The 288,358-nt window shown below is 50.2% G+C and overlaps 1 long non-coding RNA gene and 1 pseudogene across 1 annotated transcript; both read right to left on the reverse strand.

The window, feature by feature from the left end:
- Positions 1-10,667: 10,667 nt before the first annotated feature.
- On the reverse strand, positions 10,668-143,590 carry LOC147091331 (uncharacterized; annotated as a pseudogene).
- Positions 143,591-145,230: 1,640 nt separating this feature from the next.
- Positions 145,231-146,021, reverse strand: LOC147091332 (uncharacterized). The gene is made up of 2 exons (XR_015075141.1): positions 145,743-146,021; positions 145,231-145,519 (listed from the first exon to the last, which is right to left on the reverse strand). It is a non-coding gene; the product is annotated as an uncharacterized LOC147091332 (long non-coding RNA).
- Between the last annotated feature and the right edge of the window lie 142,337 nt (positions 146,022-288,358).

Here is a 288,358-nt window from a genome sequence, read left to right on the forward strand (position 1 = left end):
GCAGGAGAAGCGCGCGAAACCTACAGGGCACCTCCATTGCCACGAGAACCAACGGGAGTGGCGTTGGCAGCAGCGGGGGAGGAAGGAAAGCGCGGGAGATGCCACTTTAAGCCATTGGGAGACGCCATTTTAAACCACACCCAAAATGATGAAGAGTGGCAGTATCACCGCATTTGACAATGAAGTCGAAGATTGGACTACATATGTCGAACGAATAGAGGTGTACTGCAAGGCAAATGAGGTGTCAGATGACAAGAAAACGTCGGTATTGTTAAATTTAATGGGTGCAAAGACGTATGCTTTATTACAAAATCTAGTAACCCCAACGAAGCCAATGGAAAAGAGTTTTGAAGACATCGTAACTGTAATGAAATCTGCTTGTCTTGCCTGTATTCGTTTTGCACTCATGTATATTACCCTCCCCCACACGGTGTATAGTTTCACTTCCTCTTCCCTGACTTCTCTGACTCATTCCTGTGAGCCAGTCAGTGTGTTGAGATGTTAGCTCTGATCTTAGTGGTTAAAAGCCAACTTGTTAAAGTATATAACTTCTAGTTTTGTGGTTATTGAAGGCACATCAATTTTAATCACTAAAGAATACTAGGATGGATCGACTCCTAAAACCAGAGCATCTGGACTTGGATCCACATTCTGCTGAAGCATCAAATCAATTTAAACACTGGCTCAAAGGCTTCGAACTCTTTGCGAGGGCCTCATCCGCTAGCGAGGTAGATAAACTGAGTCTACTGACTACTCGCGTTAATAATCGGATTTATTCGTTCATCCAGGACGCCACCTCTTACATGGAGGCCATCACTATCCTGAAGGCCCAATACCAGAGGCCAGTAAATGAAGTGTACGCCAGACATCTGCTGGCTACACGCAGGCAGCGACCCGAGGAACCAATGGACGATTTCTTACAGGGCCTAAAGGACTTGGTCCGGGACTGTAACTGCAAGGCCGTGACAGCCAACGTGTACTCTGATGAATTGGTCCACGATTCCTTCATCACGGGCCTGAAATCGAATTATATCCGGCAGAGACTGCTGGAGAAGGAGGTCCTGGACTTAAAAAAGGCAGTGGCCACTGTGCGATCACTGGACGTGGCCCAGAAAAACTCTGACTCTTATTCTTCTGGCCATGCGGCCCTCATCGTCTCGTGTGCGCCAAGCGGGCCGCCATCTTGGAGTCAGCCATCTTCTTCATCCAGGTCTCAGACCAGCTCTACACCGCCGGAGACCCCACACAGAAGTTCACCCAGGAGTCCTACTACAGCGGCAATATCTCGAGGCCTGAAATGCTACTTCTGCGGCCAGGCCAAGCACCCCAGACAACGATGCCCAGCGAAGGACGCTACATGCTTCAAATGTAAGAAAAAGGGGCATTTTAGCAAAGTCTGCAGGGGGAATCCGATTTCCAACTCCGTCACCGCCTCGTGCGTGCCATGCGGGCCACCATCTTGGGATCCGCCATCTTTTCCCGACTCAACGGCCGCCCAGGGCCCAACAGTGGCTTCGGCCATGGTGGATCAATCCAGGCCACACCCGTTGACAAAATCTATGATGGACATACAGGTAAATGGGAATTTAACGAAATGTTTAATTGACTGTGGGAGTACCGAGAGTTTTATCCACCCTAGCCTGGTACGGCGGCACTCATTAACGGTAACCCCTACACGGAGCAGAATTGCTATGGCTGCTAAGCCCCACACTTCGGACATTGTGGTAATCTGTGTGGTAACACTGACTGTAAAAGGCATGGACGACAAGGATTTTAAACTCCTCGTGATGCCAGAACTCTGTGTTAATGTAATCTTGGGCCTGGACTTCCAGTGCCACCACGAAAGTGTCACGCTAGCATATGGCGGGTCCCAGCCACCACTCACAGTCTGTGGCCTATCAACCTTAAAAATCAGCCCACCCTCTTTATTCGCTAATCTCGCTCCGAACTGTAGGCCCATAGCGACCAAAAGTAGACGGTACAGTCTGGAAGACAGACACTTTATCAAGGCGGAAGTGGACAGACTCCTGTGGGAAGGCATTATTGAATGCAGTACCAGCCCGTGGCGTGCCCAAGTAGTCATAGTTAAAAACAGCGAAAAGAAACGGATGGTAATTGACTACAGCCAGACTGTTAATATTTATACCCAGCTGGACACCTACCCTTTACCCCGCATATCAGAAATGGTCAACCAGATTGCGCAATACCGAGTCTTCTCGACTATCGACCTCAAATCCGCATATCACCAGCTCCCCATTAGAATGGAGGACCGCCCATACACCGCCTTTGAGGCGAACGGATGCCTCTACCATTTCTCAGAGTGCCCTTCGGTGTAACAAATGGGGTCTCGGTCTTCCAACGTGAGATGGACCGCATGGTTGACGAGAATAAACTACAAGCTACCTACCCCTATCTGGACAATGTCACTATCTGCGGGCACAACCAGCAAGACCACGATCTAAATCTTGTGAGATTTTTTTAAACTGCCCTAAAGCTGAATCTAACCGACAATGAAGACAAATGTGTCTTCAACACAACCCGTCTCTGTATCCTCGGCCGTGTGGTGAAAGATGGGGTAATTGGACCGGACCCTGACCGATTACGCCCCCTAAAGGAACTGCCCCTGCCACACAATCCCAAAGCTTTAAAAAGGTGCCTGGGATTTTTTTCGTATTATGCCCAATGGGTGCCCAATTACTCTGAAAAGGCCCGACCCCTCATTAAATCGACGTCCTTCCCACTATCAGCTGAAGCTCGGGAGGCTTTCACCAGTATCAAACAGGACATTGAAAGGGCTGCACTGTGTGCAGTGGACGAAAGCATTCCCTTTCAAGTCGAAAGCGATGCGTCAGACTTTGCCTTAGCTGTGACCCTCAATCAGGCTGGGAGACCTGTGGCCTTCTTCTCCGGAACCCTTCAGGGACCTGAAATCAGGCATTCTTCTGTCGAGAAGGAGGCACAGGCTATAGTGGAGGCAGTGTGGCACTGGAGACACTACCTAGCCGGCAAACGTTTCACCCTGCTCACCGACCAGCGATCGATGGCTTTCATATTTAATAACAAACAAAGGGGGAAAATCAAGAATGACAAAATACTCAGGTGGAGGATCGAACTATCCACGTTCAACTATGATATTATCTACAGGCCGGGAGCCCTTAATGAACCCCCAGGCGCCCTATCGCGGGGAATGTGTGCCAGCATTCATACGGACAAATTACAGGGTCTCCACAATGACCTCTGTCACCCAGGGGCCACCCGACTATACCATTTTATAAAGTCCCGCAATCTGCCCAACTCCATCGAGGAGGTCAGGGCAATGACCAGAGCCTGCCGCACCTGTGCAGAATGCAAGCCTCGTTTCTACAGGCCTGACCGTGCACATCTTATCAAAGCCACACGGCCATTCGAGCGCCTAAGTCTGGACTTCAAGGGACCCTTTCCCTCTGCCAACCGTAACGTATACTTCCTCAATATCATCGATGAATATTCCCGCTTCCCCTTCGCCATTCCCTGTCCAGACATGACCAGTGCCACGGTCATCAAGTGTCTCTGCAATCTATTCTGCATGTTTGGCATGCTGAACTACATACACAGTGATAGGGGGACGTCATTCATGAGTGACGAACTGCACCAGTTCTTGCTCTCAAAGGGGATAGCCACTAGCAGAACCACTAGCTACAACCCCCGGGGTAATGGGCAAGTGGAAAGGGAGAATGCTACTGTTTGGAAGGCTGTCACGTTAGCCTTAAAGTCAAAAGGCCTTCCGACCTCCCGCTGACAGGAAGTCCTCCCAGACGTGCTCCACTCCATAAGGTCTCTGTTATGTACAGCCACTAACGCTACCCCTCACGAAAAGATGTTCGTTTTCCCCCGGAAATCCACCTCGGGCATATCTCTACCCGCGTGGCTGATGTCTCCGGGGACAGTACTATTGCGGAAGCACGTGAGAGGCCATAAAACAGACCCCCTTGTGGAAAAGGTACAGCTCCTCCATGCAAACCCTCAGTACGCCTATATCGAATACTCTGACGGGCGAGAGGACACTGTTTCCATAAAAGACCTCGCTCCCTCGGGGAGCGGAGAGAACGATGAGAGACTGCCCGAGGAAGACCTACACCAAAAAGAGACAGGACGCCCACAGGTATCAATACCCAACTTTAACCTGGAGGACACTGCAGATAACCTGGAACACACTGCGGAGGCCCGGACAGTGGAGGAACCAGAACCCACTCCCCTAGAGGCACCCCAACCGGCTTTGCGCCGATCACTGAGAACTGCAAAACCTCCTGACAGACTCACTTATACCAACTTTTAAGAAACATCACCCCGATGGAGTAAATCTAAAGAAGGGGTGAATGTAATGAAATGTGTTTGTCTTGCCTGTATTCGTTTTGCACTCATGTATATTACCCTCCCCCACACGGTGTATAGTTTCACTTCCTCTTCCCTGACTTCTCTGACTCATTCCTGTGCGCCAGTCAGTTTGTTGAGATGTTAGCTCTGATCTTAGTGATTAAAAGCCAACTTGTTAAAGTCTATAACTTCTAGTTTTGTGGTTATTGAAGGCACATCAGTAACGATACTAAAGGAACATTTAAACCCCACACCGCTGCTGATAGCAGAAACATTCAAGTTTCACAAACGGAACCAGCATAACGATGAAAGCAATGCTGATTATTTAACAGAACTGCGCAAACTATCGAAACACTGCCAGTTTGGAGCGGGACTGTCAGATACCTTAAGAGACAAGTTTGTGTGTGGGCTTCAAAGTGAAGGAACCCAGAAACGGCTTTTATCTGAAAACGACCTTACGCTGGAAAAGGCTTTCAGCATTGTGGCATCATATGAAGCAGCAGCACGGGGCGCTGCAGAGATACAACAGAGACAGCAAGAATATGGCACAAACGAAATGTCATATGGAACAGAGAAGTGCTATCGCTGCGGCAGAACAACACACGACCAGAATGATTGCTGGTTCAAAGACAAAGTGTGCAGACAGTGTGGAAAAGTAGGACACATAGCACGAGTCTGCAGGTCGGGAAAGAAAACCATCAATAAGAAACCTATCAAAGAAAAGTACAAGAAGGTACATAAGATGACGGAGAAGAGTTCAGATGAATAAAAGAGTGATAACGACTCCGAAAGCAGGGAACTGAGTTGTCTGAATCTACATAATGTGATCACAATGGAGGATCACCGAACCATTTGGGCCACTTTCAAGATAGCAGGAGTCCAGGTAAAGATGGAATTGGACACAGGATCAGCCCTAACAGCCATAAACCGACGGACTACGAGTGGCTATTCTCACACATACCCATGAGAGACACAAAAATTATTTTGAAGACGTACACGGGGCAAAAAAGTCTACCCCAAAGGAAAGATAAGGGTGACCATTATATATAACGGTAAGGAAACACCAAAACTAGACCTGTATGTATTGCAAGATGGAGGACCACCATTACTGGGACGTGAATGGATCCGGAAAATACAACTGGATTGGCATTCCATACAGGCACTGAATGTGGCTGAAAAAAGGATGACGACGTCACACCTGGGCGACTGTCAAAGATCCTAACTGACGTGAAAGACGTGTTCCAGCAAGGACTCGGAACACTAAAAGGCATGACAGCGATGATAAAAGTTGAAGAAAAAGCAAGCCCAAACTTTTTAAGGCCAGACCGGTACCTTATGCGATCCGCCCAGCCGTCGAAGCAGAGCTGGAGAGTCTGGAACGTTCAGGGGTACTGTCCAAGGTAGACTGGAGTGAGTGGGCTACACCCATCGTCCCTGTGATGAAAAATTCGTTGAGCAGCACGCCTGGGGAACCAAGGAAGGTTCGCATCTGTGGGGACTTTAAGGTACCAGTAAACCTGGTCCTTCACACCGTACAATATCCACTTCCGCGGATTGAAGATATGTTCGCCTCGCTATCTGGAGGGAAATGCTTCACTAAGATTGATCTGGCCCAGGCGTATCTGCAAATGGAGGTAGAAGAAGCATCAAAAAAATACCTCACAATCAACACCCATAAAGGTCTCTACCAATACAACCAGCTGGTATTCGGGGTAGCATCAGCTCCGGCTATTTGACAGAGGGCAATGGAACAAGTCCTGCAAGGGATCCCAGGGACCCAGTGTTATTTGGACGACATCCTGGTCACGGGCGAAAATGACAGTGATCACCTTGCCAACCTGGAGCATGTGCTCTCTAGATTGCAGGAATATGGGCTCCAAGCTAACCGCCCCAAATGCGAATTTTTTAGAAAACATATCTCGTATTGTGGCCACGTTATCGATAAACAGAGGTTACATAAGTCCCCAGAGAAGATTGAGGCAGTAGTCAAGACACCAGCACCGGAAAATGTGTCACAACTGAGGTCGTTCCTCGGGCTGGTAAACTACTACCATAAGTTCTTGCCAAATTTGCGTACAATACTACACCCACTGAACACCCTACTGCAAACTGGGGTGCCATGGAAGTGGAGTGACGAATGTAGACTAGCTTTCCAGAGGAGCATAACACTAATCACATCGAAAGAGGTATTGGCCCATTACAAACCAGCATTACCAATTCGGTTGGCATGTGATGCGTCACCCTACGGCATTGGAGCGGTGCTGTCGCACAAATTCTCGGACGGCTCAGAGAGGCCAATAGCCTTTGCATCACGATCACTAACCTCAGCCGAGCATAACTACGCCCAGATTGACAGGAAGGCCCTCAGCCTTGTGTGGGGAGTGAAAAAGTTCAATATCTATCTGCACGGGCAGAAATTCACCTTGCTGACTGATCACCAGCCTCTTGTCTCCATTTTTAATCCGAAGAAGGGCGTCCCGGTGATGACTGCACAATGACTACAAAGATGGTCACATTTTCTAGGGGCGCACCACTATGAGATTGAATATATGGGCATGAAACAGCATGGAAATGTTGATGGGCTATCTCACCTGCCACTGCTTACCACGGAGGAAGCACCAGCAGTGGATCCTGTCGAAATATTCCATTCGACTATAGTTGAATACCTACCGGTAACTAACGCTTGTATTGAAAAGGAAACCCGATATGACCCGACACTGTCTCGGGTATATGATTTGACGGTGAAGGGATGGCCAGCACATGGCGACTCACTGTTGCCAGCATTCTCGACAAGGAGAGAACAGCTGTCAGTGTGCCGGGGGACATTGATGTGTGGATCCCGAGTGGTAATTCCACCCAAGTTAAGGGATAGAGTGCTCAATGAGCTTCATGAGGGTCATCTGGGAGGGGTAAAAATGAAAAGCCTAGCCAGGGCTTATGTGTGGTGGCCGGGAATCGATAAACAAATCGAGGACCTGACCAAGAGCTGCTCAGGATGCCAGAGAGCCCAAAATGCACCACCACAGGCCCCTCTACACCCATGGGAGTGGCCCTCATCTCCATGGCAACGGGTGCATATTGATTTTGCTGGTCTATTCATGGACTCAATGTTTTTAATCGCCGTGGATGCACACTCGAAATGGCCTGAGGTCATCAAAATGTCCTCCACCACCACGGAGAAAACTATTGCAGTCCTACGGACCACTTTTGCCAGGAATTGCTTGCCAGAACAGATTTGCTCCGACAACGGACCACAGTTTGTGTCCGAAGAGTTCCGGAGGTTCTTGAAAATGAATGGGGTAAGGCATTACACATCCGCCCCGTATCATCCAGCCACAAATGGATTGGCCGAGAGGTTCGTACAAACCTTTAAGAAGGCAATAAATGCTATGTACAATGACAACATTCCGCTGCAGCACAAGGTGGACAATTTCCTTTTCACCTACCGGAATGCGACACATGCAGTCACCAACCAGGCCCCAGCCATGATGTTCTTTAACCGAAGGTTAAGATCTCACCTGGATTTGCTCAGACCAAACGTACGAAGAGATGTTGAGAGTAAGCAATTCCAGCACATCCATGAGAAGCCAACAAGGAACTTCAATGTAGGGCAACCAGTCTTGGCCCGCGACTACCGAACAGAAAAATGGCAGCCAGGAACGATATGCACATGGCAGGGCCCACTAATGTACGCAGTGGACGTTGGGGAGAGCATCGTGAGACGCCATGCTGACCAGATCCTAGAGTCACAGGAACAAGTCAACCCCATGCCTCGCCCATACGTACCTGGTGATGAACCCGACGTACAGTTCGCATCTACGTAGAAACAGTAGCATCAGAAGCTGATGAACCAACCGGCGACAGGGGGCCAGAATCGCCTCCGCACCAAGAGCAAGACACTCGGGAAAGGCGCTATCCAGAAAGGATCAGGAAGCCTCCCCAAAGACTGAATATATAAATAGACTATTTTCAGCTAATGTTGCATGTTAAAAGTGTTAATTGTAATTAGTTTGATATTTAATTGTTAAATGAGTGTTATGGAACTGTTAATCAAAAAGGGGAGGAATTGTAATGTATATACCTTTAAGTGGGGAACTATCTTTTTCAGCTCATGTATACTGCAGTACCAGCAGTGACCACACCTGTATATAGCCCTGAGTAGTAACCTGTACATATCAGTTCCACTGTGAGCCATGTTGAGTAAACACCTGTTGTACCGTTCTCCTGCAGTCTGTGTCTTATTATACACGGACAAACAATATTGGCTTCCAGCATTTCCCTGGGGACCTGTTCCATAGATTGATCTACTGCTCGCTGAAATAACAATACCCCAGATTCATTTTATGGTAAAATAATTACAAGGCTAATGGAATATTGGCCTTTATCTCAAAGGGGGCTGGAATACAGAGGGCTGGAAGTTAATGCTACAGTTGTATGAAGCTCTGGTCAGAACCCATCTGGAGTAACTGTGTTCAGTTCTGGGCACCATACCTCAGGAATGATATATTGACCTTGGAGATCGTGCAGCGCCGATTCACCAGAATGATACCGGGGATTAACGGGTTAAATTATGAGGAGAGGTTGTACAGCCTAGACTTGTATTCCCTCATTTGTAGAAGATTATGGGCTGATCTAATTGAGGTGTTTAAGATGATTAAAGGAGTTGATAGGGTATATAGAGATAAACAATTTCCTCTGGTGAAGGGAGTCCAGATCAAATGGGAATAACCTCAAAAATGAGAGCTAGGTCGTTCAGGGGCGATGTCAGGGAGCACTTATTCACACTAAAGGTAGAGGAGCTCCCTACCGCCAAAAACTGTTGAGGCTGGAGGCCAATTGCAAGTTTCAATACAGAGCGTTGTGTTGGGTAAGGTTATTAAGGGATAGGGAACCAAGGCGGTTAAATGGAGTTAAGTTACAGATAAGCCATGATCTCATTGAATGTGGGAAAATACACGATGGGCTGAACCACCTAATCCTGATTCTATGTTCCTATGTAGACCCTTGAGTGAAATGGATTGGCCAAGGTGTCCACACTGAGCAGAATATAATGGAGCAGCACTAGGTGCTGGGAATGCGGGACAGCCCCACCAGTTACTATAGCATCTCGTCTGATCTCAGCCTTTGTTAATCATTTAACAGCGAGTGATTCTTACTGGAAAAACACAGGTGTCTCATGAATAGTTGATCAAACCGTTTCTCCAAATTCAATAAGCTTCTTGAAACGTTCAGGTTAAGCGTTCATAGATTTATTGAGCACACAGATCATGCAATAGCACTTAAACATACAAAAAAAGATCAGGCTTACAAACACACCCGATGGCCAGGGAATCAAATGCATTACAGTTCTGAGCTCAGTATCCAGGCCCTTCAAACCATTGCAATCCAAATCCTCATTAACGTCTGCCACTTTATTCATACCTTTCTGAGCTACAGGTTTCCTTGTCCAAATGTCCATCAATGGAAGCGACACAGCTCTGACCATGTCTGGCTCATGTGTGCAGTTTTCCACCTTTAAACTACAGAATGATGACCAATCGATACTTTTACAACACTTCCATTGATTGACGAGAGTCAAGATAGTAACATCTCGCTTTCCACTTCCTCAGGAATAAAACTATGTATAAGTAGCATTTCACAGGACACGCCCCTTATCAGTAACTTCAGTTAATAAAGCTGGTTTCCTTACTTTTTCCACTGGGCTCATGGGCGCGGTATAACTTATTTAGATCGATGTCTTATCAAGCATTTAGCCTTTATCACACATAATTGCTAATCTACAAAATAAAAACTTTACTTATCAGTCAATGTATGATTCTGTAAAGTCCAGATCCAAATATTTCCCCCACTCTACTGAATCCCCAATTAAAAAGATGATATCTACCCAGAGGTTCTCTGTTTAACTGGACTATCTGTTGCTCCTGCGCCTGTTATCAGTGCTTTCAGCTCCCTGAAGCTTAGGAACCTCTACACAATGATAGGTCTTTAATGAAATTCCCTCATTAAGCAGGAGATCACTTCCTCCTGATCTGGGCCAGAGCTGTCCAGTCAGTCTCGGTTCAGCAGTCCAGTGGTCACTACTTAAACATGGGATGGTATTTAGCGTAGCAAATGCTACAAGCTCCCACACCCCTGCAGTATGAAGAGGAATCAATCGCGATATAAGAACAGCGCACGTCTAGTTGGAGATTAACCCTTTGCAGACAGTTTCCTTGGGTTAAACAAGGTGAAGGTGAGGAAGAGCCATAATCGAGCGAGGCTGTGAAACACACGGAGACGAGATCAGGGGCGCTCGCTGACATGGTCGGTCACCTTCATTCTTCCACAACTGAGCACTCAAGGTCATCCGCACTCAAATCGAACTCCTCGTTCGCACATTGATCCTTCAACATCAGCTTCACCTGCATCACAGACAGGAAAAAGGACGAGTGTTGCAGCAAGGATGGGGAGGGAACCGAGATAGACAGAGAGAAAGATAGAGAGAGGCAGAAAGAGATTGACAGTGTATGAGACAGATAGAGAGAGAAACAGTGACAGAGAAAGATAGACAGAGACAGACAGTGTATGAGAGAGAATGTCAGAGACAGAGAGATAGACACAGAGAGACAGTGACAGAGGGAGAAAGACAGAGACAGATTGAGAGGGAGAGAAAGAGTGTGTTAGAAACAGAGAGAGAGAGACAGAGAAAGACAGTGTGTGAGAGAGAAAGACAGAGACAGAGATAAAGATAGAAAGAGAGAGACAGTGACAGAGAGAAAAAGACAGAAAGATAGAGACAGAGAAAGAGAGAGATAGTGAGAGAAAGATAGAGACAGAGATAGAGTGAAAGCGAGAAAGACAGAGACAAATAGAGAGTGAAAGAGAGAGTATGTAAGAAACAGAGAGAGAGAGACAGACAGAGAGAGTGAGAGACGGAGAGAGAGAGAGAGACAATGAGAAATAGGATGGGAGAGAAACAGCGACATGCAGAGAGAGAGAAAGAGACAGAGGGGGAGGGACAGAAACAGAAAATGAGCGACACAGCAAATTGATCCTAACCTCAGCAAGCCATTCCGCCCCTCAAGCCTGTTACACACGAACAGGAGGAGGCCCATTCAGCACCTCGAGCCTGTTACACAGGAACAGGAGGAGGCCCATTCAGCACCTCGAGCCTGTTACACAGGAACAGGAGCAGGAAGAGGCCATTCAGCTCCTCGAGTCTGTTACAAAGGAACAGGTGGAGGCCCATTCAGCACCTCGAGCCTGTTACACAGGAACAGGAGCAGGAAGAGGCCATTCAGCTCCTCGAGTCTGTTACAAAGGAACAGGTGGAGGCCCATTCAGCCTCTCGAGCCTGTTACACAGGAACAGGAGTAGGCCCATTCTGACGCTCGAGCCTGTTACCCAGGAACAGGAGGTGGCCATTCAGCTCCTCGAGCCTGTTACACAGGAACAGGAAGAGGCCCATTCAGCCCCTCAACCTGTTATACACAAACAGGAGGAGGCCATTCAGCTCCTCGAGCCTGCTACACAGGAACGGGAGGAGGCCCATTCATCCCCTCGAGCCTGTTACACAGGAACAAGAGGAGGCCATTCTGCCCCTCGAGCCTGTTACACAGGAACAGGAGGAGGCCATCCAGCCCCTGGAGCCTGTTACACCGGAACAGGAGGGGGCCATTCAGCCCCTCGAGCCTGTTACACAGGAACATGAGGAGGCCATCCAGCCCCTAGAGCCTGTTACACAGGAACAGGAGGAGGCCATTCAAAACCTCGAGCCTGTTAGACAGGAACAGGAGGAGGCCATTGAACCCCTCGAGCCTGTTACACAGCAACAGGAGGAGGCCATTCAGCCCCTCAAGCCTGTTAGACAGGAAAAGGAGGAGGCCATTCAACCCCTCGAGCCTGTTACACAGAAACAGAAGGAGGCCATTCAGCTCCTTGAGCCGGTAACACAGGAACAGGAGGAGGCCATTCAACACTTCTAACCTGCTACACAGGAACAGGAGGAGGCCATTCAGCTCCTTGAGCCAGTTACAAAGGAACAGGAGGAGGCCATTCAGCCCCTCGATCCTATTACACAGGAACAGGTGGTGGCCATTCTGCCCCTTGAGCCTGTCACCCAGGACAGGAGAAGGCCCATCCAGCCCCTCGAGCCTGTTACACAGGAACAGGAAGAGGCCATTCAATTCGTCGAGCCTGTTACACAGGAACAGGAGGAGGCCATTCAACCCCTCAAGGCTGTTACACAGGAACAGGAGGAGGCCATTCATACCCTCGAGTCTGTTACACAGGAACAAAAGGAGGCACATGCAGCTCCTCAAGCCTGTTACATAGGAACAGGAGGAGGCCATTCAGCCCCTCGAGCCTGTTACCCTGGAATAGGAGGAAACCATTCAGCTCCTCGAGCCTGTTCCACAGGAGCAGGAAAAGGCCTTTCAGCCCCCCGAGCCTGTTACCCAGGAACAGGAGGGGACCATCCAGCCACTAGAGCCTGCTACGCAGGAACAGGAGGAGGCCATCCCGCCCCTCGACCCTGCAACCCAGGCACAGGAGGAGGCCATTAAGCCCTTCCACAGCCTGCTACACAGGAACAGGTGGAGGCAAGTTTGCCCCTCGAGCCTATTACACAAGAACAGGAGGAGGCCATTCAGCCCCTCGAGCCTGCTACACAGGAACAGGAGGAGGCCCTTCAGCCCCGCGAGCCTGTTACACAGGAACAGGAAGAAGCCATTCAGCCCCTCGAGTCTGTTACCCAGGAACAGGAGGAGACCCATTCAGCCCCTCGAGCCTGTTACACAGGAACAGGAAAATGCCTTCAGCCCCTCGAGCCTTTTACCCAGGAACAGGAGGGGACCATCCAGCCCCTAGAGCCTGCTACACAGGAACAGGAGGGGGCCATTCAGCCCCTCGAGCCTGTTACACAGGAACAGGAGGAGGCCATCCCGCCCCACGAGCTTGTAACCCAGGCAGAGGAGGAGGCTATTCAACCCTTCCACAGCCTGCTACACAGGAACAGGTGGAGGCCAGTTTGCCCTTCGAGCCTATTACACAAGAACAGGAGGAGGCCCATTCAGAAGCCCTCTTGCATGCTACAGAGCAACAGGAGGAGGCCATTCAGCCCCTCGAGCCTGTTACACTGGTACAGGACGAGGCCATCCAGCCCCTAGAGCCTGTTACCCAGGCACAGGAGGAGGCCATTCTTATCTTCCATAGCCTGTTACCCAGGAACAGGAGGAGGCCATTCAGCCCTTCCTCAGCCTGCTACACAGGAACAGAAGGAGGCCAGTTTTCCCCTCGAGTCTATTACACAGGAACAGGGTGAGCCCATTCAGCCCCTCGAGCTGCTCTTTACCACAGCTCCATCAATGAGGTAGTATGGGTGACAGGATGACATCAAGAGGGGCAAGTGGAGCTGGATACATGTCTGATGTGTTGATGCCCATCAGTGAATTCAGACAGCGAGAAGGAGGATCTGGTGTCGCCCTGTGTTTGCTCTCAGTGCAGTGCAGTCTCTCACCCTCTCCACGGCAATTCTCTTCACCGTTTCTTCATCGAGTTTAGTCATCGAAGTGATCTGCACATTAATCTGCTGGTACTGCATATCTAAAAACAGCAGTCAAAACTTCAAAACGTTAAACACGCTGAGAGTTCAGCACAGGTCACAGGATAAATTTAGAACTCTTGCTCCCCTCTATTTCATGCTCTCCTTCCTCGGTTGTTGATTAGCTCTTTCCTTTCCCACTCTTTTATTCACGTTTTATATCAGCCCTCTTGTTTCCATTCTACTCTCTTTGTATATTCGCCCTCTGCCTTCATTCTCTCTCGCTCTGTAGGTCACTCTCTCTCTCTGTTTCTCACACATTCTCGCTTTTGTTCCCTCGCCGGATGTGATGCCAACACGCCCTTCGCACAATGCTCAGTTACCACATCCAACTCCTATCGAATTCCTCATCCCATGCTCCTCATTTTCCTCATCCAACTGGCCTTGGAATCCTCATCCCACTCCAAGCAGTCTGCTCAACCAAATCCCCTCAGTCTTCTCAGAACACTTCCCTCCCATGCCTCATTCCACCCCTTCAGCCTGGGCATCCTATTCCCCCACTGACACTGCAACTCACACCCCTCAGTCACTGCATCCAAACCCCTTTAGTCTCCCCTTCCAATACCCATCAGTCTCCTCAAACCAGGACCCCCAGTAAGAGACTGGATGAATCTGAGGAACAGAGGATTTCAGCAGTTTCATTGGGTGAAGCGTCTGTTTGGAATGGAAGACACAAGGCAGATACCTGAGGTTGCAGACCCCACTGGAACTGTGGGTGAAAGGTCAGCAGATTCGCGAGTGGATTTTTCCTCAGGTTTCTCAGTTGGGGAGGTCTCGGGATCTGCAATAAAGGAAGAGAGAATGAAGATACTGCAGAGAGGAGAACACCAGAACAGGTCATCAGGCTGGTACTAGAGTACGAAGCATGACAGAGACAAGTCTACATAAAAACAGAAATCCTCCAATCCCATGCCATTAAGTCACTGGATCCCACTCCCCTCTGTCACTGCATCCCACTCCCCTCACAACCCTTCTCCCACTCCCCTCAGTCACTGCATTCCACTCCCTTCAGTCACCATATCCCACTCCCTTCAGTCACCGCATCCCACTCCCCACAGTCACAGCATCCCACTGCCCTCACTCACTGCATCCCACTCCCCAAAGTCACAGCATCCCACTGCCCTCACTCACTGCATCCCACTCCCCTCACTCACTGCATCCCACTCCCCTCACTCACTGCATCCCACTCCCCAAAGTCACAGCATCCCACTGCCCTCACTCACTGCATCCCACTCCCCAAAGTCACAGCATCCCACTGCCGTCACTCACTGCATCCCACTCCCCTCACTCACTACATCCCACTCCCCAAAGTCACAGCATCCCACTGCCCTCACTCACTGCATCCCACTCCCCTCAGTCTCCGCATCCCACACACCTCAGTCACTATATCCCAATCCCCTCAGTCACTACATCCACTCCCCTCAGTCACTGCATCACACTCCCCTCAGTCACTGCATCACACTCCCCTCAGTCACTGCATCACACTCCCCTCAGTCACTGCATCCCACTCCGCTCAGTCACTGCATCACACTCCCCTCAGTCACTGCAACCCACTCCCCTCAGTCACTGCATCACACTCCCCTCAGTCACTGCATCACACTCCGCTCAGTCACTGCATCACACTCCGCTCAGTCACTGCATCCCACTCCCCTCAGTCACTGCATCTCACTCCCCTCACTCACTGCATCCCACACCGCTCAGTCACTGCATCTCACTCCCCTCAGTCACTGCAACCCACTCCCCTCAGTCACTGCATCCCACTCCCCTCAGTCACTGCATCCCACTCCCCTCAGTCACTGCATCGACTCCCCTCAGTCACTGCATCTCACTCCCCTCAGTCACTGCATCCCACTCCCCTCAGTCACTGCATCCCACTCCACTAAGTCACGACATCCCACTCCCCTCAATCACTGCATCCCACTCCCCTCAGTCACTGTAGACCATTCCCCTCAGTCACTGCATCCCACTCCCCTCAGTCACTGCATCCCACTCCCCTCAGTCACTGCATCCCACTTTCCTCAGTCACTGAAGACCATTCCCCTCAGTCACTACATCCCACTCCCCTCAGTCTCCTCATCCCACTCCGCAAAGTCTCCTCATCCCTCTGCCCTCAGTCCCCTCATCATACTCCCCTCAGTCTCCTCATTCCACTCCCTTCTGTCTCTTCATCACACTCCCCTCCATCTCCTCATCCCACTCCCCTCAGTCTCCTCACCCCAATCCCATCATTCTCCTCATCCCACTTCCCTCATTCTCCTCATCGCACTCCTCCCAGTCTCCTCATTCCACTCCCCTCAGTCTCCTCATCCCACTCTCCTCAGTCTCCTCATCCCACTCCCCTCAGTCTCCTCGCCCCACTCCTCCCAGTCTCCTCATGCCACTCCTCTCAGTCTCCTCATTCCTCTCCCCTCAGTCTCGTCATTTCACTCCCCTCAGTCTCATCCAATTTCCTTCAGTCTCCACATTTCTCTCCTCCCAGTCTCCTCATCACACTCCCCTCATTCTCCTCATCCCACACCCCTCCGTCTCCTCATCCCACTCCCCTCAGTCTCCTCATCACACTCCCCTCAGTCTCCTCATCCCACTCCCCTCAGTCTCAACATCCCACTTCCCTAAGTCTCCTCCTCCCACTCACCTCAGTCTCCACATCCCCCTCCCTTCAGTCTCCTCATCCTACTCCCCTCAGTCTCCTCATCCTACTCCCCTCAGTCTCCTCATCCCACTCCCCTCAGTCTCCTCATCCCACACCCCTCAGTCTCCTCATCCTACTCCCCTCAGTCTCCTCATCCTACTCCCCTCAGTCTCCTCATCCCACTCCCCTCAGTCTCCTCATCCCACACCCCTCAGTCTCTTCATCACACTCCCCTCCGTCTCCTCATCCCACTCCCCTCAGTCTCCTCATCCCACTCCCCTCAGTCTCCTCCTCCCACTCCCCTCAGTCTCCTCACCCCAATCCCATCATTCTCCTCATCCCACTTCCCTCATTCTCCTCATCGCACTCCTCCCAGTCTCCTCATCCCACTCCACTCAGTCTACTCATCCCACTCCCCTCAGTCTCTTCATCCCACTCCAATCAGTCTCCTCATCCCACTCCCCTCAGTCTCCTCCTCCCACTCCACTCAGTCTCTTCACCCCAATCCCATCATTCTCCTCATCCCACTTCCCTCATTCTCCTCATCGCACTCCTCCCAGTCTCCTCATCCCACTCCCCTCAGTCTACTCATCCCACTCCCCTCAATCTCCTCATTTCACCTGTCCCAGTCTCCTCATCCCACTCCCCGCAGTCTCCTCACCCCAATCCCATCAGTCTCCTTATCCCACTCCCCTCAGTCTCCTCATCCAACTCCCCTCAGTCCCCTCATCCTACTCACCTCAGTCTCATCATCCCACTCCCCTCAGTCTCCTCATCCCACTCCCCTCTGTCTCCTCATCCCACTCTCCTCAGTCTCCTCATCCCTCTCCCCTCAGTCTCCTCATGCCACTCCTCTCAGTCTCCTTATTCCACTCCCCTCAGTACCCTCATCCCACTCCCCTCAGTCTCCTCATTTCACTCATCCCAGTCTCCTCATCCCACTCCCCGCAGTCTCCTCATCCCACTCCCCTCAGTCTCCTCATCCCACTCTCGTCAGTCTCCTCATCCCACTCCTCTCAGTCCCCTCATCCTACTCCGATCAGTCTGCTCATCCTACTCCACTCAGTCTCCTCATCCCACTCCCCTCAGTCTCCTCATCCCACTCCCCGCAGTCTCCTCATCCCACTCAACTTAATCTCCTCATCCCACTCCCCTCAGTCTCCTCATCCCACTCCCCTCAGCCTCCTCATCCCACTCCCCTTAGTCTCCTCATCCCACTCCCCTCAGTCTCCTCATCAACTCCCCTCAGTCACCTTATCACACTCCCCTCAGTCTCGTCACCAACTCCCCTCAGTCACCTCATCACACTCCCCTTAGTCTCCTCATCTCACTCTCCTCAGTCACCTCATCCCACTCCCCTCAGTCTCCTCATCAACTCCCCTCAGTCACCTCATCCCACTCCCCTCAGTCTCTTCATCACATTCACCTCAGTCTCCTCATCCCACTCCCCTCAGTCTCCACATCACACTTCCCGATGTCTCCTCATGAACTCGCCTCAGTCTCCTCATTAGCTTCCCTCAGACTCCTCATCCCACTCCCCTCAGTCACCTCATCCCACACCCCTCAGTCTCCTCATGAACTCCCCTCAGTCTCCTCATTTGCATCCCTCAGTCTCCTCATCCCACTCCCCTCAGTCTCCTCTTCCCACACCCCTCAGTCTCCTCATCCCACTCCCCTCAGTCTCCTCATGAACTCCGCTCAGTCTCCTCATTTGCTTCCCTCAGTCTCCTCATCCCACTCCCCTCAGTCTCCTCATCCCACTCCCATCAGTCTCCTCATCCCACTCCCCTCAGTCTCCTCATCCCACTCCCCTCAGTCTCCTCATCCCACTCCCCTCAGTCTCCTCATCCCACTCCCCTCAGCCTCCTCATCCCACTCCCCTCAGTCTCCTCATCCCACTCACCTCAGTCTCCTCATCCCAATCCCCTCAGTCTCATCATCACACTCCCCACAGTCTCCTCATCGCACTCCCCTCAGTCTCCTCATCCCACTCCCCTCAGTCTCCTCATCACATTCCCCTCAGTCTCCTCATCCAACTCCCCTCAGTTTCCTCATCCCACTCCCCTCACTCTCTTCATCAACTCCACTCAGTCTCCTCATCAACTCCCCTCAGTCTCCTCATTAGCTTCCCTCAGTCTCCACATCCCACTCCCCTCAGTCTCCTCCTCACACTCCACTCAGTCTCCTCATCCCACTCCTGTCAGTCTCCTCATCACACTCCCCTCAGTCTCCTCATCACACTCCCCTCAGTCTCCTCATCCCACTCCCCTCAGTCTCCTCATCCCACTCCCCTCAGTATCCTCATCCTGCTCCCGTCAGTCTCCTCATCCCACTCCCCGCAGTCTCCTCATCCCACTCCCCTCAGTCTACTCATCACAATGCCCTCAGTCTCCTCATCCTATTCCCCTCCTTCTCCTCATCGCACTTCCCTCAGTCACCTTATTCTACTCCCCTCAGTCTCCTCATCACACTCCCCTCAGTCTCCTCATCCCACTCCCCTCAGTCTCCTCATCACACTCCCCTGAGTCTCCTCATGAACTCCCCCCAGTCTCCTCATTTCACTCCTCCCAGTCTGCTCATCCCACTCCGTGCAGTCTCCTCATCCCACTCCCCTCAGTCACCTCATCCCACTTCCCTCAGTCTCCTCAGCACACTCCCCTCAGTCTCCTCATCCTATTCCCCTCCATCTCCTCATCGCACTCCCCTCAGTCTCCACATCATACTCCCCTCAGTCTCCTCATCCCACACCCCTCAGTCTCCTCATCACACTCCCCTCATTCTCCTCATGAACTCCCCTCAGTCTCCTCATTAGCTTCCCTCAGTCTCCTCATTTCACTCCTCCCAGTCTGCTCATCCCACTCCCCGCAGTCTCCTCATCCCACTCCCCTCAGTCTACTCATCCCACTCCCCTCAGTCTCCTCATCACACTCCCCACAGTCTCCTCATCCCATTCCACTCAGTCTCCTCATCCCACTCCCCTCAGTCTCCTCAGCACACTCCCCTCAGTCTCCTCATCCAATTCACCTCCATCTCCTCATCGCACTCCCCTCAGTCTCCACATCATACTCCCCTCAGTCTCCTCATCCCACACCCCTCATTCTCCTCATCACACTCCCCTCAGTCTCCGCATGAACTCCCCTCAGTCTCCTCATTAGCTTCCCTCAGTCTCCTCATTTCACTCCTCCCAGTCTGCTCATCCCACTCCCCGCAGTCTCCTCATCCCACTCCCCTCAGTCTCCTCATCACACTCCCCAAAGTCTCCTCATCCCACTCCCCTCAGGCTCCTCATCCCACTCTCCTCAGTCTCCACATCACACTCCCCGCAGCCTCCTCATCCCACTCCCCTCAGTCTCCTCATCCCACTCCCCGCAGTCTCCTCATCCCACTCCCCTCAGTCTCTTCATCCATCTCCGCTCAATCTCCTCACCCCACTCCCCTTAGTCTCCTCATCCCACTCCCCTCAGTCTACTCATCCCACTCCCCTCAGTCTCCTCATGAACTCCCCTCTGTCTCCTCATTAGCTTCCCTCAGTCTCCTCATCCCACTCCACTCAGTCTCCTCATTTCACTCCTCCCAGTCTGCTCATCATACTCCCCTCAGTCTCCTCATGAACTCCCCTCAGTCTCCTCATTAGCTTCCCTCAGTCTCCTCATCCCACTCCTCCCAGTCTCCTCATCCCGCTCCCCTCAGTCTCTTCATCTCCCTCTCCTCAGTCTCCTCATCCCACTCCCCTCATTCTACTCATCGCAGTCCTCCCAGTCTCCTCATCCCATTCCGTCAGTCTCCTCCTCCCACTCACCTCAGCCTCCTCATCCCACTCCCCTGAGTCTCCTCATCCCACTCACCTCAGCCTCCTCTTCCCACTCCCCTCAGTCTCCTCCTCACACTCCCCTCAGTCTCCTCATCCCACTTCCCTCAGTCTCCTCATCCCAGTCCCCTCAGTCTCCTCATCCCTTTCCCGCCAGTCTCCACATCTCACTCCCATCAGTCTCCTCGTCCCTTTCCCCTCAGTCTCCTCATCCAACACCCCTCAGTCTCATCATCCCACTCCCCTCAGTTTAAACATCCCAGTCCCCTCAGTCACTGCACCCAGTCACTCAGAACGGGACTGGATGAGCTTTTCAGGAGTCACATTGGGTGAACATTATGCACACAATGGATCGAACAATACCTTTGGCTGCCGAGACCACTGGGATAGTGGAGGAACGTTCAGTGGATTCTCGAGTCGACTGTTCCTTGGGATCCTCTGTTGTGGATGCGTCCGGATCTGTAATTAAGAAAGAAAGAAATGGGAGAGTGCAGAGTGGAGTAAAGCAGAACAGGTCATCAGGTGGGCACTGCAGCCAATCACAATCCCATTCACTCACTGCGTCCAACTCCCCTTAGTAACTGTCTCCGAATCCCATCAAGAACTGCGTCGCAATCTGCTCAGGAACCGCATCCGACTCCACTCAGGAACTGTGTCCAACTCCCCTCAGGAACTGCATCCCACTCACATCAGGAACTGCGTCCCACTACCCTCAGGAACTGCGTCCCACTCCCATCAGGAACTGTGTCCCACTCCCCTCAGCAACTGCATCCCACTCCCATCAGGAACTGTGTCCTACTCCCCTCAGCAACTGCATCCCACTCCCATCAGGAACTGCGCCCCTCTCCCCTCAGGAACTGCGTCCCACTCCCCTTAGGAACTGCATTTCACTCCCCTCAGGAACTGCATCCGACTTCCTTAAGGAACTGTGTCCCACTCCACTCAGCAACTGCGTCCCACTCCCCTCCGGAACTGCGTCCCACTCCACTCAGGAACTGCATCCGACTCCCATTAGGATTGTGTCCCACTCCCCTCAGGAACCGCATCGCACTCCCATCAGGAACTGCGACCCACTCCCCTCAGGAACCGCATCGCACTCCCATCAGGAACTGCGTCCCACTCCCATCAGGAACTGCATCTCACTCCGCTCAGTCTCCTCATCCAACTCCCCTCAGTCTCTTCATCACACTCTTTCAGTCTCCTCATCCCACTCCTCTCAGTCTCCTCACATCACTTCCCTCAGTCACCTCATCCCACTCTGCTCAGTCACCTCATCTCACTCCCTTCAGTCTCCTCATCCCACTCCCTTCAGTCTCCTCATCCCACTCCCCTCAGTCTCCTCATCCCACTTCCGTCAGTCTCCTCCTCATTATCTTCCCTCGGTCTCCTCATCCCACTCCCCTCAGAATCCTCCTCACACTCCCCCCAAACTCCCCATCCCACTTCCGTCAGTCTCCTCATCCCACTCCCCGCAGTCTCCTCATCAACTCCCCTCAGTCTCCTCATCCCAGTCCCCTCAATCTCCTCATCCTACATCCCAAAGTCTCCTCATCCCACTCCCCTCAGTCTCCCATCCCACTCCCCTCAGTCTCATCCTCCCACTCCCCTCAGTCTCCTCATCCCACTCCCCTCAGTCTCCTCATCCTACTTCCCACAGTCTCCTCATCACACTCCCCACAGTCTCCTCATCCCATTCCACTCAGTCTCCTCATCCCACTCCCCTCAGTCTCCTCAGCACACTCCCCTCAGTCTCCTCATCCAATTCACCTCCATCTCCTCATCGCACTCCCCTCAGTCTCCTCATCCCACACCCCTCATTCTCCTCATCACACTCCCATCAGTCTCCGCATGAACTCCCCTCAGTCTCCTCATTAGCTTCCCTCAGTCTCCTCATTTCACTCCTCCCAGTCTGCTCATCCCACTCCCCGCAGTCTCCTCATCCCACTCCCCTCAGTCTCCTCATCACACTCCCCAAAGTCTCCTCATCCCACTCCCCTCAGGCGCCTCATCCCACTCTCCTCAGTCTCCACTTCACACTCCCCGCAGCCTCCTCATCCCACTCCCCTCAGTCTCCTCATCCCACTCCCCGCAGTCTCCTCATCCCACTCCCCTCAGTCTCTTCATCCATCTCCGCTCAATCTCCTCACCCCACTCCCCTTAGTCTCCTCATCCCACTCCCCTCAGTCTACTCATCCCACTCCCCTCAGTCTCCTCATGAACTCCCCTCTGTCTCCTCATTAGCTTCCCTCAGTCTCCTCATCCCACTCCACTCAGTCTCCTCATTTCACTCCTCCCAGTCTGCTCATCATACTCCCCTCAGTCTCCTCATGAACTCCCCTCAGTCTCCTCATTAGCTTCCCTCAGTCTCCTCATCCCACTCCTCCCAGTCTCCTCATCCCGCTCCCCTCAGTCTCTTCATCTCCCTCTCCTCAGTCTCCTCATCCCACTCCCCTCATTCTACTCATCGCAGTCCTCCCAGTCTCCTCATCCCATTCCGTCAGTCTCCTCCTCCCACTCACCTCAGCCTCCTCATCCCACTCCCCTGAGTCTCCTCATCCCACTCACCTCAGCCTCCTCTTCCCACTCCCCTCAGTCTCCTCCTCACACTCCCCTCAGTCTCCTCATCCCACTTCCCTCAGTCTCCTCATCCCAGTCCCCTCAGTCTCCTCATCCCTTTCCCACCAGTCTCCACATCTCACTCCCATCAGTCTCCTCATCCCTTTCCCCTCAGTCTCCTCATCCAACACCCCTCAGTCTCATCATCCCACTCCCCTCAGTTTAAACATCCCAGTCCCCTCAGTCACTGCACCCAATCACTCAGAACGGGACTGGATGAGCTTTTCAGGAGTCACATTGGGTGAACATTATGCACACAATGGATCGAACAATACCTTTGGCTGCCGAGACCACTGGGATAGTGGAGGAACGTTCAGTGGATTCTCGAGTCGACTGTTCCTTGGGATCCTCTGTTGTGGATGCGTCCGGATCTGTAATTAAGAAAGAAAGAAATGGGAGAGTGCAGAGTGGAGTAAAGCAGAACAGGTCATCAGGTGGGCACTGCAGCCAATCACAATCCCATTCACTCACTGCGTCCAACTCCCCTTAGTAACTGTCTCCGAATCCCATCAAGAACTGCGTCGCAATCTGCTCAGGAACCGCATCCGACTCCACTCAGGAACTGTGTCCAACTCCCCTCAGGAACTGCATCCCACTCACATCAGGAACTGCGTCCCACTACCCTCAGGAACTGCATCCCACTCCCATCAGGAACTGTGTCCCACTCCCCTCAGCAACTGCATCCCACTCCCATCAGGAACTGTGTCCTACTCCCCTCAGCAACTGCATCCCACTCCCATCAGGAACTGCGCCCCTCTCCCCTCAGGAACTGCGTCCCACTCCCCTTAGGAACTGCATTTCACTCCCCTCAGGAACTGCATCCGACTTCCTTAAGGAACTGTGTCCCACTCCACTCAGCAACTGCGTCCCACTCCCCTCAGGAACTGCGTCCCACTCCACTCAGGAACTGCATCCGACTCCCATTAGGATTGTGTCCCACTCCCCTCAGGAACCGCATCGCACTCCCATCAGGAACTGCGACCCACTCCCCTCAGGAACCGCATCGCACTCCCATCAGGAACTGCGACCCACTCCCCTCAGGAACCGCATCGCACTCCCATCAGGAACTGCGTCCCACTCCCATCAGGAACTGCATCTCACTCCGCTCAGTCTCCTCATCCAACTCCCCTCAGTCTCTTCATCACACTCTTTCAGTCTCCTCATCCCACTCCTCTCAGTCTCCTCACATCACTTCCCTCAGTCACCTCATCCCACTCCGCTCAGTCACCTCATCTCACTCCCTTCAGTCTCCTCATCCCACTCCCTTCAGTCTCCTCATCCCACTCCCCTCAGTCTCCTCATCCCACTTCCGTCAGTCTCCTCCTCATTATCTTCCCTCGGTCTCCTCATCCCACTCCCCTCAGAATCCTCCTCACACTCCCCCCAAACTCCCCATCCCACTTCCGTCAGTCTCCTCATCCCACTCCCCGCAGTCTCCTCATCAACTCCCCTCAGTCTCCTCATCCCAGTCCCCTCAATCTCCTCATCCTACATCCCAAAGTCTCCTCATCCCACTCCCCTCAGTCTCCCATCCCACTCCCCTCAGTCTCATCCTCCCACTCCCCTCAGTCTCCTCATCCCACTCCCCTCATACTCCTCATCCTACATCCCACAGTCTCCTCATCCCACTCCCCTCAGTCTCCTCATCCCACTCCCCTCAGTCTCCCATCCCACTCCCCTCAGTCTCCTCATCCCACTCCCCTCAGTCTCCTCCTCACACTTCCCTCAGTCTCCTCATCCCACTCCCCTTATTCTCCTCATCCCACTCCCCTCAGTCTCATCCTCGCACTCCCCTCAGTCTCCTCCTCCCACTTCCCTCAGTCTCCTCATCCCACTCCCCTCAGTCTCCTCATCACACTCCCCTCAGTCTCCTCATCCCACTCCCCTCGTTCTCCTCATCCCACTCCCCTCAGTCTCATACTCCCACTCCCCTCAGTCTCCTCATCCCACTCCCCTCAGTCCCCTCATCCCACTCCCCTCATTCTCCTCATCCCACTCCCCTCAGTCTCCGCATCCCACTCCCCTCAGTCTCCTCATCCCACTCCCCTCAGTCTCCTCATCCCACTCCCCTCAGTCTCCTCATCCCCCTCCCCTCAGTCTCCTCATCCCACTCCCCTCAGTCTCCTCATCCCACTCCCCTCAATCTCCTCATCAACTCCCGTCAGTCTCCTCATCAACTCTCCTCAGTCTCCTCATCTCACTCCCCTCAGTCTCCTCATCTCACTCTCCTCAGTCTCCCCATCCCACTCACCTCAATCTCCTCATCCCGCTGCCCTCAGTCTCCTCATCTCCCTCTCCTCAGTCTCCTCATCCCACTCCCGTCATTCTCCTCATCCCAGTCCTCCCAGTCGCCTCATCCCACTCCGGTCAGTCTCCTCCTCCCACTCCCCTCAGCCTCCTCATCCCACTCCCCTCAGTCTACTCATCCCACTCCCCTCACTCTCCTTCTCCCACTCCCCTCAGTCTCCTTATCCCACTTCTCTCAGTCTCCTCATCCCGGTCCCCTCAGTCTACTCATCCCTTTCCCCTCAGTCTCCTCATCCCACTCCCCTCAGGCTCCTCATCCCACTCCCCTCAGCCTCCTCTTCCCACTCCCTTCAGTCTCCTCATCACACTCCCCTCAGTCTACACATCCCACTCCCCTTAGTCACCTTACCCACTCACTCAGTACGGTACTGGATGAGCTTTTCCGGAGTCACATTGGGTGAACATGATGTACACAAAGGATCGAACAATACAAATACCTTTGGCTGCCGAGACCACTGTGATAGTGGGGGAACGTTCAGTGGATTCTCGAGTCGACTGTTCCTTGGGATCCTCTGTTGCGGATGCGTCCGGATCTGTAATAAAGATAGAGAGAAATGGGAGTTTGCAGAGTGGAGAAAAGCAAACAGGTCATCAGGCGGGTACTGCAGCCAATCACAATCCCATTTACTCACTGCGTCCAACGCCCCTTAGTAACTGTGTCTGACTCACCTCAGGAACCGCGTCGCAATCTGCTCAGGAACCACATCCGACTCCCCTCAGGAACAGTGTCCCACGCCCCTCAGGAACTGCGTCTAACTCCCATCAGGAACTGCGTCCCACTCCCCTCAGGAACTGCGTCCCACTCCCCTCAGGAACTGCATCCCACTTCCCTCAGGAAATGCGTCCCACTCACCTCAGGAACTGCATCCCACTCCCCTCAGGAACTGCGTCCAACTCCCCTCAGTCTCCTCATCCTATTCCCCTCTGTCTCCTCATCGCACTCCCCTCAGTCTCCTCAGCCCACTCCCCTCAGTCTCAACATCCCACTCCCCTCAGTCTCCACATCCCACTCCCCTCAGTCTCAACATCCTACTCCCCTCAGTATCCTCATTCAACTCCCCTCAGTCTCCTCATCCCAATCCCATCAGTCTCCTCATCCCAGTTTCCTCAGTCACCGCATCCCACTCCCCTCAGGAAATGCGTCCCACTCCCCTCAGAAACTGCATCCCACTCCCCTCAGGAAATGCGTCCCACTCCCCTCAGTCTCCTCATCCTATTCCCCTCCATCTCCTCATCGCACTCCCCTCAGTCTCCTCAGCCCACTCCCGTCAGTCTCAACATCCCACTCCCCTCAGTCTCCTCATCCCACTCCCCTCAGTCTCAACATCCTACTCCCCTCAGTATCCTCATCCCACTCCCCTCAGTCTCCTCACCCCAGTCCCATCAGTCTCCTCATCCCACTCCCCTCAGTCTCCTCATCCCTCTCCCCTCAGTCTCCCTCTCCCACTCACCTCAGTCTACTCATCCCACTCCCCTCAGTCTCCTCATCAACTCCCCTCAGTCTCCTCATCTCACTCCCCTCAGTCTCCTCATCACACTCCCCTCAGTCTCCTCATCAACTCCACTCGGTCTCCTCATTAGCTTCCCTCAGTCTCCTCATCCCACTCCCCTCAGTCTCCACCTCGTACTCCCCTCAGTCTCCGCATCCCACTCCCCTCAGTCTCCTCCCATTAGTTCCCTCAGTCTCCTCATCCCACTCCCTTCAGTTTCCTCATTCCACTCCCCTCAGTCTCCTCATCACACTCCCCTCATTCTCCTCACCCCACTCCCCTCAGTCTCTTCATCCTATTCCCCTCCATCTCCTCATCGCACTCCCCTCAGTCTCCTCATCCCACTCCCCTCAGTCTCTTCATCTCCCTCTCCTCAGTCTCCTCATCCCACTCCCCTCATTCTCCTCATCCCAGTCCTCACAGTCTCCTCATCAACTCCCCTCAGTCTCCTCATCCCGCTCCCCTCAGTCTCCACCTCGCACTCCTCTCAGTCTCCGCATCCCACTCCCCTCAGTCTCCTCACATCACTTCCCTCAGTCTCCTCATCCCACTCCCTCAGTCTCCTCATCCCACTCACCTCAGCCTCCTCATCTCACTCCTGTCAGTCTCCTCATCCCACTCCCTTCAGTCTCCTCACCCCACTCCCCTTAGTCTGCTAATCACACTCCCCACAGTCTACTCATCACACTCCCCTCAGTCTCTTCATCACATTCCCCTCAGTCTCCTCATCCTATTCCCCTCCGTCTCCTCATCCCACTTCCCACAGTCTCCTCCTCCCACTCCCTTCAGTCTCCTCATCACAGTCCCCTCAGTCTACACATCCCACTCCACTCAGTCACTATACCCACTCACTCAGTACGGGACTGGATGAGCTTTTCAGGAGTCACATTGGGTGAACATTATGTACACAATGGATCGAACAATACAAATACCTTTGGCTGCCGAGACCACTGGGATAGTGAAGGAAAGTTCAGTGGATTTTCCAGTCGATTGTTCCTTGGGATCCTCTGTTGCGGATGCGTCCGGATCTGTAATAAAGAAAGAGAGAAATGGGAGATTGCAGACTGGAGAAAAGCAAACAGGTCATCAAGCGGGTACTGCAGCCAATCACAATCCCATTCACTCACTGCGTCCAACTCCCCTTAGTAACTGTGTCCGACTCCCATCAAGAACTGCGTCGCAATCTGCTCAGGAACCGCATCTGACTCCCCTCAGGAGCTGTGTCCCACTCCCCTCATGAACTGCATCCCACTCCCATCAGGAACTGCATCCCACTCCCATCAGGAACTGCATCCCACTCCCATCAGGAACTGCATCCCACTCCCATCAGGAACTGCATCCCACTCCCATCAGGAACCGCATCGCACTCCCATCACGAACTGTGTCCCACTCCCCTCAGCAACTGCGTCCCACTCTCCTCATCCCACTCCCCTCAGTCACCTCATCTCACTCACGTCAGTCTCCTCATCCCACACCCCTCAGTCTCCTCATCCTATTCCCCTCCGTCTCCTCATCCCACTCCCCTCAGTCTCCTCATCCCACTCCCCTCAGTCTCAACACCCCACTCCCCTCGGTCTCCTAATCCCACTCCCCTCAATCTCCTCAACCCACTCCCCTCAGTCTCTTCATTCCACTCCCCTCAGTCTCCTCATCCCACTCCCCTCAATCTCCTCATCCCACTCCCCTCAGTCTCCTCACCCCACTCCTCTCAGTCTCCTCATCCCACTCCACTCAGTCTCAACACTCCACTTCCCTCAGTCTCCTCATCCCACTCCCCTCAGTCTCCTCATCCTATTCCCCTCCATCTTCTCATCCCACTCCCCTCAGTCTCCTCATCCTATTCCCCTCCGTCTCCTCATCCCACTCCCCTCAGTCTCCTCATCCCACTCCCCTCAGTCTCAACACCCCACTCCCCTCAGTCTACTCATCCCACTACCCTCAGTCTCCTCATCACACTCCCCTCAGTCTCCCCATCCCACTCCCCATCAGTCTCCTCATCCCACTCCCCTCAGTCTCCTCACCCCAATCCCATCAGTCTCATCAACTCCCCTTAGTCTCCTCATCAACTCCCCTCAGTCTCCTCATCAACTCCGCTCAGCCTCCTCATCAACTCCCCTCAGTCTCCTCATGAACTCCCCTCAGTCTCCGCATCACACTCCCCTCAGTCTCCTCATCAACTCCGCTCAGTCTCCTCATCAACTCCCCTCAGTCTCCTCATTAGCTTCCCTCAGTCTCCTCATCCCACTCCCCTCAGTCTCCACCTCGCACTCCCCTCAGTCTCCTCATCCCACTCCCCTCAGTCTCCTCATCTCACTCCCCTCAGTCTCCGCATCCCACTCCCCTCAGTCTCCTCATCCCACTCCCCTCAGTCTACGCATCCCACTCCCCTCAGTCTCCTCACTCCACTTCCCTCAGTCTCCTCATCCCACTCGCCTCAGTCCCCTCATCCCACTCCCCTTAGTCTCCTAATAACACTCCCCTCAGTCTCTTCATCACACTCCCCTCAGTCTCCTCATCCTATTCCCCTCCATCTCATCGCCCTTCCCTCAGTCTCCTCGTCCCACACCCCTCAGTCTCCTCATCACAATCCCCTCCATCTCCTCATCGCACTCCCCTCAGTCACCTCATCCCACTCCCCTCAGTCTCCTCATCCCACTCCCCTCAGTCTCAACATCTCACTCCCCTCAGTCTCCTCATCACACTCCCCTCAGTCTCCTCATCCTATTCCCCTCCGTCTCCTCATCGCACTTCCCTCAGTCTCCTCATCCTACACCCCTCAGTCTCCTCATCACACTCCCGTCAGTATCCTCATCCCACTCCCCTCAGTCTCCTCATCACACTTCCCTCAGACTCCTCACTTCACTCCCAACAGTCTCCTCTTCCCACTCCCCTTAGTCTCCTCATCACACTTCCCTCAGTCTCCTCATTTCACTCCTCCCAGTCTGTTCTTCCCACTCCCCTCAGTCTCCTCACCCCAAGCCCATCAGTCTCCTCATCCCACTCCCCTCACTCTCCTCATCCCACTACTCCCAGTATCCTCATCCCGCTGCCCTCAGTCTCTTCATCTCCCTCTCCTCAGTCTCGTCATACCACTCCCCTCATTCTCCTCATCCCAGCCCTCACAGTCTCCTCACCCCACTCCGGTCAGTCTCCTCCTCCCACTCACCTCAGCCTTCTCATCCCACTCCCCTCAGTCTCCTCATCCCACTCCCCTCAGTCTCCTCCTCCCACTCCCCTCAGTCTCCTCATCCCACTCCCCTCGGTCTCCTCATCCCAGTCCCCTCAGTCTCCTCATCCCTTTCCCCTCAGTCTCGTCATCCCACTCCTATCAATCTCCTCATCCCAGTCCCCTCAGTCTCCTCATCCCTTTCCCCTCAGTCTCCTCATCCCACACCCCTCAGTCTACACATCCCACTCCCCTCAGTCACTATAACCAGTCACTCAGTACGGGACTGGACGAGCTTTTCAGGAGTCACATTGGGTGAACATTATGTACACAATGGATCGAACAAGACGGATACCGTTGGCTGCCGAGACCACTGGGATAGTGGAGGAACGTTCAGTGGATTCTCGAGTCGACTGTTCCTTGGGATCCTCTGTTGCCGATGCGTCCGGATCTGTAATAACGAAAGAGAGAAAAGGGAGACTGCAGAGTGGAGTAAAGCAGAACAGGTCATCAGGCGGGTACTGCAGGCAATCACAATCCCATTCACTCACTGAATGCAACTCCCCTCAGGAATTGTGTCCGACTCCCCTAAGGAACCGCATCGCAATCTGCTCAGGAACCGCATCCGACTCCCCTCAGGAACTGTGTCCCACTCCCCTCAGGAACTGCATCCCACTCCCCTCAGGAACTGCGTCCCACTCCCATCAGGAGCTGCGTCTCACTCCCCTCAGTCACTGCATCCCACTCCCCTCAGTCACTGCATCCCACTCACCTCAGTCACTGCATCCCACTCACCTCAGTCACCACATCCCACTGACCTTAGTCACTATATCTCACTCCCCTCAGCCACTGCATTCCACTCCCCTCAGTCACTGCATCCCACTCACCTCAGTCACTACATCCCTCTCGCCTCAGTCACTACATCACACCTCCCTCAGTCACTACATCAAACATCCTTTAGTCACTACATCCCACTGTCCTCAGTCACTGCAGCTCACTCCCCCCAGTCACTGCATCCCACTCCCCTCAGTCACTGCATCCCACTCCCCTCAGTCACTGCATCACACTCCCCTCAGTCAATGCATCCCACTCACCTCAGTCACTACATCCCACTCGCCTCAGTCACTACATCACACCTCCCTCAGTCACTACTTCACACACCCCTTAGTCACTACATCCCACTGCACTCAGTCACTGCAGCTCACTCCTCCCAGTCACTGCATCCCACTCCCCTCAGTCACTGCAGCTCACTCCCCCCTGTCACTGCATCCCAGTCTGCTCAGTCACTACATCTCACTGCCCTCAGTCACTGCATCCCACTGCCCGCAGTCACTGCATCCCACTCCCCTCAGTCACTGCATCACACTCCCCTCACTCACTGCATCTCACTCCACTCAGTCACTACATCCCACTCCACTCAGTCTCTGCATCACACTCCACTCAGTCACTACACCCCACTCCACTCAATCACTACATCCCACTCCACTCAGTCTCTGCATCACACTCCACTCAGTCACTGCATCCCACTCCCCTCAGTCACTACATTCCACTCCCCCCAGTCACTACATCCCACTCCCCTCAGTCACTGCATCCCAGTCCGCTCAGTCACTACATCCCACTCCCCTCAGTCACTGCATCCCACTCCACTCAGTCACTGCATCCCCCTCCACTCAGTCACTGCATCCCACTCCGCTCTATCACTGCATCCCACTCCCCTCAGTCACTGCATCCCACTCCGCTCAGTCACTACATCCCACTCCCCTCAGTCACTGCATCCCACTCCACTCAGTCACTGCATCCCCCTCCACTCAGTCACTGCATCCCACTCCGCTCTATCACTGCATCCCACTCCACTCAGTCACTGCAACCCACTCCCCTCAGCCACTAAAGCCCACTCGCCTCAGTCACCGCAGCCTACACACCCCATTCACTACATCCCACTTCCCTCAGTCCCCTCATCGCACTCCCCTCTGTCACTAAATCCCACTCCCCTCAGTCAATAAGTCCCACTCCCCTCACTCACTAAATCTCACTACCCTCAGTCACTACGTCCCACTTCCCTCAGTCACTGCATCCCACTCCGCTCAGTCAGTACATCCCACTCCCCTTAGTCACTGCATCCCACTTCCCTCAGTCACTGCATCACATTCCCCTCAGTCAGTGCATCCCACTGCCCTCAGTCACTGCATCCCACTGCCCTCAGTCACTGCATCCCACTCTCGTCAGTCACTACACCGCACTTCCCTCAGTCACTGCATCCCACTCCCCTCAGTCACTACATCCCACACCACTCAGTCACTGCATCCCTCTCCCCTCAGTCACTGCATCCCACTCCCCTCAGTCACTAATGCCCACTCTCCTCAGTCACCGCAGCCCACACACCCCAGTCACTACATCCCACTCCCCTCAGTCCCCTCATCGCACTCCCCTCAGTAACTAAATCCCACTCCCCTCAGTCAATAAATCCCACTCCCCTCAGTCAATAATCCCACTCCTCTCAGTCACCACATCTCACCACCCTCAATCACGACTTCCCACGCCCCTCAGTCACTGCATCCCGCTTCCCTCAGTCATTACATCACACTCCCCTCAGTCACTGAATCCCAATCCCCTCATTCACAACATCCCACTCCCCTCAGTCACTACATCCCACTTCCCTCAGTCACAGCATCCCACTCCCCTCAGTCACTATATCCCACTCCACTCAGTCAATACATCCTACTCCCCTCAGCCACTGCATTCCTCTCCCCTCCGTCACTGCATCCCAATCCCCTCAGTCATTTCAACACACTCCCCTCAGTCACTGCATTCTGCTCCCCTCCGTCACTGCATCACATTCCCCTCAGTCATTTCAACCCACTCCCCTCAGTCAATACCTCCCACTCACCTCACTCACTGCATCACTCACCCATCAGTCACTGCAACCCACTCCCATCAGTCACTGCATCCCATTCCGCTCTGTCACTAAATGCCACTCCCCTCAGCCACTACATCCCACTCCCCTTAGTCACTACATCCCACTCCCCTCAGTCAGTACATCCCACTCCCCTCAGTCATTTCTGCCCACTTCCCTCAGTCACTGCATCCCACTCCCCACAGCCACTGCATCTCACTCCCCTCTGTCACGACATCACACTCCCCTCAGAACTAAGTGTCACAAAACATATTTGAAAGTTCTCTATCTGAATGCACGTAGCATTTGCAACAAAATAGACGATTTAATGGCACAAATAACTACCTATGGGTATGATCTTGTGGCCATTACAGAAACATGGCTGCAGGGTGACAATGCCTGGGAATTAAACATACCAGGTTATTTAACGATCAGGAAGGACAGGCAGGAAGAAAGGGGAGGTGGGGTGGCTATGTTAATAAAGGAAGGAATCACTGTAATACAGAGAAATGATATTGGGTCAAAAGATCAGGATAATGAAACAGTTTGGGTGGAGGTAAGGAATAATAAGGGGAAAAAAACACTAGTGGGCGCAGTCTATAGGCCTCCGAACAGTGGCAACTCTGTTGGACGGCGTATCAATCAGGAAATAGTTGAGGCTTGTAATAAGGGAACATCTATAATTATGGGGGATTTTAACTATCATATTAATTGGACAAATCAAATTAGGCAGGGCTGCCTTGACGATGACTTCATTGAGTGTATTAGGGATGGGTTTCTTGAGCAGTATGTAACTGAACCAACCAGGGGGCAAGCAACCTTAGATCTGGTCCTTTGTAACGAGACAGGATTAATTAAAAATGTCCGAGTAAACGATCCCCTTCGAATGAGTGACCGTACCATGGTTGAATTCCATATTCAATTAGAGGGTGAGAAGGTTGGATCTTAAACAAGTGTGCTAAGCTTGAATGAAGGAGACTATGAAGGTATGAGAGCAGAATTGAGTAGAGTGGATTGGGATAATAGATTACTGGGTAAGACGATACATGATCAGTGGTGTACATTTAAGGAATTATTTTACAGCTTCCACAAAATATATATTCCACTGAGAAGAAAAGGGTGTAAAAGAAAAGACAGCCATCCATGGCTAAGTAAAGAAATTAAGGATAGTATTCGACTAAAAACAAGGGCATATAAGGTAGCCAAATCGAGTGGGAGGATAGAGGATTGGGAAAACTTTAAAAGACAGCAAAAAGTAACGAAAAGATTGATTAAGAAAGGGAAGATGGATTATGAAAGTAAATGAGCGAAAAATATAAAAACAGATAATAAGAGTTTTTATAGTTATATAAAAAGAAAAAGGCTGGCTAAAGTAAATGTTGGTCCCTTAGAGGATGAGACCGGGATATTAATGGTGGGAAATATGGAGATGGCAAAAACACTGAATGAATATTTTGTATCAGTCTTTACAGTAGAAGACACTAAGAATATCCCAACACTGGACAAACAGGGGGCTATGGGGGGGAGGAGCTAAACACGATCAAAATCACTAAGGAAGTGGCACTCGGTAAAATAATGGGACTCAAGGCGGATAAATCAACTGGACCTGATGGCTTACATCCTAGGGTCTTGAGGGAAGTGGCGGTAGGGATTGTGGATGCATTGGTAATAATTTTCCAAAACTCCCTGGTATCAGCAAAGGTACCAGCAGACTGGAAAACTGCTAATGTAACGCCTTTATTTAAAAAGGGCAGTAGATAGAAGGCTGGAAACTATAGATCGGTTAGCCTAATATCTGTGGTAGGTAAAATATTGGAGTCCATTATTAAGGAGACAGTAACTGGACATTTGGATAATCATAATTTAATAGGACAAAGTCAGCATGGTTTTATGAAGGGGAAGTCATGTTTGACAAATTTGCTGGAGTTCTTTGAGGAAGTAATATATAGGGTGGATAAAGGGGAACCAGTGGACGTAATGTATTTAGACTTCCAAAAGGCATTTGACAAGGTGCCACACAAAAGATTATTGCTTAAGATAAAAAATCACGGGATTGGGGGTAATATTCTGGCATGGAGAGAGGATTGGCTATCTAACAGAAAGCAGAGAGTTGGGATAAATTGTTCATTCTCGGACCGGCAATCAGTAACTAGTGGTGTTCCGCAGGGGTCAGTGCTGGGTCCACAACTCTTTACAATCTATATTAACGATTTGGAGGAGGGGACTGCGAGTAACATATCAAAGTTTCCAGATGATACTAAGATGGGAGGGAAAGTAGTGAGTGAGGAGGACATAAAAATCCTGCAAGGGGAGATAGACAGGCTAAGTAAGTGGGCAGAGATTTGGCAGATCGAATACAATACTGGAAAGTGTAAGGTTATGCACTTTGGCAGGAAAAATCGTAGAGCAAGTTATTATCTTAATGGCAAGAAACTGAAAGTACTGAAGTACAAAGGGATCTGGGTGTCCTGGTGCACGAAATTCAAAAGGTTAGTATGCAGGTGCAGCAAGTGATTAAGAAGGCCAATGGAATGTTGGCTTTCATTGCTAGGGGGATAGAATATAAAAATAGGAAGGTATTGCTTCAGTTGTACAAGGTATTGGTGAGGCCGCACCTGGAATACTGCGTACAGTTTTGGTGTCCATACTTAAGAAAGGACATACTTGCTCTCGAGTCAGTACAAAGAAGGTTCACTCGGTTAATCCCGGGGATGAGGGGACGGACATATGAGGAGAGGTTGAGTAGATTGGGACTCTACTCATTGGAGTTCAGAAGAATGAGAGGCGATCTTATTGAAACATAGAAGATTGTGAAGGGGTTGGATCGGGTGGATGTGGGGCAGATGTTGCCGATGATGGGTGAAACTAGAGCTATGTGGCATAGACTTAGAATAAGGGGCTGCTCTTTCAAAATTGAGATGAGGAGGAACTACTTCACTCTAAGGGTGGTAGGTCCATGGAATATGCTGCCCTAAAAAGCTGTAGAAGCTGCATCATTACATACATTTGAAAAATAAATAGTCAGTTTCCTAGAAGTAAAGGGAATAAAGGGTTATGGGGAACGGGCAGGAATTTGGACATGAGTCTAGGTTCGGATCGGTCATGGCCCTGTGGGTAGCTGAGCAGGCCCAGGGCCCATGTAGCCTGATCCTGCTCCTATTTCATGTGTTTAATTATGTTAGATTCAGGAGATGGTTCAGTGATCGTAGATTGGCTGTTAGGATCAGATCAGCCATGAACTTATTGAATGGCGGAGCAGGCTCGAGGGGCCGTTAGCCTACTCCTGCTCCTATTTCTTATGTTCTTATGTTCTTATTACATCCCACACCCCTCAGTCACTGCATCCCACTCCCCCAAGTCACTACATCCCACTCCCCTCAGTCAATACATATCACTCCCCTCAGTCACTGCATCCCTCTCACCTCACTCTACTCATCTAGCCACCCTCAGTCACGGCATCCCACACCCCTCAGTCTCCTCATCCCACTACCATCATACACTGCATCCCACTCCCTTCAGTCACTGCATCGCACTCCCCTCAATTACTGCATCACACTCCCCTCAGTCATGCAGCTCACTGCCCTCCGTCACTGCATCCCACTCACCTCTGTCACTGCAAACCACTCTCGTCAGTTACTACATCCAACTTCCCTCAGTCACTACATCCCACTCCCCTAAGTCACTGCATCCAACTCCCCTCCGTCACTGCATTCAACTCCCCTCCGTCACTGCATCCCACTCACCTCAGTCACTGCAAACCACTCTCGTCAGTCACTACATCCAACTCCCCTCAGTCACTACATCCCACTCCCCTCAGTCACTACATCCATCTCCCCTCAGTCACTACATCCAAATCCCTCAGTCACTGCATCCAACTCCCCTTAGTCACTGCATCCCACTCCACTCAGTCACTGCATCCCACTCCGCTCAGTCACTATATCCCACTCCCCTCAGTCACTGCAACCCACTCCCCTCGGTCACTAAACCCCACTCTACTCAGCCACCGCAGCACACTCCAGTCAGTCACTACATCCCACTCCCCTCAGTCCCCTCATCGCACTCCCCTTAGTCACTACATCTCATTCACCTCTGTCACTACATCCCACTCACCTCAGTCACTGCAGCCCACTCCCCTCAGTCACTGCATCCCACTCCCCACAATCACTGCATCCCACTCCCCTCTGTCACTAAATCCCACTCCCCTCAGTCACTACATCCCACTCCCCTCAGTCAATACATCCCACTCCCCTCAGTCACGACATCCCACTCCCCTCAGTCACTACATCCCACTCCCCTCTGTCACTAAATCCCACTCCCCTCAGTCACTACATCCCACTCCCCTCAGTCAATACATCCCACTCCCCTCAGTCACGACATCCCACTCCCCTCAGTCACTACATCCCACTCCCCTCAGTCACTGCATCCCACTCCCCTCAGGCACTGCAACCCACTCCCCTAAGTCACTAAAGCCCACTCTCCTCAGTCACCGCAGCCCACACACCGGTCACTAATTCCTACTCCCCTCAGTCCACACATCGCACTCCCCTCAGTCACTACATTCCACTCCGCTCAGTCAATAAATCCCACTCCCCTCAGTCACTACATCTAACTACCCTCAGTCACTACATCCCACTCCCCTCAGTCACTATATCCCACTCCCCTCAGTCACTGCACCCCACTTCCCTCAGTCATTACATCACACGCCCCTCAGTCACTGAATCCCACTCCTCTCAATCACAACATCCCACTCCCCTCAGTCACTACATCCCACTCCGCTCAGTCACTACATCCCACTCCCCTCAGTCGCTGCATCCCAATCACCTCAGTCTATACATCTCACTCACCTCAGTCACTGCATCCCACTCCCATCAGTCATTGCATCCTACCCCCCTCAGTCTCCTCATCTCACTACCCTCAGTCACTGCATTAAACATCCCTCAGTTACTGCATCCCACTCCCCTCAGTCACTGCATCCCATTCCGCTAAGTGACTACATCCCCCGACCCTCAGTCACTGCATCCCACTCCCCTCAGTCACTGCATCCCACGGCGCTCTGTCACTATATCCTACCACCTCAGTCACTGCAACCCACTCCCCTCAATCACTGCAGCCCTCTCCCCTCAGTCACTAAAGTCCACTTTCCTCAGTCAACGCAGCCCACTCCCCTCAGTCACTACATCCCACTCTCCTCAGTCCCCTCATCCCACTCCCCTCAGTCACTACATCCCTTTCCCCGCAGTCACTGCATCCCGCTCCCCTCAGTCACTACATCCCACTCCCCTCAGTCCCCTCATCCCACTCCCCTCAGTCACTACATCCCTTTCCCCGCAGTCACTGCATCCCACTCCCCTCAGTCAACGCAGCCCACTCCCCTCAGTCACTACATCCCACTCTCCTCAGTCCCCTCATCCCACTCCCCTCAGTCACTACATCCCTTTCCCCGCAGTCACTGCATCCCACTCCCCTCAGTCATTGAATCCCACTCCCCTCAGTCACTGCATTCCTCTCCCTTCAGTCACTATATCCCACTTCCCTCAGTCAATGCAGCCCACTCCCCTCAGTCACTGCAGCCCACTCCCCTCAGTCGCTGCACTCCACTCCGCTCTGTCACTACATTCCACTCCCCTCAGTCACTGCATCCCACTCCCCTCAGTCACTGCATCCCACTCCCCTCAGTCATTGAATCCCACTCCCCTCAGTCACTGCATTCCTCTCCCTTCAGTCACTACATCCCACTCCCCTCAGTCACTGCAGCCCACTCCCCTCAGTCACTGCACTCCACTCCGCTCTGTCACTACATTCCACTACCCTCAGTCACTACATCCCACTCCCCTCAGTCACTGCATCCCACTCCCCTCAGTCACTACAACACTCTTTCCTCAGTCCCCTCATCGCACTCCGCTCAGTCACTGAATCCCATTCCCCGCAGTCAATACATAACACTCTGCTCAATCACTGCACCCCTCTCATCTCAGTCTCCTCATCCAACTCCGCTCTGTCACTACATTCCACTACCCTCAGCCACTGAATGCCACTCCCCTCAGTCACTGCATCCCACTCCCCTCAGTCACTGAATCCCACTCCCCTCAGCCACTATATCCCAGTCCCCTCAGTCACTACCTCCCTCTGTCCTCAGTCACTACATCCCACTCCCCTCAGTCACTGCATCCCACTCCCCTCAGTTCCCTCATCCCACTCACCTCAGTCACTGCATCCCACTCCCCTCAGTCACTATATCCCAATACCCTCATTCACTGCATCCCACTCACCTCAGTCACTGCATCCCACTCCCCTCAGTCACTACAACACTCTTTCCTCAGTCCACTCATCGCACTCCGCTCAGTCACTGAATCCCATTCCCCGCAGTCTCTGCAGCCCACTCCCCTCAGTCACTGCATTCCTCTCCCCTCATTCACTGCATTACAATCCCCTCAGTCACTGCATCCCACTCCCCTCGGTCACTGCATTCCTCTCCCCTCAGTCTCTATATCCCACTCCGCTCAGTCACTGCAGCCCACTCCCCTCAGTCATTACATCCCACTCCCCTCTTTCACTACATCCCCCTGCCCTCTGTCACTACATCCCACTCCCCACAGTCACTGCATCCCACTCCCCTCAGTCATTACATCCCACTCCCCTCTGTCACTACATCCCACTCCTCTCAGTCACTACAACCCAATCCCTTCAGTCACTACATCCCACTCCGCTCAATCACTGCAGCCCACTCCGCTTAATCACTGCATCCCACTCCCCTCAGTCACTACATCCCACTCCCATCAGTCAATATATATAACTTCCCTCATTCACTGCATCCCTCTCACCTCAGTCTCCTCGTCCAACTCCTCTCAGTCACTGCATCCCACACCCCTCCGTCTCCTCATCCCACTACCCTCAGTCACTGCATGCCACTCCCCTCAGTCACTACAGCCCGCTCCCCTCAGCCACTACATCCCACTCCCCTCAGTCGCTGCATCCCAATCACCTCAGTGGCTGCATCCCAATCACCTCAGTCTATACATCTCACTACCCTCAGTCACTGCATCCCACTCCCCTCAGTCTCCTCATCCCACTCCCCTCAGTCACTGCATTACACATCCCTCAGTTACTGCATCCCAATCCCCTCAGTCACTGCATCCCACTCCCCTCAGTCACTACAACCCACTCCCCTCAGTCACTGCAGCCCACTCCCCTCAGTCATTACATCCCACTCCCCTCTTTCACTACATCCCCCTCCCCTCTGTCACTACATCCCACTCCCCACAGTCACTGCATCCCACTCCCCTCAGTCATTACGTCCCACTCCCCTCTTTCACTACATCCCACTCCCCTCTCTCACTACATCCCACTCCTCTCAGTCACTACAACCCACTCCCTTCAGTCACTACATCCCACTCCGCTCAATCACTGCAGCCCACTCCCCTTAATCACGACATCCCACTCCCCTCAAAAACTGCATCCCACTCCCCTCAGTCACTACATCCCACCCCATCAGTCAATATATATAACTCCCCTCATTCACTGCATCCCTCTCACCTCAGTCTACTCGTCCAACTCCTCTCAGTAACTGCATCCCACACCCCTCTGTCTCTTCATCCCACTACCCTCAGTCACTACATCCCACTCCCCTCAGCCGCTGCATCCCAATCACCTCAGTGGCTGCATCCCAATCACCTCAGTCTATACAACTCACTACCCTCAGTCACTGCATCCCACTCCCCTCAGTCTCCTCATCCCACTCCCCTCAGTCACTGCATCCCACTCCTTTCAGTCACTACATCCCACTCCCCTCTGCTACTGCTTCCCACTTCCCTCAGTCACCGCCTCACATTCCGCTCAGTCTCTGCATCCCACACCCTCAATTAGTATATCCCACTCACCTCAGTCACTGCATCCAACTCCCCTCATTCACTGCAGCCCACTCCCCTCAGTCACTACATCCCACACCCCTCAGTCACTACATCCCACTGTCCTCAGTCACTACATCCCACTCCCCTCAGTCACTACATCCCACTCCCCTCAGTCGCTGCATCCCAATCACCTCAGTCTATACATCTCACTCACCTCAGTCACTGCATCCCACTCCCATCAGTCATTGCATCCTACCCCCCTCAGTCTCCTCATCTCACTACCCTCAGTCACTGCATTAAACATCCCTCAGTTACTGCATCCCACTCCCCTCAGTCACTGCATCCCATTCCGCTAAGTGACTACATCCCCCGACCCTCAGTCACTTCATCCCACTCCCCTCAGTCACTGCATCCCACGGCGCTCTGTCACTATATCCTACCACCTCAGTCACTGCAACCCACTCCCCTCAATCACTGCAGCCCTCTCCCCTCAGTCACTAAAGTCCACTTTCCTCAGTCAACGCAGCCCACTCCCCTCAGTCACTACATCCCACTCTCCTCAGTCCCCTCATTCCACTCCCCTCAGTCACTACATCCCTTTCCCCGCAGTCACTGCATCCCACTCCCCTCAGTCACTACATCCCACTCCCCTCAGTCCCCTCATCCCACTCCCCTCAGTCACTACATCCCTTTCCCCGCAGTCACTGCATCCCACTCCCCTCAGTCAACGCAGCCCACTCCCCTCAGTCACTACATCCCACTCTCCTCAGTCCCCTCATCCCACTCCCCTCAGTCACTACATCCCTTTCCCCGCAGTCACTGCATCCCACTCCCCTCAGTCATTGAATCCCACTCCCCTCAGTCACTGCATTCCTCTCCCTTCAGTCACTATATCCCACTTCCCTCAGTCAATGCAGCCCACTCCCCTCAGTCACTGCAGCCCACTCCCCTCAGTCACTGCACTCCACTCCGCTCTGTCACTACATTCCACTCCCCTCAGTCACTGCATCCCACTCCCCTCAGTCATTGAATCCCACTCCCCTCAGTCACTGCATTCCTCTCCCTTCAGTCACTACATCCCACTCCCCTCAGTCACTGCAGCCCACTCCCCTCAGTAACTGCACTCCACTCCGCTCTGTCACTACATTCCACTACCCTCAGTCACTACATCCCACTCCCCTCAGTCACTGCATCCCACTCCCCTCAGTCACTACAACACTCTTTCCTCAGTCCCCTCATCGCACTCCGCTCAGTCACTGAATCCCATTCCCCGCAGTCAATACATAACACTCCGCTCAATCACTGCACCCCTCTCATCTCAGTCTCCTCATCCAACTCCGCTCTGTCACTACATTCCACTACCCTCAGCCACTAAATGCCACTCCCCTCAGTCACTGCATCCCACTCCCCTCAGTCACTGAATCCCACTCCCCTCAGCCACTATATCCCAGTCCCCTCAGTCACTACCTCCCTCTGTCCTCAGTCACTACATCCCACTCCCCTCAGTCACTGCATCCCACTCCCCTCAGTTCCCTCATCCCACTCACCTCAGTCACTGCATCCCACTCCCCTCAGTCACTATATCCCAATACCCTCATTCACTGCATCCCACTCACCTCAGTCACTGCATCCCACTCCCCTCAGTCACTACAACACTCTTTCCTCAGTCCCCTCATCGCACTCCGCTCAGTCACTGAATCCCATTCCCCGCAGTCTCTGCAGCCCACTCCCCTCAGTCACTGCATTCCTCTCCCCTCATTCACTGCATTACAATCCCCTCAGTCACTGCATCCCACTCCCCTCGGTCACTGCATTCCTCTCCCCTCAGTCTCTATATCCCACTCCGCTCAGTCACTGCAGCCCACTCCCCTCAGTCATTACATCCCACTCCCCTCTTTCACTACATCCCCCTGCCCTCTGTCACTACATCCCACTCCCCACAGTCACTGCATCCCACTCCCCTCAGTCATTACATCCCACTCCCCTCTGTCACTACATCCCACTCCTCTCAGTCACTACAACCCAATCCCTTCAGTCACTACATCCCACTCCGCTTAATCACTGCATCCCACTCCCCTCAGTCACTACATCCCACTCCCATCAGTCAATATATATAACTTCCCTCATTCACTGCATCCCTCTCACCTCAGTCTCCTCGTCCAACTCCTCTCAGTCACTGCATCCCACACCCCTCCGTCTCCTCATCCCACTACCCTCAGTCACTGCATGCCACTCCCCTCAGTCACTACAGCCCGCTCCCCTCAGCCACTACATCCCACTCCCCTCAGTCGCTGCATCCCAATCACCTCAGTGGCTGCATCCCAATCACCTCAGTCTATACATCTCACTACCCTTAGTCACTGCATCCCACTCCCCTCAGTCTCCTCATCCCACTCCCCTCAGTCACTGCATTACACATCCCTCAGTTACTGCATCCCAATCACCTCAGTCACTGCATCCCACTCCCCTCAGTCACTACAACCCACTCCCCTCAGTCACTGCAGCCCACTCCCCTCAGTCATTACATCCCACTCCCCTCTTTCACTACATCCCCCTCCCCTCTGTCACTACATCCCACTCCCCACAGTCACTGCATCCCACTCCCCTCAGTCATTACGTCCCACTCCCCTCTTTCACTACATCCCACTCCCCTCTCTCACTACATCCCACTCCTCTCAGTCACTACAACCCACTCCCTTCAGTCACTACATCCCACTCCGCTCAATCACTGCAGCCCACTCCCCTTAATCACGACATCCCACTCCCCTCAAAAACTGCATCCCACTCCCCTCAGTCACTACATCCCACCCCCATCAGTCAATATATATAACTCCCCTCATTCACTGCATCCCTCTCACCTCAGTCTCCTCGTCCAACTCCTCTCAGTCACTGCATCCCACACCCCTCTGTCTCTTCATCCCACTACCCTCAGTCACTACATCCCACTCCCCTCAGCCGCTGCATCCCAATCACCTCAGTGGCTGCATCCCAATCACCTCAGTCTATACAACTCACTACCCTCAGTCACTGCATCCCACTCCCCTCAGTCTCCTCATCCCACTCCCCTCAGTCACTGCATCCCACTCCTTTCAGTCACTACATCCCACTCCCCTCTGCTACTGCTTCCCACTTCCCTCAGTCACCGCCTCACATTCCGCTCAGTCTCTGCATCCCACACCCTCAATTAGTATATCCCACTCACCTCAGTCACTGCATCCAACTCCCCTCATTCACTGCAGCCCACTCCCCTCAGTCACTACATCCCACTCCCCTCAGACGCTGCATCCCAATCACCTCAGTCTCCTGATCCCAATCCCAGCTCTCACTGCATCCTACTCCCCTCAGTCTCCTCATCCCACTACCCTCAGTCACTGCATTACACATCCCTCCATTACTGCATCCCAGTCCCCTCAGTCACTGCATCCCACTCCCCTCAGTCACTACATCCCACTCCCCTCAGTCACTGCATCCCACACCCCTCATTCACTGCATCCCACTCCCCTCAGTCACTACATCCCACTCCCCTCAGTCACTGCATCCACTCACCTCAGTCACTACATCCCACTCCCCTCAGTCACAACATCCCGCTCCCCTCAGTCACTGCATCCCACTCCCCTCAGTCACTGCATCCACTCACCTCAGTCACTACATCCCACTCCCCTCAGTCACAACATCCCACTCCCCTCAGTCACTGCATCCCGCTCCCCTCAGTCACTGCATCCCACTCCCCTCAGTCACTACATCCTACTCCTCTCAGCCACTGCATCCACTCACCTCAGTCACTACATCCCACTCCCCTCAGTCACTGCATCCCTACTCTGCTCAGTCACTACATCCCACTCACCTCAGTCATTACATCCCACTCCCCTCATTCACCGCATCCCACTCCCCTCAGTCACTGCACCCCCTCCCCTCAGTCACTACAACCTACTCCCCTCAGTCACTGCATCCCACTCCACTCAGTCACTGCATCCCACTGCGCTCAGTCACTACATCTTACACCCTCAGTCACTGCAGTCCACTCCCCGGAATCGCTGCGACCCTTTCCCCTCAGTCACTAAAGCCCACTCTCCTCAGTCAGCGCAGCCCACTCCCCTCAGTCACAACATCACTCTTTCCTCAGTCCCCTCATCGCACTCCGCTCAGTCACTGAATCCCATTCCCGGCAGTCTCTGCAGCCCACTCCCCTCAGTCACTGCATTCCTCTCCCCTCATTCACTGCATTACAATCCCCTCAGTCACTGCATCCCACTCCCCTCGGTCACTGCATTCCTCTCCCCTCAGTCTCTATATCCCACTCCGCTCAGTCACTGCAGCCCACTCCCCTCAGTCATTACATCCCACTCCCCTCTTTCACTACATCCCCCTCCCCTCTGTCACTACATCCCACTCCCCACAGTCACTGCATCCCACTCCCCTCAGTCATTACATCCCACTCCCCTCTGTCACTACATCCCACTCCTCTCAGTCACTACAACCCACTCCCTTCAGTCACTACATCCCACTCCGCTCAATCACTGCAGCCCACTCCGCTTAATCACTGCATCCCACTCCCCTCAGTCACTACATCCCACTCCCATCAGTCAATATATATAACTTCCCTCATTCACTGCATCCCTCTCACCTCAGTCTCCTCGTCCAACTCCTCTCAGTCACTGCATCCCACACCCCTCCGTCTCCTCATCCCACTACCCTCAGTCACTGCATGCCACTCCCCTCAGTCACTACAGCCCGCTCCCCTCAGTCACTACATCCCACTCCCCTCAGTCGCTGCATCCCAATCACCTCAGTGGCTGCATCCCAATCACCTCAGTCTATACATCTCACTACCCTCAGTCACTGCATCCCACTCCCCTCAGTCTCCTCATCCCACTCCCCTCAGTCACTGCATTACACATCCCTCAGTTACTGCATCCCAATCCCCTCAGTCACTGCATCCCACTCCCCTCAGTCACTACAACCCACTCCCCTCTGTCACTGCATCCCACTTCCCTCAGTGACCGCATCACATTCCGCTCAGTCTCTGCATCCCACACCCTCAATTAGTATATCCCACTCACCTCAGGCACTGCATCCAACTCCCCTCAGTCACTGCAGCCCACTCCCCTCAGTCACTACATCCCACTCCCCTCAGATGCTGCATCCCAATCACCTCAGTCTCCTGATCCCACTCCCCGCCCTCACTGCATCCTACTCCCCTCAGTCTCCTCATCCCACTACCCTCAGTCACTGCATTACACATCCCTCCGTTACTGCATCCCACTCCCCTCAGTCACTGCATCCCACTCCCCTCAGTCACTACATCCCACTCCCCTCAGTCACTGCATCCCACACTCGTCAGTCACTGCATCCCACTCCCCTCAGTCACTACATCCCACTCCCCTCAGTCACTGCATCCCTACTCCCCTCATTCACGACATCCCACTCACCTCAGTCACTACATCCCACTCCCCTCAGTCACTACATCCCACTCCCCTCAGTCACTGCATCCCACTCCCCTCAGTCACTGCATTCCTCTCCCCTCAGTCACTGCATTCCTCTCCCCTCAGTCACTACATCCCACTCCCCTCAGTCATTACATCCCACTCCCCTCTTTCAATACATCCCACTACCCTCTGTCACTACATCCCACTCCCCTCAGTCACTACAAACCACTCACTTCAGTCACTACATCCCACTCCCCTCAAAAACTGCATCCCACTCCCGTCAGTCACTACATCCCACTCCCATCAGTCAATATATATAACTCCCCTCATTCACTGCATCCCGCTCACCTCAGTCTCCTCGTCCAACTCCTCTCAGTCACTGCATCCCACACCCCTCCGTCTCCTCATTCCACTACCCTCAGTCACTGCATGCCACTCCCCTCAGTCAGAAGTCACACAACACCAGGTTATAGTCCAACAGCTCTATTTGAAATCACAAGCTTTCGGAGCGCTGCTCCTTCTTCAGGTGAAGTGGAGAAATGCATAAAGACACAGCTTATATAGTCAGAGAATCATGTCAGATGTTTACAGGTAACCTTTCCAACTGCCATTTATCACACCTCGGCAGAGAGATAATCACAGCAGTCAAAGGTGTGAATGGTGTCCAAACAGGTCAGTCAGGGAAACATTACATCAAAAAACAATGAGGTGGGGTCACAAGGGGTCAAATATTGCAGATGCTGGTGTCTGTATGAAAAACAGAAAAACAGACAAAAAACATTTTATTTTTTTTGGCTGGAAATCACAGCAGGTCCGGCCGCATCTGTGTAGAGAGAACAAGCCAATGTCGACTCGAGCCTGGATGACCCTGCATCAGGTGGGGTTACATGTAGCGTGACATGAACCCAAGATCTCGGTTGAGGCCGTCCTCATGGGTGCGGAACTTGGCTATCAGTTTCTGCTCGACGATTTTGCGTTGTCGTGTGTCTCGAAGGCCACCTTGGAGAATGCTTACCCGAAGATCGGAGGCTGAATGTCCTTGACTGCTGAAGTGTTCCCCGACTGGGAGGGAACACTCCTGCCTGGTGATTGTTGTGCGGTGTCCGTTCATCCGTTGTCGCAGTGTCTGCATGGTCTCGCCGATATACCATGCTCCGGGGCATCCTTTCCTGCAACGTATGAGGTAGACAACGTTGGCCGAGTCACATGAATATGTACCATGTACCTGGTGGGTGGTGTCCTCACGTGTGATGATGGTATCTGTGTTGATGATCTGGCATGTCCTGCAGAGGTTGCTGTGGCAGGGTTGTGTGGTGTCTTGGTCGCTGTTCTCCTGAAAGCTGGGTAATTTGCTGCGAACGACGGTCAGTTTGAGGTTAGGCGGCTGTTTGAAAGCGAGTAGTGGAGGCGTGGGGATGGCCTTAGCGAGGTATTCGTCGTCATCGATGACATGTTGAAGGCTGCGAAGAACATGTCGTAGTTTTTCCACTCCGGGGAAGTACTGGACGACGAAGGGTACTCTGTTGGTTGTGTCCCGTGTTTGTCTTCTGAGGAGGTCTATGCGATTTTTCGCTGTGGCCCGTCGGAACTGTCGATCGACGAGTCGAGCATCATATCCCGTTCTTACAAGGGCGCCTTTCAGTTTCTGTAGGTGTCCATCACGTTCCTCCTCGTCTGAGCAGATCCTGTGTATTCGCAGGGCTTGTCCATAGGGGATGGCTTCTTTAACGTGGTTAGGGTGGAAGCTGGAGAAGTGAAGCATCGTGAGGTTGTCCGTGGGCTTGCTGTTGGACTATAACCTGGTGTTGTGTGACTTCTTACATTTGTCCACCCCAGTCCAACTCCGGCATCTCCACACCACTCCCCTCAGTCACTGCAGCCCTCTCCCCTCAGTCACTACATCCCACTCCCCTCTGTCGCTGCATCCCAATCACCTCACTGGCTGCATCCCAATCACCTCAGTCCATACATCTCACTAAACTCAGGCACTGCATCCCACTCCCCTCAGTCATTACATCCCACTCCCCTCTTTCACTACATCCCACTTCCCTCTGTCACTACATCCCACTCCCCTCAGTCACTACAATCCACTCCCTTCAGTCACTACATCCCACTCCCCTCAAAAACTGCATCCCACTCCCCTCAGTCTCTACATCCCACTCCCATCAGTCAATATATATAACTCCCCTCATTCACTGCATTCCTCTCACCTCAGTCTCCTCGTCCAACTCCTCTCAGTCACTGCATCCCACACCCCTCCGTCTCCTCATCCCACTACCCTCAGTCACTGCATGCCACTCCCCTCAGTCACTGCAGCCCGCTCCCCTCAGTCACTACATCCCACTCCCCTCAGTCGCAGCATCCCAATCACCTCATTGGCTGCATCCCAATCACCTCAGTCTATACATCTCACGAAACTCAGTCACTGCATCCCACTCCCCTCAGTCACTGAATTCCTCTCCCCTCAGTCACTGCATCCCAATCCCCTCAGTCAGTGAATCCTACTCCCCTCAGTCACTGCATTCCTCTCCCCTCAGTCACTATATCCCACTCCCCTCAGTCACTGAATCCCATTCCCCGCAGTCTCTGCATCCCACTCCCCTGAGTCACTGCATTCCTCTCCCCTCATTCACTGCATTATAATCCCCTCAGTCACTGCAGCTCACTCCCCTCAGTCATTACATCCCACTCCCCTCTTTCACTACATCCCCCTCCCCTCTGTCACTACATCCCACTCCCCACAGTCACTGCATCCCACTCCTCTCAGTCATTACATCCCACTCCCCTTTTTCACTACATCCCCCTCCCCTCTGTCACTACATCCCACTCCCCACAGTCACTGCATCCCACTCCTCTCAGTCATTACATCCCACTCCCCTCTTTCACTACATCCCACTTCCCTCTGTCACTACATCCCACTCCCCTCAGTCTCTACAACCCACTCCCTTCAGTCACTACATCCCACTCCCCCCAAAAACTGCACCCCACTCCCCTCAGTCACTACATCCCACTCCCATCAGTCAATATATATAACTCCCCTCATTCACTGCATCCCGCTCACCTCAGTCTCCTCGTCCAACTCCTCTCAGTCACTGCATCCCACATGCCTCCGTCTCCTCATCCCACTACCCTCAGTCACTGCAGCCCGCTCCCCTCAGTCACTACATCCCACTCCCCTCAGTCGCTGCATCCCAATCACCTCAGTGGCTGCATCCCAATCACCTCAGTCCATACATCTCACTACCCTCAGTCACTGCATCCCACTCCCCTCAGTCTCCTCATCCCAATCCCCTCAGTCACTGCATTACACATCCCTCAGTTACTGCATCCCAATCCCCTCAGTCACTGTATCCCACTCCCCTCAGTCACTACATCCCACTCCCCTCTGTCACTGCATCCCACTTCCCTCAGTCACCGCATCACATTCCACGCAGTCTCTGCATCCCACACCCTCAATTAGTATATCCCACTCACCTCAGTCACTGCATCCAACTCCCCTCAGTCACTGCAGCCCACTCCCCTCAGTCACTACATCCCACTCCCCTCAGACCCTGCATCCCAATCACCTCAGTCTCCTGATCCCACTCCCCTCCCTCACTGCATTCTACTCCCCTCAGTCTCCTCATCCCACTACCCTCAGTCACTGCATTACACATCCCTCCGTTGCTGCATCCCACTCCCCTCAGTCACTGCATCCCACTCCCCTCAGTCACTACATCCCACTCACATCAGTCACTGCAGCCCACACACCTCAGTCACTGCATCCCACTCCCCTCTGTCACTACATACCACTCCCCTCAGTCACTACATTCCGCTCCCCTCAGTCACTGAATCCCACTCCCCTCAGTCACTACATCCCACTCCCCTCAGTCACTGCATCCCACACCCCTCAGTCACTGCATCCACTCACCTCAGTCACTACATCCCACTCCCCTCAGTCACTACAGCCCGCTCCCCACAGTCACTGCATCCCACACCCCTCAGTCACTACATCCCACTCCCCTCAGTCACTGCATCCACTCACCTCAGTCACTACATCCCACTCCCCTCAGTCACTGCATCCCTACTCCCCTCAGTCACTACATCCCACTCACCTCAGTCATTACATCCCACTCCCCTCATTCACCGCATCCCACTCCCCTCAGTCACTACACCCCCTCCCCTCAGTCACTAAAACCTACTCCCCTCAGTCACTGCATCCCACTCCACTCAGTCACTGCATCCCACTGCACTCAGCCAGTACACCTTACCCCCTCAGTCTCTGCTTTCCACTCCCCGGAATCGCTGCGACCCTTTCCCCTCAGTAACTAAAGCCCACTCTCCTCAGTCAGTGCAGCCCACTCCCCTCAGTCACAACAACACTCTTTCCTCAGTCCCCTCATCGCACTTCCCTCAGTCACTGAATCCCATTCCCCGCAGTCTCTGCATCCCACTCCCCTCAGTCACTGCATTCCTCTCCCCTCATTCACTGCATTACAATCCCCTCAGTCACTGCATCCCACTCCCCTCGGTCACTGCATTCCTCTACCCTCAGTCACTATATCCCACTCCCCTCAGTCACTGCAGCCCACTCCCCTCAGTCATTACATCCCACTCCCCTCTTTCACTACATCCCCCTCCCCTCTGTCACTACATCCCACTCCCCACAGTCACTGCATCACACTCCCCTCAGTCATTACATCCCACTCCCCCCTTTCACTACATCCCACTCCCCTCTGTCACTACATCCCACTCCTCTCAGTCACGACAAACCACTCCCTTCAGTCACTACATCCCACTCCGCTCAATCACTGCATCCCACTGCACTCAGCCAGTACACCTTACCCCCTCAGTCTCTGCTTTCCACTCCCCGGAATCGCTGCGACCCTTTCCCCTCAGTAACTAAAGCCCACTCTCCTCAGTCAGTGCAGCCCACTCCCCTCAGTCACAACAACACTCTTTCCTCAGTCCCCTCATCGCACTTCCCTCAGTCACTGAATCCCATTCCCCGCCGTCTCTGCATCCCACTCCCCTCAGTCACTGCATTCCTCTCCCCTCATTCACTGCATTACAATCCCCTCAGTCACTGCATCCCACTCCCCTCGGTCACTGCATTCCTCTACCCTCAGTCACTATATCCCACTCCCCTCAGTCACTGCAGCCCACTCCCCTCAGTCATTACATCCCACTCCCCTCTTTCACTACATCCCCCTCCCCTCTGTCACTACATCCCACTCCCCACAGTCACTGCATCACACTCCCCTCAGTCATTACATCCCACTCCCCCCTTTCACTACATCCCACTCCCCTCTGTCACTACATCCCACTCCTCTCAGTCACGACAAACCACTCCCTTCAGTCACTACATCCCACTCCGCTCAATCACTGCAGCCCACTCCCATTAATCACTACATCCCACTCCCCTCAAAAACTGCATCCCACTCCGCTCAGTCACTACATCCCACTCCCATCAGTCAATATATATAACTCCCCTCATTCACTGCATCCCTCTCACCTCAGTCTCCTCGTCCAACTCCTCTCAGTCACTGCATCCCACACCACTCCGTCTCCTCATCCCACTACCCTCAGTCACTGCATGCCACTCCCCTCAGTCACTGCATCCCAATCACCTCAGTGGCTGCATCCCAATTACCTCAGTCTATACATCTCACTACCCTCAGTCACTGCATCCCTCTCCCCTCAGTCTCCTCATCCCACTCCCCTCAGTCACTGCATTACACATCCCTCAGTTACTGCATCCCAATCCCCTCAGTCACTGCATCCCACTCCCCTCAGTTACTACATCCCACTCCCCTCTGTCACTGCATCCCACTTCCCTCAGTCACCGCATCACATTCCGCTCAGTCTCTGCATCCCACACCCACAATTAGTATATCCCACTCATCTCAGTCACTGCATCCAACTCCCCTCAGTCACTACATCCCACTCCCCTCAGACGCTGCATCCCAATCACCTCAGTCTCCTAATTCCACTGCCCTCAGTCACTGCATCCCACTCCCCTCAGTCACTACATCCCACTCCCCTCTGTCACTGCATCCCACTTCCCTCAGTCACCGCATCACATTCCGCGCAGTCTCTGCAACCCACACCCTCAATTAGTATATCCCACTCATCTCAGTCACTGCATCTAACTCCCCTCAGTCACTGCAGCCCACTCCCCTCAGTCACTACATCCCACTCCCCTCAGACGCTGCATCCCTCTCCCCTCAGTCACTGCATCACAATCCCCTCACTCACTGCATCCCACTCCCCTCAGTCACTGCATCCCACTTCCCTTGGTCACTGCATCCCACTCCCCTCAGTCACTACATCGCACTCCACACAGTCGCCTCATCCCACTCCGCTCAGTCACTGCATCCCACTCACCTCAGTCACTGCAACCCATTCCCCTCAGTCACTACATCCCACTCCTCTCAGTCACTGCATCCCACTCCCCTCAGTCACAACATCGCACTCCCCTCAGTCACTAATTCCCATTCCCGTCAGTCACAACATCCCAATCCCCTCTGTCACTACATCACACTCCCCTCAGTCACTGCATCCCACTTCCCTCAGTCACTACATCACACTCCCCTCAGTCACTGCATCCGACTTCCCTTAGTCATTGCATTCCACTCCCCTCAGTCTCTACGTCCCACTCCCCTCAGTCACTACATTCCACTCCCCTCAGTCACTGCGGCCCTCTCACCTCAGTCTCCACATCCCACTCCCCTCAGTCACTATATACCACTCGCCTGAGTCACTACATACCACTCCGCTCTGTCACTGCAGCGCATACCCATCAGTCACTTCATCCCACTCCCCACATCACTGCATCCCACTCCCCTCAGTCACTGCATCCCACTTCCCTCAGGCACTACATCCCACTCCCCTCAGTCACTATATCACACTCCCCTCAGTCACTGCAGCCCACTCCCCTCAGTCACTGCATCCCACTCCCCACAATCACTGCATCCCACTCCCCTCTGTCACTACATCCCACTCCCCTCAGTCACTACAGCACACTCCCTTCAGTCACTACATGCCACTCCGCTCAATCATTGCAGCCCTCTCCCCTTAATCACTACATCCCACTCCCCTCAGTCACTGCATCCCACTCCCCTCAGTCACTACATCCCACTCCCCTCAGTCAATACATATCAAACCCCTCAGTCACTGCATCCCACAACCCTCAGTCTCCTCATCCCACTCCCCTCAGTCACTGCATCCCACTCCGCTCAGTCACTACATGCCACTCACCTCAGTCACTATATCCCATTCCCCTCAGTCAATGCATCCCACCCACCTCAGTCACTGCAGCCCACTCCCCTCAGTCACTACATCTCACTCCCCTCAGTCACAGCATCCCACACCCCTCAGTCTCCTCATCCCACTACCCTCAGTCACTGCATTACAAATCCCTCAGTTACTGCATCCCACTGGCCTCAGTCACAGCATCCCACTCCCCCAGTCACTACACACTACACCCCACTCCACTCAGTCACTACACCCCACTCCCCTCAGTCACTACGCCCCACTCCCCTCTGTCACTACACCCCACTCCCCTCAGTCACTACGCCCCACTCCCCTCAGTCACTTCATCCCACTCCCCTCAGTCACTGCATCCCACTCCCATCAGTCACTGCATTCCACTCTCCTCAGTCACCTCATCCTACTCCCCACATCACTGCATCCAACTCCCCTCAGTCACTGAATCCCACTCTCCTCAGTTACTATATCGTACTCCCCACATCACTGCATCCCACTCCCCTCAGTCACTGAATCCCACTCCCCTCAGACACTACATCCCACTCCCCTTAGTCACTATATCACACTCCCCTAAGTCACTACATCCCACTCCCCTCAGTCAATGCGTCCCACTCCCCTCAGTCACTGCATCCTGCTCCCCTCAGTCACTGCACACCACTCTCCTCAGTCTCCTCATCCCAATCCCCTCAATCTCCTCATCCCACGAACCTCAGTCACCTCATCCCACTCCACTCATTCTCCTCATCCCACTCCCCTCAGTCTCCTCATCCAACTCTCATCTGTCTCCTCATCCCACTCACCTCAGTCTCCTCATCGCACTCCCCTCTGTCTCCTCATCCCACACTCATCAGTCTCCTCATCCAACTCCCCTCAGTCTCCTCATCACACTCCACTCCGTCTCCTCTTCCCGCTACCCTCAGTCTCCTCATCCCACTCCCCTCATTCACCTCATTCCACTCTCCTCAGTCTCCTCATTCCACTCCCCTCAGTCACAACATCCCACTCCCCTCAGTCACTATATCACACTCCCCTCAGTCACTGCATTCCACTCCCCTCAGTCACCCAATCCCACTCCACTCAGTCACTACATCCACTCACCTCAGTCACTACATCCCACTCCCCTCAGTCACTGCAGCCCACTGCACTCAGTCATTACATCCCACCCCCCTCAGTCAATGTATTCCCTCCCCTCAGTCACTGTATTTCCACTCTCCTCAGTCACTGCATCCCACTCCCCTCATTCACTGCATCCAACTCCCCTCAGTCACTGCATCGCACTCCACTCAGACACGACATCCCCTCCCCTCAGTCACTAAATCACACTCCCCCAGTCACTACCTACCACTCCTCTCAGTCACTGCATCACATTCCCCTCAGTCTCCTCATCGCACTCTCCTCAGTCTCCTTATCCCACTCTCCTCAGTCTCGCCACCCCACTCACTGTCTCCTCATCCCACTACCCTCAGTCTTCTCATCCCACTCTCATCAGTCTTCTCATCCCACTCCCCTCAGTCACTGCATCCTAATCCCCTCAGTCACTGCAACCGCTCCCCTCAGTCTCCACCTCCCACTCTCCTCAGTCACTGCATCCCACTCACCTCAGTCTCCTCATCCCACTTCCCTCAGTCACTGCAACACACTCCCCTCAGTCTCCTCATCCCACTCCCCTCAGTCACTGCATCACATTCCCCTCAGTCTCCTCATCCCACACTCATCAGTCTCCTCATCCCACTCCCCTCAGTCTCATCATCACACTCCCCTCCGTCTCCACTTCCCGCTACTCTCAGTATCCTCATCCCACTCCCCTCATTCACCTCATTCCACTCTCCTCAGTCTCCTCATTCCACTCCCCTCAGTCACAACATCCCACTCCCCTCAGTCACTATATCCCACTCCCCTCAGTCACTGCATCACACTTCCCTCAATCACTACATTCCACTCCCCTCAGTCACTACATCCATCTTACCTCAGTCTCTTCATGCCGTTCCCCTCAGTCACTGCAGCCCTCTAACCTCAGTCACCCCATCCCACTCCACTCAGTCACTACATCCCACTCCCCTCAGTCACTACATCCCACTCCCCTCAGTCACTACATCCCACTCTCCTCAGTCACTGCATCCCACTCCGCTCATTCACTGCATCCAACTCCCCTCAGTCACTGCATCGCACTCCACTCAGACACTACATCCCCTCCCCTCAGTCACTAAATCACACTCCCCTCAGTCACTACATACCACTCCCCTCAGTCACTGCATCCCACTCCCCTCAGTCTCCTCATCCCACTTCCCTCAGTCACTGCAGCACACTCCCCTCAGTCTCCTCATCCCACTCCCCTCAGTCACTGCATCACATTCCCCTCAGTCTCCTCATCGCACTCTCCTCAGTCTCCTTATCCCACTCTCCTCAGTCTCGCCATCCCACTCACTGTCTCCTCATCCCACTCCCCTCAGTCTTCTCATCCCACTCTCATCAGTCTTCTCATCCCACTTCCCTCGGTCTCTTCATCACACTCCCTCTGTCTCCTCATCCCACTCCCCTCAGCCTGCTCATCCGACTCTCCTCAGTCTCCTCATTCCGCTCCCCTCAGGCTCCTCATCCGAATTCCCCTCAATCACCTCATCCCACTCCCCTCAGTCTCCACATCACACTCCCCTATGTCTCCTCTTCCAACTCCCCTCAGTCACGTCATCCCACCCCGTCTCCTCATCTCACTCCCCTCAGTCTCCTCATCCCACTCCCCTCAGCCTGCTCATCCCAATCCGTTTAGTCTTCCCATCACACTCCCCTCAGTCTCCTCATCCCACTCCCCTCAGTCTCCTCATCCCACTCCTCTCAGTCCCCTCATCACACTCTCCTCAGTCTGCTCATCCAACTCCCCTCAGTCTCCTCATCCCAATCTCCTCGGTCTCCTCATCACACTCCCCTCAGTCTCCTCATCCCACTCCTCTCACTCTACTCACCCTACTCCCCTCAGTCTGTTCATCGCGCTCCCCTCTCTCACCTCATGCCACTCCCCAGTCTCCTCAAACCCCTCCCCTCAGTGTCCTCCTCCCACTCCCGTCAGTCACTGCCTTCCACTTCCCTCAGTCTACACACCACGCTCCCCTCAGTCTCCTCATTCCACTCCCCTCAGTCACTGTATCCCACTCCCCTAACTCGCCCCTTCCCTCTCCCCTCAGTCTCCTCATCACACTCCCCTCAGTCGCTGTATCCCACTTCCCTCAGTCTCCTCATCCCACTCCCCTCAGACTCCTCATCCCACTCCCCTCAGACTCCTCATCCCACTCCCCTCAGTCTCCTCATCCCTCTCCCCTCAGTCACTGCATCCCACTCCCATAAATCTCCTCTTCCCACTCCCCTGAGTCTCCTCATCACATAGAAGATAGGAGCAGGAATCGGCCATTCGGCCCCTCGTCCCTTCTCCGTCATTAAGTGAGATCATGGCTGATCTTCAAAATTCGGCACCCTTTCCCTGCTTTCTCCCCATATCCCTTCATCCCTTTAGCCTCAAGAAATATATCTAACTCCTTCTTGAATATATTTAATGAATTGGCTTCAACTGCCTTGTGTGGTTGAGAATTCCACAGGTTCACCACTCTCTGGGTGAAGAAATTCCTCCTCATCTCTGTCATAAATGGCTTACCCCTTATCCTTAGATTCTCACCCCTGGTTCTGGACTCCCCCGCCATCGGGATCATCCTTCCTGCATCTAGACTGTCCAGTCCTGTTAGATATCATGGGGTATATCTGTCCCCAGGTGAACACTGAGTATAGATGGTGAGAGACACTCGATGGTCAGTGAGAGATATCATGGGGTATCTCATTCCACAGGTGAACACTGAGTACAGATGGTGAGGGACACTCGATGGTCAGTGAGAGATAGCATGGGGTATCTCAGTCCCCAGTTGAACACTGAGTGCAGATGGTGAGGGACACTCGATGGTCAGTGCGAGATATCATGGGGTATCTCAGTCCCCAGGTGAACACTGAGTGCAGATGGTGAGGGACACTCGATGGTCAGTGAGAGATATCATGGGGTATCTCAGTCCCCAGGTGAACACTGAGTACAGATGGTGAGGGACACTCGATGGTCAGTGAGAGATATCATGGGGTATCTCAGTCCCCAGGTGAACACTGAGTACAGATGGTGAGGGACACTCGATGGTCAGTGAGAGATATCATGGGGTATCTCAGTCTCCAGGTGAACACTGAGTACAGATGGTGAGGGACCCTCGATGGTCAGTGAGAGATATCATGGGGTATCTCAGTCACCAGGTGAACACTGAGTACAGATGGTGAGGGACACTCGATGGACAGTGAGAGATATCATGGGGTATCTCAGTCCCCAGGTGAACACTGAGTACAGATGGTGAGGGACACTCGATGGTCAGTGAGAGATATCATGTGGTATCTCAGTCCCCAGGTGAACACTGAGTGCAGATGGTGAGGGACACTCGATGGTCAGTGAGAGATATCATGGGGTATCTCAGTCCCCAGGTGAACACTGAGTGCGGATGGTGAGGGACACTCGATGGTCAGTGAGAGATATCATGGGGCATCTCAGTCCCCAGGTGTACACTGAGTGCAGATGGTGAGGGACACTCGATGGTCAGTGAGGGATAGTAAGGAGTATCTCAGTCCCCAGGTGAACACTGAGTGCAGATGGTGAGGGACACGCGATGGTCAGTGAGAGATATCATGGGGTATCTCAGTCCCCAGGTGAACACTGAGTTCAGATGGTGAGGGACACTCGATGGTCAGTGAGAGATATCATGGGGTGTCTCAGTCCCCAGGTGAACACTGAGTGCAGATGGTGAGCGACACTCGATGGTCAGTGAGAGATATCATGGGGTATCTCAGTCCCCAGGTGAACACTGAGTACAGATGGTGAGGGACACTCGATGGTCAGTGAGAGATATCATGGGGTATCTCAGTCCCCAGGTGTACACTGAGTGCAGATGGTGAGGGACACTCGATGGTCAGTGAGGGATATCATGGGGTAGCTCAGTCCCCAGGTGAACACTGAGTGCAGATGGTGAGGGACACTCGATGGTCAGTGAGAGATATCATGGGGTATCTCAGTCCCCAGGTGAACACTGAGTGCAGATGGTGAGGGATACTCGATGGTCAGTGAGAGATATCATGGGGTGTCTCAGTCCCCAGGTGAACAGTGAGTGCAGATGGTGAGGGACGCGCGATGGTCAGTGAGAGATATCATGGGGTATCTCAGACCCCAGGTGTACACTGAGTGCAGATGGTGAGGGACACTCGATGGTCAGTGAGGGATATCATGGGGTAGCTCAGTCCCCAGGTGAACACTGAGTGCAGATGGTGAGGGACACTCGATGGTCTGTGAGAGATATCATGGGGTATCTCAGTCCCCAGGTGAACACTGAGTGCAGATGGTGAGGGATACTCGATGGTCAGTGAGAGATATCATGGGGTATCTCAGTCCCCAGGTGAACACTGAGTGCAGATGGTGAGGGACACTCAATGGTCAGTGAGAGATATCATGGGGTATCTCAGTCCCCAGGTGAACACTGAGTGCAGATGGTGAGGGACACTCGATGGTCAGTGAGAGATATCATGGGGTATCTCAGTCCCCAGGTGAACACTGAGTGCAGATGGTGAGGGACACTCGATGGTCAGTGAGAGATATCATGGGGTATCTCAGTCCCCAGGTGAACACTGAGGGTAGATTATGAGGGACTCTCGATGGTCAGTGAGAGATATCATGGGGTATCTCAGTCCCCAGGTGATCACTGAGTGCAGTTGGTGAGGGACACTCCATGGTCAGTGAGAGATATCATGGGGCATCTCTGTCCCCAGGTGAACACTGAGTGCAGATGGTGAGGGACACTCGATGTTCAGTGAGAGATATCATGGTCTATCTCTGTCCCCAGGTGAACACTGAGTGCAGATGGTGAGGGACACTCGATGTTCAGTGAGAGATATCATGGTGTATCTCTGTCCCCAGGTGAACACTGAGTGCAGATGGTGAGGACACTCGATTGTCACTGAGAGATATCATGGAGTATCTCAGTCCCCTGGTGAACACTGAGTGCAGATGGTGAGGACACTCGATTGTCAGTGAGAGATATCATGGAGTATCTCAGTCCCCTGGTGAACACTGAGTGCCGATGGCCCATGGTCACGTCATCCCACAACCCATAATGAGCCCTGGAGACAGAGAATGTGGTGCCCAGTGCTACCCTCGGGGCGAATCGCGACCCACGGGCACTGCACCGTGCAGAATGTTCAACAGACACGGAGTACAGAGCCTGATTCAGTTCCCTATTGTCCTGGTGAAAATAAACGAAGTGCTTCAATTCTTTCATTCCGTGTGTCCCTTACACAAAGGAGGAGCGCATGTAACTTTTTTATTTCTGCTGATGACACGGGACATCCCAGAGTCACCCCTCTGGGTCATTTATAAACAGCAACCTACCAGTGCAATAAGCCAGCCAACAGTGGGGTATGGGCTTCAACTCATAAACAAAGTAACTGGAGCAGTTTTTGATCTATATCTCCCAGATCCAGCGACAGGGATTTCCTTCCCAGTGAAAACAAACTGTCCTCGTTACTTCAACCCGTCCCACGCTGGGATGAGCACCTGAAATGAGGATTGTAAATATTGAAGAATGTAACCGATGCGAACAGTGCAGGACAGTGAATGTAAACCTGATATTATAAAGTCTGAAATTACTGCTCACCAGCCCGTGGAGATTGTGGAGCAGTGAAGTTTTGGGACTTCAGTCTCCGGGATGTTCCATCCTCCAGAACTGAAACAACAATCACAGATTCAGACCCTGAACTGATGGAGCTTATTAACTGAAAGAAAGACTGGGACCGGCAAAGAGTAGCGGAAACTGGGGCCCACACTTTAATCTCTGTCAGCATTCTATATTCCCCTCTATCCCGGGTATCTCCCTTTAGTCGCTGTCACCATTCTATATTCCCTCTATCCCGGGTATCTCCCTTTACTCTCTGTCCCCATTCTATATTCCACTCAATCCCGCATATCTCCCTTTACTCTCTGTCCCCATTCTATATTCCTCTCTATCCCGGGTATTTCCCTTTACTCACTGTGCTGGTTCTATATACCCCTCCATCCCGGGTAACTCCCTTTACTCACTGTCCCCGTTCTATATTCCCCTCTATCCCGGGTATCTCCCTTTACTCTCTCTCCCCGTTCTATATTCCGCTTTATCCCGGGTATCTCCCTTTACTCTCTGTCCCCGTTCTATATTCCCCTCTACCCCGGGTATCTCACTTTATTCTCTGTCCCCGTTCTATATTCCCCTCTATCCCGGGTATCTCTCTTTACTCTCTGTCACCGTTCTATATTCCCCTCTATCCCGGGTATCTCCCTTTACTCTCTGTCTCCATTCTATATTCCCCTCTATCCCGGGTATCTCCCTTTACTATCTGTCCCCGTTCTATATTCCCCTCTATCCCGGGTATCTCCCTTTACTCTCTGTCCCCGTTCTATATTCCCCTCTATCCCGGGTATCACCCTTTACTCTCTGCCCCGTTCTATATTCCCCTCTATCCCGCGTATCTCCCTTTACTCTCAGCCCCCGTTCTATATTCCCCTCTATCCCAGGTATCTCCCTTTACTCTCTGTCCCCGTTCTATATTCCCCTCTATCCCGGGTATCTCCCTTTACTCTCTGTCCCCGTTCTATATTCTACTCTATCCCGGGTATCTCCCTTTATTCTCTGTCCCCATTCTATATTCCCCTCTATCCCGGGTATCTGCCTTTACTCTCTGTCCCCGTTCTATATTCCCCTCTATCCCGGGTATCTCCCTTTAATCTCTGCCCCCATTCTATATTCCCTCAATCCCAGGTATCTCCCTTTACTCTCTGTCCCCATTCTATATTCCCTCTATCCCGGGTATCTCCCTTTACTCCCTGTACCCGTTCTATATTCCCTTCTATCTCGGGTATCTCCCTTTACTTTCTGTCCCCGTTCTATATTCCCCTCTATCCCGGGTATCTCCCTTTACTCTCTGTCCCCGTTCTATATTCCCCTCTATCCCGGGTATCTCCCTTTACTCTCTGTCCCCGTTCTATATTCCCCTCTATCCCGGGTATCTCCCTTTACTCTCTGTCCCCGTTCTATATTCCCCTCTATCCCGGGTATCTCCCTTTACTCTCTGTCCACGTTCTAAATTCCCCTCTATCCCGGGTAACTCCCTTTACTCTCTGTCCCCGTTCTATATTCCCCTCTATCCCGGGTATCTCCCTTTACTCTCTGTCCCCGTTCTATATTCCCCTCTATCCCGGGTATCTCCCTTTAATCTCTGTCCCCGTTCTATATTCCCCTCTATCCCGGGTATCTCCCTTTACTCTCTGTCCCCGTTCTATATTCCCCTCTATCCCGGGTATCTCCCTTTAATCTCTGTCCCCGTTCTATATTCCCCTCTATCCTGGGTATCTCCCTTTACTCTATGTCCCGTTCTATATTCCCCTCTATCCCGGGTATCTCCCTTTACTCTCTGTCCCCGTTCTATATTCCCCTCTATCCCGGGTATCTCCCTTTACTCTCTGTCCCCGTTCTATATTCCCCTCTATCCCAGGTATCTCCCTTTACTCTCTGTCCCCGTTCTATATTCCCCTTCATACCGGGTATCTCCCTTTACTCTCTGTCCCCATTCTATATTCCGCTCTATCCCGGGTATCCCCCTTTACTCTCTGTCCCCATTCTATATTCCCCACTATCCCGGGTATCTCCCTTTACTCTCTGTCCCCGTTCTATATTCCCCTCTATCCCGGGTATCTCCCTTTACTCTCTGTCCCCGTTCTATATTCCCCTCTATCCCGGGTATCTCCCTTTACTCTCTGTCCCCATTCTATATTCCTCTCTATCCCGGGTATCTCCCTTTACTCTCTGTCCCCGTTCTATATTCCCCTCTATCCCAGGTATCTCCCTTTACTCCCTGTCCCCGTTCTATATACCCCTCTATCCCGGGTATCTCCCTTTACTCTCTGTCCCCGTTCTATATTCCCCTCTATCCCGGGTATCTCCCTTTACTCTCTGTCCCCGTTCTATATTCCCCTCTATCCCGGGTATCTCCCTTTACTCTCTGTCCCCGTTCTATATTCCCCTCTATCCCAGGTATCTCCCTTTACTCTCTGTCCCCGTTCTATATTCCCCTTCATACCGGGTATCTCCCTTTACTCTCTGTCCCCATTCTATATTCCGCTCTATCCCGGGTATCCCCCTTTACTCTCTGTCCCCATTCTATATTCCCCACTATCCCGGGTATCTCCCTTTACTCTCTGTCCCCGTTCTATATTCCCCTCTATCCCGGGTATCTCCCTTTACTCTCTGTCCCCGTTCTATATTCCCCTCTATCCCGGGTATCTCCCTTTACTCTCTGTCCCCGTTCTATATTCCTCTCTATCCCGGGTATCTCCCTTTACTCTCTGTCCCCGTTCTATATTCCCCTCTATCCCAGGTATCTCCCTTTACTCCCTGTCCCCGTTCTATATACCCCTCTATCCCGGGTATCTCCCTTTACTCTCTGTCCCCGTTCTATATTCCCCTCTATCCCGGGTATCTCCCTTTACTCTCTGTCCCCGTTCTATATTCCCCTCCAACCCGGGTATCTCCCTTTACTCTCTGTCCCCGTTCTATATTCCCCTCTATCCCGGGTACCTCCCTTTACTCTCTGTCCCCGTTCTATATTCCCCTCTATCCCGGGTATCTCCCTTTACTCTCTGTCCCCGTTCTATAATCCCCACTATCACGGGTATCTCCCTTTATTTTCTGTCCCCGTTCTACATTCCCCTCTATCCCGGGTATCTCCCTTTACTCTCTGTCACCGTTCTATATTCCCCTCTATCCTGGGTATCTCCCTTTGCACTCTGTCCCCATTCTATATTCCCCTCTATCCCGGGTATCTCCCTTTACTCTCTGTCCCCGTTCTTTATTCCCCTCTATCCCGGGTATCTCCCTTTACTCTCTGTCCCCGTTCTATATTCCCCTCTATCCGAAGTATCTCCCTTTACTCTCTGTCCCCGTTCTATATTCCCCTCTATCCCGGGTATCTCCCTTTACTCTCTGTCCCCGTTCTATATTCCCCTCTATCCCGGGTATCTCCATTTACACTCTGTACCCATTCTATATTCCCTCTATCCCGGGTATCTCCCTTTACTCTCTGTCCCCGTTCTATATTCCCCTCTATCCGAAGTATCTCACTTTACTCTCTGTACCCGTTCTATATTCCACTCTATCCCGGGTATCTCCCTTTACTCTCTGTCTCCATTCTATATCCCCCTCTATCCCGGGTATCTCCCTTTACTCTCTGTCACCGTTCTATATTCCCCTCTATCCCGGGTATCTCCCTTTACTCTCTGTCCCCGTTCTATATTCCCCTCTATCCCGGGTATCTCCCTTTACTCTCTGTCCCCGTTCTATGTTCCCCTCTATCCCGGGTATCTCCCTTTACTCTCTGTCCCCGTTCTATATTCCCCTCTATCCCGGGTATCTCCCTTTACTCTCTGTCCCTGTTCTATATTCCCCTCTATCCCGGGTATCTCCCTTTACTCTCTGTCCCCGTTCTATATTCCCCTCTATCCCGGGTATCTCCCTTTACTCTCTCTCCCCGTTCTATATTCCCCACTATCCCGGCTTCTCCCTTTACTCTCTGTCCCCGTTCTATATTCCCCTCTATCCCGGGTATCTCCCTTTACACTCTGTCCCCGTTCTTTATTCCCCTCTATCCCGAGTATCTCCCTTTACTCTCTGTCCCCGTTCTATATTCCCCTCTATCCCGGGTATCTCCCTTTACTCTCTGTCCCCGTTCTATATTCCCCTCTATCCGGGGTATCTCCCTTTACTCTCTGTCCCCGTTCTATATTCCCCTCTATCCCGAGTATCTCCCTTTACTCTCTGTCCCCGTTTTATATTCCCCTCTATCCTGGGTATCTCCCTTTACTCTCAGCCCCCGTTCTATACTCCCCTCTATCCCGGGTATCTCCCTTTACTCTCTGTCCCCGTTCTATATTCCCCTCTATCCCAGGTATCTCCCGTTACTCTCTGTCCCCGTTCTATATTCCCTCTATCCCGGGTATCTCCCTTTACTCTCTGTCCCCGTTCTATATTCCCCTCTATCGCGGGTATCCCCCTTTACTCTCTGTCCCCGGCCTATATTCCGCTCTATCCTGGGTATCTCCCTTTACTCTCTGCTCCCGTTCTATATTCCCCTCTATCCCGGGTCTCTCCCTTTAACCTCTGTCCCCGTTCTATATTCCCCTTTATCCCAGGTATCTCCCTTTACTCTCTGTCCCCATTCTAAATTCCCCTCTATCCCGGGTATCTCCCTTTACTCTCTGTCCCCGTTCTATTTTCCCCTCTATCCCGGGTATCTCCCTTTACTCTCTGTCCCCGTTCTATATTCCCCTCTATCCCAGGTATCTCCCTTTACTCTCTGTCCCCGTTCTATATTCCCCACTATCCCGGCTATCTCCCTTTACTCTCTGTCCCCGTTCTATATTCCCCTCTATCCCGGGTATCTCCCTTTACTCTCTGTCCCCGTTCTTTATTCCCCTCTATCCCGGGTATCTCCCTTTACTCTCTGTCCCCGTTCTATATTCCCCTCTATCCCGGGTATCTCCCTTTACTCTCTGTCCCCGTTCTATATTCCCCTCTATCTGGGGTATCTCCCTTTACTCTCTGTCCCCGTTCTATATTCCCCTCTATCCCGGGTATCTCCCTTTACTCTCTGTCCCCGTTTTATATTCCCCTCTATCCTGGGTATCTCCCTTTACTCTCAGCCCCCGTTCTATATTCCCCTCTATCCCGGGTATCTCCCTTTACTCTCTGTCCCCGTTCTATATTCCCCTCTATCCCAGGTATCTTCCGTTACTCTCTGTCCCCGTTCTATATTCCCTCTATCCCGGGTATCTCCCTTTACTCTCTGTCCCCGTTCTATATTCCCCTCTATCGCGGGTATCCCCCTTTACTCTCTGTCCCCGGTCTATATTCCCCTCTATCCTGGGTATCTCCCTTTACTCTCTGCTCCCGTTCTATATTCCCCTCTATTCCGGGTCTCTCCCTTTACTCTCTGTCCCCGTTCTATATTCCCCTTTATCCCAGATATCTCCCTTTACTCTCTGTCCCCATTCTATATTCCCCTCTATCCCGGGTATCTCCCTTTACTCTCTGTCTCCATTCTATATTCACCTCTATCCCGTGTATCTCCCTTTACTCTCTGTCCCCGTTCTATATTCCCCTCTATCCCGGGTAACACCCTTTACTCTCTGTCCCCGTTCTATATTCCCCTCTATCCCGGGTATCTCCCTTTACTCACTGTCCCCCTTCTATATTCCCCTCTATCCCGGTTATTTCCCTTTACTCTCTCTCCCCGTTCTATATTCCCCTCTATCCCGGGTATCTCCCTTTACTCTCTGTCCCCGTTCTATATTCACCTCTATCCCGGGTATCTCCCTTTACTCTCTGCCCCCGTTCTATATTCCCCTCTATCCTGGGTATCTCCCTTTACTCTCTGTCCCCGTTCTATATTCCCCTCTATCCCGGGTATTTCCCTTTACTCTCTGTCCCTGTTCTATATTCCCCTCTATCCCGAGTATCTCCCTTTACTCTCTGTCCCCGTTCTATATTCCCCTCTATCCCGGGTATCTCCCTTTACTCCCTGTCCCCGTTCTATGTTCCCCTCTATCCCGGGTATCTCCCTTTACTCTCTGACCCCGATCTGTATTCCCCTCTATCCCGGGTATTTCCCCTTACTCTCTGTGCTGGCCGCGCTAGACGTGCTCCTATCTACTTATCCATCAAGTTAAACACTCATTCGACAATAAGTCTTCGTGAAGCCATTTGCTGTTTTGAAGCTTTAATTAAACGAATTTGTGAATATATATTGCGCTTGGCCTAACATATGAAGTCAGATTACACTGGGTTGTAAATGGAACCTCTCATGGCAAATTCTCCATTCCTCAAGTCACGTTCTTCCTGCCAAAACTGCTTCCAGCGGTCAACAGGAAGAAAGGTAAGAAGGTCAAATGACCCCTCACAGGAAGAAAGGAACAAAGGTCAAATGACCCCACACAGGAATAAAGGAACAGATGACCTTTCCAGCATACAAACTGTTAACACAATAACCACCACCAGAGGGTGCTATTGCATGTAAAAATGCCCTGAATGTCACATCATGTCCATCGGTCCAGAACACTCCCCGTCTGGGGTCATTAACGACTCCACATAGTCCGAACTCTACTTGTCACTGGAGTCCTCTGGCGACAAAAGAAGAACCACCTCGGAGACGGTCCGTCGGTGTCGATGATAGGATGCAGCTTCCGTAGACAACTGTGAGGGGGTAGGTTGCGTTCTGCTATGTACAATTCCAATCTGGGTATGGTGAGGTCTGGCTGGGGCGCCAACTTGCCTCTATCAAAGATGAAGCCGATTTTGCTTTGTCCTTCTTGAGTGGTGACCTTCAGATAAGCCACACTTGCAATGGCCTTAGCGGATGCATCTGCAAAGACACAAAGCTCATTGAATTGGGCATTTAAGGGAGAGAAAGACGAATAGCAGCGAGGTATTCGGATCTCCTGTAAGTCTCTCCATCTGTCCCACTCTGCTTCCATCTCTTCAGCGCATGTGGAGAGTTCCCTGAGGAGCAGCCTGCCTTGTATGGTGACAGGGGCTAAGAAGCCGAGAGGGTCGTATAGGCTGTTGACTGTAGGGAGCACTCCTCTACGTGTCAAGGGTTTCTTGGCGTCTAGGACTTGGAACGTGAACGTGTCTGTTGCTATGTTCCACGAAACCCCTAGGCTACGTTGTAGGGGGAGGTCATCAGTGAAGAGGTCTAGGTCCTTGACGTCCTTAGCACGATCTTCAGGGGGGAATGCCTCCATCACTGCTGGTCTGTTAGAGGAATGTTTCCCTTGGCGGGTGAGAACAGAACTAGAGGACATAATTTAAGGATAAGGGCTAAACCATTTAGGACAGAGATGAGGGGGAATTTCTTCACTCAGAGAGTGGTGAACCTGTGGTACTCATTGCCACAGAGGGCAGTGTACGCCAGCTCATTAAATATATTTAAGAGGGAATTAGATATATTTCTACGGGCAAAAGGGGTTAAGGGTTACGGAGAGAAGGCGGGGACGGGATACTGAATTAAAGGATCAGCCATGATCTCATCGAATGGCGGAGCAGGCACGAAGGGCCGAATGGCCTACTCCTGCTCCTATCTTCTATGTATCTATGTATCTATGTATCTTATGCAGCCTGAGGTTGGATAGTGCAAGTAGTTCCTGGGCTCGTCCGAGGGTACTGATGGCCTCTGCTTCGGTCGGAAGTGACTTCAGTGCATCGTCGACGTAGAACTCTCGTTCGATGAACCCTCTCACATCACTACCAAAGTCATCGTCTTCTTCCTTGGCAGCCCTCCTTAGTCTGTATATGGCGACAGCAGGGGATGGGCTATTCCCAAAGACATGGACACGCATTCTGTAGTCCACAATGTCTCTATTAGGGTCATTGTCCCGATACCACAGGAAGCGGAGGAAGTCTCTGTGGTCTTCTCTCACCACGAAGCAATGAAACATGTGCTGGATATCGGCAGTGATGGCGACAGGCGCTTTCCTGAATCTCATGAGCACTCCCAAGAGGCTGTTGTTAAGATCGGGCCCTGTGAGGAGTATGTCGTTGAGAGAGATGCCCTGATATGGTGCACTGGAGTCAAACACCACGCGGATCTGTTCCGGCTTTTTGGGGTGATAGACTCCGAAGGAAGGGAGGTACCAACACTCTTGGCCTTCCTGGAGTGGAGGAGCTATCTCTGCATGATCGTTGACAAGCATTTTCTTGACAAACTCTAGGAAGTGTGCTTTCATCTCTGGCTTCTTCTCTAGTGTGTGACGGAGTGAGTTAAGATGATTATAGGCATAACCCCTGTTGTTCGGTAGCCGTCGTCTGGGGTTCCAGAAGGGTAAGGGTGGAACCCAGCTGTTAGAGCTGTCACGAGAGACCTCATTGTCCATAATCTGGAGGAACCTCATGTCGCCGATCGATGGAGCAAGTTTGTGGTCGTTGGCGGTGCGACAGAAGACTGACTGACCCGGGTTCTCTCCAGTGAGCATCATCTGTGTGCTGTCTGCAGAGATCAGCGCTGGGGGTTCTGAGGCTGAGCCGTATGACTGAAATTCTCTGTCACTCGGATCTGACTACTGCAGGGGGTAAGGTAGCTTGTACGACCATTCTCCAAGATGGAAGTCTTGAGTGTGCTCACCTGAGATGGCTTGTGAGCGCCCTTGAGGCACACGTCTCCAACAACAACCCAGCCGAGGTCTAGCCTTTGGGCGAAAGGGGCATCATGTGTGTGGTGTATGTAACAGTTCCACCTTTAAGAGAACTATTTTAAGAGATGCACTACTTTATCTTGGCTGCTGTATACTGTAATACCGGTGGTGACCACACCGGTATATAAGTGCTGTGTAATGATTTATTGGGCAGTTCAGCCTGTCCTCCGACTAGTAAAGACCTGTTGAATTTACTCTTGTGGTCTGTGTGCAGTGATTCTTATTAACAATAACTAGAACACACAGATTTAACAGTGGCAATGATGACGATCTTACCCTGCGGCAGAGATATATCCAAGGCAGTTTAACGGGCGTCGAGAAGAGGCACCCGCCCTCATCATCCTGCTGAGAAAAGACTCGGGTCTGAAGAGCAAGGAAGAATCCTGACACGAAGCTTTCCATCAGCAACAGGCAGTGATCATCCCTTCTATCACGGTGGTGGGTAAGCCGATCAGTGACGAGCAGCAAGTCGGTCACGTTGGCTGTGAAGTAGGGGAGGGAAAAATGGAGGATATAAGGGCGGAGAACTCGACCACGGCCGGGGAAAAGAGCCGGACAGAAGTCGGGGCCAGAGGCGCTGAGACTGGGGCACCGTAAGGCACGGGAGCCGCGGTGAATGCAAACGCAGCCGGTGTAAAAGACCGGGCTGCAAGCGGGCTGGGAGACGCAACAGCGTCGAGAGAGAGCTCGACCGCGAGCGGGGAAAAAGGCCGGGCAGCTACCGAGGCCGCGAGGCGCGGGATAAAATAAAAAATAAAACTGCGGAGAACTCAGCTGCAGCCGGGGGAAAGGACCAGACTGCAAGAGGGGCTGGGAGGCACGATTTGAGAACCGCTGGGGAGGGCGAATGCAGCAATACGGCAATCGCCATTACAGCCAGCGGGGGAGAAAGGCAAACGTGGGAAGCCGCCATTTTCGTAGGCGGGGGAAGAAGTCAAGCGCGGGAAACCGCCATTTTGAAAAAAAAATAAAAGAAAAATTACTTTTTGTTTCTCAAGAAGATTGCGAGGATGCCTCAGCATGGTAACATCAACGATTTCGATCCCGATGTTAAAGATTGGGCCACGTATGTAGAACGCATATAGATTTATTGTAAGGCAAATAAAATATCAGATGAAGATAAAGCACTAACCTTACTAAACTCAATGGGTGCGAAGACATACAGGCTATTGAAGCATCTTCTGTCACCAGCTAAACCGGCGGATCAGGCTTTCGCTAATATTGTTGCTGTCCTGAGAAATCATTTGAACCCCACACCGCTGATGTTAGCGGAACGATTTAAATTTTATGCGAGAACGCAACTGAAAGAGGAAAGCAACACGGAGTATTTAATTGAACTGCGTAAGCTAGCAAAATACTGTCAGTTTGGGGAAAGACTGACAGAGGCACTGAGAGACAAATTCGTGTATGGATTGTCGAAAGAAGGAACACAAAAGCGGCTGCTTGAAGAGAATGATCTTACACTTGATAAGGCTGTCATTATTGCAGCATCGCACGAAGCCGCAGCGAGAGGCACTGCGGAAATGCCGCTGAAGGCAGCGGTACTCAGCGTAGATCAAATGGCTTTGGGTACAGCGAAATGTTAACATTTTGGAAAGACAACACATGATCAGAACCAATGCTGGTTTAAAAATCAGGAATGTAGAAAATGTGGCAAGCTTGGTCACATAGCTAAAGTATGCCGGTCAGGAAAGAAGACCAGCAACAAAAAGTCACCGCAGGAAAAGTGCAGAAAGGTACATAAGGTGGCTGAGAAGAGTTCGGATGAACAGAATTCGGATTCAGACTCCAACAGCAAGGAACTGGGTAGTCTGAGAATTCACAATGTGAGTAAGGAAGCTGACCTACAAACTACCTGGGTCATACTTCAGATAGCAGGAGTCCAAGTGAAGATGGAATTGGACACCGGATCGGCGTTGACGGTCATGAATAAGCAAGATTACAAAAGGTTATTCACACATATTCCCCTACGGGATACGGAGATAGTATTGCAGACATACACGGGGCAAAGAGTATACCCCATCGGAAAGATTAAAGTCAAGGTGGTACACAAGGGCAAAGAACACCAAGGAATGGACTTATATGTACTACCTGAGGGAGGTCCACCACTTCTGGTACGGGAGTGGATCAGGAAAATAAATATGGACTGGCACTCCCTGAAAGCAATAATGGTAGATTCCGGAAAAAAATATGTCACACCTGAACGATTATCCAGAATATTGGATGAGGCTAAAGAGGTGTTCCAACAGGGACTGGGAACACTGAGAGGAATTACAGCAAAAATCAAGATTGCAGAACATGCAAACCCAAAATTTTTCAAAGCGAGACCGGTACCTTATGCGATACGACCTGCTGTGGAAGCTGAGCTGGAAGGGCTAGAACGTTCAGGAGTACTGTCTAAGGTGGACTGGAGTGAGTGGGCCACGCCCATTGTTCCCATCATGAAGCGTTCATCGAGTAACAAGCCAGGGGAACCGGGGTAGGTCCGCATCTGTGGAGACTTCAAGATCACTGTTAATCCGGTGCTTCACACGGTGCAATATCCGCTTCCGCGGATTGAGGATATCTTTGCTTCATTGTCTGGTGGGAAACACATCACCAAGATAGACCTGGCGCAAGCGTACTTACAGATGGAAGTTGAGGAAGAGTCGCGCCAGTATCTCACAATCAACACGCACGGAGGCTTGTATCGATATAATAGACTGGTTTTTGGAGTGGCTTCGGCTCCAGCAATTTGGCAGATGGCCATGGAGCAGGTATTACAGGGAATTCCAAGCACTCAATGTTACTTGGACGATATCCTGATTACAGGAGATGACGATGAGGAACACCTTGCAAATTTTAAACTGGTGCTCACCAGATTGAAGGAATATGGACTTCGAGTTAATCGCCAGAAATGTGAGTTCTTTCAGAAACGGATCTCGTACTGTGGTCATGTCATTGACCAGGAGGGGCTGCACAAGTCACCTGACAAGATCGAAGCTGTTGTGAAGGCTCCCGCTCCGGAAAATGTATACCAGTTGAGCTCGTTCCTAGGGTTGATTAACTATTACCATAAGTTTCTGCCAAATCTATCCACGGTGCTGCACCCGCTGAACGCTCTTTGCAGAAAGAAGTACCATGGAAGTGGAGCAAGGACTGTAAGAAGGCCTTTCGCAAAAGCAAGGCATTGATCACCTCAGAGGAAGTGTTGGCTCACTTCAACCCAAAGCTACCTATTCGTTTAGCTTGTGATGCTTCTCCTTATGGTATTGGAGCAGTACTCTCACACAAGTTGCCAAATGGCTTGGAAAGGCCAGTCGCATTTGCATCCAGATCATTGACCTCCGCTGAGCGCAACTATGCTCAGATAGATAGGGAGGCTCTCAGCCTTGTGTGGGGAGTAAAGAAGTTTAATCATTACCTGCAGGGCCAGAAGTTTACACTGCTGACAGACCACCAGCCGTTGGTATCCATTTTTAACCCTAAGAAGGGTGTTTCGGTGATGACAGCACAGAGGCTCCAGAGATGGTCCCTTTTCCTAGGGGCACATCAATATCAGATAGAATTCAAAGGTACAAAGCAGCATGGTAATGCTGATGGGCTGTCGCGCCTGCCACTGCCTACTGAGGAGGAGGCACCGACGGTTGACCCGGTGGAGTTATTTCACTCGACCATCATCGAATGTTTACCTGTCACCAATGCAAATATTGAAAGGGAGACTAGGAATGACCCGACACTGTCCCAGGTCTACGAATTGACAGTAAAGGGATGGCCAGCCCATGGTGATCCACTGTTGCCGGCATTCTCAGCAAGATGAGAACAGCTGTCCATCTGTCAGGGAACATTGATGTATGGAACAAGGGTGATTATCCCTCCTAATTTAAGAGAGAGAGTTCTAAAAGAACTACATGAAGGTCATCTGGGGGGAGTCAAGATGAAAAGCCTTGCTAGGGCTTATGTGTGGTGGCCGGGTATCGACCAACAGATAGAGGATCTGACGAAAAGCTGCTCAGGGTGCCAAAAAGTCCAAAATGCACCTCCAATTGCACCGCTGCATCCATGGGAATGGCCTTCAACCCCATGGCAGCGTGTACATATTGACTTTGCTGGTCCATTCATGGATTCCATGTTTTTAATTGCGGTGGATGCACATTCTAAATGGCCAGAAGTGATTAAAATGACTACCACTACCTCGGAGAAGACGATCGCAGTGCTAAGAACGATATTTGCAAGAAATGGATTGCCAGAGCAAATATGTTCAGACAACGGGCCACAGTTCGTGTCAGAGGAATTCCAGAAATTCCTGAAGAAGAATGGGGTGAAACATTATACCTCTGCACCATATCATCCAGCTACGAATGGGCTGGCCGAGAGGTTTGTACAGACGTTCAAAAAGGCAATAAAGGCCATGAGCGAAGATCAGATTCCACTGCAACACAAGGTGGACAATTTCCTACTGGCATATCGAAACGCCACCCATGCAACAACAAACCAAAGTCCTGCCATGATGTTCTATAACAGGAGGTTGCGGTCCAGGTTGGACTTGTTAAAACCAAATGTGCGGAGGGAAGTCAAAAACAAACAGTTCCAGCATATCAATAACAAGCCCACTAGGAGTTTTGAAATAGGACAACCGGTGTTAGCCAGGGACTATAAAAACGAGAAATGGCAATCTGGAACAATTCGGGCCAGACAAGGACCCCTGATGGACACGGTAGATGTTGGTGAAAATGTAAGACGACGTCATGCTGACCAACTGGTGGGATCGAGAACAAGGGTCGAGCCCATGGTTACGACAGAGACAACCGTGGAGGAAGTTAGTGAACCTGAAGCATCTACCTCAGAAGTGAATATACCTGATGATGATGTCCTATCCATAGGGGATCAACTAGATGAGTCGCCCCAGCAACGAGAACCAGAGACCCCTGAAAGGCGTTATCCATCTCGGATCAGGAGGCCTCCTCAGAGACTGAATCTGTGAACTGTTTTTACATGAAGGTGTGTATATATGTTATTATGTTATGTTTAATGGAGAATATATACTGTTAAGCTAAAAAGGGAAGATTGCGGTGTATGTGACCGTTCCACCTTTAAGAGAACTATTTTAAGAGATGCACTACTTTATCTTGGCTGCTGTATACTGTAATACCGGTGGTGACCACACTGGTATATAAGTGCTGTGTAATGACTTATTGGGCAGTTCAGCCTGACCTCCGACTAGTAAAGACCTGTTGAATTTACTCTTGTGGTCTGTGTGCAGTGATTCTTATTAACAATAACTAGAACACACAGACTTAACAATGTGGACCGTTGATCTGCTCCCTTATCTTATGTACCCTCAGGATGTCTCTTCCCAACAACAGAAGTATGCTTGCATCTGGGTCAAGAAGTGGGATCTCGTCTGCAATGCGTCTCAGATGACGGTGATGACGAGCTGCATTCGGAGTGGGAATCTCGGAACGGTTGTCGGGGACTTGATTACATTTAATGAGTGTAGGAAGGGGGAGACTAATCTTCCCGCCGACTGACTCAACAATGTAACCGCAGGCCCTCCAGCCGGATGTCTCTGACAGTCCAGCACACGTCTTCAGCGTGTAAGGTGACATACTTCCTTTGATCTTGAAGATGTTGAAGAACTCGGAACTTGCTAGAGAACGATTGCTTTGTTCATCTAGTATGGCATACATCTTTTCAGATTCCTGGCGACATCCTGCAGGGTACACATTAACGAGGCATATCTTGGAGCATGCTTTTGCGCTCAGTCCTTCTCCACACACCTCAGTGTACCTGGATGTAATCTCCGTACCAGCAGCTCCCTCTCTCTCCCCGCCGTGCTCTGATGCGGGAGGAGGCGTTTCTGACTGCCAAGGAGCTGGGCCTGGGTGTAGTGCTGAAACGTGCCGATCACTTTCACATTCAGTGCATTTTGCATCCACCTTGCAGTTCTTGGTGAGATGGCTCGTGGACGAGCAGCACCTGAAACATATAGAGTTCTCTTTAAGATATTGTTTCCTATCTTCCAGGGACATCTCCCTGAAGCTTCTGCACTTTTTTAAAGGATGGGGCTTGTTGTGGATAGGGCATTGTTTGCTCATATCCTCAGGTTTCTTCTGAATCTTTGTGTGCTCAGTTGAGGACACTTGCATTCTGTGGACAGATATTGGTGTCTTTCCATGTCTGTCGAACTTGTTTCTTCTGGCAAGTGCTGGTTGGGAGGAGAAGAAGTTAAAGTTGGCGTCGTTCCTGGCTTTGGCTTCTTTACGGATGAATTTAACGAACACAGAGAATGGTGGGAACGCCACGTTGTGCTTTAGCTTGAACTTTGATCCTAACGTTATCCACTTCTCCTGCAGGTTAAATGGAAGCTTCTCAATGATGGGACTTACCCCTCTGGAAGTGTCTAAGTACGATAGACCGGGTAGGTAGCCGTCCTGCTTTGCGGCTTCGAGTTCCGACAGCAGATCTCCAAGGTTGCGTAGCTTCTGGGGTTCCTTACTCGTCAACCTCGGAAAGTTCGCCAACCTGTCAAAGAGAGCCCTTTCAATGGCTTCGGGCGAGCCGTAGCTTTCTTCCAGCCTCACCCAAGCCTTCTTCAACCCCTCTGGCAGCTGCCCCACATTGGCCGCTTTTATCCTGCAGGCCTGTCCGGCGGACTCTGGGCCGAGCCACTTGATAAGGAGGCCGAGCTCTTCTCCTGCCGACAGGTCTAAGCTCGATATGGCATCGTGGAAACAGGACTTCAAAGCCCGATAATTCTCCGGCCTGTCATCCAACTTGATTAACCCCGAAGTCACCAGCTGGGTGCGTGCAAGGTACTTGGCGAGGTCGTAGGTGCTGGGACCTGGGCCAGGGTTGCCTTGGCTGGGGGCTCTGTTGGGGGTCTGAAGGAACCGAGAGGGTATTTGCCTCCGACTTTCTCTATTCGGCGTCCTATTCCTTTGCACCGTGTCTTCCGTTCTGCTGGCGGAGACTCTGTGGCTTGAGGCACGCCGTCTGCTTTGACCTTGGTTGGCAACTTGTGGCATGTTATACGAAGTGTTTGCGTCTGTAGAGATGTGAGGGCCTCCATCCCTTTCTCCTGTAAACTGTATGTCGGCATGGTCGCTCACGTAATCTATGGTGCGCAGTCGTGGACTCTGCCACGGGACGGGAATTAAAGGTTTGTAAGCTGTCTCGGGATCAGCTCCCTCCAAAATTGCCTCGAATACTTGTGTCTCGGCTAATGCAGCATCTATCTCTTTTTGTTGCTGCAGAGCCTCTAATGTGGCTTGGAGACGGGCCTGTTCAGCCTGGCATTCCACATGGTGTCGGGCCTGCTCCGCTTGGAATTCAGCTTGGAGTCGGGCCTGTTCTGCTTGCGATTCAGCTTGGAGTCGGGCCTGTTCTGCTTGGTGCCGGGCCTGTTCTGTTTGGGGTTCAGCTTGGAGACGGGCCTGACTTACTTTTATTTCTATTTCACTGTCCGTATGTGCAGCTCTGGCTTGAGCTGCTACTAGTTTAGCCCGTGCTTTGGCGAGGGCTATGCTTACTCTAGAACCACCCGATGACCGTGAGCCAACTTGCGACCTGCAGTAACCGGTGCTTATAGACCGATTGTCATGTTCTACAGTTTCGTCTGCCTGTTTAGGGTCTTCTACTTGCTGCAAAGCATTTTCGTTATTATCTTCTGACATGTTGATGTGAGGTAGATGTGCTCTACGAGGTTAAGGCTTACTCTGGGCTCCTCCTGCTCCGCTCTTCACAGCTAGCCGTATTGCTATCTTTTCACTGATACCTTTTCACTGTACTGGCCGCGCTAGACGTGCTCCTATCTAGTTGTCCAGCTAGTTAAACACTAATTCAACAATAATTCTTCGTGAAGCCGTTTGCTGTTTTGAAGCTTTAATTGAACAAATGAAGTCAGATTACACTGGATTGTAAATGGAACCTCTCATAGCAAATTCTCCATTATTAAGTCAGGTTCTTCCTGGCAAAACTGCTTCCTGGGGTCAACAGGAAGAAAGGTAAGAAGGTCAAATGACATCTCACAGGAAGAAAGGAACAAAGGTCAAATGAACTGACACAGGAAGAAAGGAACAGATGACCTTTCCAGCATACAAACTGTTAACACAATAACCGCCACCAGAGGGTGCTATTGCATGTAAAAATGTCCAGAATGTCACATAATGTCCATCGGTCCAGAACACTCTCTCTCCCCATTCTATATTCCCCTCTATTCCGGGTAACTTCCTTTACTCTCTGCTCCCGTTCTATATTCCCCTCTATCCCATGTTGCTCCCTTTAATCTCTGTCCCCGTTCTATATTCCCCTCTATCCCGGGTATCTCCCTTTGCTCGCTGTACCCGTTCTATTTTCCCCTCTATCCCAGGTATCTCTCTTTACTCTCTGTCCTGGTTCTATATTCACTCTACCCTGGCTAACAACCTTTACTCTCTGTCCCCGTTCTATATTCCCATCTATCCTGGCTAAATCCCTTGACTCTCTGTCCCCGTTCTATATTCATCTCTATCTCGGTGTTTCCCTTTGCTCGCTGTTCCCGTTCTATATTCCTGTCTGTCCCAGGTATGTCTCTTTATTCTCTGTACGGGTTCTATGTTCCCTCCATCCCGGGTAACTACCTTTAATCTCTGACCCTTTCTATATTCCCTCTATCCCGGTTATCTCTCTTTACTCTCTGTCCCTGTTCTGTATTCCTCTCTATCCCAGGTATCTCCCTTTACTCTCTGTGCTAATTCTATATTCCCCCTATCCCGTGTATCTCCCTTTACTCTCTGTCCCCATTCTATATTCCCCTCTATTACGGGTATCTCCCTTTACTCTCTGTCCCCATTCTATATTCCCTTCTATCCCGGGTATCTCCCTTTACTCTCTGTCCCCATTCTATATTCCCCGCTATCCCGGGCATCTCCCTTTACTCTCTGTCCCCGTTCTATATTCCCCTCTATCCCGGGTATCTCCCTTTACTCTCTGTCCCCGTTCTATATTCCCCTCTAGCCCGGGTATCTCCCTTTACTCTCTGTCCCCGTTCTATATTCCCCTCTATACCGGGAATCTCCTTTACTCTCTGTCCCCGTTCTATATTCCCCTCTATCCCGAGTATCTCCCTTTACTCTCTGTCCCCGTTCTACATTCCCCTCTATCCCGGGTATCTCCCTTTACTCTCTGTCCCCATACTATATTCCCCTCTATCCCGGGTATCTCCCTTTACTCTCTGTCCCCGTTCTATATTCCGCTATATCCCGGGTATCTCCCTTTACTCTCTGTCCCCATACTATATTCCCCTCTATCCCGGGTATCTCCCTTTACTCTCTGTCCCCATTCTATATTCCCCTCTATCCCGGGTATCTCCCTTTACTCTCTGTCCCCGTTCTATATTCCCCTCTATCCCAGGTATCTCCCTTTACTCTCTGTCCCCCTTCTATATTCCCCTCTGTCCTGGGTATCTCCCTTTACTCTCTGTCCCCATTCTATATTCCCCTCTATCCCGGGTATCTCCCGTTACTCTCTGTCCCCGTTCTATATTCCCCTCTATCCTGGGTATCTCCCTTTACTCTCTGTCCCCGTTCTATATTCCCCTCTATCCCGGGTATCTCCTTTTACTCTCTGTCCCCATTCTATATTCCCCTCTATCCCGGGTATCTCCCTTTACTCTCTGTCCACGTTCTATATTCCCCTCTATCCCGGGTATCTCCCTTTACTCTCTGTCCCTGCTCTATATTCCCCTCTATCCCGGGTATTACCCGTGACTCTCTGTCCCCGTTCTATATTCCCCTCTATCCCGAATGTCTCCCATGACTCTCTGTCCCCGTTCTATATTCCCCGCCATCCTGCGTATCTCCCTTTACTCGCTGTCCCCGTTCTATATTCCCCTCTATCCCGGGTATCTCTCTTTACTTTCTGTCCTGGTTCTATATTCCCTCTATCCTGGGTATCTCCCTTCACTCACTGTCCACGTTCTATATTCCCCTCTATCCCGGGTATCTCCCTTTACTCACTGTCCCCGTTCTATATTCCCCTCTATCCCGGGTAACTCACTTTACTCTCTGTCCCCGTTCTATATACCCCTCTATCCCGGTGTCTCCCTTTACTCTCTGTCCCCATTCTATATTCCCTCTATCCCGGGTACCTTCCTTTACTCTCTGTCCCTGTTCTGTATTACTCACTATCCCAGGTATCTCCCTTTACTCTCTGTGCTGGTTCTATATTCCCTTCTATCCCGGGTATCTCCCTTTACTCTCTGTCCCCGATCTATATTCCCCTCTATCCCGCGTATCTCCCTTTACTCTCTTTCCCTATTCTATATTCCCCGCTATCCCGGGTATTTCCCTTTTCTCTCTGTCCCCGTTCAATATTCCCCTCTATCCTGATTATCTCCTATTAGACTCTGTCCCCGTTCTGTATTCCTCTCCATCCAGGTATTACCCATGACTCTCTGTCCCCGTTCTATATTCCACTCTATCCCGTGTATCTCCCTGTACTCTCTGTCGCCGTTCTATACTCCCTCTATCCCGGATATCTCCCTTTACTCTCGGTCCCCGTCCTATGTTCCCCTCTATCCCATGTATCTCCCATTATCCTCTGTCCCCGTTCTACATTCCCCACTATCCCGGGTATCTCCCTTTACTCTCTGTTCCCATTTGATATTCCTCTCTCTCCCAGGTATCTCCCTTTACTCTCTGTCCCCTTTCTATATTCCCCTCTTTCCCGGTTGTCTCACTTTACTCTCGGACCCGTTCTATATTCCCCTGTATCCCACGTATCTCCCTGTACTCTCTGTCCCCATTCTATATTTACCTCTCTCCCGGTTATCTCCCTTTATTATCTGTCCCAGTTCTATATTCCCAGCTATCCCGGGTACCTCCTGTAATGATCAATAACATGTCATTTTGGAGTTGTACACTAGATGTAGCCGTAGAGCTGTATAGAGCTGTACATTTAGTTGTATCTGTTGAAGACTGCACTACCCACGATGCACTAGGCTGCCCAGAAGGCAGTAGTCAAAATGGAAGCCTGCACACAGGATCACACAAGCTGAATCTCTACAGATGCTGTACCTAGAGAACGTGTACTGAATAAATGTCTAGCTAGAAGCTAGCTGTTCATAATAAGAATATTTCGTTATTAATGAACATAACATGGTACCAGGATTGGTAAAGATCTGCTGAAAATTGTGAAAAGCGACATGGAGAATTTGAGGCCGCTGGAGTTTTTGAATCTCATGGGAAATGTTGACTACAATTGGCGGACTTTCAAACAACAATTCGAACTCTACATTGCTGCCATCAGATTCAGTACAAAGCCAGATGCAAGAAAAATAGCGTTGCTGCTCACGGTTGCAGGCCCGCAGGTGATAGAGGTATTTAATTCATTTGTATTTGATCCAGAGGAGAACAGAGAAAATTTAGACGATGTGCTAAAGAAATTTGATACACATTGTTCTCCCAAAAAGAATGAAACCTATGAAAGAAACGTGTTCTGTTCAAGGACACAGTGGCAAAATGAGACTTTTGATAGCTTTGTGACCGATCTGAAACTGAAAGCACAAACATGTAATTTCTCTGAGCTCAAAGCATCCATGATTCGTGACCAGATTGTGTTTGGTATTCAGGATAAAAATGTGAGGGAACGTCTGTTGAGAGAAACCGAACTGACATTGGAAAAAGCTGTGAATATATGCCAAGCCAGTGAGCTAGCTCGACAGCACGCGAAGACTTTCAGTGAAATCAATAATGATGCGATTATAGTAAGTGCTGCTGTCGGTGCTGTGTCCTACAAGGGGAAGAAACATGGGCAGAACAGAAATGAAAAGCAATCAGAGGAAGGAATTTTTAATTGTAAACGATGTGGTTACAAACACCAGTTAAAACAATGCCCAGCGTTTGGAAAAATGTGTACAAAATGTCATGGAAAGAATCACTTTGCCAAACAATGCTTTTCAAAAGTAAAAACAAAGAAAGTGCAACAAGTCCGAATCAATGTGATTGAGGACACTGATTTAAGTGAGACATTTTTTGTAGGAATGCTGTCATGTGACAATATAGAAAAGGAAACAGAAAATGTGCAGCCCTCAGGAATAAACAATGCTGAACATAACGTCAATGCAGTAAAAGAGGACAAATGGATGATCCCACTGCAGGTAAATGGAGCATTAGTTACGTTGAAACTAGACACTGGGGCAAAAGCAAACTTAATCAGTATGAGTGACATTAAAAACATGAAAGAAAAGCCCAAAATACAGAAAAGGTCAGTAGTACTGAAGAGCTATAATGGACAGAAAATAGATAGCTTAGGTGTATGCAGACTTAAAGTGACAGTCAAAGACAAAGTGCATCATCTCATGTTTTCTGTTGTGGCTGAAGGACTTGATTTACTACTGGGTGACAAAGTTTGTGAGGACTTAGAACTGGACAAGAGAGTCTACCGTATAAACTGCACCATAAGCAGACCAGATGACTCAATGGATTCTGCAGTGAGTAATTTCCAGGATGTGTTCAAAGGATTTGGAGTTCTACCATTCACTAACAAGATCCAGCTAAAGGAGGGTGCTCAGCCAGTGGTACATGCTCCACGAAGAGTTCCAGCAACCCTGCGTGACCGGCTCAAGAAAGAACTGGACAGAATGACCACACTAGGAGTCATCAGGAAAGTCGAAGAGCCAACAGACTGGATTAACTCCATGGTATGTGTAAAGAAAAAGAACAATGATCTAAGAATATGCATGGATCCAAAGGACTTAAATGCAAGCATAAAACGTGAACACTACCAGATTCCCAAGCGAGAAGAAATCACCAGTGAAATGTCAGGTGCCAGATACTTTGCAAAGCTCGATGCCTCACAAGGATTTTGGCAACTAAAACTGGATGAAGAGAGCACCAAATACAGTACCGTCAACACACCATTTGGCAGGTATTGTTTCCTCAGAATGCCTTTCGGAATAATATCTGCATCTGAAATCTTTCATAGAGTGATGGTACACATAGTTGAAGGTCTGGAAGGAGTTCGGTTCCATGTTGATGATATCATCATCTGGGGCTCCACACTGAAAGAACACAATGAGCGACTGACTAAAGTGCTACAGAGCATACGCCGGAATGGACTGAAACTCAACAAAGCCAAGTGTCAGTTTGGCGTCCAGGAAGTCACTTTCCTACGAGATATTCTATCTGGTAAAGGAATAGAACCAGATATGGAAAAAGTAAACGCCATACTCAAAATGCTGCGACCCACTGATAAAAAGGGAGTGCTACGCATCATGGGGATGATAAACTTCATTGGAAAGTTCATTCCTAACTTGTCATCCAAGACAACCTGTCTGCGAGGCCTGCTACATAAAACAAATGAGTCCGCATGGACAGAAAGACATGAACAAGATTGGATGAATCTCAAAACTATGCCGACAACCACACCTGTACTCACCTTCTTTGACTTAACAAAGAGAGTCAAAGTGTCAACGGATGCATCAAAAATGGCCTAGGTGCGGTCTTGCTACAAGCAGAGGGTGAAGATTGGAAGCCTGTTGCCTAAGCCTCCAGGTCGATGACTGATACTGAGTGTCGATACGCCCATATTGAAAAGGAAAGTCTAGGCTTGGTAGTTGGATTAGAAAAGTTCCATGGCTACATATATAGAATTCCCACCTTCGCAGCTGAGACAGACCACAGCCATCATAAAAAAAAATCTGAATGAGATGTCTCCAAGGATTCAACGACTCATGATGAAGCTGCAAAGATATGACTTTGAACTGATCTACACACCAGGCAAATACATAGTGTTAGCAGATGCACTATCCCGAGCACCCACAATGAGTCAAGTGAGCTCTACTGAAGAAGACATGGATGTTCATGTGAGTATGGTCACTGCTGCGCTGCCCATGTCAGACACAAAATCAAAGCAAATAGCAGAAGAAACAGTAAAAGATACAGTGTTACAAACAGTAATAGAGAACATTTATCTTGGTTGGCCAAAAGGTTTCTGTCAAAAATACTTTAACATAAGGTCAGAATTGAGTATCGCAAGTGGACTATTACTAAAACAGAACAGAATAGTCATTCCACAGGCTCTACATCAAGACATGCTCAAAAGGATTCATGAGTGGCACCTCGGAATTGAAAAATGCAAAAGGAGAGCAAGAGACACTGTTTATTGGCCTGGCATAAATAAGGACATTGAGAACATGATAGGCAAATGTGAGACATGTCAGAAACACCAAAACAAACAAACAAAGGAACCAATGATAATAGCTGACTTACCAACAGCACCATGGCAAAAGGTTGGTATGGACCTCTTTCATGTAAATGGTAGAGAATATCTAATAGTGATTGACTACTATTCTAACTATCCTGAGATGGTGATGCTCTCAAGCACATCAGCAAGCAGTGTCATAATGCATGTGAAATCCATCTTCGCCAGGCATGGAATTCCCAGGATTGCCGTTAGCGACAATGGTCCATGCTTCAACTGTAAGGAGTGGCAACAGTTTGCAGCACAGTACGACTTTCAGCACATCACATCCAGTCCTTTGTATGCTCAGTAAAATGGTAAGGCAGAGAAAGGTGTTCAGGTTTTCAAGCAGCTACTGAAGAAAGCGACAGAAAGCAAGTCTGATCCTTATCTCGCCCTGCTGAGCTACCGAGCCTCACCTTTAGACTGTGGTTCTTCACCTGCTGAACTACTAATGGGTCGCAAGTTGCGCACCACGTTACCCTGCTGTGCAAAAGAACAGCAGAGTGAGGAACTGAGACAGAGACTTCAACTGTTAAAGCTGAAACAGAAATCATACTATGACAAGTCATCCAAAACTCTAAAACCATTGACAAGTGATGATGTTGTCAGGATTGAGGATCCAGATGCATGGAACAGGAAAGCTACAGTTCTTGAGGAAGTAGGACCAAGGTCATACACTGTTAGAACTGAGGAAGGACAGATTCTCAGGAGGAACCACTGTTCCCTCCTAAAAACACAAGAAACTATCCAAGAGCAGATTGATGACAATGCCGCAACTGAACCTTGTAATTCACCACCAGAACAATCTCATGAAAACACATCAGACTTACCCGTGCTGAGAAGACCCACACGTGCAGTAAAAAAGCCTCATAGACTTAATCTTTGAGTACAAAGAAAAATTATATTGAAAATGTATTGACTGTTGTGAAAATGTTTATGTTTATAGAGCACTAACAAAAGTGTTATTGATATCATCTTTATCGTTTTCCTGAAAGTTGATTGATATTGATTTTGTTAATCTCAAAGAAAGGGGGATGTAATGATCAATAACATGTCATTCTGGAGTGGTACACTAGATGGAGCTGTAGAGCTGTATAGAGCTGTAAATTTAGTTGTATCTGTTTAAGACTACACTACCCACGATGCACTAGGCTACCCAGAAGGCAGTAGTCAAGATGGAAGCCTGCACACAGGACCACACATGTTGAATCTCTACAGATGCTGTACCTAGAGAACGTGTATTGAATAAATGTCTAGCTAGAAGCTAGCTGCTCATAATAAGAATGTCTTGTTATTAAAGAATATACCAACTCCCTTTAATCTCTATTCCTGTTCTACATTCCCGTCTATCCTGGGTATCTCCCTTTACTCTCTGTCCCCGTTCTGTATTCCGCTCTATTGCAGGTACCTCCCTTTACTCTCTGTGCCCGCTCTATATTCGCCTCTATCCCGGGTATCTCCCTTTACTGTCTGTTCCCATTGTATAGTCCCCTCTATCCTGGGTAACTCACTTTACTCTTTGTCCCCATTTTTTTAATCCCCTCTATCCGGGGTATTTCCCTTTAGTCTGTGTCCCCGTTCTATATTCCACTCTATCCCGGTTATCTCCCTTTACTCTCTGTCCCCATTCGATATTCCGCTCTATCCCGGGTACCTACCGTGACTCTCTGTCACCGTTCGATATTCCCCTCTATCCCGGGTATCTCATTATTACTCTCTGTTCCCGTTGTATAGCCCACTCTATCCTGGATAACTCCCTTTACTCTCTGTCCCCATTCTTTATTCCCCTCTATCCTGGGTATCTCCATTTAGTCCCTGTCACCATTCTATATTCAATCTATCTTTACACTCTGTCTCCGTTCTATGTTCCTCTCTTTCCCAGGTATCTCCCTTTACTCTCTGTCCCCGTTCTATATTCCCCTCTATCCCGGGTATTTCCCTTTACTCTCTGTACCCATTCTATATTCCCCTCTATCCCGTGTAGATCCCTTTAATCTCTGTCCCCGTTCTATATTCCCCTCTATCCCAGGTATCTCCCTTTACTCTCGGTCCCCGTTCTATATTCCCCTCTATCCCGGGTATCTCCCTTTACTCTCTGTCCCCATTCTGTATTTAACTCTATCCCGGGGATCACCCTTTGCTCTCTGTCCCCGTTTTATATTCCTCCTATCCCGGGTATCTCTCTTTACTATCTGTCCTAGTTCTATATTCCCGCTATCCCGGTTAACTATCTTTACTCTCTGTCCCCGTTCTATATTCCCCTCTATCCTGGGTAACTCCCTTAACTCCCTGTCCCCGTTCTGTATTCCCCTCTATCCCGGTGTCTCCCTTTGCTCGCTGTCCCCATTCTATATTCCCCTCTATCACGGATATCACTCTTTAATCTCTGTCCTGGTCCTATATTCCCTCTATCCCCGGTAACAACCTTTACTCTCTGACCCTTTCTATATTCCCTCCATCCTGGGTATCTCCCTTTACTCTCTGTCCCCGTTCTGTATTCCTCTCTATCCTGGGTATCTCCCTTTACTCTCTGTGCTGTTTCTATATTCCCCGCTATCCCTGGTATATCTCTTTTTGCTCTCTGTCCCCGTTCTATTTTCCCCTCTATTCCAGATATCTCCCTTTAATATCAGTCCCCGTTGTATATTCCTCTCTATCCCGGGTATCTCCCATGAATCTCTGCCCCGTTCTATATTCCCCTCTCTCCTGAGTATCTCCCATGACTCTCTGTCGCCGTTCTATATACCCCTCTATCAAGGGTATCTCACTTTACTCTCTTTCCCCGTTCTATATTCCCCTCTCTCCCGAGTATCTCCCATGCCTCTCTGTCGCCGTTCTATATACCCCTCTATCAAGGGTATCTCACTTTACTCTCTTTCCCCGTTCTATATTCCCCTCTATCCCGGGTATTTCCCTTTACTCTCTGTCCCCATTCTATATTCCCCTCTCTCCCGAGTAGCTCCCATGACTCTCTGTCGCCGTTCTATATACCCCTCTATCAAGGGTATCTCACTTTACTCTCTTTCCCCGTTCTATATTCCCCTCTATCCCGGGTATTTCCCTTTACTCTCTGTCCCCATTCTATATTCCGCTCTATCCCAGGTATCTCCCTTTACTCTCTGTCCCCGTTCTATATTCCTCTCTATCCCGGGTAGCTGCCTTGACTCCCTGTCCCCATTCAATATTCCTCTCTATCCTGGGTTTCTCCCTTTACTTTCTCTTCCCATTCAATATTCCCCTCTATCCCAGGAATCTCCCTATACTCTCTGTCCCCGTTCTATATTCCCCTCTCTCCCGGGTGTAGTGTATGTGCCTTTAAGAACCCCCTGTGTACTGTAATGCTGGTAATGTCCACTCGGGCTATATAAGCCTGTATATTGTGTTGTATCATTAGTTCCCCACCAGACTTTGTTCAGTAAACACCTGTGAAACCAACTCCTGTCTTCAGTGTCTCTATCAACACACGGACACAAAAGTGGTGACGAATTGGAAACTGACTTACCTGCAATTCGGCAGCATCTCAAGGACAACCATTCCTCTGGCGTCCAAAGTTGAAGAAAAATCAAGAAAAAGCTGTGGTTGCACCAGCTAGCCAAGCTGATGGCAGGTACTGCAATAATCCTTCCTTGGCATTGGGCTGGGGCTCCAGCGGCTGGCTCTGCGGCTAGGCCAAGCAGCGAAAGCGGAGGCAAGCAGTACAAGACGGGGAGGGAGCACTCGGGAGACAGCCGGCGCTGCAAGCAGGTCGGCGTTCAGACCTAGAGAGAGAGTCGGCGGGAACGAGTCTCCAACTGTAAATAAATAAATAAAAAGAATGGAAACCGCGGGAAGCAGCGTTGTCATCGGCAGCAGCAGCGGAGAAGTGCGGGAAGCGCCATATCGTTTCTGCAGAAAAGAAAGAGAAGCGAGGGAAGCGCCATTTTTTTTCTCGGATGCCTAAGTCTGGCAATATTGATGCTTTTGATAACGCGATAGAGGATTGGACCACATGTGTGGAAAGAGTGGAGGTATACTGCACCGCAGATGGAATAGAAGATGAAAAAAAAGCTTCAGTGAGCTAAATCTAATGGGCGCAAAGACATACGGGCTGTTACGAAATTTAATCACTCCAGCCAAACCAAAGGACAAGAATTTTAAAGAAATTGTTGATACCCTACAGGAGCACTTAAGCCCAACACCACTGCTGATAGCGGAACGATTCAAATTCTTCAAGAGAAATCAACACAAGAATGAAAGTAACGCTGATTACCTCACCAAATTAAGAAAGCTATCAAAACACTGCCAATTCGGGGCAGGACTAGCAGATTATCTTCGAGACAAATTCGTCTGCGGTCTCCTAAGTGAAGGAACACAGAAAAGGCTGCTTTCTGAAAAAGATTTAACACTGGACAAGGCTTTCAGTATGGCTGTATCATACAAAGCAGCCGCAAGAGGAGCTGCAGAGATACAACAAAAGACACAGGACTTTGGCACCCATGAAATGACACAGGGTTTCGAGAGATGTTATCGCTGCGGCAGATCCACCCATGACCAGAGGGACTGCTGGTTCAAGGACAAAGCATGCAGGCAATGCGGACAGATTGGACACATTGCACGGGTATGCCAATCTGGATAAAAAAAATCCACGGACAGGAAATACAAAATCAATAAAGAAAAGTACAGAAAGGTGCAAATGATGATGGACAATAGCTCCGAAGACCAGAAGAGCGATAGCGACTCCAAAAACAAGAGACTAAGCTGTCTCAAATTGCATAATGTAATTGCCAAAGATGATTACCAGACCATTTGGGTTACCCTCACGATAGCAGGGTCCCCAGTTAAAATGGAGCTAGATACAGGATCAGCTCTGACCGTCATAAATCGACGGGATTATGAGCGGATATTTTCACATATACCTTTAAAAGACACATCCATTATCTTGAAAACATATACGGGGCAGAAAGTATACCCCAAAGGAAAAATAAAGGTGCCTGTTGTATACAACGGCAAGGAAATACAAAAGTTGTATTTATACATTCTACAAGATGGTGGTCCACCGCTGTTGGGACGTGAATGGATCAGGAAAATACGTATAGACTGGCACTCCATTCAGGCACTGACGGTGACCAGTAACAAAATAAACGATGATGACGTCATACCATAATGATTAAAAGACATCTTGGCCAACGCCAAAGAAGTGTTTCAAGAGAAACTAGGAACCTTGAAAGGCATCACCGCCTCAATAAAAGTGGAAGATGCAGCAATTCCCAAGTTTTATAAGGCAAGACCGGTGCCATACGCAATTCGTCCAGCAGTCCAGGCAGAGCTGGAGAATTTGGAAAAGGCAGGAGTATTATCCAAAATAGATTGGAGCGAGTGGGCAACATCCATCGTCCCAGTCAAGAAGAAAGCATTGAATAATGAAAATCTGAAGAACAGAGAAAAATTTGCATCTTTGGAGACTTCAAGGTGACTGTAAACCCGGTCCTTCACACAGTACAGTATCCTCTTCCGAGGATAGAAGATATTTTCGCCTCACTATCCGGAGTGAAACGTTTCACCAAAATTGACCTGGCACAGGCATATCTACAGGTGGAGGTTGAAGAGGCCTCTAAAAAATATCTCACGATAAATACACACAAAGGTCTGTACCAGTATAATCGACTGGTTTTCGGAGTAGCATCCGCTCCAGCTATCTGGTAAAGAGCTATGGAGCAAGTCCTCCAAGGGATTCCAGGGACTCAATGCTACCTAGACGACATCCTTGTAACAGGAGAAAACGACAATGAGCATCTTGCCAATTTGGAGCAGGTGCTCACTAGGCTGTGAGAACGGGGCCTATGAGCAAATCGCCCCAAGTGCAAATTTTTCCAAAATCAAATATCATATTGTGGCCACATAATTAATAAGGAAGGGTTGCCTAAGTCACCTGAAAAAATTGAAGCAGTCATAAAAGCCCCAGCACCTGAAAATGTTTCACAATTAAGGTCGTTCCTGGGATTAATAAATTACTATCATAAATTTTTACCGAACTTATCAACTCTTCTACACCCTCTTAATGAACTGCTACAAATAGGAGTAATTTGGAAATGGAGCTAAGACTGTAAACGTGCCTTCCATAAAAGAAAAGACTTAATCACGTCCAAAGAAGTTTTGGCTCATTACAACCCATCACTGCCAATCAGACTGGCGTGCGATGCATCCCCTTACGGCGTAGGAGCAGTATTATCGCAAAATTCCCTGATGGCTCGGAACGGCCGGTAGCTTTTGCGTCACGCTCATTGAACTCAGCTGAGCGTAACAATGCCCAAATGGACAGGGAAGCACTCAGCCTGGTATGGGGAGTGAAGAAATTCAACCATTACCGACACGGACAAAAATTTACCTTGTTGACTGACCATCAACCCCTCATCTCCATATACAACCCTAAAAAGGGTGTTCCCCTTATGACAGCGCAAAGGCTACAGAGGTGGTCGCTTTTTCTAGGGGCACACCAATACAACATAGAATACAAAGGATCAAAATAGCATGGGAATGCTGACGGGTTATCGCGCCTACCGTTTCCAACGGTAGAAGAAGCACCTACCGTAGACCCAGTGGAGATTTTCCATTCTACCATAGTTGAATGTCTACCAGTAACAAATTCTGCCATTGAAAGGGAAACTAGAAATGACCCGACTCTCTCAAGAGTCTACGATTTAACAGTGAAGGGATGGCCAGCACATGACGAACCACTGTTGCCAGCATTCTCGCAAAGAAGAGAACAGCTGTCAGTGTGCCAAGGAACCTTGATGTGTGGATCCAGAGTGGTGATTCCACCCAAACTCCAGGATAAAGTTCTAAAGGAGCTTCACGAGGGGCATCTGGGTGGAGTGAAAATGAAGAACCTAGCCAGGGCGTTTGTATGGTGGCCAGGTATCGATGGAGACATCGAAGAAATGACCAAGAGCTGCCAAGGATGCCAGAAGGTCCAAAACGCTCCACCACACGCCCCATTGCATCCATGGGAGTGGCCCTCATCTCCCTGGCAAAGGATACACATCGACTTTGCTGGTCCATTTATGGACTCAATGTTCTTAATCGCGGTTGATGCACACTCCAAGTGGCCGGAGGTAATAAAGATGTCCTCCAACACCACGGAAAAAATCATCACAGTATTAAGGACCATATTTGCCAGGAATGGGCTGCCGGAACAGATCTGTTCTGTTAATGGACCGCAATTTGAGTCCGAAGAATTCAGGAAGTTCTTAAAAAACAATGGGGTTAAGTATGACACGTCCGCCCCATACCATCCCGCCACCAATGGATTGGCTGAAAGGTTTCTCCAGACCTTCAAGAAGTCCATAAAGGCCATGGGTAATGAAGACATAAAACTTCAGCACCAGGTGGATAACTTCTTGTTCGCATACAGGAATGCAACACATATGGTTACAAACCAAATTCCCGCCATGATGTTCTTCAATAGAAGCCCAAAATGCTGGCTGGATTTGATCAAGCCAAACATCAGAAGGGACGTGGAGAACTGGCAATTTCCAGGCATGAATGAAGGGCCAACTAGAACCTTCCAGATAGGTCAATAAGTTTTGGCCCGGGACTACCGTACCGAGAAATGGCAGCCTGGAACTATCTGCACACGACTCGGACCGCTGATGTATACCGTGGACATCGGAGAAAGCATAATAAGGCGCCATGCTGACCAATTCATAGATTCATCTGAAATGGGACAACCTACACCACAACTCTATACGCCTAATGATGAAGTAGAGATAACCATATTTACCTCCGATCCGGTGATACTGGAACCCGATGAACCCGACACTGGCATTCAAGCCGAATCAGCCTTGCCAAAAGAACCTACTAAACCACCAGAAACTACTACACCACCGAAGCATTATCCAGACCGAGTCAGGAAGCCTCCAGAGAGACTGACTTATAATTAATTAACTGCTGCAATGTGTAGATTATTTTTCTTGTAACATGAAATTAATGATTACTTAAAATATTATGTACTGGTTGGCTAAAAGGGGAGGAATTGTAGTGTATGTGCCTTTAAGAGCCCCAGGTGTACTGTAATGCTGGTAATGGCCACTCGGGCTATATAAGCCAGTATATTGTGTTGTATCATTAGTTCCCCTCCAGACTTTGTTTAGTAAACACCTGTGAAACCAACTCCTGTCCTCAGTGTCTCTATCAACACACAGACACAACACCGGGTATCTCCCTTTACCCTCTCTCCCCGTTCTATATTTCCCTCTATCCCGGGTATCTCCCTTTACTCTCTATCCCCGTTCTATATTCCCCTCTATCCCGGGTATCTCCCTTTACTCTCTCTCCCCGTTCTATATTTCCCTCTATCCCGGGTATCTCCCTTTACTCTCTGTCCCCATTCTATATTCCCCTCTATCCCGAGCATCTCTCCATACTCTCTGCCCCGTTCTATATTCCCCTCTATCCCGGATAAATAACTTTACTCTCTGTCCCAGTTCTATATTCCCCTCTATACCAGTTAACTCACTTCATTCTCTGTCCCCGTTCTATATTTCCCCTCTATCCAATGTAACTCTCTTTAACCTCTGTCCTAGTTCCATATTCCCCTCTATCCTGGGTATCTCTCTTTTACTCTCTGTCCTGCTTCTATATTCCCTCTATCCCGGGTAAATAACATTACTCTCTGTCCCCATTCAATATTCCCCTCTATCCTGGGTAACTCCCTTTACTCTCTGTGCCCGTTCTATATTCCCCTCTATCCCATGTATCTCTCTTTAACCTCTGTCCTAGTTCCATATTCCCCTCTATCCTGGGTATCTCTCTTTTACTCTCTGTCCTGCTTCTATATTCCCTGTATCCCGGGTAAATAACATTACTCTCTGTCCCCATTCAATATTCCCCTCTATCCTGGGTAACTCCCTTTACTCTCTGTCCCCGTTCTATATTCCCCTCTATCCCCGATATCGGCCATGACTCTCTGACCCGTTCTATATTCCACTCTATCCCGTGTATCTCCCTGTATTCTCTGTCCCCGTTCTATATTCCCTCTATCCCAGCTATCTCCCTTTATCTCCGTCCCTGTTCTATATTCCTCTCTATCTCGGTTGTCTCCCTTTACTCTCGTTCCCCGTTCTATTTTCCCCTCTATCCCGGATATGTCCCATTAGTCGCTGTCCCCGTTCTATATTCCCCTCTATCCCGGGTATCTCCCTTTACTCTCTGTCCCCATTCTATATTCCCCTCTATCCCTGTGTCTCACTTTACACTATGACCCGTTCTATAATCCCACTGTCCCTGCTTTTTCCCTTTACTATCTGTTCCCGTTCTGTATACCTCGCTATCCCGGGTATCTCCCATGATTCTCTGTCACCGGTCTATAATCCCCTGTATTGCGTGTATCTCCCTGCACTCTCCTACCCCGTTCTATATTCCCTCTATCCCGGATATCTCCCTTTGTTCACTGTCCCTGTTCTATATTCCCCACTATCCCAGGTATCTCCCTTTACCCTCTTTCCCCGTTCTATATTCACCTCTCTCCCGGGTAACTCCCTTTACTCTCTGTTCTCAATCTATTTTCCCCTCTATCGTGGGTAACTCCCATTACTCTCTGTCCCCGTTCTATATTCCCTCTATCCTGGGTATCTCCCTTTATTCTCTGGCCCTTTTCTTTATTCCCCTCTATCCCAGATATCTCACAGTACTCTCTCTCCTCTTTCGATATTCCCTTCTAGCCCATGTATCTCCCTTTACTCTCTGTCCCCGTTCTATATTCCCCTCTATCCTGGGTATCTCCCTTTACTCTCTGTCCCTGTTCTATATCCCCTCTAACCCGAGTAACTCCCTTTACTCTCTGTCCCTGTACTATATTCCCCTCTATCCCGGATATCTCCCTTTACCCGCTGTCCCCGTTCTATATTCCCCACTATCCAGGGTATCTCCCTTTACTCTCTGTCCCAATTTTATATTCCTCTCTATCCCAGGTATCTCCCTTTACTCTCTGTCACCGTTCTATATTCCCCTCCATCCCGGTTGTCTCCCTTTTCTCTCATTCCCCGTTCTATATTCCCCGCTATCCCGCGTATCCCCCTGTATTCTCTGTCCCCATTCTATATTCACTTCTCTCAAGGGTATCTCCCTTTACTTTCTGTCTCCATTTTATATTCCCTCTATCCCAGGTACCTCCCCTTACTCTCTGTTCCCGTCTATATTCCCCTCTATCCAGGGTCACTCCCTTTACTCTCTGTGACCGTTCAATTGTCCCCTCTATACCAGGTATCTCCCTTTTCTCTCTGCCCCGTTCAATATTCCCCTCTTTCCTGGGTATCTCCAGTTAGTCTCTGTCCCCATTCTTTATTCCCTCTATCCCGGGTATCTCACATTTCTCGCTGTCCCCGTTCTATATTCCTCTCTATCCTGGGTAACTACCTTTACTCTCTGTCCCCATTCTATATTCTGCCCTATCCCAGGCAACTCCCTTTACTCTCTGTCCCCGTTCTATCTTACCCACTATCACTGTGTCTCCCTTTACGCTCTGACCCCTCCTATAAACCCACTGTCCCTGGTATCTCCCTTTACTCTCTGTCCCATTTCTGTATTCCGCCCTATCCCTGGTATCTCCCATGACTCTCTCTCCCCGTTCTATATTCCCCTATATCCCGGGTATCTCCCTGTACTCTCTGTTGCAATTCTATATTCCCTCTATCCTGGGTATCTCCCTTTATTCTCTGTCCCCTTTCTATATTCTCCTCTATCCCAGGTATCTCTCCTTACCCTCTGTCCCCGTTCTTATTCTACTCTATCGCAGGTATCTCCCTTTACTCTCGGTCGCCGTTCTATATTCCCCACTAACCCGCATATCTCCCTATAGTCTCTGTTCCCATTCTATATTCACCTCTCTCCCGGGTATCTCCCTTTACTCTCTGTCCCTGCGCTATATTCTGCGCTATCCCGGATATCTCACTTTACTTTCTGTTCCCATTCTGTTTTCCCCTCTATACCGGGTATCTCCATTTACTCTCTGTCCCCGTTCAATATTACCCTCTATCTTGGGTAAATCCCATTACTCTCTGTCCCCGTTCAATATCCACTCTATCCCGTGTATCTCCCTTTACTCACTGTCCTCTTTCTATATTCCACTCTATGCTGGATATCTCCCTTAAATCTCTATCCCCTTTCTTTATTCCCCTCTATCCCAGATATCTCAATTTACGCTCTGTCCTCGTTCTATATTCCCATCTATCCCGGGTATCTCCCTTTACCCTCTGTCCCCGTTCTATATTCCCCTCATTTCCCGTGTATCTCCCTTTACTCTCGGTCCACGTTCTATATTCCACTCTATCCCATGTATCTCCCTGTAGTCTCTGTCCCCATTCTATATTCACCTCTTTCCCGTGTATCTCCCTTTACTATCTGTCGCCGTTCTATATTCCCCTCGATCCCGGGTACCTCCCATTACTCTCTGTTCCCGTTCTATATTCCCCTCTCTCCTGGGTAACTCACTTTACGCTCTGTGCCCGTTCTATATTCCCCTCTATCCCAGGTATCTCCCTTTTCTCTCTGACCCCGTTATATATTGCCCTCTTTCCTGGGTATCTCCAATTAGTCTCTGTCCCCATTCTATTTTCCCTCTTTCTTGAGTATCTCCCTTTGCACTCTGTTCCCGTCCTATATTCCCCTCTATCCCGGGTAACTCCCTTAACTCTCTGTTCACGTTCTATATTCCCTTCTATCCCATGTAGCTCCATTTACTCTCTGTCCCCGTTCTATATCCCCCTCTATCCCGGGTATCTCCCTTTACTCTCTGTCCCCATTCTATATCCCCCTCTATCCCGGGTATCTCCCTTTAATCTCTGCCCCCGTTCTATAGTCTTCTCTATTCCGTGTAGCTCTCTTTACTCTCTGTCACCATTCTATATTCCCCTCTATCCAGGGTAACTCCCTTTACTCTCTGTTTCCGTTCTATGCTCCCCTCTATCCCGTGTAGCTCCCTTTACTCTCTGTCCCCAATCTATATTCCCCTCTATCCTGGGTAACTCCCTTTACTCGCTTTTCCTGTTCTATATACCCCTCTATCCCGGTTATCTCCCTTTATTCTCTGTCACCGTTCTATATTCCCCTCTATCCCGGGTATCTCCCTTTACTTTATGCCCCGTTCTATATTCCCCTCTATCCCGGGTATCTCCCTTTACTCTCTGTCCCCATTCTATATTCCCCTCACTCCCGGGTATCTCCCTTTACTCTCTGTCCCCGTTCTATATTCCCCTCTATCCCGGGTATCTCCCTTTACTCTCTGTCCCCATTCTATATTCCCCTCTATCCCGGGTATCTCCCTTTACTCTCTGTCCCTGTTCTATATTCCCCTCTATCCCTGGTATCTCCCTTTACTCTCTGTCCCCGTTCTATATTCCCCTCTATCCCGGGTATCTCCCTTTACTCTCTGTCCCCATTCTATATTCCCCTCTATCCCGGGTATCTCCCTTTACTCTCTGTCCCCTATCTCTATTCACTCTGTCAGTGTTTCCCCCTTTTTTCTCTTTTTTTCTCTCTGTAGAATCCGATTGTTCTCCTTTCCTTGTATCCAGTCCCTGCCACGTTGTTCTGATGATAATTCCAATCTCCCAGCAGTTTTCATTCTTGCAGTCACAGTTGGTTCTCTTTTGTACATTTACTCCTCTCTTAGGTAGTTTCTATCTCGTTTTCCATTTATGTTACCGTTGAAATCTGTACCATCGGTAGTTAAGTTTGTCATCACACTTCACTTTGCCAGAGCACTGAGCCCCACTACAATCCATGCTCCTCCCGGGCTGGTCCAGGACTGCGTGATGTTCACATGGGTCAGTGAGTGTGGAATCTGCGACTGATTGACAGAAAGCTGGTTAATGTTGGCTTGTATTTCTGGAAGAACCAAAAAACTCAGGTTCACTCTCCACGATGCTAGTAAATTCCCCAAATTAAAATTGGACACTTTCCTCCTTCTCTAAACAAGGTGAGAGATATCATGGAGTATCTCAGTCACCAGTTGCACACTGAGTGCAGATGGTGAGGGTACTCCATGGTCAGTGAGAGATATCATGGGGTATCTCAGTCCCCATCTGGACACTGAATACAGATGGTGAGGGACACTCGATTGTCAGTGAGAGATGTCATGGGGTATCTCAGTCCCCATTTGAACACTGAATACAGATGGTGAGGGAGACTCCATGGTCAGTGAGAGATGTCATGGTGTATCTCTGTCCCCAGGTGAACACAGAGTACAGATGGTGAGGGATAATCGATGGTCAGTGTGAGATATCATGGGGTATCTCAGTCCACAGGTGAACACTGAGTACAGTTGGTGAGGGACAATAGATGGTCAGTGAGAGATATCATGGGGTACCTCAATCCCCAGGTGAACACTGAGTGCAAATGGTGAGGGACACTCGATTGTCAGTGAGGGATATCTTGGGGCATTTCAGTCCCCATGTGAACTCTGAGTACAGATGGTGGCGGACACTCGATGATCAGTGGGAGATATCATGGGGTATCTCAGAACCCAGGTGAACACGGAGTACAGATGGTGAGGACACTCGATGGTCAGTGAGAGATATTAAGGTGTATCTCAGTCGCCAGGTGAACACTGAGTACAGATGGTGAGGGACGCTCGATGGTCAGTGAGGGATATCATGGGGTATCTCAGTCCCCAGGTAAACACTGAGTACAGATGGTGAGGGCCACTCGATGGTCAGTGAGAGACATCATGGGGTATCTCAGTCCCCAGGTAAACACTGAGTACAGATGGTGAGGGACAATCGATGGTCAGTGAGAGATATTATGGGGTATCTCAGTCCCCAGGTGAACACTGAGTACAGATGGTGAGGGATACTCGATTGTCAGTGAGGGATATCATGGGGTATCTCAGACCCCAGGTGAACACTGAGTACAGATGGTGAGGGATACTCGATTGTCAGTGAGGGATATCATGGGGTATCTCAGACCCCAGGTGAACACTGAACACAGATGGAGGCGGACACTGAATGGTCAGTGGGAGATATCATGGGGTATCTCAGTCACCATCTAAACACTGAATACAGATGTAGAAGGACACTCGATTGTCAGTAAGAGATATCTTGCGGTGCCTCAGTCCCCAGGTGAGCACTGAGTACATGTTCCATGACAATTTCTTGAATCTATTTAGTAAAACACGTGGGATACTGAACTTTATAAGTAGATGGATAGAGTAGAAAAGCAAAGAAGTTATGCTGAACATTTAGAAATTACTGGTTAGGCTTCAGCTGGAGTATTGTGTCCAGTTCCGTGTCAGCTGTAGCACACTCGCCTCTGAGTCAGAAGGTTGTGGTTTCAAGTCCAATTTCAGGGACTGGAGCACATAAAAACGCTAGGCTGACGCTCCAGTGCAGTGATGAGGGAGTCACGGGACGCGGACGTCGCTGGAAAGGCCAGCATTTATTGCCCATCCCTAATTGCTCTCCAGAAGTTGGTGTTGAGCCGCCTTCTTGAAACAACTGAGTGACTTGCTTGGCCATTTCAGAGGGCAGTTAAGGGTCAACCCCAATTGCTGTGAGTCTGGAGTCACAATAGGCCAGACCGGGTAAGGATGGCAGATTTCCTTCGCTGAAGGACATTAGTTAACCAGATGGGTTTTTACAACAATCCGATAGTTACATGATACTAGATATTTGTTCAAAATTTATTTAATTAACTGAATTTAAATTCCCCAGCTGCCGTGGCAGGATTTGAGCTCTCTGGCCCCAGATCATTAATAAAGGCCTTTGGATTACTGGTCCAGTAACATAACCGCTATCGTACCCCTAAATTTACGTTGGAACTTTAATGGGCACTGAGTGATAGAGAGAAAATATTCACAGGATGAAGCCCTCCCATATCAGCAATGGTTCAGTACTGGGCAATGGTCTATCTATAACCCCCTCTGCTGTACAGACTGCACTAATCCTTTGCCACCCTCGGTGATGCTTGAGTAGATTAAAATGCAGAGACCATCGCAGTCCCTTTACTGTCTCAATGTTAGCAGGTGAGCAGCAACCAGTGTCTGGGACATTGACATGTGGTCAGGTGCCTCACAGTGTTGCGTGTCCTGCTTACACAAATATTCTCCCATCTCTCGCTCTCTCTTCGCTCTGGTTTGCATATGTTGCTAACCGTGTACCAGTGGCCTTGAGCAGATTTTATCTGAGCCACTGAACAGAAGAGTCGATTGTTGTCAGTCTGTGAGCATTCTCTCGAAAACACAAAACCCTCCCACTTTTTGCAGGCCAGCACTGTGGCTCAATGGTAGCACACACGCCTCTGAGTCAGAAGGTTGTGGTTTTAAGTCCCACTTCAGGAACTTGTAGCACATAAATCTAGTCTGACACTTCAGTGCAGTGCTGAGGGAGTACTGTACTGTCGGAGGTGCCGCCTTTCGGACGAGACGTTAAACCGAGGCCCCATCTGATCTCTCATGTGGATGTAAACAGATCCCAAGCACTATTTCGAAGTAAGAGCAGGGGAGATCTCCTCGGTGTCCTTGGGCCAATATTTATCTCTCAAACAAGATAACAAAAGCAGATTATCTGCTCATTATCACACTGCTGTTTGTGGGAGCTTGCTGTGCGCAAATTGGCTGCTGTGTTTCCCACAATACAACAGTGACTTAACTCCAAAAGTACTTCGTTGGCTCTAAAGCACTTTGAGACATCTGGTGGTCGTGAAAGGTGCTATATAAATGCAAATCCATCTTTCAATTCTGTGCAACACACTTTGGGTAGGATGTCAATGCCTGAGAGAGGGTGCATTGGAGTTTGACTAGAATGGGACCAGGGATGAGGGACTTCAGTTATGTGAAGAAGCTGGGGTTGTTCTCCTTCGAGCAGAGAAATTGAAGCAGGGACATAGCAGAGGTGTGCAAAGTTATCATGGATTTTGATAGAGTAGATAGGGAGAAATTGTTTCCAGTGGCAGGAGGTTCGGTAACCACAGATTTAAGATCATTGGGAAAAGAACCAGAGGGGAGATGAGGAAAAATATATTTTCTGTAGGGAGTTACGATGACCTTGTAGAGTATGTAACCGTTCCACATTTAAGAGAACTATTTTAAGGGTTGCACTACTTTATCTTGGCTGCTGTATACTGTAATACCGGTGGTGACCACACCGGTATATAAGTGCTGTGTAATGATTTATTGGGCAGTCCACCCTGACCTTCAACTAGTAAAGACCTGTTAAAGTTTACTCTTGTGGTCTGTGTAGTAATTCTCAATATAACACACAGACTTAACAGTGGCGACGAGTACATTCTTACCCTGCGGCAGAGATACATCCAAGGCAGTTTAACGGACATCGAAAGGAGGCATCCGCCCTCATCATTCTGCTGAGAGAAGACTCGGGTCTGCAGAGAAAAGGAAGAATTCTGACACGAAGCCTTCCATCAGCAACAGGCAGTGATCATCCCTTCTATCACGGTGGTGGGTAAGCCGATCAGCGACGAGCAGCAAGTCGGCCACGTTGACTGTGAGTAGGGGAGAAAAAAAGAAACGGAGGATATAAGGGTGGAGAACTCGACCACGGCCGGGGAAAAGAGCCGGACAGAAGTCGGGGCCAGAGGCGCTGAGACTGGGGCAGTGTAAGGCATGGAAGCCGCGGTGATTGCAAAGGCAGCCGGTGTGAGAGACTGGGCTACAAGCGGGCTGGGAGACGCAACAGCGTCGAGAGAGAGCTCGACCGCGACCGGTGAAAAAGGCCGGGCAGCTACCGAGGCCGCAAGGCGCAGCAACCGGGTCAGCGTAAGGTGCGGGAGAAAATTATTTTTTTTTTAAAAAACCACGGAGAACTCAGCCGCAGCCGGGGGGGAAAGGACCGGACTGCAAGAGGGGCTGGGAGGCGTGATTTGAAAACCGCTGGGGGAGGGCGAGCACAGCAATACGGCAATCGCCATTACAGCCAGCGGGGGAGAAAGGCAAACGCGGGAAGCCGCCATTTTCAGAGGCGGGGGAAGAAGACAAGCGCGGGAAACCGCCATTTTGTAAAAGAAAAAAAAAATAATTCTTTTGTTTCTCAAGAAGGTTGCGAAGATGCCTAAGCGTGGTAACATCAACGATTTCGATCCCGATGTTGAAGATTGGGCCACATATGTAGAACGCATAGAAATATATTGTAAGGCAAATAAAATGTCAGATGAAGATAAAGCACTAACCTTACAAACTCAATGTGTGCGAAGACATACGGGCTATTGAAGCATCTTCTATCACCAGCTAAACCGGCGGATCAGACTTTCGCTAAAATTGTTGCTGTTCTGAAAAATCATTTGAACCCCACACCGCTGATGTTAGGGGAACGATTTAAATTTTATGCGTGAATGCAACTGAAAGAGGAAAGCAACGCGGAGTGTTTAATTGAACTGCGTAAGCTAGCGAAATACTGCCAGTTTGGGGAAAGCCTGACAGAGGCACTGAGAGACAAATTCGTGTGTGGATTGTCGAAAGAAGGAACACAAAAGTGGCTGCTTGAAGAGAATGATCTTACACTGGATAAGGCTGTCTCTATTGCAGCATCGCATGAAGCCACAGCGAGAGGCACTGCAGAAATGCAGCTGAAGGCAGCGGTACTCAGCGAAGATCAAATGGCTTTGGTACAACGAAATGTTATCGTTGTGGGCAGACAACATACGATCAGAATCAATGCTGGTTTAAAAACCAGGAATGTAGAAAATGTGGCAAGCTTGGTCACATAGCTAAAGTATGTCCGTCAGGAAAGAAGACCAGCAACAAAAAGTCACCACAGGAAAAGTGCAGAAAGGTACATAAGGTGGCTGAGAAGAGTTCGGATGAACAGAATTCGGATTCAGACTCCAACAGCAAGGAACTGGGTAGTCTGAGAATTCACAATGTGAGTAAGGAAGCTGACCGACAAACTATCTGGGTCACACTGCAGATAGCAGGAGTCCAAGTGAAGATGGAATTGGACACCGGATCGGCGTTGACGGTCATGAATAAGCAAGATTACAAAAAGTTATTCAAACATATTCCCCTACGGGATACGGAGATAGTATTGCAGACATACATGGGGCAAAAAGTATACCCCATCGGAAAGATAAAAGTCAAGGTGATACACAAGGGTAAAGAACACCAAGGAATGGACTTATATGTACTACCTGAGGGAGGTCTACCACTTCTGGGACGGGAGTGGATCAGGAAAATAAAAATGGACTGGCACTCCCTAAACGCAATAATGGTAGATTCCGAGAAAAAAGATGTCAAATCTGAACGATTGTCCAGAATATTGGAAGAGGCTAAAGAGGTGTTCCAACAGGGACTGGGAACACTGAGAGGAATTAAGGCAAAAATCAAGATTGCAGAACAGGCAACCCCAAAATTTTTCAAAGCCAGACCGGTAACTTATGCGATACGACCTGCTGTGGAAGCTGAGCTGGAAGGGGTAGAACGTTCAGGAGCACTGTCTAAGGTGGACTGGAGTGAGTGGGCCACGCCCATTGTTCCTGTCATGAAGCATTCATCGAGTAACAAGCCAGGGGAACCGGGGAAGGTCCGCATCTGTGGAGACTTCAAGATCACAGTTAATCCGGTGCTTCACACGGTGCAATATCCGCTTCCGCGGATTGAAGATATCTTTGCTTCATTGTCTGGTGGGAAACGCTTCACCAAGATAGACCTGGTGCAAGCGTACTTACAGATGGAAGTTGAGGAAGAGTCGCGCCAGTATCTCACAATCAACACGCACAGAGGCTTGTATCGATATAATAGACTGGCTTTTGGAGTGGCTTCGGCTCCAGCAATTTGGCAGAGGGCCATGGAGCAGGTATTACAGGGAATTCCAAGCACTCAATGTTACTTGGACGATATCCTGATTACAGGAGATGACGATGAGGAACACCTTGCTAATTTGAAACTGGTGCTCACCAGGTTGAAGGAATATGGCCTTCGAGTCAATCGCCAGAAATGTGAGTTCTTTCAGAAACGGATCTCGTACTGTGGTCATATCATTGACCAGGAGGGGCTGCACAAGTCACCTGACAAGATCGAAGCTGTTGTGAAGGCTCCCGCTCCGGAAAATATATCCCAGTTGAGGTCGTTCCTAGGGTTGATTAACTATTACCATAAGTTTCTGCCAAATCTATCCACGGTGCTGCACCCGCTGAATGCTCTTTTGCAGAAAGAAGTACCATGGAAGTGGAGCGAGGACTGTAAGAAGGCTTTTTGCAAAAGCAAGATATTGATCACCTCAGAGGAAGTGTTGGCTCACTTCAACCCAACGCTACCTATTCGTTTAGCTTGTGATGCTTCTCCTTATGGTATTGGAGCAGTACTCTCACACAAGTTGCCAAATGGCTCGGAAAGGCCAGTCACATTTGCATCCAGATCATTGACCTCTGCTGAGCGCAACTATGCTCAGATAGATAGGGAGGCTCTCAGGCTTGTGTGGGGAGTAAAGAAGTTTAATCATTACCTGCAGGGCCAGAAGTTTACACTGCTGACAGACCACCAGCCGTTGGTATCCATATTCAAACCTAAAAAGGGTGTTTCCATCATGACAGCGCAAAGGCTACAGAGGTGGTCCCTTTTCCTAGGGGCACACCAATATGACATAGAATACAAAGGATCAAAACAGCATGGGAATGCTGATGATTTATCACGCCTACCGTTGCCAACGGTAGAAGAGGCACCTACAGTGGACCCAGTGGAGATGTTCCACTCAACCATAGTGGAATGTCTACCAGTAACAAATTCTACGATTGAAAAGGAAACAAGAAATGACCCGACTCTCTCACGAGTCTACGATTTAACGGTGAAGGGATGGCCAGCACATGGCGAACCACTGTTGCCAGCATTTTCGCAAAGAAGGGAACAGCTGTCAGTGTGCCGAGGAACTTTGATGTGTGGATTCAGAGTGGTGATTCCACCCAAACTCCAGCATAAAGTGCTAAAGGAGCTTCACGAGGGGCATCTGGGTGGAGTGAAAATGAAGAACCTAGCAAGAGCGTTCGTGTGCTGGCCAGGTATCGATGGAGACATCGAAGAAATGACCAAGAGCTATCTAGGATGCCAGAAGGTCCAAAACGCCCCACCACAAGCTCCTCTGCATCCATGGGAGTGGCCCTCATCTCCATGGCAAAGGGTACATATCGACTTTGCTGGTCCATTTATGGACTCAATGTTCTTAATCGCGGTGGATGCACACTCCAAGTGGCCGGAGGTAATCAAGATGTCATACACCACCACGGAAAAAACCATCACAGTATTAAGGACCATATTTGCCAGGAATGGGCTGCCGGAACAGATCTGTTCTGATAATGGACCGCAATTTGTGTCCGAAGAATTCAGGAAGTTCTTAAAAAACAATGGGGTTAAGCACTACACAGCCGCCCCATACCATCCCGCCACCAATGGATTAGCTGAAAGGTTTGTCCAGACCTTCAAGAAGGCCATAAAGGCCATGGGTAATGAAGACATAAATCTACAACATAAGGTAGATAACTTCTTGTTGGCGTACAGGAATGCAACACATGCGGTCACAAACCAAACTCCCGCCATGATGTTTTTCAATGGAAGACTAAGATGCCGGCTGGATTTGGTCAAGCCAAACATCAGAAGGGACGTAGAGAACCGGCAATTTCAAGGCATGAATGAAAGGCCAACTGGAACCTTCCAGATAGGTCAACAAGTTTTGGCCCGGGACTACCGTACCGAGAAATGGCAGCCTGGAACTATTTGCACACGACTAGGACCGCTGATGTATACCGTGGACATTGGTGAAAGCATAATAAGGCGCCATGCTGACCAGATCATAGCGTCATCTGAAAAAGGACAACCTACACCACAACTCTATACACCTAATGATGAAGCAGAGATACCCATAGTATTTACCTCCGATCCGGTGATCCTGGAACCAGATGAACCCGACACTGACATTCAAGCCGAATCGACCTTGCCAAAAGAACCTACTACACCACCGAAAACTACTACACCACTGAGGCGTTATCTGGACCGAGTCAGGAAGCCTCCAGAGAGACTGAATCTGTGAACTGTTTTTACATGAAGCTGTGTATATATATTATGATGTTATGTTTAATGGGAATATATACTGTTAACCTAAAAAGGGAGGATTGTAGTGTATGTAACCGTTCCACCTTTAAGAGAACTATTTTAAGGGTTGCACTACTTTATCTTGGCTGCTGTATACTGTAATACCGGTGGTGACCACACCGGTATATAAGTGCTGTGTAATGATTTATTGGGCAGTTCCGCCCTGACCTTCAACTAGTAAAGACCTGTTAAAGTTTACTCTTGTGGTCTGTGTAGTAATTCTCAATATAACACACAGACTTAACAGACCTGGCATGCACTGCCTGAAAGGGTGGTGGCAGCAGATTCAAAAGCAACTTTCAAAAGGGAATTGGAGAAAAACTGGAAAAGGAAACATTTGCAGGTTTATGGATAAAGAGCAGGGGCCTTGGGACTAAATGGACAGCTCCTTCAAAGAGCAGGCACAGGCACGATGGGTCGACTGGCCTCCTGTTGTGCTGCTTGATTCTATGATCACAGCCCCCAGGTGAATTAGATTTGGAATAACTCTCTATTGCTGGTACTTCACTGATAAAGCTATTAAATTATATATACATAAATATCGAACATATAAATATATTGGAGGCTGACTATAAATAGTATTTCAGTATACTATCATATAAATGCTCTGCTAAATGTATTATCTAAATACTGAGTAATGTATATGCAATATAAATTTTAAGATAAATATAAAAACTGAATGGAATCATAACAAATAATTCACAATGGGAAATATAACCAAATACATCAATGTAATTAATTTTAATATGTACAAATATAGAAATAAAAGTATTAAATTAAAAGAACAAATACATTTAGCTAAATATTAGAAAGAAACATGTAAAGATTTACAATATTTGCGTAAGTAAAGAAGAATGATTATGGAGAATCTTAAAGATATATAATTTTCACAATTATGTCGAGTCCAAGAAGGAGCAGAATAAATAATATCGAACAATAATGCAAATATTAAAGATCTATTCGAATTCCACAATAAAAAATATCATCAGAGACAAATATTAAAGATCATTCCAAATTAACAATAAATAATATCATCAATGAGACAAATATTAAAGATCTATTCCAAATCCACCATAAATAACATTATCAATGAGACAAATATTAAAGATCTATTCCAAATCCACCATAAATAACATTATCAATGAGACAAATATTTAAGAGCTATTCCAAATCCACAATAAATAATATCAAACAATGAGACAAATATTACAAATCTATTCCAAATCCACAATAAATTATATCAGCAATGAAACAAATATTAAAGATTTATTCCAAATCCAAAATATATAATATTATCAATGAGACACATATTAAAGATCTATTCCAAGTCCACAACAAATAATATCAATGAGACAAATATTAAAGATCTATTCCAAATCCACAATAAATAATATCATCAATGAGACAAATATTAAAGATCTATTCCAAATCCACAATAAATAATATCAAACAATGGAACAAATATTAAAGATCTATTCCAAATCCACAACAATATCAAACAATGAGTTAAATATTAAAGATCTATTCCAAATCCACGATAAATAATATCAATCAATGAGACAAATATTAAAGATCTATTCCGAATTCACAATAAATAATATCAATCAATGAGACAAATATTAAAGATCTATTCCGAATTCACAATAAATAATATCAACAATGGGACAACTATTAAAGATCTATTCCAAATCCACAATAAATAATATCAACAATGGGACAAATATTAAAGATCTATTACAAATCCACAATAAATAATATCATCAGTGAAACAAATATTAAAGATCTATTCCAAATCCACAATAAATAATATCATCAATGAGACAAATATTAAAGGCCAATTGCAAATCCACAATAAATAATATCAACAATGGGACAAATATTAAAGATCTATTCCAAATCCACAATAAATAATATCAACAATGGGACAAATATTAAAGATCTATTACAAATCCACAATAAATAATATCATCAGTGAAACAAATATTAAAGATCTATTACAAATCCACAATAAATAATATATCAGTGAAACAAATATTAAAGATCTATTCCAAATCCACAATAAATAACATCATCAGTGAAACAAATATTAAAGATCTATTCCAAATCCACAATAAATAAAATAAATCAATGTGACAAATATTAAAGATCTGTTCCAAATCCACAATAAATAATATCAAACAATGAGACATATATTAAAGATCTATTCCCAATCCACAATAAATAATATCATCAATGAGAAAAATATTAAACATCTATTCCAAGTCTGCAATAAATAATATCATCAATGAGACAAGTTTTAAAGATCTAATCCAAATCCACAATTAATAATATCAAAAAATGAAACAATTATTAAAAATCTATTCCAAATCCACAATAAATTATCTCAAACAATGAGACAAATATTAAAGATCTATTCCGAATCCACAATAAATAATATCATCAATAAGACAAATATTAAAGATCTATTCCAAATCCACAATAAATAATTTCATCAATGAGAGAAATATTAAAGATCTAATCCAAATCCACAATAAATAATATCAAACAATGAAACAAATATTAAAGATCTGTTCCAAATCCACAATAAATAATATCATCAATGAGACCAATATCTACGATCTATTCCAAATCCACAATAAATAATATCAAAAAATGAAACAAATATTAAAGATCTATTCCAAATCAACAATAATTAATATCATCAATCAGACAAATATTAAAGATCTATTCCAAATCCACAATAAATAATAAGATCAATGAGACAAATATTAAAGATCTATTCCAAATCCGCAATAAATAATATCATCAATGAGACAAATATTAAAGATCTATTCCAAATCCATGATAAATATTATCAAACAATGACACAAATATTAAAGATCTATTACTAATCCACAATAAATAATATCATCAATGAGACAAATATTAAAGATCTATTCCAAATCCACAATAAATAATATCATCAACGAGACAAATATTAAAGATCTATTACAAATACATACATTTTAAATCTACTGGTAACTAATAGTATAATTAAGAGGAATTTAAGAATTTAAATATGAACTCCATGTTTGAACCACACTACTTAGGTTTCCACTCCTGGCACAGCCCTGAAACAGCCTTTCATAAAGTCAGAACTGACATCCTCTGTGACTGATCATCCCTCCTCACCCTTTTCCACCTGTCTGCAACCTTTGACACGGTTAACCATACCATCCTCCTCCAACGCCTCTCCTCCCTTGACCAGCTGGGTGGGACTTCCTCACCTGGTTCCACTCAAACATATCCAGTCAGAGCCAGATAATCTCCTGCAAAGTCTTCTCTACTTGCTCCTGCCCTGTTACCTCTGGAGACCCCAAGGACCTTACCTTGGCACCCTCCTATTCCTAATCAACATGTTGCCCTGTTACCGACAGAGCTCAGCTTCTGTCCTCTTATCCACTCCATCACAAACTCCGCCTACTTCCAACTCCGCATTATCGGCCATCTCCACCCTTGCCTCAGCCCATCCTCCGCTGAAACCCTCATCCTTTTTCCAGCCTCAATTATTCCAATGCTCTCCTGGCCGGCTTCACTTCTTCCACTCTCCATAAACCTGAGTTCATCCAACACTCTACTTCCTGTCTCTTAACTTGCACCAAGTTTATTTCACACGTCACCACAGTGCTCGCTCACCTACATTGGTTTGCAGTCCGCAAAGGTCTCTAATGTACAATTATCATCCTCGTGTTCAAATTCATTCATTTCCACCCCCCTCCCTATCTCTCTAATCTCCTCCAACTCTCTCTTTCTCCTACTCAAGCCTCTGGAACATCTCTTCCCTCCACTCCCTTTCCCCACCATTGGCAGATATGCCGTTAGCCACCAAGACCCCAAGCTCTGGAATTCCCTCCCTAACCTCTCCACCTCCCTCTCCTCCTTTAAAACCCTCTCTAAAACATCTGCTCAACCCTCCAGACAACTCCTTCGCTGCGACATCATCGACCTCTTTGATTAGAAGTTTATGAACCACCATGGGAGATTATTCTACATAAAGACGCTAAATAGATACAACTTCCTCTTGTTGTACAAAGGGTGCAGCTTGACTATAATGGAAATTACTTACTCAGGTAACCCAGAATCAGCAATAGAGTCCTCATCTCACTGGGTGATATTCTGGAAAGGAAAAGGTGGAATTAGTGACAGAGAGCTTGAAGATGATGGGGGATCCGTGGGCAATTTAAATAGGGAGTGGGACAGGGAATCAATGGGTACATCTATCTATAGTGGGTGAGTTTTCGCTCACTGGGACCCGACAGACAGAGGTGTGCTCTACCTCCCTCCCTCACTGGGACCCGTACAGACAGAGGTGTGCTCTCCCTCTCTCCCTCACTGGGAGCCCTACAGACTGAGGTGAGCTCCACCTCTCTACCTCATTGGGACCGCTACAGACAGAGGTGAGCTCTACCTCCCTCCCTCACTGGGACCCCTACAGACAGAGGTGAGCTCTACCTCTCTCTCTCACACTGTCCTCTAAAGACAGAGGTGAGCTCTACTTCCCTCCCTCACTGGGACCCTACAGACAGAGGTGAGCTCTACCTCCCTCCCTCATTGGGACCCTACAGACAGAGGTGAGCTCTACCACTCTCTCTCACTGGGGCCCTACAGACAGAGGTGAGCTCTAACTCTCTCCCTCACTGGCACCCCTACAGACAGAGGTGAGCTCTACCTCTCTCTCTCACTCTGTCCTCTAAAGACAGAGGTGAGTACTACCTCTCTCCCTCACTGGGACCCTACAGACAGAGGTGAGCTCTACCTCCCTCCCTCATTTGGGACCCTACAGACAGAGATGAGCTCTACCACTCTCTCTCACTGGGGCCCTACAGACAGAGGTGAACTCTACCTCTCTCCCTCATTGGGACCCTACAGACTGCGGTGAGCTCTACCACTCTCTCTCACTGGGACCCTACAGCCAGAGGTGAGCTCTAACTCTCTCCCTCATGTGACTCCTACAGACAGAGATGAGCTCACCCTCTCTCCCTCACTGTGACCCTACAGACAGAGGTGAGCACCACCTCTCTCCCTCACTGGCGCCCCGAAAGACAGAGGTGAGCTCTACCTCTCTCCCTCACTGGGACCCTACAGACAGAGGTGAGCTCTACCTCCCTCCCTCACTGGGACCCTACAGACAGAGGTGAGCTCTGCCGCTCTCCCTCACTGGAACACTACAGACAGAGGTGAGCTCTGCCGCTCTCCCTCACTGGGACAATACAGACAGAGGTCAGCTCTACCACTCTCCCTCACTGGGAACCCAACAGACAGAGGTGAGCTCTACCACCCACTCTCAATGGGACCATACAGACCGAGGTGAGTTCTACCTCTCTCCCTCACTGGGACCCCTACAGACAGAGGTGAGCTCTACCTCCTTACACAGCCTTGATAAACACCAATTCCTTGACTCCAATCCAGCCCTATTTCTCTGTTTAATCTCCAAACCACCAATGATTAAACTGCGTGTGTTCCTGAGCTGCCAAACTTTTCAAAGTCCATCTCCCGTCTCGCTGTATAGAAACCCTTCTAATATTCCAAAGCAGATCATTACTGAGCCCTGTATCGGGACAGGGCCAGCAGTACACACACCGATGAGGGCGTACTTAGCAAGTGACATGATTCTGCACTTGTCCTAAAAGTCCATTCATACCCGATTGCTTACCAGAATCTCCAAAGGCAGTGTCGCTGTGTGAGGTGGAGTGAGCTCAGTTAACCTGCACCCTCCTCAGTCTCAGGTACAATCTGCTGTGAGTGGTGTCAGACTCAGTGACAGCTCACCCTCAACCACCCAGCAATCAGATTCATGTGTGATCTACAATATGGCAGAATCCATGCAAATTGAAGACTTTCAGTGAAATCACATAACAAACAAATAAGCCGATGCAAATTCAGCAACATATGCAAACTAGAGTGAGGAGAGAGCGAGAATTGTGAAAATGTTTGTGTAACCAGGACATGAGACACTGTGAGGCCCCTGACCACACATCAATATCCCAGACACTGACTGCTGCTCACCCGCTAACTTCGGTACAGTAAAGGGACTGCGATGGTCTCTGTATTTAAATCTGTACATTAGAGGGATTTATTGACAGACAATTGTCCAACAATCATATGGGAGGGATTTAACCTGTCAATATCATCTCAGGCACGGCAGAGGGGGTGTAAAAGAGGATGGGGTGTCGCAATATTAATCAAAGAGTCAATTACTGCTGTAAGGAGGGATGATATCTTAGCAGGTTCCTCTAATGAGGCCATATGGGTAGAACTTAAAAACAAAAAGGGGGCAAGCACTTTGCTGGGAGTGTACTTTCGGCCCATAAGCAGTCAGGGGGAGAAAGAGGAGCAGATATGTAGGCAAATCTCAGAGAAGTGCAGAAATAATAGGGTAATAATAGTAGGGGATTTCAACTTCCCCAATATTAACTGGGGTAGTCAGTGTGTGAAAGACTTAGAGGGTGCAGAATTCTTAAAGTGCAACCAGGCGAGCTTTGTGAGCCAGCATGTAGAAATTCCGACAAGAGAGGGGGTGGTACTGGATCTAATTCTAGGAAATGTAGCCGCGCAAGTCATAGAAGTGTCAGTAGGATAGAATTTTGGAGACAGTGACTATAATTCAAGGTAGTCATGGAAAAAGACAAAGATGGACTGGAAATAAAGGTTCTAAATTGGGGGAAGGCCGATTTTAATATGATAAAGCGGGATCTGGCCAAAGTGGACTGGGATCACATACTTGTAGAAAAATCCACATCTGAGCAGTGGGAGTCTTTCAGAAAGGAAATAGAGAGAGTTCCCGTAAAGGTCAAGGGTGGGACCAACCAGCCCAGGGAACCCTGGATATCAAAGGATATAGAAGAATGGATTACGTAAAAAGGGAGGCTTTTGGCAGCTCCAGAGGACTAAAAACAGTGGAAGACCTAGAGGAGTATATAAAGTGCAGTGTGGTATTTAAAATGAAATTAGGAGAGCGAAGAGGGGACATGAAAAAACACTGGCGGGCAAAATAAAGGAAAATCCCAAGGTGTTTTTTAAGTATATTAAGGGCAAGAGGATAACTAGGGAAAGAGTAGGGCCCATTAGGGACCAAAGTGGCAATCTGTATGTAGAGCCAGAAGATGTAGGTGAGGTTTTAAATGAAAATGTTGCATCTTTGTTCACTATGGAGAACGACGATATAGGCATAGAAATCAGGCAGGGTGATTGTGATATACTTGAACAAATTAGTATTGAGACGGAGGAGGTACTGCAGCTTTATCGGGCTTAAACGTGGATAAATCCCCAGGCCCAGACGAGATGTATCCCAGGCTGCTGTGTGAGGCAAGGGAGGAGATTACAGGGGATCTGACACAAATTTTCAGAACCTCTCTGGCCAAGGGAAGGTGCCAGGGGACTGGAGAACAGCTAAAGTAGTACCATTGTTCAAGAAGGGTTGTATCGATAAACCAGGGAATTACAGGCCAGTGAGCCAAACATCAGTGGTGCGGAAATTATTGGATAAAATTCAGAGGGACAGAATTAACCTCCACTTGAAGAGGCAAGGATTAATCAAGGTTAGTCAGTATGGCTTTGTCAGGGGGAGATTATATCTGACCAATTTGCTTGAAGTTTTCGAGGGGTAACTAGGTGTGTGGGTGAGGGCAGTGCAGTTGATTTAGTCTACATGGACTTCAGTAAGGCTTTTGACAAAGTCCCGCATGGTAGACTGGTCAAGAAGATAAGAGCCCATGGGATCCAGGGTCATTAGGTACATTGCCAAAATTGGCTTAGTGGCAGGAGGCAGAGGGTGATGGTCTAAGGTTGTTTTTGTGACTGGAAGCTTGTGTCCAGTGGTGTACCACAGGGATCGGTGCTGGGCCCTTTGCTGTTTGTAGTGTACATTAATGATTTAGATATGAATGTAGGAGGTTTGAGCAGTAAGTTCGCAGATTACACGTAAATTGGTGGAATGGTAAATAGCGAGGAGGAAAGCCTCAGGCTACAGGACGATATAGATGGGTTGGACGCATGGGCAGAACAGTGGCAAATGGAATTTAACCTGAAAAGAGTGAGGAGATGCATTTTGGGAAGACTATCAAGGCAAGGGGATACACAATGAATGGTAGAATCCTAGGAAGGACAGAGGATCAGAGGGTGTGTAGTGTGCATGTACATAGATCACTGAAGGCTGTAGCACAGGTAGATAAGGTGGTTAAAAAGGCATATACGATACTTGCTTCATCAGCTGAGATATAGAACATGAGTGCAGGGAGGCTATGATGGAGCTGTACTAAATGCTAGTTAGGCCACAGCTGGAATACTGTGTGCAGTTCTGGTCGCCAGACTCTAGGTGGGATGTGATTGCATTAGAGAGGTTGCAGAGGAGATTCACCAGGATGTTACCTGGGCTGGAGCGCTTCAGCTATGAAGAGAGACTGGACAGGCTGGGGTTGTTTTCCTTGGAGCAGAGAAGGCTGAGGGGGGATCTGATTGAGGTGTACAAAATTATGAGGGGCATAAAGAGCGTAGATAGAAAGAACTTTTCCTTTTAGTAGAGGGACCAATAACCAGGGGCCATAGATTCAAGGTAAGGAGCAGAAGGTTTAGAGGGGATTTGAGGAAAAACTTTTTCACCCAGAAGGTGGTTGGAATCTGGAACTCACTGCCTGAAAGGGTGGTAGAGGCAGGAACCCTCACAACATTCAAGAAGCATTTAGATGAACACTTGCAATGCCATAGCATACAAGGCTATGGACCAAGTGCTGGAAAATGGGTTTAGAATAGATAGGGCTTGATGGCCAGCGCAGATATGATGGGCCGAAGGGCCTCTTTCTGTGCTGTATAACTCTATGACTCTATAGCACTCAATGCCCATTAATGTTCCAATATACATAGCCCATCCCCAATACTGGCCCATGGCCCGTCGTGTTTGTCTGTAAAAGGGGTGGGATGTGTCTCTGGATATGAGTGGGATGTGTCTCTGATATGGGTGGGATGTGTCTCTTATATGGGTGGGATGTGTCCTGATATGGGAATGATGTGTCACTGATATGGGAGGGATGTGTCGCTGATATGGGTGGGATGTGTCACTGATATGGGTGGGAGGTGTCTCTGATATGGGAGGGATGTGTCTCTAATATGGGAGGGATGTGTCGCTGATATGGGTGGGATGTGTCACTGATATGGGTGGGAGGTGTCTCTGAATATGGATGGGATGTGTCTCTGATATGGGTGGGAGGTGTCTCTGATATGGGAGGGATGTGTCTCTAATATGGGAGGGATGTGTCACTGATATGGGAGGGATGTGTCGCTGATATGGGTGGGAGGTGTCTCTGGATATGGGTGGGACGTGTCACTGATGTGGGTGGGGTTGTGAAGGAATAACCATGATTCAGAGAACATGAACAAATTTCTAATATTATTAATGAAAGACATACTGGGTTTAAAAGACACAAGTCTCAGCAGAAAAGGCTGTGAACAGAATACAGGCTTCTGAGAAAAGATCAGTTGATAACAAAGTTGAAAACAAGCTTTGAAATGGGAATTAGTTAAATATTCTAAAACAATGAAACTTTGAAGCAAACCATTGGTGCTTCCGAAAGTTCTACGGATTGCAACGAAACAATGAGAAGACACAGTTTAAAGTGTGAAGAGCTATCACTTAAAACAGAAATACAAACATTAAAAGAGGCATGTGCCTTTGAAACATGACATCAAGTAAAGAAACCTGCTGGTCAAATAATTTTATGTTAAACTTGGATGAAACGAACCATAAGATTAAATATGCAATCAATTGAGATAGCTAGAAAACAAGTAAGCACACAGTTACAGTGGTTTTGATTTACATATTGTAAATATAATACCAACAAGGCGGCTTTGCAAATATGACTTCAATAGAGACACCAAGCATTTGCATTGTGCTTGTAATAAACTTGGAGCATAACGGAGTCAAAATGTCCGCTAAAAACCAGTAAAGCCAATATTAAGAATTGAATGAAAGCATTTTGTAAGAATGACATCAAACAGAATCATTCCTGTCATTGTTTTTATGATGGTTTTTGGAACACCCAAACGTAGAGAAATAATTATGCATGCAATAGTTGAATTGACAGTAAGTTAGAAAGCATTCGAAAGAGGTATCAATAAAGACAATTAGCTATCATCAGCAGAGAACATCAAAGAAGAAAACACTGCCAAAAGGGTATAAAAATAAGACCTTTTAACAGAAAGTCAGAATTCGCTGAATGGGCAATGCGTTTCTCAACACGTCAAAGGCATCTCTGTAATTCTTTAATTATGAGTCTCGGGAATTCAAAGTGATTGATTTTGGTGGATTTAGAAATGAGTAAGAAATAAGAAATGTAACAAAGTAAAGATTTGACAATAAGGATGTCTGAGAAATAAGAAATGTAAGCTAATTATATTTTGAATTGTTAATGTTGCGACTGATTCAAAAGATGTTAACTGAATGTTGGCTCGTAAATAAAACTATATTTTTAGAATTGTCTCAAAGAGTAAATCTGTATAAACTTGCAAACCAACCGACAAATTCTGTACACACTTTTGTAAGGAGTTGCAGAATTCTGGGCGTATTCCGGACACTTATAATATCCGGAAGGTTACAATCCAGTTCAACTTACTAAAAGTACTAGCTGGAGGACGGTAACATATTCAGTCATTCCATTCCTTTAGGGAGAGATAGCCTGAACCTTTAGACCCATTTAAGCATCTTACAGAATTCAGCTGTCTCTAACTTAAGTTGAAGATGAATGTCTGGGGAATACGCCTGATCTGGGATTGCCCAAAAGGGCTGGGACTGTAGTTATCCCTTCAGGGTGTGTCTCTGATATGGGAGGGATGTGTCGCTGGATATGGATGGGATGTGTCGCTGGATATCGATGGGATGTGTCGCTGATATGGGTGGAATTTGTCTCTGAAATTAGTGGGATGTGTCTCTCATGTGGTGGGATGAGTCTCTGGATATGGGAGGGATGTGACACCTTCCATCACTTTGCTGATGATTGAGAGCAGACTGATCAGGCAGTAATTGGCCGGATTGGATTTGTCCTGTTTTTTGTAGACCGGAAATACCGGGGCAGTTTTCTCACTGTCGGATAGATGCCAGTGTTGTAGCTTTACTGGAACAGCTGGGCTAGAGGAGATGCTAGTTCTGGAGCATATAGGCCCAGATCAGGTTAGGAGAGAAGGTTCCCCTTGCAAAAGGTCTTCAGTGAATCAGATGCTTTTTTACAACAATCCGATAGTTTCATGGTCCATTACGGATACTAGATTTATTCCAAATTGATTTAATTAACTTAATTTAAATGCCCCAGCTGCCATGGAGGGATTTGAACTCACATCTCTGGATTATCAGTCCAGGCCTCGGGATTACAAGTCCAGTAATATAATCACTATGCTCCTGTACCCTTCTTCAATCGCTCGTAGTGGATTGAGACATCTGAGTGGCTACTTGCGGTCAGTTAAGATTCAGACATGTTGGTGTGGGGTTGGAGTTACATATAGGTCAGATCGGGTAAGAATGGCCGGTTTCCTCCCCTAAGGGACAGTAATGGGCACTGAGTGTTAGAGAGAGAATATACTGTACATATACAATCTTCTTACTTCTTCTTCTTAGGTAGTCCCTCGGAACCGAGGATGACTTGCTTCCACATTAAAAATGAGTTCTCAGTTGACTGATGAGTCCAATGCTGGACCTAAAGTCTCTGTCACAGGTGGGGCAGATGGTGTTTGAAGGGACGGGTGGGTGGGGTACTTAGGTTGATGTGCGCTCCTTGCGCTGCCTGCGCTTGGCTTCTGCTTGCTCCCGGCGAAGAGACTCGAGGTGTTCGGCACCTTCCCGAATGCTTCTCCTCCACTTTGTGTGGTCTTGAGCCAGGGATTCCGAGGTGTCGGTGGGGATGTTACACGTTTTACGGGTGTCACTGAAGCGTTGCCTCTGCCCACGTGGGGCTCTCTTGCCGTACTGTCACATATACAATGGTCTATCAGTAACCGTCTCTGTTTTACAGACAGCACGAATCGTTTGCTAATTCACCCTCAGTGATGCTTGACTTGAAATTTAGATACAGAGACATTCACAGCCCCTTTACTGACCCAATGTTAGCGGGTGAGCAGCAGTCAGGGTCTTGGACATTGATATCTGGTCAGGTGCCTCACAATATTGCGTGTTCTGGTTACACAAACACTCTCTTAGCTGTCGCTCTCCTCACTCGTGTTTGCATATGTTCCTGAATTTGCATCTGGCCTTCAGCAGATCTTATCTGCGCCTTTGTTAGGAAGAGTCCATTGTTCTCATTCTGTGAGCCTCGTCTGATAAACACACCATCGGTTTTTGCTTCCGTATTGGGCAGTGGGTCGCGTGTGTTTGAACTTTTTACAGGAAATGGAGTAGGCCATTCGGCCCCTCGAGCCTGAGCCGCCATTCATTTAGATCATGGCTCTCTTTAACTTAATTCCATCTACTCGCGATGCTTGCATATTCACAGGATGAATCCCTACCATATCAGTAATGGGTCAGCATTGGGCGACGGTCTATCAGTAGCTCCCTCAATGTACAGACTGCACTAACCCTTTGGTAAATGGACCCTCGGTAATGGTTGCCTCTAATTTTAAATATAGAAATCATCGCAACAATGCCAACTGGGATTTCAAAGTAGTAAAACATGCCAACGCGCTTCACAGGAGCCTCATGAGAAAAATTGAGTTAAATGGAGATATTAGGAAAAGTCTCCACTGGCTGGAGTCATACCTGGCACGAATGAAGATGACTGTGGTGTTTGGAGGTCAATCATCTGAGGCCCAAGACATAAGAATATGAGGAATAGGAGCAGGAGAAGGCCACTTAACCCTCGAGTCTGCTCTGCCATTCAATAAGATCAAGGCTGATCGTCTACCTCATCTCCACTTTCCTGAACTATCCCCATATCCCTTGATTCCGTTAATATTCAAAAATCTATCGATCTCTGTCTTGAATATACTCAACGACTGAGCCTCCACAGCCCTCTGGGGTAGAGAATTGCAAAGATTCACCACCCTCTGAGTGAAGAAATTCCTCCTCATCTCAGCTGTAAATGGCCGACCCTTTATTCTGAGACTGTGACCCCTGGTTCTAGACTCCCCAGCATGGGAAACATCCTCCCTGCATCTACCCTGTCAAGCCCTGTAAGAAATGTTTATGTTTCAATGAGGTCACCTCTCATTCTTCTAAACTCTAGAGAATATAGGCGCAGTCTACTCAATCTCACCTCACAGGACAATCCCCCCATCCCAGGAAGCAGTCTGGTGAACCTTCATTGCACTCACTCTATGGCAAGTATATCCTTCCTTAGGTAAGGAGAACAAAACTGCACACACTACGCCAGGTGTGGTTTCACCAGGGCCCTATATAATTGCAGTACGACGTCTTGTGGGACATCACTGTAGGAGTTCCTCAGGACAGTGCCCAAGGCCCAACCATCTTCAGCTGCTTCATCAATGACCTTCCTGTAATGATCAATAACATGTCATTCTATAGTGGACACTAGGTGGAGCCGTAGAGCTGGATATAGCTGTAAGTATAAGACTACACTACCCAGCTGTATGTATATTAAGACTACATTACCCATGAGGCACTAGGCTACCCACAAGGTAGCAGTCAAGATGGAAGCCTCAACAGATACTGTACCTAGTCCACATGTGCTCAATAAAAGTCTCTAGCAAAAGCTAGCTGTGTTCATAATAAGAATGTCTATTTATTAATGAACATAAGATGGTACCAGGATGGTGAAGATCTGCTGAAAATTGTGAAAAGCAACAGGGAGACTTTGAAGCCACCAGAGCGTTTGAATCTCGAGGGAAATATCGACCACAATTGGCAGACTCTTAAACAACAATTCGAACTCTACATTGCAGTCATCGGATTCGGTATGAAGCCAGGTGCAAGGAAGATAGCGTTGCTGCTCACGGTTGCAGGCCCACAGGCGATAGAGGTATTTAATACATTTGTATTTAATCCAGCGGAGAACAGAAAAAAATTAGAAGATGTGCTAAAAAAATTTGATGCACATTGCTCTCCCAAAAAGAATGAGACATATGAAAGATATATCTTCCGTTCTCAGACAGAGCAACAAAATGAGACTTTTGATAGCTTTATCACTGATCTGAAACTGAAAGCACAGACATGTAATTTCTCTGAGCTGAAATCATCCATGATTCGTGACCAGATTGTGTTTGGTATTCAGGATAAAAAAAGTCAGGGAACGTCTGTTGAGAGAAACCGAACTAAATTTGGAAAATGCGGTGAAAATATGCCAAGCCAGCGAGCTAGCTCGAAAGCACGCGAAGACTTTCAGTGAAATCAATAATGATGTGATTGTAATGAGTGATAATGCTGCTGTCGGTGCTGTGTCCTACAAGGGGAAGAAACGTGGGCAGAACAGAAATGAAAAGCAATCGGAGGATGACATTTTAAATTGTAAACGCTGTGGTTACAAACACCAGTTAAGACAATGCCCAGCGTTTGGAAAAATGTGCACAAAGTTTAATGGAAAGAATCACTTTGCCAAACAATGCTTTTCAAAAGTAAAAACTAAGAAAGGGCAACGAGTTACTGTAATTGAGGACACTGATTTAAGTGCAACAATTTTTGTACGAATGGAGTCATGTGACGATATCAAAAAGGATACGGAAAATGTGCAGCCCTCAGAAATGGACAATGCTGAACATAAAGTTAATGCAGTAAAAGTGGACAAATGGATGATCCCACTGCAGGTAAATGGAGCATTAGTTACCTTGAAATTGGACACTGGGGCAAAAGCAAACTTAATCAGTATGAGTGACATTAACAATATGAAAGAAAAGCCCAAAATACAGAAAAAGTCAGTACTCCTGAAGGACTATAATGGACAGAAAATAGATAGCTTAGGTGTATGCAGACTCAAAGTGACAGTCAAAGACAAAGTGCAACATCTCATGTTTCTGTTGTGGCTGAAAGAGTTGATTCACTACTGGGTGACAAAGCTTGTGAGGAATTAGAACTGGTCAAGAGAGTCTACCGTATAAACTGTGCCATAAGCAGACCAGATGACTCGGTGGATTCTGCAGTGAATGATTTCCAGGATGTGTTCAAAGGATTTGGAGTTCTACCATTCACGTACAAGATCCAGCTAAAGGAGGATGCTCAGCCAGTGGTACATGCTCCACGAAGAGTTCCAGCACCCCTGCGTGACCGGCTCAAGAATGAACTGGACAGAATGACAACACTAGGAGTCATCAGGAAAGTCGAAGAGCCAACAGGCTGGGTTAACTCCATGGTATGTGTAAAGAAAAAGAACAATAATCTAAGAATATGTATGGATCCAAAGGACTTAAATGCAAACATAAAACGTGAACACTACCAGATTCCCAAGCGAGAAGAAATCACCAGTGAAATGTCAGGTGCCAAATACTTTACAAAGCTCGATGCCTCACAAGGATTTTGGCAACTAAAACTGGATGAAGAGAGCACCAAATACAGTACCTTCAACACACCATTTGGCAGGTATTGTTTCCTCAGAATGCCTTTCGGGATAATATCTGCATCTGAAATCTTTCATAGAGTGATGGAACACATAATTGAAGGTTTGGAAGGAGTTCGGGTCTATGTTGATGACATCATCATCTGGGGCTCCACACTGAAATAACACAATGAGAGACTGATTAAAGTGCTACAGAGCATACGCCGGAATGGACTGAAGCTCAACAAAGCCAACTGTCAGTTTGGCGTCCAGGAAGTCACTTTCCAAGGAGATAATCTATCTGGTAAAGGAATAGAGCCAGATATGGAAAAAGTAAACGCCATACTCAGCATGCCCCGACCCACTGACAAAAAAGGAGTGCGACGCATCATGGGGATGATAAACTTCATTGGAAAGTTCATTCCTAACTTGTCAGCCAAGACAGCCTGTCTGCGAGACCTGCTACATAAAACAAATGAGTTCGCATGGACAGAAAGAAATGAACAAGAGTGGATCAACCGCAAAACAGTGCTGACAACCACACCTGTACTCACCTTCCTTGACCCAACAAAAAGAATCAAAGTTTCAACGGATGCATCAAAAGATGGCCGAGGTGCGGTCTTGCTTCAAGCAGAGAGTGAAGATTGGAAGCCTGTTGCCTATGCCTCCAGGTCTGTGACTGATACTGATGTCGATACGCCCAGATTGAAAAGGAATGTCTAGGCTTGGTATTTGGACTAGAAAAGTTTCATGGCTACATATATGGACTTCCCACCTTCACAGTTGAGACAGACCACAGCCCACTGGTTGCCATCATAAAAGAGAACCTGAATGAGATGTCTCCAAGGATTCAACGACTCATGATGAAGCTGCAAAGATATGATTTTAACTGATCTACACACCAGGCAAACACATAGGGCTGGATTTTGCTAGGGCCTGGGAGGCGGGATTGGAGGCGTGTGGGGGATAAAAATCGCAAAACTGGCGTGCGGGCCCAAACCCGCCTCCATCCCGCCTCCACGCAATTTTCCTAAATTCGTGTCTGCTGGTCCCGACTCCGTCCCGCCTCCAGGAGGCGGGATAGGCCCTTAAGGCCCTTAACAAGCCCTCAATTGGCTCCATAATTCCATTTTCCTAACCAGTTGCAAGTTTAATCGTTTTCCCACGTGAAACACGCCTGGTGGGAAACACACATCTGAAACGTGGCGGGAGCACAACTGGCTTGCGGAGCAGCAGCTGCAGCTCAACCATTAAATGGCAGATTTGAACAGGCTTTAATTGCAGGTGGCATAACTTTGCTCTCTCAGGTCTGGGGGATCTTTCAGAAGGCATACCCACAGCTCTGGAAGTTTGCAGCCTGACAACCATCTCCAGTGTGACCTGCTGGGAAACCCCTTTCGCCACCTTCACTGAGCGCTTCCTCAGCTGAGGCATCTACCAGAAGCATGGGAGCCATTTTTGTCCTGCCCTTCTGGATATTACATGAGGCCGCCCAACAGCAGCAGCAACAACAGTTGCGCCAAGCTGCTGCTGCCCCACCTGAGGATGCACAGGCCAGAAGGGGCCAGCGCATGGAAGGCCGTCGGCGCAGGAGATACCCCCCAAACAAGGTCTACAGACGCAGGGCCAGCTACCTCAACATGTCTGAGCAGCAGTGCCAGCGACGGACTCTTCAATTCGCTCCACACTCGCAGCAACCCTGGAGACAAAACCTGCCAGAGACTCCTGCATATTTTCCTGGAGTGCCATCACCGCTGATACTGTGGATGGACCCAGAGACAGAGGGTCGACATGCAGCTGAGCCGAGCTGGGAGAGTGCTGCGCCCTCCGACTAGGACTCTCCACTGCTGTCCCTGTCTCCACCATCTGCTGAGGCTCACTTGTAAGCTGTGATACACCAGGTGACAACACTACTCTATGTCCCGAAGGTCCCACCGAGGTGTGAGTGTCTGCGCTGGTGCTGGGTGCGTTGCCTTCTGCTGACGCTGCGCCCTCAGAGGTTGCAGCTTCCTCTGAGGAGTCTGGATGCTGAGGCTGAACCTCCTCCTGCGTCCTGGAGATGGTAGCTTGCGATGGTCCTGTGGGGGAGTAAAGGAAAGTGTCAGAGATGAGAGGCCAGGGTTACCTGCACAGTGCTTATTGCAGATGATCAGAGGTCCATCTGCTAGAGCTTCCAAGTCATTATCAGCGAGTCATGCAATGCAATTGAGAGAGTTGGAAAACTCTTCTGTCACAGCTTGCTCTGCTGCACCGGTCTCTCCATCCCCCACTTGTGTGTCGTCCTGGATGCCGACGATCTCCAGGATCGCCTCCTCCCATGGGGTCAGCTGGGCTAAGGAGGCTGCCCCTCCCCCTGTCCTGGCTCGCTCTCTTCGGTTGTGAGCTCTCTTTTCCTGCAATGGGGGAGACAAGTGGAGTTTGAGCGAGAATGAAGGAGTGAGCGTAAGAATCGATGGCATAGATGCTTAGAAGGAGAGAAAGATGGAGTGAGATGGCAAGACCAAGGGCCCTCCCTATGTGATGTAAGTTGTTTTCATAGCATGACAGTGATAGGGAGTGTGAGGGCTGCATAGTCCATTAGTTAGGTGAATGTGACCATAGAGAGAGAGGGAGTGTGAAAGGGTGCATGGATGTCAGTGTCAAGTGGGATGTGGAGGAAGAGATTGGTAAAGCTGAGAGCTGGTGAGGAAAGGCAATGGGGATCAGATTAAGAGTGATGGCAACATCATACTCACTTTTCCAGTGCACAGAAGGTCATGGAAGCGTTTTTGACACTGGATCCATGTTCTGCTGGTATTCGAGCTGGCGTTCACCTGCTCTGCCACCCTCAGCCACACAGCCTTGGTTTGCTGGGGTGGCTTCTTCCTCCCCGAGGAGGGGAAGAGCACCTCCCTGCTCTCTGTCGCTCCCTCCACCAATGCCTGGAGGGCTGCCTCGTCAAATCTGGGGATGCCTTACTCCGATGTGTCGCCATGATTGATGATGGTAGCAGCAGCTGCCAGGGCCAGAAGCTTGGCAGTCTGCTGAAGTGAGCAAGGCTTGTGGAAGCCATTAAATGAAGCAGCAGTGATGATGTCATCGGAGGCGAGCTTCCCACCTGAAAAGCTCTCCGGCTAGGGGTGCCCACACGTGGGGAATCAATTGGGCTATAAAATCAAAATTGCATCAATTTCCCACATCGTTCAGGATTCGTGTGGGAAACACGAAATGTGGGGAACACGACCCCAACCCGCCCCCGTAGCAAAATCCAGCCCATAGTGTTAGCAGATGCACTATCCCGAGCACCCACAGTGAGTCCTGTGAACTCTACTGAAGAAGACGTGGATGTTCATGCGAGTATGGTCACTGCTGTGCTGCACGTGTCAGACACAAAATCATAGCAAATAGCAGAAGAAACAGTAAAAGATACAGTATTACAAACATTAATAGAGAACATTCATTATGGTTGGCCAAAAGGTTCCCGTCCAAAATATTTTCACATAAGGTCAGAATTGAGTGTCGTAAGTGGACTATTACTAAAACAGAACAGAATAGTAATTCCACAGGCTCTACATCAAGACATGCTCAAAAGGATTCATGAGGGACACCTCGGAATTGAAAAATGCAAAAGGAGTGCAAGTGACACTATTTATTGGCCTGGCATAAATAAGGACATTGAGAACATGATAGGCAAATGTGAGACATGTCAGAAACACCAAAACAAACAAGCAAAGGAACCAATGATAGTAGCTGACATACCAACAGCACCATGGCAAAAGGTTGGTATGGACCTTTTTCATTTAAATGGTAAAGACTATCTAATAGTGATTGACTACTATTCTAACTATCCTGAGATGGCGCTGCTCTCAAGCACCACAGCAAGCAGTGTAATAATGCATGTGAAATCCATCTTTGCCAGACATGGAATTCCCAGGATTGCCGTTAGCGACAATGGTCCGTGCTTGAATTGTAAGGAGTGGCAACAGTTTGCAGCACATTATGACTTTCAGCACATCACATCCAGTCCTTTGTATGCTCAGTCAAATGGTAAGGCAGAGAAAGGTGTTCAAGTTCTCAAGCAGCTACTGAAGAAAGCGACAGAAAGCAAGTCTGATCCTTATCTCACCCTGCTGATCTACCGAGCCTCACCTTTAGACTGTGGTTCTTCACTTGCTGAACTACTAATGGGTCACAAGTTGCGCACCATGCTACCCTGCTGTGCAAAAGAACAGCAAAGTGAGGAACTGAGACAGAGACTTCAACTGTTAAAGCTGAAACAGAAATCATACTATGACAAGTCATCCAAAACTCTAAAACCATTGACAAGGGATGATGTTGTCAGGATTGAGGATCCAGATGCATGGAACAGGAAAGCTACAGTTCTTGAGGAAGTAGGACCAAGGTCATACACTGTTAGAACTGAGGAAGGGCAGATTCTCAGGAGCAACCGCCGTTCCCTCCTGAAAACACAAGAAACTATCCAAGAGCAGGTTGATGACAATGCCGCAACTGAATCTTGTCATTCAACAGCAGAACATTCTCATGAAAACACATCAGACTTACCCGTGCTGAGAAGACCCACACGTGTAGTAAAAAAGCCTGATAGACTTAATCTTTGAGTACAAAGAAAAACTATATTGAAAATGTATTGACTGTTGTGTTTATCGAGCACTAACAAAAGTGTTACTGATATCATCTTTATCATTTTTCTTGAAAGTTGATTGATATTGATTTTGTTAACCTCAAAGAAAGGGGGGTGTAATGATCAATAACATGTCATTCTGGAGTGGTACACTAGATGGAGCCGTAGAGCTGTATAGAGCTGTATATTTAGTTGTATGTGTTTAAGACTACACTACCCACGATGCACTAGGCTACCCAGGAGGCAGTAGTCAAGATGGCTACCTGCACACAGAAGCACACATGCTGGATGTACCTGCCCTGGGAGTGTTTAATGGGACAGTTTAGAGGGTGCTTTGCTCTGTATGTAACGTGTGCTGTACCTGCCCTAGGAGTGTTTGATGGGACAGTGTAAATGGAGATTTACTCTGTTTTTAACCAGTGCTGTACCTGCTCTGAGAGTGATTGATGGGACAGTGTTGAGGGTGCTTTGCTCTTTATGTACAACATGCTGTACCTGCCCTGCGAGTGATTGATTGGCAGTGTAGTGGGAGCTTTACTCTGTATCTAACCCGTGCTGTACTTGCCCCGGGAGTGTTTGATGGGACAGTGTAGAGGGAATTTTACTCAGTATCTAACCCGTGCTGTACCTGCCCCGGAAGTGCTTGATGGGACAGTGTAGAGGGAACATTACTCTGTATCTAACCAGTGCTGTACCTGCCCTGGGAGTGATTGATGGGCAGTGTAGAGGGAGCTTTACTCTGTATCTATCCCGTGCTGTACCTGCCCCGTGGGTGTTTGATGGGACAGTGTAGAGTGAACATTACTCTGTATCTAACCCATGCTGTACCTGCCCTGGGAGTGTTTGGTGGAAAAGTGCAGATTGAGCTTTGCTCCGTATCTAAACCGTGCTGCACCTACCCTGGGACTCTTTGATGTGACAGTGTAGAGGGAGCTTTGCTCTGTATCTAACCCGTGCTGTACATGCCCTGGGAGTGATTGATGGGACAGAGTAGAGTGAGTTTTACTCTGTATCTAACCCGTGCTGATGGGTGCTTTAACTCCATCTGCCCCACCCAACACAGACTTGTGACTAGAGCCAGCGCAGCCTGTCTATCAGTGTCCCCTTGAGTACGATGTATAGAAGTGACTGCTTGCTAAGATGGAGGTGGAAAAGGTGAAAGTGACCTATCTGTTGGACATGGGAGCTTCGAGCACCATAGTCTACTCAGATAACCCCGCTACCTCACCTCTGTCTAACGGGGTCCCGTACAGCTTAGTGGGGTTCACAGGTAACGAGCAGGCTGGCTCGTTCTCTATCCCACTGTGCCTTCATTTAGGAGCCCTCCACACCAAGTTGACTTGTGTTTTAAAGTAGTAGGAGCAGGAAGGGAAAGGGATCTTGGGGGCTGATTTTATTACAGACTACAGGATTCTAGTGGAGCTTAGGAACCACTGTCTGTGGGGAGCATGCACCAGCAAAGAGAGTGACATGGCATTTATCCCAGAAAAGATCCCCGCCTGTGCACCCACGGTCACAGCTGTCGCCGACCTCATTTGGAAGTATTCCAGGCTCCGCGACCACCTTCATGGTGCTGGATATTTCCGTTAGTTCATTATGTGGATGACCTGCTCTTATTAACTGATGAAGGAGAGGAACACGGTCCACTGGTACCTGAACAGCTGGAGTTGCTCAGGCAGGAAGGCTATAATTTAAACCCCGAGAAGGTGCAGATTGTCCAACAGGAGTTAAAATTCCTAGGGCTGGCTGTGCGTGCAGGGGAAAGGGCCATCGATAAAGCCAGAAGGGAAGCAGTGCAGGAGTTAGCAGCCCCCGATAGAGTGACAGGAGCGAGATTTTTCTAGGGCTAACTGTGGTAAACCACTGTTATTGCTGCTCACTGTTGTTGTTGTTGTTGTTGTTGTTGCACACTGTTGTATCTAGGCATGCCTAGGCATGCCTCAGCTGGCTCCGCCCCTGGCTCCACCCACACGGCCAGGTATAAAGGTGACTGCTCTGCAGCCCCCTGCCTTCTTGGAGACCAGTCAACCACGAGAGGCATGCTCTGTTCTTTGTTAATAAAAGCCTTTTAGTTACTCTCCTAACTCTCCGTCTTTTATGAGTAATTGATAGCGCATCAATTTTATTAACAAAAACAAAATGTCAGCGCCCAACACTGAGCAGCAGGCACTGCAGCAAACGACGGCACCAAACGCTGAGCAGCAGGCACTGCTGCATGCCCTCAGACCAACATGCTTGGACCTAGACCCTCAAGAGGCGGGTTCGTCTACCAAGTTCGCACAATGGCTGCGTTGCCTCGAAGCTTACCTGGAAACCTCAGCCGTGACACTAGATGGAAACAAACTAAAAATCCTGGCCTCCAAGGTGGGCCACCAAGTCTACACACTCATCCAGGATGTGGCTACCTATGCGGCGGCTATCGAACTGCTAAAAGGACAATACACACACCCGGTAAATACGGTTTATGCCAGACACCTCCTGAGATCCTGCAAACAGCAGTCCGGGGAATCGGTGGAGGCATTCCTACGGGCACTACAGATACTCGGCCGAGCCTGCGATTGTAAAGAGGTATCAGCCGCGACACACACGGAGGGACTTATCCGAGATGCTTTCATTGCGGGCCTCAAGTCTGACTTCTCCCGGCAGACACTGTTGGAGAAGGGCGAAATCGACCTGAAGTAGGCAGTGTCCCTCGCGCTCTCGCTAGACGTGGCCCACCGGAATATGGACGCATTCTCCCCTAACCGCTCCGCACTGTGGACGCCACAACCTTGGGTCATGGGACCGCCACCCCCGGCACCAACTGCTGCAGCGATGTCCAAGGGCCCGAAAAGTTACTTTTGTGGCCAGGCAAAACACCCCAGAGCACGCTGCCCAGCAAAAAGCGCTACCTGCTCTGGCTGCGGGAAGAAAGGACACTACGTCAGCGCCTGCAAAGGTAAAACCGTTAACGCCAGCAGTGCTGCGTGTGAACCGTGGGGGCAGCCATCTTGTCTGCCATCTTGGACACCTCCAGCCGCGTGGGGATCGGGATCATGGGCGCAGCCATTTTGCCCGCCATCTTCAATCGCGGGTGACCTGGACCCAACCACCGCCTCGTCTGACGACCACAGCGACTCGCTCGACCATACGCTGGCCTCCGTGATGCTGGACCAATCTGTCCCTCACCAACTGTCCAAGTCCATGATGGACATTACGGTAAACGGCCGTGCCACTACCTGCCTTTTCGACAGCGGGAGCATGGAGAGCTTTATCCACCCTGACACGGTGCGCAGTTACTCTCTCCCGGTCCTGCCAACGTGCCATCGGATCTCTATGGCTCCCAAATCCCATTCAGCAGACGTCGGTGGCTACTGTGTAGTGACCCTTTCAGTAAGGGGCACAGAATACAAAAATTTTAAACTTCTTCTCCTGCCCCATCTCTGCGCTGCCGTTCTACTGGGGTTGGATTTTCAGTGCCACCTTAAAAGTGTCATATTAGTGTACGGCGGACCCCTCCCCCCACTCACAGTCTGCAGCCAGCAGCTTTTAAATCACCCGCCGCGCACCATTTGCAGCCTCTCCACCCTTAAAGTCTCCCCCCCCCTTGTTCGCTAACCTCACCCGCGACTGTAAGCCCATCGCTACCAAAAGCAGGTGGTACAGTGCCAGGGATAGGAGCTTCATTAAATCCGAAGTAGCAAGACTCCTGAAGGAAGGGATTATTGAGGGTAGCACTAGCCCATGGCGAGCACAAGTGGTGGTAGTGAAGACCGGCAAAAAACAGCGCCTAGTTATTGACTACAGCCAGACGATCAATCGCTACACCCAGTTAGATGCATACCCACTCCCCCGCATATCAGACATTGTCAATCAGATAGCACAATACCGGGTGTTCTCGACGATTGATCTGAAGTTGGCATACCACCAGCTCCCCATCAGGGCTGAGGACCGCCAGTACACAGCTTTTGAAGCTGACGGTCATCTCTACCACTTCCTCCGAGTCCCCTTCGGCGTCACCAACGGGGTTTCGGCCTTCCAAAGGGAGATGGACCGAATGGTTGACCAGAACGCGCTGCAGGCCACCTTCCCCGATCTAGACAACGTCATCATCTGCGGCCACGACCAGCAGGACCATGACGTTAACCTAGAGAAATTCCTCCGTACGGCCCAGCGGCTGAATCTAACATACAACAAGGACAAATGTATGTTTCGCACCACGCACCTCGCCATTCTTGGCTGCGTAGTGGAGAACGGAGTCATTGGCCCCGACCCCGACAGAATGCACCCCCTTATGGAGCTCCCCCTCCCCCACTGCCAAAAAGCACTGAAGAGATGCCTACGGTTTTTCTCTTAGTATGCTCAGTGGGTGCCCAACTATGCGGACAAAGCCAGACCCCTCATCAAGTCCACCTCCTTCCCCCTGACAGCAGAGGCATGTGCAGCCTTCACTCTCATAAAAGGAGATATTGCGAAGGCCACAATGCACGCAGTGGATGAGTCCATCCCTTTCCAAGTGGAGAGCGATGCATCCGACTTCGCCCTAGCTGCAACCCTTAACCAGGAGGGGAGACCCGTGGCCTTTTTCTCAAGGACCCTCCAGGGCCCCGAGATTCGACACTCCTCTGTTGAAAAGGAGGCCCAGGCCATTGTGGAAGCGCTGCGACATTGGAGGCATTACCTGGCCGGAAAACGATTTACCCTGCTCACTGACCAGCATTCAGTGGCTTTTATGTTTAATAATAAGCAAAGGGGCAAAATCAAGAACGACAAGATCTTGAGGTGGAGAATTGAACTCTCCACCTACATTTACGATATCTTGTACCGGCCCGGGAAACTCAATGAGCCCCCAGATGCCCTTTCACGTGGTACATGCACCAACGCGCAGGTTGATAGACTGCAGGCCCCCCACAATGACCTCTGCCACCCGGGGGTCACCAGGTTCTTCCATTTCATCAAATCCCGTAACCTGCCCTACTCCATCGAGGAGGTCAGGACCATGACCAGGAACTACCAAATCTGTGCCGAGTGCAAACCGCATTTTTATAGGCCAGACAGAGCAAGCCTGATCAAGGCCACTCGCCCCTTCAAGTGCCTGAGCGTCGATTTTAAAGGACCCCCTCCCCTCCTCTGACCGCAACCTGTACTTCTTCAACATAATTGATGAGTACTCCCATTTCCCATTTGCCATCCCTTGCCCAGACATGACCAGTGCCACGGTCATTAAATGTCTGAATGACCTTTTCGCCTTGTTCGGCTTCCCTAGCTATATCCATAGCGACCGGGGCTCATCCTTTATGAGCGACGAACTCCGTCAGTACCTGCTCACGAGAGGTATTGCTACAAGCAGAACCACCATCTACAACCCCCGGGGGAACGGCCAGGTGGAAAGAGAGAATGCGATGGTTCGAAGGCCATCCTCTTAAACTTAAAATCTAAAGGACTCCCGACCTCTCGCTGGCAGGAGGTCCTCCCTGCAGCGCTCCACTCCATTTGGACACTGCTTTGTACGGCCACCAATGCCACCCCCCATGAAAAAATGTTCACTTTCCCCAGGAAGTCCACATCGGGGACCTCGCTACCGACATGGCTGACGTCTCCAGGACCCGTCCTACTGAGGAAGCACGTGAGGTCCCATAAAACAGACCCCCTGGTCGAGAGGGTGAGCCTCCTCCACGCCAACCCCCAGTATGCTTACGTGGCGTACCCGGACGGGCGGGAGGACACAGTCTCCATACGAGACCTCGCACCTTCGGGTGCCCCTGAAACACTACCATTGCCATCCACCACCACCCACAACCCAACCCCTGTAGATGGTATGCCACAGCCCCAGGACCCGTCATTGACCACCCAGCCACTCAATGAGACGCCAGATTCAATGTTGGATGCTGCACCATCACCGCCGCCACCACGACGATCAGGACGGCATAAAATGCCACCTGATAGACTTACCTACACGAACCTGTAGTACACTTCACCCCGCCGGACTCAAATTTAAACAAGGGGTGAATGTGGTAAACCACTGTTATTGCTGCTCACTGTTGTTGTTGTTGTTGTTGCACACTGTTGTATCTAGGCATGCCTCAGCTGGCTCCGCCCCTGGCTCCACCCACACGCCCAGGTGTAAAGGTGACTGCTCTGCAACCCCCTGCCTTCTTGGAGACCAGTCAACCGCGAGAGGCATGCTCTGTTCTTTGTAAATAAAAGCCTTTTAGTTACTCTCCTAACTCTCCGTCTTTTATGAGTAATTGATAGCACATCACTAACCGGGTACTGCAGGGATTTTATTGAGGATTACGCAGCCACAGCAGCCCCTCTGCTCCGACTCCTACACAAACGAGTGGAGTTGGTTTGGGATGAGGGTAGTGAGGCAGCATATGTAAAACTCAAGCAAAATCTGCAGACCGTGCCAACTCTAGGGGCCATTGATGGCGAGGAAGAGTTTTTCTTGGAGGTAGCAGACAGCGGGGACAGTCTGAGTGCAGTGCTGCTCCAGGAGCGGCACAGTCAGCTGAGACCGGTGGTTTACTCCTCCAGGATACTCATGGATGTGGAAAAGGGCTATTCCAACTGTGAGAGGCACCTCCTCGCCATTCACTGGGCTGTGAGAAGATCATTGCTCTTCACAGGCACCTCGCCCATGACCCTCCTCACCCATCACACGCCCACCCAAATGCTCCTAGATGGGAGAATTAAAGATGGGACAGTGAGCAGTGCCCGCATTGCTCACTGGACCCTGCTTCTCTCCCAGATGGACCAAAGGGTGCAAGGTCTCTGTGAGCCAAAGCTCGCAGCTAACATGATTTATCCAGGGATGGCCCACCGGTGTTCCATTGCAGGGGTATGGGAAGTCAACATAGGTTTTCGGGCCGGGATACACCCCACAGGCTGCGAAATCTATGTGGACGGTTCCAGCACGGTATCTGCTGGGAAACGACTCACAGGGTATGGAGTTTATGACACAGCAGCAGACATTGCCCTGGCAATTAAACTCCCCAGCACCCTGAGCGCCCAGCAGGCTGAACTGTCCGCAGTAGTGTATGTGGATACCCACCAAAAGAGATTTCCTACCCCATAAACAATTTGCTCGGACAGCATGTTCACATGCAATTCATGTATGGAATACCTGGCCATCTGGTCCCGTTGCAGATACACCTCCGCTGATGGGAGACCCAGGCAATCAAGCCTCTGCTAGAGAAAATCATGACAGCTGTAGGGAAAGAAAGGAAAGTCTATATACATAAGTTTAAAGCACATTCGAAGACAGAATCCATGTGGGAGGGCAAATGAAGGCAGATGAATTGGCCAAGCAGGGAGCTAGGGAAGGAAAGCTTTGGGACCCCTACCAGACAGGTTTGGTAGCTGCAATCCGGGTCAAGGGAGGCACACAAGGGGTAGCTTTGGTCCCGGACCTAAAGCAGGCCCAGGTATGGGATCCCGTCCTCAGAGCCATCTTGAATGCGCTCACAAAAGGGGAGGATGTAGAGGGCCCATATGGCACAGCAGCCATCACCATCAAGGAAGGCATGCTGTTCAGGGGGAGCAATGGGTAGTGCCACAGCAGCACCAAAGGGAATTCCTCCAACTGGCCCATGAGTGTTCAGGAGCGGGGCATCCCGGGCCTGAGGTCACCAGGCAGCGGGTGGAACAGGCAGGGTGGTGGCCAGGACTGAGGGAACAGGTCCGTGAGTTTTGTACCGGCTGTCTGGTGTGTGCTGCCAATAACCCTGACCCCCCTGAAAAGGAACTTATCTTTGGGACACATCAGGAGGTTAGAAGGACCATGCCAGTCGATCCGGATCGATTACATCGGGCCCCTACCCACCGCCCAGGGAGGCTACAAGTACTACTTAGCCCTGGTGGATGTGCTTTCAAAGTGGGTAGAAGCTTTTCCCTGCCGTACAGCTACCGCATTGGGTACAGCTAAGATCCTGGCCAGGGAAGTGTTCTCACAATGGGGACCACCACAGTATGTGGAGTCCAGCCACGGGAGTCACTTTACCAGACAGGTCATGCAAGAGACCCTCATGGTACTCGGCATTGAGGGGAAATTGCACGTCACTTACAACCCACACCATCCGGTCCTGTAGTGTGTTTAAACCGCACTATAAAAGAAAGGCTGCACAACGAGATGGGAAACTCACCCAAGAAGTGGGTAGCAGTCTTATCGTTTGCCCTAATGGGGATCCGAGCCTGCCAGTCAAAAAGTATGGGGTATTCCCCACACGAGCTCATGACTGGAAGGCAGGTTATTATCTGAATGGCAATAGATTGGGAGAAGGGGATGTGCAACGAGACCTGGGTGTCCTTGTGCACCAGTCGCTGAAGCTAAGCATGCAGGTGCAGCAGGCGGTTAAGAATGCAAATGATATGTCGGCCTTCGTAGCGAGAGGGTTTGAGTACAGGAACAAGGATGTCTTCCTGCAGTTGTACAGGGCCTTGGTGAGACCACATCTTGAGTATTGTGTGCAGATTTGGTCGCCTTATCTGAGGAAGGATGTGCTTGCCATGGAACGAGTGCAGCGAAGATTCACCAGGCTGATAACTGGGATGGCAGAAATGACGTATGAGGAGAGATTGGGTCGATTGGGATTGTACTCGCTGGAGTTTAGAAGAATGAAAGGGGATCTCATCGAAATTTATAAAATTCTAACAGGACTAGACAGACTCGATGCTGGAAGGATGTTCCCGATGGCGGAGGAGTCCAGAACCAGGGGTCACAGTCTAAGGATAAGGGGTAAGCCATTTAGGACAGAGATGAGGAGGAATTTCTTCACCCAGAGAGTGGTGAACCTGTGGAATTCTCTACCACAGAAGGCAGTGGAGGCCAATTCATTAAATATATTCAAGAAAGAGTTGGATATATTTCTTGAGGCTAAAGGGATCAAGGAATATGGGGAGAAGGCAGGAACAGGGTGTATTGATTTCTTCGTGGGTTCAATGACGAGACATTTATGAAAGAGAATGACTTTTTATCTAAAGTCTGTTCAACTCTTTATACAGCATTTACAGGAGACATCATGCTAGTGATGCATCTAGAATGAAACTGAAACTAAAACAAACTGCTTGTCTCCGTCACATGACCTCTGCTGGTCAGGCATAAGTAATCAATACATACAAACATGCTGGTAAGGCATCATAATCAAACAGGCAAATAACATCACTATTTGCTGATATCATTACATCTCCCTTTCTTAAAACAAAAGTATTTTACTTTTAACTAACAACATGTTTTCTTTGTATTAATCTGCATTTTAACGGTAACACTTAATGAACTTACATTATCATTATCATGATCAAGGTTTTTTGCCCTTGCTTTGTGTGTTCACATGAAATATGTAACTACACTAGAACTTGAAGAAAGAATAAGATAACATTACTTTCTTCTATAACAATAGTCCTTAAATTTGCTCAATGAGTCTCTCAGGAGGTTTCACGTGTCTTGAGGATTTTCTGATTGATTGTCCTTGAATCTGAGTTGTTGCCTCAGATAATGTGTTCTCAGCTGTGTGATCAGGTTGTTCAACAGTGTCAGTCTTTTGACCTGCTGTGTGATCAGGTTGTTCAACAGTATCAGTCTTTTGACTTGCTGTGGCTGGTCCCATGAGAAGATCGCGACAATTTCTTCTCAGAACAGCACCCTCATCTGTCTGAATGGTGTATGATCTTGGTTGAACTTCACTCAGGACAGTTCCCTTCTGAGTCCATATGTTTGTTTTGTCTTTGAACCTTACTTGGTCACCAGTGTGGAGTTCAGGTAGGTTTTGTGTTCCTCTGTCATAGTAGTACTTTTGCTTTTCTTTCTGTTGCTCTTTGAACTTCCTCACTTTCTCCCCCTCTTTTGTTTTCAGGAGGTTCTCCGGGATGGGTAGGTTTGACCTTAGCCGACGTCCCATAAGGAGTTGGGCTGGTGACTTACCACACTCGAGCGGCGTTGTGCGGTATACAAGCATGCTCTGGTAGAATTCAGTTCCACTGTCTTTTGCCTTGTACATCAGTCTTTTCACTGTCTGGACCGATTTTTCCACTTGTCCATTGGACTGTGGAAAGTGAGGACTGGACGTTGTGTGGACAAAGTCCCACTCTTTGGCAAAGTGTCGGAAAATTGCATTGTAAAACTGGGGTCCGTTGTCCGTGAAGACCTCGCTTGCCACGCCATGTCTGGAGAATATGGCTTTCATACATGTTATCACAGCATCTGCAGTGGTGGTGTACAGTCTACAAACCTCTGGATACAGGGAGTAATAGTCTGTGACTACAAGATAGTCCTTCCCTTGACATACGAATAGGTCAGCGCCTACCTTCTGGTAAGGTCTGTCTGGCGCTGGGTGTGGCTTTAGTGGTTCTACCGGATTGCTTGCTCGATATTTCAGGCATATTGTGCAGTTTGACACCTCATTTGTCACATCTTGGTTGTTAAATCTGAAGTTAAATCAGCTCTCCACAGATTAGCAAGCCAAAAGAGAACATCGTTACTTACCATTAGAGAATAGCTAACGAAGTGAAAAATGGAAGGTTTACTCCCACCGTTCCCAAACTGTTCCATTATTTTATCTACCTTCATTTTGTCTCCATCAGCAGCGAATGTGAAATTATTATACACCTCCAGCGCTTCATCACCCACGACATGTAAGAACACTGACGATTTCTTATTATCACTTTTCTCGTCAGCTCCGATTGCCACTAAGTACAACTCTACACGTTGTTTGAATCTCCTCCAATTTTCAGCCACATTACCTGTCAATTGAAGTGTCGCCGGTGGGAGTAAACCTTCCATTTTTCACTTCGTTAGCTATTCTCTAATGGTAAGTAACGATGTTCTCTTTTGGCTTGCTAATCTGTGGAGAGCTGATTTAACTTCAGATTTTTCCTCTTCATCTCTTTCAATCACTTCTGACACCATGTATTGATTTCTTTGTGGGTTCAATGACGAGACATTTATGAAAGAGAATGACTTTTTATCTAAAGTCTGTTCAACTCTTTATGCAGCATTTACAGGAGACATCATGCTAGTGATGCATCTAGAACGAAACTGAAACTAAAACAAACTGCTTGTCTCTGTCACATGACCTCTGCTAGTCAGGCATAAGTAATCAATACATGCAAACATGCTGGTAAGGCATCATAATCAAACAGGCAAATAACATCACTATTTGCTGATATCATTACACAGGGTAATGAATTTGGATGATCGGCCATGATCTTATTGAATGGTGGAGCAGGCTCGAGGGGCCGAATGGCCTACTCCTGCTCCTATCTTCTATGTTTCTATGACTGGTAGGGTTATGCGGACCCACACCCATGTGCTAGCCCCATTGCTCATGGAAGGCCAGCTCAGAGCCGTGAACCAGGACAGCTTCGTCAAGAATCTGTTTGAACACCTTAAAGAGTTTCACTGGCAGGCTGCTCGCAACATAGGAAAACAGCACCGGAGTAACCGATTGCTACTAGAACCCAACAGGCACCAAGAGTGGGAGATAGGGGATCGGGTGATGGTGAGGAACTTTGCCCGGTTGGGAAGTTTCGAACCATTGTATATGGGGCCGTACAGCATTGTGGATAAGGCAAGCCCCATGGTCTATGCCATAATGATGCCCCACTGCACAAAGTGGTTCCACATTAATCAGTGCAATCTGTTCAAAACTGAGAGTGGTGAACAGCCAGTAAGGGCAAACCGTGTTAAAGTGAGAGACCCTCAGCCTGCAGCTGTGGCAGACTCACAGACTGCAAAGGTTGGGGCAGTGAATTGTGTGAATGGAGATGTCCTCCCACCGATTATGTGGGACTCAGGTACACCCCCAGTAGCCGGAGCCTTAAGAAGGTCTCCTCGCATACCACAGCCTAAACTACCGTGGTCACCCGAGTATCTATTTAAATGGTCCAGCCCCAGGAGAACCCTTAACAGAAAGGGCAAAACCAAAGTCAGGGACCAGCCTAAGGACACAGAGCCCCAGCCTGCCACCTCCAAAGGTGTGGGACTCACAGGAGAGGTAGCGTTGGGCATAGAGAGGGAGAAGGGTCCCCAGCCTGCGGCATCAGGCTGCGGGAAACCACAGGACAGGATAGGGATTTGGCAGCGACACAGAAAGGTGCAGTGTGCTGCAGCACAGGAGGGCACATTCCCCTGATTAACTGGGATTCAGGGAAATCCCAGGTCTTTTAAGCAGGACTGTCTGGGTCCGGTGGCACAGACCATCTTACGCCCAGGTGTACAAGCTGCCCAGATTTCAAAAAAGGCAGCGGCCTAACAGGGATTAACCTGGCCGTCCGGAGACGGGCAGCGGATGTTTATATAGCTTTTAGTTTAAGAGTGTTTTACAGTTTCTTAGGTTTTGGAATTATTGTTTAATTTTGGTTTATGATCATTTTAAGTTTTGAAACTTTTGGTAAATGTGTCTGGCCAGAGAACCTTCTCGGGACATGGCTATTTTGTTTGTGTGTCCCTACAGAAAGGAAATCGGGATGAGAAAGGTTCTGCTTCTGCTCGCCCTGGTAGGGGTGCGCAACAGTGACCGATGAGACGTGGAGAACTCCCATATCTATGGGTGGTCAGGAAATAGAGCACCGATCGTTACCGCAGGTGGTGGCGAACGGCGTGTGGAGGTAAGGTGGCGAGGGTGGCTGGGGTCTAACTTGATCCAGTATTCCAGCCAGACCGGGTTTACGTACGGGGAGGCCTCCATCCCGTGCCCCAGTGTACAGATCGTTGCTGCAAGGGTCAGTGTCACCGGGGGGAAGCGTGTGTGTTTGACATGCAAGGGACAGATTCCTTTGGCTAGGTGGTGGTGGCTCAGAAAGCTGAGCAAGAACATCAGAAACCCCACAGTCGATTGGGAACGATTGGGGAACTATACCCATCAGAAATTACAGGGACCCGAGGGGGATTGAGTGCGTGCTGCGACAAGTGGTGGGAGCCGGATCAGGGAGTTTATGTTTGCATTTGGGGGTCAGAGAAATTCTGCCCCGCAGGCATATCCATCATTTTCAACAGGCAATGGCAAAATGCCGGGGAGGGGATGGAGTGGGATTCTAGCCTGCATGCGTGTGCGAACCCACACTCCCCGATCTCAGTCAATGCCAACGAAGTCATAATCCACCCCTGAAAGCACATGCCCACGACCACGACATTACGGACTATAGTACAGAGGTGTCCTACCACCACCAAGGGACCAGGGAATGGTTTAGTCATAGTGCCAACCGATAAGTTGCTGTACCAGCGGGTACACCATGCAGTGGCCTCAGTGATCCTGAACCTTACCGAGGTGCACTTACCTGAGTGGTGCACTAAAGAGATAGAACGGTTGTACGAAGCCCTGCTGAAGGAAATGTTTAAGAAATTTTATGAATTCGATTTTGCCAGTGCAGACGAAGTGAAACTGTACAGTCTACATCATGAGCATAATATGGGCGTGGGGAAACAAAGAAGGGGGACCTGCAATGATATTTTCACTGCCTATAGTGCAGGATCCTCAGTAGTAAACAGCCTAGATGTTATAGAGTTACAAACACAGATAAAGGCTTTAAAGACCCAATTAACAAAAATCCTAATAGAGGAGAACACAATGGTGGGCTCAGAGCTACATGAGGACAAAGCTCTGACGGTCCATTTTGAAGAGATTATTGCTGAGCTGGAGTGACACGCCAAAACATTAAATGCACTTATACGGGAGGACAGGAATGCTTCGGATCAAGCTGCACGGAATGAGGTGTGCGTGCTATACGGGACATGGTTGCTGGGCGAGGGCTGCCGCAACCTGGAGGTTTTAAAACAAGGTTTAGTCCCCTCCTGGATTAGCAACAAGCACCTCGCAGCCCTCCACCCGTTTAGTAATTCACTGAGCCCGTCTCAGCTCCGCCTAGCCTATGAAGCCTACCCTGTCACAGTGGATTGTGGGCGTTCCAATCACACAATCATGGGGATAGTAGTGAGGATGCCGGTCATGGGTGGGACAGCCCGACCCGCACCGGTATACAGGGTAGAGAACATTGGGATCATTCACAGGTGTGCACACGTCTGTTTTCAGAGGTCGCACCTTAATTCATAAAGTGGGAGCACGCTATGACAGGTATAGACCTCTCCGGGTGTCGGAGCCGGGGAGCACACATAATACTGTGTCCCCAGCACTTGAACGCCTATTCGAGACCACAGTGCAGGTTTAAAGAAGCTGGCACACAACCTGTGAACTGTACCATGGAGGTAATGGCACAAGGCCATGTCTCCCCACAGGTAGCATTCATAGGGGGTAGGACATATTGTGTCACCACAAGTGCGCCCCACTACCAGCATGGACAGCACATCTGGTGTCTGGTGAGTGACAGCAGTTTCTGTTTTAAACCCGAGGCAGAAGTTCAAGTGGCCCAGGAACGGATTGTACCCTTCCCTGAACCCTCAACTGTTCACCTCACTGTCAGGGCAAACATTACCAACCTGCAAAATTACGTAGCACACTTTAGCTATGAAATTGCCCCTGTACCCGAACATCTTACCGCCCTATTAAAAGCAGTGGTCATCTCACAGAAACATTTCTATACATTAGAGCAGAAGACAGTCGAGATAGGGGCCAGCATCTTTGATATCGTGGTTCCACCCTGGTGGGATATCTTTGAAAATATAGGGGTCCCTTCTTCGATTCGAATAGCTTCACACATTTTAGTGGTTTGCCAGCTCTGTATAGTTTTCTACTTGTTGTGCACAAAGTGAAAGGGAAGGGACCGGATGCTCCACTCTCAACATGAGGGAGCATGGGACAAATATAAAAATGAAGTCTATGACCAGGTATAAAAGCAACCTTGAACATTATTAAAAATAAAGTTTGATGAGTGTGTGAGTCATTATTTTCCCATGTGTGTGTAATATTCCCAAGTGGGGCAGGGGTGTTGGACCCCCTCCGTGCTTGGATGTGGACGTAAGTGCATTTTCTTACCTTGTATATTTGTGTAAACATTACACCTAAAGGGGAACGGGAGAGTGTTTTGCTTTGGGTTTTTAGTTTAGATAATACAGGGGAAGGTTGGCTCCCAGGGATCAGAAATTTTGCTCACCCAGGATGATATTATAATGGTTTATAGAGTATCACAGTGGGGAGTGTAAGGTTCGCAAAATTCTACAGAATCCCCCGAACCAAGAAAAGAAGAGATTTTGGACTGTTTAAAAGTATATTGGGCCAAAAGGAGGCTTAAATTTAAAACCCCAGGATTTTGGTTATTTTAAAAAGGGCATGTCCAGGCCTTTGCAAGGCTGCAGCAAAGGGGCTGGAATGAGCCTGTGTAAAACAAACAGTTTGAGTATTGGCATAGGCCAGATTGTCTGGGAATGATCTGGACCATCTCAGTTATTCCACATAAATTGCAATAGGCCTACGAAAGGATAATTACAGAGCCATCAGGAATATGAATAATGCAGTACATGCCACTGGTCAACAAAAGAGACCCTGGCGCCGGCAGGAGAAGACAACACTCACTAATCGGATCAAAGTTTAAACAGCCATTAAACGCTAATTTAAGTTTCAACGAACCATCCCGAAACTAGTTTACACCAACTTAAGTAAATGAAGATAGATGGGACCAATCAATGTTAACGAGCCCGCCCAAAATTAACAATGAACCGAGAATGATTTGGCAGGCAGATAGGCAGACCTCAATTAGTATAAACTAAAGCCCTGTCTCCACACGAAATCAGTTCGATGAGTTCGATGGGTTCGAACAGTTCGATAAGTACAGTTCAACAGAAGGAGTTCAACAGAAACAGTTCAACCAGTTCGAGAAGAAAGGAGGGACCCAGCGTTCAAGTTTAAAACAACATCGAAACTCGGCGGTCTCAGAAGCAAGCATTGGGAAGCAGTTCTCTCTCTCTCTCTCGAAGAAGAAGAAGAAGAAGAAGAAGTAATACATCATCAGGCACCTCGCGGCACCAAGGGCCCCACAAAACCAACAACTAAATATTACCAGAAGCCAACCAGACAATACTGGGCCACCGCGACCAACAAGAAACCAACTCAGAAGAAACCGAAGATCTGCATGTTTTTCCACTCTACAAACTATTCCTGCGTTTGGTGAGCATTATCCCTGGTCCTTTCGAGTCCAATTTAGCTAGTAAGGTGTGATTGGGAGGGGTGAGGTATTTGTCTACTGTAATTTTTCCCTCGTGTTTGTAGAAGTGTTCCCACTTTTTGAGTGATAAGATTAATGTGTTGTGTATATTTTTCCAGTCTCAAATAAAATCCAAGTTCTTTTCACCAACTCAGTTGTCTGCTGCAATACCATCACAAACCCCAAATAAGTCCAGATCTATATCTAAAGGGGTGGGAGCGATTCAAACCGCTCAGGAGTCAGAGGCAAAGCTGACCCAGACAAAGCACCCCTTAAAGACTGTACTGCCCCTCTGACAGTGCGGCACGCCCTCAGTAATGCCCCTCTGACAGTGCAGCACTCTCTCAATACTGCCCCTCCAACAGTGCAGCGCTCCCTCAGTACTGCCCTTCCAACAGTGCAGTGCTCCCCCAGTACTGACCCTCCAACAGTGCAGCACTTCGTCAGAACTGCCCCTCCCACAGTGCAGCGCTCCCTCAGTACTGGCCCCTTCGACAGTGCAGTGCTCCCTCAGTACAGGCCCTCTGACAGTGCAACGGTCCCTAAGCACTCCCCCTCCGACAGTGCCGTGCTCCCTCAGTACTGCCCCTCCGACAGTACAGCGCTCCATCAGTGCTGCCCTTCAGACAATGCGGCTCTCCCTCAGTACTGCCCCTCCATCAGTGCATTGCTCCCTCAGTACTGCCCCTTCGACCGTGCAGCACTCCCTCTGTACTGCCCTATCCGACAGTGCACCTCTCCCTCAATACTGCTCCTCGAACAGTGCAGCACTCCCTCAGTACTGCCACTCTGACATTGTGGCGCTCCCTCAGTACTGCCCCTCCGACAGTTTCCTGGGCTTCATGAATAGAGGCATAGATACAAAATCAAGGAGGTTATGATGATCCATTATAAAACATTGGGTCCGCCTTAACTGGAGTATGCTCTGCAATTCTGGGCACCGCACTTTAGGAAGGATGTGAAGGCCTCAGAGAGGGTGCAGAAAACATTTACTAGTATGGTTCCTGGTGCTGAGGGACTTCAGTTATGCGAACAGACTGGAGAAGCTGGGGTTCTTCTCCTTGGAACAGTCTAGTGGGTTTTGCTACTTGCTTTGACCAGTCGGTTATGTCTCCGGCTGCCTTATCTCTGAGCGGTTCGGATTGCTCACCCCTTAGTTCTGATCCCCAGACTTATTGGCAGATAGCGATATAGACGAACGAGCAGACCAGTGGTTTGGTGCAAAGAAAACCAAAATTTATTAACAGAGAAAATAAGATAACAATACTAAACAAAAGTATGATATGAATGCAGTACACTTACACTTAGCAGGGGAGGTGAAACGGCACATTGAGGGAAAATGGCGAAAATGACAATTCAGCAATCCCTTTAACTCCCACCCTCTACACCTAGCTAGATTATCTTGCGATGGTTCAGAAGTATAATGCACACCGGTCTGAGATGTTGAAAGAAAAGCCTTGCCCCTTTGTCCTGTTGCCTGCCGATGTCACGTGGTCCCGCTGTTGCACAGACTTCACCGTCCAGGTAGAGATACCGCAGTAATTAAAAGGTCTCTGACATGGTATCCTACCTCTCTGGATGGGCTCTCCTTCGATGGTTTTCTTCCTGTGTTGATGGCGAGGCAGGGCGCAGGAGGCGAGGTGAGAGAGAGAGAATGCCTTCTCGAGAGGCTAGTTATACCCCCCTCGGTAGCCCTTATCTCTACGCTCAGTCAGCTCATCCTTTTTATCTGATTTGAGCGGGCTGGAATTAAACAAAATGTATCGATCTTGTCCCATCGACTTGGATGGCCGGTAATCGGTTCCTGCCGGTTCTGCAACTGCTCGCCATTGTCCAACAGGTTCTTTGATGGGGGCCAGCCCCGTCTCGATGGCCCCGCTGATTATTTTGATTGTTTGAGCAAACACCTTGATGGCCTTTATGCGTAGGTCTGATTGCAATTGTGTTTGTCCACAATGCATATGCAAAAGTCTTGACTGGTTTCATGATCTCCTTGCTGCAGACGTTGAAATGCACAAGCTGTTAGCATGCCAGGGTCCGACTTGAAACTGACAGGCTTTTGGTCACGAGGTCCAACCACAGCCATTTTGTTGTGCCCTGGATTTTAAAACTCAGTCTGACCAGGGTTGCTTTTAAAAACCAAATAAATCTTCGGTGGGTGGGGGGGATGTATGACATTTTCGAATCCTTCAACAGAGAAGGTTGAGAGGAGATTTGATAGAGGTGTTCAAAATCATGAGGGGTCCGGACAGATTAGATAGAGAGAAACTGTTCCCATTGGCAGAAGGGTCGAGAACCAGAGGACACAGATATAGGTGATTGGCAGAAGACTCGAAGGTGACATGAGGAAAAACTTTTTTACGCAGCGAGTGGTTAGGGTCTGGAATGCACTGCCTGAACGGATGGTGGAGGAAGATTCAATCGTGGCTTTCAAAAGGGAATTGGATAAGTACCTGAAGGAAAATATAGATACATAGATACATAGAAGATAGGAGCAGGAGTAGGCCATTCGGCCCTTCGAGCCTGCTCCACCATTCAATGAGATCATGGCTGATCATCCAAATTCAGTACCCGGTCCCTGCCTTCTCCCCATATCCCTTGATCCCTTTAGCCTTAAGAAATATATCCAACTCTTTCTTGAATATACTTAATGAACTGGCCTCCACCGCCCTCTGTGGCAGAGAATTCCACAGGTTCACCACTCTCTGGGTGAAGAAATTCCTCCACATTTCAGTCCTAAATGGCTTACCCCTTATCCTTAGACTATGACCCCTGGTTCTGGACTCCCCGGCCATCAGAAACATCCTTCCTGCATCTAGTCTGTCCAGGCCTGAAAGAATTTAATAGGTTTCGATGAGATCCCCACATCAATCTTCTAAACTCCAGTGAGTATAAGCCCAATCGACACAATCTCTCCTCATACGTCATTCCTGCCATCCCAGGTATCAGCCTGGTGAATCTTTGCTGCACTCCTTCCATGGCAAGAACGTCCTTCCTCAGGTAAGGTGACCAAAACTGCACACAATACTCAAGGTGTGGTCTCACCAAGGCCCTGTACAACTGCAGCAAGACATCTTTGTTCTTGTACTCGAACCCTCAAACAATTGCAGGGCTATGGGAAAGGGCGGGGGTTGGGACTAGCTAAGTGCTCTTGCAGAGAGCTAGCACGGGCTCAACGAGCCGAATGGCCTCCTTCTGTACTGTAACCATTCGATGATTCTGTGCTTCTACATTTCTGACAGAAATAAACACGACCTCAACCTTGGACTCTGGGGTTTTGCCGGCTCCAGGATTTGCCCTGGTTCCATTCAGTCCTCGGCCTTCTCTGCAAAGGGCTTCTGACAACAACGTGTCCCCGGGCCCCAGCAGCGATCCTACCATGATATCTTCACCCATTACCCTGCCTTTCACCTTCACTGGAGCTGGTCTCACTGCTGCCATCGTCCCCCGTACTGAGGCCCTCTTTGATCGCCAGTCCTGGTCTTGGGACAAGCGTTCTCCGGATTCAGTCTGAGGGACAAAGCTCGCTGCCACCACTTCCTCCGCCCAGGCCCTGTCACTCCACCAGCTTTGCAGAATCTCCATTTTGCCAGTGACGATTGCCTCGGTGAGGTTTAGCCTTTAGTTTCAGGGTTAGGATCATGGTTTTAGGGCGAAGGTTGGTGTTACGGTTAGTGCTAGGGTCGGGTTAAATTTGGGGTCAGGTTGCGTGTTCGTGTCGGGGAAAAAGTTGGGGTCAGTGTGTGTGTTGGTGTCAGGGGTTAAAGTTCGGGTTAGGTTGTGTGTTGGTGTCGGGCTAAAGTTGGGGTCAGGGTTAATGTTTGTGTCGGGGGTTAAATTTGGGGTCAGAGTTCATGCTGGTGTCAGGGGCTAAAGTTGGGGTCAGGGTGCGTGTTGGGGTCAGGGTAAAAGTTGGGGTCAGGGTGCGTGTTGGTGTCGGCGGCTAAAGTTGGGGTCAGGGTGCGTGTTGGTGTCGGGGTAAAAGTTGGGGTCAGGGTGCGTGTTGGTGTCGGGGGTTAAAGTTGGGGTCAGGGTGCGTGTTGGTGTCGGGGTAAAAGTTGGGGTCAGGGTACGTGTTGGTGTCAGGCTAAATTTGGGGTCAGGGTTAATGTTTGTGTCAGGAGTTAAAGTTGGGGTCAAAGTTCATGCTGGTGTCTGGGGCTAAAGTTGGGGTCAGGGTGCGTTTTGGGGTCGGGGTTAAAGTTGGGGTCAGGGTCTGCATTTGTGTCGGGTTAACGGTTGGGGTCAGGGTCTGTGATTGTGTCGGGTTAAATGTTGGGGTCAGGGTGTGTGTTGATGTCGGGCTTAAAGTTGGGGTCAGGGTGTTGCTGTCGGGGGTAAAATTTAGGGTCAGGGTTCGTGATGGTGTCGGGGGTTAAAGTAGCGGTCAGCATTCGTGTTGGTGTCGGGGTAAAAGTTGGGGTCAGGGTGCTTGTTGGTGTCAGGGGTTAAAGTTGGGGTCAAGTTGCCTGTTGGTGTCGGGGTTAAAGTTGGGTTCAGGGTGCGAGTCAGTTTCGGGTTTAATGTTGGGGTCAGGTTGCATGGTGGTGTCGGGGTTAAAGTTGGTGTCATGGGTTGTGTTGGCGTCGGGGTTAAAGTTGGGGTCAGGGTGCGTGGTGGTGTTGGGGTTAAAGTTGGTGTCATGGGTCGTGTCGGTTTCGGGTTAAAGTTGGGATCAAGTTGCGTGGTGGTGTTGGGGGTTAAAGTTGGGGTCTGGGTTCGTTTTGGTGTCGGGGGTTAAAGTTGGGGTCAAGGTGCGTGTTGCTGTCGGGGGTTCAAGTTGGGGTCAGGGTTCGTGTTGGTATCAGGGGTTAAAGTTGGGGTCAAGGTGCGTGTTGCTGTCGGGGGTTCAAGTTGATTGTCAGGGTTCGTGTTGGTGTCAGGGGTTAAAGTTGGTGTCAGGGTGCGTTTTGGGATGAGGTTCTCTCCCAGCGTCAGTTGATCTGGAATTCCCTCCCGAAACCTCTCTACCTCATTTTCCCTGAGGGTCAATTCCCGCACCACTCCCGCATTCCTCCCCGAGGAACAGCCCATTCCGTGACTCCACACACACACACACACAGAGAAAGGGAAGCACAGGATAAATACAATGAGTTTTATTTCTGAGTACAGCCCGCTATTCAAACGGCAGTGGGACAGGCTCAGGTGGGCAATATAGCTGCCACCCCATTAAACAAAGCCTGCTCATCATCGATGAATCCATCTTTCCCCGGAGATCTGGGCTGAAGGTCATTCCAGGGTTCGACCACCGTTAATCAAAACAACAATAGGACCCATCGTCGCACATGCCCTGCCCTGTAGGATGCTCCACAGCACAAGGCTCAGCAGAACATTCACCTCCGAACGACAGGCACTGAGCTGTGTTAGAATCTGTAATTACAAACAAAGGGTTAATTCGGTGGTCGTGCTGTAGCAGAGAAAGGAGAAGAAAAAGAAATGAAAGAAAGTCCTCAGGATGTCCCAAAGCACTTCACAGCGAATGGAAGTGCGGCCACCGCTGTAATCCAGCCTATCTGACTCCGCGACAATCAGATGGGGAATAAAATAGCTTCCTCCAGAAGGGACTCTGAGCGCCGGGAGGGAATTTACTCACACACGATTTGGAAGTCCTGAGCCAGCAGCAGGAGGCCAAGAACGAGGACCAGGGCTTTCATCATCTCGAAGAGAGTTCCTCAGAGTCCGGGTCAATGGTTTGGAGTGCAGAGGCTGTGTCTTCAGTCACAGAGAGTTTGCTGCAATTTATGCTCACAGAGACAAGGAGTGCCTGCTGCTCTGGGAAAATATCCTCTGCAAAGGTGAGACACGATTGGCAGTTTGATTCAGCAGACAAGACGGTGGGCGTGGGCAGCTCCAGGGCTCAGTGTGTGATCCTGGCAGTTTGATTGTCCCAGAACAAGTTATTCATCCACGTTTCAGAGGCACGAACCATCAAGGCCAATCCCAATCTGACACTACTCAGAACACAGACACCACTCTGAACACAGACCCCACTCTGAACACAGACCCCACTCTGAACACAGACACCACTCTGAACACAGACCCCACTCTGAACACAGACACCACTCTGAACACAGACCCCACTCTGAACACAGACCCCACTCTGAACACAGATCCCACTCTGAAAACAGACCCCACTCTGAACACAGACCCAGCTCTGAACACGTACCCCACTCTGAACACGGGCCCCACTCTGAACACAGACCCCACACTGAACACAGATCCCACTCTGAACACAGACCCCACTCTGAACACAGACCCCACTCTGAACACAGACCCCACTCTGAACACAGACCCCACTCTGAACACAGACCCCACTCTGAACACAGACCCCACTCTGAACACAGACCCCACACTGAACACAGACCCCACACTGAACACAGACCCCACTCTGAACACAGACCCCACACTGAACAGGGACCAAACACTGAAAACGGACCCCACTCTGAAAACGGACCCCACTCTGAACAAGGACCCCACACTGAACAAGGAGCACACTCTGAACACGGACACCACACTGAACACGGACCCCACTCTGAACACGGACTCCACTCTCAACACGGATCTCACTGTGAACACGGACCCCTCTCTGCACACAGACGCCACTCTGCACACGGACCCCATTCTGAACACGAAGCCCACTCTGAACACGGAGCCCACACTGAAAACGGAACCCTCTCTGAACACCGAGCCCACACTGAACACTGATACCACTCTGAACACGGACCCCACTCTGAACACGGACCCCACTCTGAAATCGGACCCCACTCTGAAAATGGAACCCACTCTGAACACGGACCCCACACTGAACACGGACCCCACGTTGAAAACGGACCACACTCTGAACACGGACCCCACACTGAACACGGACCCCACATTGAAAACGGACCACACTCTGAACACGGACCCCACACTGAACACGGACCCAAATTGAAAACGGACCCCACACTGAACACTGAACCCACTCTGAAAACGGACCCCACTCTGAAAGCAAAGCCCACTCTGAAAGCAAACCGCACTCTGAACGCAAAGCCCACTCTGAACGCAAACCCAACTCTGAACACAGACACCACTCCGAACACAGACACCACTCTGAACACAGATCACACTGTGAACACAGACCCCACTCTGAACACAGACCCCACGCTGAACACAAACCCCACTCTGAACATGGACCCCACTCTGAACACGCACCCCACTCTGAAAACAGACACCACTCTGAACACAGGGCCTACTCTGAACACAGAAGCCACACTGAACAAGGACACCATTCTGAACAAAGACACCACTCTGAACCCAGACCCAACTCTGAACACAGACCCCACGTTGAACAAATACCCCATTCTGAACACAGGCACCACTTAGATCCCAGACCCCTCTCTGATCGCAGACCCCACTCTGAACACGGACCCCACTCTGAACACTGATACCACTCATAACACAGACCCCATTCTGAACACAGACACCACTCTAAACACAGACCCCACTCTAAACACAGACCCCACTCTAAACAAAGACCCCATTCTGAACACAGACACCACTCTGAACACAGACACCACTCTGAAAAATGACCCCACGCAGAACACAGACCCCACTCAGAACACAGACCCAATTCTGAACATGACCCCATTCTAAACACAGACACCATTCTGAAACCAGACCCCTCTCTGAGCGCAGACCACACTTTGAACAATGTCCCCAATCTGAACACAGAAACCACTCTGAACCCAGAACCCACACTGATCGCAGACCCCACTCTGAACGCAGACTCAAACATAGAAACATAGAAGATAGGAGAAGGAGTAGGCCATTCGATCCCTCGAGCCTGCTCAACCAATCAATGCGATCATGGCTGACCATCCAATTTCAGTACCCAGTACCTGCCTTCGCCCCATACCTCTTGATCCCTTTAGCCTGAAGAAATATATCAAAATCCTTGTTGAATATATTTAATGAATTGGCCTCTACTGCCTTCTGTGGTAGAGAATTCCACAAGTTCCCCACTCTCTGGGTGAAGAAATTCCTCCTCATTTCTGTGCTAAACGGCCTACCTCTTATCCTGAGATTGTGACCCCTGGTTCTGGACTCCCCGACCGTCGGGAACATCCTTCCTGCATCTAGTCGGTCCAGTCCTGTCAGAATTTTATAAGTTTCAATTAGATCCCCTCTCATTCTTCTGAACTCCAGCGAGGACAAGCCCAATCGACCCTATCTCTCCTCATACGTCATTCCTGCCATCCCAGGTATAAGCCTGGTGAATCTTCGCTGAACTCCTTCCATGGCAAAAACATCCTTCCTCGGAAAAGGCGACCAAAACTGCACACAATACTCAAGATATGGTCTCACCAAGGCCCTGTACAACTGCAGCAAGACATCCTTGTTCTTGTACTCAAACCCTCTCGCTACGAAGGCCAACATACCATTTGACTTCTGAACCGCCTGCTGCAGCTGCATGCTTACTTTCAGTGACTGGTGCACAAGGGCACCCAGGTCTCGTTCCACTTCCCCTTCTCCCAATCTATTGTCATTCAGATAAAAGTCTGCCTTCCTGTTTTTGCTACCAAAGTGGATAGCCTCACAGTTATCCACGTTATATTGCATCTGCCATGCTTCTGCCCAATCACCCAACCTGTCCAAATCATCCTGGAGTTTCTTATCATCCTCCTCACAGCACACACGCCCACCCAGCTTTGTGTCGTCTGCAAATTTGGAGATATTTCATCTAGTTCCCTTGTCTAGATCATTAATATATATTGTGAATAGCTGCACTCTGAACACAGACTCCACTCTCAACATAGACCCCACTCTGAACACAGACCCCACTCTGAGCACAGACCCCATTCTGAATACAGATTCCACTTTGAACAGGGATCCCACTCTAAACAGGGAACCTACTCTGAACAAGGACACCACTCTATACACAGACCCCTCTCTGAACAAGGACCCCACTGAGAACATAGGGCCCACTGTGAAAACGGACCCCACTTTCACACAGACCCGAATTTGAACACGGACCCCACTCTGAACGCGTACCCAACTGAGAAAAGAGACCCCAATGTGAACACGGACCCCACTCTGAACACAGACCCCACTCTCAACACTGACCCAACTCCGAACACTGACCCCACTCTGAACACTGACCCCACTCTGAACACTGACCCCACTCTGAACACGGACACCACTCTGAACACGGACCCCATACTGAACACAGACCCCACACTGAACACGGAATCCACTCTGAACGTGGACCCCGCACTGAACACAGACACCACTCTGGACACGGAACCCACTCTGAACACTGAGACCACTCTGTACACGGAGCTCACTCTGAACTCAAAGCTCACTCTCAACACAGACCCCACTCTGAACATGGAGCGCACTCTAAACATGGACCCCACTCTGAACAAGGACCCCACTGAGAACACAGGCCCGACTGTGAAAACGGACCCCACTTGAACATGGACCCGAATTTGAACACGGACCCCACTCTGAACACGGACCCAACTGAGAACAGAGACCCCATGTGAACACGGACTGCACTCTGAACACAGACCCCACTCTGAACACTGACCCCACTCTGAACACTGAATCCACTCTGAACTCAGAACCCACTCTGAACATGGACCACACTCTGAACACGGACACCACTCTGAACACGGATTCCATACTGAACACAGACCCCACTCTGATCACGGAACCCACTCTGAACATGGACCCCGCAATGAACACAGACACCACTCTGGACACGGACCGCACTCTGAACACTGAGACCACTCTGTACATGGAGCTCACTCTGAACTCAAAGCTCACTCTCAACACAGACCCCACTCTGAACATGGATCCCACTCTGAACACGGAGCCCACTCTGAACACGGAGCCCACTCTGAACACAGACAACACTCTGAGAACAGACCCCACTCTGAACACGGAGCACACTCTGAACACGGACTCCTTTCTGAACAGAGACACCACTCTGAAAAAAGACCCCACTCTGAACACAAACCCAACTCTTAACATGGACCCCACACTGAACACGGACCCCATTCTGAACACGGAACCCACTCTGAACACAGACCCAACACTGAACATGGAGCACAATCTGAACATGGACCCCACTGTGAACACGGAGCCCACTCTGAACACAGACCCCACTCTGAACACAGACCCAACACTGAATACGGAGTGCAATCTGTCACAGACCCCATTCTGGACACAGACTCCACTTTGAACAGGACCCCACTCTGAAAATGGACCCCACTCTGAATGGGGAACCAACTCTGAACACGGACCCCACTTTGAACAAGGACCGCACTGAGAACACAGGCCCCACTGTGAACACGGACACCACTTGAACACGGACCCAAATCAGAACACGGACCCCACTCTGAACACGGACCGAACTGAGAACACAGTCCCCACTGTGAACACGGACACCACTCTGAACACTGACCCCACTCTGAACATGGACATCACTCTGAACACGGACACCACTCTGAACACGTACCCCATACTGAACACAGACCCTACTCTGAACACGGAACCCACTCTGAACATGGACCCCACACTGAACACAGACACCACTCTGAACACAGACCCCACTCTGAACACTGAGCCCAATCTGTACACGGAGTTCACTCTGAACTCAAAAGCTCACTCTCAACACAGACCCCACTCTGAACATGGACGGCACTCTGAACACGGAGCCCACTCTGAACACTGACCCCACTCTGAACACTGACCCCACTCTGAACACAGTCCCCACTCTGAACACAGTCCCCACTCTGAACGCAGACCCACTATGAAAACCGAACCCACTCTGAACACAGACTCCACTCTGAACACAGACCCCACTCTGAACACAGATTCCACTCTGAACACAGACCCCACTGTGAACACAGACTCCACTCTGAACACGGATTGCACTCTGAACACACACTCCACTCTGAACACAGACTCCACTCTGAACACAGACCCCACTCTGAACACAGACCCCACTATGAACACAGACTCCACTCTAAAGACAGACTCCACTCTGAAAATCAAGACTAGTTTGGGAGAGTCAATGAGGAGAAACTTTCTCTTGCGTCAGAAGGTTTGGTAACCAGAGGAGACAGATTTAAGGGAACTGAAAACAGAACCAGCAGAGACATGCTGAAATTTAATTCAATTCGTTGAGCTGTGATCTGAATTGCTCAGAGCGAAGGGAACGATTTGTTCTGTGTCAAAGCAACGTGTGAGACAGGGCCTGGAGTCACGGAAGGTGCACACACTGACCGTTCACCCCGGGATAGAAAGATCTCGGGGAAATTGCCGGGGCAGAATTCCTACCCTGAATTATTTAGTGCAAGTAATGAAAGATGTCCTGAAAACGTTCCTGAATTGGGAGAGAGGATATAATGTTCCGATTGGTGCTTTAGAAAGCATTTATATATCCCCCTCTGGTTTTTAATCCAACTTTGTCTTTAACCATTACAAGCTCCAATATTCTGCAACTTTCTATAAAACCTTCTAAAATACACAGAGGTATAAATTTACAATTAAAGCCCAAAACTGAATACAGACCGAAAATGAACACGCATCGCACTCTGAATACAGACACCACATTGATCACAGACCCCACTGTGAACACAGACTCCACTCTGAACACAGACCGCACTCTGAAAACAGACCCCACGTTAAACACAGACCCCACTCTGAACACAGACTCCACTCTGAACTCGGACCCCACTCTCATCACAGTCCCCACTCTGAACACTATCCCAAGTCTGAACATAAATCTCACTCTGGACACAGACCCCACTCTGAACACAGACCCCGCTCTGAACACGGAGCCTGCTCTGAACACAGATCCCACTCTGAACACAGACCGCACTCTGAACACAAACGCCACTATGAACGTAAATCCCGCTCTGAACACGGACACCACTCTAAAGACGGACCTCACTCTGATCGCAGACCCCACTTGGAAAATAGACACCACACTGAATACAAACCCCACTCTGAACACAGACCCCACTCTGAACACAGACCCCACTCTGAACACAGACCCCACTCTGAACACAGGCCCCACTCTGAACACAGACTCCACTCTGAACACAGACCCCACTCTGAACACAGACCCCACTCTGAACACAGACCCCACTCTGAACACAGACCCCACTCTGAAAACAGACCCCACTCTGAAAACAGACACCACACAGAACACAGACACCACACTGAACTCAGACACCACACTGAACACAGACCCCACTCTGAACACAGACCCCACTCTGAACACAGACCCCACTCTGAACACAGACCCCACTCTGAACACAGACCCCACTCTCAAAACAGACCCCACTCTGAAAACAGACACCACACTGAACACAGACACCACACTGAACTCAGACACCACACTGAACACAGACACCACTCTGAACAACGACACCATTCTGAACACAGACCCCACTCCGAATACAGACCCCACTCTGAATACAGACCCCACTCTGAACACAGACACCACACTGAACATGGAACACACACTGAACACAGACCCCACTCTGAACACAGACCCCTCTTTGTAAGCAGACCCCAATCTGAACGTGGACCCCACTCTGAACATGGACCCCACTCTGAACACGGACTTCACTCTGAACACGGACCTCACTCTGAAAACATACCACTCTCTGATCAGAAACACTACTCTTAAAACAGACTCCATTCTGAACAAGGACCCCACTCTGAACACAGATCACACACTGAACACAGACCACACTCTGGACACGGACCCTACTCTGGACCCGGACCCCACTCTGGAAATGGAACACAATTCTGAACACACACACAATATTAACACAGACCCCACTCTTAACACAGACTCCGTAACTGGTCACGGAATGCAGTCACCAATCTGAACACAGACCCCAATCTGAACACAGACCCCTCTCTGAAAGCAGACCCCAATCTGAACAAAGACCCCACTCTGAAAGTAGATCCCACTCTGGACACAGACGCAAATCTGCACACAGATTGCAATCTGAACACGGATCCCACTCTGAACACACACTCCCTTCTGAATACAGACCACAATCTGGACACATACCCCACTCTGAACAGAGACCCCACTCTGAACATAGACCTCACTCTGAAGACGGACCCCAATGTGAATACAGATCCACACTGAACACAGACCCCACTCTGAAGACAGACGTCATTCTGAATACAGACCCCTCTCTGAACATAGAACCCACGCTGAGCACAGACCCACGCTGAACACGGACCCACTCTGAACACAGACCCACGCTGAACACAGAACCCACTCTGAACACAGACCCCACTCTGAACACAGACCCCACTCTGAACACAGACCCCACTCTGAACACAGACCCCACTCTGAACACAGACCCCACTCTGAACACAGACACCACTCTGAATACAGACCCCACTCTGAACAGAGAACCCACGCTGAACAGAGACTCCTGTCTGAAGATGGACCACACTCTGAACACGGACCCCACTCTGAACACTCATCCCTACTCTGAACACAGACTCCACTCTGAACACAGACCCCACTATGAACACAGACTCCACTCTAAAGACAGACTCCACTCTGAAAATCAAGACTAGTTTGGGAGAGTCAATGAGGAGAAAATTTCTCTTGCGTCAGAAGGGTTGGTAACCAAAGGAGACAGATTTAAGGGAATTGAAAACAGAACCAGCAGAGACATGCTGAAATTTAATTCAATTCGGTGAGCTGTGATCTGAATTGCTCAGAGTGAAGGGAACGATTTGTTCTGTGTCAAAGCAACGTGTGAGACAGGGCCTGGAGTCTTGGAAGGTGCACACACTGACCATTCACCCCGGGATAGAAAGATCTCGGGGAAATTGCCGGGGCAGAATTCCTACCCTGAATTATTTAGTGCCAGTAATGAAAGATGTCCTGAAAACGTTCCTGAATAGGGAGAGAGGATTTAATGTTCAGATTGGTGCTTTAGAAAGCATTTAGAAAAACCCCTCTGGTTTTTAATCCAACTTTGTCTTAACCATGACAAGCTCCAATATTCTGCAACATTCTGAAAACCCTTCTAAAATACACAGAGGTATAATTTTACAATTAAAGCCCAAAACTGAATACAGACCGAAAATAAACACGCATCGCACTCTGAATAAAGACACCACATTGATCACAGACCCCACTGTGAACACAGACTCCACTCTGAACACAGACCCCACTCCAATCACAGTCCCCACTCTGAACACTATCCTAAGTCTGAACACAAATCTCACTCTGGACACAGACCCCACTCTGAACACAGACCCCACTCTGAACATGGAGCCTGCTCTGAACACAGACCCCACTCTGAGCACAGATCCCACTCTGAACACAGACCCCACTCTGAACACAAACCCCACTATGAACGTAAACCCCGCTCTGAACATGGAGACCACTCTGAAGACGGACCTCACTCTGATCGAGGACCCGACTTTGAACACAGACACCACACTGAACACAGACCCAACTCTGAACACAGACCCCACTCTGAAAACAGACCCCACTCTGAAAACAGACCCCACTCTGAAAACAGACCCCACTCTGAAAACAGACACCACACTGAACACAGACCCCACTCTGAACAACGACACCACTCTGAACACAGACCCCACTCTGAATACAGACACCACTCTGAACACAGACACCACACTGAACACGGAACACACACTGAACACAGACCCCACTCTGAAAGCAGACCCCAATCTGAACACGGACCCCACTCTGAACATGGACCCCACTCTGAACACGGACTTCACTCTGAACACGGACCTCACTCTGAAAACATACCACTCTCCGATCAGAAACACTACTCTTAAAACAGACCCCATTCTGAACAAGGACCCCACACTGAACACAGATCACACTCTGAACACAGACCACACTCTGGACACGGACACCTCTCTGGACCCGGAACCCACTCTGGAAACGGAACACAATTCTGAACACACACACAATATTAACACAGACCCCACTCTTAACACAGACCACACACTGGTCACGAAATGCAGTCACCAATCTGAACACAGACCCCACTCTGAACACAGACCCCTCTCTGAAAGCAGACCCCAATCTGAACAAAGACCCCAATCTGAACGTAGAGCCCACTCTGGACACAGACGCAAATCTGCACACAGATTGCAATCTGAACACGGATCCCACTCTGAACACACACTCCCTTCTGAACACAGACCACAATCTGGACACATACCCCACTCTGAACAGAGGCCCCACTCTGAACACAGACCCCACTCTGAACAGAGACCCCACTCTGAACATAGACCTCACTCTGAAGACGGACCCCAATGTGAATACAGATCCACACTGAACACAGACCCCACTCTGAAGACAGACGTCATTCTGAATACAGACCCCTCTCTGAACATAGAACCCACGCTGAGCACAGACCCACGCTGAACACAGAACCCACGCTGAACACAGACCCAACACTCAGCAAAGAACCCACTCGGAACACAGACCCCACTCTGAACACAGACCCCACTCTGAACACAGACACCACTCTGAAAACAAACCCACTCTGAATACAGACCCCACTCTGAACAGAGACCCCACGCTGAACAGAGACCCCTGTCTGATGATGGATCACACTCTGAACACGGACCCCACTCTGAACACACATCCCCACTCTGAACACGGACCCAACTCTGAACAGTGACCCCAGTCTGAACATGGACACCACTCTGAACACAGACACCACTCTGAACGTGGACCCCACTCTGAATACGGACCCCCCTCTGAACACAGACCCCACTCTGAACACAAACACCATTCTGAACACAGATCCCACTCTGAAAATGTATCCACTCTGAACACGGACCCCACACTGAACAATGACCCCACTTTGAACACGGAAACAACTCATACACAGACTCCACTCTGAACACAGACCCCACACTGAGCATGGATTGATCTCTGAAAGCGTTCCCAACTCTGAACACGGACGCCACTCTGAATAAAGACCCCTCTCTGAACACAGACCCCACGCTGAACACAGACCCCATTCTGAAAAGAGACCCACTCTGAACACAGAAACCACTCTGAACACGGAATGCACTTAGAACACAAACACCTCTCTGAACACAGACCCCACTCTGAACAGAGAACCCACTCTGAACAGAAAACCCACTCTTAACACAGAACCCTCTCTGATCACGGACACCACATTGAACACAGAAAAAACTCTGAACACAGACCCCACTCTGAACACAGACCCCACTCTGAACACAGACCCCACTCTGAGCATGGAGTGAACTCGGAACATGGACCCCACTCCGAACACAGACACTGTATCGATTTCTTTGTGGGTTCAATGATGAGTCATTTATGAAAGAGAATTACTTTTAATCTAAAGCTTGTTCAACTCTTTTATACAGCTTTTACAGGAGACACGATGCTTGTGATGCATCTAGAACGAAACTGAAATTAACTGCCTTGCTTCTCTCGGTCACATGCCCTCTGCTGGTCAGGCACAAGCAATCAATACATGCAAACATGTTATTAAGGCATCATAATCGAACAGGCAAATACTATCTCTATTTGCTGATATCATTACATCTCCTTTTCTTAAAACAGAAGTATTTTACTTTTAACTAACAACATGCTTTCTTTGTATTAATCTGCATTTTAACTGTAACACTTAATGAACTTACATTATCATTATCATGATCAAGGTTTTTTAACCTTGCTTTGTGTGTTCACATGAAATATGTCAATACACTAGAACTTGAAGAAAGAATAAGATAACATTACTTCCTTCTATAACAATAGTCCTTAAATTTGCTTAATGAGTCTCTCAGGAGGCTTCACGTGTCTTGAGGATTTTCTGATTGATTGTCCTTGAATCTGAGTTGTTGCCTCAGGTGATGTGTTCTCAGCTGTGTGATCAGGTTGTTCAACAGTATCAGTCTCTTGACCTGCTGTGGCTGGTCCCATGAGAAGATCTCGACGATTTCTTCTCAGAACAGCACCCTCATCTGTCTGAATGGTGTATGATCTTGGTTGAACTTCACTCAGGACAGTTCCCTTCTGAGTCCATGTGTTTGTTTTGTCTTTCAACCTTACTTGGTCACCAGTGTGGAGTTCAGGTAGGTTTTGTGTTCCTCTGTCATAGTAGTACTTTTGCTTTTCTTTCTGTTGTTCTTTGAGCTTCCTCACTTTCTCCCCCTCTTTTGTTTTCAGGAGGTTCTCCGGAATGGGTAGGTTTTGACCTTAGCCGACGTCCCATCAGGAGTTGGGCTGGTGACATACCACACTCGAGCGGCGTTGTGCGGTATACAAGCATGCTCTGGTAGAAGTCAGTGCCACTGTCTTTTGCCTTGTACATCAGTCTTTTCACTGTCTGGACCGATTTTTCCACTAGACCATTGGACTGTGGAAAGTGAGGACTTGACTTTGTGTGGACAAAGTCCCACTCTTTGGCAAAGTGTCGGAAACTTGCATTGTAAAGCTAGGGTCCGTTTTCTGTGAAGACCTCGCTTGCCACGCCATGTCTGGAGAATATGGCTTTCATACATGTTATCACAGCATCTGCAGTGGTGGTGTACAGTCTACAAACCTCTGGATACAGGGAGTAATAGTCTGTGACTACAAGATAGTCCTTCCCTTGACATACGAATAGGTCAGCGCCTACCTTCTGGTAAGGTCTGTCTGGCGCTGGGTGTGGCTTTAGTGGTTCTACCGGATTGCTTGCTCGATATTTCAGGCATATTGTGCAGTTTGACACCTCATTTGTCACATCTTGCTTGATTCGTGGCCAGTACATCACCTCTCGTGCTCTGATCTTACACTTTTCGATTCCCAGATGTCCTCCATGGATCATTTTTAACATATCTTCTCTCAGACTCTTTGGGATAACTATTTTACTTCCTTTGTAGATGACGTCTTCGACCACTGATAGTTCCGCCCTGCAGTTCCAGTACTCTGCTATATCAGGTGAGTAGTCTTGCTTCATGTTGGGCCATCCATCCAAGATGCTTTTTCTCAGTCGTCTCATTGTTTCATCTTTGTTTGTCTCAGTCTTTATGAGCTCCATTTTTGCATCTGCTATGGGCAGTGCACTTGTGATCATGTCCACGTAGGCGTTCACTTTTTCATCCATTGTGGTGTTTGCGGGCTCACTTGGGTCAACAGCTCTGGACAACGTGTCTGCTGTATACATCAGCTTACCCGGTGTGTACGCAACATTCAGTGTATAGCGTTGCAGCCTGATCATCATTCTTTGTATTCTAAGCGGACAGCTATTCAGTGGCTTTTGGAACAATGCAATCAAGGGCTTATGGTCAGTCTCTACACTGATTGCTTATCCTGCCACAAACTGGTGAAATCTTTCACAGGCGTATGTGATGCTGAGCAGCTCCTTTTCTATTTGAGCATATCGCGTCTCCGCATCTGTCATTGAGCGCGATGCATATGCAATAGGTTGCCAGTAGTCATATTGTTGCAGAAGAACGGCACCGAGCCCACTCTGTGATGCATCTGATGATACCTTGATGGGTCTCGCTGGGTCATAAAACCTCAGAACTGGTTCCTCTGTGAGCAATTTCTTTTGATCGCTCCATGACTTCTCATGCTCATGATTCCATTCCCATTCTATGTTCTTTTCAGTTAGTCTTCTCAGTGGCGCCATCTTTTCTGAGAGGTTGGATATGAATTTCCCCATGTAGTTGATCATTCCATTAAACCTCTGCACGTCCTTTTTGCATTGTGGCTTTGGCATATTCTCAATGGCAGACACCTTTCTGGGATCTGGTCTGATGCCCTCACTGCTAAGGATATCTCCCACGAATGTCAGTTCTGTCACCCCGAGCTGGCATTTCTCTCTATACAGCTTCAGGTTTGTTTTCCTTGTTGCTTCCAGCACTTTTATCAGTCTCTCGTCCTGCTCAGTTCTCGTGGTTCCCCATACTATGCTGTCATCCATTGATGTATCAACTCCCTCCAGGTGCTCATAGATCATATGGATAGTTTTGTGATACACTTCAGGAGCTGAGGCAATGCCAAATGGTAACCTTAGGAATCTGTATCTGCCAAATGGACTGTTGAACGTGCACAGTCTTGAACTTGCTTCGTCCAATTTCCTCTGCAAAAATCCTGATGATGCATCTAACTTGCTGAAATACTTTGCATTGCAAACTGTGCCATGATTTTCTCACGTGTAGGAAGCTTGAAGTGCTCTCTCTTTATTGCTCTGTTTAGATCTCTTGGATCCAGGCAAATTCTGAGCTTTCCATTCTTTTTGTCCACTACGACGAGGGAACTCACCCACTCAGTTGGCTCATCTATCTTCCGAATCACGTTCAGGCTTTCCATCCTGTCCAACTCTGCCTTCAGTTGCTTTTGAAGAGCAAATGGGACTTTTCTGCATGGATGTATGATTTTTAATCTAAAGCTTGTTCAACTCTTTTATACAGCTTTTACAGGAGACACGATGCTTGTGATGCATCTAGAACGAAACTGAAACTAACTGCCTTGCTTCTCTCGGTCACAGGCCCTCTGCTGGTCAGGCACAAGCAATCAATACATGCAAACATGCTATTAAGGCATCATAATCGAACAGGCAAATACCATCTCTATTTGCTGATATCATTACAGACACCACTCTGAACAAAGAATCCACTCTGAAAAATGTCACCATTCTGAAAACGAACCCAACTCTGAAGACGGACCACACTCTGAACACACACCACACTCTGAACAGAGACCCCAGCCTGAACAGAGACTCCAGTCTGAACATGGACCACACTCTGAACAAGGAGCCCAATCTGAACACACATCACCACTCTGAACACGGACCCAACTCTGAGAATGGACCCGACTCTGAACAAGGACCCCACTCTGAACACGGAAACCACTCTGAACACAGACAAAAATCTGAACACAGACCCCACTCTGAACACAGACACCACTCTGAACAGAGACCCCATTCTGAACACTGACCCCACTCTGAGCACTGACCCCACATTGAATACAGAACCCACTCGGAACACAGACACCACTCTGAACACAGACCACACTCTGAACACAGAACCCACTCTGAACACAGAACCCACTCTGAACACAGAACCCATACTGAACACGGAAACCACTCTGAACACAGACCCCACTCTGAACACAGACACCACTCTGATCAGAGACACCATTCTGAACACAGACCCCATTCTGAACACATATCCCACTCTGAACACAGAAGCTTCTCTGAACACGGACCCCAATCTGAACACGGAAACCACTCTGAACACAAACCCCACTCTGAACACATACCCCAATCTGATCGGACAAATTCAACATGGATTTACAAAAGGTAAATTGTGATTGACAAATCTGCTGGAATTTTTTGAGGATGTAACTGTAAAATAGATAAGGGAGAACAATTGGATGTGGTGTATTTGGACTTTCAGAAGGCTTTTGAAAAGGTCCCGCATAAGAGATTATCATGTAAAGTTAAGGCACATGGGATTGGGGACAAGGTATTGACTTGAATAGAGAACTGGTTGGCAGACAGAAAACAAAGAGTTGGAGTAAATGGGTCTTTTTCCAAGTGGCAGGCAGTGACTAGTGGGGTACCGCAGGGATCGGTCCTTGGACCCCAGCTATTCACAATATAAATTAATGATCTAGACAAGGCAACAAGATGTAATATCTCCAAATTTGCAGACGACACAAAGCTGGGTGGACGTGTAAACTGTGAAGAGGATGCCAAGAAACTACAGGATGATTTGGACAGGTTGGATGACTGGGCAGAAGCATGGCAGATGCAATATAACGTGGATAAATGCGAGGTTATCCACTTTGGTGGCAAAAACAGGATGGCAGATTATTACCTGAATGGCAATAGATTGGGAGAAGGGGAAGTGCAACGAGACCTGGGTGTCCTTGTGCACCAGTCGCTGAATGTGCAGCAGATGGTTAAGAAGGCAAATGGTATGTTGGCCTTCGTAGCGAGAGGGCTTGAGTACAGGAACAACGATGTCTTGCTGCAGTTGTACAGGGCCTTGGTGAGACGTCATATTGAGTATTGTGTGCGGTTGTGGTCGCTTTATCTGAGGAAGGATGTTCTTGCCATGGAAGGAGTTCAGTGAAGGTTCACTAGGCTGATACCTGGGATAGCAGGAATGACGTATGAGGAGAGATTGGGTCGATTGGGCTGATACTCGCTGGAGTTTAGAAGATAGATAGGGGATCTCATTGAAACTTATAAAATTATGACAGGACTGTACAGACTAGATGCAGGAAGGATGTTCCCGATGGTCGGGGCGTCCAGAACCAGGGTTCACAGTCTAAGGATAAGGGGTAAGCCATCCAGGACAGAAATTAGGAGTAATTTCTTCACCCAGAGAGTGGTGAACCTGTGGAATTCTCTACCACAGAAGGCAGTAGAGGCCAATTCATTAAATATATTCAAGAAGGATTTGGATATACTTCTTAAGGCTAAAGAGATCAAGGGGTATGGGGAGAACGCAGCGACATGGTACTGAATTTGGATTACCAGCCATGATCGCATTGAATGGCAGAGCAGGCTCGAGGGGCCGAATGGCCCACTCCTGCTCCTATCTTCTATGTTTCTATGTGAGAGGGAGTTTGAGAGAGGGATTGAGTGGGTGTGAGAGATAGAGAGTGAGAGATTTTGAGTGCGAGAGAGCGATTATGAGAGAGAGTGTGAGAGGGAGTGCGAGAGGGGATGTGAGAGGGAGTGTGAGGGAATGTGAGAGGGAATTTGAGAGGGAATGTGAGACGGGGTGTGCGAGAGATTGTGAGAGAGAGTGTGAGAGCGATTGAGCGAGGGAGATTTTGAGGGGGAGATTGTGAGAGGGAGAGCGTGAGAGAGAGTGTGAAAGAGAGAGGGACTTTGAGAAAGAGAGAAAGTGTGTGAGAAAGAGAGTGTGTGAAAGAGATAATGTGAAAGAGAGAGAGAGAGGGAGTGAGAGTGAGTGAGCTGGAAAGTGTGAGTGAGAGTGGGAGTTTGAGTGAGTGAGAGAGGGAATGTGAGAGAGAGTGCGAGAGTGTTGGTGTCGGGTTAATAGTTGGGTCAGGGTTCGTGTTAGTGTCTGGGGGTTAAAATTGGGGCCAGGATTCGTGTTAATGTCGGTGGTTAAAGTTGGGGTCAGGGTCCGTGTTGCTGTCGGGGGTTAAAGTTGGGTTTAGGTTGCGTGGTGGTCTCGGGGGTTAAAGTTGGGGTCAGGGTTCGTGTTGCTGTCGGAGGTTAAGGTTTGGTTTAGACTTCGTGTTGGTGTCGGGGGTTAAAGTTTAGCTCACGGAGAGTGTTGGTGGCAGGGGTTAAAGTTTAGCTCACGGAGAGTGTTGGTGGCAGGGGTTAAAGTTGGGGTCTTATTTCGTGTTGGTGTCGGGGGTTAAAGTTGGAGTCAGGGTTCGTGTTGGTGTCGGGGGTTAAAGTTGGAGTCAGGGTTCGTGTTGGTGTCGGGGGTTAAATTTGGAGTCAGGGTTCGTGTTGGTTTCGGGGGTTAAATTTGGAGTCAGGGTACTTGTTGGTGTCGGGGTTTAACTTTCGGGTCAGGGTTCATGTTGGTGTCAGGGTTAAAGCTGGGGTTAGGTTGCGTGATGGTGTCGGGGGTTAAAGTTCGGGTCAGGTTTCGTGTTGGTGTCGAGGTTAAAGCTGGTGTCAGGTTGCGTGAAGGTGTCGGGGGTTAAATTTCGAGGAAGGGTTCGTGTTAGTGTCAGGGGTTAAAGATGGGGTCAGGGTTCGTGTTGGTACCAGGGGTTAAATTTGGGATCGGGATACGTGTTGGTGTAGTGGGTATAAGTTCGGGACATGGTTTGACACAGACCCCACTCTGAACACAGACCCCATTCTGAATGCAGATCCCACTCTGAACACAGGCCCCATTCTGAAAATCAAGTGAAGTTTGAGAGACTAAATAAGGAGAACATTTTCCTAGCGTCAGAATGTTTGGTAAAGAGAGGATAACGATTTAATGGAATTGAAAAAAGAACCAGCGGAGACATGCTGAAATATGTTTCAATGCGGCGAGTTGTTGTGATCTGAATCACTCAGGGCGATTGGAATGATCTGTTCTGTGTGAAAACATCCTGTGAGACAGGACCTGTTGTCACGGAACATGAACACGCTGCCCATTCCCCCGGGATAGAAAGTTCTCGGGGAAAATGGCTGGGCAGAATTTCTACCCTGAATTTTTTAGTGCCAGTGATGAAAGATGTCCTGCAAACGTTGCTGAATTGGGAGAGAGGATATAAGGTGCCGATTGGTGCTTTTGAACGCCTCTTTAAAACACCCTCTGGAATTTTAATCCAACTATCAATTTAACCATTTCAAGCTCTCCTAAACTGCAACCTGGTGAAACTCTTGTAAATTACACAGAGATATAAATTTACAATGAAAGCCCGAAACTGATAGCAGACCAACAGTGAACACGCATCGCACTATGAATACAGAACCCAAATTGAACACAGACCCCACTCTGATCACAGACCCCACTCTGAACACGGACCCCACTCTGAACACAGACCCCACTCTGAACACTGACCCCACTCTGAGCACTGACCCCACATTGAATACAGAACCCACTCTGAACACAGACACCACTCTGAACACAGACCACATTCTGAACACAGACCCCACTCTGAACACGGACCCCACTCTGAACACGGACCGAACTCTGAACACAGACCCCACTCTGAACACAGACCCCACTCTGAACACGGACCCTACTCTGAACACAGACCCCACTCTGAACAGAGACCCCATTCTGAACACTGACCCCACTCTGAGCACTGACCCCACGTTGAATACAGAACCCACTCTGAACACAGACACCACTCTGAACACAGACCACATTCTGAACACAGGCCCCACTCTGAACACATACCCCACTCTGAACACAGAATCCACTCTGAACACATACCCCATTCTGAACACGGAAACCACTCTGAACACAGACCCCACTCTAAACACAGACACCACTCTGAACACAGACCCCACTCTGAACACAGACCCCACTCTGATCACATATCCCACTCTGAACACAGAACCCTCTCTGAACACGGATCCCAATCTGAACACGGAAACCACTCTGAACACAAACCCCACTCTGAACACATACCTCTTTCTGAATACAGAACCCTCTCTGAACACAGACCACAATCTGAACATGGAAACCACTCTGAGCACAGAGCCAACTCTGAACACAGACCCCAATCTGATCAGACAAATTCAACATGGATTTACAAAAGGTAAATCGTGATTCACAAATCTGCTGGAATTTTTTGAGGATGTAACTGTAAAATAGATAAGGGAGAACAAGTAGATGTGGTGTATTTGGACTTTCAGAAGGCTTATGAAAAGGTACCGCATAAGAGATTAGCATGTAAAGTTAAGGCACATTGGATTGGGGACAAGGTATTGACTTGAATAGAGAACTGGTTGGCAGAGAGAAAGCAAAGAGTTGGAGTAAATGGGTCTTTTTCCAAGTGGCAGGCAGTGACTAGTGGGGTACCGCAAGGATCGGTCCTTGGACCCCAGCTATTCACAATATAAATTAATGATCTAGACAAGGCAACAAGATGAAATATCTCCAAATTTGCAGACGACACAAAGCTGGGTGGACGTGTATGCTGTGAAGAGGATGCCAAGAAACTATAGGATGATTTGGACAGGTTGGGTGATTGGGCAGAAGCATGGCAGATGCAATATAACGTGCAAAAATGCGAGGTTATCCACTTTGGTGGCAAAAACAGGATGGCAGATTATTACCTGAATGGCAATAGATTGGGAGAAGGGGAAGTGCAACGAGACCTGGGTGTCCTTGTGCACCAGTCGCTGAATATGCAGCAGATGGTTAAGAAGGCAAATGGTATGTTGGCATTTGTAGCGAGAGGGCTTGAGTACAGGAACAAGGGTGTCTTGCTGCAGTTGTACAGGGCCTTGGTGAGACCTCATATTGAGTATTGTGTGCAGTTGTGGTCGCTTTATCTGAGGAAGGATGTTCTTGCCATGGAAGGAGTTCAGCAAAGGTTCACTAGGCTGATACCTGGGATAGCAGGAATGACGTATGAGGAGAGATTGTCTCGATTGGGCTTCTACTCACTGGAGTTTAAAAGATAGATAGGGGATCTCATTGAAACTTATAAAATTATGACAGGACTGTACAGACTAGATGCAGGAAGGATGTTCCCGATGATCGGGGCGTCCAGAACCAGGGTTCACAGTCTAAGGATAATGGGTAAGTCATTTAGGACAGAAATTAGGAGTAATTTCTTCACCCAGAGAGAGGTGAACCTGTGGAATTCTCTACCACAGAAGGCAGTAGAGGCCAATTCATTAAATATATTCAAGAAGGAGTTGGATATATTTCTTAAGGCTAAAGAGATCAAGGGGTATGGGGAGAACGCAGTGACATGGTACTGAATTTGGATGATCAGCCATGATCGCATTGAATGGCCGAGGGGCCGAATGGCCTACTCCTGCTCCTATCTTCTATGTTTCTATGTGAGAGGGAGTTTGAGAGAGGGATTGAGTGGGTGTGAGAGATAGAGAGTGAGAGAGTTTGAGTCAGAAAGAGAGAGAGAGTGAGAAATTTTGAGTGCGAGAGAGGGATTATGAGAGAGAGTGTGAGAGGGAGTGCGAGAGGGGATGTGAGAGGGATTGTGAGGGAATGTGAGATGGAATTTGAGAGGGAATGTGAGATGGGGTGCACGAGAGATTGTGAGAGAGAGTGTGAGAGCGAGTGTGCGAGGGAGAGTTTGAGGGGGAGATTGTGAGAGGGAGAGCATGAGAGAGAGTGTGAGAGAGAGAGGGACTTTGAGAAAGAGAGAAAGTTTGTGAGAAAGAAAGTGTGTGAAAGAGATAATGTGAAAGAGAGAGACTGTCAGCGAGAGTGAGCGAGAGGGAAATTGTGAGTGAGAGTGGGAGTTTGAGTGAGTGAGAGAGGGAATGTGAGAGAGAGTTCGAGATTGTCGGTGTCGGGTTTATAGTTGGGTTCGTGTTAGTGTCTGGGGGTTAAAATTGGGGTCAGGGTTCGTGTTAATGTCGGTGGTTAAAGTTGGGGTCAGGGTCCGTGTTGCTGTCGGGGTTTAAAGTTGGGGTTATGGTTCGTGTTGCTGTCGGGGTGTTAAATTTGGGTTTAGGTTGCGTGGTGGTCTCGGGGGTTAAAGTTGGGGTCAGGGTTCGTGTTGCTGTCGGAGGTTAAGGTTTGGTTTAGGCTTTGTGTTGGTGTCGGGGGTTAAAGTTCAGTTCACGGAGAGTGTTGGTGGCAGGGGTTAAAGTTGGGGTCTAACTTCGTGTTGGTGTCGGGGGTTAAAGTTGGGGTCTTATTTCGTGTTGGTGTCGGGGGTTAAAGTTTAGTTCACGGAGAGTGTTGGTGGCAGGGGTTAAAGTTGGGGTCTAATTTCGTGTTGGTGTCGGGGGTTAAAGTTGGGGTCTTATTTCGTGTTGGTGTTGGGGATTAAAGTTGGAGTCAGGGTTCGTGTTGGTGTGGTGGTAAATGTTGAGGTCAGGGTTCCTGTTAGTGTAAGGGTTAAATTTGGAGTCAGGGTACTTGTTGGTGTCGGGGTTTAACGTTCGGGTCAGGGTTCATGTTGGTGTCGGGGTTAAAGCTGGGGTTAGGTTGCGTGATACTGTTGGGGGTTAAAGTTCGGGTCAGGTTTCGTGTTGGTGTCGAGGTTAAAGCTGGTGTCAGGTTGCGTGAAGGTGTCGGGGGTTAAGGTTCGAGGAAGGGTTCGTGTTAGTGTCGGGGTTAAAGTTGGAGTCTGGGTTCGTGTTGGTGTCAGGGGTTAAAGATGGGGTCAGGGTTCGTGTTGGTGTCAGGGGTTAAATTTGGGTTCAGGGTGTGTGTTGGTGTCGGGGTTAAATTTGGGATCAGGGTACGTGTTGGTGTAGTGGGTATAAGTTCGGGACAGGGTTTGACACAGACCCCACTCTGAACACAGGCCCCATTCTGAAAATCAAGTGAAGTTTGAGAGACTAAATAAGGAGAACATTTTCCTAGCGTCAGAATGTTTGGTAAAGAGAGGATAACGATTTAATGGAATTGAAAAAAGAACCAGTGGAGACATGCTGAAATATGTTTCAATGCGGTGAGTTGTTGTGATCTGAATCACTCAGGGCGATTGGAACGATCTGTTCTGTGTGAAAACATGCTGTGAGACAGGACCTGGTGTCACGGAACATGAACACGCTGCCCATTGCCCCGGGATAGAAAGTTCTCGGGGGAAATGGCTGCGCAGAATTCCTACCCTGAATTATTTAGTGCCAGTGATGAAAGATGTCCTGAAAACGTTGCTGAATTGGGAGAGAGGATATAAGGTGCCGATTGGTGCTTTCGAACGCCTCTTTAAAACACCCTCTGGAATTTTAATCCAACTATCAATTTAACCATTTCAAGCTCTCCTAAACTGCAACCTGGTGAAACTCTTGTAAAATACACAGAGATATAAATTTACAATGAAAGCCCGAAACTGATAGCAGACCAACAGTGAACATGCATCGCACTATGAACACGGAACCCAAATTGAACACACACCCCACTCTGATCACAGACCCCTCACTGAACACGGACCCCACTCTGAACACAGACCCCACTCTGAACTCAGAACCCTCTCTGAACACGGACCCCACTCTGAACACAGGCCCCGCTCTGAACACTGTCCCCACGCTGAACACGGACCCCTCTCTGAACACGGACCCCTCTCTGAACACGGACCCCACTCTGAACACGAACCCCACTCTGAATGCGAACACCAATCTGAACATGGAACCCCACTCTAAACGCAGATCCAACTCTGAATGTGGATAGCACACTGAACAGAGACCGCACTCTGAACACTGACACCAATTTGAACACCGACCCTACCCTGAAGACAGACCCCACTCTGAACACAGACCACTCTCTGAAAACAGACTCCACTCTAAACACAGACACCACTCTGAACACAAAGCCCACTCTGAACACAGACCACACACTGAACACTGAACCCACTCGGAACTGTGACCCCACTCTGAACACGGACCCCACTGTCACGAGGACCACACTCTAAACGCAGATCACACCCTGAACGCAGACCCCACTCTGAATATAGACCCCACTCTAAATGCAAAGCCCACACTAAACACAGACGCCACTCTGAACACGGACCCCACACTGAACACGGACCCCACTCTGAACACAGAAACCAATCTGAACACAGACCCCACTCTGATCATTGACCGCACTCTGAAAACAGACCCGACTCTGAACACGGTTCCCACTCTGAACACAGACCCCACTCTGAACACGGTTCCCACTCTGAGCATAGTTCCCACTCTGAACACACACCCCATTCTGATCATTGACCACACTCTGAAAACAGACCACACTCTGAAAACAGACCCCACTCTGAACACGGACCCCATTCTGAACACAGACCCCACTCTGAACACGGACCCCATTCTGAACACAGACCCCACTCTGAACAAAGACCCCTCTCTGAACAGAGCCACCACACTCAACACAGACCCCACTCTGAACACAGCCCCAATCTGAACAGAGAAACCACTCTGAACACAGACACCACGCTGAGCACAGACTCCACTCTGAAAATCAGGAGAAGTTTGTGAGAGTAAATAAGGAGAAACATTTCCTAGTATCTAAAGGGTCGGTAAACAGAGGAAGCCGATTTAAGGGAATTGAAAAAAGAACCAGCGGAGACATGCTGAAATATGTTTCAATGCTGCGAGTTGTTGTGATCTGAATTGCTCAGGGTGATTGGAACGATCTGTTCTGTGTGAAATCATCCTGTGAGACAGGACCTGTTGTCACGGAACATGAACATGCAGACCATTCCCCCGGGATAGAAAGCTCTCGGGGAAAATGGCTGGGCAGAATTCCTACCCTGAATTATTTAGTGCCAGTGATGAAAGATGTCCTGAAAACGTTGCTGAATTGGGAGAGAGGATATAAGGTGCCGATTGATGCTTTCGAACGCCTCTTTACAACGCCCTCTGGAATGTTAATCCAACTATCAATTTAACCATTTCAAGCTCTCCTAAACTGCAACCTGGTGAAACTCTTGTAAATTACACAGAGATATAAATTTACAATGAAAGCCCGAAACTGAATACAGTCCAACAGTGAACATGCATCGCACTATGAACACGAAGCACTAATTGAACACAGACCCCACTCTGATCACAGAGCCCACTCTGAACACGGACCCCACTCTGATCACAGAGCCCACTCTGAACACGGACCCCACTCTGAACACAGACCCCACTCTGAACACGGACCCCACTCTGAACACGGACCCCACTCTGATCATTGACACCACTCTGAACACAGACACCACACTAAACACAGACCCCAACCTGAACACAGACCCCACTCTGATCATTGACACCACTCTGAACCCGGACACCACACTAAACACAGACCCCAACCTGAACACAGACCCCACTCTGATCATTGACACCACTCTGAACACAGACACCAACCTGAACACAGACCCCACTCTGAACACAGATCCCAATCTGAACACAGACCCCACTCTGAACACAGATCCCCCTCTGATCATTGACCCCACTCTGAACACAGACCGCACTCTGAACACAGACCCCACTCTGATCATTGACCCCACTCTGAACACAGACCGCACTCTGAACACAGACCCCACTCTGATCATTGACCCCACTCTGAACACAGACCGCACTCTGAACACAGACCCCACTCTGATCATTGACCCCACTCTGAACACAGACCGCACTCTGAATATGGTTCCCACTCTGAACACAGATCCCACGCTGATCACAGACCACAATCTGAACTCAGACCCCACACTGATCATTCACCCCACTCTGAACACAGACCCCACTCTGAACAAAGACCACACTCTGAACACACACCCCATTCTGAACGCAGTTCCCACTCTAGACACAGACCCCACTGTGAACACAGACCCCACTCTGAACACAGGCCCCACTCTGAACAAAGGCCCCACTCTGAACAAAGGCCCCACTCTGAACACGGTTCCCACTGTGGACACAGATCCCACTCGGAAAACAGACCCCAATCTGAACACAGACCCCAAACTGATCATTGAACCCACTTTGAACACGGACCCCACTCTGAACACTGACCCCACTCTGAACACTGACCCCACACTGAACACAGACCCCAGACTGATCATTGATCCCACTCTGAACACGGACCCCACTCTGAACACAGACACCAGTCTGAACACAGACCCCACACTGATCATTGACCCCACTCTGAACACGGATCCAACTCTGAACACAGAACCCACTCAGAACACAGACCCCAATCTGAACACAGATCCTGCACTGATCATTGACACCTCTCTGAACATGGACACCAATTTGAACATGGACCACTCTCTGAAAACGGACATCATTTTGTCCAAGGACCCCATTCTGAAGGCAGATCCCACTCCGAACACAGACCCCATTCTGAAAATCACGTGAAGTTTGAGAGACTGAATAAGGAGAAACATTTCCTAGCGTCAGAATGTTCGGTAAACAGAGGATAACGATTTAATGGTATTGAACAAAGAACCATTGAGGCATGCTGAAATATGTTTCAATGCGGCGAGTTGTTGTGATCTGAATCGCTCAGGGCGACTGGAATGATCTGTTCTGTGTGAAAACATCCTGTGAGACAGGACCTGGTGTCACAGAATGGGAGCACACTGACCATTCCCCCGGGATAGAAAGATCTCGGGGAAAATGGCTGGGCAGAATTCCTACCCTGAATTATTTAGTGCCAGTGATGAAAGATGTCCTGAAAACGCTGCTGAATTGGGAGAGAGGATATTAGATGCCGATTGGTGCTTTCAAACGCCTCTTTCAAACGCCCTCTGGAATTTTAATCCAACTATCTATTTAACCATTTCAAGCTCTCCTAAGCAGCAACCTGTTGAAACTCTTGTAAATTACACAGAGATATAAATGTACAATGAAAGCCCAAAACTGAATACAGACCAACAGTGAACACGCATCGCACTATGACTACAGAACCCAAATTGAACAGAGACCCCACTCTGATCACAGGCCCCACTCTAAACACAGACCCCACTCTGATCACAGAGCCCACTCTGAACATGGAAACAATCCGAACACGGAGCCCACTCTGAACACGCATCACACTCTGAACACAGACACCACTCAGAACACAGACCCCACTCTGAACACTGACCACACTCTGAACACAAACGGCACAGTGAACACAGACCCCACTCTGAACACAGAACCCACTCTGAACACAGAACCCATTCTGAACACAGACCCCACTCTGAATACAAACGGCACAGTGAACTTAGACCCCACTCTGAACACAAACGGCACAGTGAAAACAGACCCCACTCTAAACACAGACCCCACGCTGAACACAAATGGCACAGTGAACACGGATCCCACTCTGAACATGGAACCCTCTCTGAACATAGATTCCACTCTGAACACTGACCCCACACTGAACACAGACACCACAGTGAACATGGACACCAATTTGAAAATGGACCCCTCTCTGCACATGGAGCCCAATCTGAACATGGACGCCTCACTGAACACAGACCCCACTCTGAACATGGAAGCCACTCTGAATACGGACCCCTCTCTGAACACGGACCTCACACTGAACATGGACCCCTCTCTGAACACGGACCCCACTCTGAACACGGACCCCACACTGAAGGATATCACTGAGCGGCTGCAGGGCATTCTGGAGGGGGAGGGTGAACAGCCAGAGGTCGTGGTCCACATTGGTACCAACGACATAGGTAAAAAGAGGGATGAGGTCCTGCAGCAAGAATTTAGGGAGCTAGGGGCAAGATTAAGGAGCAGGACCTCAAAGGTTGTAATCTCTGGATTACTCCCGGTGCCACGTGCTAGTGAGTATAGGAATGGGAGGATAGAACAGAAGAATGCGTGGCTAAAGGGATGGTGCAGGAGGGAGGGCTTTAGTTTCCTGGATCACTGGGTCTGCTTCTGGGACAGGTGGGACTTGTACAAGTCGGACGGTTTACACCTGAACCAGAGGGGAACCAATATCCTTGCGGGGAGGTTTGCTAGCACTGCTGGGGGGGGGGGGTTAAACTAACTCGGCAGGGGGATGGGATACAGAGTGGAGCTATAGTAGGGGGTGATGTACAGCCAAATACGGAGGAAAAAACAAGTCAGCAGGGAAGGCAGAGCAAAGATGTGAAGGCAAAAGGGAATATGGCAGGGCTGGAAGGCATTTATTTTAATGCAAGGAGTCTTGCAAATAAGGTGGATGAACTGAAGTTGTTGTTGAACACATGGGAGTATGATATTGTTGCTATCACGGAGACATGGTTGAGGGAGGGTCAGGACTGGCAGCTGAATATTCCGGGGTATAGAATCTTCAGGCGAGACAGAGGGGGGTGTAAAAGGGGAGGGGGTGTTGCAATATTAATTAAGGAGTCTATTACTGCTGTAAGGAGGGATGATATATTATCGGGTTCCTCTAATGAGGCCATATGGGTAGAACTTAAAAACAAAAAGGGGTCAAGCACTTTGCTGGGAGTGTACTATAGGCCCCCAAACAGTCAGGGGGAGATAGAGGAACAGATATGTAGGCAAATCTCAGAGAAGTGTGAAAATAATAGGGTAATAATAGTGGGGGATTTCAACTTCCCCAATATAAATTGGGATAGTCAGAGTGTGAAAGGCTTAGAGGGTGCAGAATTCTTAAAGTGCATCCAGGAGAGCTTTTTGAGCCAACATGTAGAAAGTCCTACAAGAGAGGGGGCGGTACTGGACCTAATTCTGGGGAATGTAGCCGGGCAGGTGGTGGAAGTGTCTGTAGGAGAGCATTTTGGCGATAGTGACCATAATTCGGTGAGATTTAAGGTGGTCATGGAAAAAGACAAAGACGGCCCGGAAATAAGGGTTCTAAATTGGGGGAAGGCCGATTTTAATAAGATAAGACAGGATCTGGCCAAAGTGGACTGGGAGCAGCTACTTATAGGAAAATCCACATCAAAACAGTGGGAGGCTTTCAGAAGGGAAATAGAGAGAGTACAACACCAACATGTTCCTGTAAAGGTCAAGGGTGCGACCAACAAGCAAAGGGAACCTTGGATGACAAGGGATATACAAAAATGCATTAGGAAAAAAAGGGGGGCTTTTGGCAGTTACAAAAGACAAAAGACGGAGGAAGCCCTAGAGGAGTATAAAAGGTGCAGGGGCATACTTAAAAAGGAAATTAGGAGGGCGAGGAGGGGCCATGAAATAACACTGGCGAGCAAAATAAAGGAAAATCCTAAGATGTTTTATAAGTATATTAAGGGCAAGAGGATAACCAGGGAAAGGGTAGGGCCCATTAGGGACCAAAGTGGCAAGCTGTGTGTAGAGCCAGATGAAGTAGGTGGGGTTTTAAATGAATTTTTTGCCTCTGTGTTCACTATGGAGAAAGACGATGTAGACATAGAAGTCGGGCAAGGGGACTGTGACATACTTGAACATATTAGCATCGAGAGGGAGGAGGTACTAGCGGTTTTAGTAGGCCAAAAAGTGGATAAATCCCCAGGCCCGGACGAGATGTATCCCAGGCTGTTGTGTGAGGCAAAGGAGGAGATTGCAGGGGCTCTGACACAAATTTTCAGAACCTCTCTGGCCACAGGGGGTGTACCAGAGGACTGGAGAACAGCTAACGTAGTACCATTATTCAAGAAGGGTAGCAGGGATAAACCAGGGAATTACAGGCCAGTGAGCCTAACATCTGTGGTAGGGAAATTATTGGAAAAAATTCTGAGGGACAAAATTAGTCTCCACTTGGAGAGGCAAGGATTAATCGGGGATAGTCAGCATGGCTTTGTCAACGGTAAATCATGTCTGACCAATCTGATTGAATTTTTCGAGGGGGTGACTAGGTGTGTGGATGAGGGAAATGCTGTGGATGTGGTTTACATGGACTTCAGTAAAGCTTTTGACAAAGTCCCGCATAGCAGACTGGTCAAGAAGGTAAGAGCCCATAGGATCCAGGGGACCTTGGCGCGTTGGATCCTAAACTGGCTGAGTGGCAGGAGGCAGAGGGTGATGGTCGAAGGTTGCTTTTGTGACTGGAAGCCTGTGTCCAGTGGGGTACCTCAGGGATCGGTGCTGCGTCCCTTGCTGTTTGTGATCTACATTAATGATTTGGATGAGAATGTAAAGGGTATGATCAGTAAGTTCGCGGATGACACGAAAATTGGTGGGGTGGTAAATTGCGAGGAGGAAAGCCTCAGGCTACAGGACGATATTAACGGGTTGGTCAGATGGGCGGAAAAGTGGCAAATGGAATTTAACCCAGAAAAGTGCGAGGTGATGCATTTTGGACGGACAAATAAGGCAAGGGAATACACAATGAGTGGTAGGACCCTAGGAAGTACAGAGGGTCAGAGGGACGTTGCTGTACATGTACATAGATCCCTGAAGGCAGCGGAACAGGTAGATAAGGTGGTTAAAAAGGCATATGGGATACTTGCCTTCAATAGCAGAGGCATAGAATACAAGAGCAGGGAGGTTATGATGGAGCTGTACAAAACGCTGGTGAGGCCACAGCTGGAGTACTGTGTGCAGTTCTGGTCGCCTCACTATAGGAAGGATGTGATTGCTTTGGAGAGGGTGCAGAGAAGATTCACCAGGATGTTACCTGGGATGGAGCGCCTCAGCTATGAAGAAAGACTCAACAGGCTGGGGTTGTTTTCCTTGGAGCAAAGGAGGCTGAGGGGGGACCTGATTGAGGTGTACAAAATGATGAGGGGCATAGATTGGGTAGATAAAGAGGAACTTTTCCCCTTAGTAGGGGGGTCAATAACAAGGGGGCATAGATTCAGGGTAAGGGGCAGGAGATTTAGGGGGGATTTGAGGAGGAACATTTTCACCCAGAGGGTGGTTGGAAGCTGGAACTCACTGCCTGAAAGGGTGGTAGAGGCAGGAACCCTCACAACATTCAAGAAGCATTTGGATGGGCACTTGAAATGCCATTGCATACAAGGCTATGGACCAAATGCTGGAAAATGGGATTAGACTGGACAGGGATGGATGGACGGCGCAGACACGATGGGCCGAAGGGCCTCTTTCTGCGCTGTAAAACTCTATGACTCTATGATTCTGTGACTGAACACAGACCACAATCTGAACACAGACCACAATCTGAACACAGGCCCCACACTGAAAACGGAACCTACTCTGAACACGGACACCAGTTTGAACACGGAAGCCACTCAGAACACAGACCCCACTCGTAACATGGACACCACTTTGAATACGGACCCCATTCTGAATGCAGAACCCACTCTTAACTCAGACCCCACTCTGAACACAAACCCCACGCTGAACACAAACCGCACTCTGAACACAAATCCGACACTGAACACGGTGCCCACTCTGAACAAAGACCCCACGCTGAACAAGGACACCACTCTGAACACAGACCCCACACTGAACACGGACCCCACTCTGAACAAGGACTCCACTCTGAACATGGCCCCCAATCTGAACACGGACAACAAATTGATCACGGACCCCTCCCTGCACATGGACCCCACTCTGAACACAGACCCCTCTCTGAACATGGACACCTCTCTGAACACAGACACCACTCTGAACACGGACCCCTCTCTGAACACGGTCCCCACTCTGAAAATGGACCACTCTCTGAACATGGTAATCACCCTGAACAAGGACCCCTCTCTGAACACAGAACCCCCTCTGGACACGGACCCCACTCTGAACGTGGACACCACTCTGAGCATGGAACCCCACTCTAAATGCAGATCCAACTCTGAATGTGGATAGCACTCTGAACACAGACCGCACTCTGAACACTGGCCGCAATTTGAACACAGACCACTCTCTGAAAAAAGACACCGCTCTAAACACAGACACCACTCTGAACACAGACCCCACCCTGAACACAGACCACACACTGAACACTGACCCCGCTCGGAACTGTGACCCCACTCTGAACACGGACCCCACTGTGATCGCGGACCACACACTAAATGCAGATCACACTCTGAACGCAGACCCCACTCTGAACATTGACCCCAGCCTGAAGGCAAACCCCACACTGAACACAGACCCCACTCTGAACACAGAACCCATTCTGAACACGGACCCCACTCTGAACACGGACCCCACTGTGTACACGGACCCCACTGTGTACACGGACCCCACTCTGAACGCAGACCCCACACTGATCACTGACCGGACTATGAACACAGACCCCACTCTGATCATTGACCGCAATCGGAACACAGACCCCACTCTGAACACAAATCCCACTCTGAACACAGGCCCCATTCTGAAAATCAAGTGAAGTTTGAGAGACTAAATAAGGAGAACATTTTCCTAGCATCAGAATGTTTGGTAAACAGAGGATGCCGATTTAAGGGAATTGAAAAAAGAACCAGTGGAGACATGCTGAAATATGTTTCAATGCGGCGAGTTGTTGTGATCTGAATCACTCAGGGTGATTGGAACGATCTGTTCTGTGTGAAATCATCCTGTGAGACAGGACCTGGTGTCACGGAACATGAATATGTTGACCATTCACCCGGGATAGAAAGATCTCGGGGAAAAGGCTGGGAAGAATTCCTGCACTGAATTATTTAGTGCCAGTGATGAAAGATATCATGAAAGCATTCCTGAATTCAGAGAGAGGATATACGGTGCTGATTGATGCTTTCAAACGCCTCTTTAAATCGCCCTCTGGAATTTTAATCCAACTATCTCTTTAACCATTTCAAGCTCTCCTAAACTGCAACCTGGTGAAACTCTTGTAAATTACACAGAGATATAAATTTACAATGAAAGCCCAAAACTGAATACAGATCGACATTGAACATGCATCGCACTATGAACATGGAACCCAAACTGAACACAGACCCCACTCTGATCACAGACCCCACTCTGAAAACGGGCCCCACTCAGAACACAGACGCCACTCTGAACACGGACACCACTCTGAACACAGACCCCACTCTGAACACTGAGCCCACTCAGATATGTGCCCCACCTCTGAACACGGACCCCAATGTGAATACGGACCCCACTATAAATGCAGATCGCACTCTGAACGCATTCCCCACTCTGAACATAGATCCCACGCTGAATGCAACCCAAAACTGAACACAGACCCCACTCTGAACACAGACCCCACTCTGATCACAGACCAAACTCTGAAAACAGATCCCACACTGAACACAGACCACACTCTGAACACAGATACCACTCTGAACACGGCTCCCATTCTGAACACAGATCCCACTCCGATCACAGACCCCAATCTGAACTCAGGCCCCACACTGGTCATTAACCCCAATCAGAACAGAGACCCCACTCTGAACAAAGACCCCACTCTAAACACAGGCCCCATTGTGAACACAGGCCCCAGTCTGAACACAGACTGCACTCTGAACACGGTTCCCACTCTGAACACAGAACCCACTCTGAACACAGACCCCACATTGAACATTGACCCCACTCTGACCACAGATCCCACTCTGAACACAGACCCCACACTGAACATTGACCCCACTCTGAACACAGACCCCACTCTGAACACGGATCCCACTCTGAACAAAGATCACCCTGAACACACACACGACTCTGAACTCAGAATTCCGTGTGAAAACAGACCGCACTCTGAACACAGACCCCACACTGAACACGGACCCCACTCTAAACGCGGACCCCACTCTGACCACGGACCTCACTCTGAACACAGAACCCACTCCGAACACAGATCCCATTCTGAACATGGACCCCACTCTGAACACAGACTCCCCTCTGCAAACAGACTCCACTCTGAAAACAGAAACCACTCTGAACACAAACCACGCTGACCACAATCTCCACTCTGAACACAGAAACCAGTCTGAACACGGAGTCCACTCTGAACACCGTCCCCACACTGAACAAACATCCCATTAGAAAAATGAGGCCACTCAGTAAACAGTCCACACTCTGAAAACTGACCCCACTCTGAACACTGAAACCACGACTTTGAAAGCAGAACCCACTCTGAACACTGACCCCAATCTTAACACTGGCCCCACTCTGAACACAGAGCCCAATCTGAACAGAGGCCTCACTCTGAACACGGAAACCACTCTGAACATGAATCCCACTCTGAACACGGACCCAACTCTGAACACTGACCACACACTGAACACGGACCCAACTTCGAATACAGACCCCACTCTGAATACAGACGCCACTCTGAACATGGACCCCACTCTGAACACAAACCCCACTCTGAATACAGACCCCACAATTAACACAGTCCCCACTCTGAACACGGATCCCATACTGAACACAGACCACACTCTGAACATGGACCCTACACTGAACACAGACCCGACTCTGAAAACAGACTGCACTCTGAAGACAGACCACACACTGAACACAGACACCACTCTGAACACAGACCCACACTGAACACAGACCCATCTCTGAACGCGGACACCACTCTGAACACAGACCCTGCTCTGAGCTCGGACCCCACGCTGAACACAGACCCCATTCTGAACATAAACACCACACTTAACACGGACCCCACTGGGAAAACGGAATCTACTTGGAACACGGACCCCACTCTGAACACAGACACCACTCTGAACATGGGTGCCACTCTGAACACAGACCTCTCTATAACCACGGACCCCAATCTGAAAACAGACCCCACACTGAACACAGATCCCAGTCTGAACACATGAACACACTCTGAACACAGACCACACTCTGAACACTGACCACACTCTGAACACGGACCACACTCTGAACACAGTCCCCACTCTGAACACTGACACCACTTTGAACACAGACCCCAAACTGAACCTGGACCACACTCAGAACACAGAAGCCACTCTGAACATGGACATAACTCTGAACATAGAGCCCACTCTGAACACGGACCCCACTCTGAACACTGACACCAATTTAAACATATACCCCACTCGGAAGGCAGACCCCACACTGAACACAGACCCCACTCTGAACACAGAATCCACTCTGAACACAGACCCATTCTGAACACAGACCACACTCTGAACACGGTCCCCTCTCTTAACACAGACCCTAATCTGAACACAGATCCCACTCCGAATACAGACCACACTCTCAATACCGACGCCACTCTGAACATGGACCCCACTCTGAACACAGAACACCCTCTGAACACTGACACCACTTTGAACACAGACACCAATCTGAACATGGATCCCACTCTGAAAACAGACCCTACTCTGAACACAGACCTCACACTGAACAAGAACCCCACTCTCAACACGGACCACACCCTGAACATGGACCCCACTCTGAAAACGGACTACACTCTGAACACGGACCCCACTCTGAACACAGACCCCACACTGATCACAGACACAACTCTAAATAGAGACCCCACACGGAACACAGACCCCACTCGGAACACGGACCCCACTGGGAATACAGACCCCACTCTAAACATGGACTACACTCTGAAAACGGACCCCACTCTGAACACGGACCCCACACTGAACACGGACCCCACTCTGAACAACGACTCCACTCTGAACATGGATCCCACTCTGAAAATGGACAACTCTCTGAAAATAGATTCCACTCTGAACATGGCCCCCAATCTGAACACGGACACCAATTTGAACACGGACCCCTCCCTGCACATTGACCCCACTCTGAACACAGAAACCTCTCTGAACATGGACCCCTCTCTGAAAATGGACCGAACACTGAACACGGACACCTCTCTGAACATGGACGCCACTCTGGACATGGACCCTACTCTGGACATGGGCCCCGCTCTGAACACGTTCCCCACGCTGAACAAGGACACCTCTCTGAACATGGACCTGACCTGGAACACGGACACCTCTCTGAACATGGACCCCACTCTGGACACGGACCCCAATCTGAACGCGGACACAACTCTGAACACAGAACCACACTCTAAACGCAGATCAAACTCTGAATGTGGATAGCACACTGAACACAGACCGCACTCTGAACACTGACCCCAATTTGAACACCAACACAACCCTGAAGGCAGACCCCACTCTGAACACAGACCACTCTCTGAAAACAGACTCCACTCCAAACACAGACACCACTCTGAACACAGACCCACTCTGAACACAGGCCACACATTGAACACTGACCCCACTCGGAACTTTGACCCCACTCTGAACACAGACCCCACTGTGAATGAGGGCCAAACTCTAAATGCAAACCCCACACTGAACACAGACCGCACTCTGAACACGGACCCCAATCTGAACACGGACCCCACTCTGATAATTGACCGCACTCTGAACACAGACCCCACTCTGAACACGGTTCCCACTCTGAACACAGGTCCCACTCTGAACACACACCCCATTTTGAATACAGATCTCACTCTGAAAAAAGAACCCACTCTGAAAACAGACCCCACTCTGAACACAGACCCCTCTCTGAACACGGTTCCCAATCTGAACAGAGATCCCATTCTGAACACAGACCCCAATCTGAACACGGACCCACCTCTGAAAACAGACCCCACTCTGAACACAGAGCCCAATCTGAACAGAGAACCCATTCTGAAAACAGACCCCAATTCGAAAACAGACCCCACTCTTGTTGTGCATTTTGAATGTGTATTAGAATTGTCCCACATGCGCTACTGTAGTGGTGATTTGCAATGCACTATGGGAAATGTAGTGCACTGAGTGAAGAAGCACATTGTAAATAAAATGGCCGTTAACTAAACTCTCCATGCCGGAGTCCTTCTCAATTGTTATATAGGTAAAGGTATAAAATCCCTTGAGACACAACAACTCTGAACACAGACCCCACTCTGAACACAGACCACAAACTGAACACTGAGCCCACTCAGATACGTGACACACCTCTGAACACGCACCCCAATGTGAATACGGACCCCACTATAAATGCAGATCGCACTCTGAATGCATTCCCCACTCTGAACATAGATCCCACGCTGAATGCAACCCCACACTGAACACAGACCCCACTCTGCACACAGACCCCACTCTGATCACGGACCAAACTCTGAAAACAGATCCCACACTGAACACAAACCCCACTCTGAACACAGATGCCACTCTGAACACGGTTCCCACTCTGAACACAGATCCCACTCTGATCACAGACCACAATCTGAACTCAGACCCCACACTGGTCATTAACCCCAATCAGAACAGAGACCCCACTCTGAACAAAGACCCCACTGTAAACACAGGCCCCGCTGTGAAAACAGGCCCCACTCTGAACACAGACTGCACTCTGAACACAGGCCCCACTCTGAACACAGGTGCCACTGTGAACACAGGCCCCACTCTGAACACAGAATGCACTCTGAACACGGTTCCCACTCTGAACACAGATCCCACTCAGAACACAGACCCCACACTGATCATTGACCCCACTCTGAACAGAGATCCCACTCTGAACACAGACCCCACACTGAACATTGACCCCACTCTGACCACAGATCCCACTCTGAACACAGACCCCACACTGATCATTGACCCCACTCTGAACACAGTCCCCACTCTGAACACGGATCCCACTCTGAACAAAGATCACCCTGAACACACACACGACTCTGAACTCAGAATTCCCTGTGAAGACAGACCGCACTCTGAACACAGACCCCACACTGAACACGGACCCCACTCTAAACGCGGACCCCACTCTGACCACGAACCTCACTCTGAACACAGAACCCACTCCGAACACAGACCCCATTCTGAACATGGACCCCACTCTGGACACTGACTCCCCTCTGAAAACAGACTCCACTCTAAAAGCAGAAACCACTCTGAACACAAACCACGCTGACCACAATCTCCACTCTGAACACAGACCCCAGTCTGAACACGAACTCCACTCTGAACACCGTCCCCACACTGAACAAAGATACCATTAGAAAAATGAGGCCACTCAGTAAACAGACCACACTCTGAAAACCGACCCCACTCTGAACACTGAAACTACAACTTTGAAAGCAGAACCCACTCTGAAAACTAACTCCAATCTTAACACTGGCTCCACTCTGAACACAGAGCCAACTCTGAACAGAGGCCCCACGCTGAACACGGAAACCACTCTGAACATGAATCCCACTCTGAACACGGACCCAACTCTGAACGTTGAGCACACTCTGAACACGGACCCAACTCCGAATACAGATCCCACTCTGAATACAGACGCCACTCTGAACATGGACCCCACTCTGAACACAAACCCCACTCTGAATACAGACCCCACAATTAACACAGTCCCCACTCTGAACACGGATCCCATACTGAACACAGACCACACTCTGAAAATGGACCCCACACTGAACACAGACCCGACTCTGAAAACAGACTGCACTCTGAAGACAGACCACACACTGAACACAGACCCACACTGAACACAGACCCATCTCTGAACGCGGACACCACTCTGAACACAGACCCTGCTCTGAGCTCGGAGCCCACGCTGAACACAGACCCCATTCTGAACATAAACACCACACTTAACACGGGCCCCACTGGGAAAACGGAATCTACTTGGAACACGGACCCCACTCTGAACACAGACACCACTCTGAACACGGATGCCACTCTGAACACAGACCCCTCTATGACCACGGACCCCACTCTGAAAACAGACACCACACTGAACACAGATGCCAGTCTGAATACAGAACACACTCTGAACACAGACCACACTCTGAACACTGACCCCACTCTGAACACGGACATAATTCTGAACACGGACCACACTCTGAACACAGTCCCCACTCTGAACACGGACACCACTTTGAACACAGACCCCACACTGAACATGGACCCCACTCAGAACACAGAAGCCACTCTGAACACGGACATAACTCTGAACATAGAGCCCACTCTGAACACGGACCCCACTCTGAACACTGACACCAATTTGAACATATACCCCACTCGGAAGGCAGACCCCACATTAAACACAGACCCCTCTCTGAACACAGACTGCACTCTGAACACAGATCCCACTCTGACCACGGACCCCACTCTGAAAACTGACCCCACACTGAACACAGACCCCACTCTGAACACAGTCCCCCCTCTTAACACAGACCCTAATCTGAACACAGATCCCACTCCGAATACAGACCACACTCTCAATACCGACGCCACTCTGAACATGGACCCCACTCTGAACACAGAACACCCTCTGAACACTGACACCACTTTGAACACAGACACCAATCTGAACATGGATCCCACTCTGAAAACAGACCCTACTCTGAACACAGACCACACACTGAACATGGACCCCACTCTCAACACGGACCACACTCTGAACATGGACCCCACTCTGAAAAGGGACTGCACTCTGAACACGGACCCCACTCTGAACACAGACCCCACACTGAACACAGACACCACTCTAAATAGAGACCCCACACGGAACACAGACCCCACTCGAAAATCGGACCCCACTTGGAATACAGACCCCACTCTGAACGTGGACTCCACTCTGAAAACGGACCCCACTCTGAACACGGACCCCACACTGAACACGGACCCCACTCTGAAAAAGGACGCCACACTGAACATGGATCCCACTCTGAAAATGGACAACTCTCTGAAAAGAGATTCCACTCTGAACATGGCCCCCAATCTGAACACGGACACCAATTTGAACACGGACACCTCCCTGCACATTGACCCCACTCTGAACACAGAAACCTCTCTGAATACGGACCCCTCTCTGAACACGGACCGAACACAGAACACGGACACCCCTCTGAACACGGACGCCACTCTGGACATGGACCCCACTCTGGACATGGGCCCCGCTCTGATCACGTTCCCCACGCTGAACAAGGACGCCTCTCTGAATATGGGCCAGTCCCAGAACATGGACACCTCTCTGAACATGGACCCCACTCTGGGCACGGACCCCAATCTGAACGCGGACACCACTCTGAACACGGAACCACACTCTAAACGTGGATCAAACTCTGAATGTGGATAGCACACTGAACACAGACTGCACTCTGAACACTGACCCCAATTTGAACACCGACACATCCCTGAAGGCAGACCCCACTCTGAACACAGACCACTCTCTGAAAACAGACTCCACTCCAAACACAGACACCACTCTGAACACAGACCCCACCCTGAACACAGGACACACACTGAACACTGACCCCACTCGGAACATTGACCCCACTCTGAACACAGACCCCACTGTGAATGAGGACCAAACTCTAAATGCAAACCCCACACTGAACACAGACACCACTCTGAACACAGACCCCACTCTGAACACAGACCCCACTCTGAACATGGACCCCACTCTGAACACGGACCCCAATCTGAACACGGACCCCACTCTGAAAACAGATCCCACTCTGAACACACAACCTATTCTGAACGCAGATCCCATTCTGAAAACAGAACCCACTCTGAAAACAGACCCCACTCTGAACACAGACCTCTCTCTGAAAACGGGTCCCAATCTGAACACAGATCCCATTCTGAACACAGACCCCAATCTGAACACGGACCCCACTCTGAAAACAGACCCCACTCTTGTTGTGTTTTTTGAATGTGTATTAGAATTGTCCCACATGCGATACTTTAGTGGTGATTTGCAATGCACTATGGGAAATGTAGTGCATTGAGTGAAGAAGCACATTGTAATTAAAATGGCCATTAACTAAACTCTCCACGCCGGAGTCCTTCTCAATTGTTATATAGGAAAAGGTATAAAATCCCTTGAGACACAACAACTCTGAACACAGACCCCAATCTGAATACGGACCCCACTCTGAACACAGACCCCACTCTCAACACAGAACCCTCTCTGAGCACAGAAACCACACTAAACACAGACCCCAATCTGAACAGAGAAACCACTCTGAACACAGACACCACGCTGAACACAGACTCCACTCTGAAAATCAAGAGAAGTTTGTGAGAGTAAATAAGGATAAACATTTCCTAGTCTCAGAAGGTTCGGTAAACAGAGGATACCGATTTAATGGAATTGAAAAAGAACCAGTGGAGACATGCTGAAATATGTTTCAATGCAGCGAGTTGTTGTGATCTGAATCACTCAGAGTGATTGGAACGATCTGTTCTGTGTGAAATCATCCTGTGAGACAGGACCTGTTGTCACAGAACATGAACATGTTGACCATTCACCCGGGATAGAAAGATCTCGGGGAAATGTTGGGAAGAATTCCTGCACTGAATTATTTAATGCCAGTGATAAAAGATATCATGACAGCATTCCTGAATTCGGAGAGAGGATATAAGGTGCCGATTGATGCTTTCGAACGCCTCTTTACAACGCCCTCTGGACTTTTAATCCAACTATCTCTTTAACCATTTCATGCTCTCCTAAACTGCAACCTGGTGAAACTCTTGTAAATTACACAGAGATATAAATTTACAATGAAAGCCCAACACTGAATACAGACCGACACTGAACATGCATCGCACTATGAACACGGAACCCAAATTGAAAACAGACCCCACTCTGATCACAGACTCCACTCTGAAAACGGACCCCACTCTGATCACAGAGCCAACTCTGAATATGGAAACAATCCCAACACGGAGCCCACTCTGAACACGCATCACACTCTGAAAACGGGCCCCACTCTGATCACAGACGCCACTCTGAACACGGACATAACTCTGAACACAGACCCCACTTTGAACACAGACCCCACTGTGAACACGGATCCCACTCTGAACACTGACACCAGTTTCAACACATACCCCACTCGGAAGGCAGTCCCCACATTGAACACATAATCCTCTCTGAACACAGACTCCATTCTGAACACAGACACCAATCTGAAAATGGACCCCACACTGAACACAGACCCGACTCTGAAAACAAACTGCACTCTGAAGACAGACCACACACTGAACACAGACACCACTCTGAACATAGACCCACACTGAACACAGACCCATCTCTGAACGCGGACACCACTCTGAACACAGACCCTGCTCTGAGCTCGGACCCCACGCTGAACACAGACCGCATTCTGAACATAAACACCACACTTAACACGGACCCCACTGGGAAAACGGAATCTACTTGGAACACGGGCCCCACTCTGAACACAGACACCACTCTGAACACGGATGCCACTCTGAACACAGACCCCTCTATGACCACGGACCCCACTCTGAAAACAGACCCCACACTGAACACAGATGCCAGTCTGAATACAGAACACACTCTGAACACAGACCACACTCTGAACACTGACCCCACTCTGAACACGGACATAATTCTGAACACGGACCACACTCTGAACACAGTCCCCACTCTGAACACTGGCCCCACACTGAACACAGACCCCACACTGAACACAGACCCCACACTGAACACAGACCCCACTCTGAACACAGTCCACACTCTGAACACTGACCCCACTTTGAACACAGACCCCACACTGAACATGGACCCCACTCAGAACACAGAAGCCACTCTGAACACGGACATAACTCTGAACATAGAGCCCACTCTGAACACGGACCCCACTCTGAACACTGACACCAATTTGAACATATACCCCACTCGGAAGGCAGACCCCACATTAAACACAGACCCCTCTCTGAACACAGGCTGCACTCTGAACACAGATCGCACTCTGACCACGGACCACACTCTGAAAACTGACCCCACACTGAACACAGACCCCACTCTGAACACAGAATCCACTCTGAATACAGACCACACTCTCAATACCGACGCCACTCTGAACATGGACCCCACTCTGAACACAGAACACCCTCTGAACACTGACACCACTTTGAACACAGACACCAATCTGAAAATGGATCCCACTCTGAAAACAGACCCTACTCTGAACACAGACCTCACACTGAACATGGACCCAACTCTCAACACGGACCACACTCTGAACATGGACCCCACTCTGAAAACGGACCACACTCTGAACACGGACCCCACTCTGAACACAGACCCCACACTGAACACAGATACCACTCTAAATAGAGACCCCACATGGAACACAGACCCCACTCGAAACACGGACCCCACTTGGAATACAGACTGCACTCTAAACATGGACTCCAATCTGAAAAAGGACCCCACTCTGAACACGGACCCCACACTGAACACGGACCCCACTCTGAACAACGACTCCACTCTGAACATGGATCCCACTCTGAAAATGGACAACTCTCTGAAAAGAGATTCCACTCTGAACATGGCCCCCAATCTGAACACGGACACCAATTTGAACACGGAGCCCTCCCTGCACATTCACCCCACTCTGAACACAGAAACCTCTCTGAACATGGACCCCTCTCTGAAAATGGACCGAACACTGAACACGGACACCTCTCTGAACACGGACGCCACTGTGGACATGGACCCCACTCTGGACATGGGCCCCGCTCTGAACAACGACTCCACTCTGAACATGGATCCCACTCTGAAAATGGACAACTCTCTGAAAAGAGTTTCCACTCTGAACATGGCCCCCAATCTGAACACGGAAACCAATTTGAACATGGACCCCTCCCTGCACATTGACCCCACTCTGAACACAGAAACCTCTCTGAACACGGACCCCTCTCTGAAAATGGACCGAACACGGAACACGGACACCTCTCTGAACACGGACGCCACTCTGGACATGGACCCAACTCTGGACATGGGCCCCGCTCTGAACACGTTCCCCACGCTGAACAAGGACACCTCTCTGAACATGGACCTGACCTGGAACACGGACACCTCTCTGAACATGGACCCCACTCTGGACACAGACCCCAATCTGAACGCGGACACCACTCTGAACACGGAACCACACTCTAAATGCAGATCAAACTCTGAATGTGGATAGCACACTGAACACAGACCGCACTCTGAACACTGACCCCAATTTGAACAACAACACAACCCTGAAGGCAGACCCCACTCTGAACACAGACCACTCTCTGAAAACAGACTCCACTCCAAACACAGACACCACTCTGAACACAGAGCCCACTCTGAACACAGGCCACACACTGAACACTAACCCCACTCAGAACTGTGACCCCACTCTGAACACAGACCCCACTGTGAATGAGGACCAAACTCTAAATGCAAACCCCACTCTGAACACAGACCCCTCTCTGAAAATGGACCGAACATGGAACACGGACACCTCTCTGAACACGGATGCCACTCTGGACATGGACCCCACTCTGGACATGGGCCCCGCTCTGAACACGTTCCCCACGCTGAACAAGGACACCTCTCTGAACATGGACCTGACCTGGAACACGGACACCTCTCTGAACATGGACCTGACCTGGAACACGGACACCTCTCTGAACATGGACCCCACTCTGGACACGGACCCCAATCTGAACGCGGACACCACTCTGAACACAGACCACTCTCTGAAAACAGACTCCACTCCAAACACAGACACCACTCTGAACACAGACCCCACTCTGAACACAGGCCACACACTGAACACTGACCCCACTCGGAACTGTGAGCCCACTCTGAACACAGACCCCACTGTGAATGAGGACCAAACTCTAAATGCAAACGCCACTCTGAACACAGAGCCCACTGTGAATGAGGACCAAACTCTAAATGCAAACGCCACTCTGAACACAGAGCCCACTCTGAACAGAGGCCCCACTCTGAACACGGAAACGACTCTGAACATGAATCCCACTCTGAACACGGACCCAACTCTGAACACTGAGCACACTCTGAACACGGACTCAACTCCGAATACAGACCCCACTCTGAATACAGACGCCACTCTGAACATGGACCCCACTCTGAACACAAACCCCACTCTGAATACAGACCCCACAATTAACACAGTCCCCACTCTGAACACGGATCCCATACTGAACACAGACCACACTCTGAAAATGGACCCCACACTGAACACAGACCCGACTCTGAAAACAGACTGCACTCTGAAGACAGACCACACACTGAACACAGACACCACTCTGAACACAGACCCACACTGAACACAGACCCATCTCTGAACGCGGACACCACTCTGAACATAGACCCTGCTCTGAGCTCGGACCCCACGCTGAACACAGACCCCATTCTGTACATAAACACCACACTTAACACGGACCCCACTGGGAAAACGGAATCTACTTGGAACACGGACCCCACTCTGAACACAGACACCACTCTGAACACGGATGCCACTCTGAACACAGACCCCTCTATGACCACGGACCCCACTCTGAAAACAGACCGCACACTGAACACAGATCCCAGTCTGAATACAGAACACACTCTGAACACAGATCACACTCTGAACACTGACCCCACTCTGAACACGGACATAATTCTGAACACGGACCACACTCTGAACACAGTCCCCACTCTGAACACTGACACCACTTTGAACACAGACCCCACACTGAACATAGACCCCACTCAGAACACAGACCACACTCTGAACACTGACCCCACTCTGAACACAGTCCCCACACTGAACACAGACCACACTCTGAACACAGACCCCACACTGAACACAGACCCCACTCTGAACACAGACCCCACACTGAACACTGACACCACACTGAACACAGACTCCACACTGAACACAGAACCCACTCTGAACACAGACCACACTCTGAACACTGACCCCACTCTGAACACGGACATAATTCTGAACATGGACCACACTCTGAACACAGACCCCACACTGAACACAGACCCCACTCTGAACACAGATCCCACACTGAACACAGACCCCACTCTGAACACAGACCACACTCTGAACACTGACTCCACTCTGAACACGGACATAATTCTGAACACGGACTACACTCTGAACACAGTCCCCACTCTGAACACTGACACCACTTTGAACACAGACCCCACACTGAACATGGACCCCACTCAGAACACAGAAGCCACTCTGAACACAGACTGCACTCTGAACACGGATCCCACTCTGACCACGGACCCCACTCTGAAAACTGACCCCACACTGAACACAGACCCCACTCTGAACACAGAATCCACTCTGAACACAGACCCATTCTGAGCACAGACCACACTCTGAACACGGTCCCCTCTCTTAACACAGACCCTAATCTGAACACAGATCCCACTCCGAATACAGACCACACTCTCAATACCGACGCCACTCTGAACATGGACCCCACTCTGAACACAGAACACCCTCTGAACACTGACAGCACTTTGAACACAGACACCAATCTGAACATGGATCCCACTCTGAAAACAGACCCTACTCTGAACACAGACCTCACACTGAACATGGACCCCACTCTCAACACGGACCACACTTTGAACATGGACCCCACTCTGAAAACGGACCACACTCTGAACACAGACCCCACACTGATCACAGACACCACTCTAAATAGAGACCCCACACGGAACATAGACACCACTCGAAACACGGACCCCACTTGGAATACAGACCCCACTCTAAACATGGACTCCACTCTGAAAACGGACCCCACTCTGAACACGAACCCCACACTGAACACGGACCCCACTCTGAACAACGACTCCACTCTGAACATGGATCCCACTCTGAAAATGGACAACTCTCTGAAAAGAGATTCCACTCTGAACATGGCCCCCAATCTGAACACGGACACCAATTTGAACATGGACCCCTCCCTGCACATTGACCCCACTCTGAACACAGAAACCTCTCTGAACACGGACCCCTCTCTGAAAATGGACCAAACACTGAACACGGACACCTCTCTGAACACGGACGCCACTCTGGACATGGACCCCACTCTGGACATGGGCCCCGCTCTGAACACGTTCCCCACGCTGAACAAGGACACCTCTCTGAACATGGACATGACCTGGGACACGGACACCTCTCTGAACATGGACCCCACTCTGGACACGGACCCCAATCTGAACGCGGACACCACTCTGAACACGGAACCACACTCTAAACGCAGATCAAACTCTGAATGTGGATAGCACACTGAACACAGACGGCACTCTGAACACTGACCCCAATTTGAACACCAACACAACCCTGAAGGCAGACCCGCTCTGAACACAGACCACTCTCTGAAAACAGACTCCACTCTAAACACAGACACCACTCTGAACACAGACCCCACTCTGAACACAGGCCACACACTGAACACTGACCCCACTCGGAACTGTGACCCCACTCTGAACACAGACCCCACTGTGAACACAGGCCACACACTGAACACTGACCCCACTCGGAACTGTGACCCCACTCTGGACACAGACCCCACTGTGAATGAGGACCAAACTCTAAATGCAAACCCCACACTGAACACAGACCGCACTCTGAACACAGACCCCACTCTGAACACGGACCCCAATCTGAACACGGACCCCACTCTGATCATTGACCGCACTCTCAACACAGACCCCACTCTGAACACAGACCCCACTCTGAACAAGGACCCCAATCTGAACACAGACCCCACTCTGATCATTGACCGCACTCTGAACACAGACCCCACTCTGAACACGGTTACCACTCTGAACACAGATCCCACTCTGAACACACACCCCATTCTGAACGCAGATCCCACTCTGAAAACAGAACCCACTCTGAAAACAGACCCCACTCTGAACACAGACCCCTCTCTGAATACCGTTCCCAATCTGAACAGAGATCCCATTCTGAACACAGAGCCCAATCTGAACACGCACCCACCTCTGAAAGCAGACCCCAATCTGAAAACAGACCCCACTCTTGTTGTGCATTTTGAATGTGTATTAGAATTGTCCCACATGCGCTACTGCAGTGGTGATTTGCAATGCACTATGGGAAATGTAGTGCATTGAGTGAAGAAGCACATTGTAAATAAAATGGCCGTTAACTAAACTCTCCATGCCGGAGTCCTTCTCAATTGTTATATAGGTAAAGGTAAAAATCCCTTGAGACACAACAACTCTGAACACAGACCCCAACCTGAATATGGACCCCACTCTGAACACAGACCCCACTCTGAACACAGACCACAAACTGAACACTGAGCCCACTCAGATACGTGACACACCTCTGAACACGGACCCCAATGTGAATACGGACCCCAATTTAAATGCAGATCGCACTCTGAATGCATTCCCCACTCTGAACATAGATCCCACGCTGAATGCAACCCCACACTGAACACAGACCCCACTCTGCACACAGACCCCACTCTGATCACGGACCAAACTCTGAAAACAGATCCCACACTGAACACAAACCCCACTCTGAACACAGATGCCACTCTGAACACGGTTCCCACTCTGAACACAGATCCCACTCTGATCACAGACCCCAATCTGAACTCAGACCCCACACTGGTCATTAACCCCAATCAGAACAGACACCCCACTCTGAACAAAGACCCCACTCTAAACACAGGCCCCGCTGTGAAAACAGGCCCCACTCTGAACACAGACTGCACTCTGAACACAGGCCCCACTCTGAACACAGGCGCCACTGTGAACACAGGCCCCACTCTGAACACAGAATGCACTCTGAACACGGTTCCCACTCTGAACACAGATCCCACTCAGAACACAGACCCCACACTGATCATTGACCCCACTCTGAACAGAGATCCCACTCTGAACACAGACCCCACACTGAACATTGACCCCACTCTGACCACAGATCCCACTCTGAACACAGACCCCACACTGATCATTGACCACACTCTGAACACAGTCGCCACTCTGAACACGGATTCCACTCTGAACAAAGATCACCCTAAACACACACACGACTCTGAACTCAGAATTCCCTGTGAAGACAGACCGCACTCTGAACATAGACCCCACACTGAACACGGACCCCACTCTAAACGCGGACCCCACTCTGACCACGGACCTCACTCTGAACACAGAACCCACTCCGAACACAGACCCCATTCTGAACATGGACCCCACTCTGGACACTGACTCACCTCTGAAAACAGACTCCACTCTAAAAGCAGAAACCACTCTGAACACAAACCACGCTGACCACAATCTCCACTCTGAACACAGACCCCAGTCTGAACACGAACTCCACTCTGAGCATCGTCCCCACACTTGAACAAAGATACCATTAGAAAAATGAGGCCACTCAGTAAACAGACCACACTCTGAAAACCGACCCCACTCTGAACACTGAAACTACAACTTTGAAAGCAGAACCCACTCTGAACACTGACTCCAATCTTAACACTGGCTCCACTCTGAACACAGAGCCCACTCTGAACAGAGGCCCCACTCTGAACACGGAAACCACTCTGAACATGTATCCCACTCTGAACACGGACCCAACTCTGAACACTGAGCACACTCTGTACACGGACCCAACTCCGAATACAGACCCCACTCTGAATACAGACGCCACTCTTAACATGGACCCCACTCTGAACACAAACCCCACTCTGAATACAGACCCCACAATTAACACAGCCCCCACTCTGAACACGGACCCCATACTGAACGCAGACCACACTCTGAACATGGACCCCACACTGAACACAGACCCGACTCTGAAAACAGACTGCACTCTGAAGACAGACCACACACTGAATACAGACACCACTCTGAACACAAACCCACACTGAACACAGACCCATCTCTGAACGCGGACACCACTCTGAACACAGACCTTGCTCTGAGCTCGGACCCCACGCTGAACACAGACCCCATTCTGAACATAAACACCACACTTAACATGGACACCACTGGGAAAAAGGAATCTACTTGGAACACGGACCCCACATTGAACACAGACCCCTCTCTGAACACAGACTGCACTCTGAACACAGATCCCACTCTGACCACGGACCCCACTCTGAAAACTGACCCCACACTGAACACAGAACCCACTCTGAACACGGAATCCACTCTGAACACAGACCCATTCTGAACACAGACCACACTCTGAACACGGTCCCCTCTCTTAACACAGACCCTAATCTGAACACAGATCCCACTCCGAATATAGACCACACTCTCAATACCGACGCCACTCTGAACATGGACCCCACTCTGAACACAGAACACCCTCTGAACACTGACACCACTTTGAACACAGACACCAATCTGAACATAGATCCCACTCTGAAAACAGACCCTACTCTGAACACAGACCTCACACTGAACATGGACCCCACTCTCAACACGGACCACACTCTGAACATGGACCCCACTCTGAAAACGGACCACACTCTGAACACAGACCCCACACTGAACACGGACCCCACTCTGAACAACGACTCCACTCTGAACATGGATCCCACTCTGAAAATGGACAACTCTCTGAAAAGAGATTCCACTCTGAACATGGCCCCCAATCTGAACACGGACACCAATTTGAACACGGAGCCCTCCCTGCGCATTCACCCCACTCTGAACACAGAAACCTCTCTGAACATGGACCCCTCTCTGAAAATGGACCGAACACTGAACACGGACACCTCTCTGAACACGGACGCCACTGTGGACATGGACCCCACTCTGGACATGGGCCCCGCTCTGAACAACGACTCCACTCTGAACATGGATCCCACTCTGAAAATGGACAAATCTCTGAAAAGAGTTTCCACTCTGAACATGGCCCCCAATCTGAACACGGAAACCAATTTGAACATGGACCCCTCCCTGCACATTGACCCCACTCTGAACACAGAAACCTCTCTGAACACGGACCCCTCTCTGAAAATGGACCGAACACGGAACACGGACACCTCTCTGAACACGGACGCCACTCTGGACATGGACCCAACTCTGGACATGGGCCCCGCTCTGAACACGTTCCCCACGCTGAACAAGGACACCTCTGTGAACATGGACCTGACCTGGAACACGGACACCTCTCTGAACATGGACCCCACTCTGGACACAGACCCCAATCTGAACGCGGACACCACTCTGAACACGGAACCACACTCTAAATGCAGATCAAACTCTGAATGTGGATAGCACACTGAACACAGACCGCACTCTGAACACTGACCCCAATTTGAACAACAACACAACCCTGAAGGCAGACCCCACTCTGAACACAGACCACTCTCTGAAAACAGACTCCACTCCAAACACAGACACCACTCTGAACACAGACCCCACTCTGAACACAGGCCACACACTGAACACTAACCCCACTCAGAACTGTGACCCCACTCTGAACACAGACCCCACTGTGAATGAGGACCAAACTCTAAATGCAAACCCCACACTGAACACAGACCGCACTCTGAACACAGACCCCACTCTGAAGACAGACCCCACTCTGAACACGGACCCCAATCTGAACACGGACCCCACTCTGATCATTGACCGCACTCTGAACACAGACCCCATTCTGAACACGGTTGCCACTCTGAACACAGATCCCACTCTGAACACACACCCCATTCTGAACGCAGATCCCACTCTGAAAACAGAACACACTCTGAAAACAGACCCCACTCTGAACACAGACCCCTCTCTGAACACGGTTCCCAATCTGAACAGAGATCCCATTCTGAACACAGACCCCAATCTGAACACGGACCCACCTCTGAAAACAGACCCCAATCTGAAAACAGACCCCACTCTTGTTGTGCATTTTGAATGTGTATTAGAATTGTCCCACATGCGCTACTGTACTGGTGATTTGCAATGCACTATGGGAAATGTAGTGCATTGAGTGAAGAAGCACATTGTAAATAAAATGGCCTTTAACTAAACTCTCCATGCCGGAGTCCTTCTGAATTGTTATATAGGTAAAGGTATAAAATCCCTTGAGACACAACAACTCTGAACACAGACCCCAATCTGAATACGGACCCCACTCTGAACACAGACCCCACTCTGAACACAGACCACAAACTGAACACTGAGCCCACTCAGATACGTGACACACCTCTGAACACGGACCCCAATGTGAATACGGACCCCACTATAAATGCAGATCGCAGTCTGAATGCATTCCCCACTCTGAACATATATCCCACGCTGAATGCAACCCCACACTGAACACAGGCCCCTCTCTGCACACAGACCCCACTCTGATCACGGACCAAACTCTGAAAACAGATCCCACACTGAACACAAACCCCACTCTGAACACAGATGCCACTCTGAACACGGTTCCCACTCTGAACACAGATCCCACTCTGATCACAGACCCCAATCTGAACTCAGACCCCACACTGGTCATTGACCACACTCTGAACACAGTCGCCACTCTGAACACGGATCCCACTCTGAACAAAAATCAACCTGAACAAACACACGACTCTGAACTCAGAATTCCCTGTGAAGAGAGACCGCACTCTGAACACAGACCCCACACTGAACACGGACCTCACTCTAAACACGGACCCCACTCTGACCACGGACCTCACTCTGAACACAGAACCCACTCCGAACACAGACCCCATTCTGAACATGGACCCCACTCTGGACACTGACTCCCCTCTGAAAACAGACTCCACTCTAAAAGCAGAAACCACACTGAACACAAACCACGCTGACCACAATCTCCACTCTGAACACAGACCCCAGTCTGAACACGAACTCCACTCTGAACACCGTCCCCACACTGAACAAAGATACCTTTCGAAAAATGAGGCCACTCAGTAAACAGACCACACTCTGAAAACCGACCCCACTCTGAACACTGAAACTACAACTTTGAAAGCAGAACCCACTCTGAACACTGACTCCAATCTTAACACTGGCTCCACTCTGAACACAGAGCCCACTCTGAACAGAGGCCCCACTCTGAACACGGAAACCACTCTGAACATGAATCCCACTCTGAACACGGACCCAACTCTGAACACTGAGCACACTCTGAACACGGACCCAACTCCGAATACAGACCCCACTCTGAATACAGACGCCACTCTGAACATGGACCCCACTCTGAACACAAACCCCACTCTGAATGCAGACCCCACAATTAACACAGTCCCCACTCTGAACACGGACCCCACACTGAACACAGACCCGAATCTGAAAACAGACTGCACTCTGAAGACAGACTACACACTGAACACAGACACCACTCTGAACACAGACCCACACTGAACACAGACCCATCTCTGAACGCGGACACCACTCTGAACACAGACCCTGCTCTGAGCTCGGAGCCCACGCTGAACACAGACCCCATTCTGAACATAAACACCACACTTAACACGGGCCCCACTGGGAAAACGGAATCTACTTGGAACACGGACCCCACTCTGAACACAGACACCACTCTGAACACGGATGCCACTCTGAACACAGACCCCTCTATGACCACGGACCCCACTCTGAAAACAGACCCCACACTGAACACAGATGCCAGTCTGAATACAGAACACACTCTGAACACAGACCACACTCTGAACACTGACCCCACTCTGAACACGGACATAATTCTGAACACGGACCACACTCTGAACACAGTCCCCACTCTGAACACTGACACCACTTTGAACACAGACCCCACACTGAACATGGTCCCCACTCAGAACACAGAAGCCACTCTGAAGACGGACATAACTCTGAACATAGAGCCCACTCTGAACACGGACCCCACTCTGAACACTGACACCAATTTGAACATATACCCCACTCGGAAGGCAGACCCCACATTAAACACAGACCACTCTCTGAACACAGAATGCACTCTGAACACAGATCCCACTCTGACCACGGACCCCACTCTGAAAACTGACCCCACACTGAACACAGACCCCACTCTGAACACAGAATCCACTCTGAACACAGACCCATTCTGAACACAGACCACACTCTGAACACAGTCCCCCCTCTTAACACAGACCCTAATCTGAACACAGATCCCACTCTGAATACAGACCACACTCTCAATACCGATGCCACTCTGAACATGGATCCCACTCTGAAAACAGACCCTACTCTGAACACAGACCTCACACTGAACATGGACCCCACTCTCAACACGGACCACACTCTGAACATGGACCCCACTCTGAAAAGGGACCGCACTCTGAACACGGACCCCACTCTGAACACAGGCCCCACACTGAACACAGACACCACTCTAAATAGAGACCCCACACGGAACACAGACCCCACTCGAAAATCGGACCCCACTTGGAATACAGACCCCACTCTGAACGTGGACTCCACTCTGAAAACGGACCCCACTCTGAACACGGACCCCACACTGAACACGGGCCCCACTCTGAACAAGGACTCCACACTGAACATGGATCCCACTCTGAAAATGGACAAATCTCTGAAAAGAGATTCCACTGTGAACATGGCCCCCAATCTGAACACGGACACCAATTTGAACACGGACACCTCCCTGCACATTGATCCCACTCTGAACACAGAAACCTCTCTGAAAACGGACCCCTCTCTGAACACGGACCGAACACAGAACACGGACACCCCTCTGAACACGGACGCCACTCTGGACATGGACCCCACTCTGGACATGGGCCCCGCTCTGATCACGTTCCCCACGCTGAACAAGGACCCCTCTCTGAATATGGGCCAGTCCCAGAACATGGACACCTCTCTGAACATGGACCCCACTCTGGACACGGACCCCAATCTGAATGCGGACACCACTCTGAACACGGAACCACACTCTAAATGCGGATCAAACTCTGAATGTGGATAGCACACTGTACACAGACCGCACTCTGAACACTGACCCCAATTTGAACACCGACACAACCCTGAAGGCAGACCCCACTCTGAACACAGACCACTCTCTGAAAACAGACTCCACTCCAAACACAGACACCACTCTGAACACAGACCCCACTCTGAACACAGGACACACACTGAACACTGACCCCACTCGGAACATTGACCCCGCTCTGAACACAGACCCCACTGTGAATGAGGACCAAACTCTAAATGCAAACCCCACACTGAACACAGACACCACTCTGAACACAGACCCCACTCTGAACACAGAACCCACTCTGAACACGGACCCCAATCTGAACATGGACCTCACTCTGATCATTGACCGCACTCTGAACACAGGCCCCACTCTGAACACGGTTCCCACTCTGAACACAGATCCCACTCTGAACACACACCCTATTCTGAACGCAGATCCCATTCTGAAAACAGAACCCACTCTGAAAACAGACCCCACTCTGAACACAGACCCCTCTCTGAACACGGGTCCCAATCTGAACACAGATCCCATTCTGAACACAGACCCCAATCTGAACACGGACCCCACTCTGAAAACAGACCCCAATCTGAAAACAGACCCCACTCTTGTTGTGTTTTTTGAATGTGTATTAGAATTGTCCCACATGCGATACTTTAGTGGTGATTTGCAATGCACTATGGGAAATGTAGTGCATTGAGTGAAGAAGCACATTGTAATTAAAATGGCCGTTAACTAAACTCTCCATGCCGGAGTCCTTCTCAATTGTTATATAGGAAAAGGTATAAAATCCCTTGAGACACAACAACTCTGAACACAGGCCCCAATCTGAATACGGACCCCACTCTGAACACAGACCCCACTCTCAACACAGAACCCTCTCTGAGCACAGAAACCACATTAAACACAGACCCCAATCTGAACACAGCCCCCATTCTGAACGCAGATCCCACTCTGAACACAGACCCAATCTGAACAGAGAAACCACTCTGAACACAGACACCACGCTGAACACAGACTCCACTCTGAAAATCAAGAGAAGTTTGTGAGAGTAAATAAGGATAAACATTTCCTAGCCTCAGAAGGTTCGGTAAACAGAGGATACCAATTTAATGGAATTGAAAAAGAACCAGTGGAGACATGCTGCAATATGTTTCAATGCAGCGAGTTGTTGTGATCTGAATCACTCAGAGTGATTGGAACGATCTGTTCTGTGTGAAATCATCCTGTGAGACAGGACCTGGTGTCACAGAACATGAACATGTTGACCATTCACCCGGGATAGAAAGATCTCGGGGAAAGGCTGGGAAGAATTCCTGCACTGAATTATTTAATGCCAGTGATAAAAGATATCATGAAAGCATTCCTGAATTGGGAGAGAGGATATAAGGTGCCGATTGATGCTTTCGAACGCCTCTTTACAACGCCCTCTGGACTTTTAATCCAACTATCTCTTTAACCATTTCAAGCTCTCCTAAACTGCAACCTGGTGAAACTCTTGTAAATTACACAGAGATATAAATTTACAATGAAAGCCCGAAACTGAATACAGACCGACACTGAACATGCATCGCACTATGAACACGGAACCCAAATTGAACACAGACCCCACTCTGATCACAGACTCCACTCTGAAAACGGACCCCACTCTGATCACAGAGCCAACTCTGAATATGGAAACAATCCCAACACGGAGCCCACTCTGAACACGCATCACACTCTGAAAACGGGCCCCACTCTGATCACAGACGCCACTCTGAACACGGACATAACTCTGAACACAGACCCCACTCTGAACACAGACCCCACTGTGAACACGGATCCCACTCTGAACACTGACAGCAGTTTCAACACATACCCCACTCGGAAGGCATTCCCCACATTGAACACATAATCCTCTCTGAACACAGACTCCATTCTGAACACAGACACCAATCTGAACACAGACACCACTCTGAACACAGACACCACTCTGAACACAGACCACACACTGAACACAGACCCCACTCTGAACAGGGATCCCTCTCTGAACACAGACTCCATTCTGAACACAGACACCACTCTGAACACAGACCACACTCTGAACACAGACCACACACTGAACACTGAGCCCTCTCAAATATGTGACCCACCTCTGAACACGGACCCCAATGTGAATACGGACCCCACTATAAATGCAGACCGCACTCTGAACGCATTCACCACTCTGAACATAGATCCCACGCTGAATGCAAACCCTACACTGAACACAGACCCCACTCTTAACACAGAACCCACTCTGAACACGGACCAAACTCTGAAAACAGAACCCACACTGAACACAGACCCCACTCTGAACACAGATCCCACTCTGAACACGGTTCCCACTCTGAACACAGATCCCACTCTGATCACAGAGCCCAATCTGAACTCAGACCCCACACTGGTCATTCAACCCACTCTGAACAGAGACCCCACTCTGAACACTGGCCCCACTCTGAACACAGACTGCACTCTGAACACGGTTCCCACTCTGAACACAGATCCCACTCTGAACACAGATCCCACACTGATCATTGACCCCACTCTGAACACAGATCCCACTCTGAACACAGACCCCACACTGATCATTGACCCCACTCTGAACACAGATCCCACTCTGAACACAGACCCCACACTGATCATTGACCCCAGTCTGAACACAGATCCCACTCTGACCACAGACCCCACACTGATCATTGACCCCACTCTGAACACGGATCACACTCTTAACACAGTCCCCACTCTGAATACGGATCCCACTCTGAACAAAGATCACCCTGAACACACACACGACTCTGAACTCAGGATTCCCTGTGAACACAGACCGCACTCTGAACACAGACCCCACATTGAACACGGACCCCAATCTGAACATGGAGCCCACTCTGAACACAGACTCCCCTCTGAATACAGACTTCACTCTGAAAACAGAAACCACTCTGAACACAGACACCAATCTGAACACAGACCCCAATCTGAACACTGACCCCAATCTTAACACTGGCCCCACCCTGAACACAGAGCCCACTCTGAACAGAGACCCCACTCTGAACACGGATACCACTTTGAACATGAATCCCACTCTGAACACGGACTCAACTCTGAACACTGACCCCACTCTGAACACGGACCCCACTCCGAATACAGACCCCACTCTGAATACAGACGCCACTCTGAACATGGACCCCACTCTGAACACGGTCCCCACTCTGAACACAGACCCCCCTCTGAACACAGACCCCACTCTGAATACAGACCCCTCTCTTAACACAGTCCCCACTCTGAACACGGAACCCATACTGAAAGAAGACCACACTCTGAACATGGACCCCACACTGAACACGGACTAGACTCTGTAAACAGACTCCACTCTGAACACAGACCACACACTGAACACAGACACCACTCTGAACACAGACCCACACTGAACACAGACCCATCGCTGAACACAGACACCACTCTGAGCACGGACCCCACTCTGAACACAGATCCCACTCTGAACACGGACCCCACTCTGAACACATAGAAACATAAAAGATAGGAGCCGGCGTAGGCCATTTGGCCCCTCGAGCCTGTTCCGCCATTTAATGAGATCATGTCTGATCATCCAAATTCAGTACCCTTTCGCAGCTTTCTCCCCATATCCCTTGATCCCTTTAGACTCAAGAAATATATCTAATTCCTGCTTGAATATATTTAATGAATTGGCCTCAACTGCCTTATGTGGCAGAGAATTCCACAGGTTCACCACTCTCTGGGTGAAGAAATTCCTCCTAATCTCAGTTTAACGGACAGTGCAGGAGAGCATGCCGGGAACAGCACCAGGCATACCGAAAAATGAGGTGTCAACCTGGTGAGGCCACAACACAGGACTACTTGCATGCCAAACAACGGAAGCAACATTTGATAAACAGAGCTAAGCGATCTCACAACCATCGGATGAAATCAAAGCTCTGCAGTCCTGCCACATCCAGTCATGAGTGGTGGTGGACATTTAAACAGTTAACAGGAGGAGGAGGCTCCAAAAATATCCCCATCCTCAATGATGGGGGAGCCCAGCACGTGAGTGCAAAATACAAAGCTGAAGCATTTGCAACTATCTTCAGCCAGAAGTGCCGAGTGGATGATCGATCTCGGACTCCTCCTGAGGTCCCCAGCATCACAGATGCCAGACTTCAGCCCATCCAATTCACTCCACGTGGTGTCAAGAAACGGCTGAAGACACTGGATACTGCAAAGGCTATGGGCCCTGACAAAATTCGGCCAATAGTACTGAAGACTTGTGCTCCAGAACTAGCTGTGCCTCTAGCCAAGCTGTTCCAGTACAGCTACAACACTGGCATCTACCTGGCAATGTGTGAAATTGCGCAAGTATGTCCTGTCTACAAAAAGCAGGACAAATCCGACCCGGCCAATTACCGTCTCATCAGTCTACTCTCAACCATCAGCAAAGTGATGGAAGGTGTCGTCGACAGTGCCATCAAGCGGCACTTACTCAGCAATAACCTGCTAACTGACGCCCAGTTTGGGCTCCGCCAGGGCCCCTCAGCTCCTGACCTCATTACAGTCTTGGTCCAAACATGGACAAAAGAGCTGGACTCAAGAGGTGAGGTGAGGGTGACTGCCCTTGACATCAATGCAGCATTTGTTCGAGTGTGGTATCAAGGAGCCCTAGCAAAAATGAAGTCAATGGGAATCAAGGGGAAAACTCTCCATTGGTTGGAATCATACCTAGCACAAAGGAAGTTGGCTGTCGTTGTTGGAGGTCATTCATCTCAATCACATGACAGCACTGCAGGAGTTCCTCAGGGCAGTGTCCTAGGCCCAACCATCTTCAGCTGTTTCATCAATGACCTTCCCTCCATCATAAGGTCAGAAGTGGGGATGTTCGCTGTTGATTGCACACTGTTCAGCACCATTCGAGACTCGTCAGATACTGACGCAGTCCGTGTCCATATGCAGCAAGACCTGGACAAAATTCAGACTTGGGCTGACAAGTGGCAAGTAACATTCGCACCGCACAAGTGCCAGGCAATGACCATCTCCAACAAGCGAGGCTCTAACCATCTCCCCTTGACATTCAATGGCATTCCCATCACTGAATCCCCCACTATCAACATCCTGGAGGTTACCATTTATCAGAAACTGAACTGGACCAGTCATATAAATACTGTGGCTACAAGACCAGGCCAGAGGCTGGGAATTCTGCGGCGAGTGTCTCACCTCCTGACTCCCCAAAGCCTTTCCACCATCTACAAGGCACAAGTCAGGAGTGTGATGGAATACTCTCCACTTGCCTGGATGAGTGCAGCTCCAACAACACTCAAGAAGCTTGACACCATTCAGGATAAAGCAGCCCGCTTGATTGGCACTCCATCCACCACCTTCAACATTCACTCCCTCCACCACTGGTGCACTGTGGCTGCAGTGTGTACCATCTACAAGATGCATTGCAACAACTCGCCAAAGCTCCTTCAACAGCACCTTCCAAACCCGCAACCTATACCACTTAGAAGGGCAAGGGCAGTGTGAGGGTGCCAGTCAGTTCCTTCAGTAACCTCTAGATGGCACCTTCACTTGTTTGTTTCCTTTTGTTAATTGTTTCTAGTCTCTTCTCTTTTGGTAGGGCCAAATTTAAATTAAACAAATAAACTGTAACTAAACCTCTAAAAAGACTTTAAATAAACCTTAGTAAATCAAATTAAAATTTGTTTGTCCAATCCAATTATGCACTCCAGTCCCCGCAGCGCCCACCGGTCACGGAAGTGCTTGAGGGCGTCGGCGGACACCGCGTGCTCCATCTCCAGGGCCACCCGGGCGCGAACATGGCCGCAGAAGAGAGGGAGGCAATCTGGCTGGACGATCCCCTCGACCGCCCGCTGCCTGGACCAATTGATGGCTTTTTTTGCCAGGCCCAGGAGCAGACCCACGAGGAGGTCCTCCAACCTGCCCGCTCCCCTCTGCACTGGGTGACCGTAGATCAAGAGCGTGGGACTGAAGTGCAACCAAAAATCAAGGAGCAGCCCCTTCAAATAATGGAAGAGGGGCTGCAACCTCACACATTCGACATATACATGAAAAACGGACTCCTCCAGACCGCAGAACAAACAGGCGGTCTGGGAGTCCGTGAACCTACTTAAAAATATATTGCACGGGACTGCCCTGTGCAACACCCTCCAGGCCAAGTCCCCAATAGAACAAGGGAGGACTCCCGCATAGAGAGCCCTCCATTGGGGACCTCCACCTCTGCCGGCAGGCAAGATGGCACACCACGGCATGTCCGGACGGCAGGCGAAGATGACAAAGTGGAAAGTGTGCAGGAGCAGCCCGTACAGGAAACACCTCCATGCGGAATGAAAAGGCACGGAGGGTATCTCCTCGAGATGGCTCAAGTTGTGAGGCGCCGGTTCCCGAGGGGGGGTTCGGGGCTGGGTGCCGATAAGGAATTCCGTCTGAAAGGGGGAAAGCTCGGACGGGATCGCCCCACGCGCCTGAGCCGCCACGATGCACCTAGTGGCGCCGGGGCGCAGTTTTGCTTTTACCGACTCGATGGCATTGACCGTGAGCCGAACGTTGGCCCAAGACATGCGCCACGCCAACTCCTCCGGCGCCATCCAGCCCGCTCCTCCGCCATCGAGCAGGTCCCCGACTCTAGTCACCTTGCCAGGCACAGCCCTGCATTCCGCCAGCCACCCGAACCCGCGGACGTGGAGGTGCGGATTCCTGAACAGCGGCTCCCGAAGGACAGCTGCCATTCCTTACGGGGGACAGCTCAGCCTGGAAGCGATGTAGTTCCAAACCCATAGCAGTTCCTGGTAGAAGACAGGCAGCTCCCGCAGGCTGGCACGCGTACCGCCCACTTTCACAAACAGGAGCTGCATGTCGTAATTGAGGCCGTGCAGCTGGCGGAAAAAATACGTCGCCAGCGCACACCATCTCGGAGGATTCTCGACGTACAGGTATCTCTGCAGCGCCTGAAGATGGAAAGTCGCAGCCTGGGTGCGAAGGCACACCAGCGCCTCACCGCCCTCCCTAAGCGGGAGATTCAGAACCGTGGCAGAGACCCAGTGCATCCTTTTGTCCCAGAAGAAGTCGACGAGCTTCTTCTGTACCTTGGCGACAAACGCAGGGGGAGGGATCAGAGTGACCAACCGGTACCACAACATGGCGGACACCAGTTGGTTTATTACCAACGCTCGACAACTGTAGGACAACACTCGGAGCAGTCCTGTCCAGCGCCCTAAGCGAGCGGTGACTTTGGCCTCCAACTCATGCCAGTTTGCCGGCCAGGCGTCCTCGGCAGGGCTGAGGTAGACTCCCAAGTAGAGGAGGTGCGTGGTGCTCCAGGCGAAGGGCCTGAACTCCTCCGGCAGGGAATCCACCTGCCACTGACCCACCAGGAGTCCAGAACATTTCTCCCAGTTGATCTTGGCGGAGGATGCATCCGAGTAAATCTGCTGGCATTCCCGCATCCTCCGCAAGTCAGCGGGATCCGTGACCGTGAGAAGCACGTCATCAGCGTAAGCCGAGAGGACCACCTCCACGCCCGGCCCTTGCAGAACCAGTCCCATCAACCTCTTCCGCAAGAGGCGCAGGAATGGCTCCACGCAAATGGCGTATAACTGGCTGGACATGGGGCATCCGTGATGCACCCCCCTCCTGAAGTGAAGGGGTGCCATCAAGGACCCGTTAACGTTAATCAGACACTCTGCGGCAGCGTACAGAAGTCAGATCCGGGCGACAAAATGCGTCCCGAACCCAAATGCGCACAGAGTCCCGAAGAGATACTCCTGGTCCACCCTGTCGAACGCCTTCTCCTGATCCAGGGAAAGGAAGGCGACCGACAGACCAGCCCTCTGGGAATGGTGGACCAGGTCCCGAACCAGATGGATGTTATCGTGGATGGTCCGGACCGGGACCGTGTAGGACTGGTCAGGGTGGATCATGTGGGCCAGCACGGCGCCTAGGCGAGCAGACATAGCCCTGGCAAAAATTTTATAGTCTGTGCTGAGGAGGGAGACCGGGCGCCAGTTCTTAAGAAGGCAGAGATCGCCCTTCTTAGGCAGCAGGGCAATAACCGCCCGCGCCAAGAGAGGGGCATCTCCCCGGTCGCCAAACTTTCCCCCAGGACCCGCGCGTATTCACCCCCCAAGACATCCCAGAACGCCCAGTGGAACTCCACGGTCAGCCTGTCCAGCCCCGGGGACTTTCCCCTGGAGAGCTGGCAGAGGGCACTGGTCAGCTCCTCCAGACTCAGAGGAGCGTCCAAATTTTCGGCGCCCTCCAGGCCGACCTTCAGCGGGTCCTCCCACAAAACTCTGCGCGCAGCCTCGCTGGACGGATCTGGAGAGAACAGAGCCCCGTAACACGCGCGGGCCTCTGCACTGATTCCCTCCGGATCTGAGATCAGAGATCCATCGTCGGCCAGCAGCCCCAAGAGCTGCTTACGGACCCCCTGTCTTATTTCCAGCGAGTAGAAGAAGGGGGAGCCACGGTCCAGGTCCTGCAGGAACTGGATCCGCGACCTCACGTATGCGCCTCAGGACCCAACAAGCTGCAGGTCCTTCAGCGCGCCCTTCTTCTCTTCGTACACCTTCCGCAGGGCCGGGTCCTTGAAGACTTGACTGAGACGGGACTCCAGGTCGAGCACCTCCTTCTCCAACCGCCCGACCCGGGCCTCCCGCCTCTTGGTCGACCCCTTCGCGTACTCCTGACAGAAGAGACAGACATGAGCCTTGCCCACGTCCCACCATAGCCTCAAGGAGGGGAAGCCCCCCCGCTTCCTTCTCCATTCGGCCCAGAACCGGCGAAACGAATCCTGGAACCACGCGTCCTCTAGCAGCAGGTTGTTAAAATGCCAGTACACGGACCCCCCCCGCGCGCGCATTGGAGCGAGCTCCGCCCACACCAGGTGGTGGTGCGTGCACGGCACCGGCCGCATGGAAGCTGCCGGAACGCAGGAGACGTACGTCCGGGAAATTTAAAGGCGGTCAATTCTGGACCATCCTCCTCCAGACCTCACGCTAGTGAAGGCGCTGGAGTCGGGGTGGAGATTTCGCCAGACGTCCACCAAGTCGAAGGACCCAACCAGGTCCCTCAACTTCTCCATCGCCGCCGGGCTTCGCGGGGGACCCGAACGGTCCCTCGCCTCGAGGGTGCAGTTAAAATCCCCCCCGAGGATGACGCACTCGCCCGCGTCGATGGAGCCCAGAATAGCGGACACTTCTTCAAAGAAGCGCACTTTCTGCGCACCGGCCTGAGGGGCGTACACGATCACTAGATGGAGCGGCACGCCCCCCAGGTGCACAGTGACCTGGAGGAAGCGGCCCGGCACGAGCTCCTTGACCCCCAAGATCTCTGGCTGAAAATGCGGGGCCAGCAAGATAGCCACCCCGCTGGAAACGCTGGAGAGGTGACTCATGCTGACCCCTCCTTGCCACTCCAGGAGCCACATGGCCTCGTCTCCCGGAACGGTGTGGGTTTCTTGCAGGAAGCACACCGCATACTTCCCGTCCCGAAGGACCGAAAGGTTATTATATCTGCGGCGAGCCTCCCTGCTGCCATTGATGTTGAGGCTGGCTATGGTTATCTTCATCTCAGAAGCATAGTGCAACCTCTACCTACAACTAACGGGGGGAGAGGGCGCAGCCGCTAGTCGACCGCCACTCCCTCAGGAGCCCAGTGAGGAACGACCTGAGCCAACGCAGCTCGAACGGGCCCACGTCCGCGTCCGCGCCCATAGCCTTGACGGCGGCGTGGACCGACCCGATGAGCAGCGCCAGCTCCGACCACCTGGCGAGGGCCAGCTGGGTTTTGTTGGGACAACCCTGGCACACGGCCACAAAATCCCAGAGTTCCCTGACGGGAATGAGGGGGGACTCGGCGAGAGGCACGGTGTCATCCATCGCCCCATCAGTGATGGAATACAACTCGCCCTCCATGCCCATCACCGAGTCCCCATCCTCCTCCGGGGGGTCATCGCCGGCGGCCGACCCCTCCGTCGCGCAGTGCGCAGCGAACAGCTCGGCTGCAACAGCTGGCCCCGCCTCTGCCCGGACCCCAACCCAGGATCGGTGGCAGAGGAATCCTCCCTGGGCTCCTCTGGGGGCGCCAGGCCAGAAGACGGCGGCGGTTCGAATCCCCCCTCCTCCTCAGACGCCGGAACGACCGGAGAATCCGGAGAAAATACAAAACCGAACTCCTCCAAGTCGTCCGGCGCCAGAGATACAGTCAGAGGGCCTTCCTCTTCCGCGCCACCGGCCTCTGACCCAGCCGATGGGGTGACCTCCGCTAAAACCTCGACCAGGTCGAGCAGCCCCTGGGAAATGTCCGGGTCGCTTTGGGCAAGCTCACATTCATCGAACTCGCCCGACCCAGGCCCCAGGCCGCCCGACCCGTCGAGGGGTAACGGCACCGAAAGATAATCTATTTCAGCCGCGGGTTGTTCCGCGACCCCCCCACGGGCAGGGTCTCATCCCCATCCCCGGGAGGCGCGTGCTGGACAGACACATCTGCCTCAGCCTCCCGACGGACAGGCGACCCCTGCCGAATGCCGGAGATGGTGACAGCGGAGGGGGGGCGCAGTACCCGCGGCGGGCAACGACTCCCCCTGTTCAGGGGTACCTTCCTCCTCCCGGTCCTCCTCCTCTTCCAGGGACTCGCGCCTTCTTTTTAACATCGTGGGAGTGAGGGAGACCTCCATGCCTGCAGGGGCCTCCTCCTCTGCTCCCTCCAATGGGGCAGGTTCGTCGGGTCCCTCGGGCCCGAGCCCGGCCACAGGGAATAACGTTTCCGCCATGGTGGCGGTGGCCACAGGCTCGGGCACGAGGCCCCTCCCACCCTCGTCTGCCCCGACCAACTCCGCGATGAGCGCGGGTGTCAGGGGCTCTAAGTCCAAGGGCTCGCCCTCTGCAGGGGGAACCACCCTGAGATGTTCGGATTTGCACCACGCCTTCTTTCCGCCCGAACGCACTCCCTCCCCCCCGCCGGAGGCCTTGATGGCATCGGCCTCTGACGACGACTGCGCATCAGTTATTTGGGGGGCACGGCCATACCCGGGGAGAGGCGTGGAGGCAGCGCCAGCCTCGGCCACGCCAGACGATCTGGCGGCCTTGGAGGCGGGGCAGTTCTTACTAATGTGCCCCAGCTCCTTACAGGCATGGCACCGCACTCCGTCCAATGTCCAAAAGGTCCCCTCATGGAGGATGACAAATGCCCCATCGGTGTCCTCCTCCCACGCCAGCTGAATGTAGACCTGGTGCCGGAAAGAGAAGACGTGTCGAAGGCTGGCTTCCCGGCAGCCGAGCGGGATAGGTGCAATCCCCGACATCACCTCCCCAAGTTGGTGCAAGTGGGGGAGGAGGAGCTCACCAGGAATGTAGGGCGGGACGTTGGAGATCACGATCCTCCACGCGGTGGCCTCGAGAGGATCCACTGGCAGGAAGGTCCCACCCACGGCGAGCCCCTTGGCGATGGCCAGGGACACCGCCCGCTCTGACCCCAGGAAGAACACAGCCTTCCCGTACATTTTTGAGGTGGTGAGGATGGCTGAAGGGCCAACAACCCAAGCCATGGCCTTTACACACGCCTCAATTGTCATGTTGGGGTGGGTGTAGCTCTTCACCCCAAGCTTTTTGGTAATGAGTTTAAAAGGTGACGGGGCAGCAGAAGAAGCAGGAGCGGCTGTGGCTGTGGCTGCCACTCTCGCATAGGTCCTGGCTGACCCCGCCACCGGCGAAGATGTAGTCGCCATTATGGGTTGGTTCTTTTTTTTTTAAAAGACAAAGCTACACTCACCCCAAGTCACAGGCCTGAAGGTTTTAAAAGGCCTCCGGGAAATTAAAGTCTTCCCTTGAGCAGAGGGAGCTGTTAAACTAAAGGCCCGCCTCTCCCCTTGTTGGAAGTAATTGCGAGAGGGGCCTTCTCCCCTCTGCTCAAGTGGCAGTTAGTAAAAAGTTTTGAGAAAGAGGTGCCTCCTGAGAGACAGAGAGAGAGGCAAAGAGAGGGAGAGGCGGGGGGGGGTGGGAAGGAGGGAGGCCGCAAAGGCAGGGGCGCCACTCAGGATGGTAGGTAGGTGGGTGGGTGTCGGCAGGGGGTGCACGCCCCGATGGAAAAATAAATAAGTCTCTGTGGGTGGTCTTCAGGCAGGGGGAGAAGACGTCTTCACCTGGGAAAGCTGGAGAAAAGCCCAGGCTCAGCCCCACACCAGGTCTTCGCGATGTACTGAGAAGGCTTCACCTGGGCAGCTCCAGCTAACCCAGGCCAGGCAATGGAAGGGGCTTTTGACACCCCTTGGTCTTCCGGCCCGTTCTTCTTTCCTCCCCCCACCCGCAATACAAAGTCTTTGGGGAATGCACCGAATGACAGCCCCCTGCAGAAGTTCAAATAGAAAAGAAGTTGCTCCTACCCTCCTTCCAAGCAGTTGATGTTGAGTGCTGCTCCTCTCCCCTCTCTCCCTCTCCTGGAATGGAGGCCAATTTGGGGAGGCAGTGATGGAAAGGCCTCTCCTGTTGTAAATGCTGGCCTCCTTTTTCCCTCTCCTTCTCCCTCCCCAGGCACCTCGGTAGAAGATGTTGCTGCCGGCTGATGGTAGTGGTGGCCTGGGGTCTCTCCTTCCCCTCCACTCCCTGGTCAAGGCGACCACCACTTCCCACTCTGCTGCAGCACGACCAGCTCCACAGAGAGCAAGGTCAGTAATGAGTGTGAGGGTGCCAGTCAGTTCCTTCCATAACCTCTAGATGGCACCTTCACTGGTTTGTTTTCCTTTGTTAATTGTTTCTAGTCTCTCCTCTTTTGGTAAGGCCAAATAATCTGGAACTAAACCTCTTAAAAAATCTTTAAGTAAACCTTAACAAATCAAATTAAAATTTGGTTGTCCAATCCAATTATGCACTCCAGTCCCCGCGGCGCCCACCGGTCACGGAAGTGCTCGAGCATGCCGGCGGACACCGCGTGCTCCATCTCCAGGGCCACCCGGGCGCGAACATGGCTGCGGAAGAGAGGGAGGCAATCTGGCTGGATGACCCCCTCGACCGCCCGCTGCCTGGACCAATTGATGGCTTTTTTCGCCAGGCCCAGGAGCAGACCCACGAGGACGTCCTCCAACCTGCCCGCTCCCCTCCGCACTGGGTGACCATAGATCAAGAGCGTGGGACTGAAGTGCAACCAAAAATCGAGGAGCAGCCCCTTCAAATAATGGAAGAGGGGCTGCAATCTCTCACAATCAACATAAACATGAAAAACGGACTCCTGCAGACCGCAAAACAAACAGGCGGTCTGGGAGTCCGTGAACCTATTTAACAATTTATTGCACGGGACTGCTGCATGCAACACCCTCCAGGCCAAGTCCCCAATAGAACAAGGGAGGACTCCCGCATAGAGAGCCCTCCATTGGGGACCTCGGCAAAACAGCACGCCATGGCGTGTCCGGACGGCAGGCGAAGATGACAAAGTGGAAAGTGTGCAGGAGCAGCCCGTACAGGAAACCCCTCCGTGCGGAATGAAAAGGCACGGAGGGCATCTCCTCGAGACGGCTCAAGTTGTGAGGCGCCGGTTCCCGAGGGGGGTCTCAGGGCAGGGCGCCGATAAGGAATTCCGTCCGAACGGGGGAAAGCTCGGACGGGATCGCCCCACGTGCTTGAGCCGCTTCGATACACCTCATGGCGCCGGGGTGCAGCATCGCTTTCACCGACACGATGGCATTGACCGTGAGCCGGACGTTGTCCCAAGACATGCGCCGCGCCAACTCCTCCGGCGCCATCCAGCCCACTCCGCCGCCATCGAGTAGGTCCCCGACTTGAGTCACCTTGCCAGGCACAGCCCTGCGTTCCGCCAGCCACCCGAACTCGCGGACTTGGAGGTGCGGATTCCTGAACAGCGGCTCCTGAAGGACAGCCGCCATTCCTGACGGGGGAGAGCTCCGCCTGGAGGTGACGTAGTTCCAAACACATAGCAGTTCCTGGTAGAAGACAGGCAGCTCCCAAGGCTGATACGCCTGCCGCCCACTTCCAAAAACAGGAGCTGCATGTCGTAATTGAGGCCGTGCAGCTGGCGGAAAATGTACGTCGCCAGCGCACACCATCTCGGAGGATTCTCGACGTACTGGTATCTCTGCAGCGTCCAAAGACGGAAAGTCGCAGCCTGGGTGCGGAGGCACACCAATGCCTGACCGCCCTCCCTAAGCGGGAGATTCAGAACCGTGGCAGAGACCCAGTGCATCCTTTTGTCCCAGAAGAAGTCGACGAGCTTCTTCTGTATCTCGGCGACAAACACGGGGGAGGGATCAAAGTGACGAACCGGTACCACAATATGGCGGCCACCAGTTGGTTTATGACCATCGCTCGAAACCTATAGGACAACACTTCGAGCAATCCTGTCCAGCGTCCTAAGCGAGTGGTGACTTTGGCCTCCAACTCTTGCCAGTTCGCCGGCCAGGCATCCTCGGCAGGGCTGAGGTACACTCCCAAGTAGAGGAGGTGCGTGGTGCTCCAGGCAAAGGGCCTGAACTCCTCCGGCAGGGAGTCCACCTGCCACTGACCCACCAGGGGTCCAGAACATTTCTCCCAGTTGATCTTGGTGGAGGATGCGTCCGAGTAAATCTGCTGGCATTCCCGCATCCTCCACAAGTCAGCGGGATCCGTGACCGTGAGGAGCACGTCATCGGCATAAGCCGAGAGGACCACCTCCACGCCCGGCCCTTGCAGAGCCAGTCCCGTCAATCTCTTCCACAAGAGGCGCAGGAAAGGCTCGATGCAAATGGCGTATAACTGGCCGGACATGGGGCATCCCTGACGCACCCCACTCCCGAAGCGAAGGGGCGCTGTCAAGGACCCGTTAACTTTAATCAGACACTCTGTGGCAGCATACAGAAGTCGGATCCGGGCGAAAAAATGCGTCCCGAACCCGAATGCGCACAGAGTCCCGAAGAGATACTCATGATCTACCCTGTCGAACGCCTTCTCCTGATTCAGGGAAAGGAAGGCGACCGACAGGCCAGCCCCCTGGGAGTGGTGGACCAGGTCCCAGACCAGATGGATTTTATCGTGGATGGTCCGGCCTGGGACCGTGTAGGACTGGTTGGGGTGGATCATGTGGGCCAGCACAGCGCCTAGGCGAGCAGACAGAGCCCTGGCAAAAATTTTATAGTCCGTGTTGAGGAGGGAGTCCGGGCACCAGTTCTTAAGGAGGCGGAGATCGCCCTTCTTAGGCAACAGGAGAATAACGGCCCTGCGCCAAGAGAGGGGCATCTCCCCGGTCGCCAAACTTCCCCCAGGACCCACACGTAGTCGCCCCCCAAGTCATCCCAGAATGCCCTGTGGAACTCCACGGTCAGCCCGTCCAGCCCCGGGGACTTTCCCCTGGAGAGCTGGCGGAGGGCGCCGGTCAGCTCCTCCAGACTCAGAGGAGCGTCCAATTTTTCGGCACCCTCCAGGCCGACCTTCGGCAGGTCCTCCCACAAAACTCTGCGTGCAGCCTCGCTGGACGGATCCGGAGAGAACAGAGCCCCATAATAGGCGTGGGCCTCTGCACTGATTCCCTCTGGATCTGAGACCAGAGATCCGTCATCGGCCAGCAGCCCCAAGAGCTGCTTATGGACCCCCTGTCTTTTTTCCAGCGAGTAGAAGAAGGGGGAGCCGCGGTCCAGGTCCCACAGGAACTGGATCCGCGACCTCACGTATGCGCCTCAGGACCCAACAAGCTGCAGGTCCTTCAGCGCACCCTTCTTCTCTTCGTACGCCATCCGCAGGGCCGGGTCCTTGAAGACTTGACGGAGACGGGACTCCAGGTCGAGCACCTCCTTCTCCAACCGCCCGACCCGGGCCTCCCACCTCTTGGTCGACCGCTTTGCATACTCCTGACAGAAGAGACAGACGCGAGCCTTGCCCCCGTCCCACCAAAGCCTCAAGGCGGGGAAGCCCCCCCCCCACTTCCTTCTCCAGTCGGCCCAGAACCGGCGAAACGAATCCTGGAGCCGCGCATCCTCCAGCAGCCAGTTATTAAAATGCCAGTACACGGATCCCCCCCATGCGCGCAGCGGAGCGAGCTCCGCCCACACCAGTTGGTGGTCCGTGCACGGCACCGGCCGCATGGAAGCTGCCGGAACGCAGGAGACGTACGCCCGGGAAATATAAAGGCGGTCGATTCTGGACCATCCTCCTCCAGACCTCACGCTAGTGAAGGCGCTGGAGTCGGGGTGGAGATGTCGCCAGACGTCCAACAAGTCGAAGGACCCAACCAGGTCCCTCAACTTCTCCATCGCCGCCGGGCATCGCTGGGGGGCCGAACGGTCCCTCGCCTCGAGGGTGCAGTTAAAATCCCCCCCGAGGATGACGCACTCGCCCGCGTCGATGGAGCCCAGAAGAGCGGACACTTCTTCAAAGATGCGCACTTGCTGCGCACCAGCCTGAGGGGCATACACGTTCACTAGATGGAGCGGCACGCCCCCCAGGCGCACAGTGACCTGGAGCAAGTGGCCCGGCATGAGCTCCTTGACCCCCAAGATCTCCGGCTGAAAATGCTGGGCCAGCAAGATAGCCACCCCACTGGAAACACTGGAGAGATGATTCAAGCTGACCCCTCCTTGCCACTCCAGGAGCCACGTGGCCTCGTCTCCCGGAACGGTGTGGGTTTCTTGCAGGAAGCACACCGCATACTTCCCATCCCGAATGACTGAAAGGTTATTAAATCTGCGGCGAGCCTCCCTGCTGCCGTTGATGTTGAGGCTGGCTATGGTTATCTTCATCTCAGAAGCATAGTGCAACCTTTACCTACAACTAACGGGGGGAGGGAGCGCAGCCGCTAGTCGACCGCCACTCCCTCAGGAGCCCAGTGAGGAACAACCTGAGCTGACACAGCTCGAGCGGGCTCACGTCCGCGTCCGCGCCCACGGCCTTGATGGCGGCGCGGACCGACCCGATGAGCAGCGCCAGCTCTGACCACCTGGCGAGGGCCAGCTGGGTCTTATTCTGACGACTGTGGCGCACGACCACAAAATCCCGGAGTGCCGTGACGGGAATGAGGGGGGACTCGGCGAGGGGCATGAGGTCATCCATCGCCCCAACGGTGATGGAATCCAACTCATCCTCCATGCCCATCACCGAGTCCCCATCCTCCTCCGGGGGGTCGTCGCCGGCGGCCAACCCATCAGTTGCGCAGTGCGCAGTGAACGGCTCGGCCGCAACAGCTGGCCCCGCCTCTGCCCGGACCCAACCCCCAGGATCGATGGCAGAGGAATCCTCCCTGGGCTCCTCTGGGGGCGCCGGGCCAGAAGACGGCGGCGGTTCGAAGCCCCCCTCTGCCTCAGATGCCTCAGACGCTGGAGGAATCGGGGAAAAAACAAAACCCAACTCCTCCAAGACATCCGGCACTGGAGACACAGTCAGAGGGCCCTCCTCTTCCCGCCACCGGCCTCCGACCCAGCAGATGGGGTGACCTCGGCTAAAACCTCGACCAGGTCGAGCATCCCCTGGGAAATGCCCGGGTCACTTTGGGTGAGCTCACTTTCATCAAACTCGCCCGACCCAGACCCCAGGCCGCCCGACCCGTCAAGGGGTAACGGCACCGAGAGATAATCTACTTCTGCCGCGGGTTGTTCCGCGACCCCCCCCACAGGCAGGGCCTCGTCCCCATCCCCGGGAGGCGCGTGCTGAACAGATACATCTGCCTCAGCCTCCCGAGGGACAGGCGACCCCTGCTGAATGCCGGCGATGGTGACAGCGGGGGAGGGGGGGCGCAGTACCCGCGGTCGGCGACGACTCCCCCTGTTCGGAGGGACCTTCCTCCTCCCGGTCCTCCTCCTCATCGAGGGGGTCGCGCCTTCTTTTTAACGTGGAGGGAGCGAGGGAGACCTCCATGCCTGTAGAGGCCCCCTCCTCTACTCCCTCCGGCGGGGCAGGTTCATCAGGTCCCTCGGGCCCGAGCCCGGCCGCAATTATTAAGGTTTCCGCCTCGGCGGCGGCGGCCACAGGCTCGGGCATGAGGCCCCTCCCACCCTCGCCCGCCCCGACCAACTCCGCAATGAGCGCGGGTGTCAGGGGCTCTAAGTCCAGGGGCACGCCCTCCGTGGGGGGACCCACCCTGAGGTGTTTGACTTTCCCCCGCGCCTTTTTTCCACCCGGACGCACTCCCTCCACCCTGCTGGAGGCCTTGATGGCATCGGCCTCCTCCGACGACCGCGCATCAGTTGTTTGGGGGGCGCGGCCAGACCCTGGGAGAGGAGCGGTGGCGGCGCCAGCCTTGGCCACGCCAGACGATCTGGCGGCCTTGGAGGTGGGGCAGTTCTTTCTAATGTGCCCCATCTCCTTGCAGGCGTGGCACCACACACCATCCAATGTCCAAAAGGTGCGGTAAGTGGTCCCCTCATGGAGGTTGACAAAGCCCCGTTGGTGTCCTCCTCCCGCGTCAGCTGGATGTAGACCTGGCGCCAGAAGGAGAAAACGCGCCAAAGGCTGGCTTCCCGGCAGCCGAGCGGGATAGGCGCAATCCCCGGCCTCACCTCCCCAAGTTGGCCGCAGGTGGGGGAGGAGGAGCTCGCCACAAATGTAGGGCGGGATATTGGAGATCACGATCCTCCACGCGGTGGCCTCAAGAGGATCCACCGGCAGGAAGGTCCCACCCATGGCGAGCCCCTTGGCGATGGCCAGGGACACCGCCCGCTCCGACCCCAGGAAGAACACAGCCTTCCCGTACATTTTTGAGGCGGCGAGGATGGCTGAAGGGCCGACAACCCCGGCCATGGCCTTAACGCACGCCTCAATTGTCATGTTGGGGCGGGTGTAGCTCTTCACCCCAAGCTTTTTGGTAATAAGTTTAAAAGGTGACGGGGCAGCAGAAGAAGCGGGAGCGGCTGTGGCTGTGGCTGCCACTCTCGCATACGACCTGGCTGACCCCGCCACCGGCGAAGATGTACTCGCCATTATGGGGTGGTTCTTTTTTTTAAAGAAAAAGCTACACTCACCCCAAGTCACAGGCCTGAAGGTGTTAAAAGGCCTCCGGAAAATGTAAGTCTTCCCTTGAGCAGAGGGAGTTGTTAAACTAAAGGCCCGCCTCTCCCCTTGTTAATTGGAATTGGGAGAGGGGTCTTCACTTCTCTGCTCAAGTGGCAATTAGTAAGAAGTTTTGAAACAGAGGTGCCTCCTGAGAGACAGAGAGAGCGACAAAGAGAGGGAGAGGCGGGGGGGCGGGTGGGAAGGAGGGAGGCTGCAAAGGCAGGGGCGCCACTCAGGATGGTAGATAGGTGGGTGGGTGTCGGCAGGGGGTGCACTCCCCGATGGAAAAATAAATAAAGTCTCTGCGGGTGGTCTTCAGGCAGGGGGAGAAGATGTCTTCACCTGGGAAAGCTGGAGAAAAGCCCAGGCTCAGCCCCACACCAGGTCTTCGCGATGTACTGAAAAGGCTTCACCTGGGCAGCTCCAGCTAACCCAGGCCAGGCACCTTGGTCTTCCGGCCCGGTCTACTTTCCTCCCCCCACCCACAATACAAAGTCTTTGTGGAATGCACCGAATGACGCCCCCCTGCAGAAGTTCAAATAGAAAAGAAGTTGCTCCTACCCTCCTTCCAAGCAGTTGATGTTGAGTGCTGCTCCTCTCCCCTCTCTCCCTCTCCTGGAATGGAGGCCAATTTGGGGAGGCAGTGATGGAAAGGCCTCTCCTGTTGTAAATGCTGGCCTCCTTTTACCCTCTCCTCCTCTCTCTCCAGGCACCTCGGTAGATGATGATGCTGCCGGTTGATGGTAGTGGTGGCCTGGGGTCTCTCCTTCCCCTCCACTCCCTGGTCAAGGCGACCACCACTTTCCACTCTGCTGCTGCAGCACGACCAGCTCCACAGAGAGCAAGGTCTGGAATGAGTGTGAGGGTGTCGGTCAGTTCCTTCAGTAACCTCTAGATGGCACCTTCACTGGTTTGTTTTCCTTTGTTAATTGTTTCTAGTCTCTTGTGTTTATTAGTTAACTGCCTTTTATCTGTTCATTGGTTTCACCTGGCTTTGTTGGTATTTAAGTTCTGTGGTTTCTGTGTGTTTCAGGAGGTGGTCACACCTATGAAGTTAATTAATTCAGATGTAGCCCATGGTCAGGGACTGGACGGTGTGACCACGAGTGAGGCAGGTACGGGGAGCCAGAAGGTAGTGTTGGAGGAGCCGCAGCCCTTGCTCTTGTCCAACAGGTTCGAGCTTCTTACTCCCTGTGGAGACGGAAGCAGGGGCTGCAGGGAGGATGAGCAACCTGGCCACAGCACCGTGGAGAGGGGGGCCATTCAAGAGGGGGGAGTAAATAGAAATGTTGTAGTGGTAGGGGATAGTATTATTGGGGGGATAGATAGAGTTCTCTGCAGCCAAGAGCGAGAGTCCCGTAGGCTATGTTGCCTACCCGGTGCCAGGGTTAAGGACATCTCCTCTGGGCTGGACAGAAACTTGGAGTGGGAGGGGGAGGATCCAGTTGTCGTGGTCCATGTTGGTACCAACGACATAGATAGGACAAGGAAGGAGCTTCTGCTGAGGGAGTTTGAGCAGCTAGGGGCCAAATTAAAAAGCAGAACCACAAGGGTAATAATCTCTGGATTATTACCTGAGCCACGAGCGAATTTGGCTAGGACAAATAGAATAAGAGAGTTAAATGCGTGGCTCAAAGACTGGTGTGGGAGAAATGGGTTTTGCTTCCTGGGGCACTGGCACCAGTACTGGGACAGGAGGGAGCTGTTCCGTTGGGACGGGCTTCACTTGGCCAGTGCTGGGACTAGAGTCCTGGTGGATCATATAACTAGGGCTGTAGAGAGGGCTTTAAACTAACTAGTGGGGGGGAGGTTCCTAGAGAGCAAATAATACAAATGACAACAGAGAAGGTCATAGACTTAGGTAGCAGTGGGGAAATTAAAAACCAGAGCGTGTCAGGAAGGGGTAGAAGGTGTGGAGTAAAAGGTAAAGTAATAAAAAGGGCAATAGCAGGAACTAAGTGTCACAAAACATCTTTGAAAGTTCTCTATCTGAATGCACGTAGCATTCGTAACAAAATAGACGAGTTAAAGGCACAAATAGTTACATAAGGGTATGATCTTGTGGCCATTACAGAAACATGGCTGCAGGGTGACAATGCCTGGGAATTAAACATACCAGGTTATTTAACAATCAGGAAGGACAGGCAGGAAGGAAGGGGAGGTGGGGTGGCTATGTTAATAAAGGAAGCAATCACTGTAATACAGAGAAATGATATTGGGTCAAAGGATCAGGATAATGAAACAGTTTGGGTGGAGATAAGGAATAATAAGGCGAAAAAAATACTAGTGGGTGTAGTATATAGGCCTCCGAACAGTCGCAACTCAGTTGGACGGAGTATCAATCAGGAAATATTTGAGGCTTGTAATAAGGGAACATCTATAATTATGGGGGATTTTAACTATCATATAAATTGGACGAATCAAATTGGGCAGGGCTGCCTTGAGGATGAGTTCATTGAGTGTATTAGGGATGGGTTTCTTGAGCAGTATGTAACTGAACCAACCAGGGGGCAAGCAACCTTAGATCTGGTCCTGTGTAACGAGACAGGATTAATTAAAAATGTCCTAGTAAAGGATCCCCTTGGAATGAGTGACCATAACATGGTTGAATTCCATATTCAGTTAGCGGGTGAGGAGGCTGCATCTCAAACAAGCGTGCTAAGCTTGAATAAAGGAGACTATGAAGGTATGAGAGCGGAATTGAGTAAAGTGGATTGGGAAAATAGGTTAAAGGATAAGACGATACATGATCAGTGGTGTACATTTAAGGAGTTACTTTACAAATTCCAAAAAAAGCATATTCCACTGAGAAAAAAAGGGTGTAAAAGAAAAGACAGCCATCCGTGGCTAAGTAAAGAAATTAAGGATAGTATTCGACTAAAAACAAGGGCATATAAGGTAGCCAAATCTAGTGGGAGGATAGAGAATTGGGAAAACTTTAAAAGACAGCAAAAAATAACAAAAAGATTGATTAAGAAAGGGAAGATAGATTATGAAAGTAAATTAGCAAAAAATATAAAGACAGATAGTAAGAGTTTTTATAGTTATATAAAAAGAAAAAGGGTAGCTAAAGTAAATGTTGGTCCCTTAGAGGATGAGACCGGGAAATTAATGGTGGGAAATATGCAGTTGGCAAAAACACTGAATGAATATTTTGTATCAGTCTTTACAGTAGAGGACACTAAGAGTATCCCAACACTGGACAAACAGGGGGCTAAAGGGGGGGAGGAGCTAAACACGATCAAAATCACTAAGGAAGTGGTACTCGGAAAAATAATGGGACTCAAGGCGGATAAATCACCTGGACCTGATGGCTTACATCCTAGGGTCTTGAAGGAAGTGGCGGTAGGGATTTTGGATGCATTGGTAATAATTTTCCAAAACTCCCTGGACTTGGCAAAGGTCCCGGCAGACTGGAAAACTGCTAATGTAACACCCTTATTTAAAAAGGGCAGTAGACTGAAGGCTGGAAACTATAGACCGGTTAGCCTAACATCTGTGGTAGGTAAAATTTTGGAGTCCATTATTAAGGAGACAGTAACAGGACATTTGGATAATCATAATTTAATAGGACAAAGTCAGCATGGTTTTATGAAGGGGAAGTCATGTTTGACAAATTTGCTGGAGTTCTTTGAGGAAGTAACATATAGGGTGGATAAAGGGGAACCAGTGGACGTAGTGTATTTAGACTTCCGAAAGGCATTTGACAAGGTGCCACACAAAAGATTATTGCTTAAGATAAAAAATCACGGGATTGGGGGTAATATTCTGGCATGGATAGAGGGTTGGCTACCTAACAGAAGGCAGAGAGTTGGGATAAATGGTTCATTCTCAGACTGGCAATCAGTAACTAATGGTGTTCTGCAGGGGTCAGTGCTGGGTCCCCAACTCTTTACAATCTATATTAGCGATTTGGAGGAAGGGACCGAGTGTAACATATCAAAGTTTGCAGATGATACTAAGATGGGAGGGAAAGTAGTGAGTGAGGAGGACATAAAAAACCTGCAAGGGGACATAGACAGGCTAAGTAAGTGGGCAGAGATTTGGCAGATGAAATACAATACTGGAAAGTGTGAGGTTATGCACTTTGGCAGGAAAAATTGTAGAGCAAGTTATTATCTTAATGGCAAGAAACTTTAACGTACTGAAGTACAAAGGGATCTGGGGGTCCTGGTGCACGAGACACAAAAGGTTAGTATGCAGGTGCAGCAAGTGATTAAGAAGGCCAATGGAATGTTGGCTTTCATTGTTATGGGGATAGAATATAAAAATAGGGATGTATTGCTTCAGTTGTACAAGGTATTGGTGAGAACGCACCTGGAATACTGTGTACAGTTTTGGTGTCCATACTTAAGAAAGGAGATACTTGCTCTCGAGTCAGTACAAAGAAGGTTCACTCGGTTAATCCCGGGGATGAGGGGATGGACATATGAGGAGAGGTTGAGTAGATTGGGACTCTACTCATTGGAGTTCAGAAGAATGAGAGGCGATCTTCTTGAAACATATAAGATTGTGAAGGGGTTGGATCGGGTGGATGCGGGGAAGATGTTCCCGATGATGGGTGAAACTAGAACTAGGGGGCATAGTCTTAGAATAAGGAGCTGCTCTTTCAAAACTGAGATGAGGAGGAACTACTTCACTCAGATGGTGGTAGGTCCATGGAATATGCTGCTCCAAAAAGCTGTAGAAGCTACATCATTACATAAATTTAAAACAGAAATAGACAGTTTCCTCGAAGTAAAGGGAATTAAGGGTTACGGGGTGATATACCTATCAATTCATCCAATGAAAAGCGACGAGTTAAGAAAGTAACTATAGGTTTTTATTGGCTAAATAACAGAGCCCACCCTCGTGGGTGATCGGATACAACAAGGAGGAATGCCAGCCAGTCGACTACCTTTATACCTGGGCAGGTAGGTGGAGTCATGGGCGGAGTCAGCAGTGGTCAGCCCAGGTATAACAGCGTGACAAGAGGCGACCTCGTATAGTGATACAACAGTGTGAACAGTGATAACCATAGAGTAACGATATAACAGTCATAACTATAGTGTAACGATAGTGAACGATAAAAGTGGTTTACCACATTCACCCCTTGTTTAGATTTGAGTCCGGCAGGGTGAAGTGTACTACCAGTTCTGGTATGTCAGTCTGTCCGGAGGCCTCGTAAGCCTTTCTGATCGTCGCAGCGGCGGTGTTGCATTATCCGGCGTTAATGCTGGTGTCTGCGTGGTCGGCGAAGGCTCGTGGGGTTCCGGCATGCCGTCTACCTTGGCTGGAATTGGGGGGGTGGTGGGGGGGTGAAGGTGGTGTCTCCAGGGTGCCCGAGGGTGCGAGGTCTCGTAAGGAGATTGTGTCCTCCCGCCCGTCTGGGTATGCCACATAGGCGTACTGGGGGTTGGCGTGCAGGAGGTCCACCCTCTCGACCAGGGGGTCCATTTTATGGGCCCTCACGTGCTTTCGCAGCAAGACGGGCCCCGGAGAGGTCAGCCAGGTTGGTAGCGTGGTTCCCGTAGTCGACTTCCTGGGGAAGACAAACATTCGTTCATGGGGGGTGGCGTTGATGGCAGTGCAAAGTAGTGACCGGGTGGAATGCAGCGCTGCCGGGAGGACTTCCTGCCAGCGGGAGGTTGGGAGGCCCTTAGACTTTAAGGCTAAGAGGACAGCCTTCCATACCGTCGCGTTCTCTCTTTCCTCCTGGCCGTTCCCTCGGGGGTTGTAGCTGGTGGTCCTGCTTGCAGCAATACCTCTCGCTAGTAGGAACTGACGGAGTTCCTCGCTCATGAAGGAGGAGCCCCGGTCACTATGTATATAGTTTGGGAACCCGAACAAGGCGAAGAGGTCGTTCAGGCATTTAATGACCGTGGTACTGGTCATGTCTGGGCAGGGGAAGGCAAAGGGGAAACGGGAGTACTCATCAACAATGTTGAGGAAGTACACATTACGGTCAGAGGACGGGAGGGGCCCCTTAAAGTCGATGCTCAGGCGCTCGAAGGGGCGGGTGGCCTTGATCAGGCTTGCTCTGTCCGGCCTAAAGAAGTGCGGTTTGCACTCGGCACAGGTCTGGCAGTTCCTGGTCATGGTCCTGACCTCCTCGATGGAGTAGGTCAGGTTGCGGGCCTTAATGAAGTGGTAAAGTCTGGTGACCCCGGGGTGGCAGAGGTCGTTGTGGAGGGTCTGAAGTCTATCACTTTGCGCGCTGGCGCATGTACTTCGTGACAGAGCATCGGGGGGTTCGTTCAGCTTACCTGGCCGGTACAAGATATCATAATCATAGGTGGAGAGCTCGATTCTCCGCCTCAAGATCTTGTCATTCTTGATTTTGCCCCTCAGCTTGTTACTAAACATAAAAGCGACCGAACGTTGGTCGGTGAGGAGGGTAAATCGTTTGCCTGCCAGGTAGTGCCTCCAGCGTCGTACCGCCTCCACAATCGCCTGGGCCTCCTTCTCGACCGACGAGTGTCGGATCTCAGGGCCCTGTAGGGTCCTTGAGAAGAAGGCCACCAGTCTCCCCTCCTGGTTAAGGGTGGCGGCTAGGGCGAAGTCGGATGCATCGCTCTCGACTTGGAAGGGGATGGACTCATCCACTGCGTGCATTGTGGCCTTGGCAATGTCTCCCTTAATGAGGGAGAAGGCTGTGCATGCTTCCTCTGTAAGGGGGAAGGATGTGGACTTCATGAGGGGTCTGGCTTTGTCCGTATAATTGGGCACCCATTGGGCATAGTAGGCGAAGAGCCCCAGGGTTCTCTTCAGTGCCTTTGGACAGTGGGGGAGGGGTAGCTCCATGAGGGGGCGCATTCTTTCGGGGTCGGGGCCGATGACTCCGTTCTCTACTACACAGCCGAGGATGGCAAGGCGTGAGGTGTTAAACACACATTTATCCTTATTGTAGGTGAGGTTCAGCCGTTGGGCCGTACGGAGGAATCTCTCCAGATTAACATCGTGGTCCTGCCGGTCGCGGCCGCAGATGGTGACATTATCTAGATAGGGGAACGTGGCGTGCAGCCCGTTCTGGTCAACCATCCGGTCCATCTCCCTTTGGAAGACCGAAACCCCGTTGGTGACGCCGAAGGGAACCCTAAGGAAGTGGTAGAGGCGGCCGTTCGCCTCGAAGGCTGTATACTGGCGGTCCTCAGGGCGGATAGGGAGTTGGTGATAGGCCGACATAAGGTCGATGGTGGAGAATACCCGGTACTGCGCAATCTGATTGACCATATCAGATATGCGGGGAAGGGGCTATGCGTCCAGCTGGGTGTACCTGTTTATGGTCTGGCTGTAGTCGATGACCAGGCGGTTATTATTGCCGGTCTTAACGACCACAACCTGGGCACGCCAGGGGCTGTTGCTCCCCTCGATGACGCCCTCCTTCAGGAGACGCTGCACCTCAGAGCTAATGAAAGCTCTGTCCCCAGCGCTGTACCGCCTGCTCTTGGTAGCGACGGGTTTGCAGTCGGGGGTGAGGTTAGCGAACAGGGAAGGTGGCGGGACCTTGAGGGTGGATAGGCCGCAGGTGTTACGCGGTGGGCGGTTTAAAATCTGCTGGTTGTCGACTGTGAGTGGGGGGAGGGGTCCGCCGTATGCTAGCGTGATGCTTTGGAGGTGGGATTGGAAGTCTAGGCCTAGTAGGACGGCAGCGCATAGCTGGGGCAGGACGAGGAGTTTAAAATTTTTATACTCCGTACTCTTAACTGACAGGGTCACAACACAGTAGCCGCTGATGCCTGTGGCGTGTGACCTCGATGCCATCGAGATCCGGTTGCACGTTGGCAGGACAGAGAGGGAGTAGTGGCTCACCGTGTCTGGGTGGATGAAGCTCTCCGTGCTTCCGCTGTTGAACAGGCAGGTCGTGGCGTGGCCGTTTACTTTGATGTCCATCATCGACTTGGACAGGTGATGCGGGCGGGCCTGGTCCAGTGTGACGGAGGCTAGTGTATAGCTGAGCGAGTTGTTGTAGTCTGTGGTTGAGGCGGTAGTCGGGTCTAGATGCACGGTGGCGGTCGGGCGTGGTGGGTAAAATGGCGTCTCCCACGAGGTTGGACAAAATGGCGGAGAAGATGGCTGCCCCCATAACTCACATGAGGCACTGCTGGTGTCGGTTGCCTGGATCAAAGATGGCCGCCCCCATGACTCACGTGTGGGGATGCTGGCCTCTGTGGCCTTGATGGAAGATGGCCGCCCCCACAGCTCGCGTGAGGCACTGCTGGCCTCTGATGATCCACCTCTGCAGGCCATGGCGAAGTGGCCTTTCTTCATGCAGTTTGAGCAGGTAGAGTTCCTGGCTGGGCAGCACGCCCTCGGATGTTTCGCCTGGCCGCAGAAGAAGCAGCCAGCGGCCCGATCGCGGGGGTCAGAGGTCGCAGCCGGTACCGGGGGTGGCGGTCCCAATCGGGTCCGGGACGCCGACGCTGAGGTAGGTCCCGGGGGGGGTGCTGCGGGGGGTATTGGGTCGGTCCCGAGTCCCAGGGTCGCAGGTTACAGTACCTTGAGTATGCCTCGAGGTCCCGATGGGCCACTTCTAGGGAGCGAGCAAGGGCTGCAGCTTTGTCCAGGTCGAGGTCCTTTGCTTCCAGTAGTCTTTGCCGTGAGTAGTCGGACCGCAGGCCTTTCACGAAGGCATCGCGGACATTGTCTTCAGTATTTTCTGCCGCCGTTACCGCTTTAAAGTTACAGTCTCTGCCGAGTGCTTGCAGCACCTGTAAAAATTCATCCACAGTCTCTCCTGGCTGTTGCGAGTGGGATCTTAGGAGGTGTCTGGCATACATGGAATTTACCGGGCTCAGGTATTGTCTTTTCAGCCGGTTGATGGCGTCCTCGTATGTTTTAAGGTCCCGGATGAGTGCGAATACTTTAGGGCTCAGTTGGGCGGTCAGAACTCTTAGCTTGGATCTTTGAGGCACGCCGGATTCTCCCAGGTAGGACTCAAAACAGCTCAGCCAGTGTTCGAAGTCAAGGGCTGAGTTTGCTGCCTGTGGGTTTAGATCCAGGTACGGTGGTCTGAGGGCTCGCAGCCAAGCTGGCTGCTGTGGCTGTTGTAGCTCGGCGTCTGACTGGTCGTTTGGCTGCTCGCTTTGCTGCTCAGGGAACGACATTTTAAAATTTAGCCAATAAAATTGATATACCTATCAATTCATCCAATGAAAAGCGACGAGTTAAGAAAGTAACTATAGGTTTTTATTGGCTAAATAACAGAGCCCACCCTTGGGTGATCGGATACAACAAGGAGGAATGACAGCCAGTCGACTACCTTTATACCAGGGCAGGTAGGTGGAGTCATGGGCGGAGTCAGCAGTGGTCAGCCCAGGTATAACAGCATGACAAGAGGCGACCTCGTATAGTGATACAACAGTGTGAACAGTGATAACCATAGAGTAACGATATAACAGTGATAACTATAGTGTAACGATAGTGAACGATAAAAGTGGTTTACCACACGGGGAGCGGGCAGGAATTTGGACATGAGTCTAGGTTCGGAATGGTCATGGCCCTGTGGGTAGTGGAGCGGGCCCAGGGGCCGTGCAGCCTGCTCCTGCTCCTATTGCGTGTGTCTAATTCTGGTAGATTCAGGAGATGGTTCCGTGATAGTGGATTGGCGGTTAGGATCAGATCAGCCAAGATCTTATTGAATGGCGGAGCAGGCTCGAGGGGCCAATTGGCCTACTCCTGCTCCTATTTCCTATGTTCTTATGTTCTTATGACCCCACTCTGAACACAGAACCCAATCTGAATGCAGACACCATACTGAACACAGAAAGCAATATGAACACGGACCCCTGTCTGAAAATGGACCCAAGTCTGAACACGAAATCCGCTCTGAACATTGACCACGCTCTGAACACGGACCCCACTCTGACCACAGAAGCCACTCTGAACACAGAACCCACTCTGATCACATATCCTACTCTGAACACGGACCCCACTCAGAACACGCATCGCTATCTGACCAGGGGCACTGCTGTGAACACAGACTCCACGCTGAACACTGACACCACGTTGAACACAGTCCACACTCTGAAGGCGGACCCCACTACAAACATGGACCCCACTCTGAAGACAGAACCCAGTCTGAACACAGAACCCCACTCTGAACACAGAACCTCTCTGAACGCAGACAGCACTCTGAACACTGGCCAGAATCTGAACACAGACGACACTCTGACCACAGAACCCACTCTGTACACGGACCCCACTCTGTATACGGAACCCACTCTGAACACGGAATCCACACTGAACACAGAAACCACTCTGATAACGGACCCCATTCTGAACACAGACCACACTCTGAACATGGATCCCACTCTGAACACAGACCGCACTCTTAACACAGAACCGCACTCTGAACACAGAACGCACACTGAAGATGGGTTCGTCTCTGCACACGCAACATACGCTGAACATGGACCATCTCGGAACACGGACCCCTCTCTGAACAGGAATCCCACTCCGAATACAGACCTGACTCTAAACACAGGCCCCCACCTTGAACACAGGCCTCACTCTGAACACAGATCTCAATCTGAACACAGACCACACTCTGAATACAGAATCCACTCTGTACACGGACCCCTCTCTGAACACGGAGCACACTCTGAACACAGACCTCACTCTGAGCACGAACCCCACTCTCAACTCGGAACCCACTCTGAACAGGGACCCCACTCTGAAAATGGATCCGACTCTGAAAAGGGACCCCACTCTGAACACGGACGCCACTCTGAACATGGACCCCACTCAGAACACGGAACCCACTCTGAACACGGACCCCACTCTGAAAAGGGACCCCACTCTGAACACGGACCCCACTCTGAACACGGACCCCACTCTGAAAACAGAACCCCACTCTGAACACAGAACCCCACTCTGAACACAGAACCTCTATGAACACAGAACACATGCTGAACACGGACCACACTCTGAACACAGGCCCCACTCTGAACACAGGTCCCATTCTGTACACAAGCCACCCTCTGCACACAGGCCCCACTCTGAACATAGGCACAACACTGAACATGGACCCCACTCTGAACACGGAACCCACTCTGAACACAGACACCTCTCTGAAAAGAGACCCCATTCAGAAAAGAGACCCCACTCTGAACACTTACACCACTTTGAACACGGAACCCACTCTGAACACAGACACCTCTCTGAAAAGAGACCCCATTCAGAAAAGAGACCCCACTCTGAACACTTACACCACTTTGAACACGGACCCCACTCTGAAGACAGACCCCACTCCGAACATGGATACCACACTGAACACAGACGCGACTCTGAAAAAAGAACCCAACTCTTAACACAAAACCTCTCTGAAGACGGACACAATCTGAACATTGACACCACTCTAAACACAGACACCACTCTGAAAACAGACACCACTCTGAACAAAGACACCACTCTGAAAACAGAACCCCACTCTGAACACAGAACCCCACTCTGAACACAGAACCTCTCTGAACACAGAACACACGCTGAACACGGACCCCACTCTGAACAGGAGTCCCACTCCGAATGCAGACCCAGCTCTGAACACAGGACCCACTCTGAACACAGGCCTCACTCTGATCACAGACGACACTCTGAACACAGACCACACTCTGACCACAGAACCCACTCTGTACACGGACCCCACTCTGTATACGGAATCCACACTGAACACCGACACCACTCTGATAACGGACCCCACTCTGAACACAGACCACACTCTGAACACAGATACCCACTCTGAACACAGAACCTCTCTGAACACGGAACACACGCTGAACACGGACCACATTCTGAACATGGACCCCACTCTGAACAGGAGTCCCACTCTGAATGCAGACCAGGCTCTGAACACAGAACCTACTCTAAAGACAGGACTCACTCTGAACATTGACCCCACTCTGAACACGGAACCCACACTCAACATGGACCCAACTCTGAACACGGACCCCACTCTGAACACGGACCACAATCTCAACACGGACCCCACTCTGAACACGGACCGCACTCTGAACACGGGCCCCACTCTGAACAGGGACCCCACTCTGAACAGGGACCCCACTCTGAACAGGGACCCCACTCTGAACACGGACCCCAATTAGAACACAGGCCACACTCTGAACAGGGACCACACTCTGAACACGGCCCACTCTCTGAACACGGAACCCTTTTTGATCACGACCCCACTCTGAGCACGGATCCCACTCTGAAAAGGAACCCCACTCTGAACACAGAACCCACTCTGAACACAGGCACCGCTATGAACAAAGGCCTCACTCTGAACACAGACACCACTCTGAACACGGACCCCACTCTGAACACAGATACCATTCTGAAGATGGACACCACTAGGAACACGGAACCCACACTGAACACGGACCCCACTCTGAACATAGACCCCAATCTGGATGCAGTCCGCACACTGGACACAGACCCCACTCTGAAAACGGACCACACTCCGATTACAAACACCATACTGAAAACAGACCCCAATCTGAACACAGGCCCACTCTGAACGAAGGCCTCACTCTGAACACAACCACACTCTGAACACAGAACCCACACTTATCACTGAACCCACTCTGAACACGGACCACACTCTGAACATGAACGTCACTCTGAAAACGGACCTCACTCGCAACACGGACCCCACTCTCAACACGGACCCCACTCTGAACAGGGATCCCGCTCTGAACACCGACCCCATTCTGAACACTTACCACACACGGAAGACGGACCCCACTCTAATCACGGACCCTTCTCTGAAAACAGACACCACTCCAAACATGGACCCCACTCTGAACATAAGCCCCACTCTGAACATAGGCCCCACTCTGAAAACTGGCCCCACTTTGAACACAGACCCCACCCTTAACAGTGACCCCAATATGAACACAGACCCCACTCTGGACACCGAACCCACTATGAACACAGACTCCACTCTGTACACGGATCCCACTCTGAACACAGAACCCCTTCTGAACACAGACCCCACTCTGAATAAGGACCCCACTCTGAATACGAACCCCACTCTGAACACAGATCACACTCTGAACACATACCACACGCTGAACACGGACCCCACTCTAAACACGGATTCCACTCTGAAAACAGCCACCACCCCAAACACGGACCACACTCTGAACATAGGCCCCACTCTGAACATAGGCCCCACTCTGAACATAGGCTACACTCTGAAAACAGGCCCCACTTTGAACAGAGACCCCACCCTTAACAGTGACCCTAATATGAACACAGACAGCCTTCTGAACACAGGCCACACTCTGAACACAGACCCCAAACTGAACATGGACCAAATGCTTGACACGGACCAAACTCTGAACATGGACCCCATTCTGAATACGCAGCCCTCTCTTAACACAGACCACACTCTGAATACAGAAACCACACTGAAGACGGACTGCACTCTGAACAGGGACAACCCACTGAAAACGGACCCCACTCTGAACATGGACACGACTCTGAACACGGACCCCACTCTGAAAATGGACACCACTCTGAACACGGACCCCACTCTGAACACGGACACCACTCTGAACACGGACTCCACTCTGAACACGGACTCCACTCTGAACACTGACCCCACTCTGAACACAGACCCGACTCTGAACACGGAAACCACTCTGAACACAGACTTCACTCTGAACACAGACCCTACTCTGAAAACAGAACACACTCTAAAAATGGAACCCACTCTGTACACGGTCCACACTCTGTACAAGGAACCCACTCTGAATACAGACCCCATTGTAAACACAGACCCCCCTCTGAACACAGACTCCACTCTGAAAACGGACCACACGCTGAACACGGATCAATATCTGAAGACAGACACCCCTCTGAACACAGACCACACTCTGTACAGGAATCCCACTCTGAACACAGACCCCACTTTATAAAATGGACGGAATTCTGAACACGGACCCCACTCTGATCAGAGTCCTACTCTGAACATGGAGCCCACTCTGAACACAGACCCCACTCTGAACAGGAATCACACTCCAAATACAGACATGACTCTGAACACAGCACCCACTCTGAACACAGGCCTCACTCTGAACACAGACCACACTCTGAACACAGACCACACTCTGAACACAGACCACACTCTGTTCAGAGACCCCAATCTGAACACAGGGCCCACTCTGAACATGAATCCCTCTCTGAACAGGAATCACACTCCAAATACAGACATGACTCTGAACACAGGACCCATTCTGAACACAGGCCTCAGTCTGCACACAGACCACACTCTGAGCACAGACCACACTCTGAACACAGACCACACTCTGTACACAGACCCCAATCTGAACACAGGGCCCACTCTGAACATGGATCCCACTCTGCACACGGACAACTCTCCAAACACGGACCCCACTCTGAACATGGAACCCACTCTGAACACGGACCCCACTCTGTGCACGGATCCCACTCTAAAAAGGAACCGCACTCTGAACACAGACCCCACTCTGAATACAGGCACCACTATGAACAAAGGCCCTGCGCTGGACACAGACACCATTCTGAACACTGGCTTCACTCTGAACACAGACCCCATTCTAAACATGGACCCAACTATGAACACGGACCCCACACTGATCACCGACCCCACTCTGAACGCAGACACCAACCTGGACACAGACTGCACACTGAACACAGACCCCACTCTGAAAACAGACCACACTCTGAATACAGACTCCACTCTGTACACGGACACCACTCTGAACACAGAACCCAGTTCGAACACAGACACCATACTGAACACAGACCCCAATCTGAACACGGACCCCTGTCTGAACATGGAACAAAGTCTGGAAACGGACCCCGCTCTCAACACGGACCACTCTATGAACACGGACCCCACTCTGAACACAGAACCCACTCTGAACACAGAACCCACTCTGATCACATACCCCACTCTGAACACGGACCCCACTCTGAACATGGACACCACACTGAACACGGACCCCACTCTGATCACGGACCCCACTCTGAACACAGAACCCACTCTGAACACAGAACCCACTCTGATCACATACCCCACTCTGAACACGCACCCCACTCTGAACACGGACACCACACTGAACACAGTACCCACTCTGAACACAGAACGCACTCTGATCACATACCCCACTCTGAACACGGACCCCACTATGAACACAGTCCCACTTTGAACACAGACCACACACTGAAGACGGACCCCACTCTGAACATGGACCCTACTCTGAACACAGACCCCACTCTGAACACAGAACCCCACTCTGAACACAGAAGCTCTCTGCACACGCAAGACACGCTGAACACGGTCCACACTCTGCACACGGACCCCTCTCTGTACACAGACTGCACTCTGAACACGAATCCCACTCTGAAAAGGAACACCATTCTGAAGACAGACCCCACTCTGAATACAGGCACCACTGTGAACACGGACCCCACTATGAACACGGACCCCACTCTGAACACAGACCCACCTCTGAACACAGACACCACTCTGAACACAGAACCTCGCTGAACACGGAACACAAGCTGAACACGGACCACACTCTGAACACGGACCCCTCTCTGAACAGCAATCCCACTCCAAATACAGACCTGACTCTAAACACAGGCACCACTCTGAACACAGGCCTCACTCTGAGCACAGAACCCACTCTGTACACGGACCCCTCTCTGTACACGGAACCCACTCTGAACACAGAATCCACACTGATCACTGACCCACCTCAGAACACGGACAACACTTTGAACATGGACCTCACTCTGAACATGGACCACGCTCACAACAGGGACCCCACTCACAACACGGACCCCCTTCTGAACAGGGACCCCGTTCTGAACACAGACCCCAATCTGAACACTGGCCCGACTCTGAACACAGGCCTCACTCTGAGCACGGACCGCAGTCTGAACATGGACCTCACTCTGAACATGGATCCCACTCTGAACACAGACCCCACTCTGAACACGGACCCCAATCTGAACACGGACAACATCCTGAAATATGGAAACCAAAACTGCCCGCATTATTCCAGGTGTGGCCTCACCAATACCCTGTATAACTGCAGCAAGGCTTCCCTGTTTTTATACTCCATCCCCCTTGCAATAAAAGCCAAGATTCCATTGGCCTTCCTGATCACCTTCTGCACCTGCATACTAACCTTCTGTGTTTCATACACCAGGACCCCCAGATCACTTTGAACTGTAGCACTTTGCAGTTTCTCTCCATTTAGATAATAACTTGCTCGTTGATTTTTTCTGCCAAAGTGCATAACCTCACACTTTCCAATATTATATTCCATCTGCCAAATCTCTGCCCACTCACTTAACCTGTCTATGTCCTTTTGAAGGTTTTTTATGTCCTCCTCACTCACTGCTTTCCCTCCCATCTTTGTATCGTCAGCAAACTTGGATATTTTGCACTCGGTCCCTTCCTCCAAATCGTTAATATAGATTGTAAAGAGTTGGGGTCCCAGCACTGACCCCTGCGGAACACCACTAGTTACTGATTGCTAGCCCGAGATTGAAACATTTATCCCAACTCTTTGTTTTCTGTTAGATAGCCAATCTTCCACCCATGCCAGTATATTACCCCCAATCCCGTGATTTTTTTTCTTGATCAGTAATCTTTTGTGTGGAACCTTGTCAAATGCCTTTTGGAAGTCCAAATACACTACATCCACTGGTTCCCCTTTATCCACCCTGTATGTTATGTCCTCAAAGAATTCGAGCAAATTTGTCAAACATGACTTCCCCTTCATAAAACCATGCTGACTCTGTCTTATTAAATTATGTTTATCCAAATGCTCTGTTACTCTTTCCTTAAAAATGGACTCCAACATTTTGCCAACCACAGATGTTAGGCTTTTTGTCTACTTCCCTTCTTAAATAAGGGTGTTACATTAGCAGTTTTCCAATCTGCCGGGACCTTTCCTGAGTCCTGGGAGTTTTGGAAAATAATCACCAATGCATCCACAATCCCTACCACCACTTCTCTCAAGACCCTAGGGTGTAGGCCATCAGGTCCGGGGGATTTATCTGCCTTAAGTCCCATTATTTTACCGAGTACCATCTCCTTGGTGATTTTAATCGTGTTTAGCTCCTCCCCCCATTGCCCCCTGTTTGTCCAGTGTTGGGATATTTTTAGTGTCCTCTACTGTAAAGACTAATACAAAATATTTGTTTAGCGCCTTTGCCATCTCCATGTTCCCCACCACTACTTTCCCAGTCTCATCCTCTAAGGGACCAACGTTCACTTTAGCCAACCTTTTTCTTTTTATATAGCTGTAGAAACTCTTGCTATCTGTTTTTATATTTTTTGCTAGTTTACTCTCATAATCTATCTTCCCTTTCTTAATTAATCTTTTAGTTATTGTTTGCTGGCTTTTAAATGCTTCCCAATCTTCTATCCTCCCACTAGATTTGGCTAATTTATATGCCCTTGTTTTCAGTCGGATACTATCCTTTATTACTTTACTAAGCCACGGATGGCTGTCTTTTCTTTTACTCCCCTTTTTCCTTTTACTCCCCTTTTTCCTCAGTGGAATATATTTATCTTGAAAGATGTGAAATATCTCCTTGAATGTACACCACTGCTCTTGTACCGTCTTACACTTTAATCTGTTTTCCCAGTCCACCTTAGTCAATTCTACTCTCATACCTTCATAGTCTCCTTTATTTAAGCTTAGTACGTTGGTTTGAGATCCAACTCTCTCACCCTCAAACTGAATTTGGATTTCAACCATATTATGGTCACCCATTCCAAGGGGATCCTTTACTAGGACATTTTTTATTAAGCCTGTCTCATTACACAGGACCACATCTAAGATTGCCTGCCCCCTGGTTGGTTCAGTTACATACTGCTCAAGGAACCCGTCCCTAATACACTCTATGAACTCGTCTTCAAGGCTGCCATGCCCAATTTGATTAGTCCAATCAATATGAAAGTTAAAATCCCCCATGATTATAGCTGTTCCCTTATTACAAGCCCCAACTATTTCCTGATTTATACTCCGACCAACAGAGTTGCAACTGTTAGGAGGCCTATAGACTATGCCCACTAGTGACTTTTTCCCCTTATTATTCCTTATCTCCACCCAAACTGTTTCACTATCCTGATCCTTTGACCCAATATCATTTCTGACTATTGCAGTGATTACATCCTTGATTAACATAACAACCCCACCTCCCCTTGCTTCCTGTCTGTCCTTCCTAATTGTCAAATACCCTTGTATGTTTAGTTCCCAGTCATGATCATCTTGCAGCCATGTTTCTGTAATGGCCACCAGATCATACCCATGTGTAGTTATTTGTACCATCAACTCATTTATTTTGTTACGAATGCTGCGTGCATTCAGACAAAGAACTTTCAAATATGTTTTCTGACAATTTATTCCTGCTTTTACCCCTTTTACTACTTTACCTTTATATCATTATACATTCTGTCCATTCCTGACATGCTCTGATTTTTAATTCCGCCACTGCTACCTTGCTCTATTGCCTTCTCCGTTGTCATTTTTATTTTTTGCTCTCTTAATACCTCCCCCCCCACTAATTATTTTAAAGCCCTCTCTACCACTAGTTATTACATAGATACATAGAAGATAGGAGCAGGAGTAGGCCATTCGGCCCTTCGTGCCTGCTCCGCCATTTAATGAGATCATGGCTGATCCTTTAATTCAGTATCCCGTCCCCGCCTTCTCTCCGTAACCCTTAACCCCTTTTGCCCGTAGAAATATATCTAATTCCCTCTTAAATATATTTAATGAGCTGGCGTACACTGCCCTCTGTGGCAATGAGTTCCACAGGTTCACCACTCTCTGAGTGAAGAAATTCCCCCTCATCTCTGTCCTAAATGGTTTAGCCCTTATCCTTAAATTATGTCCTCTAGTTCTGTTCTCACCCGCCAAGGGAAACATTCCTTCTGCATCCAGTCTGTCTAGACCTGTCAGAATTTTATACACTTCTATGAGGTCCCCTCTCAATCTTCTAAACTCCAGTGTGTACATCCCTAAACTACATAGTCTCTCCTCATAGGTCATTCCCGCCATTCCTGGTATCAGCCTGGTGAATCGCCGCTGCACCCCCTCCATGGCAAGAACATCCTTCCTCAGATGAGGCGACCAAAACTGTACACAGTACTCGAGGTGTGGTCTCACCAGTGCCCTGTACAGCTGCAGCAAGGTATCCCTGTTCCTGTATTCTAACCCTTTTGCTATGAAGGCCAGCATACCGTTTGCCTTCTTGACCGCCTGTTGCACCTGCATGCTCGCCTTCAGTGACTGGTGTACAAGAACACCCAGGTCTCTCTGTACTTCCCCCTCTCCCAATCTATTGCCATTTAAATAATAATTTGCCCTCCCGTTCCTGCACCCAAGGTGGATAACTTCGCACTTGTCCACATTATAGTGCATCTGCCATTTATCCGCCCAATCGCCCAGTCTGTCCAAATCGCTCTGGAGCTTCCTGGTCTCTTCCTCTGAGCCCACCCCACCTCCTAGTTTAGTGTCGTCTGCAAATTTGGAAATGCTGCATCCGACTCCCTGATCCAGGTCATTAATGTAAATTGTGAACAGCTGGGGGCCCAGGACAGATCCCTGTGGTACCCCACTTGTTACTGCCTGCCAATCAGAAAATGAGCCGTTTATTCCAACTCTCTGTTTTCTATCTGACAGCCAGTTCCCTATCCACGCCAAAACTTTCCCCTTTATCCCATGAGCCTCAATTTTCCATGCTAATCTTTTATGTGGGACCTTATCGAAGGCCTTTTGGAAGTCCAGGTACACCACATCTACTGGCTCTCCCCCATCTATTCTACCAGTTACTCCCTCAAAAAATTCCAATAGATTAGTCAAGCACGATTTACCCTTTGTAAATCCATGTTGACTCTGTCCTATCCTGTCCCCATTTGCTAAGTGCTCCGCTATTTCATCCTTAATGATGGACTCCAGCATTTTGCCCACAACTGATGTAAGGCTTACAGGTCTGTAATTACCTGCTTTTTCCCTACCCCCCTTTTTGAATAGTGGGGTAACGTTAGCTACCCTCCAATCCATCGGCACTGTTCCCGAGTCTAATGAATTCTGAAAAATCATCCTTAGTGCATCCGCTATCTCTAGGGCCACCTCCTTCAGTACCCTAGGATGCATGTTATCAGGCCCTGGGGATTTGTCCACCTTCAATCCCTTTAGCTTCCTTAACACCATATCCTTAGAGATATTGATTTGCGTCAGTTCCTCCTTTGCCAATGTCCCTATTTTTCCCGATATCCCAGGGAGGTTTTTTGTGTCTTCCTTCGTAAAGACTGACCCAAAGTATGCATTTAGTTGATCTGCCATTTCCTTATTTCCCATTATATATTCCCCCGTATCTGACTGCAATGGACCAACTTTGGTTTTCACCAGTCTTTTCCTTTTGATATATTTATAAAAGCTTTTGGAGTTAGTTTTTATATTTTCCGCCAGCTTGTTTTCGTAAGCTATTTTGCCCCTCTTGATCATGCCCTTTGCCCTCCTTTGCTCTATCTTAAACTGTTCCCAATCTTCCGCTCTGGCGCTTTTTTTGGCTATTTTATACGCCCTATCTTTGGATTTTATGCTGTCTCTAATTTCCCCTGTTATCCACGGTTGAGTCACCTTTTTAGATTTCCTTTTATGCCAGATTGGTATACACAATTTTTGCAATTTTGTCATTCTATCTTTAAATGTTTGCCATTGTTTATCTACCTCCAGTCCTCTCAGGAACGTTGTCCAATCAGACCTACTCAGTTCCCGTCTCATGGCATCATAATTCCCCTTGTTTAAATTCAGGACCTTAGTCTCTGAGTCAATTTCTTCGCTCTCCATTTCGAGTGAGAAATCGATCATGTTATGATCGCTCTGACCCAAGGGTCCCCGTACAACAAGATTACTGATTAGTCCCTTCTCATTGCACAGTACCCAGTCCAATATAGCCAGGATTCTAATCCCAGCACTGGCCAAGTGAAGTCGGTCACAACGGAACAGCTTTCTCCTGTCCCACTACTGATGCCAGTGTCTCAGGAAGCAAAATCCATTTCTCCCACACCAGTCTTTGAGCCACGCATTTAACGCTCTAATTTTATTTACCCTAGCCAAATTTGCACGTGGCTCAGGTAGTAATCCAAAGATTATTACACATGTGGTTCTGCTTTTTAATTTGGCCCCTAGCTGCTCAAACTCCCTCAGCAGAACCTCCTTCCTTGTCCTATCTATGTCGTTGGTACCAACATGGACCACGACAACTGGATCCTCCCCCTCCCACTCCAAGTTTCTCTCCAGCCCAGAAGAGATGTCCTTAACCCTGGCACCGGGCAGGCAACACAGCCTTCGGGACTCTCACTCTCGGCTGCAAAGAATCTTATCTATCCCCGTAACGATACTATCCCCTACCACTACAACATTTCTTTTAACTCCCCCAACTTGAATGGCCCCCAGCTCCACGGTGCTTTGGCCAGGTTGCTGCTCCTCCCCGCAGTCCACGTTCCAATCCTCACAGGGAGCAAGAGCCTCAAAACTGTTGGACAAGAGCAAGGGCTGCAGCTTCTCCAACACTACCTCCTGGATCCCCGTACCTGCCTCACTTCTGGACACACCATCCTGTCCCTGGCCACGGACTACATCTGAATTAATTAATCTAATTGGTGTGACTACCTCCTGATACAGAGAGTCCTGGTAACTCTCCCCATCCCTGATGTGTCTCAGTGTTTGAAGCTCGGACTCCAGCTCTTCAACACGGAGCCGGAATTCCTCGAGCAGCCAACATTCTGAACACAGGCCACATTCTGAACACAGGCCCCACTCTGAACACAGGTCCCACTCTGAACTCAGGCCCCCCTCTGAACACAGGCCCCACTCTGAACATAGGCACAACTCTGAACACAGACTCCACTCTGAACACGGACCCCACTCTGAATACGGGCCCCACTCTGAAAACTGACTCCATTCTGAACACTGACCGCACTCTGAACACAGACCCCTCTCTGAAAACAGACCACAGTCAGAAAAGAGACCCCACTCTGAACACTTACACCACTTTGAACACGGACCCCACTCTGAACATGGACACCACTCTGAACACAGGCACCACACTGAACACAGAACCCCAATTGTGGTGTATGTGCCTTTAAGAGCCCCTGTGTACTGTAATGCAGGTAATGGCCACTCGGGCTATATAAGCCTGTATAGTGTCTTGTATCTTTTAGTTCACCTCCAGACTTTGTTCAGTAAACACCTGTGAAACCAACCCCTGCCTTCCGTGTCTCTATTAACACACGGATACAACAGTGGCAACGAATTGGAAACAGACTTACCTGCAATTCGGCAGCACCTCAAGGAGTTCGATTCCTCAGACGAAAGTCGAAGAAAAGCAAGAAAGAAAAAAAAACTGTGGTTTCACCAGCTAGCCGAGCTGGTGGCAGGTACTGCAATTATCCTTCTTGGGCAGTGGGCTGGGGCTCCATCGGCTGGCTCTGCAGCGGGGCCGAGCAGCGAAGGCGGAGGCAAACAGAGACAGAGTGGGGGAGCACTCGGGAGACGGCCGGCGCTGCAAAGCAGGTCAGCGTTCGGACCAAACAGAGGGAGGGAAAAGTCCCAGAGAGTCCGATGGGAACGAGTCTCCACCTGTAAATAAAAACCGTGGAAAACAGCATTGTCAGCAGCAGCAGCAGCGGCGGGAAAGCGCGGGAAGCGCCATTTTTTTCTGCAAGGAAGAAAGGAAAGTGCGGGAGGCGCCACTTTTTTTTCAGGATGCCTAAGGCTGGCAATATTAATGCTTTCAATAACGATATGGAGGATTGGACCACATATGTGGAAAGAGTGGAGGTATATTGCACAGCAAATGGAATAGAAAATGATAAAAAGAGGCATCAGTACTTCTAAATCTAATGGGCGCAAGGACATACGGGCTGTTACGAAACTTAATCACTCCAGCCAAACCAAAGGACAAGAATTTTAAGGAGATTGTTGATACCCTACAGGAGCACTTAAACCCAACACCGCTGCTGATAGCGGAACGATTCAAATTCTTCAAGCGGAATCAGCACAAGAATGAAAGTAACGCTGATTACATCACCGAATTAAGGAAGCTGTCAAAGCACTGCCAATTCGGGGCAGGACTGGCAGATTCTCTTCGAGACAAATTCGTCTGCGGTCTCCTAAGTGAAGGAACACAGAAAAGGTTACTTTCTGAGAAAGATTTGACACTGGACAAGGCTTTCAGTATGGCTGTATCATACGAAGCAGCCGCAAGAGGAGCTGCAGAGATACAGCAAAAGACACAGGACTTCGGCACCCATGAAATGACACAGGGTTTCGAGAGATGTTATCGCTGCAGCAGATCCACCCATGACCAGAGGGACTGCTGGTTCAAGGACAAAGCATGCAGGCAATGCGGAAAGATTGGACACATTGCACGTGTATGCCGATCTGGACACATAAAATCCATGGACAGGAAAAAAATCAATAAGGAAAAGTACAGAAAGGTACAAATGATGATGGACAGTAGCTCCGAAGACCAGAAGAGTGATAGTGACTCCGGAAACAAGAGACAAAGCTGTCTCAAATTACATAATGTAATTGCCAAAGAAGATTACCAGACCATTTGGTTTACCCTCACGATAGCGGGGTCCCCAGTTAAAATGGAGCTAGATACAGGATCAGCTCTGACCGTCATAAGTCGATGGGATTACGAGCGGCTATTTCCGCATATACCTTTGAAAGACACATCCATTATCTTGAAAACATATACGGGGCAGAACGTATACTCCAAAGGGAAAATAAGGGTGCCTGCTGTATACAACGGCAAGGAAATACAGAAGTTGTATTTATACATTCTGCAAGATGGTGGTCCACCGCTATTGGGACGTGAATGGATCAGGAAGATACGTTTAGAATGGCACTCCATTCAGGCACTGACGGTGACCAGTAAGAAAAAAAATGATAATGACATCATACCTGAACGATTAAAAGACATCTTGGCCAACGCCAAGGAAGTGTTTCAACAGACACTAGGAACCTTGAAAGGCATCACCGCCTCAATAAAAGTGGAAGATGTGGCAATTCCCAAGTTTTTTAAGGCAAGGCCGGTGCCATACGCAATTCGTCCAGCAGTCGAGGCAGAGCTGGAGAATTTGGAAAAGGCAGGCGTATTATCCAAGATAGATTGGAGCGAGTGGGCAACACCCATCGTCCCGGTCATGAAGAAAACGTTGAATGATGATAAATCTGATGAACAGAGAAAAATTCGCATCTGTGGGGACTTGAAGGTGACTGTAAACCTGGTCCTTCACATGGTACAGTATCCCCTTCCGAGGATAGAAGATATTTTCGCCTCACTATCCGGAGGGAAACGTTTCACCAAAATTGACTTGGCACAGGCATATCTACAGATGAAGGTTGAAGAGGCCTCTAAAAAGTATCTCACGATAAATACACACAAAGGCCTGTACCAGTACAATCAACTGGTTTTCGGAGTAGCATCAGCTCCAGCTATCTGGCAAAGAGCTATGGAGCAAGTCCTCCAAGGGATTCCGGGGACTCAATGCTACCTAGATGACATCCTTGTAACAGGAGAAAACGACAACGAGCACCTTGCTAATTTGGAGCAGGTGCTCACTAGGCTGAGAGAACTAAGTACGAATTTTTCCAGAAACAAGTATCATATTGTGGCCACATAATTAACGAGGAAGGGTTGCATAAGTCACCTGAAAAAATTGAAGCGGTCATAAAAGCCCCAGCACCTGAAAATGTCTCACAATTAAGGTCATTCCTGGGATTGATAAATTACTATCATAAATTTTTACCGAACTTGTCAACTCTTCTGCACCCTCTTAAGGAACTGCTACAAACGGGAGCAATTTGGAAATGGAGCGAAGACTGTAAACGTGCCTTCCATAAATGCAAAGGCTTGATCGCGTCCAAGGAAGTTTGGCTCATTACAACCCATCACTGCCAATCAGACTGCCGTGCGATGCATCCCCTTATGGCGTAGGAGCAGAATTATCGCATAGATTCCCTGATGGCTCGGAGCAGCCGATAGCTTTTGCGTCACGCTCATTGAACTCAGCTGAGCGTAACTATGCCCAGATCGACAGGGAAGCACTCAGCCTGGTATGGGGAGTGAAGAAATTCAACCATTACCTACACGGACAAAAATGTACCTTGTTGACTGACCATCAACCCCTCATCTCCATATTCAACCCTAAAAAGGGTGTTCCCATTATGACAGCGCAAAGGCTACAGAGGTGGTCCCTTTTCCTAGGGGCACACCAATATGACATAGAATACAAAGGATCAAAACAGCATGGGAATGCTGATGGTTTATCACGCCTACCATTGCCAATGGTAGAAGAGGCACCTACAGTAGACCCAGTGGAGATGTTCCACTCAACCATAGTGGAATGTCTACCAGTAACAAATTCTGCCATTGAAAAGGAAACGAGAAATGACCCGACTCTCTCACGAGTCTACGATTTAACAGTGAAGGGATGGCCAGCACATGGCAAACCACTGTTGCCAGCATTCTCGCAAAGAAGAGAACAGGTGTCAGTGTGCCGAGGAACCTTGATGTGTGGATCCAGAGTGGTGATTCCACCCAAACTCCAGGATAAAGTGCTAAAGGAGCTTCACGAGGGGCATCTCGGTGGAGTGAAAATGAAGAACCAAGCCAGAGCGTTTGTGTGGTGGCCAGGTATCGATGGAGACATCGAAGAAATGACCAAGAGCTGCCTAGGAGGCCAGAAGGTCCAAAACGCCCCACCACAAGCCCCTCTACATCCATGGGAGTGGCCCTCATCTCCATGGCAAAGGGTACACATCGACTTTGCTGGTCCATTTATGGACTCAATGTTCTTAATCGCGGTTGATGCACACTCCAATTGGCCGGAGGTAATAAAGATGTCCTCCACCACCACGGAAAAAACCATCACAGTATTAAGGACCATATTTGCCAGGAATGGGCTGCCTGAACAGATCTGTTCTGATAATGGACCGCAATTTGTGTCCGAAGAATTCAGGAAGTTCTTAAAAAACAATGGGGTTAAGCACTACACGTCTGCCCCATACCATCCCGCCTCCAATGGATTGGCTGAAAGGTTTGTCCAGACCTTCAAGAAGGCCATAAAGGCCATGGGTAATGAAGACATAAAACTTCAGCATAAGGTAGATAACTTCTTGTTTGCATACAGGAATGCAACACATGTGGTTACAAACCAAACTCCCGCCATGATGTTCTTCAATAGAAGCCTAAGATGCCGGCTGGATTTGATCAAGCCAAACATCAGAAGGGACGTGGAGAACCGGCAATTTCAAGGCATGAATGAAAGGCCAACTAGAACCTTCCAGATAGGTCAACAAGTTTTGGCCCGGGACTACCGTACCGAGAAATGGCAGCCTGGAACTATTTGCACATGACTAGGACTGCTGATGTATACCGTGGACATTGGAGAAAGCATAATAAGGTGCCATGCTGACCAGATCATAGAGTCATCCGAAAAGGGACAACCTACACCACAACTCTATACGCCTAATGATAAAGTAGAGATACCCATAGTATCTACTTCCGATCCGGTGATACTGGAACCAGATGAACCCAACATTGCATTCAAGCCGAATCAGCCTTGCCAAAAGAACATACTTCACCACCAGAAACTACTACACCACCGAGGCATTATCCGGACCGAGTCATGAAGCCTCCAGAGAGACTGACTTATAATTGATGAACTGCAGCAAATGTGTAGATTATTGTTCTTGTAACATGTTAATTAATGATTACTTAAAATGTTATGTACTGGTTATCTAAAAGGGGAGGAATTGTGGTGTATGTACCTTTAAGAGCCCCTGTGTACTGTAATGCCGGTAATGGCCACTCGGGCTATATAAGCCTGTATAGTGTCTTGTATCTCTTAGTTCACCTCCAGACTTTGTTCAGTAAACACCTGCGAAACCAACTCCTGCATTCCGTGTCTCTATTAACACATGGATACAACACCACTCTGAACACAGAACCTCTCTGAAGATGGACCCCACTCTGAACACAGATACCACTCTGAACACAGGCCTCACTCTGAAAACAGACGAGACTCTGAACACAGACCACACTCTGACTACGGAACCCACTCTGTACACGGACACAACTCTGTATATGGAACCCACTCTGAACACGGAATCCACACTGAACACAGACACCACTCTGAACACGGGCCCCACTCTGAAAACAGACCACACTCTGAAAACAGAACCCCACTCTGAACACAGAACCTCTCTGAACATGGAACACACGCAGAACGCGGACCACACTCTGAACACGGATCCGACTCTGAACAGGAGTCCCACTCCGAATGCAGACCCGACTCTGAACACAGGACCCACTCTGAACACAGGCCTCACTCTGAACACAGACGACACTCTGAACACAGACCACACTCTGAACACGGAACCCACTGTCAACGCAGATCCCACTCTGAACACGGACCACACTCTCAACACGGATCCCACTCTGAACACAGACCCCGCTCTGAACAGGGACCTCGCTCTGTACACAGAACCCAATCTGAACACAGGCCCCACTATGAAGAGGGACCCCACTTGAACACGGACCCCACTCTGAACACGGACCCCTCTCTGAACACGGACCCCACTCTGAACCTGGACCCCAGCCTGAGCACGGATCCCACACTGAAAAGGAACCCCACTATGAACAAAGGCCTCACTCTGAACACAGACACCACTCTGAACACAGACCCTACTCTGAAAACAGATCCCATTCTGAAGATGGACACCACTATGAACACAGATTCCACCTTGAACACGGACCCCACTCTGAAAACAGACACCAATCTGGACAGAGGCCGCACTATGGACACAGAATCCACTCTCAAAACAGACCACACTCTGAACACAAATACCATACTGAACACAGACCCCAATCTGAACACAGACCCCAGTCTGAACACGGACCCAAGTCTGAACACAGAACCCGCTCTGAACACGGACCCCTCTCTGAACACGGACCCCACTCTGAACACAGAACCCACTCTGAAGACAGAACCCACTCTGATCACAGACTCCACTATGAACACAGACTCCGCTCTGAACACAGACTCCACTCTGAACACTGACACCACTTTGAACACAGACCACATTCTGAAGATTGCTCCCACACTGAAAATGGACCCCACTCTGAACACAGGCACCACTCTGAAGACAGAACCCCACTCTGAACACAGAACCTCTCTGAACACGGAATACACGCTGTACATGGACCACACTCTGAACACGGACCCCACTCTGAACAGGAATCCCACTCCGAATACAGACCCAACTCTGAACACAGGCCCCACTCTGGACACAGTCCTCACTCTGAACACAGACCACACTCTGAACACAGAACCCACTCCATACACGGACCCTAATCTCTGTACACGGAACCCACTCTGAACACGGAATCCACACTGATCACTGGCCCCACTCTGAACACGGACCGCACTCTGAACATGGACCTCACTCTGAACACGGACCCCACTGTCAACACGGATCCCACTCTGAACACGGACCCACTCTGAACAGGGTGCCCGCTCTGAACACGGACACCAATCTGAAAACAGGCTCCACTCTGAACACGGACCACACTCTGAACACGGACCCCACTCTGAACACAGACCCCACTCTGAACACAGAACCCAATCTGAAGTTGGACCCCATTATGAACACGCACCACACACTGAATATGGACCCACTCTGAACAGGGACCCCACTCTGAAAGCGGACCCCACTCTGAACAAGGACACCACTCTGACCACTGAACCCACTCTGAACACTTACCACATGCTGAAGACGGACCCCACTCTAAACACGGAGCCTACTCTGAAAACAGAAACCACACCAAACACGGACCCCACTCTGAACATAGGCCCCACTCTGAACATAGGCCCCGATATGAACACAGACCCACTTCGGAACACAGACCCCACTCTGAACATGGACCCCCCTCTGAACACGAACCCCATTCTGAACACGGACCAATATCTGAACATGGACCCCACTCTGAACACGCAGCCCACACTGAACATAGACACACTTCTGACCACAGACTCCACACTGAACATGGAGCCCACTCTGAACACGGAACACAATATGAACAAGGACCGCATGCTGAACACGGAACCCACTCTGAACATGGTACCAACACTGAATACGGACCCCACTCTGACAATGGAACCCGCTCTGAACACAGCCACCACTCTGAAAACAGACCACAGTCTGAAAACAGACACCACTCTGAACACTGATTTCACTCTGAATATGGACCCCAATTTAAACACGCACACCACTCAGAACACAGACACCACTGTGCACAAAGAACACATGCTGAACACGGACCACACTCTGAACACAGACCACACTCTAAACACGCCGCGCACTCTGAACACAGATCCACCGCTGAACACAGATCCCCCTCTGATTAGAGACCCCACTCTGTACACGGATCACACGCTGAACATGGACACCACTCTGAACACAGATCCCCCTCTGAACACAGAACAAACTCTGGACAGTAATCACATTCTGAACACAGACACCACCCTGAACACAGACCCCATTCTGAAAACAGGCACCTTTCTGAACACAGGCCCCACTCTGAACACAGGCTCCATTCTGAACACAGACCCCCCTCTGAACACAGGCCCCACTCTGAAAATAGGCACAACTCTGAACACACACCCCGCTCTGAACACGGACCACACTCTGAAGATGGACTCCACTCTGAACATGGACCATAATCTACACATGGACCCCACTCTGAATACGGACCCCACTCTGAACACGGACTCCATTCTGCAAACTGACCCCACTCTGAACACAGACCACTCTTTGAAAACAGAACCCAGTCATAAAGCAGACACCACTCTGAACATGGATCCAACCCTGAACAGGGACCCCATTCTGAACGCAGACCCCACTCTGAACACAGACCTCACTCTGAACACAGACGCCACTCTGAAAACAGACACCAATTTCAACACAGACCACATGATGAACACGGTTCTCCCTCTGAAGACAATCACCCCGCTGAACACAGACCACACTCTGAACAGGACTCCCAGTCTGAACAAAGACCCCACTTTTAAAAATGGACGGAACTCTGAACACGGACCCACTCTGATCAGAGTCCTACTCTGAACAGAGTCCATTTTGAAGACAGACACCGCTCTGAACACATGCCCCACTCTGAACAGAGACCCCACTCTCAGCACAGACCCCACTCTCAACACAGACACCAATCTCAACACAGATCCCACGATGAATACAAGCCCTACTCTTAACACAGGCCCCATTCTGAACACATTTCCACTCTGAACTCAGGCCCTACTCTGAACACAGACACCACTTTGAACACAGACCCCACCCTGAACAGTGACCCCAATCTGAACACAGAACCCAATCTGGACACAGACCGCACAGTGGACACAGACCCCACTGAAAAAAGACAACACTCCGAACACAGACTCCACTCTGTACACGGACGCCACTCTGAACAAAGACCCCAATCTGAACACGGACACCAGTCTGAACACGGACCCAATTCTGAACACGGACAGCACTCTGAACATGGAGCCCTCTCTGAACACGGACCGCACTCTGAACATGGAGCCCTCTCTGAACACGGACCGCACTCTGAACATGGAGCCCTCTCTGAACATGGATCCCACTCTGTACACAGACACAACTCTGAACATGGACCACACGCTGAACATGGACCACACTCTGAACACGGACCACACTCTGAACACACAGCCCACTATGACCACAGGCACACCTTTTAACACAGACCACCCTCTGAACACAGACCGCACTCTGAACACTGACCACACACTGAACAAGGACCCCACTCTGAACACGGATCCCACTCTGTACACAGACACAACTATGAAAGCAGACCCCAGTCTGAAAACAGACACCACTCTGAACACTGATTCCACTCTGAACATGGACCCAAATCTGAACACGGACACCACTCTGAACACAGACCCCACTCTGAACATGGACCACACGCTGAACATGGACCACACTCTGAACACGGACCACACTCTGAACACACAGCCCACTATGACCACAGGCACACCTTTTAACACAGACCACCCTCTGAACACAGACCGCTCTCTGAACACTGACCACACACTGAACATGGACCCAACTCTGAACACGGACCACACTCTGAACACACAGCCCACTCTGACCACAGGCACACCTCTTAACACAGACCACCCTCTGAACACAGACCGCACTCTGAACACTGACCACAGGCTGAACATGGACCCCACTCTGAACACAGACCCCCTCTGAACACAGGCCCCACTCTGAAAATAGGCACAACTGTGAACACGGACTCCACTCTGGACATGGAACCCAACCTGAACATGGACCCCACTCTGAACACGGACTCCATTCTGAAAACTGACCCCACTTTGAAGGCAGACCACTCTCTGAAAACAGACCCCAGTCAGAAAACAGACACCACTCTGAACATGGACCCAACTCTGAACAGGGACCCCACTCTGAACACAGGCCCCACTCTGAACACAGACCCCACTCTGAACACAGACGCCACACTGAACACAGACACCATTCTGAACACAGACCACACGATGAACACAGTAGCCCCTCTGAAAACAGTCACCCCGCTGAAAACAGACCATACTCTGAGCAGGAGCCCCACTCTGAACACAGGCCACACTTTTACCAATGGACGGAACTCTGAACACCCACCCCACTCTGATCAGAGTCCTACAGTGAACACAGAGACCACTCTGAAGGCAGACACCGCTCTGAACACAGGCACCACTCTCAGCATAGACCCCACTCTCAACACAGACCCTACTCTCAACACAGACCCCAATCTCAACACAATCCCCACTCTGAACACAGTCCCTACACTTAACACAGTCTCCATTCTGAACAACGGCCCCACTCTGAACATAGGCCCCACTCTGAACAGTGACCCCAATCAGAACACAGACCCCAATCTGGACACAGACCGCACACTGGACGGAGAACCCACTTGGAACACAGACCACACTCTGAACATGGACTCCACTCTGTACACAGACCCTATTCTGAACACAGAACCCACTCCAAACACAGACACCATACTGAACACAGACCCCAATCTGAGCACGGACCCCAGACTGAACATGAACCCAAGTCTGCACACGGACCCCGCTATGAACACGGAGCCCTCTCTGAACATGGACTCCACTCTGAACACAGAACCCGCTCTGAAAACAGAGCCCACACTGATCACAGACACCACTCTGAACACAGACCCCACTCTGATCAGAGACCAACTCTGAACACGGACCCCACTCTGAACACAGACCACAGTCTGAACACAGGCCCCACTCTGAACACAGGCCCCACTCTGAACACAGATCCCACTCTAAACACAGGCCCCACTCTGAACACAGGCCCCACTCTGAACACAGACCCCACTCTGAACACAGGCCCCAATCTGAACACCGAACCCACTCTGAACACAGACCACACTCTGAAAACAGACACCACTCTGAACATGGACACCACTCTGAACACGGACACCACTCTGAACACAGACACCACTCTGAAAATGGACCCCACTCTGAGCACGGTGCTCACTCTGAACACAAACCACCCTCTGAACACGAACCACACTCTGAACACGGACCACATGCTCAAGACGAAACTCACTCTGAAGATGTAGTGTATGTAACCTGTCCTACCTTAAGAGGATACCTTAAGGTGATGGACTACTTTTTAACGGCTCCTGTACATTGTAGTACCGGTGGTGACCACACCGGTATATAAACCCTGCGGAGCAAAGCGTACCTCAGTTCCCGCCCTGACCCTCAATCACTAAAGACCTGTTTACTTACTTCTGTTGTCTGTGTCCTGTTATTCATTATAACTGCACTTGTAGACACAGATTCAACAGTGGCGACGAGTCTGATCGTACCTAGCGGCAGTTTTGCATCACCTCCCCCAGTACTGATTCTGGGGTCCATTCTAAGGAGGCTTCGTCCTCAGAAATGGGCGTCGAAAAAGGGCATCCGCCCTCAACATCCTGCAGAGCACTGCATCACATGGGAGGCCATCGAGAAACCGGTTTGGTTTTCTGGCCACGATGTCCAACATCAGCAACAGGCAGTGAACATCCCTTCTACGACAGCGGTGAGTAAGCCCGATCGAGCGGCACGGGGGGGAAGTCGGCCAAGTTGTCAGAGGGAGAAGGGGAGGAAAAACAAAGAAAAAGGGCAGAGACGCGCAGCAGCCAGAAAGGTGCTTTATTGCCACAAGGATCGCGGGAGCGGCGGGGCAACAGCGCAGAAGAATCGCTGAAAAGCGGTTTTAAAACAAACTGCAATTGGGGCAGAGATGCGCAGCAGCCAGAAAGGCACTTTATTGCCACAAGGACCGCGGGAGCGGCGGGGCAACAAGAGCAGCAGCGCAAGGAAGCATATACACGGGAAAATAAAGGCAGGAAGGACCACTGGGAGGTGTGGACAGCAACAGTGCGGGAATCACCATCTTGAGTCAGCGGGGGGAGGAAGACAAGCACGGGAAAAGCCACCAAGCGCGGGAAAAGCCGCCATCTTAACTAAAAAATAAAAAAAAAGTCATCATATTAAATAATATCTGAAGGGAAAGAAGAAACTCAGCAAGGATGCCGAAAATGGGTAACATCACTGCCTTTGACAACGATGTGGAAGATTGGGCCACTTATGTGGAACGCATCGAAGTTTACTGTAGAACAAATGATGTACCGGATGATGAGAAAGCACTAACCCTATTAAACTCGATGGGTGCGAAGACGTACAGGTTATTAAGGAACCTGGTAACCCCAGACAAACCGGTAGAAAAGAGTTTCGCGGATATTGTTACTATCCTGCAAGAGCATTTAAACCCCACACCGCTGCTGATAGCAGAACGATTTAAATTCTACAAAAGAATTCAACATAAAGAAGAAAGCAACGCTGAATTCCTAACAGAACTGCGCAAGTTATCAAAGTACTGCCAGTTCGGAACAGGACTAGCAGATGCACTGAGAGATAAGTTTGTGTGTGGGCTCCTAAGGGAAGGAACCCAGAAGCAACTGCTAGAGGAAAAGGATCTTACGCTGGACAAAGCTTTCAGCATTGCAGCATCCCACGAGGCAGCAGCACGGGGCGCTGCAGAGATACAGCAAAGGCCACTGGAATTCAGCACCAATGAAATGGCATTGGGCACAGTAAAGTGCTATCATTGCGGAAGGACAACACATGACCAGAACCAGTGCTGGTTCAAAAACAAAGAATGCAGGCAATGTGGCAAACTTGGTCACATAGCAAGAGTATGCCGGTCAGGAAAGAAGACCATCAGCAAAAAGTCACCGCAGGAGAAGTACAAAAAGTATACAAGGTGACAGAGAACAGTTCAGATGAACAGAAGATGGATTCAGACTCCAGCAGTAAGCAACTGGGTTGTCTGAAAATACATAATGTGGGTAACACAGCAAACCACCAAACAATCTGGGTCATGCTCCAGATAGCAGGAATCCAAGTGAAGATGGAATTGGACACTGGGTCGGCAGTAACGGTCATAAATAAGCAAGATTACAAAAGGTTATTCTCGCACATTCCCCTGAGGGATACGAAGATTGTATTGAAAACATACACGGGGCAAATAGTATACCCCAAAGGAAAAATAAAAGTAAATGTGGTCTACAATGGTAAAGGAAGTCAGAAAATGGACTTGTACGTGTTACCTGATGGAGGTCCGCCACTACTAGGACGGGAATGGATTCGGAGAATAAAATTGGACTGGCATTCCATACAAGCACTGACTGTGGATGCCTGTAAGGAGGACGACGTCAAACCTAAATGACTGTCCAAAATCTTAGACGATGCTAAGGAGGTGTTCCAACAGGGACTTGGAAAACTGAAAGGAATTACTGCAACCATCAAGGTTGAAGAACATGCAAACCCAAAATTTATGCGATACGACCTGCTGTGGAAGCAGAGCTGGAAGGGCTAGAACGTTCAGGGGTACTGTCCAAGGTGGACTGGAGCGATTGGGCTACACCCATTGTTCCTGTCATGGAGCGTTCATTGGGCAACAAGCCTGGGGAAGCTGGGAAGGTTCGCATCTGTGGCGATTTCAAGATCACTGTTAATCCAGTTCTTCACACGGTGCAATATCCGCTTCCGCGGATTGAAGATATCTTCGCTTCGCTGTCTGGTGGAAAGCACTTCACCAAGATAGACCTGGTGCAGGCATACCTACAGATGGAAGTTGATGAAGCGTCACGACAGTATCTCACGATCAACACACATAGGGGCTTATATCAGTATAATAGGCTGTTTTTTGGAGTGGCATCGGCTCCAGCGATTTGGCAAAGGGCCATGGAGCAGGTATTGCAGGGAATCCCAGGCACACAATGCTACCTGGATGACATCCTGATTACAGGAGATAACGATAATGATCACCTCGCGAATTTGGAGCAGGTGCTCATCAGATTGAAAGAATGTGGGCTAAGATCTAATCGCCAGAAATGCGAGTTCTTTCAAAAGCGAATCTCGTACTGCGGCCACGTCATTGACCAGGAGGGGCTCCATAAGTCCCCTGACAAGATCGAAGCTGTGGTCAAGGCGCCAGCACCAGAAAATGTATCCCAGTTGAAGTCGTTCCTCGGGTTGGTTAAATATTACCACAAGTTTCTTCCAAATTTATCCACGGTGTTACACCCACTAAACACTCTTTTGCAAACGGGAATACCATGGAAGTGGAGCGATGATTGTAAGCGGGCTTTTCAAAAGAGCAAGGCACTGATCACCTCTAAGGAAGTGTTGGCTCACTTTAACCCAACGCTACCTGTTCGCTTAGCTTGTGATACTTCTCCATATGGTATCGGGGCAGTGCTCTCACATAAGTTTCCAGATGGCTCGGAAAGGCCAGTCGCTTTTGCATCCAGATCATTGACCTCCGCTGAGCGCAACTATGCTCAGATAGATAGGGAGGCTCTCAGCCTCGTGTGGGGAGTTAAGAAATTTAACCATTACCTGCACGGCCAAAAGTTTACGCTGCTGACAGATCACCAGCCATTGGTTTCCATTTTCAACCCTAAGAAGGGTGTTCCGGTAATGACGGTGCAGAGGCTTCAGAGATGGTCCCTTTTCGTAGGGGCACATCAGTATGATATTGAGTTCAAAGGTACAAAGCAACATGGTAATGCTGATGGGCTGCCACGCATGCCACTATCTACAGTGGAAGAGGCTCTGGCAGTTGACCCTGTCGAGATATTTCACTCGACCATCATCGAATGCTTACCAGTCACCAATGCGGGTATTGAGAGAGAGACCCGAAATGACCCGACACTGTCTCGGGTCTACGACTTGACAGTGAAAGGATGGCCAGCACATGGCAAACCACTGTTACCAGCATTCTCAGCCAGACGAGAACAGCTGTCCGTATGTCAAGGAACATTGATGTATGGAACAAGGGTGATTATTCGTCCTAAATTAAGGGAGAGAGCTCTAAAAGAATTGCACGAAGGTCATCTGGGGGGAGTCAAGATGAAAAGCCTTGCTAGGGCTTATGTGTGGTGGCCAGGTATAGACAAACAAATAGAGGATCTGACTAAAAGCTGCTCAGGGTGCCAAAAAGTTCAGAACGCACCTCCAATTGCACCGCTGCATCCGTGGGAATGGCCTTCAGCCCCATGGCAATGTGGGCATATCGACTTTGCAGGTCCATTCATGGATTCCATGTTTTTGATAGCAGTAGACGCACATTCTAAATGGCCAGAAGTGATTAAGATGTCTACCACTACCTCTGAGAAGACGATTGCAGTGCTAAGAACCATATTTGCAAGGAATGGATTGCCGGAGCAAATATGTTCAGACAACGGACCACAGTTCGTGCCAGAAGAATTCCAGAAATTTATGAAAAAGAATGGGGTGAAACACTATACATCTGCCCCATATCATCCGGCTACAAATGGGTTGGCCGAGGGATTTGTACAAATGTTCAAAAAGGCGATAAAGGCCATGAGTGAAGATCATATTCCACTACAACACAAGGTGGACAATTTCCTAATGGCGTATCGAAACACCACGCATGCAGTGACAAATCAAAGCCCTGCCATAATGTTCTATAACAGAAGGTTGCGGTCCCGGTTGGATTTGTTAAAACCCAATGTGCGACAGGAATTCGAACACAAGCAATTCCAGCATGTAAATAAAAAGGCCACTCGTAGTTTTGAAATAGGACAACCAGTGTTGGCTAGGGACTATAGAGATGATAAATGGCAACCTGGGACAATTTGTGCACGACAGGGACCTTTGATGTACACGGTAGATGTTGGAGAGAACATAATACGATGTCATGCTGACCAACTTGTGGAATCGAGAACAAGGGTCGACCCCATGTCTACGGCAGAGACACCAGTTGAAGAACTTATTGAGCCTGTAGCATCTACCTCAGACTCGAACGTATTGGATGATGTTGAATCCATAGGAGATTAATTGGATGAGTCACCCCAGCAACGGGAACCAGAGATCCCTGAAAGGCTTTATCCGGGCCGGATCAGGAGGCCTCCTCAGAGACTGAATCTTTGAACAGTTCTTGTGTGTAAATTGTATATATGTATATTATCCATGTAGTGTATTAATTGGGGTGTCCACTGTTAAGCTAAAAGGGGAGGAATTGTAGTGTATGTAACCTGTACTACCTTAAGAGGATACCTTAAGGTGATGGACTACTTTTTAACGGCTCCTGTACATTGTAGTACCGGTGGTAACCACACCGGTATATAAACCCTGCGGAGCAAAGTGTACCTCAGTTCCCGCCCTGACCCTCAATCACTAAAGACCTGTTCACTTACTTCTGTTGTCTGTGTCCTGTTATTCATTATAACTGCACTTGTAAACACAGACTCAACAGAAGACAGACCCCACTCTGAACACAGACCACAATTTCAACACAGGACCCACTCTGAACACAGGCCCCACTCTGAATACAGGCCACACTTTGAACACAGACCCCACTTTGACCATTGTCACCAAACTGAACTCAGACCCCAATCTGGACACGGACCCCACTCTGAACACAGACACCACTCTGAACACGGTCCCCACTCTGAACACAGAGCTCACTCTGAACATGGACCCCACACTGAACACAAACCCCACTCTGAAAACAGAACCCACTCTGAACACAGACCCCATGCTGAAGGCAGACCCACGTCTGAAAAAAGAAACACCTCTGAACACAGACCGCACTCTGAACACGGACCCCACTCTGAACACGGAATCCACTCTGAACACCGACCCCACTCTGAACACAGACCCCACTCTGAATACAGACCCCACTCTGAGCACAGACCCCACTCTCCACACGGAAACTACTCTGAACACAGGCCCCACACTGAACACAGACCCCACTATGAACACAGACCCCACTCTGAACATAGACCACACACTGAACACAGGCCTCACTCTGAATACAGGCCCCTCTCTGAACACAGGCCCCACTCGGAAAATAGGCCCCACTATGAACACAGACTGCACTCTGAACATTGACCCCAAACTGAACACAGACCCTAATCTGGACACAGACCGCACACTGGACACAGACCACATTATGAACACCGACGATACTCTGAACACATACCCAACTCTTTACATGGACCCCACTCTGGACACGGACCCACTCTGAACATGGAACCCACTCTGAAAAGAGATCCCATTCCGAACACAGACCCCACTCTGAACAATGGACCGAACTCTGAACACGGACACCACTCTGATCAGAGACCATCTCTGAACACGGACCCCACTCTGAACACAGACCACACTCTGAATACAGACCCCACTCTGAACACACGCCCCAATCTGAACACAGACCCCATTCTGAACACAGACACCAGTCTGAACACCGAACCCACTCTGAACACAGACAACACTCTGAAAACAGACACCACTCAGAACATGAACACCACTCTGAACACGGACACCACTCTGAACACAGACACCACTCTGAAAACGGACCCCATTCTGAGCACGGACCCCACTCTGAAGACAAACCCCCCTCTGAACATGAACCACACCCTGAATACAGACCACACGCTCAAGACGAACCTCACTCTGAACACAGACCCCACTCCTAACACAGACCCCACTCTGAACACAAGCCCCACGCTGAACACAGGCCCCGCTCTGAATACAGGCCACACTTTGAACACAGGCCACACTTTGAACACAGACGCCAATCTGAACATTGTCCCCAAACTGAACACAGACTTTAATCTGGACACAGAAATAACACTGGTCACAGACTCCACTATGAACACTGACCATACTCTGAACACGGACCCCACTCTGAACACAGACCACACTCTGAACACAGACCCCACTCTGAACACAGACCACATTCTGAACACAGACCCAACTCTGAACACAGACCCCACTCTGAACAGAGATCCCACTCTGAACACAGACAAAATTCTGAACAAAAACGCATTCTGAGCAGAGTCCCCACACTGAACACGGACCACACTCTGAATACAGACGCCACTCTGAGCATAGGCAACATTCTGAAAACAGACAAAATACTGATCACAGTCGCCACTCTGAACACAGAGACCACTCTGAACACAGGCTCCAATCTGAACACAGACACCACTCTGACCACTGACCCCACTCTTAACACTGACCCAATTCTGAACACTAACCCCACTCTGAACAGAGACCCCCTCTAAACAAGGACACCACTCTGAACACAGACCCCCTCTGAACACGGTCCCCACTCTGAATACAGACCCCAATCTGGACACGGACCCCACCCTGGACACGGACAAAACTCTGAACACGGACACCACTTTGAACACGGACCCCACTCTGAAAATGGAACCCACTCTCAGCACGGACCTCTCTCTGAACACGATCCCCTCTCTGAAAACGAACCACACTCAGAACACGGCCCACACGCTCAATGCAAAACTCACTCTGAACACAGACCCCACTCTCATCACAGACCCCGCTCTGAACACAGGCCCCACTCTGAACACTGGCCACACTCTGAACACTGGCCCCACTCTTAACACTGACCCAACTCTGAACACTGACTCAACTTTGAACACTAACCCCACTCTGAACACAGACCCACTCTGAATACAGAACACACTCTGAACACAGACCCCACTCTGAACACAGACCCCACTCTCAACACAGACCCCACTCTGAACACAGACCCCACTATGAATACAGAACCCACTCTGAACACAGACCCACTCTGAATACAGAACCCACTCTGAACACAGACACCACTCTGAACACAGACCCCACTCTCAACACAGACCCCACTCTGAACACAGACCCCACTCTGAATACAGAAACCACTCTGAACACAGACCCAATTATGAAAACAGACCCCACTCTGAATACAGAACCCACTCTGAACACAGAACCCATTATGAACACAGATCCCACTCTGCGCAGTGTCTCCACTTTTAACACAGACCCCACTCTGAACAAAGAACCCACTCTGAACACCGACCCCACGCTGAACACAGACCCCTCTCTGAACACGGACCCCCCTTGAACACGGACCCCATGCTGAACACGGACCCCACGCTGAACACGGACCCCATGCTGAACACGGGCCCCACGCTGAACACGGACCCCACGCTAAACATGGACCCCACTCTGAACATGGACACCACTTGAACACGGACCCCAGTCTGAGCAAGGACCCCACTCTGAAAACAGAACCCACTCTGAACACAGACACACCTCTGAGCACAGTCCCCACACTGCACATTGTTCCCACTCTGATAAGGGACATCACTCTGAAGAAAGACCCCACCATGAACACAGATACCATTCTGAACACGGATCCCACTCTAAACACGGAACCCTCTCTGAACACGGACCCCATTCTGAATACAGACCTCACCAAGAACACAGAACCCACTTGAACACGGACACTACTCTGAACACAAACACCTCTATGAGCACGGACCCCACTCTGAACGCAGACCCCACTCTGAACGCAAACCTACCTCTGAACACAGATCCCACTCTAAACACAACCCCCATTCTGAATAGGGACCCGACTCTGAACAAAGACCCCACTCTGAACACAGACACCATTTGAACAGGGACTCCACTCTGAAAACAGACCCCACTCCGAAAACGGAGCCAACTCTGAACACAGTCCCCAATCTGAACAACGAAACCACTCTGAACACAGACCGCACTCTGAAAACACACTCTGAACACGGACACCACTCTGAACATGGAAACCACTCTGAATACAGACCCCACTCTGAAAACGGACCCCACTCTGAGCACGGACCCCTCTCTGAACATGAATCACATCTGAACACGGACCACATGCTCATGGCGAAACTTACTCTGAACACAGACCCCACTCTGAACACAGGCCCCACTCTGAAAACAGACCCCACTCTGAAGATTGTCCCCAAACTGAACTCACTAACCACACCTAACACGGACCCCACTCTGAACAAATACCACACTCTGAAAGCAGGCCCCTCTCTGAACACAGACCCCACTCTGTACACAGACTCCACTCTGAACAAAGACCCCAATCTGAACACAGACCCACTCTGAACACAGACCCCTCTCTGAACACAGACCCCACTCTGAACACAGACCGCACACTGTACACACACCCCGATCTAAAAACTGTCCCCACTCTGAACACAGACCCCACTCTGAACGCAAACACACCTCTGAACACAGACACCACTCTGAATACAGACGCCACTCTGAACACAGGCAACATTCTGAAAACAGGCAAAATTCGGATCACATTCCCCACTCTGAACACAGAGCCCACTCTGAACACAGGCTCCAATCTGAACACAGACACCACTCTGAACACTGAACCCACTCTTAACACTGACCCAACTCTGAACACTAAACCCACTCTGAACAGAGACCCCCTCTGAACAAGGACCCCACTCTGAACACAGACCCCCTCTGAACACGGTCCCCACTCTGAATACAGACGCCACTCTGAACACAGGCAACGTTCTGAAAACAGGCAAAATTCGGATCACAGTCCCCACTCTGAACACGGACCCCATTCTGAACACAGTCCACAACCTGGACACGGACCCCACTCTGAACACTGACCCCACTCTTAACACTGAAATAACTCTGAACACTAACCCCTCTCTGAACACAGACCCACTCTGAACAAGGGCCCCATTCTGAACACAGACCCCCTCTGAACACGGTCCCCACTCTGAATACAGACCCCAATCTGGACACGGACCCCACTCTGAAAACGGACCCCACTCTCAGCACAGACCTCTTTCTGAAGACGAACCACACTCGGAACACGGACCACAAGCTCAAGGCGAAACTCACTCTGAACGCAGTCCCCACTCTGAACACAGACCCCACTCTGAACACAGGCCCCACTCTGAACACTGGCCCCACTCTGAACACTGGCCCCACTCTGAACACTGGCCCCACACTTAACACTGACCCAACTCTGAACACTGACACAACTCTGAGCACTAACCCCACTCTGAACACAGACCCCCTCTGAACAAGGACCCCACTCTGAACACAGACCCCCTCTGAACAAGGACCCCATTCTGTACACAGACACCACTCTCAACACAGACCCCACTCTGAACACAGGCCCCACACTGAACACAGACCCCACTCTGAACACAGACCCCACTCTGAACACAGGCCCCACTCTGAACACTGGCCCCACTCTGAACACTGGCCCCACACTTAACACTGACCCAACTCTGAACACTGACTCAACTCTGAGCACTAACCCCACTCTGAACACAGACCCCCTCTGAACAAGGACCCCACTCTGAACACAGACCCCCTCTGAACAAGGACCCCATTCTGTACACAGACACCACTCTCAACACAGACCCCACTCTGAACACAGGCCCCACTCTGAACACAGACCCCACTCTGAACACAGGCCCCACTCTGAACACTGGCCCCACTCTGAACACTGGCCCCGCACTTAACACTGACCCAACTCTGAACACAGACCCCCTCTGAACAAGGACCCCACTCTGAACACAGACCCCCTCTGAACAAGGACCCCATTCTGTACACAGACACCACTCTCAACACAGACCCCACTCTGAACACAGGCCCCACTCTGAACACAGACCCCACTCTGAACACAGGCCCCACTCTGAACACTGGCCCCACTCTGAACACTGGCCCCACACTTAACACTGACCCAACTCTGAACACAGACCCCCTCTGAACAAGGACCCCACTCTGTACACATACACCACTCTCAACACAGACCCCACTCTGAATACAGAACCCACTCTGAATACAGAACCCACTCTGAACACGGACCCCACTCTGAATACAGACCCCATTATGAACACAGATCCCACTCTGCGCATTGTCTCCACTTTTAACACAGACCCCACTCTGAACAAAGACCCCACTCTGAACACCGACCCCCTCTGAACAAGGACTCCACTCTGAACACAGACCCCCTCGGAACACAGACCCCACTCTGAACACAGTCCCACTCTGAATACAGAACCCACTCTGAACACAGACCCCACTCTGAATACAGACCCCACTCTGAACACAGACCCCATTATGAACACAGATCCCACTCTGCGCATTGTCTCCACTTTCAACACAGACCCCACTCTGAACAAAGACCCCATTCTGAACACCGACCCCACGGTGAACACAGACCCCCCTCTGAACACGATCCCCCCTTGAAGACGGACTCCATGCTGAACACGGACCCCACACTGAACACGGCCCCCACTGTGAACATGGACCCCACTTGAACACGGACCCCAGACTGAGCACGGACCCCACTCTGTGCACGGACCCCACTCTGAACACAGACCCCACTCTGAACAAAGACCCACCTCTGAACACAATCCCCACACTGTACATTGTTCCCACTCTGTTAAGGGACACCACTCTGAAAAAAGACCCCAGCATGAACACAGACACCATTCTGAACACGGACCCCACTCTAAATACGGAACCCTCTCTGAACACGGACCCTACTCTGAATACGGACCCCACTCAGAACACGGAACCCACTTGAACACGGAACCCACTCTGAACACAAACACCTCTATGAGCACGGACCCCACTCTGAACGCAGACCCCACTCTGAACGCAAACACACCTCTGAACACAGAACCCACTCTGAACACAGACCCCATTCTGAAAATGGGTCCCACTCTGAACAAAGACCCCACTCTGAACACAGACACCATTCTGAACACGGACACCACTTGAACACGGACCCCACGCTGAACACGGACCCCACGCTAAACATGGACCCCACTCTGAACATGGACACCACTTGAACACGGACCCCAGTCTGAGCACGGACCCCACTCTGAAAACAGACCCCACTCTGAACAAAGACCCCACTCTGAACACAGACACCATTCTGAACACGGACCCCACGCTGAACACGGACCCCACACTGAACACGGACCCCACGATAAACATGGACCCCACTCTGAACATGGACACCACTTGAACACGGACCCCAGTCTGAGCACGGACCCCACTCTGAAAACAGACCCCACTCTGAACACAGGCCCACCTCTGAGCACAGTCCCCACACTGCACATTGTTCCCACTCTGATAAGGGAAACCACTCTGAAGAAAGACCCCACCATGAACGCAGACACCATTCTGAACACGGATCCCACTCTAAACACGGAACCCTCTCTGAACACGGGCCCTACTCTGAATACGGACCCCACTCAGAACACGGAACCCACTTGAACACGGAACCCACTCTGAACACAAACACCTCTATGTGCACGGACCCCACTTTGAACGCAGACCCCACTCTGAACGCAAACACACCTCTGAACACAGAAACCACTCTAAACACAACCCCCATTCTGAATAGGGACCGACTCTGAACAAAGACCCCACTCTGAACACAGACACCATTTGAACAGGGACTCCACTCTGAAAACAGACCCCACACCGAAAACGGAGCCAACTCTGAACACAGTCCCCAATCTGAACAACGAAACCATTCTGAACACAGACCGCACTCTGAAAACAGACTCTGAACACGGACACCACTCTGAACATGGAAACCACTCTGAATACAGACCCCACTCTGAAAACGGACCCCACTCTGAGCACGGACCCCTCTCTGAACATGAATCACATCTGAACACGGACCACATGCTCATGGCGAAACTTGCTCTGAACACAGACCCCACTCTGAACACAGGCCCCACTCTGAAAACAGACCCCACTCTGAACATTGTCCCCAAACTGAACTCACTAACCACACCTAACACGAACCCCACTCTGAACAAATACCACACTCTGAAAGCAGGCCCCTCTCTGAACACAGACCCCACTCTGTACACCGACTCCTCTCTGAACAAAGACTCCAATCTGAACACAGACCCACTCTGAACACAGACCCCTCTCTGAACACAGACCCCACTCTGAACACAGACCGCACACTGTACACAGACCCCGATCTAAAAACTGTCCCCACTCTGAACACAGACCCCACTCTGAACGCAAACACACCTCTGAACACAGACACCACTCTGAATACAGACGCCACTCTGAACACAGGCAACATTCTGAAAACAGGCAAAATTCGGATCACAGTCCCCACTCTGAACACAGAGCCCACTCTGAACACAGGCTCCAATCTGAACACAGACACCACTCTGAACACTGAACCCACTCTTAACACTGACTCAACTCTGAACACTAAACCCACTCTGAACAGAGACCCCCTCTGAACAAGGACCCCACTCTGAACACAGACTCCCTCTGAACACGGTCCCCACTCTGAATACAGACGCCACTCTGAAAACAGGCAACATTCTGAAAACAGGCAAAATTCGGATCACAGTCCCCACTCTGCACACGGACCCCATTCTGAACACAGTCCACAACCTGGACACGGACCCCACTCTGAACACTGACCCCACTCTTAACACTGAAATAACTCTGAACACTAACCCCTCTCTGAACACAGACCCACTCTGAACAAGGACCCCACTCTGAACACTGACCCCACTCTTAACACTGAAATAACTCTGAACACTAACCCCTCTCTGAACACAGACCCACTCTGAACAAGGGCCCCATTCTGAACACAGACCCCCTCTGAACACGGTCCCCACTCTGAATACAGACCCCAATCTGGACACGGACCCCACTCTGAAAACGGACCCCACTCTCAGCACAGACCTCTTTCTGAAGACGAACCACACTCGGAACACGGACCACAAGCTCAAGGCGAAACTCACTCTGAACGCAGTCCCCACTCTGAACACAGACCCCACTCTGAACACAGGCCCCACTCTGAACACTGGCCCCACTCTGAACACTGGCCCCACTCTGAACACTGGCCCCACACTTAACACTGACCCAACTCTGAACACTGACACAACTCTGAGCACTAACCCCACTCTGAACACAGACCCCCTCTGAACAAGGACCCCACTCTGAACACAGACCCCCTCTGAACAAGGACCCCATTCTGTACACAGACACCACTCTCAACACAGACCCCACTCTGAACACAGGCCCCACTCTGAACACAGACCCCACTCTGAACACAGACCCCACTCTGAACACAGGCCCCACTCTGAACACTGGCCCCACTCTGAACACTGGCCCCACACTTAACACTGACCCAACTCTGAACACTGACTCAACTCTGAGCACTAACCCCACTCTGAACACAGACCCCCTCTGAACAAGGACCCCACTCTGAACACAGACCCCCTCTGAACAAGGACCCCATTCTGTACACAGACACCACTCTCAACACAGACCCCACTCTGAACACAGGCCCCACTCTGAACACAGACCCCACTCTGAACACAGGCCCCACTCTGAACACTGGCCCCACTCTGAACACTGGCCCCACACTTAACACTGATCCAACTCTGAACACAGACCCCCTCTGAACAAGGACCCCACTCTGTACACATACACCACTCTCAACACAGACCCCACTCTGAATACAGAACCCACTCTGAATACAGAACCCACTCTGAACACGGACCCCACTCTGAATACAGACCCCACTCTGAACACAGACCCCATTATGAACACAGATCCCACTCTGCGCATTGTCTCCACTTTTAACACAGACCCCACTCTGAACAAAGACCCCACTCTGAACACCGACCCCCTCTGAACAAGGACTCCACTCTGAACACAGACCCCCTCGGAACACAGACCCCACTCTGAACACAGTCCCACTCTGAATACAGAACCCACTCTGAACACAGACCCCACTCTGAACACAGACCCCATTATGAACACAGATCCCACTCTGCACATTGTCTCCACTTTCAACACAGACCCCACTCTGAACAAAGACCCCATTCTGAACACCGACCCCACGGTGAACACAGACCCCCCTCTGAACACGATCCCCCCTTGAAGACGGACTCCATGCTGAACACGGACCCCACACTGAACACGGCCCCCACTGTGAACATGGACCCCACTTGAACACGGACCCCAGACTGAGCACGGACCCCACTCTGTGCACGGACCCCACTCTGAACACAGACCCCACTCTGAACAAAGACCCACCTCTGAACACAATCCCCACACTGTACATTGTTCCCACTCTGTTAAGGGACACCACTCTGAAAAAAGACCCCAGCATGAACACAGACACCATTCTGAACACGGACCCCACTCTAAATACGGAACCCTCTCTGAACACGGACCCTACTCTGAATACGGACCCCACTCAGAACACGGAACCCACTTGAACACGGAACCCACTCTGAACACAAACACCTCTATGAGCACGGACCCCACTCTGAACGCAGACCCCACTCTGAACGCAAACACACCTCTGAACACAGAACCCACTCTGAACACAGACCCCATTCTGAATAGGGGTCCCACTCTGAACAAAGACCCCACTCTGAACACAGACACCATTCTGAACACGGACACCACTTGAACACGGACCCCACGCTGAACACGGACCCCACGCTAAACATGGACCACACTCTGAACATGGACACCACTTGAACACGGACCCCAGTCTGAGCACGGACCCCACTCTGAAAACAGACCCCACTCTGAACAAAGACCCCACTCTGAACACAGACACCATTCTGAACACGGACCCCACGCTGAACACGGACCCCACACTGAACACGGACCCCACGCTAAACATGGACCCCACTCTGAACATCGACACCACTTGAACACGGACCCCAGTCTGAGCACGGACACCACTCTGAAAACAGACCCCACTCTGAACACAGGCCCACCTCTGAGCACAGTCCCCACACTGCATATTGTTCCCACTCTGATAAGGGACACCACTCTGAAGAAAGACCCCACCATGAACACAGACACCATTCTGAACACGGATCCCACTCTAAACACGGAACCCTCTCTGAACACGGACCCCATTCTGAATACAGACCCCACCAAGAACACGGAACCCACTTGAACACGAACCCTACTCTGAACACAAACACCTCTATGAGCACAGACCCCACTCTGAACGCAGACCCCACTCTGAACGCAAACCTACCTCTGAACACAGATCCCACTCTAAACACAACCCCCATTCTGAATAGGGACCCGACTCTGAACAAAGACCCCACTCTGAACACAGACACCATTTGAACAGGGACTCCACTCTGAAAACAGACCCCACTCCGAAAACGGAGCCAACTCTGAACAAAGTCCCCAATCTGAACAACGAAACCACTCTGAACACAGACCGCACTCTGAAAACAGACTCTGAACACGGACACCACTCTGAACATGGAAACCACTCTGAATACAGACCCCACTCTGAAAACGGACCCCACTCTGAGCACGGACCCCTCTCTGAACATGAATCACATCTGAACACGGACCACATGCTCATGGCGAAACTTACTCTGAACACAGACCCCACTCTGAACACAGGCCCAATCTGAAAACAGACCCCACTCTGAACATTGTCCCCAAACTGAACTCACTAACCACACCTAACACGGACCCCACTCTGAACAAATACCACACTCTGAAAGCAGGCCCCTCTCTGAACACAGACCCCACTCTGTACACAGACTCCACTCTGAACAAAGACCCCAATCTGAACACAGACCCACTCTGAACACAGACCCCTCTCTGAACACAGACCCCACTCTGAACACAGACCGCACACTGTACACAGACCCCGATCTGAAAACTGTCCCCACTCTGAACACAGACCCCACTCTGAACGCAAACACACCTCTGAACACAGACACCACTCTGAATGCAGACGCCACTCTGAACACAGGCAACATTCTGAAAACAGGCAAAATTCGGATCACATTCCCCACTCTGAACACAGAGCCCACTCTGAACACAGGCTCCAATCTGAACACAGACACCACTCTGAACACTGAACCCACTCTTAACACTGACCCAACTCTGAACACTAAACCCACTCTGAACAGAGACCCCCTCTGAACAAGGACCCCACTCTGAACACAGACCCCCTCTGAACACGGTCCCCACTCTGAACACAGACCCCACTCTGAACACAGACCCCACTCTGAACACAGACCCCATTATGAACACAGATCCCACTCTGCGCATTGTCTCCACTTTTAACACAGACCCCACTCTGAACAAAGACTCCACTCTGAACACCGACCCCCTCTGAACAAGGACTCCACTCTGAACACAGACCCCCTCGGAACACAGACCCCTCTCTGAACACAGACCCACTCTGAATACAGAACCCACTCTGAACACAGACCCCACTCTGAATACAGACCCCACTCTGAACACAGACCCCATTATGAACACAGATCCCACTCTGCGCATTGTCTCCACTTTCAACACAGACCCCACTCTGAACAAAGACCCCATTCTGAACACCGACCCCACAGTGAACACAGACCTCCCTTTGAACACGGTCCCCCCTTGAACACGGACTCCATGCTGAACACGGACCCCACGCTGAACAAGGCCCCCACTGTGAACATGGACCCCACTTGAACACGGACCCCAGACTGAGCATGGACCCCACTCTGTGCACGGACCCCACTCTGAACACAGACCCCACTCTGAACAAAGACCCACCTCTGAACACAGTCCCCACACTGTACATTGTTCCCACTCTGTTAAGGGACACCACTCTGAAAAAAGACCCCAGCATGAACACAGACACCATTCTGAACACGGACCCCACTCTAAACACAGAACCCTCTCTGAACACGGACCCTACTCTGAATACGGACCCCACTCAGAACACGGAACCCACTTGAACACGGAACCCACTCTGAACACAAACACCTCTATGAGCACGGACCCCACTCTGAACGCAGACCCCACTCTGAACGCAAACACACCTCTGAACACAGAACCCACTCTGAACACAGACCCCATTCTGAACAGGGGTCCCACTCTGAACAAAGACCCCACTCTGAACACAGACACCATTCTGAACACGGACACCACTTGAACACGGACTCCACTCTGAAAACAGAACCCACTCCAAAAACAGAGCCAACTCTGAACACAGGCCCCACTCTGAACACAGAGCCCACTCTGAACATTGTCCCCAAACTGAACTCACGAACCACACCTAACATGGACACCACTCTGAACAAATACCACACTCTGAAAGCAGGCCCCTCTCTGAACACAGACCCCACTCTGTACACAGACTCCACTCTGAACACAGACCCCAATCTGAACACAGACCCACTCTGAACACAGACCCCACTCTGAACACAGACCCCTCTCTGAACACAGACCACACACTGAACACAGACAAAGATCTGAAAACTGTCCCGACTCTGAACACAGACCCCACTCTGAATGCAAACACACCTCTGAACACAGAACCCACTCTGAACACAGACCCCATCCTGAGTAGGGACCCCACTCTGAACAAAAACCCCACTCTGTACACAGACACCGTCCTGGACACGGACACCACTTGAACACGGACTCCACCCTGCAAACAGACCCCACTCCGAAAACAGAGCCAACTCTGAACACAGTCACCAATCTGAATAACGAACCCACTCTGAACACAGACCACACTCTGAAAACAGACACCACTCTGAACACGGACACCAATCTGAACATGGACCCCACTCTGAACACGGACGCCACTCTGAACACAGTCCACAATCTGAACAACGAATCCACTCTGAACACAGACCACACTGTGAAAACAGACACCATTCTGAACACAGACACCACTCTGAACACGTACACCACTCTGAACACGGACCCCACTCTGAACACGGACCCAACTCTGAATACAGACCCCAATCTGGACACGGACCCCACTCTGAACACTGACCGCACTCTTAACACTGACCCAACTCTGAACACTAACCCCTCTCTGAACACAGAACCCCTCTGAACAAGGACCCCACTCTGAACACAGACACCCACTGCACAAGGACCCCACTCTGAACAAGGACCCCACTCTGAACACAGACCCACTCTGAATACAGAACCCACTCTGAACACCGACCACACTCTGAATACAGAACCCACTCTGAACACAGACACCACTATGAACACAGATCCCACTCTGCGCATTGTCTCCACTTTTAACACAGACCCCACTCTGAACAAAGACCCCACTCTGAACACCGACCCCACGCTGAACACAGACCCCCCTCTGAACACGGACCCCCCTTGAACACGGAACCCACGCTGAACACGGACCCCACGCTGAACTCAGACCCCACTCTGAATATGGACCCCACTTGAACACGGACCCCAGTCTGAGCACGGACCCCACTCTGAACACAGACCCCACTCTGAACACAGACCCACCTCTGAACACAGTCCCCACACTGAACATTGTTCCCACTCTGTTAAGGGACACCACTCTGAAGAAAGACCCCACCATGCACACAGACACCATTCTGAACACGGACCCAACTCTAAACACGGAACCCTCTCTGAACACGGACCCCACTCTGAATACGGACCCCACTCTGAACACGGAACCCACATGAACACGGACCCCACTCTGAACACAAACACCTCTATGAGCACGGACCCCACTCTGAACGCAGACCCAACTCTGAACACAAACACACCTCTGAACACAGAACCCACTCTGAACACAGACCCCATCCTGAGTAGGGACCCCACTCTGAACAAAGACCCCACTCTATACACAGACACCATTCTGAACATGGACACCACATGAACACGGACTCCACCCTGAAAACAGACCCCACTCCGAAAACAGAGCCAACTCTGAACACAGTCACCAATCTGAATAACGAACCCACTCTGAACACAGACCACACTCTGAAAACAGACACCACTCTGAACACGGACACCAATCTGAACATGGACCCCACTCTGAACACGGACGCCACTCTGAACACAGTCCACAATCTGAACAACGAATCCACTCTGAACACAGACCACACTGTGAAAACAGACACCATTCTGAACACAGACACCACTCTGAACACGTACACCACTCTGAACACGGACCCCACTCTGAACACGGACCCAACTCTGAATACAGACCCCAATCTGGACACGGACCCCACTCTGAACACTGACCGCACTCTTAACACTGACCCAACTCTGAACACTAACCCCTCTCTGAACACAGAACCCCTCTGAACAAGGACCCCACTCTGAACACAGACCCCCTCTGAACACGGTCCCCACTCTGAATACAGAACCCAACCTGGACACGGACCCCACTCTGAACACAGACACCACTCTGAACATGGTCACCACTCTGAACACGGAACTCACTCTGAAAACGGACCCCACTCTCAGCACGGACCTTTCTCTGAACACGAACCCCCCTCTGAACACGAACCACACTCGGAACATGGACCACACACTCAAGGCGAAACTCACTCTGAACACAGACCGCACTCTGAACACAGATCCCACTCTGAACATAGGCCCCACTCTGAACACTGGCCCCACTCTGAACACTGGCCCCACGCTTACCACTGACCCAACTCTGAACACTGACTCAACTCTGAACACTAACCCCACTCTGAACACAGACCCCCTCTGAAAAAGGACCCCACTCTGAACAAGGACCCCACTCTGAACACAGACCCACTCTGAATACAGAACCCACTCTGAACACAGACCCCACTCTGAATACAGAACCCACTCTGAACACAGACACCACTATGAACACAGACCGCACACTGTACACAGACCCGGATCTGAAAACTGTCCCCACTCTGAACACAGACCCCACTCTGAACGCAAACACACCTCTGAACACAGACACCACTCTGAATGCAGACGCCACTCTGAACACAGGCAACATTCTGAAAACAGGCAAAATTCGGATCACATTCCCCACTCTGAACACAGAGCCCACTCTGAACAAAGGCTCCAATCTGAACACAGACACCACTCTGAACACTGAACCCACTCTTAACACTGACCCAACTCTGAACACTAAACCCACTCTGAACAGAGACCCCCTCTGAACAAGGACCCCACTCTGAACACAGACCCCCTCTGAACACGGTCCCCACTCTGAACACAGACCCCACTCTGAACACAGACCCCACTCTGAACACAGACCCCATTATGAACACAGATCCCACTCTGCGCATTGTCTCCACTTTTAACACAGACCCCACTCTGAACAAAGACTCCACTCTGAACACCGACCCCCTCTGAACAAGGACTCCACTCTGAACACAGACCCCCTTGGAACACAGACCCCTCTCTGAACACAGACCCACTCTGAATACAGAACCCACTCTGAACACAGACCCCACTCTGAATACAGACCCCACTCTGAACACAGACCCCATTATGAACACAGATCCCACTCTGCGCATTGTCTCCACTTTCAACACAGACCCCACTCTGAACAAAGACCCCATTCTGAACACCGACCCCACAGTGAACACAGACCTCCCTTTGAACACGGTCCCCCCTTGAACACGGACTCCATGCTGAACACGGACCCCACGCTGAACAAGGCCCCCACTGTGAACATGGACCCCACTTGAACACGGACCCCAGACTGAGCATGGACCCCACTCTGTGCACGGACCCCACTCTGAACACAGACCCCACTCTGAACAAAGACCCACCTCTGAACACAGTCCCCACACTGTACATTGTTCCCACTCTGTTAAGGGACACCACTCTGAAAAAAGACCCCAGCATGAACACAGACACCATTCTGAACACGGACCCCACTCTAAACACGGAACCCTCTCTGAACACGGACCCTACTCTGAATACGGACCCCACTCAGAACACGGAACCCACTTGAACACGGAACCCACTCTGAACACAAACACCTCTATGAGCACGGACCCCACTCTGAACGCAGACCCCACTCTGAACGCAAACACACCTCTGAACACAGAACCCACTCTGAACACAGACCCCATTCTGAACAGGGGTCCCACTCTGAACAAAGACCCCACTCTGAACACAGACACCATTCTGAACACGGACACCACTTGAACACGGACTCCACTCTGAAAACAGAACCCACTCCAAAAACAGAGCCAACTCTGAACACAGGCCCCACTCTGAACACAGAGCCCACTCTGAACATTGTCCCCAAACTGAACTCACGAACCACACCTAACATGGACACCACTCTGAACAAATACCACACTCTGAAAGCAGGCCCCTCTCTGAACACAGACCCCACTCTGTACACAGACTCCACTCTGAACACAGACCCCAATCTGAACACAGACCCACTCTGAACACAGACCCCACTCTGAACACAGACCCCTCTCTGAACACAGACCACACACTGAACACAGACAAAGATCTGAAAACTGTCCCGACTCTGAACACAGACCCCACTCTGAATGCAAACACACCTCTGAACACAGAACCCACTCTGAACACAGACCCCATCCTGAGTAGGGACCCCACTCTGAACAAAAACCCCACTCTGTACACAGACACCGTCCTGGACACGGACACCACTTGAACACGGACTCCACCCTGCAAACAGACCCCACTCCGAAAACAGAGCCAACTCTGAACACAGTCACCAATCTGAATAACGAACCCACTCTGAACACAGACCACACTCTGAAAACAGACACCACTCTGAACACGGACACCAATCTGAACATGGACCCCACTCTGAACACGGACGCCACTCTGAACACAGTCCACAATCTGAACAACGAATCCACTCTGAACACAGACCACACTGTGAAAACAGACACCATTCTGAACACAGACACCACTCTGAACACGTACACCACTCTGAACACGGACCCCACTCTGAACACGGACCCAACTCTGAATACAGACCCCAATCTGGACACGGACCCCACTCTGAACACTGACCGCACTCTTAACACTGACCCAACTCTGAACACTAACCCCTCTCTGAACACAGAACCCCTCTGAACAAGGACCCCACTCTGAACACAGACACCCACTGCACAAGGACCCCACTCTGAACAAGGACCCCACTCTGAACACAGACCCACTCTGAATACAGAACCCACTCTGAACACCGACCACACTCTGAATACAGAACCCACTCTGAACACAGACACCACTATGAACACAGATCCCACTCTGCGCATTGTCTCCACTTTTAACACAGACCCCACTCTGAACAAAGACCCCACTCTGAACACCGACCCCACGCTGAACACAGACCCCCCTCTGAACACGGACCCCCCTTGAACACGGAACCCACGCTGAACACGGACCCCACGCTGAACTCAGACCCCACTCTGAATATGGACCCCACTTGAACACGGACCCCAGTCTGAGCACGGACCCCACTCTGAACACAGACCCCACTCTGAACACAGACCCACCTCTGAACACAGTCCCCACACTGAACATTGTTCCCACTCTGTTAAGGGACACCACTCTGAAGAAAGACCCCACCATGCACACAGACACCATTCTGAACACGGACCCAACTCTAAACACGGAACCCTCTCTGAACACGGACCCCACTCTGAATACGGACCCCACTCTGAACACGGAACCCACATGAACACGGACCCCACTCTGAACACAAACACCTCTATGAGCACGGACCCCACTCTGAACGCAGACCCAACTCTGAACACAAACACACCTCTGAACACAGAACCCACTCTGAACACAGACCCCATCCTGAGTAGGGACCCCACTCTGAACAAAGACCCCACTCTATACACAGACACCATTCTGAACATGGACACCACATGAACACGGACTCCACCCTGAAAACAGACCCCACTCCGAAAACAGAGCCAACTCTGAACACAGTCACCAATCTGAATAACGAACCCACTCTGAACACAGACCACACTCTGAAAACAGACACCACTCTGAACACGGACACCAATCTGAACATGGACACCAATCTGAACATGGACCCCACTCTGAACACGGACGCCACTCTGAACACAGTCCACAATCTGAACAACGAATCCACTCTGAACACAGACCACACTGTGAAAACAGACACCATTCTGAACACAGACACCACTCTGAACACGTACACCACTCTGAACACGGACCCCACTCTGAACACGGACCCAACTCTGAATACAGACCCCAATCTGGACACGGACCCCACTCTGAACACTGACCGCACTCTTAACACTGACCCAACTCTGAACACTAACCCCTCTCTGAACACAGAACCCCTCTGAACAAGGACCCCACTCTGAACACAGACCCCCTCTGAACACGGTCCCCACTCTGAATACAGAACCCAACCTGGACACGGACCCCACTCTGAACACAGTCACCACTCTGAACATGGTCACCACTCTGAACACGGAACTCACTCTGAAAACGGACCCCACTCTCAGCACGGACCTTTCTCTGAACACGAACCCCCCTCTGAACACGAACCACACTCGGAACATGGACCACACACTCAAGGCGAAACTCACTCTGAACACAGACCGCACTCTGAACACAGATCCCACTCTGAACATAGGCCCCACTCTGAACACTGGCCCCACTCTGAACACTGGCCCCACGCTTACCACTGACCCAACTCTGAACACTGACTCAACTCTGAACACTAACCCCACTCTGAACACAGACCCCCTCTGAAAAAGGACCCCACTCTGAACAAGGACCCCACTCTGAACACAGACCCACTCTGAATACAGAACCCACTCTGAACACAGACCCCACTCTGAATACAGAACCCACTCTGAACACAGACACCACTATGAACACAGATCCCACTCTGCGCATTGTCTCCACTTTTAACACAGACCCCACTCTGAACAAAGACCCCACTCTGAACACCGACCCCACGCTGAACACAGACCCCCCTCTGAACATGGACCCCCCTTGAACACGGAACCCACGCTGAACACGGACCCCACGCTGAACACAGACCCCACTCTGAATATGGACCCCACTTGAACACGGACCCCAGTCTGAGCACGGACCCCACTCTGAACACAAACCCCACTCTGAACACAGACCCACCTCTGAACACAGTCCCCACACTGAACATTGTTCCCACTCTGTTAAGGGACACCACTCTGAAGAAAGACCCCACCATGAACACAGACACCATTCTGAACACGGACCCAACTCTAAACATGGAACCCTCTCTGAACACGGACCCCACTCTGAATACGGACCCCACTCTGAACACGGAACCCACATGAACATGGACCCCACTCTGAACACAAACACCTCTATGAGCACGGACCCCACTCTGAACGCAGACCCAACTCTGAACGCAAACACACCTCTGAACACAGACCCCACTCTGAACACAGACCCCATTCTGAATAGGGACCCCACTCTGAACAAAGACCCCACTCTGAACACAGACACCATTCTGAACACGGACACCACTTGAACACGGACTCCACTCTGAAAACAGACCCCACTCCGAAAACAGAGCCAGCTGTGAACACAGTCCCCAATATGAACAACGAAGCCACTCTGAACACAGACCGCACTCTGAAAACAGACACCACTCTGAACACGGACACCACTCTGAACATGGACAACACTCTGAACACAGACCCCACTCTGAACACGGACCCCACTCTGAAGACAGTCCACAATCTGAACAACGAATCCACTCTGAACACAGACCACACTCAGAAAACAGACACCACTCTGAACATGGACCCCACTCTGAACACGGACCTCACTCTGAATACAGCGCCCAATCTGGACACGGACCCCACTCTGAACACGGACACCACTCTGAACATGGAAAACACTCTGAACACGGACCCCACTCTGAAAACGGACCACACTCTGAGCACGGACCCCTCTCTGAACACGAACAACACTCTGAACATGGACCACACGCTCAAGGCGAAACTCACTCTGAACACAGACCCCACTCTGAACACAGGCCCCACTCTTAACACGGACCCAACTCTGAACACTGACTCAACTCTGAACACTAACCCCACTCTTAAAAGAGACCCCCTCTGAACAAGGACCCCACTCTGAACACAGACTCCCTCTGAACACAGACACCACTCTCAACACAAACCCCCTCTGAACAAGGACCCCACTCTGAACACGGACCCCCTCTGAACACAGACACCACTCTGAACACAGACCCCACTCGGAATACAGACACCACTCTGAACACAGACCCCACTCTGAATACAGAACCCACTCTGAACACAGACCCCATTATGAACACAGATCCCACTCTGCGCATTGTCTCCACTTTTAACACAGACCCCACTCTGAACAAAGACCCCACTCTGAACACCGACCCCACGCTGAACACAGACCCCTCTCTGAACACGGACCCCCCTTGAACACGGACCCCACTGTGAACATGGACCCCACTTGAACACGGACACCAGTCTGAGCACGGACACCACGCTGAACACGGACCCCACTCTGAACATGGACACCACTTGAACAAGGACCCCAGTCTGAGCACGGATCCCACTCTGGACACAGACCCCACTCTGAACACAGACCCACCTCTAATCACAGTCCCCACACTGAACATTGTTCCCAATCTGTTAAAGGACACCACTCTGAAAAAAGACTCCACCATGAACACAGACACCATTCTGAACACGGACCCCACTCTAAACACGGAACCCTCTCTGAACACGGACCCCACTCTGAATACGGACTCCACTCTGAACATGGAACCCACTTGAACACGGACCCCACTCTGAAAACAAACACCTCTATGAGCACAGACACCTCTCTGAACGCAGACCCCACTCTGAACGCAAACACACCTCGGAACATAGACCCCACTCTGAACACAGACCCCATTCTGAATAGGGACCCCACTCTGAAAAAAGACCCCACCCTGAACACAGACACCATTCTGAACACGGACACCACTTGAACACGGACTCCACTCTGAAAACAGACCCCACTCCGAAAACCGGGCCAACTCTGAACACAGTCCCCAATATGAACAACGAAACCGCTCTGAATACAGACCGCACTCTGAAAACAGTCACCACTCTGAACATGGACACCACTCTGAACATGGACAACACTCTGAACACGGACCCCACTCTGAACACGGACCCCACTCTGAACACAGTCCACAATCTGAACAACGAATCCACTCTGAACACAGACCACACTCAGAAAACAGACACCACTCTGAACATGGACCCCACTCTGAACACGGACCTCACTCTGAATACAGAGCCCAATCTGGACACGGACCCCACTCTGAACACGGACACCACTCTGAACATGGAAACCACTCTGAACACGGACCCCACTCTGAATACGGACCCCACACTGAGCACGGACCCCTCTCTGAACACGAACCCCACTCTGAACACGGACCACATGCTCAAGGTGAAACTCACTCTGAACGCAGACCCCACTCTGAACACAGGCCCCACTCTCAACACAGACCCCACTCTGAACATTGTCCCCAAACTGAACTCACTAACCACACCTAACACGGACCCCACTCTGAAGAAATACCACACTCTGAAAGCAGGCACCTCTCTGAACACAGACCCATCTCTGTACACAGACTCCACTCTGAACACAGACCCCAATCTGAACACAGAACCACTCTGAACACAGACCACACTCTGAACACAGACCCCGATCTGAAAACTGTCCCCACTCTGAACACAAATCCTACTCTGAACGCAAACACTCCTCTGAACACAGATCCCACTCTGAACACAGACCCCATTCTGTATAGGGACCACACTCTGAGCAAAGACCCCACTCTGAACACAGACACCATTCTGAACACGGACACCACTTGAACACGGACTCCACCCTGAAAACAGACCCCACTCCGAAAACAGAGCCAACTCTTAACACAGTCCCCAATCTGAATAACGAACCCACTCTGAACACAGACCACACTGTGAAAACAGACACCACTCTGAACACGGACACCACTCTGAACACGCACCCCACTCTGAATACAGGCCCCATCTGGATACGGACCCCACACTGAACACGGTCACCACTCTGAACACGGACCCCACTCTGAACACAGACCCCACTCTGAACACGGACACCAATCTGAAAACGGACCCCACTCTGAAAAGAGACCCCACTCTGAGCACGGACCCCTCTCTGAACACGAACCCCCCTCCGAACTTGAACCACACTCTGAACATGGACCACACGCTCAAGGCGAAACTCTCTCTGAATGCAGACCCCACTCTGAGCACAAACCCCACTCTGAACACAGGCCCCACTCTGAACACTGGCCCCACTCTGAATACAGGCCACACTTTGAACACAGACCCCACTCTGCACATTGTTCCCAAACTGAACTCACTCACCACACCTAACACGGACCCCACACTGAACAAATACCACACTCTGGAAGCAGGCCCCTCTCTGAACACAGACCCCAATCTGAACAAAGACCCCACTCTGAACACAGACCCCAATCTGAACACAGACTCACTCTGAACACAGACTCCACGCTGAACACAGACCCCACTCTGAACACAGACCCCACTCTGAACACAGACCCCACTCTGAACACAGACTCCACGCTGAACACAGACTCACTCTGAACACAGACTCCACGCTGAACACAGACCCCACTCTGAACACAGACCCCACTCTGAAGGCAGACCCACGTCTGAATAAAGACCCACCTCTGAACATGGATCCCACTCTGAACACGGACTCCACTCTGAACACGGACCCCATTCTGTACACAGATCCCACACGGAACACAGACCCCACTCTTAACACAGACCCCACTCTGAACACAGAACCCACTCTGAGCACAGAACCCACTCTGAGCACAGACCCCACTCTAAAGACAGACCCCACTCTGAACACAAAACCCACTCTGAACACAGACCCCACTCTCAAGATTCAAGATTCATGATTAAAGATCATTTTATTGCCATATGTAACTAGTACAATGGAATGCTTACTCACCACTCACTCCCACAATTCAAGCATATAAATATAAAAGCCAAAATTAAAAACAAATATAAATAAAAACAATAAGCAAATAACCAGAAAGTATAGCACTAACAGTCCAAGTTGCAGGATATGATGAATAGTGCAAAAAAGCCTCAATTACCACTGGATATAATAGTAATGTAATATGATAAATATATGGTAATATAAGTATAATATATATATTTACATAAACATATAACTATAATAAGTGGGGCAGTGCAGTCAGCAGTTCAGTAGGCGCACTGCCTGTGGATAGAAACTGTTCTTAAACCTGCTGGTCCTGGTTCGGATGCTGCGGTACCGATGGCCGGACCGCAGGAGGGAGAACAGTTTGTGCCCAGGGTGACTGGGGTCCTGGATGATGGAGTGGGCCTTGTTCCGGCACCTGGTCTGGAAGAACGCCTCGATGGACGGAAGTGCACACCCGATGATCTTTTCTGCCGTATTCACAACTCTCTGGATGGCTTTCTTGTTCTGTGCAGTGGTGTTACCATACCACACATTGACACCACTCATCAAGACACTCTCTATGGTGCCGCGGTAAAGGTTCACAAGCCACTGTGTGCTTATGCCGCATTTCCTCAGGCACCATAGAGTGTAAAGGCACTGGTATGCCTTCCTCAGCATAGCCTCAGTATTATCGTTCCAGGCCAGGTCATCAGAGATCTGCAGTCCCAGGAATCGGAAGCAACTGACGACTTCCACTGGTGTCCCGTCTATGCTGATGGGGCGATGGTTCCCTCGGTGGCTTCTGGAGTCCACGATGAGCTCCTTAGTCTTGCCAACGTTCAGGGCAAGGTTGTTGTCATTGCACCATCACATCAGCTGGACTATCTCATCTCTGTACTCCGTCTCGCCATCGTTGCTTATCAGGCCAATTACTGTGGTGTGGTGGTACTCTGAAGGCAGACCCACGTCTGAAAAAAGACCCTCCTCTGAACACAGACCCCACTCTGAACAAGGACTCCACTCTGAACACGGACCCCACTCTGAACACAGATCCCGCTCTGAATACGGACCCCACTATGAAAACAGACCCAACTCTGAACACAGACGACATTCTGATCACAGTCCTCACTCTGAAAACAGACAACATTCTTATCACAGACCCCACTCTGAACACAGACCCCACTCTGAACACAGGCCCCACACTGAACACAGGCCCCACTCTGAACACAGGCCCCACACTGAACACAGACACCACTCTGAACACAGGCCCCACTCTGAACACAGGCCCCTCTCTGAACACAGGCCCCACTCGGAAAATAGGCCCCACTCTGAACATTGACACCAGACTGAACACAGACACTAATCTGGACACAGACCGCACACTGGACAGAGACCCCACTATCAACACCGACCATAATCTGAACACGGACCCCAGTCTTTACATGGACCCCACTCTGAACAGAGACCCCACTCTGAACACAGGCCCCACTCTGAACACAGGCCCCACTCTGAACACAGACCCCACTCTGAACACAGACCCCACTCTGAACACAGGCCCCACTCTGAACACAGGCCCCTCTCTGAACAAAAGCCCCACTCGGAAAATAGGCCCCACTCTGAACATTGACACCAGACTGAACACAGAAACTATCTGGACACAGACCGCACACAGGACAGAGACCCCACTATGAACACCGACCATAATCTGAACACGGACCCCAGTCTTTACATGGACCCCACTCTGAACACGGAACTCACTCTGAACACGGAACCCACTCTGAAAAATGGACCGAAATCTGAACACAGACACCACTCTGATCAGAGACCAACTCTGAACACGGACCCCACTCTGAACACAGGCCACACTCTGAACACAGGCCCCAATCTGAACACAGGCCCCACTCTGAACACAGACACCACTCTGATCAGAGACCAACTCTGAACACGGACCCCACGCTGAACACAGACCACACTCTGAACACAGGCCCCACTCTGAACACAGACCCGACTCTGAACACAGACCCCACTCTGAAAACGGACCCTACTCTGAACACGGACCCCTTCTGAAAACAGATCCTACTCTGAACACAGGTACAATTCTGAACAAAAAAAACATTCTGAACACAGTCCCCACTCTGAACACGGACCCCACTCTTAGGACAACCCCCACTCCGAATTCAGACCCAACTCTGAACACAGAATCCGCTCTGAACACAGAAACCACTCTGAACACAGACCCCACTCTGAACACAGACCCCACTCTGAACACTAACCCCACTCTGAACACAGACGCCATCTGAACATGGGCCCAACTCTTAACATAGACACCACACTGAACAGAGACCCCACTCGGAACATGGACCACACACTTAACACAGACACCACTCTGAACACAGAACCGACTCTGAACACAGATCCCACTCTGAACACAGACCCCACTCTGAACACAGACACCACTCTGAACACAGACCCCACTCTGGACACAGAGCCCACTATGAACACAGTCCCCACACAGAACACTGTCCCCACTCTGAACACGGACAACACTCTAAACACAGACACCACTTGGAACACACACCGCACTCTGAACACAGACCGCACTCTGAACACAGACCCCACTCTGAACACGGACCCCACTCTGAACACAGACACCACTCTGAACACAAACCCCACTCTGAACACGGACCGCACTCTGGACAGAGACACCACTCTGAACACAGACCCCACTCTGAACACAGAACCCACTCTGAACAGAGACCGCACTCTGAGCACGGCACCCTCACTGAACACAGACCAGACTCTGACCACAGAACCCACTCTGAACACGGTCCCCACTCTGAACACAGATCCCACTCTAACCACGGACCCCACACTGAATACTAACCCCACTCTGAACACAGAACCCACTCTGAACACAGACCCCACTCTGATGGCAGACCCACGTCTGAACAAAGACCCACCTCTGAACATGGACCCCACTCTGAACACGGGCCCCACTCTGAACACGCACCCCACTCTGAACACAGACCGCACTCTGGACAGAGACACCTCTCTGAGCACAGACCCCACTCTGAACACAGAACCCACTCTGAAAAGAGACCCCACTCTGAGCACGGCACCCTCACTGAACACAGACCAGATTCTGACCACAGAACCCACTCTGAACATGGTCCCCACTCTGAACACAGATCCCACTCTGACCACAGACCCCACACTTAACACTAACCCCACTCTGAACACAGAACCCACTCTTAACACAGACCCCACTCTTAAGGCAGACCCACGTCTGAACAAAGACCCACCTCTGAACATGGACCCCACTCTGAACACGCACCCCACTCTGAACACAGATCCCACTCTGAATACAGACCCCACTCTGAACACAGACACCAATCTGAACACCAAACCCACACTGAACACAGACCACACTCTGAAAACAGACACCGCTCTGAACACGGACACTACTCTGAAAATGGACACGACCCGGAAAACGGACTCCGCACTGAGCATGGACGCACTCTGAATATGAACACCCCTCTGAACACGAAACACACTCTGAAAATGGACCATACACTATAGACGCATCTCACTCTGAACACAGACACCAGTCTGAACACAGACCCCACTCTGAACATAGGCTCCACTCTGAACACAGGCCCCACTCTGAATACAGGCCACACTCTGAACACAGACTCCAATCTGAACACGGTCCCCACTCTGAGCACGGAACCCACTCTGAACACAGTCCCCACTCTGAACACAGACCCCACTCTGAACGTGGATCCTAAACTGAACACAAACACCACTCTGAACACAGAACCCACCTCTGAACACAGACCCCACTCTGAACACATGCACCACTCTGAACACAGACACCACTCTGAACACAGACCCCACACTGAACACAGGCACCACTCTGAACACATGGCCCTCTCTGAAAACAGACACCACTCTGAACACAGACCCCACACTGAACACAGGCACCACTCTGAACACATGGCCCTCTCTGAACACAGACACCACTCTGAACACAGACCCCACACTGAACACAGGCACCACTCTGAACACAGAACCCACTCTGAACACGGACACCACTCTGAAGGCAGACCCACGTCTGAATAAAGACCCACCTCTGAAAACAGACCCCACTCTGAACATGTACCCCACTCTGAACACAGTCCCCACTCTGAACACAGAACCCACTCTGAACACGGACCCCACACTGAACACAAACCCCACTCTGAACACAGAACCCACTCTGAACACAGACACCACTCTGAACACAGACCCCACTCTGAACACAGGTCCCACTCTCAAAACTGACGCCACTCTGAACCCAGACCCCACTCTATGCACAGACAACATTCTGAAACAGACAACGTTCTGATCAAAGTCCCCACTCTGAAAACAGAGCCCACTCTGAACACAGACTCCAATCTTAAACAGTCCCACTCTAAACACGGACCGCACTCTGAACACTAAACCCACTCTGAAGACAGTCCCCCTCTGACCACGGACCCCACTCTGAACACAGACAATCTCTGAACACGGACCCCACTCTTAACACAGACACCACTCTGAACACAGACACCACTCTGAACACAGACACCACTCTGAACACGGAAAACATTCTGAAAACAGACAACATTCTGATCGAAGTCCCCACTCTGAACACAGAGCCCACTCTGAACACAGACTCCAATCTGAACACAGATCCCACTCTGAACACGGACCCACCTCTGAACACGGAAAACATTCTGAAAACAGACCACATTCTGATCAAAGTCCCCACTCTGAACACAGAGCCCACTCTGAACACACACCCCACTCTGTGCACAGATCCCACTCTGAACAAGGACCCACACTGGACACGGGCACTACTCTGAACACAGACCCCACAATAAACACGGACACCACACTGAACACAGACCCCACTCTGAACACGGACCCCACTCTGAACACAGACCCCACTCTGAACACAGAGCCCACTATGAACACGATCCCCACACTGAACACTGTCCACACTCTGAACACAGACCCCACTCTGAACACGGACACCACTCTGAACAGAGACCTCACTCGGAACACACACCCCACTCTGTACACAGACCACACTCTGAACACAAACCCCACTCTGAACACAGGCCCCACTCGGAAAACAGACTCCACTTTGAACACTGACGATACTCTGAACAGGGACACAAATCTTTACATGGCTTCCACTCTGAACGCGGAACCTACTCTGAACAGAGACCTCATTCTGAACAGAAACCACACTCTGAACACAGGCTCCACTCTGAACAGAGACCCCACTCTGAACACATACCCAACTGTGAACACAGATCCCAGTCTGAGCACAGACAAAATTCTGAACAAAATAATATTCTGAACAGAGTCCACACTCTGAACACAGTACCCACTCTTAGCACAAACCCCACTCTAACACAGACCCAACTCTGAACACAGATCCCACACTAAACACAGGCACCACTCTGAACACAGGCTACATTCTGAAAACAGAAAACATTCTGATCAAAGTCCCCACTCTGAACACAGAGCCCACTCTGAACACAGACTCCAATCTGAACACAGGCCCCACTATGAACACAGACCCCACTCTGAACACAGACTCCAATCTGAACACAGACCCCACTATGAACACAGACCCCCTCTGAATAAGGACCCCACTCTGAACACAAACCCCACTCTGAACACAGGCCCCACTCTGAACACAGACCCCACTCTGAACACAGACCTAAATCTGAACACAGACCCCACTCTGAACACAGACCCCACTCTGAACACAGACAACATTCTGAAAACAGACAACATTCTGATCAAAGTCCCCACTCTGAACACAGAACCCAATCTGAACACAGACTCCAATCTGAACACAGACCCCACACTGAACACTGACGCAACTCTGAACACTAACCTCACTCTGAACACAGACCCCCTCTGAACACGGACCCCACTCTGAACACAGACCCCCTCTGAACACGGACCCCACTCTTAACGCGGACCCCACTCTGAACACAGGCCCCACTCTGAACAGAGACAACATTCTGAAAACAGACAACATTCTGATCACAGTCCCTACTCTGAACACAGACCCCACTTTGAACAGGGTCCCCACTCTTAATACAGACACAAGAAATTCCTCCTCATCTCTGTCCTAAATGGCTTACCCCTTATCCTTAGACTGTGACCCCTGGTCCTGGACAACCCGGCCATCGGGAATATCCTTCCTGCATCTATTCTGTCCAGTCCTTTTAGAATATCATAAGTTTCAATGAGATCCCCTCTCATTCCTCTAAACTCCAGGGAGTATAAGCCCAATCGACCCAATCTCTCCTCATACGTCAGTCCTGCCATCCCAGGTATCAGCCTGGTGAATCTTTGCTGCACTCCCTCCATGGCAAGAACATCCGTCCTCAGATAAGTCGACCAAAACTGCCCACAATAATCAAGATCTGGTCTCACCAAGGCCCTGTACAACTGTAGCAAGACATCCTTGTTCCTGTACTCGAACCCTCTCGCTGTGATAGCCAATATCTGCCTTCTTAACTGCCTGCTGCACCTGCATGCTTACCTTCAGCGACTGGCGCACAATAACACCCAGGTCTCTTTGCACTTCCCCTTCTCCCAATCTTTTGCCATTCGGATAATAATCTGCCTTCCTGTTTTTGACACCAAAGTGGATAACCTCGCATTTATCCACATTATACTGCATCTGCCATGCTTCGGTCCCTTGCAGTCAGAATCAGGGGAATTTATAATGGGGAACAAAGAAATGGCAGACCAATTAAATGCATATTTTGGTTCTGTCTTCACAAAGGAGAACACAAATAACCTCCCAGAGATGTTAGGGAACATAGGGTCTGATGAAAGGGAGGAACTGAAAGAAGTCAGTATTTGTAGGGAAATGGTGTTGGGGAAATTGATGGGATTGAAGGCCGATAAATCCCCAGGGCCTGATAATCTACATCCTAGGATACTTAAGGAAGTGGCCCTAGAAATAGGTGATGCTTTGCTGATCATCTTCCAGCATTCGATGGATTCTTGAACAGTGCCCATGGTTTGGAGGGTAGCTAATGTAACCCCACTATTCAAAAAACGTGGTAGAGAAAAAACGGGGAATTACAGACCAGTAAGCCTGACATCGGTAGTGGGGAAAATGCTATAACCCTTTATAAATGACTAGCTGGAGTGCCCGGTGGTGCCAAAGGAACTCAAGAACCCTGAGCCATGTTTATAAAACAGTTTATAAAACTGTTGGGATTGAAGAACTCTTCCTAAGCACCCAGGAATGATATTACATTATTCACAAAGTTTCAGTGTATGAGTTGAATAGGGAAATAAAATATACTATCTCAGGCATTTAGAGGTCTGTTTAGAAATGAACAGTGAACATTTATTCCAATAATGTAGAACAATAGAACATTTTACAATATGCTGGAGTTACAACCAAAGACTGAGTGAATACTCCTTCTGATAAAGGGTTGCAAACACAATAGGTTTGGTATTGTACAGATTGATTTTATAATAAATAAATGTATTCAACAGTACACTGTTACATTTGTTATCTTGCAGTAGGTATGCAGCCTCTGAGATCTTGAAGAGTGCTGTTGAGAGCTTCAAGTGCCCTCTTGTGGGCCTTTGTACACTCATCCCACACAATAAGTTTAGACTTTTGAAGCAGCTCAGCAGCAGCAGTTCCTTTGGTAATGAGACACACTGGGTGTTGTTGTCTTGTCAGATCCAGAGGGAGAGCAAAGGTTGAGTGGGCAGTGCGACCTCCTTGGAGAAGAGTTGCAGCGATTCCTGATGAGGCAACAGCCAGTGCAATGAATCCCTTAGAGCGAAGGATGTGCACAAAGAGATTTCGTAGCCTTTTGGGGAATAAGACAGAGCAGCTTCTGTCCTCGTTGCATGCCAATGAATTTCATTCTGAATGAGTCCTCTCCTGCAGCAAGCTTTTATAAAGGAGGCACAGAGATGGCCAGTAAGAGTTTTGAGGTAATTAAATGATGTTGGGCCAGCAACCTCATGGAGCAGTAGACGAAGGTGAACGCACTCTGCGTTATTGGAGAGCCCGTTGATAGACAACATTTTCTGCTTTTCCTGAGGGTGTTAAAGTAAACCGATTCCTTGATGCACCAACTCTGGAACATGCCAAGTACAACTGGCCATGTGAAAAACAGGGCGTGAGTAAGTTGATGCCAGCAACCTTCAAAGCCTGCCCCTGTGCCTTGCTAATTGACATTGCAAAAGAAATTGTCACAGGAAACTGTTGCTGTGGTGTATGTAACCTGTTCCACCTTAAGAGAACTTAAGCCTGTTCCACCTTAAGAGATGTACTACTTTCTCTGGCTGCTCTATACGTAATACCGGTGGTGACCACCAGTATATAAGCACTGTGTAGTAATATTGTATTTAGTATAGTCCTGACCTCCAACCAGTAAAGACCTGTTGAACTTTAATCTTGTAGTCTGTGTTAGTAATTACAACTAGAACACACAGACTTAACAGTGGCGACGAGTCCGATTCTTACCCTGCGGCAGCTTATATCCACGGCGGCTTCATCCACAGAACGGACGTCGAAGAGAGGCTTCCAGCCTCATCACCCTGCTGGAAGACACGTCGCGCGGCAGACATCGAGAAACCAGAGTGCAGAAAACATCCTGAACTCGAAGCCTCCATCAGCGGCTGTCAGCTATCTTCTTTCTACCTCGGTGGTGGGTAAGCCGGGCAGCGACGCGACCAGAAAGTCGGCCGCGTTGGCTGTACAGACGGGGAGGGAAGACGGAGGAATAAGGGCGGTGAGATCGATCATGACCAGAGATAAGGGCCGGGCCGCATTCGGGCCAAAAGGCACAGCGCGGGGACATCGATCGCGGCTGGTGATAAGGGCCGGGCCTCATTCGGGCTAAAAAAGTGCAGCGTCTGGGGCAACTGAAGGCGCTAGAGCCGCGGTGAAGCGGAGACAGCGTCGGGGGACGGGTGAAGACCGCCAAGCACGGGAAAACCGCCATTTTGTAGGCAGAGGACGAAGACAAGAGCGGGAAGCCGCCATCTTGGATAAAAATAAAAATAAATTAAATTGCAACGATGCCTAAACATGGGAACATTAATACCTTTGATAGCGACATCGAAGATTGGGCCATG

Source organism: Somniosus microcephalus, unplaced genomic scaffold, assembly GCF_052327205.1.
Source record: "Somniosus microcephalus isolate GS21.2 unplaced genomic scaffold, FLI_Smic_1.0 unresolved_chr3, whole genome shotgun sequence".
Taxonomy (NCBI): domain Eukaryota; kingdom Metazoa; phylum Chordata; class Chondrichthyes; order Squaliformes; family Somniosidae; genus Somniosus; species Somniosus microcephalus.